General features: G+C 37.7%; 4 protein-coding genes and 1 long non-coding RNA gene across 11 annotated transcripts; 2 read left to right on the plus strand and 3 right to left on the minus strand.

Moving 5' to 3' along the window:
* The first annotated feature begins 21,246 nt into the window (after window positions 1-21,246).
* Window positions 21,247-48,212, plus strand: LOC132555230 (programmed cell death 6-interacting protein-like). 2 transcript variants are annotated; one of them, XM_060219581.1, is made up of 19 exons: window positions 21,247-21,449; window positions 22,676-22,730; window positions 23,105-23,174; window positions 23,611-23,742; window positions 24,459-24,608; window positions 25,046-25,155; window positions 25,841-25,957; window positions 26,600-26,825; window positions 28,565-28,688; window positions 33,607-33,784; window positions 35,827-36,048; window positions 38,006-38,165; window positions 38,917-39,065; window positions 39,506-39,640; window positions 39,907-40,081; window positions 41,478-41,489; window positions 44,693-44,776; window positions 45,544-45,600; window positions 46,338-48,212. In XM_060219581.1, the coding sequence occupies exons 1-19, from the start codon at window positions 21,247-21,249 to the stop codon at window positions 46,673-46,675; spliced, it is 2,697 nt and encodes an 898-aa protein (XP_060075564.1). In that variant the 3' UTR covers window positions 46,676-48,212. The 2 variants fall into 2 exon arrangements, with proteins under 2 accessions (XP_060075564.1, XP_060075563.1); XM_060219580.1 differs by lacking the exons at window positions 21,247-21,449; window positions 22,676-22,730; window positions 23,105-23,174; window positions 23,611-23,742; window positions 41,478-41,489.
* Window positions 48,213-51,023: 2,811 nt separating this feature from the next.
* On the minus strand, window positions 51,024-55,808 carry LOC132555224 (protein HEXIM1-like). The gene has a single exon (XM_060219573.1). It carries the CDS (start codon window positions 55,739-55,741, stop codon window positions 54,860-54,862), a length of 882 nt encoding a protein of 293 aa, XP_060075556.1. The 5' UTR covers window positions 55,742-55,808; the 3' UTR covers window positions 51,024-54,859.
* Window positions 55,809-79,674: 23,866 nt separating this feature from the next.
* LOC132555239 (uncharacterized) lies at window positions 79,675-83,548 on the minus strand. Of its 6 annotated transcripts, none has more exons than XR_009554416.1 (4): window positions 83,226-83,548; window positions 82,623-83,069; window positions 80,733-82,052; window positions 79,675-80,345 (listed from the first exon to the last, which is right to left on the minus strand). It is a non-coding gene; the product is annotated as an uncharacterized LOC132555239 (long non-coding RNA). The 6 variants fall into 6 exon arrangements; XR_009554415.1 differs by having other exon boundaries at window positions 82,623-82,861; window positions 82,914-83,548; XR_009554417.1 differs by having other exon boundaries at window positions 80,733-81,304; window positions 81,721-82,052; window positions 82,623-83,548.
* Window positions 83,549-85,520: 1,972 nt separating this feature from the next.
* LOC132555228 (cubilin-like) lies at window positions 85,521-218,912 on the minus strand. Its single transcript, XM_060219578.1, has 65 exons — window positions 218,806-218,912; window positions 216,758-216,887; window positions 212,097-212,147; window positions 205,840-205,965; window positions 205,016-205,363; window positions 201,175-201,246; window positions 191,296-191,397; window positions 190,720-190,823; window positions 189,234-189,363; window positions 188,658-188,829; window positions 187,534-187,889; window positions 186,312-186,498; window positions 180,952-181,067; window positions 172,482-172,725; window positions 171,841-172,025; window positions 171,414-171,576; window positions 170,509-170,696; window positions 167,255-167,411; window positions 165,876-166,063; window positions 165,349-165,514; window positions 163,248-163,479; window positions 161,730-161,860; window positions 156,616-156,802; window positions 152,374-152,534; window positions 151,593-151,777; window positions 149,711-149,864; window positions 148,105-148,286; window positions 147,329-147,488; window positions 146,718-146,899; window positions 146,111-146,279; window positions 145,685-145,866; window positions 144,901-145,063; window positions 141,469-141,582; window positions 140,602-140,841; window positions 140,190-140,322; window positions 130,955-131,160; window positions 127,509-127,693; window positions 126,749-126,956; window positions 123,980-124,186; window positions 121,889-122,038; window positions 120,516-120,703; window positions 119,487-119,842; window positions 117,648-117,826; window positions 116,552-116,767; window positions 114,647-114,787; window positions 114,186-114,367; window positions 113,370-113,538; window positions 111,473-111,676; window positions 110,920-111,072; window positions 108,011-108,132; window positions 105,486-105,711; window positions 104,954-105,138; window positions 102,393-102,552; window positions 101,717-101,866; window positions 101,357-101,545; window positions 100,581-100,707; window positions 99,178-99,395; window positions 92,753-92,952; window positions 91,857-92,019; window positions 90,679-90,893; window positions 89,668-89,809; window positions 88,220-88,401; window positions 87,143-87,308; window positions 86,237-86,478; window positions 85,521-85,968 (listed from the first exon to the last, which is right to left on the minus strand). Exons 1-65 carry the CDS (start codon window positions 218,910-218,912, stop codon window positions 85,864-85,866), a joined length of 11,403 nt encoding a protein of 3,800 aa, XP_060075561.1. The 3' UTR covers window positions 85,521-85,863.
* A 52,147-nt stretch (window positions 218,913-271,059) lies between these two features.
* LOC132555229 (uncharacterized) lies at window positions 271,060-271,965 on the plus strand. The gene has a single exon (XM_060219579.1). The coding sequence runs from the start codon at window positions 271,060-271,062 to the stop codon at window positions 271,963-271,965; it is 906 nt and encodes a 301-aa protein (XP_060075562.1).
* Window positions 271,966-285,023: the final 13,058 nt, after the last annotated feature.

Genomic DNA, 285,023 nt, shown 5'->3' on the forward strand with positions numbered 1-285,023 from the left:
AGCTTCCGTTAACTTTCTCGTGATTATAAACAAATTGATGAAAACAGCGTTACATGTCAAACGTATCTAAAATACTGAGGGATCTAAAAAATATTTTTCATTTCAATGAGAGTTTTAAAACGTTTGTGTTTACTACTGGCCCAATGAACTGTGCATTAAACGTAATTAAACAATCAAGGAAAGGCCGGTACTATTGTGCACTATCTTTAGTGTGTGGTCCCGTTTGTTGTGAGAAGAGAACGTGCTCTCTCAGCGTCCAATCAAAAATCTTCACACAAAAAATATGGATGCCTGGTCGGTATTGAAAAGTGAGATAGGTATCTTAATTAAAATCTAGTGAAGCGATGTGATTGAGGAAACGAATTTCAGAGTAAAAAAATATCTAACTATAATTCAATAGTGTGATACTTATTTATGTCAAACACATGTATATATATATATACCTTCGTAGATTTATTGTATCAATAATATATAATTCTAATGAGCTTTCTTCAGAGTTCAGGAAACAAGTCCTGGAAGTTTTAATTCTTTGTGAGTCTTGGCGGGCAAAAAAATACAAACTTCCAGACGATTTCATTTTTAAGCTACTTTTTATCAAATAATTAGAAAAGGTACATCTTCACAAGTTAAGATACTGTTTACAAATGGACCATGAGTTTAGTTCTGAAATCGAAACAATCAATTTTGATTAATTGATCGATCGATCAATCTATCGATCAGTCAATTAATCAATTTTGATGATTAAATCAATCAATCAACCAACTGATTTTGGTAAACCGATCAATACACCCATGACACTTCTGACACATTATTGTGGCGCATAAATAAAAGTCACGCAACTGTCTCCGTTCTAAAAATGGATATTGACGGAGTAGATTGTCTCACAGAGAAAGTAACTCGGAGGTTTTCACTCACTGTTGTTACGCTGGTGTCCATATCTTGTCTTATTTGTTAGAAATGTTGAATAATTTGATATAACACTAGGGCAAAGGACATGAATATAAGATTTTCTCATTATCACTCAAAATATAAATATTCATATATTGTATATGAGATTATATTTCTAAGTTATTGTTGCTATACCAGACAATAAAGGAAGCACCCGATTTATACATATCACCGCTTTATTACATTTTCCAAAATTATTTGTCACAAGCAATATTGATTGTATTTGTAGACGTTTGTGAACGTGAACGGATCATGTAGGATGAATCTCTGGATATTATAAATCTACGAAGGTATAAATAAACAACAGGTGATATAAGTCTACAAAAAGTGATATAAGTCTACAACAGGTGATATAAGTCTACATCAGGTGATATAAGTCTACAACAGGTGATATAAGTCTACAACAGGTGATATAAGTCTACAACAGGTGATATCAGTCTACAACAGGTGATATAAGTCTACAACAAGTGATATAAGTCTACAACAGGTGATATAAATCTACAACATATGATATAAGTCTACAACAAGTGATATAAGTCTACAACAAGTGATATAAGTCTACAACAAGTGATATAAGTCTACAACAGGTGATATCAGTCTACAACAAGTGATATAAGTCTACAACAGGTGATATCAGTCTACAACAGGTGATATAAATCTACAACAAGTGATATAAGTCTACAACAGGTGATATCAGTCTACAACAGGTGATATAAGTCTACAACAGGTGATATCAGTCTACAACAGGTGATATAAGTCTACAACAGGTGATATCAGTCTACAACAGGTGATATAAGTCTACAACAGGTGATATCAGTCTACAACAAGTGATATAAGTCTACAACAGGTGATATAAATCTACAACAGGTGATATAAGTCTACAACAGGTGATATCAGTCTACAACATATGATATAAGTCTACAACAAGTGATATAAGTCTACAACAAGTGATATAAGTCTACAACAAGTGATATAAATCTACAACAGGTGATATACAACAGGTGATATAAGTCTACAACAGGTGATATAAGTCTACAACAAGTGATATAAGTCTACAACAGGTGATATCAGTCTACAACAAGTGATATAAGTCTACAACAGGTGATATAAGTCTACAACAGGTGATATCAGTCTACAACAGGTGATATAAATCTACAACAAGTGATATAAGTCTACAACAGGTGATATCAGTCTACAACAGGTGATATAAGTCTACAACAGGTGATATCAGTCTACAACAGGTGATATAAGTCTACAACAGGTGATATAAATCTACAACAAGTGATATAAGTCTACAACAGGTGATATCAGTCTACAACAGGTGATATAAGTCTACAACAGGTGATATCAGTCTACAACAAGTGATATAAGTCTACAACAGGTGATATAAATCTTCAACAGGTGATATAAGTCTACAACAGGTGATATCAGTCTACAACATATGATATAAGTCTACAACAAGTGATATAAGTCTACAACAAGTGATATAAGTCTACAACAAGTGATATAAGTCTACAACAGGTGATATCAGTCTACAACAGGTGATATAAGTCTACAACAAGTGATATAAGTCTACAACAGGTGATATAAGTCTACAACAGGTGATATAAGTCTACAACAGGTGATATAAATCTACAACAGGTGATATAAGTCTACAACAGGTGATATCAGTCTACAACATATGATATAAGTCTACAACAAGTGATATAAGTCTACAACAAGTGATATAAGTCTACAACAGGTGATATAAATCTACAACAGGTGATATAAGTCTACAACAAGTGATATAAGTCTACAACAAGTGATATAAGTCTACAACAGGTGATATAAGTCTACAACAGGTGATATAAGTCTACAACAGGTGATATAAATAAACAACAGGTGATATAAGTCTACAACAGGTGATATAAGTCTACAACAGGTGATATAAGTCTACAACAGGTGATATAAATAAACAACAGGTGATATAAGTCTACAACAGGTGATATCAGTCTACAACAGGTGATATCAGTCTACAACAAGTGATATCAGTCTACAACAGGTGATATAAGTCTACAACAAGTGATATAAGTCTACAACAGGTGATATCAGTCTACAACAGGTGATATAAGTCTACAACAAGTGATATAAGTCTACAACAGGTGATATAAGTCTACAACAGGTGATATAAGTCTACAACAAGTGATATAAGTCTACAACAGGTGATATAAGTCTACAACAGGTGATATAAGTCTACAACAGGTGATATAAGTCTACAACAGGTGATATAAGTCTACAACAAGTGATATAAGTCTACAACAGATGATATCAGTCTACAACAGGTGATATCAGTCTACAACAAGTGATATAAGTCTACAACAGGTGATATAAATCTACAACAAGTGATATAAGTCTACAACAGGTGATATCAGTCTACAACAGGTGATATAAGTCTACAACAGGTGATATCAGTCTACAACAAGTGATATAAGTCTACAACAGGTGATATAAATCTACAACAGGTGATATAAGTCTACAACAGGTGATATCAGTCTACAACATATGATATAAGTCTACAACAAGTGATATAAGTCTACAACAAGTGATATAAGTCTACAACAGGTGATATCAGTCTACAACAGGTGATATCAGTCTACAACAGGTGATATAAGTCTACAACAAGTGATATAAGTCTACAACAGGTGATATAAGTCTACAACAGGTGATATAAGTCTACAACAGGTGATATAAATAAACAACAGGTGATATAAGTCTACAACATATGATATAAGTCTACAACAGGTGATATAAGTCTACAACAGGTGATATAAATAAACAACAGGTGATATAAGTCTACAACAGGTGATATAAGTCTACAACAGGTGATATAAGTCTACAACAGGTGATATCAGTCTACAACAGGTGATATCAGTCTACAACATATGATATAAGTCTACAACAAGTGATATAAGTCTACAACAAGTGATATAAGTCTACAACAGGTGATATCAGTCTACAACAGGTGATATAAGTCTACAACAAGTGATATAAGTCTACAACAGGTGATATAAGTCTACAACAGGTGATATAAGTCTACAACAGGTGATATAAATCTACAACAGGTGATATAAGTCTACAACAGGTGATATCAGTCTACAACATATGATATAAGTCTACAACAAGTGATATAAGTCTACAACAAGTGATATAAGTCTACAACAGGTGATATCAGTCTACAACAGGTGATATAAGTCTACAACAAGTGATATAAGTCTACAACAGGTGATATAAGTCTACAACAGGTGATATAAGTCTACAACAGGTGATATAAATAAACAACAGGTGATATAAGTCTACAACATATGATATAAGTCTACAACAGGTGATATAAGTCTACAACAGGTGATATAAATAAATAAACAACAAGTGATATAAGTCTACAACAGGTGATATCAGTCTACAACAGGTGATATAAGTCTACAACAAGTGATATAAGTCTACAACAGGTGATATCAGTCTACAACAGGTGATATAAGTCTACAACAAGTGATATAAGTCTACAACAGGTGATATAAGTCTACAACAGGTGATATAAGTCTACAACAGGTGATATAAGTCTACAACAAGTGATATAAGTCTACAACAGGTGATATAAGTCTACAACAGGTGATATAAGTCTACAACAAGTGATATAAGTCTACAACAGGTGATATCAGTCTACAACAGGTGATATAAGTCTACAACAAGTGATATAAGTCTACAACAGGTGATATCAGTCTACAACAGGTGATATCAGTCTACAACAGATGATATCAGTCTACAACAGGTGATATAAGTCTACAACAAGTGATATAAGTCTACAACAGGTGGTATAAGTCTACAACAGGTGATATCAGTCTACAACAGGTGATATAAGTCTACAACAGGTGATATCAGTCTACAACAAGTGATATAAGTCTACAACAGGTGATATAAATCTACAACATATGATATAAGTCTACAACAAGTGATATAAGTCTACAACAAGTGATATAAGTCTACAACAAGTGATATAAGTCTACAACAGGTGATATCAGTCTACAACAGGTGATATAAGTCTACAACAGGTGATATCAGTCTACAACAGGTGATATAAGTCTACAACAGGTGATATAAGTCTACAACAGGTGATATAAGTCTACAACAGGTGATATAAGTCTACAACAGGTGATATAAGTCTACAACAAGTGATATAAGTCTACAACAGGTGATATAAGTCTACAACAGGTGATATAAGTCTACAACAAGTGATATAAGTCTACAACAGGTGATATAAGTCTACAACAGGTGATATAAGTCTACAACAGGTGATATAAGTCTACAACAGGTGATATAAATAAACAACAAATAAGTCTACAACAGGTGATATAAGTCTACAACAAGTGATATAAGTCTACAACAGGTGATATAAGTCTACAACAGGTGATATAAGTCTACAACAGGTGATATAAGTCTACAACAAGTGATATAAGTCTACAACAGGTGATATAAGTCTACAACAGGTGATATAAGTCTACAACAAGTGATATAAGTCTACAACAGGTGATATCAGTCTACAACAGGTGATATAAGTCTACAACAAGTGATATAAGTCTACAACAGATGATATCAGTCTACAACAGGTGATATCAGTCTACAACAAGAGATATAAGTCTACAACAGGTGATATAAATCTACAACAAGTGATATAAGTCTACAACAGGTGATATAAGTCTACAACAGGTGATATAAGTCTACAACAGGTGATATCAGTCTACAACAAGTGATATAAGTCTACAACAAGTGATATAAGTCTACAACAGGTGATATAAGTCTACAACAGGTGATATAAGTCTACAACAGGTGATATAAATAAACAACAGGTGATATAAGTCTACAACATATGATATAAGTCTACAACAGGTGATATAAGTCTACAACAGGTGATATAAATAAACAACAGGTGATATAAGTCTACAACAGGTGATATAAGTCTACAACAGGTGATATAAGTCTACAACAGGTGATATCAGTCTACAACAGGTGATATAAGTCTACAATAGGTGATATAAATAAACAACAGGTGATATATGTCTACAAAAAGTGATATAAGTCTACAACAGGTGATATAAGTCTACAACAGGTGATATAAGTCTACATCAGGTGATATAAGTCTACAACAGGTGATATAAGTCTACAACAGGTGATATCAGTCTACAACAGGTGATATAAGTCTACAACAGGTGATATAAGTCTACAACAGGTGATATAAATAAACAACAGGTGATATAAGTCTACAACAAGTGATATAAGTCTACAACAGGTGATATAAGTCTACAACAGGTGATATAAATAAACAACAGGTGATATAAGTCTACAACAAGTGATATAAGTCTACAACAGGTGATATCAGTCTACAACAGGTGATATAAGTCTACAACAAGTGATATAAGTCTACAACAGGTGATATCAGTCTACAACAGGTGATATCAGTCTACAACAAGAGATATAAGTCTACAACAGGTGATATAAATCTACAACAAGTGATATAAGTCTACAACAGGTGATATCAGTCTACAACAGGTGATATAAGTCTACAACAGGTGATATCAGTCTACAACAAGTGATATAAGTCTACAACAAGTGATATAAGTCTACAACAGGTGATATAAGTCTACAACAGGTGATATAAATAAACAACAGGTGATATAAGTCTACAACATATGATATAAGTCTACAACAGGTGATATAAGTCTACAACAGGTGATATAAATAAACAACAGGTGATATAAGTCTACAACAGGTGATATAAGTCTACAACAGGTGATATAAGTCTACAACAGGTGATATCAGTCTACAACAGGTGATATAAGTCTACAATAGGTGATATAAATAAACAACAGGTGATATAAGTCTACAAAAAGTGATATAAGTCTACAACAGGTGATATAAGTCTACAACAGGTGATATAAGTCTACATCAGGTGATATAAGTCTACAACAGGTGATATAAAATCTACAACATATGTCTACAACAGGTGATATAAATAAACAACAGGTGATATAAGTCTACAACAAGTGATATAAGTCTACAACAGGTGATATAAGTCTACAACAGGTGATATAAATAAACAACAGGTGATATAAGTCTACAACAAGTGATATAAGTCTACAACAGGTGATATAAGTCTACAACAGGTGATATCAGTCTACAACAAGTGATATAAGTCTACAACAGGTGATATCAGTCTACAACAGGTGATATAAATCTACAACAAGTGATATAAGTCTACAACAGGTGATATAAGTCTACAACAGGTGATATAAGTCTACAACAGGTGATATAAGTCTACAACAAGTGATATAAGTCTACAACAGGTGATATAAGTCTACAACAGGTGATATAAGTCTACAACAAGTGATATAAGTCTACAACAGGTGATATCAGTCTACAACAGGTGATATAAGTCTACAACAAGTGATATAAGTCTACAACAGATGATATCAGTCTACAACAGGTGATATCAGTCTACAACAAGTGATATAAGTCTACAACAAGTGATATAAGTCTACAACAAGTGATATAAGTCTACAACAGGTGATATAAGTCTACAACAGGTGATATCAGTCTACAACATATGATATAAGTCTACAACATGTGATATAAGTCTACAACAGGTGGTATCAGTCTACAACAGGTGATATAAGTCTACAACAGGTGATATAAGTCTGCAACAGGTGATATAAGTCTACAACAGGTGGTCCAAGTCTACAACAGGTGGTATCGGTCTCTACAACAGGTGATACAAGTCTACAACAGGTGATATAAGTCTACAACAGGTGATATAAGTCTACAACAGGTGATACAAGTCTACAACAGGTGATATCAGTCTACAACAGGTGATATAAGTCTACAAAGGTGATATAAGTCTACAACAGATGATATAAGTCTACAACAGGTGATATAAAATCAAAGAATACAAGTTCAAAGGAAATATGACGACGACAACGCCGACGACGACGATGATGATGATAAATATATATATGGTTAAGTATTAAAAATGGCAGTAGTTTCTTTATTTTCTGGAAGATATTTTAACTTGCCCAAACTAAATAACATATCATATATGTAAAACATAGCACTTGTGTTACAATTCGAATTTCAACGTGACCTAGGCAGGGGCAGTTCTTGCTAACAACACAGGCGCATCTCCGGTCAAACTCGTTAGATAGATGTATAAATATTGAATGAATACAACCCAAAGTGAGAGACAGAGGGAGACAGATGGAGACAGAGACAGACAAAGAGACAGGGAGAGACAGATGGAGACAGATGGAGACAGAGAGACCTTTCAAATGTCTTTTGTGAACAGTGTTTAGACATCTCATTTGATTTACATGTATGACATTTTAGAAGAATAAAAACAAAGATAATATCCATTTTTGAAAAACCATGCTCTCGGTCGAACAAAATTCAGAAGTGGGACATTCAGACTGTACTGTGTAAGGCATGGACTAACTGTGGGACATCCGAACTGTACTGTGTAAGGCATGGACTAACTGTGGGACATCCGAACTGTACTGTGTAAGGCATGGACTAACTGTGGGACATCCAAACTGTACTGTGTAAGGCATGGACTAACTGTGGGACATCCGAACTGTACTGTGTAAGGCATGGACTAACTGTGGGACATCCGAACTTTACTGTGTAAGGCATGGACTAACTGTGGGACATCCAAACTGTACTGTGTAAGGCATGGACTAACTGTGGGACATCCGAACTGTACTGTGTAAGGCATGGACTAACTGTGGGACATCCGAACTGTACTGTGTAAGGCATGGACTAACTGTGGGACATCCGAACTTTACTGTGTAAGGCATGGACTAACTGTGGGACATCCAAACTGTACTGTGTAAGGCATGGACTAACTGTGGGACATCCAAACTGTACTGTGTAAGGCATGGACTAACTGTGGGACATCCAAACTGTACTGTGTAAGGCATGGACTAACTGTGGGACATCCGAACTTTACTGTGTAAGGCATGGACTAACTGTGGGACATCCAAACTGTACTGTGTAAGGCATGGACTAACTGTGGGACATCCAAACTGTACTGTGTAAGGCATGGACTAACTGTGGGACATCCGAACTGTACTGTGTAAGGCATGGACTAACTGTGGGACATCCGAACTGTACTGTGTAAGGCATGGACTAACTGTGGGACATCCAAACTGTACTGTGTAAGGCATGGACTAACTGTGGGACATCCGAACTGTACTGTGTAAGGCATGGACTAACTGTGGGACATCCGAACTGTACTGTGTAAGGCATGGACTAACTGTGGGACATCCGAACTTTACTGTGTAAGGCATGGACTAACTGTGGGACATCCGAACTGTACTGTGTAAGGCATGGACTAACTGTGGGACATCCAAACTGTACTGTGTAAGGCATGGACTAACTGTGGGACATCCAAACTGTACTGTGTAAGGCATGGACTAATTGTGGGACATCCGAACTGTACTGTGTAAGGCATGTGCTAATTGCATGCATTTTTTAACTTTCAAATGTAGGCAATGTCAAATTCAAATGGTCAAAAAATGATGTGTCTTGTCACAAGTTATTCACATGTCAAATATGAAATACCTATCTCTTACGGTGCAAACGTTATGGGTTAACTTCAATGTCAGCTCAATACAGGGTTTACAACAATGTCAGCTCAATACAGGGTTTACAACAATGTCAGCTCAATACAGGGTTAACATCAACCTCAACTCAATACAGGGTTAACATCAGTGTCAGCTCAATACAGGGTTAACATCGATGTCAACTCAAAACAGGGTTAACATCGATGTCAAATCAATACAGGGTTAATATCAATGTCAGCTTAATACAGGGTTAACATCAACGTCAGCTCAATACAGGGTGTACATCAACGTCAGCTCAATACAGGGTGTACAACAATGTCAGCTCAATACAGGGTTAACATCAATGTCATCTCAATACAGGGTTAACATCAACCTCAACTCAATACAGGGTTTACATCAGTGTCAGCTCAATACAGGGTTAACATCGATGTCAACTCAAAACAGGGTTAACATCGATGTCAACTCAATACAGGGTTAATATCAATGTCAGCTCAATACAGGGTTAACATCAACGTCAGCTCAATACAGGGTTTACAACAATGTCAGCTCAATACAGGGTTTACAACAATGTCAGCTCAATACAGGGTTAACATCAATGTCATCTCAATACAGGGTTAATATCAACCTCAACTCAATACAGGGTTAACATCAGTGTCAGCTCAATACAGGGTTAACATCGATGTCAACTCAAAACAGGGTTAACATCGATGTCAACTCAATACAGGGTTAACATCAACGTCAGTTCAATACAGGGTTAACATCAACGTCAGCTCAATACAGGGTTTACAACAATGTCAGCTCAATACAGGGTTGACATCAATGTCAGTTTAATACAGGGTTAATATCAACCTCAATTCAATACAGGGTTAACATCAATGTCATCTCAATACAGGGTTAATATCAACCTCAACTCAATACAGGGTTAACATCAGTGTCAGCTCAATACAGGGTTAACATCGATGTCAACTCAAAACAGGGTTAACATCGATGTCAACTCAATACAGGGTTAACATCAACGTCAGTTCAATACAGGGTTAACATCAACGTCAGCTCAATACAGGGTTTACAACAATGTCAGCTCAATACAGGGTTAACATCAATGTCAGTTTAATACAGGGTTAATATCAACCTCAATTCAATGCAGGGTTAACATCAGTGTCAGCTCAATACAGGGTTAACATCGATGTCAATTCAATACAGGGTTAACATCGATGTCAACTCAATACAGGGTTAATATCAATGTCAGCTCAATACAGGGTTAACATCAACGTCAGCTCAATACAGGGTTTGCAACAATGTCAGCTCAATACAGGGTTAATATCAACCTCAACTCAATACAGGGTTAACATCAATGTCAGCTCAATACAGGGTTAATATCAACCTCAACTCAATACAGGGTTAACATCAATGTCAGCTCAATACAGGGTTAATATCAACCTCAATTCAATACAGGGTTAACATCAATGTCAACTCAATACAGGGTTAATATCAATGTCAACTCAAAACAGGGTTAATATCAATGTCAACTCAAAACAGGGTTAATATCAACGTCATGAACGGAATCTTGGAGACATATCTGAAATCAATAATCATGATAACACCTTTTAAATATTCATAAAACATTAATCAGTGGGTTTGACCTTGACCTTGACCTTAGAACTCAGTTTACCTGGAGTTACCTTTCTATATTAAGAAAAAGAAATGAAGTTATTGGAATAATATAAGTAATTAAGGACGGGACGACCATTTATAACGCTTTCTGTTCCCCTCCTCGCTGCCATACAGTCTATAAAAGGTGAATGAGTGCATAAACTCCCTTATATTCCCCTGTCCTTTTTTCTTAGCACCACCCTGGCCGATATGGCCAAAAAATCAATAATCGATCCATCCGATCGTGAGGCAAGCATGTGACACCATATAATAAATTATTGATAGCCTCATCGGCGTACCCCTACCTAATGCTCTTTTCTAATTGGTTGAGCTGAATATCGCCATGACGACATTTCCTTGGTAAGCTAGTATCTCTGGGGGTACGACCTATGCCGAATACCTGCCTTTGTAGTTGGTGTTAGAAGTAAAAACAATTAATACTATAGTGAGAGTTATAAATCATGGTGGGGCAAGTTCGTTGGTGTTTGTTTCAACCCAAACATAGAGCACTGTTCTTTAATGAACACTTATCACGCTAAAGGCCATTAGGTACGCTAGGTTTCGATTTGACGAGGTCTATAATCTCGAACGCCAAATCGAGAATGTTTGGAACACCTCTAAATCAACCAAGGCAACATCGCCTACCGGGCCTTGTAATGATTTTCAATATGTTAAACGTAAAAAATGATCAGGTACTTAAGTAATCGCCGCATGCTATAGGCTTTAAGTCAAGGGCGATAACTCCATTAAATACGATACATAGTAACTGATAAGTATGCGTCCTTATGTATAAACAACAAAAGAGTAAAGAAAAGTAAACTAAATAGTATTTAAAACTCTCTAAACCAAAATATAAGCAAGAATTATTTGCACAGAGACCCGGGAAAATACAAGGAGAGTAAGACCAGGTGTTCCGAAAATTGAAGCGTCCTTTGCTTATCAAGTTTAACGAAACTACCAGGCATGCTACCTCAATGCATATCAAAGTTGGTGTTAGAGTAGGTATTAGGTCGTGGTGGATTATGACAGCAACCACAAAACGTTCCCATACTCTTTATTAAGAAACGTGTCTCAAAATCCTGTATTGTATTTTTCAGCTGGCGATATCTATTATTTCTGAGAACAGGTTTTATAATATCGAATCAACTGTAACATATCAATACCAAAGGTTGTGAAAACCCTGTGATGTCTTTGTTTTCTACTGCTGACTCATTCTGCTATCTGGGTGTCTGTCCATACATTACACCCAAACACGTCAGAAAATCACTCTGATCATGTCCATCGGTTGTGTTAGCGGTGACGTCACCAATCTGTGGCATCAATTGAGGATTTTTACTTTATGGTACCTAACGAAAACATGTGATATCAAGTATTTCCCATCCGTTCAGAACTATTCTATTTTTATTTACCAGTTCAGGTTATATCAGTTTGAAAATCCTTAGAAATATCAGTAGCTCGATTTTAATTTTCATTGTTTTTATGATAGGTGATGAAGGATTTGTAATCTAGCTAATTCAAAAATTAAATTGATATATGTAACTTGTGCTGATAGTTAACCTACGTTGACGACGACGACGACGAAGATGATGACGACGATTACGATGAAGACCGCGATGTACAGTTTTGATAAATATATAAAGAAATAAAGAGATGTCTCCATCTCTAGGTGATGGATATCACATCAAAAGAAAAAGAAAAATGGAACTTCGTCATTTTCGTGTAGTCTTTTTTTTTTTGGGGGGGGGGGGCGCTGTGAAGGGCCAGACCCTGCCCTGTCAGACACAAAAACAATGACATAACGGAGAGACTTAATTACGTATCGACAACTTTGCATCATAGCCACGATAATTACAACGATAAGACTTCCGCTATTGGGGGATGAAGGGTCCAATTGTACAGAGGCCGACACGAGTTTTGGCCCGGTGCCTGATATGTGTTTAGCTGATAGCGTCCGTATAACTGGCGATATGGTGGTCCGGACAGAAAGCAGACTACATGTAAAATGTTAGTATCAAACTACAGGTGCTGTGTATTGTTATGTAATGGTGTAAGTATGCGTCGATAAGGTTTAATGTCAAACGTCAGCCTCTAAACCCGCCTCACGTGTAGATAACATGCGTGTACATGGAATTATTGTTTGATAAGTACAAACCCAGCAAACATTAAACAATAAAACATTTGAGAGAAACTGTATGAAGTATAAATATCACCATGACAATTGGAAGGTATACAAGTTCGGCTCTGATTTAAACGAGAATGAAAAACGTTCAGTTCAAGTCCTTCCCCAGGAATGGCGGCTTCTCAAACAACGTTCTATATTTTCAGCAAACTATATAGTTTTCCATTGTTGTCCTGTATATTAGCGTTCGTCGTAAATATGATGATACTTCCTTCGTAACAAAGACGTGGAAAAATATAGATGTATTTTTTCAATATTATTGATATAATAAATATTTAAAACACAGACGATTTTTCACGGCCACTCCCTCCCTCTTTTGAGTAATTATTTATACCCATTTACACACGTCAGAAACGCTGACGTCATTTCATCTTACGTTATTCGATGATAACATAATTTGTAATAATAGAAAAGAATCCCATTTGTATGTGATAGTTTTTATACCTCAGTGAGAAAAGGTAATATCTGCACAAAGACATTTGGCACAAATCCCTGTCCCCATGTCCGCATATAGAGTTAAATCGGTTATCTTGAAACTTAAATGTTGGTAAAATAAAGACAAAAAGAGATGACTGACTAAATACTTCGAGTTAAACTGAGTTTTCGACTTCAATTATGACAATTCGAGATAACGAAGTTTAATTTTACACGCCTACAAATTGTCATGTTAATTATTACAACCATATGTGCTTTTCTGGTACCGATCTGTACATGAAGTCGGCCAAAGCAACTACAGAGTTAAACATCGAGAAGTATATTGTAAATTGGTTTGTTTGTATCAATTCGTTTATCTGAATTTATCGGCCGAACACTTCTGGATTTGTCCATAACAAAACAAAAACAAAACAAACTGCCTACAAAATCATAACCCAGACTCTTCAGTGATACTGAGACAACAAAAGTAAGATTTACATGGAGATTCCGGAAAACACCAGGAATTATTAGGGCTTTCAAATGGTGAAAAGCCCTATTGTTTTTGTTATGTTTCTTATTATTAGGGCTTTTCACCAACTGGTGAAAAGACCTATTGTTTTTGTTATGTTTCTTATTATTAGGGCTTTTCACCAACTGGTGAAAAGCCCTATTGTTTTTGTTATGTTTCTTATTATTAGGGCTTTTCACCAACTGGTGAAAAGCCCTATTGTTTTTGTTATGTTTCTTATTATTAGGGCTTTTCACCAACTGGTGAAAAGCCCTATTGTTTTTGTTATGTTTCTTATTATTAGGGCTTTTCACCAATTATTGTTTTTGTTATGTTTCTTATTATTAGGGCTTTTCACCAACTGGTTTGTTTTTGTTATGTTTCTTATTATTAGGGCTTTTCACCAACTGGTGAAAAGCCCTATTGTTTTTGTTATGTTTCTTATTATTAGGGCTTTTCACCAATATATTGTTTTTGTTATGTTTCTTATTATTAGGGCTTTTCACCAACTGGTGAAAAGCCCTATTGTTTTTGTTATGTTTCTTATTATTAGGGCTTTTCACCAACTGGTGAAAAGATATTGTTTTTGTTATGTTTCTTATTATTAGGGCTTTTCACCAACTGGTGAAAAGCCCTATTGTTTTTGTTATGTTTCTTATTATTAGGGCTTTTCACCAACTGGTGAAAAGACCTATTGTTTTTGTTATGTTTCTTATTATTAGGGCTTTTCACCAACTGGTGAAAAGACCTATTGTTTTTGTTATGTTTCTTATTATTAGGGCTTTTCACCAACTGGTGAAAAGCCCTATTGTTTTTGTTATGTTTCTTATTATTAGGGCTTTTCACCAACTGGTGAAAAGACCTATTGTTTTTGTTATGTTTCTTATTATTAGGGCTTTTGTTATGTTTCTTATTATTAGGGCTTTTCACCAACTGGTGAAAAGACCTATTGTTTTTGTTATGTTTCTTATTATTAGGGCTTTTCACCAACTGGTGAAAAGACCTATTGTCTTTGTTATGTTTCTTATTATTAGGGCTTTTCACCAACTGGTGAAAAGACCTATTGTCTTTGTTATGTTTCTTATTATTAGGGCTTTTCACCAACTGGTGAAAAGACCTATTGTCTTTGTTATGTTTCTTTATTCACCAACTGGTGAAAATATATTACTGGTTTTTCTTTGTTATGTTTCTTATTATTAGGGCTTTTCACCAACTGGTGAAAAGCCCTATTGTCTTTGTTATGTTTCTTATTATTTTTATTCCAATTTTGTGGGTTCGTAATCTTTTAAACTGTAAAAGCTAGACATACTGTCTATTCACCTATCTGTAGATACGTATATGAAGTAGTCGATGCCGATTTTTTAAGTAGGTCAAAAATCCAATATGGCCGCCATGACGTCATAAGTTAAAAACTTAAAAATGGCACTATCTCGAAAACCATTGATTGTAGAGTTTGTGCAATAATATTATTTGTAGAGAATTTTCATATCTAAGTTTTTGTCAGCCATATTAATGCAAAATGTGTTAAAAAAGCTCGCTGTGGGGTAAAGTTTTCAAAATTTAACAATTTTTTTTTTTTTTTTCAAGTTTGAATTTTCTTGAAATTTTCTTCTTCAGATCGATGCAGAACGTCCTTTCGATGAAATTAGTGTTTTCAGTTCTTCTGAAACGTTTACCATTTCCGGTCAACTTGTCGCCAAAGAAGTGAAAAGCCCGCCAAATTGTTAACAACAATTTCTAGTTATTATTATTATTATTATTATTCCGAACTTTGTGGGTTCGTAATCTTTTAAACAGTAAAGAACACACCTAATATGTATTGACTATGTTATAGGTACATACTGGAAGGTGACGATGCAGATTTTTTAAGTAGGTCAAAAATCCAATATGGCCGCTATGACGTCATAAGTTAAAAACTTTAAAACGGCCGTAACTCGAAAACCGTTGAGTGTACAGAGTTCGTCCAGGTATGTTATTTGTAGACAATTTCCTTATCTAACTTTTCCCCATGCCATTATACTACAAAATATGTCTAATAAAAAAGCTCGCTGTGGGGTCAATATTTGAAAATTTGAAAACAAAACTTTTTTTTTCAATTTTGATTTTTCTTGAAAATTTCTTTAACACATCGATGCAGAATGTCCTTCCGATGAATTTAGTGATTTTAGTTTTTCTGTAACGTTTACCACTTTCGTTGTATGCCATTTTGAAAATTTCCTTTGATCTTTTAAAAATGCCGACAATTTGGAAAAACTCGATCTAGATCTTTACCAACAGGCTTTTTTTGTAATAATTTATATCAGAAAGGTTTCCCCAGATGTCCTCTACCATTTAGGGTCATTTACAAAATCATCAGAAAAACAAAATGGCCGCCATGACGTCATATCCGATTTTACCTAAAATGCCGTAACTCAAGAACTGTTCAAGCTAGTGACCTCAGTTTTAAACATATTACGTAAATTAATAAGAAAACACTTTTCACAAGAAAAGAACTGGGATCAAAGGTCAACTTCCGGTCTTTAGTAGGGGTCAAATTTCAAAAGTGTTATTTTAAGTTACAAACTTTGACAAACTTCTTCTCAAGTTCTGCAAAGCCTTCAGTTTTCATCTTTCATGTGTAAGATGTCTAATCAATTATCTATCAAGTTTGTTAATATAAATGACCTTGACCCACTTTCAAGGTCACAGGGGTCAATTATGTAAAAATCGTCAAATGGTAATTTCTCCTTTGTTAATCTGCCCAAAGTCTTCAACTTTGGACATAAATATTCTGTGGACATTTCCTGTCGAATGATATAAGAAAAACCTACCTCAAAATTCAACTTCCGGTTAGCGGTAGGGGGTCAAAGTTGAAAACTGCTATTAAGGGTACCAATCTTTGAAAAACTTCTTCTCAAGTTCTGAAAGGCCTAGAGGCTTTATATTTCACGTATATGAAGCATATGTAACTGGCAACAAAGTTTGACAATATAAATGACCTTGACCCACTTTCAAGGTCACAGAGGTCAATTAACTAAAAATCGTTAAATGACAGTTTCTCACTTTCTAGAAGGCATACAATGATGAAAATTGATTATAAACCTTCTGTGCAGACTTCCTAGTGATTGTCATAAGGAAAACTTCCCTCAAAATGTCAACTTCCGGTTTCTTAAAGGGGTCAAAGTTCAAATATACAAAATAGGGTACCAGTGTTCAACAATCTTCTTGTCAAGTTTCACAAGGTCTAGAGAACTAATATTGGGGATGTATCGATCATCAGATGTTACATTATAAGGCTTGCAAATATGAATAACCTTGACCGACATTCAAGGTCACAGGGGTCAAATATGTTTGAACCTTTAAAAAGTGTATTTCTTCTTTATTATGTAGTTATATCTCCTTAACATTTCAAGATTCAAAGTTCATCTTTGGATATGTTGTATGGACTAACAAACAAGGAACCTTTCTCATATATCGTTATCAGGATAAATGTCAACTTCCGGTCAACTTGTCGCCAAAGAAGTGAAAAGCCCGCCAAATTGTTAACAACAATTTCTAGTTTAGTATTTATATTTATCTACAGACAATCTCTTTTCTATGCTAAGTAGATTAACACTGCTTCAAATGTCGCCACGAAAATGGGCCATTTTTTATTTTTAATGTCGTTTCTCGACGCCTTATTGGCCATTTAATCCTTTCTCCTCTGATAACCGACGCTTTACAGTTCGTCTTGTCATCCTTTCATGTGTCTATCGATGGTAAGTAATGTACTTAGATCTGCATTGGTATGCGAAATAAGATGTCGAGCGCTCGAAATGATAAGTCGAGAGCTCGAGATAACATGTCGAGCGCTCGAGATAACTATCATTAAAAATGATATCGTGCTAAATGACCCAACGTTTGTGTGAAATGTAAAACATTTTTAATGCCATTAGTGTTGAATATTGCTATTTGGAGATGTGACAAAGGACACGAGAAAGAACAAAAAGAGTTATAAAATCTCGTCTTGTCTCACAGGAAATAATTCATCTTTTCTTATCTTCATCTGTTTTTGTGAAAGGTTGAAATGTATGGTAGTGGTCAGTGTAAGGTCAAGTGACCACTTCTTGAAATCAGTATCTTTCAATCGTCCTATAATCAAGGTTATGATAATTATATCCGTAAATGTAATTAACGTTACCACGTAACCAATTATAGTTATCAGTAATTACAATCGACTATGTATATAATGACTGTCGTTACGGAAATCAGACGGAGTTCTGTTACCTCGTAATCCTGCATTTTACTATGTACACAGGGGCTCGGTTTCTGGATTTTGAATCATGTATGACATCAACCCAATGACGTAATCCTACATTTTACTAAGTACACAGGGGCCCGGTTTCTGGATTTTGAATCATGTATGACATCAACCCAATGACGTAATCCTACATTTTACTAAGTACACAGGGGCTCGGTTTCTGGATTTTGAACCATGTATGACATCAACCCAATGACGTAATCCTACATTTTACTAAGTACACAGGGGCTCGGTTTCTGGATTTTGAATCATGTATGACATCAACTCAATGACGTAATCCTACATTTTACTAAGTACACAGGGGCCCGGTTTCTGGATTTTGAACCATGTATGACATCAACTCAATGACGTAATCCTACATTTTACTAAGTACACAGGGGCTCGGTTTCTGGATTTTTAACCATGTACGACATCAACTCAATGACGTTATCCTACATTTTACTAAGTACACAGGGGCTCGGTTTCTGGATTTTGAATCATGTATGACATCAACTCAATGACGTTATCCTACATTTTACTAAGTACACAGGGGCTCGGTTTCTGTATTTCGAATCATGTATGACATCAACTCAATGACGTAATCCTACATTTTACTAAGTACACAGGGGCTCGGTTTCTGGATTTTGAATCATGTATGACATCAGTTAATGCCGACAACACTAGAAATCCAGTATTTATACACACCCTGAAATCTTATGAAAATTTGGGGCATCGATTTATAAAAAATAGAGATATATCGAAATCCTAAATTTTCATTATGTTTCAGAGTGTGTGTAAATACTGGGTTTATAATTCTGTAGTTATTAACTTATATAACACAGGACTCATTAACCGGAAAAAGCCAGCAACCGGGCCCACGTGATTACTGCCCAGTAGAGTCCAAGCTGTTTCGTATTCGCATAGTTTACTTAAATCCAGAGTTCAGTGTCGCAACTGTACAGTTTATTAATTGCAACCCGATATATTACGCAGCTCAATGTCGTAATGGTACATTTTATTAATTACAACCCGATACAGTACACAGCTCAATGAGTAATTATACATTTTATTAATTACAACTCGACAGAGTACACAGCTCAATGAGTAATTGTACATTTTATTAATTACAACTCGACAGAGTACACAGCTCAATGAGTAATTGTACATTTTATTAATTACAACCCGATACAGTACACAGCTCAATGAGTAATTATACTCAATGAGCTCAATGAGTAATTGTACATTTTATTAATTACAACCCGATACAGTACACAGCTCAATGAGTAATTATACATTTTATTAATTACAACCCGATACAGTACACAGCTCAATGACGTAATTGTACATTTTATTCATTACAACCCGATACAGTACACAGCTCAATGACATAATGGTACATTTAATTAATTACAACCCGAAAGCGTACACAGCTCAATGGCGTAATGATACATTTTATTAATTACAACCTTTTGTCTAAACTTTCTTCAGTTTTTAATCTTTAGTGTGCGTGCGCGTGTGTGTGTGTGTGTGTGTGTGTGTATGTATGTGTGTAGTTTTCCCATTATTTCCTTGATCTTAAAGAATTTTCAGCTGTCGTCTATATGCAATGGTCAGCATGTTCAAAGAAAGACAACTCCTGCTGGTTTTCAAGGCACTCTTAAAAATGACACTTCTATTTTAAATTTCGTTTCGTAAGTGAAAAGAAAAATGGTCGTCTTCAGATTCCAAAACGATAACATCCAATAAGCAAATAAAAATGCTGCTTCGTTCTCGTCAACTCGTCAGCGATACAGAGGGCCTAAATTCTTGACACGCTGCAACATGAGGCGACTGAGAAAATTCAAATAGGTATAGATTATATATATCAGAGACATATAACACACACACACACACATATATATATATAAACTACGGATAAATATGTCCCGCGTGTCCCCGCATGTCCATGTAATGAGGATTGGCCAAATATTTATATTACAATATCGTGTAATTAAGTAACTACAATTAACGGTAAATTGTAGGTAGAATACAGAATCTGCAACCGAGGGTAGAGGCCGTGATGCTGTGGTCATGAAAAGTATATACAGCACGTGTACTTCAAATTAGAGAGAAAATAGCTCAACACCAAGCTAAACGTAACACTTTAATATCGCATAAAACATCAATTAATGACGTCCAATTCATGATAAACTAGGTGTAATTCTGAATCTGAAATGTGTGTTGGGATGGTCATGTGTACAAGTATATTCCAGGTTTGATTATAAGAGTATACATACACATGTGTACTTATAGAGATTAACACCGAACTAAACTGACGACTTTAACATTGGCTTCGTGTTTAACGATGCTCAATTTTAATCAAAGTAAAGCGACCAGAATAAACTTATTAATAAAGTTTGCTGTCTACATATGTAGCAATATCATGGTTAGTCCTAAATCATACTGGATAATGATAGCAACTAGACGAACGTGTAACTAGTGACAGATTCATTCCATTGAGGTGAGGCCTTCTCCCAGATCCAATATTAGCTATGCGAAATCACTTCGTGACAGTGACCAAGGAAGTGTGAGGCTGATTCACGGAATACGTCATTTGGATCTATTTATAGAAAACAGCCATGTGACCAAACAGTTCATTTTCAAGATGGCGGTGTTTCTAGCTGTCCCACTGAAGCAGACTCAGGAAGTGGAACTTGTAAAACCATTGAGGACATTTATTCAGAATACTTTTACTCAAGCTGACCCAGATGATTATAACCAGGCGCTTAATGAATTTAGTAAATTAAGAAACTTAATGATATCTAAATCAGTGGACAAACACGAATCAGCTCTGGAAATTCTTTACCGGTAAGTCGATGGATGGACACAGGTGAAAACGATTTTGTATGGCAAAGTAAACATACCAGTGTCATGCTTATATTGAAATGAATCACTGTGCATATATATCGTCCCTTTAAGGGTTTGTTTAAGTCTGAATCGTGCTTGTATTTTAAAAAGACGGTGCTGTGAACACGACAGACAGAAACCAAACTTCACCTACAGCTTAATTAAGCATATCAAGTCATGTAAATGGTTCTTTAAAAATTCCTTGTGTCACATAAGACGGCAGTCATTCCTTAGGACTTCGCCATTTTCAAATAGACGTAAATGTGTCTGTTAAGGTCATAATATTTCGAAGGCTGAATTTCACTTTTTAAATTGCCTAGATATGACAGTACAAGAAAGTGTCCATTGACCATTGATACTGGACAAAACATGAGATCAGTTTGTTTATACAGCCGTTGAATTAATGATATATAAGACATGCTTGGAGACTAGTTTTGAAACCAATATGTAACTAGTAGGATGAAGGATAAGTGATCATGCCTGTCTTCAATAAAACAATAAAATAGAAATTTCCATGGAAATAAATTAAGATAAATGAATATGTGCTGTGCATTAGAAAAACGCATCATTCTATTCACTCATTGACTTAATTACTGTCGTCTGCTGTATATTCAGCTTTAACATAATAAAGCATTAAGATTGCCTTTGTGTTAAGAACAGCAGTACAACAACCGCATGACCAGTATTAACACTATGTACAATGTACAGGAAACTTATGATAAACAGATTTATGTTTTATTTCTAGTGGATGTCCTGTTTTGTGACACTCATTATTGATCTATCAGAGTTACTTCACTTGGTTTCACTCTGGTATAGAAATGAGCTGACAGTTGTTCCTGGACAAGACTGAGTGAAACCAAGTTAGACCGCACTGTTTATGATAATGGTGCTATGTCTCTGTCTGTGTATATGAGTGCTCATTTAAATTAAGCATTAGTTTAATTGTAATTTAAGTCTTTAAACTTGAAGATGTGACAAAAATTTAAGATGACACTTTTATCCTAAATTAGATAACTTTCAAATTTTTGAGGTTTATAATCTCTCTGTGGTGAAAAGACCAACTTCATATTGTCGTCAGCTTTAAGCTTCAGACATCTGGCAATATTTACTTTTTATTTATTTAAACAGCTTGAGGCAAATACTACCAACACAAAACACAAATGTATAGAATTCTATTTTTTCTGCAGGTATTATGATCAACTTGTTGCCATTGAAGATAAATTACCCATTGCAGAAAATCAGGTAAACCGATATATGCAAACCAGTATTCATATTCATTATAATAAGATGTTGATGAGTTTTGCATACAGATATCTGCATTCTGGCATATAGAATGTAACATGTCAGCTTCCTGGTTGAAATAGATAATGACCACAAACTCTGTTGGTGAAAAAAAAACCTCTGCATTTGGTTATTTCAAATTACCATTTCAACTGCACACATACCCTCAAAGGTCAAGCACTATGACCAGAATTTTGAGGTCATATTTATCTTATCTTGTTAGTGTTCATATTGTGCAATCAGTTGTTGTTTAGATATGCGAACATTATCATTTCCAACACCTGATACTGATAATTTTTATCATCATCTTTTTTACTTCCTTATTATGGTTTCAGATTCGAGTACAGTTTAAATGGAGAGATGCGTTTGACAAGGAGTCCTTGTTTTCAGGGAAAAGAATTTTGGGTATGGCATTTTGAAAATAACATACAAAACATTTCCAATTCTGTGATCTGTATTACAAATAACTCCTAATAAAAGTACCATTTATAGTAATGTAGCAGTAAGTTAAAGGTAAAATGACTCATTGGTGTGATTTATCACAGACTAGTACATGACTATTGACTAAATGATTATCAATATCAGATTTGTCCGCTGTAAGACTGAAAGGCCATAATAGTGGATGTAAAATTGTTATATAAATAAAATAGATATCAATCAATTAACTTTCAAGTTTGTCTATTCTACATAAAGGATTAATTTGAAATTAATTTCATTGGATAAATTCATTGTAATTTCTTTGACCTAGTTATGGTTGTCGAACTATTTAAATTTTCTAAGGAAATTGTACATTTTTTTAGTTATAAATTGTAATTTTCTTAAAATTTACCCTTTAATGTAGCCATTGCATCGGGCAGTTATGAGAAGGTGTGTATGTTGTTCAACATTGCGGCCTTACAGACTCAGATTGCTGAAGTACAGAACCATGATAGTGACGAGGGTCTTAAAAGCTCTGCCAAATATTTCCAGGCAAGTATAATAAAAACTTACAGTTATTGCGATCTCATCTAAACCAGAAATTCTAATTGATAAAATTTTTGTTAATTGTGGAATTCTAGACTTCATTTGTTGGGAGATATTTTTACAACAGTGGTCATATCTTTGATGTTACTAGAATATTCATTAGCAGACAATGAATTTTTCAAAAACAATTAAAATTCATAAATAGAAATCTTCATTCTGTTTTCCTGATGTTATTTACATTGCAGGTGTTTAGATGCTGTTGATTAAAACAATGAAAATATCTGGGTTGATTCTTACATAGTCGTGCTAACAAATAAAAATCTGTGTGTTAGATGTTGGGAATATATTCATTATATTACAATCTACACTGTTTGGACCATAAGTGAATCCATTCAAATCCATTGAAATTCACCTTTAAATTCTCAAACACTACCACAATACTTAGAGTTCTACATTGATCTAGCATCAAATGTCACCACAACCTCTGTATTAATCAGGTTGCAATTTCAACCTACTGTTTAGGTATGCCTATAGTGAAATTTCTCAAAATCCTCACTAGATAATTTGATAGAAGTCCAGGCATGCTTTACTGATTTTAATCAAAAAGATTGAAAATCACAAATAGAATGAGAGTCTTTAAACACTAGTGGAGGTATGATCTGAGCTTTCACTTAGGGCGTGATCTTGACCTTGATAATTGAACTGTGTCCTTGACCTTGTAGCAAGCTGCTGGGATCTATGGTCACATGAAGGATGTGGTGCTGTCCCACGTACAACAGGATCCAACCCCTGACCTGAATCCGGACACGCTCAATGCCCTTGTGGCTCTCATGTTGGCGCAGGCCCAGGAAGCCATCTACAGGAAAGCTGCATCAGGTGAACCCATCTTCCATGGATTGTGTACTAGTATATTCATTCACAGAGGAGAAAGCCTTTTAGCTGATTAAAGTCTTTTTTAGAATTTTAGTTTTCAAAATAAGATAGAAATAAGTAAAAAATGGAATGTTTGTACACAAGCATTATTAACACAGAAGAAAGCCTGTTGGCTTTATGAGAATTTCAGTATTAAATTGAAAAAAAAGAGAATTGGGGAATTAAAATTTTCATTAAATGTTTGCAAAAACTTTTCATTGCTGGAGAAGTTTAGAGAAGTCTGGCTTCAATAACTAATCATTATTACTATATTTTTTTAATTCTTTTTTTGTCCTCTTGGTCATTGTCTTAGACATTCTCATCAGTGTCTATAATACTAGCTTTTCCTGGTGGGTGTTTTTTTCTATAACTACTTCAATATGTAATATTCTCTGTTTCAGACAAAATGAAAGATTCCATGGTGGCTAAGATAGCATTTCAATTGTCTGACCTTTTTGCTGATGCCATGAAACTCATGCAACTACAATCACTTCGAGACCTCTGGCCTAAGGTGAGTTATCTCCCTTCTACAGCTACAGTATTACTTGTTGTCATAAGATTATTGATTGAAACGAAAATCTTTATCTTATTATTGGTGTTTTATTTAGCTGTTTAAGGTCACATTAACCTTCCCTAAAAATTGTATTGTAATGCTTGCTTAAAATTTCAGGATTTGATTTAAAAAATACTGTTTTATCCCAAACAAGGATAAGAGATTTAATGCTACAATTTTATTTTAACACATTATGTAGATAATTGTTGTTTTTTTATATATATTCATGAAAAAAGAAACCATTTCCTCTGAAAAATTCAATAAATTGTATCTGTGCCATATCATTGAAGTGTCTTGTCTACTTTTGGTAGTGACAAGTTTACTCTTTGACAATGCAAAGTCTCCATAAAAATCTTTTCACTATTCAGCACTGGCTGGAAAATAAATATAAAAGTACCAGAATTATATCATGGTTATTAACAGATTTGTCTCCAACAGTTTCAGTGGTAGATTGACAGACTGGTCAATACTAGAATACGTCATTATAAAGTTTGATTGCAATAACTGTGTATCAAAGTCAAATATTTTTAAATTTGTGTTTAACAAGTATTTATTTTGTTCTTAATGCCTGTATCATGCATTATAAATTGACATTCATGTTGTCTATAGATTTGTATCATATGTTGTATTTGTTGATGTGTAGGACTGGGTGGCGACAACAGTGATGAAACAGGCAGCGTTTCATGCAATGGCAGAGTATTATCAGAGCTGTGTGGCCGCTGAGAAGAAATGTTACGGTGAACAAATTAGCAGGCTTCAGGTCAGTGTTAAGATAGGTCAGACCACTAGCCAGTGGTAAGATAGGTCAGACCCCTGGTCAGTGTTAAGATAGGTCAGACCAATTGTCAGTGTTAACATAGGTCAGACCACTGGTCAGTGTTAACATAGGTCAGACCACTGGTCAGTGTTAACATAGGTCAGACCACTGGCCAGTGTTAACATAGGTCAGACCACTGGTCAGTGTTAAGGTAGGTCAGACCACTGGTCAGTGTTAAGATAGATCAGACCACTGGTCAGTGTTAAGATAGATAAGACCACCACTAGTCAGTGTTAAGATAGGTCAGACCACTGGTCAGTGTTAAGATAGCTCAGACCACTGGTCAGTGTTAAGATAGCTCAGACCACAAGTCAGTGTTAAGATAGGTCAGACCAATTGTCAGTGTTTAGATAGCTCAGACCACTGGTCAGTGTTCAGATAGGTCAGACCACTGGTCAGTGGTAAGATAGGTCAGACCACAAGTCAGTGTTAAGGTAGGTCAGACCACTACAGTCCACACAAAAGTAATCAACATTGACCAATCAGTGTAACCAACTGTTCTGTTGTGATCCATTTTAGGCCAGGTAATGTAAACTATGTTTCTGTGATGAATTCTGTATCTTGTTTTATTTCTTCACTTCACAGCATGCTAATGAACTTTTAAGTGCATCCATGACGAGAGGAGGGAGTGTATTCTGCTTTAAGAACGAGCTGGCTCGTGTCAAGCGAGACCTGCAGGCAGCCAAGAAAGATAATGACTTTATCTATCATGATCAGGTGCCTGATGTGAAGTCTCTACCCAGCATTGGCAAGGCAGTCATTGCAAAGCCTATCCCTCTCACCAGCAAACCAATGAGTGAAAGATTTACTGGTCAGTAAATATAGATGCTAAAATGGTCAGTAATTATAAATTACAATTGTCTCTGTTTACTTCTCATTGGATACTAAATATAGATGCTAAAATGGTCAGTAATTATAAGTTACAATTGTCTCTGTTTACTTCTCATTGGATACTAAATATAGATCCTAAAATGGTCAGTAATTATAAATTACAATTGTCTCTGTTTACTTCTCATTGGATACTAAATATAGATGCTAAAATGGTCAGTAATTATAAGTTACAATTGTCTCTGTTTACTTCTCATTGGATACTAAATATAGATCCTAAAATGGTCAGTAATTATAAGTTACAATTGTCTCTGTTTACTTCTCATTGGATACTAAATATAGATCCTAAAATGGTCAGTAATTATAAATTACAATTGTCTCTGTTTACTTCTCATTGGATACTAAATATAGATGCTAAAATGGTCAGTAATTATAAATTACAATTGTCTCTGTTTACTCCATGAACAAATCAGATGCAATTTTTTTTAGATTTATGAAGAGTTTCTGCTATAAAATGTTTAATTGATGTGAAGGATTTATTTCTGTTGATTTCAGGGTGACCCTATGTCATGTCCACAAACTGTAGTATTGATATATTTCCTCGGTTAAATTCATCAATGAAATTGAAAGTCTAGGAAATAACTTTTTTTTTCTGAAAAATCAGGAGTTTATTCCCCAAAAATATATATTTGACAGCATACAAAGTTTCTTCCATATTAAGCCTTTTTGAAGATGCAGTCCTTTTTCAGTTTGAATGAAAGTGGCTAGATTATAAAACTCTAAGTTTAGCTTGTGGAGTTTTATCATATTTGAGACTTCCATGCTGTTGATTTTTTTCTGTACAGTTGTTGAATGTAGTCGACAGAAAAATGTGCTTTCTCTTTCCCATTGTTGTCTATAGTTAATTATGAGCTCCCTCCTTGTAGTCAACTCTAGCCAACAAACTATATTGATGTTATGTAAATATCTATAATTCATAAATAAACAGATGATGAACATATTACCAATAGATCATCTATTAAAATGTTATCTAGGAATTCAAAAACAACAGCACAATTTTCAAATGCAGCAACTGGATATATATTGCCATTTTGAATTTAAATTCAAAATAAAAAAAACATTGTACTAAAGAATTTGGGAAGCTGCTTGATGAACACTGGAAAGATAAACGTTTCTATCATAATTCATGAATCACAAACTTTGCTTAAGCCATTACACCGAACTGTTATTACTTTTGTTTTCATATGTTTATATTTGATATGGATATAGAGGTTTTTTTTTAAAAAAAGCCTGCGTCCATAATTTATCCTAATACATCCTAATATATTGATTAATACTGGATGGTTATGACATTGCCGTTTGATGTCCTATATAATGTCAGTTCAGGGTACATTCTAATATAGAAAGAAAGTTTAACCCGAAAGACAGCAGATTCTCGATACAACCTTGAAATACGTTTAATGAATTTCCGTATAATAACAATTCTGTGTCACGACAAGTAGTATCACTAATTCAATCAAAACGCTCAATATAAATGAGTCCTAAGGAGGAATCCCAAAAGGCATTAGTCTTGACACCGACCTGTTAAATACAGCATGCCAGGAAAGCACATGGGTGCTGCCATTTTTGTTACACTTGCCTGGGGGCGAGACTAAGTACATTCAGTATGGATTGGGATGGAACATGTGGTATGGAGTTAATTATCATTTTTCTTGTCAACAGATTTATTTAGTAAGCTGGTACCCATACCTGTGTTTGAGGCTATGACAGCATTTGATAACAGGAAGGGACAAATAGTCAACACAGAGATTGGCAGGCTACGAGAAAGTACCCAGCTAATGAACAGGTAGGAAAGAGAGTTTGGTATGTCCTTGAATTATTTTGGAACATGATATGGTGTTTAATGTGTTTTGTGATATTATGTGTCTCTCCATAAATTAATACTTACGTCCATTGCCTTTGCATAATATGCCAAGAAATGATTCCGTAGTTGTTTATATTAACGTTACCTGTAGTTGTTCGCCAACAAGACCAGATAGTGCCGAGACATTTTAGTCTAAGTCCCTCTCACAGGCGTGTTCCCAGTGGTGAGGTAGTTTGTTTCATGTCGTGTCCTGTTTGTTAACGTAATTAAATCCCACCTGTTTTTGTTAGCTGCAACTACTAAGTATGCCGACTTGGCAGGGAGATGTCTTGAGAGTGACAGCAAACCTGACAATAGACTATGGAAAAGAGGAGATTGTCCTTTATAATTATGTTGGCAGCGGTGTTACTGAGTTTTATCTGGCATTATCCAAGATAAAAAACTTATACAAGAGGATGGATAAGATAGAGTTGGACATTGAAAGCCTACATGGTGGTGGCAGAGGGAATAAGAAGCATACAACGACTCCAGTGGAAGAGGAAATGCAGATTTGTGAGAGAAGGCCTGCATTATGCTGGCAAATCAAATGGCGCCTGCCCTTAGGAATATAAGTGTGGTGGGACATTGGCAGCACTGGAAATATGGCAGGAATGTGGCAATTGGCTTGGCCACAAGTCTCAGAATAGTGGGTTATCCATGGTTGGAGGTGGATCATAACAGTCTGCACAGTTTCTGAAAAGTAAGGCACGGTAAAGAATGGACGCCAAAACAGATGGGTAGAAGGAGATGCCACTCCAGCAAATAAAAGATCATTTGTTATGGATGATAGAAAGTCTACAAGTACCGGACATGTGCGCCGAGATTAACAAATGTTCCCTATCAGGAAAAGGGAATGTATTAAGCGTTGAATTCACATGGATTAGCCTAAGGCATGCTCTTGGGAACATGAAAATATCGAAAGATAAGAGAATCATTCGTTATTCAGGGCCTTACAACAGTGATTCTCTCTGACAAATCAGACTGAATTATACTATATTCAGCTTAAGAGTCGTTGTGGAAAACTCTGTGAAAGTTTACCTGAGTTAGTGAAGGGCATTCTGAGGCTTACTCTGTTGGCGGATCACAGTGTGACCTCAGAAATTTAGCAAATCTTGGTAAAAGATTTTTTCATAGACATGTTACCAAGATCCAGGTTATGAATAATAGTCCAGGCAAGCAGACCAGCTGAGTTAAATGAGGCTGTCCAGGCGTCCGTTGAATTAGAAGCTCTCAAAAACGCAGAAAAATGTGGTCTGGATTATAAGTCACACACCAGGGTGTTCTACTAAACCTGATATAATAGCCATGCTACAATGTATGGTAAAGGAATTCGTAAAGGAGTAAGGTCTCTTAAGAGGCAACTGTAACGTAACTCTGAGCGGGATTGTTGACATTCACACGAGAAGACAGACTACAGTATTCACAAGATTTATTTACAGTTTTCCTACAATAATATTTCCGGACATTTATTTACAAACATGATCCTCACATTGTTAGTCATATCACCACATACGCATTTCACTCTCATGCATACATAATTACATACTCATAAATGACTACCAAACTACAACAACACTAAGTAACCTAAAAGTCACTGTCAGGCCACCATAGAGTACTCCACAACGTCGCTGTCGTCCGACGTCAACCAATTGTTCCAGATATAAGTAACTGTCACAGCCAAGCAATATTCCCAGAATCCTTGAGTACACCTGGTCGTAAGAACATAGACCACACATCCAAAGCCAAGTAACAGGTATCAACAGATCATCACAATCGACCCCAGAGAAGACATCATGTGGAACTGTGTTCCCACGTCGGCGATGACGTTCCCAGGACGCTGACGCCATACATCTCTATACAAATAATTGACGTCGTCGATTCATATCACGAGACAAATGGATACATCATATACCATTCAGTATATCCAACCCTTCCATATTACTAAGGGTGAAGTTCAAGGCACATATACGCTGGGTATTTGGTACTGACCAATACTTGACCCCGCCTCAGGGCTTCCATACACACAACGAGTGGGTTTTCAGTGTCAGCTATCGCTACGGTGTTGGCCCAACAAGCTACAACAATATAGGAATTGTAATTTACCCTTATTGTATAATAAACTATTTTAATATTACTTATTATTACCAACCACACATTAAATACATATACAACTCTAGTGAAATTCGTTAACATACACGCTTTTACTAAACAAAGAACTGCACGAGCGCCAGTAGTACCCGGTCACCCATAACAATAGCGGTGGCATTTAACGACCCTTTCAAACTCAAAATCTCATTCAAACAGACAAAAACCTATCCAAATACTAGTGATAAGGTTATGAGGTGATATTTGGATGAATCACATTAAAAATACTCACCCCAATCTGTATTTTAGGCGTCGTAGTGAGCCACGTCTTTCCACCCGCTAAGCGTGCTTATTTACCTGTATTATTCTCACCTGTCGCACCTGCGCACGTACGCCCCGTACAGCTCGACGGGTAAGAAAAGGCGCGCTAATTTGAAACTCTAGGGCTAACATAAACCATTTATCGGCATAAAATAATGATTTACTATATATACATAGAAACGGCATGTGACAGCAACAAGGCAGAATTGGGGAACGAAACTGTTATTTCTGTGGGGAACCGGAGTATTACAAATGTTATTGTCCTAAAAGGCACAGTGTGAATGCCGAACATAATGCCAGGAAAGGTAACATGGGTGCATGGTATCACTAAATAGAATCAGGGATGTATGTCAATACTGAAGAATCAGGGATGTGTGTCAATACAGAAGAATCAGGGATGTGTGTCAATACTGAAGAATCAGGGATGTATGTCAATACTGAAGAATCAGGGATGTGTGTCAATACAGAAGAATCAGGGATGTGTGTCAATACAGAAGAATCAGGGATGTATGTCAATACAGAAGAATCAGGGATGTGTGTCAATACAGAAGAATCAGGGATGTGTGTCAATACAGAAGAATCAGGGATGTGTGTCAATACAGAAGAATCAGGGATGTGTGTCAATACAGAAGAATCAGGGATGTATGTCAATACAGAAGAATCAGGGATGTATGTCAATACAGAAGAATCAGGGATGTGTGTCAATACAGAAGAATCAGGGATGTGTGTCAATACAGAAGTGTCAATACAGAAGAATCAGGGATGTGTGTCAATACAGAAGAATCAGGGATGTATGTCAATACAGAAGTGTCAATACAGAAGAATCAGGGATGTGTGTCAATACAGAAGAATCAGGGATGTATGTCAATACAGAAGAATCAGGGATGTGTGTCAATACAGAAGAATCAGGGATGTGTGTCAATACAGAAGTGTCAATACAGAAGAATCAGGGATGTGTGTCAATACAGAAGAATCAGGGATGTATGTCAATACAGAAGTGTCAATACAGAAGAATCAGGGATGTGTGTCAATACAGAAGAATCAGGGATGTATGTCAATACAGAAGAATCAGGGATGTGTGTCAATACAGAAGAATCAGGGATGTGTGTCAATACAGAAGAATCAGGGATGTCTGTCAATACTGAAGAATCAGGGATGTATGTCAATACAGAAGAATCAGGGATGTGTGTCAATACAGAAGAATCAGGGATGTGTGTCAATACAGAAGAATCAGGGATGTATGTCAATACTGAAGAATCAGGGATGTATGTCAATACAGAAGAATCAGGGATGTGTGTCAATACAGAAGAATCAGGGATGTATGTCAATACAGAAGAATCAGGGATGTATGTCAATACAGAAGAATCAGGGATGTGTGTCAATACAGAAGAATCAGGGATGTGTGTCAATACAGAAGAATCAGGGATGTATGTCAATACAGAAGAATCAGGGATGTATGTCAATACAGAAGAATCAGGGATGTATGTCAATACAGAAGAATCAGGGATGTGTGTCAATACAGAAGAATCAGGGATGTTTGTCAATACAGAAGAATCAGGGATGTGTGTCAATACAGAAGTGTCAATACAGAAGAATCAGGGATGTGTGTCAATACAGAAGAATCAGGGACGTATGTCAATACAGAAGAATCAGGGATGTGTGTCAATACAGAAGAATCAGGGACGTATGTCAATACAGAAGAATCAGGGATGTGTGTCAATACAGAAGAATCAGGGATGTGTGTCAATACAGAAGAATCAGGGATGTATGTCAATACAGAAGTGTCAATACAGAAGAATCAGGGATGTGTGTCAATACAGATGAAACAGGGACGTATGTCTAAACAGAAGAATCAGGGATGTATGTCAATACAGAAGAATCAGGGATGTGTGTCAATACAGAAGAATCAGGGATGTGTGTCAATTCAGAAGAATCAGGGACGTATGTCAATACAGAAGGGATTGGTTTGATGGCTGATCGTTGATACAGGTGCCACTCTAACTTTGTGTGATGTTTATCAAAACGTCCCAGAAAAAAATACACCTGAATTGCAAGTTTCCATGGGATATTTTGATGGCCAATGGTGAACCAGTGACAATTTTTAGGAAGGCAAAATTCCTAGTTACAATTTACAATCAAGTCATGAAATGTTGACAGAGTGTCTCTCACACAGATCTAAAGTCAAATCTCAAGAACATCTCAACAGATTTGGTTCATATTTACCAATAGTTATCATAAAGTTGTATTCTGGTTTGTATAGGAGCAGGAGCATTATTGTCTACTCTAGACTTTCTTAGTTCTGACTTTTCCTTGACTGCTACTATCACAGTATTTTCTAATTAAAACATACATAGGTCGATACAATCCATTTTTGTTTGATTTGTGAAAAATTGAGGAAAAAAACACAAAAAAAACCAGTTACACACTTCCTCAATTTGTTGTTATTTTTTAACAGTGTGCTAGCATCCTTAAACCTGCCTGCAGCCATTGAGGACCTGTCTGGAAACAAGGTTCCACAGTCTGTCCTTGACAAGGCTGCTCAGATAAAACAAGAAGGAGGCATGCAGTATATAGACAAGCTGATGAGGGACCTCCCAGAGCTCTTACAGCGTAACCGAGAAATCCTGGACGAGGTAAGATTAAAGACTTACCCAAACTCATACAGCGTAACCGAGAAATCCTGGTCGAGGTAAGATTAAAGACTTACCCAAACTCTTACAGCGTAACCTAGATATCCTGGATGAGGTAAGATTGGAGACTTCTCCAAACACTTACAGTGAGAAATCCTGGATGAGGTTAGATTGGAGACTTCTCCAAACTCTTACAGTGAGATATCCTGGATGAGGTAAGATTGGAGACTTCTCCAAACACTTAACAGTGAGAAATCCTGGATGAGGTTAGATTAAAGACTTACACAAACTCTTACAGTGAGAAATCCTGGATGAGGTAAGATTGGAGACTTCTCCAGACACTTAACAGTGAGAAATCCTGGATGAGGTAAGATTGGAGACTTCTCCAAACACTTAACAGTGAGAAATCCTGGATGAAGTAAGATTGGAGACTTCTCCAAACTCTTACAGTGAGATATCCTGGATGAAGTAAGATTGGAGACTTCTCCAAACTCTTACAGTGAGAAATCCTGGATGAGGTAAGATTGGAGACTTCTCCAAACTCTTACAGTGAGATATCCTGGATGAGGTAAGATTGGAGACTTCTCCAAACACTTAACAGTGAGAAATCCTGGATGAAGTAAGATTGGAGACTTCTCCAAACACTTACAGTGAGATATCCTGGATGAAGTAAGATTGGAGACTTCTCTAAACACTTACAGTGAGAAATCCTGGATGAGGTAAGATTGGAGACTTCTCCAAACTCTTACAGTGAGAAATCCTGGATGAGGTAAGATTGGAGACTTCTCCAGACACTTAACAGTGAGAAATCCTGGATGAGGTAAGATTGGAGACTTCTCCAAACACTTAACAGTGAGAAATCCTGGATGAGGTAAGATTGGAGACTTCTCCAAACACTTAACAGTGAGAAATCCTGGATGAGGTAAGATTGGAGACTTCTCCAAACTCTTACAGTGAGATATCCTGGATGAGGTAAGATTGGAGACTTCTCCAAACACTTAACAGTGAGAAATCCTGGATGAAGTAAGATTGGAGACTTCTCCAAACTCTTACAGTGAGAAATCCTGGATGAGGTAAGATTGGAGACTTCTCCAAACTCTTACAGTGAGAAATCCTGGATGAGGTAAGATTGGAGACTTCTCCAAACACTTACAGTGAGAAATCCTGGATGAGGTAAGATTGGAGACTTCTCCAAACTCTTACAGTGAGAAATCCTGGATGAGGTAATATTGGAGACTTCTCCAAACTCTTACAGTGAGATATCCTGGATGAGGTAAGATTGGAGACTTCTCCAAACTCTTACAGTGAGATATCCTGGATGAGGTAAGATTGGAGACTTCTCCAAACACTTAACAGTGAGAAATCCTGGATGAAGTAAGATTGGAGACTTCTCCAAACTCTTACAGTGAGATATCCTGGATGAAGTAAGATTGGAGACTTCTCCAAACACTTAACAGTGAGAAATCCTGGATGAGGTAAGATTGGAGACTTCTCCAAACTCTTACAGTGAGAAATCCTGGATGAGGTAAGATTGGAGACTTCTCTAAACATTTACAGTGAGAAATCCTGGATGAGGTTAGATTAAAGATTTCCCAGAATTCTTACAGCCTAACCGAGAAATCCTGGATGAGGTAAGATTAAAGACTTACCCAAACTCTTACAGCGTAACCTAGATATCCTGGATGAGGTAAGATTGGAGACTTCTCCAAACACTTACAGTGAGAAATCCTGGATGAGGTTAGATTGGAGACTTCTCCAAACTCTTACAGTGAGATATCCTGGATGAGGTAAGATTGGAGACTTCTCCAAACACTTAACAGTGAGAAATCCTGGATGAGGTTAGATTAAAGACTTACACAAACTCTTACAGTGAGAAATCCTGGATGAAGTAAGATTGGAGACTTCTCCAAACACTTAACAGTGCAGTGACTATATCACACTTGGTATTACTTGTCAGTTGAATCTTGTGTGATCTATGTTAATCTTATTACATTTATAAACCTTTCTATCCAATCACAGAATCTGTTACATCTGTATGTTGATAGGCTACACGAGAGCTAGAAGAAGAAGAGACATCAGACACCAAGTTGCGCGAACAATTCAAGGAACGATGGTCTCGTACACCATCAGAGAAACTTACCAAGACGCTGAAGGAAGAATGTACAAAATACAAGAGTATCCTTGATGCAGCTATTGGTGCTGACCGTATAGTACAGGAGAAATATGCTAAACACAAAGAGGCCATTGCTATACTCTCTAAACCACAGGTAAAATCATTATGATACTCTCTAAACCACAGATTAAGTTCATTGTTTTACTCTTTAAACCAGAGGTAAAAGTCATTATTATACTCTCTGAACCACAGGTTAAAATAATCTTTTTACTCCCTGAACCACAGGTTTAAGTTAATCTTTTTACTCCCTGAACCACAGGTTTAAGTTAATCTTTTTACTCCCTGAACCACAGGTTTAAGTTCATCTTTTTACTCCCTGAACCACAGGTTTAAGTTCATCTTTTTACTCCCTGAACCACAGGTTTAAGTTCATCTTTTTACTCCCTGAACCACAGGTTTAAGTTAATCTTTTTACTCTCTAAACCACATGTTAAAACCATCTTTTTACTCCCTAAACAACAGGTTAAGTTCATCTTTTTACTCCCTAAACAACAGGTTAAGTTCATCTTTTTACTCCCTAAACCACAGGTTAAGTTCATCTTTTTACTCCCTAAACCACAGGTTAAGTTCACCTTTTTACTCTCTGAACCACAGGTAAAAGTCATTGTTATACTCCCTAAACCACAGGTTAAAATCACCTTTTCACTCTCTGAACCACAGGTAAAAGTCATTGTTATACTCCCTAAACCACAGGTTAAAATCACCTTTTTACTCTCTGAACCACAGGTAAAAGTCATTGTTATACTCCCTAAACCACAGGCTAAAATCACCTTTTTACTCTCTGAACCACAGGTAAAAGTCATTGTTATACTCCCTAAACCACAGGCTAAAATCACCTTTTTACTCTCTGAACCACAGGTAAAAGTCATTGTTATACTCCGTAAACCACAGGTTAAAATCACCTTTTTACTCTCTGAACCACAGGTAAAAGTCATTGTTATACTCCTTAAACCACAGGTTAAGTTCATTATTCTACTATCTAAACCACAGGTAAAAGTCATTGTTATACTCCGTAAACCACAGGTTAAGTTCATTATTCTACTATCTAAACCACAGGTAAAGGTAATAATTCAATCCTTTTACAGTTCTTGTTATCGCCCACTAGCTTCATTGGGCGGGGGATATTCAAATGGGTTCTGTCTGTTTGTCTGGATACTGCTTTCCGCATGTTATCTTTTGAAGGAACAAATAAATTATGATGAGACTTGCTCGGTAAACTTGTTACCTTAACCCTTTGCCCAAGCTTGATTATCGGCAAATTCTGTACATATTTATTGAGGCTGTTGTGACATGATTGGCTGGTATCAGTTTTCCATGTAGCTGACTTTAAATGTATATATTTTACAAATGAACACTGACGGGGGATCTTGATAACTATGTCTTTGTTGCTCTTGTGTATGTTCCTGATTCATGATAACTAATGTATATATAACATTTGAGATTGATTGTTAACAGAGATGGCAGACCTCTGGCTTGTTATGTCTTTTTTTTTCCTTAGAATGTACAGAAGCTTCTTGTAAACAAAGGTACCTTTATAGTGGTCCCTGGTCCAGGACTGACTGGTCTCTAGTCCAGGACTGACTGGCCCTGGTCCAGGACTGACTGGGCCCTGGTCCAGGACTGACTAGTCCAGGACTGACTGGTCTCTAGTCCAGGACTGACTGGTGTCTCTAGTCCAGGACTGACTGGTCTCTAGTCCAGGACTGACTGGGCCCTGGTCCAGGACTGACTGGTCTCTAGTCCAGGACTGACTGGGCCCTGGTCCAGGACTGCCTGGTCTCTAGTCCAGGACTGACTGGTCTCTAGTCCAGGACTGACTGGGCCCTGGTCCAGGACTGACTGGTCTCTAGTCCAGGACTGACTGGTCTCTAGTCCAGGACTGACTGGCCCTGGTCCAGGACTGACTGGTCTCTAGTCCAGGACTGACTGGGCCCTGGTCCAGGACTGACTGGTCTCTAGTCCAGGACTGACTGGCCCTGGTATTAACCTGTGAAGGTAAAACAGCTCTGACCTTGCTGGAAAAGAGACTTATTGATAGATGATATTTACAGGTTGACCTTGAGAAGTCAATTCCTTCATCTGGAGGAGGTAGTGGTCAGCAGAGTAGCCCAGCGGTCACCAGTTTACGACAAATGATGGAGGAAGTGGAGACCATGAAGGCTGAACGGGATGTCATAGAGTCAGAAATTAAGGATGCCACGTTTGATATGAGTAAGACTTTTTGTTGGTCTTTGCCAGTGGAGTCTTTAGGTTGTTACTGAATTACTGTTACATTCTATCACCATTTTTTATATTGGTCTTTTGTCAATGAACGTCAGAACTCTGACCCTATATATAGTGATTAAAATAAACAACTTGCGTCTGGTTCAGCATTTGTCTTAGAAGTCAGAACAATGCAAACTACTACTCTGTCAGTCTAGCATTGGTTTGCACTCGTTTGTAGACACCTTGGTCATTAAAGTGTTACTTTGATCTTAAACCAGACAAATGATTTAGAGTTAATTGTAAACCAGACAAATGATTTAGAGTTTATTGTAAACCAGACAAATGATTTAGAGTTAATTGTAAACCAGACAAATGATTTAGAGTTAATTGTAAACCAGACAAATGATTTAGAGTTTATTGTAAACCAGACAAATGATTTAGAGTTAATTGTAAACCAGACAAATGATTTAGAGTTAATTGTAAACCAGACAAATGATTTAGAGTTAATTGTAAACCAGACAAATGATTTAGAGTTTATTGTAAACCAGACAAATGATTTAGAGTTAATTGTAAACCAGACAAATGATTTAGAGTTAATTGTAAACCAGACAAATGATTTAGAGTTTATTTTAAACCAGACAAATTGTTGAACAAGAAATACTACTGTTGTATTATTTTCATGGTAAATTTTGTTAATTATATTTGGTACAAAGGCAACACAAAGGCATAACATGTATGTGTTGCTTTTGTTTTGTAGCGGGTAAATTTATGGCTGCCATGACTGCGAACGGCCTGGTTAATGAGGAAGAATTATCTGGCGCCGAGCTGGACCAGATTTATAGTCCACTACGTGAACAAGTCACAAACAGTGTCCAAAGTCAAGAGCTTCTCCTGGGAAAAATACAGGTATGTGTCTTACAGGTAAAATACAGGTATGTGTCTTACAGGGTAAAATACAAGTACGTCTTTTAGCAGGTAAAATACAGGTATGTGTCTTACAGGGTAAAATACAAGTACGTCTTTTAGCAGGTAAAATACAGGTATGTGTCTTACAGGGTAAAATACAAGTACGTCTTTTAGCAGGTAAAATACTGGTATGTGTCTTACAGGGTAAAATACAAGTACGTCTTTTAGCAGGTAAAATACAGTTTTGTGTCTTAGGGGGTTAAACACGGGTATAAAGCAATATGCACTTATGTTCACTTATATGTGATGAAAATGAAATCCTGTCTTCACCTTTTGTGTCTGACAAAAATAAATCACAGTCATTAAATAATGTAAGGATTAAGTAACTTTGTCAATAGAATTCTGATTAAAATTTCTAGCAGTGACATTTAATATTTCAGAATGCTAACACACAGTTCTGTCATGAGAAGGCGTCTAGTCAGGGAGGCGCTCAGCGTGAAGCGCTACTTAAGGATCTGGCCTCGGGCTTTGACATGTACATGCAGCTGAAAGGCAACTTGGAAGAAGGCACGAAGGTACAAGTGATATATAGCCAACACGTGTGATGACATGGAGATATTTCTATAAAGCATAAAGTGTAGTAATGAAATTGGTATACATTTGTTTTTATTTGTATTGCATAAACACTGTTATTGTGTGTATATGTTGAATACAAAATCTACTCGAGTGTTTATTTCTATTCATTACTAAACACTATCTTAGTGTTTACATATAAATTGGTCATGTATGATTCTCACATAAAACTTTGACTTGCTCATGTCATTTTCCTTTTCAATCACAGTTTTATAATGATCTTACTCCACTTCTGGTGAAACTCCAAAGTAAGATCCATGACTTCTGTTTCGCGCGGAAGACAGAAAAAGATGAACTGATGTCAGACTTACAAAAGTCCATTGTCCAACAACCATCAGCTGCTGCTCCAGCAGCTCCTAGTTATCAACAGCCAACCAGTACAGGTATGTTACCGTTCATGGCAATTATTGGGTAACACTCGAGTTAGTCAGCGTGTTGGGGTTTGGTCTATTGGCTTGAAATAGTTACTAAGTTATGTCTGATATTTATTTCTGAGAAGGAGATGTATATAATAGTTGTAAATGATCTGTTTACCTTTATTTATATTAATGCTTTAATCTCGAGTAGGAGATGATTGTTGTTTATAATTTAGTAGACTAATTGATAGCCAATGAAAACAATATTACATCTGGTATCACAACATCAAATTCTTGTAAAATCTTACAGAAATGATACTGTGACATTTTGTTTGCTTTGCTAACTATTGAATAGATGTGTCATTTAGAGTTTTCTTTTTACATACATACCTACACACAATTCAAGTATCAATTATGTAGAATTTTCTGTGCTGCAAAATCCCAGATTATATGGATGCACAAGCTTTCTGTCCTCAGCACCTCTGACACCAGTTATATAATCATTTTGTTCCTTAACTATCATTCTGTTCAATAGAAAGATATTTCCAATGCATTCTGATAATCAAGAAATTTGAAATATCAATCATACTTTCATTATCCTGAAGAAAAAATACAAGAGCAACAAAACAAAAGACCAAAAAAATCAAATGAAATAAACAAAAAAAGAATTGAAAAAAGAAAATAAAATTGATAAAAAAAAGAAAGTTTATAATCTGATTTGAAATTCCATTAATTACAGGAAATTCTTGCTTTAATCTACTTAATACTTTCCTATCCTATAAATATATATAGTGAAATTCCTAATTTTTATTCTCACTTGTCAGTGCTCTTAGTAACATACAGAGACCATCACTATAACATTTCTCAATGGATACTGTTGTAGTCTTACCTCAAATACTTGTGGATTTATTAGATTTTTGAAAATTAGGAGAAGAAATGTGACCAGCTTACACCTATACATGTATTCATTGTCTTTTATGAGATATTCTTAAATAAACATGTATTTAAAATTCCATAAATGAAAAATGACTCAAAATTCATTATAGTCAGAAGAATTTACAAATGTTTGACATGAGACAGATATAAATGAGAGAAACCTAAATTGAATATTGTATTTGATAAGCTTAGCTAAGAAAGAAAACAGGAAATGTTTGTTCATGTGGACGAGCTCGGTTATTTGACACTTTAAACGAAACATTTCAAGAACAAAATGGAAGGGACCTGCACCTTTTGATACAGGCCTAGAAAGGCATTAGCAATGCTTTTCCAAAATAATTTCTGTCTTTATTTCATAACTGAACAATTCTGGTACAACTGGTTAGACTTGTATTTGAAAGTTGACCTAATTTCAGTGGATTTCTGGTTTATGTTTATACATTGATTTCTCTGTCTAAACAAGTGATGTAAACCTCTCCTATTGTAGGGCCTTATGGAGGTAACGTTTTGCATGCTTGCTCATCCCTCTGTGTGTTATGAGTTGTTTTGCCAGAAATCACCATTAATCAGTGTCAAGATTATATTAAAAAGCCAGTGATAATGAGCTTGACTAAAACAGTGTTTATTAATGTAATAGGTTTTAGATAAAGAAGTCAATTATTGAGTTTTTCTGTTCGTTGCCTCAGACTTCATGATTACATAAACTAAATAATCTGTTACAGACTTTAACATGTAACAATGCTCCACTAATATATCTTAAGGTGTAACTTTACCACGAAACAAAAATATGTAACTTTACCACGAAACTAAAATATGTAACATTACCACGAAACCAAAGGGTGTAACTTTACCACGAAACTAAAAGGTGTAACTTTACCACAAACTAAAATGTGTAACTTTACCACGAAACTAAAAGGTGTAACTTTACCACAAACTAAAAGGTGTAACTTTACCACAAACTAAAATGTGTAACTTTACCACGAAACTAAAAGGTGTAACTTTACCACAAACTAAAATGTGTAACTTTACCACGAAACTAAAAGGTGTAACTTTACCACGAAACTAAAAGGTGTAACTTTACCACGAAACTAAAAGGTGTAACTTTACCACAAACTAAAAGGTGTAACTTTACCACGAAACAAAAATATGTAACTTTACCACGAAACTAAAATATGTAACTTTACCACGAAACTAAAATATGTAACATTACCACGAAACCAAAGGGTGTAACTTTACCACGAAACTAAAAGGTGTAACTTTACCACGAAACAAAAATATGTAACTTTACCACGAAACTAAAATATGTAACATTACCACGAAACCAAAGGGTGTAACTTTACCACGAAACTAAAAGGTGTAACTTTACCACGAAACTAAAAGGTGTAACTTTACCACAAACTAAAATGTGTAACTTTACTACGAAACTAAAAGGTGTAACTTTACTACGAAACTAAAATGTGTAACTTTACCATGAAACTAAAAGGTGTAACTTTACCATGAAACTAAAAGGTGTAACTTTACTACGAAACTAAAATATGTAACTTTACCACAAACTAAAAGGTGTAACTTTACTACGAAACTAAAATGTGTAACTTTACCATGAAACTAAAAGGTGTAACTTTACCACGAAACTAAAAGGTGTAACTTTACCACGAAACTAAAAGGTGTAACTTTACCACAAACTAAAAGGTGTAACTTTACTACGAAACTAAAAGGTGTAACTTTACTACGAAACTAAAAGGTGTAACTTTACCACAAACTAAAATGTGTAACTTTACTACGAAACTAAAAGGTGTAACTTTACCACGAAACTAAAAGGTGTAACTTTACCACGAAACTAAAAGGTGTAACTTTACCACAAACTAAAAGGTGTAACTTAACTACGAAACTAAAAGATGTAACTTTACCACGAACTAAAATGTGTAACTTTACTACGAAACTAAAAGGTGTAACTTTACTACGAAACTAAAATATGTAACTTTACCATGAAACTAAAAGGTGTAACTTTACCACAAACTAAAAGGTGTAACTTTACCACGAAACTAAAATGTGTAACTTTACTACGAAACTAAAAGGTGTAACTTTACTACGAAACTAAAAGGTGTAACTTTACTACGAAACTAAAATGTGTAACTTTACCATGAAACTCAAATGTGAAACTCTACATAAAAGTTTTCCTGACATACTTAAACCTTGCTAACTCATCAGGACCATGGGAAAACTTCGAGATAAAACAAGTATTATATTTAAGTGAATTTGAATGTTTTGTTTAAAGTTAGGAAGGGACCAGTGAAATGCGTTGAGTTAAACAGGTTCTTTGAGTTATACCAGTTAGAGATAACAAGGTTCGACTGTACATATAAAAGTTATATAAATCAACCTTTACAACATATATACTTTCTAAGTGTTTTTATTTCATTATATTTTTAACTGAGAGAAATGCTGACATTGTAGACAAAGGTAAACCTGTGAGAAATAGATCACAGATCAGCATTGTGACAGTTTTATTTTTTAGGTTAAGCTCACCCAATTGAGCTAAAGAGAAGTTACCTCTAGTCTAGCATTTTATTGAAGCTAGTATTTACAAGGATTACATATTCCCATTGTGGAAAAGACTCTTTCTTGAGTTTCCAGGGAATATAGCAAGGCTTATGAAAGTAATGCTAAACAGTATTTCTGAGGTCCTACATGGGCACAATTGTAAAACATTTTTTGTCCTGTCTCTGCCTTGATTCAAACCAGGAACTTCTGGTTTACTAGTCTAATGCTCGTGTGATCTAAAACATAGGATCTATCCAACCCGGCGATATATTACAGGTATTTACTGGTATTACACACCTACACACCCTTTATGATTATTTTTGTGGCCAGATAAACAGTTGACAGTTTTTGATGACATGATGTACCAGGTACATCATATTTAGGAAACATGCAAAGGAACCCTGCAAAATGAAAACTTCACTTTAAATTTTACTGCAACAAAAAAAATCCAAAGATATGATCTCTGCCTCCTCAGTAATTTTAGGAATTATTTTTGTTTTTCTCTGTGTTGTTTTTCAGTTGATTTCTCATGTTTAATTTTGGTTTTGTCTATATTCACATCTTTGTCTTGATTTAGATAAGATTTTGCTTCACAGCACTTTCACCTCCTCACCCCTAATACTTTTGTTACAGTCTTTCCAGTGTAACACTCGTTTAGTTGACATATCCTTGTCAGATATCATTGGTTACAGTATTTGTCCAGTAATAAGTCCATGTCTGGTAATTAGCTCATGTCTGGTTATAAGTCTTTGTGTGATAATAAGCCCATGTCTGGTAATTAGCTCATGTCTGGTAATAAGCCCATGTCTGGTAATAACCCCACGTCTGGTAAGAACCCCATGTCTGGTAATTAGTCTATGCCTGTTATAAGTCCATCTTGCTGATAAGCCAAATACAGACTAAATCTATTCCACTGTCTTGCACCCGTCTGACATTGATAAGAAGTAACATGTTGGCTCCCTAGAGTTATTATTGAATAAATACTGTAATGTTCAGAGAGAATTATTCAAGGTAAAAATGGACAAATGTGTTGCCATATCAGTTTGGTTGATGGGGGAAAGTGGAGGTGAGAGTGCTGTATACTACAGTTTGGTTTGCTATGTAATCTATCATTATCTAGCTTTACTTTATGTTTCTCTTTCTCTCTTTTTTATCAATCAGAAACATCTAAGAGCCGGGTTCCACCCCCACGCCCTCCCCCTCCCTCGTTAACATCAACCCAGCAGCCGGCCACAGCACCCACTGGTATGGTCACATGACAACTTCTACATGTTTATCAATAAGACGAGAGCCATATTGGTCTTATTCTCATCAACACTATCAGAATTTGTTTTTCAGGGGACATATGTTGATTAAATCCATTATTCAATAATAAGTGAATATTTAGTGGGAAAAATCAGCCAGTGCCCCAACACTTGATTCCTTAGATTTTCACCTCGGTTGATAATTTTTTGTCATTCATGTGGGTTGTAGTATTTGCTTAATAGAGTTGTGTTTACTAGTGCTAAGTGTAACTATTCATAATAATCAACCTCACGTGAGTTGTGTGATTAACAATGTGCTTAATATGTAATGATGACAAAAGTTAAAACACTTTAGTAAACTGAAGCTGGACTAGTAAACAACAGGCAGGTGCTTTAGTGTAGTTTTCTGTGCTCAACTTATCAGTTAGAAATGATGTTTAAAAAAAAAGAATTCAGTAAGATTTAGATCAATACTGACCGTAAATTAAAGCTGTCGTAAATTAAGCTGTCTTTGCTAACTAGACTGCTTTGATGATAGAATAAGTTACGCACAGTATGTTTTCCTATTTATTTTGTCTTTATAAATATGTGGACAATTTCATATGTAATACTATCTATTTTTCTGTATCTTTTCTATAGATAAATGATGTATTTATGATTTCAAGCACAATGCCTACACACCAGCCTTCTTTAAGCTGAACTGTATTTGTGATTTTCTGAATAATTCCAAACTTAACACTTGTATGTAACAAATTTTTGTTTTACTAGGTACCCAGCCCAGTGGTCCGTCCGCTCCGCCCTCCCAACCACCAGCACAAAACTACAGTAAGTCAGCTGATTGGAGATTCAGAACTATGAAACCAGATTCTACAAACACACCCCTACTACAGGACAGTACAAACACGCCCCTACTACAGGACAGGACAGTACAAACACGCCCCTACTACAGGACAGTACAAACACACCCATACTACAGGACAGTACAAACACGCCCCTACTACAGCACAGTACAAACACACCCCTACTATAGGACAGTACAAACACACCCATACTACAGGACAGTACAAACACACCCCCACTACAGGAAAGATAGACCTGTCACTACAAACACACCCCTACTACAGGAAAGATAGACCTGTCACTTCAAACACACCCCTACTACAGGAAAGATAGACCTGTCACTTCAAACACACCCCTACTACAGGAAAGATAGACCTGTCACTTCAAACACACCCCTACTACAGGAAAGATAGACCTGTCACTTCAAACACACCCCTACTACAGGAAAGATAGACCTGTCACTTCAAACACACCCCTACTACAGGAAAGATAGACCTGTCACTTCAAACACACCCCTACTTCAGGACAGTATTCTAGTTACCAGTAGCATATGACAATGATACCAATTTTAATTAACTAGATAATTATATTGTATTTTGTTGTTGTAACTTTTTTTATCTAAGAAGTGGTTGGAGTTAATTTTCTGATTTTTTACATTTTGTTAAAACCAGAAGCTTTTTGTTTGTCTGTTATCTTCATCATTAATGATTTTGACCTTTTAGATCAGCCTGGAGGTTGGGGAGCACCTGCGTACGGTGGAGCACCACAACAAGACCCGAATAGGTCAATGCCGGCCATGCCGTCAGGCTTTAACCCTTATAATCCTTATATGGGACAGCAGTATCAGCCACCTCCGTATCCAGGGCAACAACAACCATACCCTGGGCAACAACAACCACAGTATCCCGGGCAACAACAGCCATACCCTCAACAACAACAATATCCTGGTCAGCCACCATACCCCCAACAACAGCAGTACCCTGGTCAACAGCAGTACCCCGGATACCCCAATCAACAACAGGGCCAACCACCCTACCCCCAGAACACCCAGTGGAGATAGGGAACATACGATGTGAAGACTGAAATTGTGATAGGTTGACTATAAATTTTCGCCTGATTTATTTCTCTTTATGGACTCTGACCTGCAGTTGCTAGTGTAACGGACACATAAGAGGACACAAAGGATAGTGCTTTTTTGTGACCTAGTAGATTCATTTGATGGATATCACCAAATACAAAGATTAGTGCTCTTTTTGTTGAAGGCTGACTTTTAACTCTAATTTGATATATCATCCTGGAAATTCGGAAGAGTAGATTTTTTAGTTATCTCCCCTGCTTCATATTATTTCAAATTTGTCACTGTGTTTTCTCTATACACAAATAGTCGTATTTCGTGTTGCAATTCCTTAATTTGTGACATTCACCGTAGAATTCATAATAAACTGAAAGGTTCTGGTCATGAAACGTCTTTATCATTTCAAATCTCGTTCATGGATTAAACATCTGTAAGATAGGGGCGTCCACTTAAATTAGTGAACATCACCATGATAAGGCGGCAGATCAGTCCTCTCTGGATGTTTTGTGTGTTTACAAAATATAAGAATATTACTTCTTTATGACAAAAATTTGCTTCTAAAAGCATCTGCTGTGAAATCATTAATTGTTGTGAGAGATTTATTTTCGTTGTTTTCATGGGCACTCCATATCCATGAAATGTTATATGAACTGATATAATTAGTTTGAGGGTATTTGCTGAGCTGTATTTATCCACAAAAACAAATGATCAGGAATCGATGATTTTTTTTGGAAAAACCATTAAAATTCAACCCCACGAAAATATGTGATTTTTACAGGATGTTACGAGTAACCCCATTTTTCAGAATCTGCATGAAACTTGCAAAATTCTCATTTGACAGTTTGTGTGCTTTCTTCACTAAGTCATGTCCAGCTAGATGACACTTATGGAAAAATTTCAATCTTGGATCAATCAGTACTTAAAATCTTGTATATACAGATATATACTCCGTTTGACTTGTGTATCATGTTGATCAGTCATACTTCTGACAAAAATATTGGAAAATTCATCTTTGTCTTAGTAATGCAAGTAACTTTTACCTCAAATATCTTTACAGAATGTACTCCAAACACCCTGTCAACATACCTGGTACTTTCTAAATATACTGTTTCTGTGAAAAAGAGGGTTTGTTATTGAGTGTACCTTTTTTGTAAGTTTTGATAATTACTCAATATATTCATCAGAAATTCATTAAATAAACTAAAAATGATGAAAAATTCTCAGACAATTGTTCAGGATAGTGTGAATTACCTGTATTTGCCCAGGAAATAACCACGAGCATATCAGGAAGTGCTATTGATTGTGTTTTTTTTTTTTAAATAAACTAATGTGATTCTATTTTTATGACTCACATTGTGAGTATTTATGTATCTTAAATAGTATCTATACTGTATATAGATAGGAGATGAAATGTTTCTCAATTCTCTATTGTCATGTATTACTGAAATTGGAAATGATGTCCATTTCCAAAAATATAGATATTTCAAATTATTTAAGAAGTCTAATAAATTCTTCAATACATTGACCTGAGTATACGTTTTCTATCACCAAACCCATATGAAAATACTTTATAAATAATATGGTATTTGATTTTCATAGAACACCGATGAATTCCACTTCGGATGGATTTTGTCTACCTGTGCCAAGACATCTGAAACAACACCATTTATGATGTCACGATATGTTTTTATATATTTCACATTTTCACTGAAATTTTAACATAGGCTGACATATATAAGAAAGTAGTAAAATGTGAAAAAGAGTGTTATAGTATTTGTGTCTTGTGTTTCAAAGTGAATCAAGAAATTTTTCAATGGACTGCAATCTTGCATTAGTTAAAACATATTACATGCTGTGTATAAAATTCTATGAAGTAATTAAGTCAAATTTATTTGAGTTGTATCACCTAGTAGATTGCCTGAGGTATTGTAGGAAGTATTTAATGTCTTTAGTTTTAACGATAAGTCTCTGCTCAGTGGCCCGCAATTTGTCAACTTCATTTTTTGGCAGTTTGTAATAGATATTCAATACAAGTTATAATATTAACAATATAAAGTATATTCATTAATGTTGCTGAGCCATCCGAGAAAAGCAAACAGCTCTTGTGGTGTTTTTGACACAAGATCATTGTCACAGAGCACCATGTACAAGGACCAGGAAATAGAATTTCCAGTGAGGAAGTTCACCGTAAAATGAAAAGAACCGTACAAATTCAGAATAACATTAATTAATTTTAAGCGGATTTCATTCTGGCCACTTGATTCACCTGTATATAATGCTACCAGGTAAATTAGTCAATAAACATAGCGGTTTGTAATTTTCAATGTATATTGTGTCTTGAATGAAGTTTTAGTGATCATGCAGAAATTAAGGGCGTCTTTAAAACAGATACTGTTTCTAACAGAACCGTATCTTAACCATGTGGGAAAGATGTTGCTATACACTTGGCAAGTCCTGAATTTGCAACCTGACTGCTGAGATTCCAGTATCCCTCCCCAAAGGTCATGAAAAATCATATTTATAACATCACCCGTACCTTCTCTCCTGAAGTCAAAAATGCTCTATACCCAAATAATGGAAACTCTGTACCCCAATTAACAAATGATTTCATCAATATGATGTTTTTAATCTTATTTATTGATTTGGTCTTTATGTGTCTATGCAATGCTGACGTGCTTCCTCAATCAGAATAAATTTTCTATTATCTTCATTATACTGCAAAATTGACTTTGTACATTGATTTATTTCATTAACAATGCATATATATAGCACAAACTAATATCAATTATTTGTAAAGTTTCGTATTCCATGCATTACTTTAAGCATTAAAACTCTCTTTGAATAAATAATTGGTATAGTTGTCTCTGAACAAGCTGTGCTTCAGAAATATCATTGGACAGACAGACACACAAGGTAATCTCATAAGCATGGACAGACAGACACACAAGGAAACCTCATAAGCATGGACAGACACACAAGGAAACCTCATAAGCATGGACAGACAGACACACAAGGTAATCTCATAAGCATGGACAGACACACAAGGAAACCTCATAAGCATGGACACACAAGGAAACCTCATGAGCATGGACAGACACAAGGAAACCTCCTAAGGATGGACAGACAGACACAAGGAAACCTCGCAAGCATGGACAGAGAGACACAAGGAAACCTCATAAGCATGGACAGACAGACACTAGGAAACCTCGTAAGGATGGACAAATGGACGCAAAGAAACCTGATAAACATGAATAGACAGACTCAAGATTTATTCAAAACTTCAGTCCCTTGGCCCATTAGTACACGCAAGGAAGCCTTTTAAGCATGGACAGATAGACAAGGAAACTTCACAAACAAGAGGCCCAAGGGGCCTTAACGGTCACCTGAGGAATACATGTCAATAATCTGGGGATTTTAAAATGTTGCAAAAATGTAACAACATTTGTGCAGGACCATGTGTAAAACATCTGTACCAAGTTTGAACATGACCCACCCAATGGTTCTTGAGAGGAAGTCCATAATGTCTTAGCCAAACAGAGGCCAGGGTGGCCATCTTGGATTTTGAATCGCCCCAAAAAGTTAAAACACTTGCCAGGACCTTGTGTAGAACATTCGTATCAAGTTTCCCCTTCTTCCCCCTCCTGGGGCCACGCCCTTTTTCTTCGCAAACTTGAAGCGGCTTCCCATGGGGATGCTTTGTGCCAAGTTTGGTCAAAATCTATTCAGTGGTTCTCGAGAAGAAGTTGAATATGTGAAAAGTTCACGACGACAGACAAATCATGATGGCAATAGGTCACCATGAGCCTTCGGCTCAGGCGACCTGAAAATGGACAGACAGAAGAGCAAAACAAATTCCTGAATAACCCAGACATCCATTAATGTTTGTGGATAAAAATATATTGATATGCCGGTCTCCAAAGATTAAGGTTAATTGGGTGTTGGGAATCCACAAGTCATCATGTATTTATTTGCAATTGCTATTGGCAACCATCTTCAGTTTATCACTTCTGATACATGTCTATTTCATGAGGACGCTTTAGTGTTCCTTATCAGGATAACGGTTATATTCTTTACATTTCCAACACGTATCATCGCTGGCTCGTCTTGAAAACAGAATAGTGCTCCAAATATGACATCCACAATATGATCTATACTAATTAAACTTGTTTGTAAAGTCTGGAAAAGACCATTTCAGCGATACTGAACATTACTTAAGGACCACTAATAGGAAGCCACTTGAAATGGCCCGATCCCAGTCTTTATTTTCTTTCTTTAGTCCACCATATACTGGTGATGGTAGGCAAAGAATAAAAAGGAAAACTACAAAATGAAATGGTTTTTATCATTTAATAAAATTGTCAACATTGTAAATAGTTGTAACTTTATACATGTCATGATGTAAGAATATACTTCCTGTCAATTCTCCAAAAATACACAGAAACTAGTTTCAAATTCTATGTTATCTCCTAATGTAGTAAAGTTTTAATATTTGCAAGAACAAAGCAGACAATATATTACATGCATCAGTTCATTATAAAGGGATGCATCAAATTATTCTAAAATAAATCTTGTTGCAGTAGATTTCTTTCTTCTATATACCTTCCTACTACATGTGCATTGCCAGGGTCTCTTCTCATTTTAGTGTGAATATCAGGAGATTCTATTATATTTGAAAGAAAAACCCTCAACAAAAATGTTCAACTCAAATATGGAATATATTATATACAATAATCAACAGACTTCATTCAACTTGGTTTGAATGACTTCATTTCATAGCAAAGTTTAAGGATAGCAATATTTTGCCTGATGCAGCATTGCAGTTTGTGAATCTTCAAATTCTACTAGCTTTGACTACTGACATGCAGTCACCTTGTTCAACCTGTCAAAGGGAATCACTGTTTAAACAAACAGCTTTGAACATGAACGAAAGTACTTTAAAATAAATTGGGAACTTTAACATCTCTTGGCTTTTCAAAAATATTAAATCTTTGTTTTGCAATCACAATTAGCTATGTACACAGACAATGATCATTGAAGTCTATATGTTACATATGCATAGCCATAAACATATTTTATCCGAAGTCATATTGTATGAAATTAATTTGATCAAGCACATAGAGAAAATTGTAACAGAAATTCAAACCTAAACATTCTGAAACTTTAAAATTATCATTATGGAAAGATAACTTTTGCATAAGCACTACAAGTTACTTCCCCTGACATACTTGGCAGTGGTGGGCTCAAGATATTTGATGGATGCAAGAACACATCAGTGATATGTCATATCAAACAAATGCTTCAAGTTCACATTACGAGGAACAGAATGTAGATGTGGCTTTCTTAAAATAGCACTAGTATCAAATGCATGTGTCTACAAAGAAGCATACATTTGAGGGATTTGACAGGGATATGGAATTATGGAGATGCTAGTGTGGTTTAATAATAAAAGTAAACGATTTCATGGGGCATTTACAAGTAAACTGTAAAAGATTTCTGTACATTTAAGTTATGGTATTAGTACATGTTAAGAAAATGATTCTCACATATTTCCATTGAAAGGTTTCTATGATTTGGTATGTTTGTTCCGATACACAAGACATTTGTAACCACAGAACGATATGGAAAAACATTCTCTACAACTTACCTGCATGGATGTGGAACAGCAATGCTGCATGTTGCTTGCATTTTCAAGTAAAAATAATTTTAATCCAGACATGCACAATGAACATTGCAGGGCTTTTCTAGGGCTTTCTTGGATCGATGACTACTCTCAGGAGCCCAATTTTCAATAAAACTATAAACCATGCATACACAATTATTGAAATCTTCAGGATATTTCTGAAAATTTATGCTTCAAACTCTTTATTTTTCTTCCCAATATAAGGCAACAGGCCAAATTGTGCAACTGAAAGCCCTACATTGTTTCATCTTTAACAAATAAAAAAGTTTATTTTGAAGAAACTTGATCAACACAAGAGTATTTAGCATGCTTCAAAATTAATTACTGCTTTTTATGAACAATTGAATGTACATGAACAAAATATACAGAACAGGAAGCACCAACAAACTAAAAATAACTGATGAACTATGAAACGACTTGCATGATGACTTGAAAAAGGAAAGACATTGTAGCATTGAATGTATTCACAAATAATTGTGCGTCGTAATACGTCAACAACAAAATTTGTATAAAAATAAACATCTTTGAACAACAAAAAAGTGTAAACAATATGCTGGGGTTTTTAAATTAATTTTCACCTACAAATTTATTGAAAACGAGAACAAAAAAAATTTAATAAAAAAGTCTTATGACTATGACATGTGGATGTCAATATTTAATAAAATGCCACAGATTCTAGGGCTTCTTATACAACCAATAGGGGAAGTAATCTTGTATTCAGCATATTTTCACTTTCAAATCTGCACTTATTTGCTGTACGGTTCATGCACTCTTTCCCTTTTCAAAATTCTTTTTACATCGATGCATACATGTACAAGCCTCCACATTTAAACTCACTTTCAGTAGAACACACAATTTTTTTCATAAAACATACAATTTATATAAAATAATGCCCTTTTGCATTTAAATCAAAGAAGCATCTTCACATGTATCAATTCCAACGATTAAAAAAAAAGTGTAGAGAGCTCTAGAAATGTTATGAAAATGATGGAAGTTTCATTTAGCACCATTACATAACAAATTAATATGGATTCTTTTTCTAAACTGCTAATGAGACTTTCCAAGACATGGATCAAATTTTCGAAGTATGATTTACATTTGTAAATAATCACTATCAAAATGGACTTACATTCAAATATTTCTTTTCTAATCCATAATTTTTTTTCTCTCCTTTGACAAACTCCAAAGGACTTTCTTGAGAATTTTTTTTTTTTTTGAAAGCAGCTCAGTTCAAACTACTGGCAGGTGTTTTCAATTGATCAAACAAAATTTTAACAAAATTGGAAATGGACAACTCTCATGAAAGTCAGAAACAAGAGTTCACATTATTTTTACAACTTGGGGTTAGAAAACTACATAGTCGTTAAGTTGAGTATACGTAACCCTTACAATACGACATCAACCTTGCCAGTGTACAAAGGACCAGACAAAAACTACATGCGTCTCCTGAAACATCTTAGAAAAATTTAGAGTAGGGTAACAATTTAAATAATTTTATACGCTTTGTAAAGGAGCTATTGACTCCGATAGTGCTTCTATGATAATTGCCCTAAGAAAGTTCATGTTACCAGAAAAAGGAAATATATTTTGTTTGGCCTTGGATAACAAAACAAGATTTCCTTTGCAAGTTACATTGGTCTATATTTAAAATAAAAAAATAAAAAATAAGGATTGGTGGATTTATCTATTACGACTCAATACAACAAAAAGAAAAAAAAATCAAGAGAAACAATATGCTTCTATTCCATGTTGACACCTTGCCCGAGTAGTTTGCCTATTGTTAGATTAAAATGTAATTTAAAAAAAAAAATTCAGATCTTTCTTTGGAAATCTGGATCAAATAGGTGAGCTGTGACCGTTTCCGATTCGGATCTTTCGAGGATTAGATTCTAGTCAATATGAAAACTGTCCATGCAACTTTAATTACATCACAAAAGGATTCATCAATAAACTGCAATCAATATACATACTTATTGCATTTGTATCGACAATAAAAATAAGTACTCATTACTAGTTATTCCATGTAGATTTATTATTTTGATTTTCAAAAAAAAAAATGTTGCAATGCTGTTACTAAAAAAACAAATTACTGGGCTAGTTGTACTACCAAGTTGTGACCAACCCTGAATGTTACAATTTATTGTTTTTAATCTTAATTCATACTCATTACTGCAAAGGTTGAAAGCCTTAACGTACATTATCACTGAAAGACTAACTTCAGTCCTCAAAACTCAATATTACTATGCCCAAAAAGGAAGTAATAATGAATGATCAATACATTCTCAAAAATGCGAGAATTAAATTTGTATAAAAACCAACAAATGTTACAAAAACAAGTGCCATTTCTCGTAGTGGTAAAACAAGCATAATAGTAGATAATATCTACATTGTATTTGGGTACAAACTGTTCCATCTTTAAAAGACATCCCCGTCGGATCCAAATTAAAAATCAATTAAATTTGACTTTTAAATTATCACATACATGTAACTTAGTTCATCATTTTTGTTAACTCATTTTTCAGCTTACAATTTTCGTCCTTCAACAACTTATTTTCATCTTCAAATTTTCTTGCCACTTCTAGGTCTACGAATTCCTCTCCCTCGCTGCTCAATGAAGCGGAACTATTGTTCTTCGACTCGCGCTTTCGTCGTTTATTTTTATATCTTTTCTCTAAACGTTCAAGTTTTGCCTCCATCTCGACATAGTCTTTGATAAGTTCATCTTTGCTCATTGTCTGTAGTCTTTCAGCGTGTATATTATTGTAAGTCTCAGAAAATTCTTTCTCCATAAAATTATCCTCATCTTCACTTGACGAAGTTGTCTCATCCGAATAATCACTAGACCGTGATCCACTCCTCGATTCCCTCGAGTCGTGCCGATTCAAGTGTTCCTCTTCGTCCTCTTGCACGTCTGGCGAATTTAGGGACTCGTTTTTGATGTGGTCCTCCATTAGGAACTGTGTTGTATTGTACGGAGCCACTGGGTGTCCATGTGCAAACGCCTCCTCACGCTTCTGGTTTGCACGCATTGTCTCTCTTTCCTCCAGCTCTCGCCTTTCATTCCAACTCAGTTTATCGTAAGGTTTCCATTTTCGATGATGTTTCCCACCTTTCATTCTCCTCCTCCGCTTTTTCTTACCGTTTCCGTCGTACTGATTCTCAGATTCACTCCCTTCTTGGGCCTCGCTCTCATGCCTTATCGAATGGGGCCCCGACGGGGAAATCGGACATCTGTCAAAGTTTTCGCTCGTTTCTAACTCATCATTAGAGCGGTTTAACTCACCCAATGTGTTGTTATTGAGTGTAAAGTTACTCTCATCCCGTATTGAGTCCACCACCATCATCACCGCTGCACTGACATTCGCTGACATTTAAGAAAACAATCCTTTCACAGTAGCTGTACTTGAAGCTATAGGACATTATATGAATAGTCCTTCTCGAGTGCTGTCTGAATGACAACTAATGATCCGAAGGGCACTTCCTATTTATATGTTCGGCATTTCTTATCCTTCCGCGCTATGATATAGTTCATGTCGCAAATATTTTCTGTGAGTGTGCTATTTTCATGATTTAATGGCAATGGAAACATGATTATTTTTTGTCTATGTCATAAACAGCAATTGAATACAATACTGGCATTGTCATAACGTGTGCATATCTCCAGAAACAAGGTACCTTGCTGCGGTGTTTATTTCTGAGAAAGTAGTTCGCTGTCGTATGTTTGGCGCAATCATATATAACAAGGGACGTTACTCTAGAAAAAAAACATAGCATTCAATAAAAGTGTATTCATATTGTTGGCCTAACACACAATTCAATCGAAATTTCACGATATTAAGAAGTACTAAAATAACTTTATAGTGTAAGTGTGTTTTGAACGAGTGTTAATTCATTTAAAAAAGAAATTATGATTAAATGCATTTGGATTTAGAACATTATATGAATTTATTTTATTTACTTTATCACAATTTCCATTACTTATGTTATTCATTTAAAAAACTAACTGATACACTTATGAAGACATTGCTAATTTGAATACGTAATTTATGTTTGGAATAAAATTATGAGCCATATCTTTTTGACACTTTCAGCGAGTCCGCTCTGTCAAAGACGTAGCTGTTTAACCATAGACTAGACTAGCCAATTATTACGAAATTTATCGTTCCGATTTGAATGTAGCTATACAAATACTTGTTAATGGAGGATTGTTGGACTTGGAGACAAAAGTCAATGCGCTAAAGAAATATCAAAATACATTTCGATAACAAGTATTGCTGTCTATTTCCTACCGTAAATGGATCCGATAAGGAAACTTGAAATCGATAAATACATAGGTGGTAGTTGTATTTCAAGAAGATTCAAGTAAAACTCGGCCTTGCACTATAAGAAATGTCATTGATATACTGTCAGTATCATATCTTGATATTGACACGAATATCTGTCCATTTTGCCATGTGATGTTATTTCGTACACCATTTCGCACGTTTTAATGTGATTGGTGACTTAATTAAATAAATGTCTTGGGTCGTCGGGTGCTGACGGGAGAGAGAGAGAGAGAGAGAGAGAGAGAGAGAGAGAGAGAGAGAGAGAGAGAGAGAGAGAGAGAGAGAGAGAGAGAGAGAGAGAGAGAGAGAGAGAGAGAGAGAGAGAGAGAGAGAGAGAGAGAGAGAGAGAGAGAGAGAGAGAGAGAGAGAGAGAGAGAGAGAGAGAGAGAGAGAGCAGTGACGTTGATGAACGTGCAGACGGAAGAGAAGGTAGTGACGTTGATGAACGTACGGAAGGGAGAGACAGTATTGACGTTGATGAACGTGTAGAAGGGGGAGATAGTATTGACGTTGATGAACGTGCGGACGAGAGAGAGAGAGAGAGTAGTGACGTTGATGAACGTGCGGACGGGAGAGAGAGAGAAGTGACGTTGATGAAGGTGTGGACGGGAGAGAGAGTAGTGACGTTGATGAACGTGCAGACGGAAGAGAAGGTAGTGAGGTTGATGAACGTGCTGACGGGAGAGAGAGTAGTGACGTTGATGAAGGTGCGGACGGGAGAGAGAATAGTTACGTTGATGAACGTGGAGAAGGGGGAGATAGCATTGACGTTGATGAACATGCAGATGGGAGAGAGATAGTATTGACGTTGATGAACGTGCTGACGGGAGAGACAGTAGTGACGTTGATGAATGTGCAGACGGGAGAGAGAATAGTGACGTTGATGAAAGTGCGGACGGGAGAGAGAGTAGTGACGTTGATGAAGGTGCGGACGGGAGAGAGAGAGAAGTGACGTTGATGAAGGTGTGGACGGGAGAGAGAGTAGTGACGTTGATGAACGTGCAGACGGAAGAGAAGGTAGTGAGGTTGATGAAAGCGCTGACGGGAGAGAGAGTAGTGACGTTGATGAAGGTGCGGACGGGAGAGAGAGAGTAATGACGTTGATGAAGGTGCGGACGGGAGAGAGAATAGTGACGTTGATGAAGGTGCGGACGGGAGAGAGAGAGTATTGACGTTGATGAAGGTGTGGACGGGAGAGAGAGTAGTGACGTTGATGAACGTGCAGACGGAAGAGAAGGTAGTGAGGTTGATGAACGTGCTGACGGGAGAGAGAGTAGTGACGTTGATGAAGGTGCGGACGGGAGAGAGAATAGTTACGTTGATGAACGTGGAGAAGGGGGAGATAGCATTGACGTTGATGAACATGCAGATGGGAGAGAGATAGTATTGACGTTGATGAACGTGCTGACGGGAGAGACAGTAGTGACGTTGATGAATGTGCAGACGGGAGAGAGAATAGTGACGTTGATGAAGGTGCGGACGGGAGAGAGAGTAGTGACGTTGATGAAGGTGCGGACGGGAGAGAGAGAGAAGTGACGTTGATGAAGGTGTGGACGGGAGAGAGAGTAGTGACGTTGATGAACGTGCAGACGGAAGAGAAGGTAGTGAGGTTGATGAAAGCGCTGACGGGAGAGAGAGTAGTGACGTTGATGAAGGTGCGGACGGGAGAGAGAGAGTAATGACGTTGATGAAGGTGCGGACGGGAGAGATAATAGTGACGTTGATGAAGGTGCGGACGGGAGAGAGAGAGTATTGACGTTGATGAAGGTGTGGACGGGAGAGAGGGTAGTGACGTTGATGAAGGTGCGGACGGGAGAGAGGGTAGTGACGTTGATGAAGGTGCGGACGGGAGAGAGAGAGTAATGACGTTGATGAACGTGCGGACGGGAGAGAGAATAGTGACGTTGGTGAAGGTGCGGACGGGAGAGAGAGAGTAATGACGTTGATGAACGTGCGGACGGGAGAGACAGTATTGACCTTGATGAACGTGCGGATGGGAGAGACTATATTGACGTTGATGAAGGTGCGGACGGGACAGAGAGAGAGTATTGATGTTGATGAACGTGCGGACGAGAGAGAGAATAGTGGCGTTGATGAAGGTGCGGATGGGAGAGAGAGTAGTGACGTTGATGAAGGTGCGGACGGGAGAGAGAGAGAAGTGACGTTGATGAAGGTGTGGACGGGAGAGAGAGTAGTGACGTTGATGAACGTGCAGACGGAAGAGAAGGTAGTGAGGTTGATGAAAGCGCTGACGGAAGAGAGAGTAGTGACGTTGATGAAGGTGCGGACGGGAGAGAGAGTAATGACGTTGATGAAGGTGCGGACGGGAGAGAGTGTAGTGACGTTGATGAAGGTGCGGACGGGAGAGAGAGAGAGTATTGACGTTGATGAAGGTGCGGACGGGAGAGAGAGTAGTGACGTTGATGAAGGTGCGGACGGGAGAGAGGGTAGTGACGTTGATGAAGGTGCGGACGGGAGAGAGAGAGAGTAATGACGTTGATGAAGGTGCGGACGGGAGAGAGTGTAGTGACGTTGATGAACGTGCGGACGGGAGAGAGAATAGTGACGTTGGTGAAGGTGCGGACGGGAGAGAGAGAGAAGTGACGTTGATGAAGGTGTGGACGGGAGAGAGAGTAGTGACGTTGATGAACGTGCAGACGGAAGAGAAGGTAGTGAGGTTGATGAAAGCGCTGACGGAAGAGAGAGTAGTGACGTTGATGAAGGTGCGGACGGGAGAGAGAGTAATGACGTTGATGAAGGTGCGGACGGGAGAGAGTGTAGTGACGTTGATGAAGGTGCGGACGGGACAGAGAGAGAGTATTGATGTTGATGAACGTGCGGACGAGAGAGAGAATAGTGGCGTTGATGAAGGTGCGGATGGGAGTGAGAGGGTAGTGACGTTGATGAAGGTGCGGACGGGAGAGAGAGTAGCGACGTTGATGAAGGTGCGGACGGGAGAGAGAGTAGCGACGTTGATGAAGGTGCGGATGGGAAAGAGAGAGTAGTGACGTTGATGAAGGTGCGGACGGGAGAGAGTGTAGTGACGTTGATGAAGGTGCGGACGGGATAGAGAGAGTAGTGACGTTGATGAAGGTGCGGACGGGAGAGAGGGTAGTGACGTTGATGAAGGTGCGGACGGGAGAGGGAGTAGTGACGTTGATGAAGGTGCGGACGAGAGAGAGAGAGAGAGTAATGACGTTGATGAAGGTGCGGACGGGAGAGAGAGTAGTGACGTTAATGAACGTGCGGACGGGACAGAGAGTAGTGACGTTGATATTTATTCTGGATTGATTGGGTCAGCGTTTATAATAAGAACAAAAACATTTTGTTATTCAATGTCTCTTTTTCCGTTTTCACGTGAATCTGAATTAGACTTTATACCCATAATTGTCTCTAAAACGTCATGTTATAAGTCATTGCTTAAAAATAACGATCAATTCACGTTTAAAAGAGCAAACAAACACTACTCCGAAGGTCCAATGCTCCAAAGGTCCGCGATACTCCGAGGGTTCACTACTCCGAAGGTCCAATGCTACAAAGGTCCGCGATACTCCGAGGGTTCACTACTCCGAAGGTCCAATGCTACAAAGGTCCGCGATACTCCGAGGGTTCACTACTCCGAAGGTCCAATGCTACAAAGGTCCGCGATACTCCGAGGGTTCACTACTCCGAAGGTCCAATGCTACAAAGGTCCGCGATACTCCGAGGGTTCACTACTCCGAAGGTCCAATGCTCCAAAGGTCCGCGATACTCCGAGGGTTCACTACTCCGAAGGTCCAATGCTACAAAGGTCCGCGATACTCCGAGGGTTCACTACTCCGAAGGTCCAATGCTACAAAGGTCCGCGATACTCCGAGGGTTCACTACTCCGAAGGTCCAAGAGTCCAAAGGTCCGCGATACTCCGAGGGTTCACTACTCCGAAGGTCCAAGAGTCCAAAGGTCCGCGATACTCCGAGGGTTCACTACTCCGAAGGTCCAATGCTACAAAGGTCCGCGATACTCCGAGGGTTCACTACTCCGAAGGTCCAATGCTACAAAGGTCCGCGATACTCCGAGGGTTCACTACTCCGAAGGTCCAAGAGTCCAAAGTTCCGCGATACTCAGAGGGTTCACTACTCCGAAGGTCCAAGAGTCCAAAGGTCCGCGATACTCAGAGGGTTCACTACTCCGAAGGTCCAAGAGTCCAAAGGTCCGCGATACTCAGAGGGTTCACTACTCCGAAGGTCCAATGCTACAAAGGTCCGCGATACTCCGATGGTTCACTACTCCGAAGGTCCAATGCTCCAAAGGTCCGCGATACTCCGAGGGTTCACTACTCCGAAGGTCCAATGCTACAAAGGTCCGCGATACTCCGATGGTTCACTACTCCGAAGGTCCAATGCTACAAAGGTCCGCGATACTCCGAGGGTTCACTACTCCGAAGGTCCAATGCTACAAAGGTCCGCGATACTCCGATGGTTCACTACTCCGAAGGTCCAATGCTACAAAGGTCCGCGATACTCCGATGGTTCACTACTCCGAAGGTCCAATGCTACAAAGGTCCGCGATACTCCGAGGGTTCACTACTCCGAAGGTCCAATGCTACAAAGGTCCGCGATACTCCGAGGGTTCACTACTCCGAAGGTCCAATGCTACAAAGGTCCGCGATACTCCGAGGGTTCACTACTCCGAAGGTCCAATGCTACAAAGGTCCGCGATACTCCGAGGGTTCACTACTCCGAAGGTCCAATGCTACAAAGGTCCGCGATACTCCGATGGTTCACTACTCCGAAGGTCCAAGAGTCCAAAGGTCCGCGATACTCCGAGGGTTCACTACTCCGAAGGTACAATGCTACAAAGGTCCGCGATACTCCGAGGGTTCACTACTCCGAAGGTCCAATGCTACAAAGGTCCGCGATACTCCGAGGGTTCACTACTCCGAAGGTCCAATGCTACAAAGGTCCGCGATACTCCGAGGGTTCACTACTCCGAAGGTCCAATGCTACAAAGGTCCGCGATACTCCGAGGGTTCACTACTCCGAAGGTCCAAGAGTCCAAAGGTCCGCGATACTCCGAGGGTTCACTACTCCGAAGGTACAATGCTACAAAGGTCCGCGATACTCCGAGGGTTCACTACTCCGAAGGTACAATGCTACAAAGGTCCGCGATACTCCGATGGTTCACTACTCCGAAGGTCCAATGCTACAAAGGTCCGCGATACTCCGAGGGTTCACTACTCCGAAGGTCCAATGCTACAAAGGTCCGCGATACTCCGATGGTTCACTACTCCGAAGGTCCAATGCTACAAAGGTCCGCGATACTCCAATGATGCGATACTCGACTACTCCGAAGGTCCAATGCTACAAAGGTCCGCGATACTCCGAGGGTTCACTACTCCGAAGGTCCAATGCTACAAAGGTCCGCGATACTCCGAGGGTTCACTACTCCGAAGGTCCAATGCTACAAAGGTCCGCGATACTCCGAGGGTTCACTACTCCGAAGGTCCAATGCTACAAAGGTCCGCGATACTCCGAGGGTTCACTACTCCGAAGGTACAATGCTACAAAGGTCCGCGATACTCCGAGGGTTCACTACTCCGAAGGTCCAATGCTACAAAGGTCCGCGATACTCCGAGGGTTCACTACTCCGAAGGTCCAATGCTACAAAGGTCCGCGATACTCCGAGGGTTCACTACTCCGAAGGTCCAATGCTACAAAGGTCCGCGATACAGTGCAGTACAGTACAGTATAGAACATTACAGTACAGTACAGAACAGTATAGTACAGTACAGTACAGAACATTACATTACAGTACAGAACATTACAGTACAGTACAGAGTACGGTATAGTACAGTACAGTATAGTACAGTACAGTATAGTACAGTACAGAACATTACAGTATAGTGCAGTACAGTACAGAACATTACATCACAACACAACACAGTAAAGAGTTACAGTACAGTACAGTACAGTACAGAACATTACAGTACAGTACAGTATAGTGCAGTACAGTACAGTACAGTATAGTACAGTACAGTACAGTACAGAACATTACATTACAGTGCAGAACATTACAGTACAGTACAGAGTACGGTATAGTACAGTACAGTATAGTACAGTACAGAACAGTATAGTATAGTACAGTACAGTATAGTACAGTACAGAACTTCACAGTATAGTGCAGTACAGTACAGAACATTACATCACAACACAGTACAGAGTTACAGTACAGTACAGTACAGTACAGAACATTACAGCACAGTACAGTATAGTGCAGTACAGTACATTACAGTACAGAACATTACAGCTTAGTGCAGTACAGTACAGAACATTTCAGTACAGTACAGTATAGTGCAGTACAGTATAGTACAGTACAGTATAGTGCAGCGCTGTACAGTACAGTATAGAACATTACATCACAAAGCATCACAGTACAGAGTTACAGTACAGTACAGTACAGTACAGTACAGAGTACATTACAGTACAGAACATTACAGAACAGTATAGCGCAGTACAGTACAGTACAGTATAGTACAGTACAGTACAGAGTACAGTACATTACAATACAGAACAGTATAGCGCAGTACAGTACAGTACAGTACAGTACAGTACAGAGTACAGTACATTACAATACAGAACAGTATAGCGCAGTACAGTACAGTATAGTACAGTACAGTACAGTATAGTACAGTACAGTACAGAGTACAGTACATTACAATACAGAACAGTATAGCGCAGTACAGTATAGTACAGTACAGTACAATATAGTACAGTACAGTACAGAGTACAGTACATTACAATACAGAACAGTATAGTACAGTACAGTACAGTACAGTATAGTACAGAACATTACAGTACAGTATAGTACAGTACAGTACAGAGTACAGTACATTACAATACAGAACAGTATAGCGCAGTACAGTACAGTATAGTACCGTATAGTGCAGTATAGTACAGAACATTACAGTACAGTATAGCGCAGTACAGTACAGTACATTACAGTACAGTACAGAACATTACAGTACAGAGTACAGTACATTACAGTACAATACAGAACATTTCATCACAACACAACACAGTACAGAGTTACAGTACATTACAGTACAGTACAGAACATTTCATCACAACACAACACAGTACAGAGTTACAGTACGATACAATCATTGTATTTACATGTAAGATACATATCTATAAGTGCAGAAAGTACATGTAACGTAACCGATAAATACACATATTTGTTATAATTATAGATATCTTCAGGCTTTCATTTCAAAGTCCATTTGACTGGTAGTACAGTATTCTGATTTAAGTCATCACTTTTCTGTATCATTAAGCCTTCAGATTATAGGCTGTCCGATTATTGGGCTTTCGGACTATAGAATTGTCGGAGAGAGTCTATCTCATGTTCTTACATAAACAAAATCTTTTCTACCCGCTGTCTTTGAAAAAAGAGATGTTCTATTTTGAGATCATATGCAATACGTGACGTGTACAGTATATATAACAAACTATATGACCAAATCGGTGGCACGACGTGACGTGTTATTTTGTTCCTATATTTATCTCTACTCTAAAAGCACATATTGTGTGTTTGCGCAGTTGTTGATATGTCAATGTTCATGGTGTGTCACGTGTGTACATGTTAAAGGTGTGACACGTATGTACACGTTAAATGTGTGTCACGTGTGTACATGTTAAAGGTGTGACACGTGTGTAAATGTTAAAGGTGTGACACGTGTGTACATGTTAAAGGTGTGACACGTGTGTACATTTAAAGGTGTGACACGTGTGTAAATGTTAAAGGTGTGACACGTGTGTAAATGTTAAATGTGTGTCACGTGTGTACATGTTAAAGGCGTGCCACGTGTGTATATTTTAAATGTGTCACGGCTCGATCTTATAGACATAGGAGATGTAGAACTGCACGAAGAATGCGGAACCACAATAAAACATTGACTGATAGGTTTCCCACACATTAGGATGTAACACAGGTACAAACTCGATACGCCAGAGGTTTATGCTCCTAGAGAGTGATAGTGAGTGTTACTCCTGGAGTCACATATCCAAAAAACATTATTGTTGTAAGTAGTGGATGTTAGTATTGGCTGTTTTAATGCCACGGTTTTCTAATACTGATCGCTGTTAAATATCTTATATATGACTCTGAAATAAGCAATGTTGTATTATATTTATGCGTAGTGTAGTGTTGTGCTCTGATGCGGTGTAGTGTTGTGCTCTGATGCGTAGTGTAGTGTTGTGCTCTGATGCGTAGTGTAGTGTTGTGCTGTGTTATGTTGTTTGCGTGGCTTAGTGCTGTCGTGCTATGTATGTGTAGTGTTGTGTTGTACTGTGTTATGTTGTTTTGTGTGCTGTTGTGTTGTGATGTATTGTGTTGTGCTGAGCTGTATTGTGTTATGTTGTGCTATGCAGTTGTGTTGTGCTGTGTTGTGTTGCGTTGCATTTCTTTACATTGGGTGTCATATTCAATTATAAAGAATACTTTTGTTTCCATATAAAATATAAACATATTTTTAGATGATTTTTATTACACCATAACGACGTTCCCTTTCCTAACATCATTTCGGACATGCCATGCAGCTATGTAAGTTTATATAGATGCGAAACGTTAAAAGGCAACAGTCAGGTCTGTAAAATCTACCGTGACCTAAACCGTTTGTGGGTGTGCTGGCGAGTTTGTGAGCCCCCCGGGTGTTTGTCCAGGTATATCTGTACATTTTGTGCAGTATATCTACCTGTGTATATTATGTTTAACCTACCTCGTTACATACAAGCGACTGTTCTCAGCAGGTCAGAAATGGCACAGAGCGATTTTTGTTGTTGTAAATTTTGTTTCTTTAAAATAAGTTTATGACTGACTAAATAGGTTTCATGTTAGTCTGTCAGAGTCCGTGTCTCTCGTCAATATGTGAACTTACAAAAGCCACATTACCAATTCAACTGCCTATTGAAAAAAGCAACATGACGCAGCACAACACAACATGTAACACAACACAATACAATATATCACAATACAACACAATACAATATATCACAATAGAATATATCACAATACAATATAATACAGTAAACATAATACAATACAACACAACACAATACAATATATCACAATACAATACAACACAACACAATACAATATATCACAATACAATACAACACAATACAATACAACACAATACAATATATCACAATACAATACAACACAATACAATACAACACAACACAATACAATATATCACAACACAATACAACACAACACAATACAATATATCACAATACAATACATTACAATACAACACAATACAATATATCACAATACAACACAACACAACACAACACAATACAATATATTATAATACAATACAACACAACACAATACAATACAGCACAACAAAACATGTAATATAACACAATACAATACAAATACAACACAATACAACACAACACAATAGAATACAACACGATACAATACAATACAACACAACACAACACAATACATCACAATACAAAACAATACAACACGATACAATACAACACAATACAACACAATACAATACAGCACAACAAAACATGTAATATAACACAATACAATACAAATACAATACAATACAACACAACATGATACAATACAATAGCTTTTATTTCAATATAAGTTTCATGAAATTAACATTTCCGAGCAAAATTTAAATTCCGGGACGAACTTCAATAAATCTTACGTGAAGTGAATGCTAGTAGACGTTTTATCACATAACCAAAAAAGCTACATTTTGACAGGATTTGAAGTTCATTTGTAAGGACAAAAACAATTTTCAGTTCATGTATGGCGGAACATATTAACCGTGACTTGGCTGAATCGATTTCTGACCGGCGCAGCGAATGGAAAAAGCTAGCGACATAGGAACAAATATTACACGGACGAATTCGTGGGATACCAGGCCGATGTGATTAACTTGATATATAATACTAATCAGTGCATTCTATCTTACTTCGTTGTCGACTCTTGGAAATCAGGCTTTCGATTCTTCCCATAAAATAGAAAGTTTTATCAGGACAGGAATTCCTGTATAAATAAGTTGTAGAGAGACCACAAATAATTGGGGGCTCTTTTCGACTCACTGATGTAATACTGTAGTATATCTCACTGATGTAGTACTGTAGTATATCTCACTGATGTAGTACTGAAGTATCTCTCACGTCATTGATGTAGTACTGTAGTATATCTCACATCACTGATGTAGTACTGTAGTATATCTCACGTCACTGATGTAGTACTGTAGTATATCTCACGTCACTGATGTAGTACTGTAGTATATCTCACTGATGTAGTACTGTAGTATATCTCACTGATGTAGCACTGTAGTATATCTCACTGATGTAGCACTGTAGGATATCTCACTGATATAGCACTGTAGTATATCTCACTGATGTAGTACTGTAGTATATCTCACTGATGCAGTACTGTAGTATATCTCACTGATGTAGTACTGTAGTATATCTCACTGATGTAGTACTGTAGTATATCTCACTGATGTAGCACTGTAGTATATCTCACTGATGTAGTACTGTAGGATATCTCACTGATGTAGTACTGTAGTATATCTCACTGATGTAGTATATCTCACTGATGTAGCACTGTAGTATACTGTCACTGATGTAATACTGTAGTATATCTCACTGATGCAGTACTGTAGTATATCTCACTGTAGTATATCTCACTGATGTAGCACTGTAGTATATCTCACTGATGTAGTATATCTCACTGATGCAGTACTGTAGTATATCTCACTGATGTAGTACTGTAGTATATCTCACTGATGTAGCACTGTAGTATATCTCACTGATGTAGTACTGTAGTATATCTCACGTCACTGATGTAGTACTGTAGTATATCTCACTGATGTAGTACTGTAGTATATCTCACTGATGTAGCACTGTAGTATATATCACGTCACTGATGTAGCACTGTAGTATATATCACGTCACTGATGTAGTACTGTAGTATATCTCACTGATGTAGTACTGTAGTATATCTCACTGATGTAGTACTGTAGTATATCTCACTGATGTAGCACTGTAGTATATATCACGTCACTGATGTAGTATTGTCGTGTAAGTTATGAGTGCTTTACAGCGTTTCAATGGCAGTAAATTTATGATCTCGACTTCAAATTAGAATAAGTGTTATGGAAATGAAGATGTCATACGCATGAAACATTCATAGTATGGAAACTGTCCGGTCCTGCTGACATAATACATTAAAACAGTTTATTATAATATAAGCTACGTATATGTCAGTAAAGCTGAGTTAGATATACATATATAATGCCGATAGTCGTTTTGAGTGTATGTGAATAGTGACTTACAGTCTGTTTCAATGTACACGTGTCACACTATTTACTTTAGATTCTTACTCATTCGACGGATTAGCCCATTTGGTGCCGAACTCTGAGTTGGCGATACATCACTTCCTAGATATCAGTCGATGTAGCGTTGAGTGTATTATCGTATGTAGTGATATCACCATCTTAGATATAAACGTTTTAACATAGATGAGATTGCTTTTTCTGAAACAGGCTTTAACTTGACCGACTTTCGGTCCTATTCATAGTAGCTGAGGTACTACAGGGAATGTTGCTAACCTGAAACTTTAATAACATTTATGTACTGGTGTGGGGTATCGATTTATTGATAAAATACATATGCCCACTAATGATACACTCCGTTACTGATGGACACTGAAAAAAGTTGTATCGGTCCCTGATGAGTGCATGTTGTAGCTATGTTATTGTCAACCGTTGAACTGGATTAATGAATACAATGTACTGTTTACAGTTCGGAACCTTGAGAGATGGAGTTACCTCCCTTCCGTGAAAAGAACCCATGACATTTGGCGACAGCATTTGCATTTGAACTTTCATGAACTTTGGTCTCTGAGGTCACAGGAACTCTGAATTTTATAATGCTAGTTCGGAAGAATATAGAAATGTCATAATTTGTTTAAATACTATAAATTTCAACTTAACTAAATACTCATCTAGTATAATTAATCCATTCTGACTAGGACTGGTTCAATGTCAGCTAATCCCAGGTATATATCCTGGGCCGTGTAGTAATGACCCCAGTCAACACACGTGACCATCCGTGAACGTGCTAGAATGTACGTAACGGAACACGAGACATACGCGATCGTGGTATGTGGTATTATAATGTATTTGTGAAAGTCAATGGTGTATATTAAACAATTATAACAAAACCAAGTTAACATAAGTTGGAAGGATGTCATTATGCACTACATTTTACAGCTCTAATAGATTACAATCTGTGTTAGAAATTAATGAAAAAGAAAAAGACTCTTCCATGTTAGGTGAGATAGGAACCTACAATATTTCGAGTAAGTGACCTCTTGCAATTGCCTTTTGTTTGTCCTTACGCGTCGTCCGCCCGTCCGTTCATTAAACGCCATTTGACATTTTCAACTTCTTCTCAAAGCCTTTAAGCAATATTAATAGTCTTTTGAAAGAAAACCCTTACTCCGTCAATGTTTTATCCTACTGCGATAACTACATGATTTCTATGACATTTGCAGAATTCAGGTGACCGTCACGGTCCTTGGGCTTCTTAATTTATGTAACAGGAAACATAATTACTTGTTGCTTCGGCCTGATGTAAGTACATGTCAACATACAACCTATTAAACTTCAGTGAAAGTGTCCGTCATGCTTTATCAGGCACATTGATCACATTTCGGAAAACACGACGCTATATTTGGATAACTGATATCGAGGTGTAAAATCATCAATGATTCAGAAAATAATTGTGTACGTCCCTACGTCATTCATAAAGTCAAGGTAATTTCAGGGACGTGTTGTGTACGTCCCTACGTCATTCCGAAAGTCAAGGTAATTTCAGGGACGTGTTGTGTACGTCCCTACGTCATTCATAAAGTTAAGGTAATTCCAGGGACGTGTTGTGTACGTCCCTACGTCATTCATAAAGTCAAGGTAATTTCAGGGACGTGTTGTGTACGTCCCTACGTCATTCCGAAAGTCAAGGTAATTTCAGGGACGTGTTGTGTACGTCCCTACGTCATTCATAAAGTTAAGGTAATTCCAGGGACGTGTTGTGTACGTCCCTACGTCATTCATAAAGATAAGGTAATCCCAGGGACATTTTGTGTACGTCCCTACGTCATTCATAAAGTCAAGGTAATTCCAGGGACGTTTTGTGTACGTCCCTACGTCATTCATAAAGTCAAGGTAATTTCAGGGACGTGTTGTGTACGTCCCTACGTCATTCATAATGTCAAGGTAATTTCAGGGACGTGTTGTGTACGTCCCTACGTCATTCATAAAGTCAAGGTAATTCCAGGGACGTGTTGTGTACGTCCCAGCGTAATTAATAAAGTCACGGTAATTTCAGGGACGTGTTGTGTACGTCCCTACGTCATTCATAAAGTCAAGGTAATTTCAGTGACGTGTTGTGTACGTCCCTACGTAATTCCTAAAGTTAAGGTAATTTCAGGGACGTGTTGTGTACGTCCCTACGTCATTCATAAAGTCAAGGTAATTTCAGGGACGTGTTGTGTACGTCCCTACGTCATTCATAAAGTCAAGGTAATTTCAGGGACGTGTTGTGTACGTCCCTACGTCATTCCTAAAGTCAAGATAATTCCAGGGACGTGTTGTGTACGTCCCTACGTCATTCATAAAGTCAAGGTAATTTCAGGGACGTGTTGTGTACGTTCTCTCTTGCTTGTTGCTCTACGTTCCTCGGTCATTCACAAAGTACCACAGTTTACAGATGGTTATTTGACTGGTAAATGATTTGCAGTTTCCAATCCCATATAGCTGTGTCATTGAACACAAACTATTGATCACACTTTTAGTCAGGATGTACTATATAAAAACCATTAATGACTCGAGCCGTGTGGTTGACGTGCGTGTTAGTACCCGACAAGTCTACCAACATGCAAACTGTTAAAGCCTACAACCTTTGAAGTCTAGGAAATCCTCTTAGGCGGTGTCGAAGGACAAAGGTGTGTGGTAAACAATGTAGATAGTAATACGTATGTTAGGAATACTTACGGGAACATATCCCGATTGACTTTTGAACACGCTTGTGTTCCCGGGAAAAAGAGCACGTGATATCAAATGATTATCATCGGTTAGACGCCTAGACATTAAATGGCAGTATATCAATGTTTGGTTTGCCATTTGATAATGACATCGTTTAAAACTCATGATCAATTTAAAATTCGGACTTTGGCAAGACTCTTGTCGTTAAAAGTCTTGCTCGAGTCCGAATTTTCCAAATCTACTTTACATATAATTAGGGAAAGCCTATTTACAGTAGCACTGAAGAGATGTATTTCATCAGGCGTTCATTTTAATATGTAAATGGTAAAAGATATTTGCAATACACTAGAAAATGAACCACAATATACAATACAACGATGGTCTATGTCTAACAGGCTTGTATTGTGGTGTAAACACTTTCAAGGTCTTTTCACTGCAACAACCAGTGTGGCGTAATTTTACACCCGTCGATATGTCCGTGACTGTATCGAGTAACATCTAGTAGTTTTGAAGAGGTGTACTTTCGCCTGAAGCAGTAACCGATAAAATGTACTGGCCTGATGGAGTAGGACACCACAATTAGGTAGATGAGGTGTGACAAGATTAGTATACCTACATTACAGCACACGTGTACAAGTTACAGGCACGTGTGTGTCAGGTGTTCACTTTGCCTTGGTGTATATGACAATAATGTATGTAAGTGCTTGTATATTTTATATACATGTGTGAGCGTGTGAGGGCGTGTGTATCACAAGTCGTTCAACATCACTAAACTTAGTGGGCAGGATGGCATTTGCGAGAGTTATACCTGTGTAACACGACAGAAGCTCAATAGGAAACTGAGGTCTTATAAAGGGGCGTGTGACGAAGATGGGTATCGCGGCGGTGTCGGGGGCGTTCAGGGGCAGTTGGAGGGACAAGTGTTTTACATGTATGTGTTGGGAATGTGTATGGAATACACGTGTGTAACACGTCTTAAGAAAACATAGCATTAGCGTGGGTATGTTCAATGCGTGTATGTTTAGAGACATCACTACGCTTTTGAAAGTGTGAAGTGATAAGTCTGTATTGCATTGTGCACCTGTTGCCAACCAGTGCACGTTTGTGTACATGTAACCACTACCTAATGACCAATGTAAGTACACGGGTTGTCATTACCCACACACGTTGTGCGGTATAGGTAGTCCGGGGAGAGGATGACGGTCCGTTAGTGTATGGGGAGAGGAAGACGGTCCGTTATAGTGTATGGGGAGAGGGTGACGGTCCGTTAGTGTATGGGGAGAGGGTGACGGGGGAGAGGTTGACGGTCCGTTAGTGTATGGGGAGTGGAAGACGATCCGTTAGTGTATGGGGAGAGGGCGACGGTCCGTTAGTGTATGGGGAGAGGGTGACGGTCCGTTAGTGTATGGGGAGAGGGTGACGGTCCGTTAGTGTATGGGGAGACGGTCCGTTAGTGTAAGGGGAGTAGGTGACGGTCCGTTAGTGTATGGGGAGTGGGTGACGGTCCGTTAGTGTATGGGGAGAGGGCGACGGTCTGTTAGTGTATGGGGAGAGGGTGACGGTCCGTTAGTGTATGGGGAGACGGTCCGTTAGTGTAAGGGGAGTAGGTGACGGTCCGTTAGTGTATGGGGAGAGGGTGACGGTCCGTTAGTGTAAGGGGAGTAGGTGACGGTCCGTTAGTGTATGGGGAGACGGTCCGTTAGTGTAAGGGGAGTAGGTGACGGTCCGTTAGTGTATGGTGAGTGGGTGACGGTCCGTTAGTGTATGGGGAGACTGTCCGTTAGTGTAAGGGGAGTAGGTGACGGTCCGTTAATGTATGGTGAGTGGGTGACGGTCTGTTAGTGTATGGGGAGAGGGTGACGGTCTGTTAGTGTATGGGGAGTGGGTGACGGTCCGTTAGTTGCGGTCAGCCATGCCGTGTCATAAAGCAATCAGCAGTCTCTCGTGCAGTGGTGTTAACAGCAAAACAACCTCCCTGGAGAGTGTGATCGACCTGCTTTTAGGCTGACATTATTGTGTGTTCTCCAATGACGATCTAGTCCAACACCAACACAATCATCTGTACATTGCAGTCACGGTGATAGGGACGGGTGTAAGGAGGGACATCAACAGTCACGGTGATAGGGACGGGTGTAAGGAGGGACACCAACAGTCATGGTGATAGGGACGGGTGTAAGGAGGGACACCAACAGTCACGGTGATAGGGACGGGTGTAAGGAGGGACACCAACAGTCACGGTGATAGGGACGGGTGTAAGGAGGGACACCAACAGTCACGGTGATAGGGACGGGTGTAAGGAGGGACACCAACAGTCATGGTGATAGGGACGGTTGTCAGGGTGATAGGGACGGGTGTCAGGAGGGACATCAACAGTCACGGTGATAGGAACGGTGTCAGGGTGATAGAGACGGGTATAAGGAGGGACACCAACAGTCACGGTCATAGGGACGGGTGTAAGGAGGGACACCAACAGTCACGGTGATAGGGACGGGTGTAAGGAGGGACACCAACAGTCACGTGATAGGGACGGGTGTAAGGAGGGACACCAACAGTCACGGTGATAGGGACGGGTGTAAGGAGGGACACCAACAGTCACGGTGATAGGGACGGTTGTAAGGAGGGACACCAACAGTCACGGTGATAGGGACGGGTGTAAGGAGGGACACCAACAGTCACGGTGATAGGGACGGTGTCAGTGTGATAGGGACGGGTGTCAGGATGATAGGGACGGGTGTAAGGAGGGACACCAACAGTCACGGTGATAGGGACGGTGTCAGGGTGATAGGGACGGGGTGTCAGGCAGAGCACTAAACCGTTGAAATAAAAGCACACAGAATAGAGTAAAAGGTTATGATCCTAAGTAATGTAATAGAGGAAGTGGATTCATTTCGTTTCTATATTGTCTCCGTGGTACGGACAGAGGGATAAACATATACTACTGCAGGGGTTTTTAATCGCCTCATACAATCACGCAGTGGAATTTAGTAGACTAGCTTTCCTATATCCTCTTAACAGCAGACTTCTGAGAATCTACCATCGACCTGCGGGATCTTACGGCACAAGGACGGAATATTAACCGTCCCCTACGGCAGTAAAACCCAAAGGGAAACAAGCTGTACTTGGCACTCGATTCAATCAAAAATACCGAGAAAGAAGAATGAAAGAATGAAGTACAATGGCAATAAGACCGGATGTTAAGTTATTCAAACGTCTTCTGTTTTGTGTCAGAGAGTCGCCATGAAAATTAAAATCCACGTAACGGCGTGAAAACGAGAATAGATGGAAACATGCAAAAACAGGGATAGAAACATTAAGAAAGGCAAATTCAAGATGACGTATGGAATCGCTTATATTTGTCATAATTGTCGCATGGGACCACAATCTCGAGAAGACGTCGAATACCTAGGCTTGTATATTTCTATAATTATGTCCGTCAACCTGTCTTTTTGTCTACTTTTCAGTGTGTTATTGTGCATTGTATTATTTGTTGTCCCACGTGGACCGGAATGCGTTAAGAGAGAAATTGCATTGAACTGAATTGTATCCGGAAAATCTCCCACGTGGTCGGGAAGACGACACTCACGATCGATCGGGGATAGTATGTTATCCACTACACCATCCGATCACCTACACCAGTCGTAAATCTTCAGTGTACATATTCGCACGTGCGCTGGGCCATGTTGGTGATTTGTGATGGAACAGTGCTGACTTTGGCAATGTCAGACCATTGCTGTGTGTGGAGAAAAAAAAACTTCCTTTAAAATTTCTGTTACATGTGGTCGATCTTTGAAAGAAATATGATCCGATTGTTTACTTGAACTACAGGACGAGACAGTAGGTTTCTCGGCCAATTCTTCATCAACCAATATTTCCATCAGTCTTAATAAACAGATAGGTGGGAATCTTACTCATCGTATTTTCTTGTGAGTTAACATTTACAAACGCATGTCAATTTACAAAAACACAAGACTTATTTGTATGTTGTTGATAGGCCGGTAAAACTATTGTTTACAGTCACGACTGGGCCACTGCACTACTGGTGGGTCTTTTCCTACTTTCAAACAATTCGGCCGATGCAACAACTGACCTTGACAATTACATCACTGTCCATCTACAGCTCACGCCGCTAAATACGTTGTCCGCCAACATTTCGATACAGATGTATTCATGTCGGCGAGGTATATCTCTAGTCAGCTAATTACTGAATCTACTCTCGATATCATACGTGTGACGTCACCACAGCGACACAGGGGATGTCGTGGCTGGTAAAGAGAGTGTACACAAAACAAAACAGAACTTTTCTGGGGCCACAGAGGAAATCTTCCATAGAGCTAGAAGTGGTCCAGTGTATTAGCCTACCACTGTACATATTTATTTCCAGTCATTTTAACTCTCCCGACGACAGGGTGGCTGTACACTCTGGACACAGTGTGCACAACCGATGAATTATTTGGCATTCTAAAGGACTTTACAATTCACTACAACGAATGAATTTAGGGCGAATATGGGGCTATCCTGATCTTTATAACAGAGACCTGAGAATTTATTACAAGGTGTATATAGACCTAACTCAGTCTTTCTCGAGGGCCCGAGAATTTATCACAATCTAGGCGAATATGGCCATCTTCTGGCCTGCATCACAGGTGCCAGATATTTATCATAATTTAGGTGAATACGGACCGCTTCTGGTCTGTATCACAATCTAGGTATGATATTATAGACCTCAGCCTGGTTGCAGTAGAATACCATCAGGGATAAGATTCCCTTTCATTAAATATTTCACTACTACTTTACATTATACCTTATATAGATTATAATTATATAATTTTTAATTTGCAGAGCTCTAGGACCATTTCCACAGCAACCACTTTGGCCGTTCCTGTTTCTAAGGAGAGCTCAGCAGACGTTAGCCTCAGATTTCTACACGTTGACATGTACAACGCCTCGCTGTATGTGCCCGTTACAGACAGAAAGTGTAGCACAACACACACGCAAGCTGCCGAGTCAATAGACGCACGCCGATGTGCAGTGTGTGCATACAGCATCTGTATGTACGTGACACGAATTCATTTAGCAATGACATTCATCTAAACATGTTTAGATATTTTTATAATGTGTTAGACACTTAAGAATCCCTTTATAAAGTTGACCTAGAAACGTTCGATTGATTGTTTACGTTTTTGACCTATTTCACGGGCGGGGGCGTGACACTTGCTCTAAGTAACCACGAGTTACGTCCCTTGTAAGTGAGCAGGTTCTAGGAAAATCTCCACACAAGGAGCTTGTATCACATAGACAAATCAGCTTTTCCTTCAAAAGCAATTTATTCACATTGTTTTGTCAAGTATTTTCATTATTTCCCAATGTGGACATTACCCCTCAATCCCCTCATCTTCAAAACAAGAAGAAAAAAAGGAAATAAATAAATAGTTAAAAAAAGAAAGAGGCCCAATGAGCCTGAGTCACACATTTGGACAGCAGCTTTAAATTACTAATTGGACAGTTAAGTCAATTTCTTCTAACTTGAAAGTTCAATTCCTAACACAATACTACACAAATGCAAATGACCTAGGATCTATGCTTTATATAAATTGAATATATAAGATTGGTGCCTGTGATCTTTTAAAAGGGTCACTGTTATTTAGCCAGGAATGATACTGGAATTTTGCAACTCCAGGTTTATCTGTTATTTAGCCAGGAATGATACTGGAATTTTGCAACTCCAGGTTTATCTGTTATTTAGCCAGGAATGATACTGGAATTTTGCAACTCCAGGTTTATCTGTTATTTAGCCAGGAATGATACTGGAATTTTGCAACTCCAGGTTTATCTGTTATTGAGAGGTTGTTTTTAGATGATAGCATTTGATATCTGTGTCCTTGAAAATAGGCCAAGGTTATTAATTTGAAAACACTTCATTAAAACATTTCAGTATATAGCTGTCCAGTGACCTGTAAAGAGTGTCAAGGCCATTCGTTTGAACAAACTTTGTAGCCTACCATCTCAGCATGCTTTTGGACCAATGTCGGAACCCTTGGCCTAAATTAATGACAAGAGTATCTTTAAAAGGAAAAACTGACAGCTTCTGGTCAATGCACCGGGACATTGCCAAGTGTTATGAGACAGTAGATTTGCTGTGTTCAACAAATTCGTAAATGATTTTAAAACCTCAAAGATCTAGATTGCAGTGATTCATAAAAGTATTGAAAATAAAGTTATAATTTTAGAAATAGACTGATGGGACAATTTTGGAAGTTCATTGGTTTTATGATTTGACATAGAGTAATGGACTAAAATGTTCTGTTATTAATTGCCTCTCCCAAACACATAATTAAGGAGAATGGCTCACCAATACACTGACAACTACTTAAGTGTATAAGACTTGGACCAAATATAGAAAAAACAAAACCAACGTCTTCACAGTTGATGGATAAATTTTAATTCAAAATCATTTACTTTGAATTTATAAACAAACATTGAACTGTCATTTCAGGCACTTCAGTTATAGTCAAGTGTCCCAAAATCACGAGTATAACTCCATTCAGAATCACATAGTGCTTCAGGTGACGCATGTTCCTAACAAGTTTGGTGTCAAAAACAAATCTTTACAATAATACCTTGAGTAAATAAGGATTTAACAAATTATACACTTTCTCTATTTACCTCATAATAAGCATAGGGGTCAACACATAGCTCGGTGTTGGGATATGTGCATACTTAGAGGGAACTATACAGATCCTTTTGATAAACTGAAGTAAGGAACATTGATTTTTCCCCATTTTCTGTATGTATCCAGTCCTTTTCCCATATCTGGTAATAAGCCAAACCATATTTTTATTTTATTTTTTGGTGGGGGAGGTCTACAGAAATACCAGCAAATGTATTTCCATTGTCCTGTACATAACATGTATATAATATTGACTAACCTCTGCTGTCTAAAACATGGCCCTGAATAACATGTTTGTAATATTGACCAACCTCTGCTGTCTAAACCCTGGCCCTGAATAACATGTTTGTAATATTGACTAACCTCTGCTGTCTAAAACCTGGCCCTGAATAACATGTTTGTAATATTGACTTACCTCTGCTGTCTAAACCCTGGCCCTGAATAACATGTATGTAATATTGACTAACCTCTGCTGTCTAAACCCTGGCCCTGAATAACATGTTTGTAATATTGACTAACCTCTGCTGTCTAAAACATGGCCCTGAATAACATGTTTGTAATATTGACCAACCTCTGCTGTCTAAACCCTGGCCCTGAATAACATGTATGTAATATTGACTAACCTCTGCTGTCTAAACCCTGGCCCTGAATAACATGTTTGTAATATTGACTAACCTCTGCTGTCTAAACCCTGGCCCTGAATAACATGTTTACAATATTGACTAACCTCTGCTGTCTAAACCCTGGCCCTGAATAACATGTTTACAATATTGACTAATCTCTGCTGTCTAAACCCTGGCCCTGAATAACATGTATGTAATATTGACTAACCTCTGCTGTCTAAACCCTGGCCCTGAATAACATGTATGTAATAGTGACTAACCTGTGCTGTCTAAAACATGGCCCTGAATAACATGTATGTAATATTGACTTACCTCTGCTGTCTAAACCCTGGCCCTGAATAACATGTATGTAATAGTGACTAACCTCTGCTGTCTAAACCCTGGCCCTGAATAATGTGTATGTAATATTGACTTACCTCTGCTGTCTAAACCCTGGCCCTGAATAACATGTATGTAATATTGACTAACCTCTGCTGTCTAAACCCTGGCCCTGAATAACATGTTTGTAATATTGACTAACCTCTGCTGTCTAAAACATGGCCCTGAATAACATGTTTGTAATATTGACTTACCTCTGCTGTCTAAACCCTGGCCCTGAATAACATGTATGTAATATTGACTAACCTCTGCTGTCTAAACCCTGGCCCTGAATAACATGTATGTAATATTAACTAACCTCTGCTGTCTAAACCCTGGCCCTGAATAACATGTTTGTAATATTGACTAACCTCTGCTGTCTAAAACATGGCCCTGAATAACATGTATGTAATATTGACTTACCTCTGCTGTCTAAAACATGGCCCTGAATAACATGTTTGTAATATTGACTTACCTCTGCTGTCTAAACCCTGGCCCTGAATAACATGTATGTAATATTGACTAACCTCTGCTGTCTAAACCCTGGCCCTGAATAACATGTATGTAATATTGACTAACCTCTGCTGTCTAAACCCTGGCCCTGAATAACATGTTTGTAATATTGACTAACCTCTGCTGTCTAAAACATGGCCCTGAATAACATGTATGTAATATTGACTAACCTCTGCTGTCTAAAACATGGCCCTGAATAACATGTATGTAATATTGACTAACCTCTGCTGTCTAAAACATGGCCCTGAATAACATGTATGTAATATTGACTAACCTCTGCTGTCTAAACCCTGGCCCTGAATAACATGTATGTAATATTGACTAACCTCTGCTGTCTAAAACATGACCCTGAATAACATGTATGTAATATTGACCAACCTCTGCTGTCTAAACCCTGGCCCTGAATAACATGTATGTAATATTGACTAACCTCTGCTGTCTAAACCCTGGCCCTGAATAACATGTTTGTAATATTGACTAACCTCTGCTGTCTAAACCCTGGCCCTGAATAACATGTATGTAATATTAACTAACCTCTGCTGTCTAAACCCTGGCCCTGAATAACATGTTTGTAATATTGACTAACCTCTGCTGTCTAAACCCTGGCTCTGAATAATATGTATGTAATATTGACTAACCTCTGCTGTCTAAACCCTGGCCCTGAATAACATGTTTGTAATATTGACTAACCTCTGCCGTCTAAACCCTGGCCCTGAATAACATGTATGTAATATTGACTAACCTCTGCTGTCTAAAACATGGCCCTGAATAACATGTATGTAATATTGACTAACCTCTGCTGTCTAAAACATGGCCCTGAATAACATGTATGTAATATTGACTAACCTCTGCTGTCTAAACCCTGGCCCTGAATAACATGTATGTAATATTGACTAACCTCTGCTGTCTAAACCCTGGCCCTGAATAACATGTATGTAATATTGACTAACCTCTGCTGTCTAAACCCTGGCCCTGAATAACATGTATGTAATATTGACTAACCTCTGCTGTCTAAAACATGGCCCTGAATAACATGTATGTAATATTGACTAACCTCTGCTGTCTAAACCCTGGCCCTGAATAACATGTATGTAATATTGACTAACCTCTGCTGTCTAAAACATGACCCTGAATGACATGTTTGTAATATTGACCAACCTCTGCTGTCTAAACCCTGGCCCTGAATAACATGTATGTAATATTGACTAACCTCTGCTGTCTAAACCCTGGCCCTGAATAACATGTATGTAATATTGACTAACCTCTGCTGTCTAAACCCTGGCCCTGAATAACATGTATGTAATATTAACTAACCTCTGCTGTCTAAACCCTGGCCCTGAATAACATGTTTGTAATATTGACTAACCTCTGCTGTCTAAACCCTGGCCCTGAATAACATGTATGTAATATTGACTAACCTCTGCTGTCTAAAACATGGCCCTGAATAACATGTATGTAATATTGACCAACCTCTGCTGTCTAAAACATGACCCTGAATGACATGTTTGTAATATTGACTAACCTCTGCTGTCTAAACCCTGGCCCTGAATAACATGTATGTAATAGTGACTAACCTCTGCTGTGCTGTATAAAACATGGCCCTGAATAACATGTGACCAACCTCTGCTGTAAAAATATGAATGACTAACCTCTGCTGTCTAAAACATGACCCTGAATGACATGTTTGTAATATTGACTAACCTCTGCTGTCTAAACCCTGGCCCTGAATAACATGTATGTAATAGTGACTAACCTCTGCTGTCTAAACCCTGGCTCTGAATAACATGTTTGTAATATTGACTAACCTCTGCTGTCTAAACCCTGGCCCTGAATAACATGTTTGTAATATTGACTAACCTCTGCTGTCTAAACCCTGGCCCTGAATAACATGTATGTAATATTGACTAACCTCTGCTGTCTAAACCCTGGCCCTGAATAACATGTATGTAATATTGACTAACCTCTGCTGTCTAAACCCTGGCCCTGAATAACATGTTTGTAATATTGACTAACCTCTGCTGTCTAAAGCACGGTCCTGAATAACATGTTTGTAATATTGACTAACCTCTGCTGTCTAAACCCTGGCCCTGAATAACATGTTTGTAATATTGACTAACCTCTGCTGTCTAAAGCACGGTCCTGAATAACATGTTTGTAATATTGACTAACCTCTGCTGTCTAAACCCTGGCCCTGAATAACATGTTTGTAATATTGACTAACCTCTGCTGTCTAAAGCACGGCCCTGAATAACATGTTTGTAATATTGACTAACCTCTGCTGTCTAAAACATGGCCCTGAATAACATGTTTGTAATATTGACTAACCTCTGCTGTCTAAACCCTGGCCCTGAATAACATGTATGTAATATTGACTAACCTCTGCTGTCTAAAGCACGGTCCTGAATAACATGTATGTAATATTGACTAACCTCTGCTGTCTAAAGCACGGTCCTGAATAACATGTATGTAATAGTGACTAACCTCTGCTGTCTAAAACATGGCCCTGAATAACATGTATGTAATATTGACTAACCTCTGCTGTCTAAAACATGGCCCTGAATAACATGTTTGTAATATTGACTAACCTCTGCTGTCTAAAACATGGCCCTGAATAACATGTATGTAATATTGACTAACCTCTGCTGTCTAAACCCTGGCCCTGAATAACATGTATGTAATATTGACTAATCTCTGCTGTCTAAAACATGGCCCTGAATAACATGTATGTAATATTGACTAACCTCTGCTGTCTAAACCCTGGCCCTGAATAACATGTTTGTAATATTGACCAACCTCTGCTGTCTAAACCCTGGCCCTGAATAACATGTTTGTAATATTGACTAACCTCTGCTGTCTAAACCCTGGCCCTGAATAACATGTATGTAATATTGACTAACCTCTGCTGTCTAAACCCTGGCCTGAATAACATGTATATAATATTGACTAACCTCTGCTGTCTAAACCCTGGCCCTGAATAACATGTATGTAATATTGACCAACCTCTGCTGTCTAAAGCACGGCCCTGAATAACATGTATGTAATATTGACTAACCTCTGCTGTCTAAACCCTGGCCCTGAATAACATGTATGTAATATTGACTAACCTCTGCTGTCTAAACCCTGGCCTGAATAACATGTATATAATATTGACTAACCTCTGCTGTCTAAACCCTGGCCCTGAATAACATGTATGTAATATTGACTAATCTCTGCTGTCTAAACCCTGGCCTGAATAACATGTATATAATATTGACTAATCTCTGTTGTCTAAACCCTGGCCCTGAATAACATGTATGTAATATTGACCAACCTCTGCTGTCTAAAGCACGGTCCTGAATAACATGTATGTAATAGTGACTAACCTCTGCTGTCTAAAACATGGCCCTGAATAACATGTATGTAATATTGACTAACCTCTGCTGTCTAAAACATGGCCCTGAATAACATGTATGTAATATTGACCAACCTCTGCTGTCTAAAACATGACCCTGAATGACATGTTTGTAATATTGACTAACCTCTGCTGTCTAAACCCTGGCCCTGAATAACATGTATGTAATAGTGACTAACCTCTGCTGTCTAAACCCTGGCTCTGAATAACATGTTTGTAATATTGACTAACCTCTGCTGTCTAAACCCTGGGCCTGAATAACATGTATGTAATATTGACCAACCTCTGCTGTCTAAAACATGACCCTGAATAACATGTTTGTAATATTGACTAACCTCTGCTGTCTAAACCCTGGCCCTGAATAATGTCTATGTAATATTGACTAACCTCTGCTGTCTAAACCCTGGCCCTGAATAACATGTATGTAATAGTGACTAACCTCTGCTGTCTAAACCCTGGCCCTGAATAACATGTTTGTAATATTGACCAACCTCTGCTGTCTAAACCCTGGCCCTGAATAACATGTATGTAATAGTGACTAACCTCTGCTGTCTAAAGCCTGGCCCTGAATAATGTCTATGTAATATTGACTAACCTCTGCTGTCTAAACCCTGGCTCTGAATAACATGTTTGTAATATTGACTAACCTCTGCTGTCTAAACCCTGGCCCTGAATAACATGTATGTAATAGTGACTAACCTCTGCTGTCTAAACCCTGGCCCTGAATAACATGTTTGTAATATTGACTAACCTCTGCTGTCTAAACCCTGGGCCTGAATAACATGTATGTAATATTGACTTACCTCTGCTGTCTAAAGCACGGCCCTGAATAACATGTTTGTAATAGTGACTAACCTCTGCTGTCTAAACCCTGGCCCTGAATAACATGTATGTAATATTGACTAACCTCTGCTGTCTAAACCCTGGCCCTGAATAACATGTTTGTAATATTGACTAATCTCTGCTGTCTAAACCCTGGCCCTGAATAATATGTTTGTAATATTGACTAATCTCTGCTGTCTAAACCCTGGCCCTGAATAACATGTTTGTAATATTGACTAACCTCTGCTGTCTAAACCCTGGCCCTGAATAATATGTTTGTAATATTGACTAATCTCTGCTGTCTAAACCCTGGCCCTGAATAACATGTTTGTAATATTGACTAACCTCTGCTGTCTAAAGCACGGTCCTGAATAACATGTATGTAATATTGACTTACCTCTGCTGTCTAAAGCACGGCCCTGAGTAACATGTATGTAATATTGATAAAAACCTTCAAATTTTGAGCCTGATGACCTCTAAGACAATTACCACACAAGAATTTCACGGAAGTGGATGTGTCGCATGCCCAGCAAGGTGTCAGGAGATGAGTTTTATGGAACAATAGCCATAGATATTTATTGTATTCCATTTATATAATTTGTCCATTTGTTTGAGATGTGAAGAGTGAACTTGCAGATTAGATGTTTAGTGTAGAAGGGAACTGAATCCTGAGGATGGATTTGCCTTATTAATACAACATAATGTTTTTATTTCAATTCTGATTTTTTAAAGATAGTTTAAGATATGAAAATGTGTATTTACACTCATTTCCATGTACAGTCTATATGTATCAATATTTGTAATGTTAAGATGAGTATTTGCTATACATGTTAAAATAGATGTAAAACCAAGGAAATAAATGTCATTTGTAGTACATCATCTTATCTTACAGTTTCTGTGATAGAGAGTAAAGAGTTTGGAAATAACATATGATCTACTTAAATTGATAAAATTAATAATGACCTTGGCTTTTGACCTTTGTACTTGAAAAGCAATTTCAAGCAACTACCTTTGGTAAGATTATTGTATAAAAAAAATTTACCTGTCTATAGTGAAAGTGGCCTGACCTTTGACCTTCAAACCTGAAAAGTAATCCATGCAAACCTCTTTGGTAAGGAAGCACTGCATGAACTTTGAGTGTAAAGGTCCAATTAAAACCATATGAAAACCAAACTCCTGTATATAGTAATACTGTCCTTGATCTTTGACCTTCAAACTTCAAAAGCAATCCCATGCAAGCCCCTTTGGTAAGGAAGCACGGTATGAAGTTTGAGGTTGATCGGCTGACTGAAACTGAAGTTATTGTGAAAAAAATAATTTTTGATTTATAGTGCCATTTACCTTGACCTCTGACCTTTAGACATGAAAAGCAATCCCAAGCAAACACTTTTAGTAAGAGTATTTTTGTTCATTGCATTGATACTTCGGTTCCAGTCCCTATACAGAGCCATACTGTCATAACACAGGAAAGCTATATATTTTCAGGTCTATTAAAGACAGCTCCTTGAGCTTGAACCTATAAGAGTAATAGATTCTATTTCTCATCCTTAATTTTGTCAAAACTTAACAAAATCTTTTAGTTTCATTTCCAAATTATTTCAGTCGAGAAGATTACCACTCTTTATGGTTATACATCAGACAGACAATTACATGGCAACAGACATTGTGAAAAGTACCATACAAACCAGACAGGAAAATCTAGCACTGGGTACCATGCAGTGCAGACTTCCCTGTCTCGTGTGTGAGAATCATATGTGTATTAAGACAGATTTATAAAACTGTTCAATGATCCACATCATCTTTATCCTTCTTGTGTTGTGGTATGAGGAGCTGAGACGATCTATTTTATGAAATTATGATAAAAAACATCATATTATTTCAGTAAGAATAATAGAATTGGAGGTCAAATAATGGAGCACAATATACAATATTGTCAAAGACATCAACACTGAAACATAAATGTAAAACATTTCTACTGAACAAATGACCAAGATCCTAGAACACATGATTCCTTTAGACCAGAATTCTGTAGGCTTTTGTCTCAAGTTTGGAAGCTCAACTATGTTGGAATTAAGTTGTTATCTTCCTGTTGGAATGGAAATGTCAGGATATCTATGTATGTAATTTGTCAAATACAACATAGTTACACACACCATATTACTGGCACTTCAGAGTCTCAGCTGGCATATTCGAAGGGAGATAACTGTGACAATAAAGTTTACCATGGCATTTTCTGCTCTACAGACAAATGATATGACAAAGTAATGTTTTTGTTCACTCACCAAAGAAGTGATCAGAGAACCAACTGAGAAACATTTCATAAAGACTTTCACACAATTTTAATCATACCGTAATTGGAATTCATAACCATTCAAAAACATTTGTAATACATATATGTAAATCAAAATTTTATTTTCATTTTTGCATTGATCCATATACCTTTTAGTAGTAACTAGCAGCATTTGTCACTTCTCTCTCAACTCTTATGATCTGCTGCCAAATACGTCATCAGATGGTCCAATGTCTTTGATGCTAATTGATGATGTCATCAACAATTTATGGTGATGTCATAGGCATGTTTTAATGATGTCATCAACAATTTATGGTGATGTCATAGGCCTATTATAATGATGTCATCAACAATTTATGGTGATGTTATCAGCACGATGATGTTCTATAATGTCATCAATACCAGGGGATGATATATACACAAATAAGAGCCACTAGCTTGTAAATGTCATCCTGAAGCCAGGTGCACTGCCAACACCATCAGTTGTAAACTTCACTAGCATAACATTTCCACTGGCAACAAGAGTGGCAGGTGTTTCCTGAAACAAACAAAAGATTCATATAAAACACTGATGGGGAATGAAAATCAGTAAGTTAGTATGACAATTTGATATCAATTTTATTTGAAAGAATTTACGTTCCAAAATCCAAAAATCTGGCCATTGGTGGAAATATATAACTTCAAACATTATTACATTGAAACTGAGTATATTATTCAAGAAAGTTACAAAACAATGCATACATCCCCTGAAAGATTTATACCATAAACTCTATACAGAAAAAATGAGTAAATCTAGGGCTACATACATTGCCACAATATCGTCCAAAGATTGGCTGCTGTTCTGAGTTTCCATTGTACACAGCAACAGAATCTCTGTTACAGTCAGGACTGCCAATGAGATTCAGATCGGTGAAGGTCGCTCTGACGACACGTCTGCCTGGTACAGTGATAAGCCAACGACAGCTGTGACGCTCTGTGTAGTTACCAGGGTAACCCGGACTGGTTAAACTGCCGTTGATTCCTGTGATGTTACCACCACAGCCCATACCTGTCAAAGGAACGATTTCCTTGAACTTTATACAAGTTATAGTCTGGATTAAAACTAAAAAGTTTACAGGTTTGTTTACTGTTTATAGTGAAAAACCTTGCAGTAGCTGGTGGCTACCTCACTGAACAACATAGGGGAGGCCTATTGTATGTCATCCAGAGCTATAAAGTTAAAGTGTACAGCCCAAGCTAGGACACAACCACAGCAACACAAGCCAGTCTGTCTGTCAGCTTCCTGAGAAACACAAAGTCCTATTGGAAGCCAGAGGCTGCATCAAACCATGTCACACCTCAAGAAATACTTTAACAAATAAGCAAGAAATATATAAATCATATATACTTTTTGGAAACCAATTTTCTCTCCTATAATAGACTCTAGACCTTCTGCATCAAAACACAATGTATAGTTAGATTTACAACTCTACAATAAAACTCTGCCCTTATTTGGTAAAATCACATGGTTTGTGGTAAAGATTTTGTTTATGACCATTCTTTGAAGATGTGTCAAAATCTACAAATTTCAAGGCCAAAAACGTTTTATCCAATCAAATAGAGTCAAAATTCCTTAAGAATGAATAAGTGATAAAAGTGATAAAAACTGGTGGTAAACTACACATGATAAAGGTTTTTCAGTCACTTAATTAAGGAAGATATGTTACATTTACCTGTAGTGGATGCTGTGTAGGTGATATCAAATCCTGGATGAGTTAAAGATCCATCTGTTCGGAATCCAAGCCACAATGAATTTCCGCTGCCAAATATGGGGTCTGGGATAGCATAGCCACAGAGCGTAGCTACAGTAGGGGCTGTAGCTGTGGATCCATTCCTGACCTACATAAATAGCAAGTAATCCTGATGACCCCAGTATATGTGCTTCTGACCCTGATGACCCCAGTATATGTGTTTCTGACCCTGATGACCCCAGTATATGTGTTTCTGACCCTGATGACCCAGTATATGTGTTTCTGACTCTGATGACCCCGGTATATGTGTTTCTGACCCTGATGACCCCAGTATATGTGTTTCTCACCCTGAATACCCCAGGCAGATGTGTTCATAACCCTGATGACCCAAGTATCTCTATTCCTGACCTTGATGAGCTCATTATATGCCTTTCTGACCATGATGACCTAGTATCCATGTTTCTGACCCTGATGACCCCAATATATGTGAGTCTGACCTTGATGACCCCAGCCAGATGTGTTCATAACCCTGATGACCCAAGTATCTCTATTCCTGACCTTGATGAGCTCATTATATGCCTTTCTGACCCTGATGACCAAGTTGCCATGCTTCTGACCCAAATGACCTATGTATTCATGCTTCTGACCCTGATGACCTATGTATCCATGCTTCTGACCCTGATAACCCCAGTGGATCTATCTGACTTTGTGTCTACATACCCAGTTATTTCTGTAATTGCTCTAGCCATCAGACAATGACCTCTAACATTTAAGTAGGTCAAGGTGATGTTATGTCTTAGTATCTACTGGCCAATTATCTGGACACCAGGTTCATGTATTAGTTTTCTTAAAGAAGTTTCTCTAAGAAATAACTTTACAGCAGTAGGACACAAATTTTCACCAAACTGTAAACTCACACCATTATAGAAGTAAAGCATCATTCATTTTAAAAAAAAATTAACTAATAACATTTAACTTCAAACTGTAAAATTCAGCTAACGAGAAAGTTGAATATTGTTGTCCAATTTACCAATTATAGAGATTTTTTCTTTCTTTTACCTGAAGGTAGTCGAAACGACAACTTCTGTGTGACTCGATGCTGAAGATGTTGAAGTAGAGTGTGATCCAGGTGTTTGGGGGCCCGTTGATGAGAATCTCACAATAGATGTTACTGGGGTAGTTACCTGGCCAGCCTGGACTGTGTATCTGACCACTATAGTCACTGTATGTCCTGTTACATGCTGTGTAGGTCAAAGGTCAAGTTTGTTAGAAAATTGTAGCAAATTTTGACATGAACTAACTAGATAATGTTATGTAACTAGAACACTGACAGGTCAGCAAGGCCCCTATCAACCATCCACCCACCCACCCTTAGACATATACACCCCAGATTACTGCCAAGACCTTCAGTACAATCTGCCACATAAGGTAAGAAAGACTATTACGTAAAAAAACCCATACTAACAAATACATTCAACAATGTTTTTTTTTTATTGATAATAACAGTGACCTTGACCTTAGAACTTGAGATGTAAAAAGCAATATCCCAAACAAGCACTTTTGTTTAATCCTTACGAAGTTGGATTTAGAATTGGCAAAGCAAACTCAACTTATCACACAGAAACTGGGTTTAACTTATAGTTACAGTTTTAACCTTTGCACCTGAAAGGCAATCTAACTCAAACAAGCACTTTTGGTTAAGAAGCATTGTCTCAAGTTTGAGTTAGATTGGCCAAAGCAAACTTGAGTTACTGCATGGAAACTAATTTTCTATTTATAGTAACAGTGACATTGATCTTGACCTTTGAAGATGAAAAGCAATGCCATGCTAGCACTTTTGATAAGGAAGCACTGTATGAAGTTTGCACTTGATCGGCCCAAGGAAACTCAATTTATCACATGGACTGCAGAAGCAGGGTGATTTCAATAGCACGCCATGTGATGATGGTCAGCTAAAAACTAGAAAATGGCTTTAATAAATGAAAGCCATCACTGATGTCAGGATATACTGTGGTGATGAATATTAACCAACTCTGTGGTCAGGTTCTCAATAAATTGACAATGATTTGGAATGAGATGAATATAAAAGGAGGACATAGAAAATGGTATATTCAATATAAGTCTGACCCTAAAGGGTCCTCTCCTATCAAAAAAGGTCTAAAATGTAAAGTAGTTGTTATGTTTGCTTGAAAAGGTTCAGGACTCCTGTTGAGGTTAAATTGAAACATTACAAGGGAGACAACTCTTACACAAATCCTCATAGCCATTATTACCGGTATTATTAGGAGTTTGGTAATATGTGGGTTAATATGACTTACCACTGTGTTGACAAACAGATTTGTTGATTTTTGAAATAGAGCCTTTTAGGTACAAAACAAACTCATGGATCTTCAGAATTTAGACAGAAACAATGCTGACCCATCCTATGAAATGTTCGGATTGCAGTGAACAAAATATGATAAATGTATGCCATATTCCCTACAGTCCTTAACTGTGCACCTACTTACTGGCAGTTTGGTATGTAAGAGAGAAGCCATGTCCTGCACTGGTCCCTGAAGCCTTGTAATTAATCTGGGCTGTTTGTCCGATGGACTCAAACATACTTGGCAGAGTTGATCCACAGTAATGCATGGAACGACCGCCATAACGCTGGTGTAATAGTAAAAAAGATGTATGATATATGTAACAGCGGTCATAATTTACTTCAAATCCTCTACTAGGATTCAAACCCGTTGTAGTGTGTAAAGTGAACCGCGGTTCATTTCACCATTATGGTGAAATGAACTGACCCACCCCCCCTCCTCCCATGGTAAAGTGAAGCCACTTTATATTTTGTTTTCATTTGCTGTTTCACTGAACTTTTTATCCGTTTACTTAATTATGTTCCTCAATACATAATAAAACAAACCGACATACTAGTCTGACGTTTAACTGATTGGGTTAATCAAAAAGTTCTCTCTAGCGGAGCCGTATATTGCGTTAGTATTACCAACATTACATAAATGAAGGACAACCTGTAAACCAATTTTCTTTAATTTTGTTACTACAGCAAAACAAATTTCTCATATCAAAATAGCAATAGCTGTACTGGAACGTTCCAGATACCAAAATAGCAATATCTATCATTGAATCTTTCAGATACCAAAATAGCAATATCTATCATTGAATCTTTCAGATACCAAAATAGCAATATCTATCATTGAATCTTTCAGATACCAAAATAGCAATATCTATCATTGAATCTTTCAGATACCAAAATAGCAATATCTATCATTGAATCTTTCAGATACCAAAATAGCAATATCTATCATTGAATCTTTCAGATACCAAAATAGCAATATCTATCATTGAATCTTTCAGATATGAAAATAGTAATATTGATCATAATTGATTTCAAATCAATTTGTTTTCACTCAGCACCACATGCGGTATAAATAAGATCAGACGAGTTACTTTAACATTTTATCTATACATATATATTATCTAGACATTCTTCCAACAAGAACTAAACTACATACCAGTGGGGAGTCCCTAAACTCCACAAACTCATTGCTACAGTTTGCATGGCTGTCAAGGTTCATTGTTGTCATGGTGAAACGAACGCGCTGATTGGAGTTAGGAGCGTCTACAATCCAGCGACATTGAACAGGCTGTGATGGAGGGAATTGTGCCCCGCTAGGAGACGTGATTGTCTGTGGATTGTTTGTAGAAATCACAGCTCCCCCACATACAGCTAGAAGGTGAGACAGTTTAATTAAACAATTTTTTGCTGTTTGCCAGAGATAATAAAGATACCCAACTTCACTCAATACTAAAATGTTTTCATGTTTTCTTTGTCGACTTGCGAAGATGTTGAAAGCCATAACATAATATTCCTTACAATTATATTTCGTGTCTGACATTAGGACCTGTTGCTTATTTCATGTCCTTCTTTACACTTGTACTTGTGAAATCAATACTAATTGTAGACCTGGTCTTTCAGAACCATCACAGTTACAGTAAAAAGTATTATAAGTGAACCCTTCAAATATTAATCTATACAACATTCAACGATTATGTCCTCATTGTGTCAAATATCCTGAAAGAGTTTGGTAAAAACCTAAAATCTGCTGACAAATCCCCAAAATACTGTAAAATCACATTTTATGTCAAAATTTGTGTTTTTATTCTTATCAATAGTTTGAATTTTGTTGATAATTGTAGCTCTTTAAATCCATATATACTAATTCTTACAGTTAGTGGACATATCAGTTCTTTGATGAAGTGTACCTACAAATTGGTGTAAACAGAGATCCCAGAGGGATTTTGGCACCCGCCATTGTTTGATCTTGATTTGTTCATTAAATGTTGGATTGTTTCCCTTCCCTTTTTTATTTATTCTTAATTATATGAAATTTATAAAGTATTCTTTGGATATATCAATAAAAATGTTTAACTGCAAAGATGGTCGCTTGTCAGCCATTTTTGTTTTTCTGATCATTCCTTAAATCAAATGGGCACAACTAGGGACAAAGGGGAACCTAAAAATAAGACTTGAGAAAAGATAGGTTTCAGTAATTCTCAAGAAATAGCAAAATCAAAAACTATTTACAGATGACAGCCAACCATCAGATGACATATTCTAATAAATTCCGGACAAACATGAATGAATCCACAGTAGAAGTTTGTCTGAGGATTTAATTGGGAGTATACTCACATGTCTCCTGTGTGTACGTAGCATTAAAACCCATATCAGTGATTGACCCGTCTGTGTAAAACCGAACTGTGAGAACGTTTGAGGTAGAACGTACTACTCCAGGGGCATTCGTTCCGCAGTAAGTACCTATCAGAGGATCTGTGGTATCCATTCCGTCAAATATCTGCAAACATAAGTAAACAATTTATATATTTATACTTATTTCTGTAAACCAAAAATTAATTTATAGAATTTCATCCCCCACCTGGTGCTTAGAGAAATTATTTAAAAGAAGACCTATGCTGCGCCATGTTTATATGGCTGTTTGGCCCAGGTGAACCAAATTGACCAATGAGTCATCCAGACAAGATACAATAAGCTTTCAAAAATGAAAAATACCCCATCTAAAGAGTTCCTATCAAATTTAAGGCATCAATATGAAATTGATATTGTGATACAAAATGAGATATTTCAATACTTGTAAGTGAGCCAACCCACCCAATTAATATATTAAACAATCTAAAATATCAAGATTTAGGAGATAATATGAGGTAAATAAAGGGCCATAACTCTGCATATAGCAGGGTATGAAGGGTCATAACTCTGAGGTATGAGATATACAAGGGGCAACAAAGGGCCGTAACTCTATAGAGTGGGACACAAAGGGCCGTAACTCTATAGAGTGGAATACAAAAGGCCGTAAATCTATAAAGTGGAATACAAAGGGCCATAACTCTATAGAGTGGAATACAAAGGGCCGTAACTCTATAGAGCGGGATACAAAGGGCTGTAACTCTATAGAGTGGGATACAAAGGGGAATAATTATATGGAGTGGAATAGAAAGGGTCATAACTTAAAGAGATTGATACGAGGGGCCATTAATTGAACAGTAGGAGACAATTTGTGTCCATCTTACCTTGATTCCATCAAAGTAACAACTAGATTGCCTCTCTATATGGACAGACGCAATGGTCAGTACTACCAACTGATTGTTCCCAACGATGATTGTCCAAACACAATCCTGGCCATTCTCATACAGACCATCACCATCAATGTCAGTACTTCTAAAGGATCCAGATGTTGAGTTTAGGACACCTCCACATCCCTGGGCTACACCTGTGGACAAACACACATGAAGCTTTCAACCATATCCCTCTTTTAGCTATTGAAAATTGAGTGATCAAAGATTACATGGCTCCGACCTCCACCCTGAAAAACCTTAGAATATGTCACAATACAGGCTTAGATCTAACCAATGTAACATTCTAACAGCATCATCAAGAATATTTGGTATGGTGCCAAAACAATTGTATATATGTATCCAAAATGCTGCAAGCTCGACTTTATCCTGCAGAAGTCCAAGATCCAATGATTTTTCAATTTGGTTTAAAAAATATATGCACAAGGGCAGACATACTGAACTTTAATCTTATGATCTTACTTAACGAACTTTGACCTTATGATATTAACTATATTTCATTTATTATAGAAATAACATTTACAGAAATATCTTACCATATTGTAGAAACAAGAGGCCTTTAGAGCCTGTATCACTCAACTGGATCTTGAAGCCCAGCAATGGTATACTTACCTGTAGATTGGGTATTTCAAATATTTCCAACTTAAAGCACATGTACTTAGCCTTTTTGATCGGGCAAGACCAATGGGTGAATTCTTACATAATTACTGTCTTTTTCTTTTGAAGCACAGTTAAAGTTTATATGGTCATCAGGTCGGTATCTCAATTATGTCAAAAATATGACCCAGAAATAATGTTCCTAGAGATGTGCTACACCCAAGGGTCAAGTCGTACATAACAAATGTGTTTATCTCTTGATGCCAAGCAAATCTATATATAGCTATGAGGAGAGAATTTCAACCGTTTCAAAGATATAATACAGAAATTAAGTCCAGAGGGGGCAGGGCCACACCAAAGGGCCAGTGCTTACATCATGAATGCATTTATCTCTTGATGCCCAGCCTTGGTTGTGGGGATCTCAACTGTTTCAACAAGGGCCACCAGAGACTAATAGAATCTTCCCCTACCCTGAGGGTGTGATAGAGACATCTCCAACCCGAGGGGTGATTTTTGTTGTTGTCTAACCCGAGGCTCTGCCGAGGGTTAGACTACAAAAAAATCACCTCGAGGGTTGGAGATTTCTCTGTCACATCCTCTGAGGGTAGGGGTTAATTATTTTTCTCCCACCCCATTATTTCCGCCACGACGTAAAAAAAAAATCCCACGGTACAAGTGCCTGAATGGCGCATGAATATCACCATTCACGTTTCCAAAATTCTACATTCTTCCGCGAGAGCAAAATGACACAATATGAATAACCAATAGAAATATTTATATTTTGGAAATTAAATATTTTAATTAGCGATAGATACATGGAAATATTTGTATTGAACAACATTTAACTTCGTATCATTTATTAAGGTAGCGTAGGCTTGCTGCGATGTCATGGACAAAAAGGGGATTTCCCAGTTTATAATGACGTCAATTGTTTATGCGCGCGAAAAATTGCAATGGCGTGAGTGTCACGCGTGTGTTCATTCAGAACCACTCGTCGGTTTGAGTAAGTTGTGATAGCCGACTGAGGTCACCGAGTGCAGTCATGTGGGATAGATTTATCCTCCATGGGTGTTCCACATGGGACATGTCTATCCTACATGGGCAGAGGTGGGAGAAAAATTATGCTCCCCAAATGGAACAAAATGAAAAATAACAAGGGGCAATAACTCCTAAATTATGCCAAAGAGAGTGATGGTTCTGGTGCACTTCACTTCTCCTTGTTGAGATCTATCTAATGTGTGGCTATGAAGTTTTATGTTGATACCTCTTATAGGTTTTGTGTGTCTGTATGACAGATGGACGGAAGGACAGACAAAGCGGTTAATAGGTATATATTCTCAGTTGCGAAACCTAAAAATATAACCAAGAAACTAAGTTCTGAAGAGTGGAGCCAAACCCAAGGGCCTGCTCTTACATCATGTTTATCTCCTGATGCCAGTATTTGCTAAATGAGGTAATTGGGTGGAGATCTCAATTGTATCAAGGATATAATAAGGAATCTAAGCTCATGGGGCCGGGGCCGGGGCCGGGGCTGGGGCCAGACTCCAGAACTGATTCTTACATCTCCATTGTATTTATTTCTTTATGCCCAGTAATGCTATACATGGTTATCAGGAGGGGATCTAAACTGTTTCAAAGATATGAAATTTTTCCCCTATTAAGCCCCTCCGCTCCTGCCCTATGAGGCCAATATCAATCATTTATACAAAATTGATTCCCTTCACAAACGTTTACAAAACATCTTCTCATATCATAGAACTGAAGTTTACAAAACATCTTCTCATATCATAGAACTGAAGTTTACAAAATACCTTACCATATCATAGAACTGAAGTTTACAAAATACCTTACCATATCATAGAACTGAAGTTTACAAAACATCTTCTCATATCATAGAACTGAAGTTTACAAAACATCTTCTCATATCATAGAACTGAAGTTTACAAAATACCTTACCATATCATAGAACTGAAGTTTACAAAACATCTTCTCATATCATAGAACTGAAGTTTACAAAATACCTTACCATATCATAGAACTGAAGTTTACAAAATACCTTACCATATCATAGAACTGAAGTTTACAAAATACCTTCTCATATCATAGAACTGAAGTTTACAAAATACCTTACCATATCATAGAACTGAAGTTTACAAACATCTTCTCATATCATAGAACTGAAGTTTACAAAACAAATCATAGAACTGAAGTTTACAAAATACCTTACCATATCATAGAACTGAAGTTTACAAAATACCTTACCATATCATAGAACTGAAGTTTACAAAATACCTTACCATATCATAGAACTGAAGTTTACAAAATACCTTACCATATCATAGAACTGAAGTTTACAAAATACCTTACCATATCATAGAACTGAAGTTTACAAAACATCTTCTCATATCATAGAACTGAAGTTTACAAAATACCTTACCATATCATAGAACTGAAGTTTACAAAATACCTTACCATATCATAGAACTGAAGTTTACAAAATACCTTACCATATCATAGAACTGAAGTTTACGAAACATCTTCTCATATCATAGAACTGAAGTTTACAAAATACCTTACCATATCATAGAACTGAAGTTTATAAAACATCTTCTCATATCATAGAACTGAAGTTTACAAAATACCTTACCATATCATAGAACTGAAGTTTACAAAACATCTTCTCATATCATAGAACTGAAGTTTACAAAACATCTTCTCATATCATAGAACTGAAGTTTACAAAACATCTTCTCATATCATAGAACTGAAGTTTACAAAATATCTTCTCATATCATAGAACTGAAGTTTACAAAACATCTTCTCATATCATAGAACTGAAGTTTACAAAATACCTTACCATATCATAGAACTGAAGTTTACAAAATACCTTACCATATCATAGAACTGAAGTTTACAAAATACCTTACCATATCATAGAACTGAAGTTTACAAAACATCTTCTCATATCATAGAACTGAAGTTTACAAAATACCTTACCATATCATAGAACTGAAATTTACAAAACATCTTCTCATATCATAGAACTGAAGTTTACAAAACATCTTCTCATATCATAGAACTGAAGTTTACAAAACATCTTCTCATATCATAGAACTGAAGTTTACAAAATACCTTACCATATCATAGAACTGAAGTTTACAAAACATCTTCTCATATCATAGAACTGAAGTTTACAAAACATCTTCTCATATCATAGAACTGAAGTTTACAAAATACCTTACCATATCATAGAACTGAAGTTTACAAAACATCTTCTCATATCATAGAACTGAAGTTTACAAAATACCTTCTCATATCATAGAACTGAAGTTTACAAAACATCTTCTCATATCATAGAACTGAAGTTTACAAAACATCTTCTCATATCATAGAACTGAAGTTTACAAAACATCTTCTCATATCATAGAACTGAAGTTTACAAAACATCTTCTCATATCATAGAAATGAAGTTTACAAAATACCTTACCATATCATAGAACTGAAGTTTACAAAACATCTTCTCATATCATAGAACTGAAGTTTACAAAACATCTTCTCATATCATAGAACTGAAGTTTACAAAACATCTTCTCATATCATAGAACTGAAGTTTACAAAATACCTTACCATATCATAGAACTGAAGTTTACAAAACATCTTCTCATATCATAGAACTGAAGTTTACAAAATACCTTACCATATCATAGAACTGAAGTTTACAAAATACCTTACCATATCATAGAACTGAAGTTTACAAAACATCTTCTCATATCCTTCTCATATCATAGAACTGAAGTTTACAAAATACCTTACCATATCATAGAACTGAAGTTTACAAAACATCTTCTCATATCATAGAACTGAAGTTTACAAAACATCTTCTCATATCATAGAACTGAAGTTTACAAAATACCTTCTCATATCATAGAACTGAAGTTTACAAAATACCTTCTCATATCATAGAACTGAAGTTTACAAAACATCTTCTCATATCATAGAACTGAAGTTTACAAAACATCTTCTCATATCATAGAACTGAAGTTTACAAAATACCTTCTCATATCATAGAACTGAAGTTTACAAAACATCTTCTCATATCATAGAACTGAAGTTTACAAAATACCTTACCATATCATAGAACTGAAGTTTACAAAATACCTTACCATATCATAGAACTGAAGTTTACAAAACATCTTCTCATATCATAGAACTGAAGTTTACAAAACATCTTCTCATATCATAGAACTGAAGTTTACAAAACATCTTCTCATATCATAGAACTGAAGTTTACAAAACATCTTCTCATATCATAGAACTGAAGTTTACAAAACATCTTCTCATATCATAGAACTGAAGTTTACAAAACATCTTCTCATATCATAGAACTGAAGTTTACAAAACATCTTCTCATATCATAGAACTGAAGTTTACAAAATACCTTACCATATCATAGAACTGAAGTTTACAAAACATCTTCTCATATCATAGAACTGAAGTTTACAAAATACCTTACCATATCATAGAACTGAAGTTTACAAAACATCTTCTCATATCATAGAACTGAAGTTTAAAAAATACCTTCTCATATCATAGAACTGAAGTTTACAAAATACCTTACCATATCATAGAACTGAAGTTTACAAAATACCTTACCATATCATAGAACTGAAGTTTACAAAATACCTTACCATATCATAGAACTGAAGTTTACAAAATACCTTACCATATCATAGAACTGAAGTTTACAAAATACCTTACCATATCATAGAACTGAAGTTTACAAAATCTTACCATATCATAGAACTGAAGTTTACAAAATACCTTACCATATCATAGAACTGAAGTTTACATATCATAGAATACCTTACCATATCATAGAACTGAAGTTTACAAAATACCTTATCATATCATAGAACTGAAGTTTACAAAACATCTTCTCATATCATAGAACTGAAGTTTACAAAATACCTTACCATATCATAGAACTGAAGTTTACAAAATACCTTACCATATCATAGAACTGAAGTTTACAAAATACCTTACCATATCATAGAACTGAAGTTTACAAAACATCTTCTCATATCATAGAACTGAAGTTTACAAAATACCTTACCATATCATAGAACTGAAGTTTATAAAACATCTTCTCAATCATAGAACTGAAGTTTACAAAATACCTTACCATATCATAGAACTGAAGTTTACAAAACATCTTCTCATATCATAGAACTGAAGTTTACAAAATACCTTACCATATCATAGAACTGAAGTTTACAAAACATCTTCTCATATCATAGAACTGAAGTTTACAAAATACCTTACCATATCATAGAACTGAAGTTTACAAAACATCTTCTCATATCATAGAACTGAAGTTTACAAAACATCTTCTCATATCATAGAACTGAAGTTTACAAAACATCTTCTCATATCATAGAACTGAAGTTTACAAAACACCTTACCATATCATAGAACTGAAGTTTACAAAACATCTTCTCATATCATAGAACTGAAGTTTACAAAACATCTTCTCATATCATAGAACTGAAGTTTACAAAATACCTTACCATATCATAGAACTGAAGTTTACAAAACATCTTCTCATATCATAGAACTGAAGTTTACAAAATACCTTGCCATATCATAGAACTGAAGTTTACAAAATACCTTGCCATATCGTAGAACTGAAGTTTACAAACTATCTTATATGTTAGAAAGTCTACAGGACATCTAACAATATCCTAGAGGACAAGAGAAATACTCACCAAAACCTGAGCTGTAAAATGCAGTAAATCCTTTACCAGCCATTGAGTAGTCACTGATAAAGTTAACCAACAGAGTATTTGATTGGGCCCTGATCATGTCTGGAACAACATTTCCACAGTAACGACCAATCAGAGGAGAGGACAAGTCTGCTCCGTCACGGACATCCACATAGTCATATGCACATGAAGGATGGGCCTCCAAGTCAAACATCGTAAACCTGCAAATAAAGTAGAAGTGCACAGTGTGGTTTCTTTCAAGCTCAAGTAGTAAAAAGTGAGCATCAAGAAAGTCTGCAAGCATGATTGCAGAGTTTACTTAAGTGAATATACACTATGAACCAGGTATTTATATAGGAAAATAGGTTGTCTGTCAATTGGATTAAACTCTTTTCCATGGAATGTTTTCGCTACATACAGGTGTGTAAATGAAAACATAAAATGTAATTTTTCCATGTAGATTTCACATGGAAACTTTTTCTTGTACATGGTTTTACATCCCTTTTGTGATTTTGCAAGCACTCAGTGTGCTTATCAGGTCATGTATGATAACGATAACAAATTATGACTATTAAAAAATCAAGATGGCCACCTGTTGGCCATATTGTTTTCAGGTCAGTCTCAAAATAGGACAATACACAACTAGGGACCCAGAGGAACCCATGCATATGTGAGGGTGATGCATCCGGTAATTCTCAACACACAGCTATAACAAACTATTTGTGTGAAATCTAAGATGGTCACATGTTGGCTATTTTTCAGATCAGTTTGGAAAATGGAAAAATGCACAACTATAGACAAAGTGAATCCTACAGTTGGAATTTTGGAATAATCCAGAACTTCTCAAGCAATAACAAGAATTGTTCAATGACGGACTGGCCACAGACGAAGGGCACACCATCACCACAGCTAGCCCATCTCCTGGTGATGGTGGGCAAAACATTTCAGCTCGTCATGGGTTTAAACTGACACCTTGAACAGCTGTTTGAAGCTAGGTAATGTTTAAAGGAAGATAAGTCCCAGACTGTAAGGGTTGTTAGGTAGTTAAAGCACTGAAGGTAATTCTGAATTTCTAAATATGATATAAAGGATATTATTTGTGATTCTCAGAAGAATTTAACACACAACATCGATGGACTATATAATGGTTTTTGGTACAAATATCATATCTTAGTCCTTTTAGTTCATGAGAAGAGGTTCTCTCCCCCCCCCATCCTGTTGGGTCAGGTGAGCTAATAAAATTGATAACATTGATTAAAAAGGTTGACTTAGTAGCATTTAGAAATGTGACATCAAGAAAGCCAATATATAATATTACTCCCCTGTATCTTTAGAGAGTTACATCACATTTTAATCAATAGCAATGTTTGTCTAAGATGACCTAAAAACCTCATATACAATCCTACTTCAAATAGACCACGCGATCAGTTGCCACGGTGATGAGCCAGGAGCAGTTAGCATTGTGATGGTACTCTGATGGTTCCTGAGGCGTGCTGATAAATCCATAGGAATTAGTGAAATTTCCACCACATTCTGTAAAACACACCAATCACAAACTTCAATCTCTCGGAGTTTACAGAATTTATATAAAAAAATACTGCAAAATTATTTGTTTTTGTGGGGTATTTTTTTTGTCGACTTCACGGATACACTTAATTCACCAATGCATATGTCCACAAACTGTGGAAATTCACTGATTTATTGTGCTATACTATCCTACAGAGAGATGAGTTTCATCAAAATATATGACTGTACAGTACCTGTATATCCTTCAGAACTACAAAGGTAGTTTTTTTTTATGATTTGAAACTTTTGTGCTATTACAGATATTTTGAAACAAAAATGTGTTTCTCATTAAAGTGACTAGTTACAACACTGACTTATTTTCTACTTTCTTTATTACCATAAAATGTTTTCTTTCAGCATTTTATTCCATTATCGTAAACAGTTAAAAGTACAATCTTTTGAAATAACAACATGTAACACAATATATATATATAAAAAAGAGAAAACTTTGGAAAATTCCTTTCTTATAAGTTTGCCCATAGCACTATGATTTAGAGATCAATAATTTTGAAAATGGAAAAGATATCAAGTATTACTTTTGAAAGATTTTTGTCAAAGAATGATTCAGTCTAAAGGAGAAGAGGTTCCTTGATTTTTAGTAAAAAGAAGGACTTACCTGAGGTTTGGTAATTCAAGACAAATCCACGACTTACAACAGTCGCATCTGTTCGGAACCTTAAAAACATGGAGCCTAAAGAACTAAAGGCCTGTGGGATTGTGCTCCCACAGAACCTGCCCCGACGCCTGCCTGATGAACTGTTGCCTGAAAATGCCTCCAAGTAGTCATAAGGACAGGAGTAGCCACCTGGTTGTAACGAATGTAAAAAAGTGTGATTACATTACAGTCAAAATCAATCATAAGAAGAGTTGGATGCAGGTTAGACTCAAGGATATCACCAAACTGGAATAAATTACATCATTATACCAGGGCATGAAGTTTCAAACAATAGGATACTCATTTTTTATGAAAGGTTACCTTCTAGATCAAATGTACTGAAGATGGCCACAATGAAGCGTTGTGGGTCGGTATTGATGGTGTAGTTACACAGTAGGTTGTTGTCATAGTTGCCTGGATAGCCAGGGGAGACAATTCTACCATTCGGCTCAGTAAACACTGACCCACAACCTGAAAAAGGAAAATTTAGAACGACACTGCTATTTAACTCAATCCTAGAAAATCTTATTTATCATTGAGATAATGTCACAGAGAGGCACAGTGCCATATATAGCCCTTCTTACCTATCTTAAATATAGATTATGAACAAAATTAATACATACAATCAAAAAATCATCTGAAAGACAGCAAAGTTATTAGAATTGAGTTCCATTCTCCCAAATATGCTTCAGACAAAACATAGAGAATATTCTGGCACAGGAGTCAAACTCCTGGCTTGTTCCCAAATCGGTACAGAATCAAGGCATTTCTACAATTCCCCTTCTCCCATGGATACTTCTGACAAAATCAGCTTAGTCCTGGCAATTTTAAGGAAAAAGTTGATGAACAATGTATGCTGCGATATGTCCATGGGCCCTTCCGGCCAGGTAAGTTAAATACTTTTGATGTATTTTACAGTGATAGAATATGAATGTAACCGATTTGCCTAGTTCTGTTAAATTCTATATGGTGCAACAAGCAGATGAACTTAACCTACCTACAGTCCAGTTAGCAGAAAACCCATTTCCATTTGTGTTAATATTAGAACGGAACTTCACAACTAGTCGATCTGTTGTAGAGCTCTGTGGAGGCGGAGTCAAATTACTGCACCATCGCCCTAAAGGTGCCAAAGTTCCATTCCAGAGGCCATCATTTACCTAAAGACAAAACCCCAATGAGTGAGTGATTTGTTTTTGTGTTTTCCTTCTGAGGAGGAGGTCTGATTGTTTAATGACAGGAATATTTACTGGGAAGGCGACTAAAGAGAGCCAAGTTAGAAAGAGGCTGGAGTGTCTACTGAGGAGGTTAGAGTGTCTACTGAGAAAGAGGCTGGAGTGTCTACTGAGAAGGTTAGAGTGTCTACTGAGAAAGAGGCTGGAGTGTCTACTGAGGAGGTTAGAGTGTCTACTGAGAAAGAGGCTGGAGTGTCTACTGGGAAGGAGACTCTTGAGAGCCAAGTTAGAAAGAGGCTGGAGTGTCTATTGAAGAGGTTAGAGTGTCTACTGAGAAAGAGGCTGGAGTGTCTACTGAGGAGGTTAGAGTGTCTACTGAGAAAGAGGCTGGAGTGTCTACTGAGGAGGTTAGAGTGTCTACTGAGAAAGAGGCTGGAGTGTCTACTGGGGAGGAGACTCTTGAGAGCCAAGTTAGAAAGAGGCTGGAGTGTCTACTGAGGAGGTTAGAGTGTCTACTGAGAAAGAGGCTGGAGTGTCTACTGAGAAAGAGGCTGGAGTGTCTACTGAGAAAGAGGCTGGGGTGTCTACTATGAAAGAGGTTGGAATATTTAATGAGGAGGCTAGAGTGTCTACTGAGAATGAGGTTGGAATATTTACTGAGGAGGCTGGAGTGTCTACTACGAATGAGGTTGACATATTTACTGAGGAGGCTGGAGTGTCCACTGAGAATAAGGTTGGAATATTTACTGAGAAGGCTGGGGTGTCTACTAGGAATAAGGTTGGGATATTTGTTGAGGAGGCTGGAGTGTCTACTAAGAATGAGGTTGGAATATTTACTGGGGAGGCTGGAGTGTCTACTGAGAATGAGGTTGGAATATTTACTGAGGAGGCTGGAGTGTCCACTACAAATGAGGTTGGAATATTTACTGAGGAGGCTGGAGTGTCTACTAAGAATGAGGTTGGAATATTTACTAAGGAGGCTGGAGTGTCCACTACAAATGAGGTTGGAATATTTACTGAGGAGGCTGGAGTGGATACTAAGAATGAGGTTGGAATATTTACTGAGCAGGCTGGAGTGGATACTAAGAATGAGGTTGGAATATTTACTTAGGGGGCTGGAGTGTATACTACGAATGAGGTTGGAATATTTACTCAGGATGCTGGAGTGTCTACTGAGAATAAGGTTGGAATATTTACTGTGGAGGCTGGAGTGTCTACTACGAATGAGGTTGGAATATTTACTAAGGATGCTGGATTGTCTACTATGAATGAGGTTGGAAAATTTACTAAGGATGCTGAAGTGTCTACTATGAATGAGGTTGGAATACTTACCAAGGATGCTTGAGTTTCTACTAAGAATGAGGTTGGAATATTTACTGAGGAGGCTGGGGTGTCGTCTACGAATGAGGTTGGAATATTTACTAAGGATGCTGGAGTGTCTACTACGAATGAGGTTGGAATATTTACTGGGGAGGCTGGAGTGTCTACTGAGAATGAGGCTGGAATAGTTACTGAGGAGGCTGGAGTGTCTACTGAGAATGAGGTTGGATTAGTTACTGAGGAGGCTGGGGTGTCTGCTAAGAATGAGGTTGGAATATTTACTGAGGAGGCTGGAGTGTCTACTGAGAATGAGGTTGGAATAGTTACTGAGGAGGCTGGAGTGTCTACTGAGAATTAGGTTGGAATAGTTACTGAGGAGGCTGGGGTGTCTACTAAGAATGAGGTTGGAATATTTACTGAGGAGGCTGGAGTGTCTACTAAGAATGAGGTTGGAATATTTACTGAGGAGGCTGGAGTGTCTACTGAAAATGAGGTTGGAATATTTACTGAGGAGGCTGGAGTGTCTACTGAAAATGAGGTTGGAATATTTACTGAGGAGGCTGGAGTGTCTACTACGAATGAGGTTGGAATATTTACTGAGGAGGCTGGAGTGTCTACTACGAATGAGGTTGGAATATTTACTGAGGAGGCTGGAGTGTCTACTACGAATGAGGTTGGAATATTTACTGAGGAGGCTGGGTATACATAAATGATAAACTTTCAGAAGAGACACATACATGTAGTATATCTTGAAACTAGTGAATTGTGAATTGTTATTAATTGAGTGAAATTTAGACAGACTTCCTGTAGAAGTAGCATTTAAGATAAAAACTGACAAAGAACTAGAACAGTACAAACTATGTAAATATTGAAGAAAATCAATCAAGTTATCATTTTCAATATTTCAAAAACACTGCTGCTTTTGATTATTTATCGGTTTGTTTTTTTTCTATATCTTTAAAGTTTTCTTTTCTTTTTTCAGATGTCTTCTTTTGCTTCAATCAATGAGGGACATCAGAAATTCATTATTTGGCTCATATGTTTAGTGGTATACAACATATTATACCTCAACATAATCCCAGGTGCAGGAGGCATGGCTTTCAAGGTCAAATGGTGGATTGAAGGTCAAGGACACATGGTAACCAGGAGACACATTGATGTCCCATACACATTCTGTTCTGTGAGGGTAACTCTGTGGGTAGTTCGGACTCATAATCTGGCCATCGTTACTGTGGTACAACCCACCACAACCTTCAGTAAAATACAAGGTCAGTCATCAGAATACCAGAATAAAAGGTCACAGGGTGACAAAGTCATAAGGTCATATGGTATGAGGTCATAAGTTCACATCCTTACAAAGTCATAAGGTGATATTGTGACAAAGTTATAAGGTCACATTGTAAAAATGTCACAAGGTCAGATTTTGTCATGGTCATCAATTCACAATATGAAACATGCAATGTATAATGCCATAAAATTTGGACAATAAAAAATCATCTTTCCAAGCCAAAAAGGTAGACTCAGAAATATATTGACCCCATGGCTTGAGATAAACTTCAGTCAATTTACTGTTTATGAATATAATGATATGACAGTACCTCCAGATTGAAAGAAGTACGTTAAACGGAAGCCTTGATTGCTGATAGAAATGTCCGTCTTGAAGTACACACGAATGGCGTTGTACTGGGATGTGAATGAAGGTGGCATTGTTGTACCGCAGAATTTGCCAACAGAAGGAGAGTCTCCATATGGACCATTCAATATCTCCAAATAATCAAATACACAACTGGAATGATTTTCTATGTCGAAGTTGGTGAATTGTACCTGCATAACATTATAATAATAATGAAAATTAGAAGTAATGCTGATAAAACATGATAGAAACTCAATTCACTTTTGAATTAACCTGGGGTTAATGTTTGTAATTATCTATTTACTGTAAACAACATCCAGGCTCAAAGAAGTTTCCCTCCAAAAAATTTACAACAAGTGCCCCAATCCAACATCATTCCTTACCAATATTATGAACAACAATTTTCATTTTTTTGCACTTGACAACTGCTTGTTTAAATCTACCTGGTACATAACTTTGTTAGCCATATTAATACCCACTATTGTCAATCAGTTACAAAGCAGTTTCGAGGTTTGATTTGAAAATCAAATTGTGGTATATCATATAATCTTACATATACCATGGGTTAATTGAAAATTTGGTGCATAATACAAATTGTGAAAAAAATGGAATTTTAGCCTGTTTTGAATACCGGCGAAATTTTGGACAGCCCTTTCAGTCAGAATCAAATGAGTGATAGGAAAAAGATACAACCTACATGAAGATTACATGAATAAAATGTGATAATGTTGAGATTGGATTGATACTTCTTATTCATGATGGCATGATTTGAAAATATGTTCAGCAAAATATACTGATAGGCTCTGTTTTGGAGAAAACTTTCCCCATTTTGGGGGAAATGTTATCCATGTATTGTTTATAATAAGAGAAGAAACATCACACTTGGAGAATACTTTCCATTTCCAACAATAAATTTCCTAAGCTACCAGGTAAAATTCCTGAGTACCTACCCATAAATCGTTAATTGATAGATCAAAGGATATAAATTTTAAAAGATTTTTGCCCAAAAGATTAGGATATAGTGATCAGGAGATAAGAACTGGAAAAGAGATCATGGACACACATTATGTGTACAGTATTTCCCTCTTCTTAAAAGAGGAGATATATGGAATAATAACAATATATACAAAAAAAAATGGACATTAAAATATCTTTTAAGTCCTTGCAGCAAACTTTGTCAACTGAGATAAGTATGTAAAACAATCCTGAATTTAGATGTCAAGTTTGTGAAAATATTCTTGAATTTAGGTTACTTTGTGACAAGAGTGTCGGTAAAACTGATGAATACTCCCTGAACACTCTACCTGACACAAAATTTTAACAAAGGGAGACAATTCTGTTATTAATGAGTTACAGGCCCTGAATTTGGTATAATGCACATTCTGTTAGTACGACCAATGTATATACCAAGTTTCTTTATCCTAGTTTTAGTGCAAGCATCACTATGCTAATGACAAAAAAAATTAACACAGGGCAATTACTAAGGAATGATGGGCCTTGAGAATGCTACACTGCACCTTGCTTTTGTATGACTGATATAGAAATGACGTTTCAGTATCCTGGTATAAACGCAGGGAAGGTAATGCCCTGGACACAAAATTTTAACATATTGCAATAACTATAATTGAGGGGTTGCAGACCCTAACATCTGGACACAAGTTTCATTATCCTAGCTTAAATGTAAGCAAAGTGATGTTGCAGACAAGATATCTTTAACAAATGTCAAATACTCTAATTAAGGGGGAACTGGGTCCTGAATTTGGTATACTACATATTGTCTTCCTATGATCATTGTAACAACCAAGTTTAATTATCCTTGTTTAAATGCAAGCAAAGTTATGCTCCGGACACAAAATTTTAACAAAGGGTAATAACTCTGTAATTTAGGGATCAAGGGCTCTGAATTTGGTAAACTTATCATCTTCGTATGTTTTAAGTATACACCAAGTTTCATGATCCTTACTTAACAATTAACTGTGGGCAAAGTTATGCTCCAGACAGGAAAGGACGAATGGACAAACATGGTGGCTACTATAAGCTTCCCAAATACATTTGGGGGAGCATAAAAAAGTGAGTTTGTAAGAACCATTTTGTAAGATATCTTGCAAGCTCATAATAAAATTATCATAAAAGAGAAAAGAGATTGTTTCCAAAGGGAATTTCCAATTTTTTGTGGATGATCTGTGAAATGCACCAGATTGTATGGTCTAATAAATAGTCCATTCACTTTATAGAGCTGCAGTATAACTGCTCCATTAGAAGAGCTTAGAATTCTTGGACATTGCAACTTCAGATCCATGTTTCTCAGAAAACTGTGACACATCAGTGTATCCTGTGCTGTAAAACATGGTTGTGGCCATGGATAAGACACATGGAACCCTTCCTCAAAATTGTTTTTCATATGGAGATTAATCCATCAAACGAACAGTTTTTACAAACGACTGCACTAGTGAACCATCTTGACAGTTCTCTGTCCATGTATTAACTTACATTGACACGGACACCTTCTGGAGCCTGTATGATCCAGGCACACGAGTCGCTGTGATTGTAGAGGTTTGGATAGTTTGGACTCGTAATCACACCGTTGTCCTGGGTCAAGATACCACCACAATCTGTAAAAGTCATTCTTAATATAAAACTTAGTACCCATACTCAGGTCAAACTTTCAAACAACAACTGGATTCCCATAATAAGGTCAAACTGTAAAACAACAACTGGATTCCCATACTCAGTTCAAACTGTAAAACAACAACTGGATTCCCATAATAAGGTCAAACTGTAAAACAACAACTGAATTTCCATAATAAGGTCAAACTGTAAAACAACAACTGGATTCCAATACTCAGGTAAAACTGTCAAACAACAACTGGATTCCCATAATAAGGTCATACTGTCAAACAACAACTGGATTCCCATACTCAGGTCAAACTGTAAAACAACAACTGGATTCCCATACTCAGTTCAAACTGTAAAACAACAACTGGATTCCCATACTCAGTTCAAACTGTAAAACAACAACTGGATTCCCATACTCAGTTCAAACTGTAAAACAACAACTGGATTCCCATACTCAGGTCAAACTGTAAAACAACAACTGGATTCCCATACTCAGGTCAAACTGTAAAACAACAACTGGATTTCCATAATAAGGTCAAACTGTCAAACAACAACTGGATTCCCATACTCAGTTCAAACTGTAAAACAACAACTGGATTTCCATAATAAGGTCAAACTGTCAAACAACAACTGGATTCCCATACTCAGGTCAAACTGTAAAACAACAACTGGATTTCCATAATAAGGTCAAACTGTCAAACAACAACTGGATTCCCATACTCAGTTCAAACTGTAAAACAACAACTGGATTCCCATAATAAGGTCAAACTGTCAAACAACAACTGGATTCCCATACTCAGGTCAAACTGTAAAACAACAACTGGATTCCCATACTCAGGTCAAACTGTAAAACAACAACTGGATTCCCATAATAAGGTCAAACTGTAACACAACAACTGGATTCCCATAATAAGGTCATACTGTCAAACAACAACTGGATTCCCATACTCAGGTCAAACTGTAAAACAACAACTGGATTCCCATACTCAGTTCAAACTGTAAAACAACAACTGGATTCCCATACTCAGTTCAAACTGTAAAACAACAACTGGATTCCCATAATAAGGTCAAACTGTAAAACAACAACTGGATTCCCATACTCAGGTCAAACTGTAAAACAACAACTGGATTTCCATAATAAGGTCAAACTGTCAAACAACAACTGGATTCCCATACTCAGTTCAAACTGTAAAACAACAACTGGATTCCCATAATAAGGTCAAACTGTCAAACAACAACTGGATTCCCATACTCAGGTCAAACTGTAAAACAACTGGATTCCCATACTCAGGTCAAACTGTAAAACAACAACTGGATTCCCATAATAAGGTCAAACTGTAAAACAACAACTGGATTCCCATACTCAGGTCAAACTGTAAAACAACAACTGGATTCCCATAATACGGTCAAACTGTAAAACAACAACTGGATTCCCATACTCAGTTCAAACTGTAAAACAACAACTGGATTCCCATAATAAGGTCAAACTGTAAAACAACAACTGAATTCCCATAATAAGGTCAAACTGTCAAACAACAACTGGATTCCCATAATAAGGTCAAACTGTCAAACAACAACTGGATTCCCATACTCAGTTCAAACTGTCAAACAACAACTGGATTCCCATACTCAGGTCAAACTGTAAAACAACAACTGGATTTCCATAATAAGGTCAAACTGTAAAACAACAACTGGATTCCCATACTCAGTTCAAACTGTCAAACAACAACTGGATTCCCATACTCAGTTCAAACTGTCAAACAACAACTGGATTCCCATACTCAGTTCAAACTGTGAAGCAATTAAACCTCAGTTAGCAGTTGTCTATTTATTAATACAAGATTTTTATGATTTTTCAAGGTAAGATAAAACATTCTCCTCCTGGCATTAGTAATTAGTCACATACATCTGTTTGTGTTCAGTAGACTCACTAACAAATGACATTGTTGACTTTGCAACAGATTATGTACATATTACACCCTGTACTGACTGGAGGTTAAGAGGGGTAACATAAACAAAAACTCATTATAAAGAACCCCACCCATATTCATAAAAGTCTCCAATATATTTCACTAAATCTTGCAGTCCCAAGTTTTGGTACCAATCTGGAGACTTGAAATAAAATGTATTATTATCACTTCAAGATTTAAGGATTTAATAGGATGTTTAAGCACAAACATGAATGGATTAAGCAGCAAACTCAATAAAACTAACAATCTTTAGTCGTGAAAAACTCAAATTCGACATCTATAATTTTCCAGTTTTAACCCCTGAAATATTTGCCAATCATGTATCTGACCTTGATAGTGACCTTGACCTGAGATGCACTACAGATATTTGCCATGAACCCTAAATAATCTGAGCTTAACACTACATAAGTTTACCTTGATGTTTATCCAAATAATAAAGAGAATGTTGGATTGACAGGCAGTGATCTTGACTACACCACTGATATTTGTCCTTAACATGAAAGAACATTACCTTGACTTTTAATGCAATATTGAGAATTAATATCGGATTGACACCAACAGCATGATGCATCAACAAATATTATTTTACATATTTCATTTTGATTCTAAGATGCTTTTGAGAAATGAAAATGCTGATGACAGACAGACAGACATTACTATAGGAACAAATCTAACAGGGTTAGTATATACATACTTTTCTTGGAATCCCAGAAACCTTCACAGAAATGTCTAGCAAAAGGATCTAGCAGTTGATGTTGAGAAAGGCTTTGTATCAGGTGAATACCATTGTCATATAAAACACAACTTTTTTACCTGTAAATCCATAGTTCAGGCTAAAACCATGATCAACGATACTTGTATCAGTCTTAAACCGGACCCACAGGTAAGGGGAAGGTGAGAATATCGGCCCAGGCATATAAGTTTTTCCACAATATTTCCCAATCAATGGACTTTCAGCTGAATTTCCTTCAAATTGAAAACAAATTCTTGATAAGACTTGTATGTTTATATCCTTAAAACAATGTTGTTATGGATACGAGGAAAGACATTGGCACTCATTTCACAAACTTTGTTGTATAAAATGATATCCTAACATCAGGTCAAATTTCAGATGAGCATTCTTAAACTGAAAAAGACTTCTTTTATATTGTAGACAGCACCAGACAACACCTTTTTTTTTATGATATTTAAGATATTCTGCAAATACATTCCAGAGTGATAGCAAGTGCTATGAGTGTATTGTTTTATCTATTTGTAAGAGATGCAATTTTATATAACTGTCGATGAGGACTGATAATAGTGCCTTTATGTTAAGTCAAATAAGCCTGGAGGTTCTTGATGTATGCTTCATATCATACAATCTTACCTTCCCGTACTTCCAGGAAATCATAAACACAGTTTTGATGTGATTCAAGCTGGATATTTTGAAAACTTAAAGCCATTGATGTGTCACTGATGTTGAGGTTGGCAATCACCCACACACACTGCAGGTTGTTTGTATAGTTTGAGCCAGTTTCATATCCAGGGGAGCTAATTGTACCAGGATTGTTTGTTAATAGTCCACCACAGACTATAAAATATAAACGTGTGAAAAATGTATCAACATAAAACTGAATTTCATGGTCCCCAGGTCTTACATTTCCATCTGCGTAAGAAGGTTTTATTTATAATTATAGAACAATTAATTGTCTGTTTATTAGGGCACATTCAGAATATCATAAAAAACATGGAACAATGATAGTATGACAAAATATAGAAATGTACACAATAGATATATACAGTCGAATGGAAGTCTGTATAGCAGGGCAAAAAGAAAGGAAGTCATCACAGCAGGGCAAACAGGAAGTCTGTATAGGAGGGCAAGCAGGAAGTCTGTATAGCAGGGCAACAAGAAGTCTGTATAGCAGGGCAAACAGGAAGTCTGTATAGCAGGGCAAGCAGGATTACTGTATAGCAGGGCAACAGGAAGTCTGTATAACAGGGCAAACAGGAAGTCTGTATAGCAGGGCAACAGGAAGTCTGTATGGCAGGGCAAACAGGAAGACTGTACAGCAGGGCAAACAGGAAGACTGTACAGCAGGGCAAACAGGAAGTCTGAACAGCAAAGCAAACAGGAAATCTGTATAGCAGGGCAAACAGGAAGTCTTTATAGCAAGGCAAACAGGAAGACTGTACAGCAGGGCAAACAGGAAGACTGTACAGCAGGGCAAACAGGAAGTCTGAACAGCAAAGCAAACAGGAAATCTGTATAGCAGGGCAAACAGGAAATCTGTATAGCAGGGCAAACAGGAAGTCTGTATGGCAGGGCAAACAGGAAGTCTGTATAGCATGGCAAACAGGAAATCTGTATAGCAGGGCAAACAGGAAGTCTTTATAGCAAGGCATACAGGAAGTCTGTACAGCAGGGCAAACAGGAAGTCTGAACAGCAAAGCAAACAGGAAATCTGTATAGCAGGACAAACAGGAAATCTGTATAGCAGGGCAAACAGGAAGTCTTTATAGCAAGGCAAACAGGAAGTCTGTACAGCAGGGCAAACAGGAAGTCTGAACAGCAAAGCAAACAGGAAATCTGTATAGCAGGGCAAACATAAAATCTGTATAGCAGGGCAAACAGGAAATCTGTATGGCAGGGCAAACAGGAAATCTGTATAGCAGGACAAACAGGAAATCTGTATAGCAGGGCAAACAGGAAGTCTTTATAGCAAGGCAAACAGGAAGTCTGTACAGCAGGGCAAACAGGAAGTCTGAACAGCAAAGCAAACAGGAAATCTGTATAGCAGGGCAAACATAAAATCTGTATAGCAGGGCAAACAGGAAATCTGTATGGCAGGGCAAACAGGAAGTCTTTATAGCAAGGCAAACAGGAAGTCTGTACAGCAGGGCAAACAGGAAGTCTGTATAGCAGGGCAAACATAAAATCTGTATAGCAGGGCAAACAGGAAATCTGTATGGCAGGGCAAACAGGAAATCTGTATAGCAGGACAAACAGGAAATCTGTATAGCAGGGCAAACAGGAAGTCTTTATAGCAAGGCAAACAGGAAGTCTGTACAGCAGGGCAAACAGGAAGTCTGAACAGCAAAGCAAACAGGAAATCTGTATAGCAGGGCAAACATAAAATCTGTATAGCAGGGCAAACAGGAAATCTGTATGGCAGGGCAAACAGGAAATCTGTATAGCAGGGCAAACAGGAAGTATGTATAGCAGAGCAAACAGGAAGTCTGTACAGCAGGGCAAACAGGATTTCTGCTTAGCAGGATGTTACCTTGCTCATTGTTTGATGTGTATGAGGCACGGAATCCTCCGTTACTGACGGAACCATCTGTACGGAAAACGACCTTCATAGTGTTTCCACTGGATTCCTGAAGCTGTGGTATCGTCTCGCCACACAAAGTCGTCATTCTTGGGGAGTCAGCCATGATTCCATTGTAAACCTGTTAGTGTATTAATGTAGAAGAACTGTAAACCAACATATTTCTGCAGTAATATTAGTTTAGGATTCATCATGTTAACTATCACTATCCTTACTGCAGTTCAATAGCAATTATTGTGGATGCACAAAATCATCAGTATGACAATTTGCTGAAAAAAGATAATGCTCTCAAATTTTATTGTACCAGACTAAGTATGTTTACTGTAACTGTTAATATTTATTGTACCAGACTAAGTATGTTTACTGTAACTGTTACTATTTATTGTACCAGACTAAGTATGTTTACTGTAACTGTTACTATTTATTGTACCAGACTAAGTATGTTTACTGTAACTGTTAATATTTATTGTACCAGACTAAGTATGTTTACTGTAACTGTTACTATTTATTGTACCAGACTAAGTATGTTTACTGTAACTGCTAATATTTATTGTACCAGACTAAGTATGTTTACTGTAACTGCTAATATTTATTGTACCAGACTAAGTATGTTTACTGTAACTGTTAATATTTATTGGTTCAAATTTGTACTTTCACTTTGATGTTTCCTTTGTTCCTGTAACTATTTTTACTGTTCATAGTTCCACTTCAGTTTTGAGTCCTAAAGATGTAATACTATTTCTGAACTAGAGCATGAATTCAACTCACCGCAACATAATCAAATCTACAAACTAAGTCACCTTCCAAGTTAAAGTTATCAAAGGTCAAGGACACTCGGCGACCTTGCTGAACAGTGATTAACCAGGTACACACTCGAGAATGAGGATACTGGCCTGGGAAGTTGGGTGATGTAAAGGACCCAGTCGGGGATGTCATTTCACCACCGCACACTGCAAACAAACATATACAATGTTATTATTGACATTCTCAATCAACCATGTCATCATTAGACAACAACCTCCTTTAAACGTCTTGATTTCAGTTACTGACAATGACCTAAATTTAGTAAATTTTTCTAGTTGAGTAAAACTTGACAGTTTTTCACAATTAAATGATGGAAATTTTAAGAAAAGAACTACATCTTTTGCACTCGCGAAAAATACAACCGAATTCAGCATGGAAGTGAAAGAAACTTTATTTAATTAGCAAGACTATGAGGGCAACATTACCTTCCACACTTGCTTGGAAGTTGATGAGAAAACCTGCAGCATTATAGGCAGAATTGGATCTGAATGTGACCAGTGCAAAGCTGTCGGACGTATCAATAGAGCTGGGTGGACTCTGACCACAGGACCGCAACAAGACAGGACCTGAACATACAAATACTTCATCTTCATTGTTATTCCTTTATAATATGCTCCTTGATCCTTTCTACTTTTATTTATGATAAAAGTTATCCTCTGTATTATTTATTTACTGTGAACAAAATATAAGTAATATCTGTCAGGATTAAGGTAAGGTGTTCAGCAAAATCCATTAAAATAAATCAGTGAAATAATTCAAGACATGTATGTATACACTTATATTACAATTAATAAAATGTTACTTGTTTAATCATCCCTTTAATTTACCTGTTGAACCACAACTGTATGTTACCTGTTGAACCACATCTGTATGTTACATGTTGTATCAGCCCTGTATGTTACCTGTTGAATCAGATCTATATGTTACCTGTTGAATTACACCTGTATGTTACCTGTTGAATCACACCTGTATGTTACCTGTTGTATCAGCCCTGTATGTTACCTGTTGAATCAGATCTATATGTTACCTGTTGAATCACACCTGTATGTTACCTGTTGAATCACACTTGTATGTTACCTGTTGTATCAGACCTTTATGTTAGATGTTGAATCACACCTGTATGTTACCTGTTGTATCAGCCCTGAATGTTACCTGTTGAACCACACCTGTATGTTACTGTTATTCCTGTATGTTATCTGTTGAATCCTTGTTACTTTTATTTATGATAAAAGTTACCTGTATTATTTATTTACTGTGAACAAAATATAAGTAATATACCTGTTGAATCACACCTGTATGTTCAGCAAAAACCATTAAAATAAATGTTGAAATAATCAAGACATGTATGTATACACTTATATTACCAATTAATAAAATGTTACCTGTTGAATCACACCTGTATGTTACCTGTTGTATCAGCCCTGAATGTTACCTGTTGAATCACACCTTTATGTTACCTGTTGAACCACACCTGTATGGTACCTGTTGAATCACACCTGTATGTTATCTGTTGAATCACACCTGTATGTTACCTGTTGAATCAGACCTGTAAGATACCTGTTGAATCACACCTGTATGTTACCTGTTGAATCAGATCTATATGTTACCTGTATAATGACACCTGTATGTTACCTGTTGAATCACACCTGTATGTTACCTGTTGAACCACACCTGTATGTTACCTGTTGAATCACACCTTTATGTTACCTGTTGAACCACACCTGTATGTTACCTGTTGAATCACACCTGTATGTTATCTGTTGAATCACACCTGTATGTTACCTGTTGAATCAGACCTGTAAGATACCTGTTGAATCACACCTGTATGTTACCTGTTGAATCACACTTGTATGTTACCTGTTGTATCAGACCTTTATGTTAGATGTTGAATCACACCAGTATGTTACCTGTTGAACCACACCTGTATGTTACCTGTTGAATCACACCTGTATGTTACCTGTTGAATCAGACCTGTATGTTACCTGTTGAATCACACCTGTATGTTACCTGTTGAATCAGATCTATATGTTACCTGTATAATGACACCCGTATGTTACCTGTTGGAACACACATGTATGTTATCTGTTGCAACACACCTGTATGTAACCTGTATAATGACACCTGTATTTTACCTGTTGGAACACGTTTGTGTTACCTGTTAAAACACATCTGTACATCACCTTTTGAATCAGATGTGTATGTTATCTGATGGAACATACCTGTATGTTACCTTTTGAACAAATCAGACATGTATGTTTCCTGTTGGAACATATCTGTGTGTTACCTGTTGGAACACATCTGTGTGCTACCCATAGAAATATACGACATACCTGTAGCATTGATGTCCCTGATTTCCAGAAAGTCAACATCATCTGTATCACAGTTGTAGGAGTACTCCAAGTTAAAATTTGTGATGGTGAAGGTGATGTAGTGACCAGTGGGTGCCTCAATATCCCAAACACAGTGACTATTACTGGGGTAGTTAGTGGGATAATTTGGTGAGGTGATGGAGCCACTCATTCCGTACACTCTTCCTCCACAATCACCTACAGATCAATAAGGAAGGTGTGATTTTATAGCCAAATAATTGATCCGCATGTAGTTCATTACTGTTACAGTTGCTATAATCCATTCATTCTGCGCTATTTAAGAGGATGGAATGACATGTAGAAGAAAGATACCTAAAAACTGATAAAACTAAGAAATATTCGTTATACAGTTTGTGTAACGTTTTGGTAAATCGTGAAAATTGTACCACTGAGAACTAGAACTGTCATTCTGAGGACTTATACCCCACAGCAAACAGTCTCTATATCAAGTGTTGTAGTGCAGCCCCAGTGACCTCAGCAATTCATATATTTTTGAATTTCATATGTACAATTCCTTTGTAATACCTTATCTCCTTATATAATATGAAAGCTATGGGCCATTATACAAAAATATATGTATGGTAACTTAGTTCTAATCTGATCAAGTTTTACTAAAATCGGTCAAAGGACTGATGAGCTATTACACAAATTAACCTAGATATAGTTACCTGGTTACCATGGAAACCAAAACAATGGGGAAAAAATACATGCATATCTACACATGGTCCCTGTATAACTTGAAACTGGCTCACTAATTGAGTGGCAGCTGTCCCAGTTTTTCTACAGAAGGACTGACAGGAGGACAGAAAAAAGAACAGACAGGAGGACAGAACAAAGGACAGACAGGAGGACAGACAGACAGAAGGACAGACAGGAGGACAGAGAGAAGGACAAACAAACAGGACAGACAAAAGGACAGACAAACAGGTACTAACTTTGTTGCTGGGGTATTAAAAAAACTTTCCTCAAAACATATCTCCGAGATTCATTTTCAATGAATACATTTCAGAGTTATTATCGTCAATGCCCTGTTTTATCAGTAAACAATCCACTCTACCTATTTTGTACATAGCCTTGAATCCAGACTGAGCGACACCGAGATGGGTACGGAATCGCACAAACATCACGTTGGCTGTCGACATCACTGTACTTGGCAAGGTGTTCCCACACAAATGGGCTAAGACTGGAGAGTTTATGGTACCACCATCCCGCACCTCTACATAATTATACTGGCACCTAGAGAAAACAAACAAGCATTTTCATTTTTAAAAATCTAGTTAGGATCTCCTTTCATGGAAAGTAATAAAAAAGTATACAAATTAAAACATGCTTGTGACATAGCTAAGGTTTCAGTGTGACATGGCTAAGGTTTCAGTGTGACATGGCTAAGGTTTCAGTGTGACATGGCTAAGGTTTCAGTGTGACATAGCTAAGGTTTCAGTGTGACATGGCTAAGGTTTCAGTGTAACATAGCTAAGGTTTCAGTGTGAAGTAGCTAAGGTTTCAGTGTGACATGGCTAAGGTTTCAGTGTGACATGGCTAAGGTTTCAGTGTGACATAGCTAAGGTTTCAGTGTGACATAGCTAAGGTTTCAGTGTGACATGGCTAAGGTTTCAGTGTGACATAGCTAAGGTTTCAGTGTGACATAGCTAAGGTTTCAGTGTGACATGGCTAAGGTTTCAGTGTGACATAGCTAAGGTTTCAGTGTGACATGGCTAAGGTTTCAGTGTGACATGGCTAAGGTTTCAGTGTGACATAGCTAAGGTTTCAGTGTGACATGGATAAGGTTTCAGTGTGATATGGCTAAGGTTTTTAGTGTGACATGGCTAAGGTTTCAGTGTGACATGGCTAAGGTTTCAGTGTGACATAGCTGATGTTTCAGTGTGAAGTAGCTAAGGTTTCAGTGTGACATAGCTAAGGTTTCAGTGTGACATAGCTAAGGTTTCAGTGTGACATAGCAAAGGTTTCAGTGTGACATAGCTAAGGTTTCAGTGTGATATAGCTAGGGTTTCAGTGTGACATAGCTAAGGTTTCAGTGTGATATAGCAAAGGTTTCAGTGTGACATAGCTAAGGTTTCAGTGTGACATAGCTAAGGTTTCAGTGTGACATAGCAAAGGTTTCAGTGTGATATAGCTAAGGTTTCAGTATGACATAGCTAAGGTTTCAGTGTGACATAGCTAAGGTTTCAGTGTGATATAGCTAAGGTTTCAGCTAAGGTTTCAGTGTGATATAGCTAAGGTTTCAGTATGACATAGCTAAGGTTTCAGTGTGATATAGCTAAGGTTTCAGTGTGACATAGCTAAGGTTTCAGTGTGATATGGCTAAGGTTTCAGCTAAGGTTTCAGTGTGACATGGCTAAGGTTTCAGTGTGACGTGGCGAAGGTTTCAGTGTGACGTGGCGAAGGTTTCAGTGTGACGTGGCTAAGGTTTCAGTGTAACGTGGCTAAGGTTTCAGTGTGACGACGTGGCTAAGGTTTCAGTGTGACATGGCTAAGGTTTCAGTGTGACGTGGCTAAGGTTTCAGTGTGACGTGGCTAAGGTTTCAGTTTCAGAAATGATGCTGATATCAAATAAAGAGGACTTTCATGTTGATAAAAAGTTTTGTTTGTCAACCGTTTTTTTCTTCCATCCTGAAAAAGTAAGAAAACTCAATGGACTGAGACAAAAATACATATGGAATATGAGACTTATCTTTCCAGTAATTCTCATGAATAGTGACTTTCAAAACACAAGACGGCTATTCACTAAACATTTTATATTTCTGTTGCCTTATAAATGGAAAAGCCAATACTGGACACAGTGCCAAACCCATAGATGAAATTTGGAAAAGCTCCATTCAAGAAGCCCCAAGAAATTAGGGGTAACGTAACATTATCAAAAACACAAACTACATACTGGTTATGGTCCTGAATATTAAAGCTGTCGATAAAGTCAATCTGTATGCTGCGAGACGCAGGAGCAGTGATGACCCAGACGCAGTCCACATTGTGAGGGTAGACAGCAGGGTAGTTAGGGGAAGTGAAGTAACCGCTAGTCACTCCGTCAGTCAAAAACAGTGTATCCCCACAGGTTACGCTGACCTCTGTGAACTCTAATTGGAACCCAGTTCCTACCATGCTTCTGTCGCTGACAAAGTTCACAGTGAGGTAGTTACTGGAAGTGTTCATGGCTTGAGGTAATTGAGAACCACAGTATCTTCCAGTTAAAGAGCTGCCAATTGGAGGAGAAGATAGGCTGGGTCCACCCAGTAACTAGAAAAATAGGTTTAGAATATTATTGAGACATGGTTAGCCAAGTACCTTGCACCATTATAGAGTAAAAAGATGATATATAGATAGTACCTTGATAATTCAGTGACCTCTTTTGTCTTATGGTCAATATGGGTTATAGGCCAGTCCTATCTAGAGTTAGGCCTGTTATATATTTAAGTGTAAGCTGCTACAGTATTTCAATATTTTACCTCTTTGACACTGTATAATAATCAAGAGATTTTTTTTAAATTTTTGGACGCTACCAACCTACAGGCTAATTGTATATATCAAGTTCTCTGATGTCCAAAAGGAGATATTAGATATTATTTGACCACTGTTGTTTTCAACAAAGGCAAATTTCATCTTTAGAAAACACTTTAGCACACCTTTGGTTAATCAGTACATACAGGTCACAATGAATATTGACCTTTTGGTTCCTTAGAAGAAGAATTTATCCTGTATACAAAAGGCGAGTCAACACTAAAGGGGAATTAATTTCTCAAATTTAATACAAGACAAAATGGTCGTAGAAGGTTGAAATAATGAGTTTAATGGGAAGTCATTCATCCCCAGGTAAATATGGCCGATTCTAAACCAACAGATTTAGGTAAAAGGATTTTCCAATAAAACATTAGGTGCATGTGATATACAGTACTAACTATAATTGTCTCACCTGAACACTGTCCCCTTGGCAAGCTTCTCCTGATCCCAACACATTGAATCCACCAATGAATTCTACTCTGATTGTACGTCCAACATCAACCCTCACATACCAACTACAGTTAACGTTATTTGGATATGAGTTCGGATAGAAAGGACTCCTAATTACACCAGTAGGCATACGTAATATTCCACCACAAACTGCCAATGAAAACAGCATCCTGTATCTAATTCATGTTAGTGTAATATTAGTGTACTGTTCCTCATTCTGAAGCTACTAACAGTCGATGTCATATTTCTACATGTATCTCGAAAAAGTTCACTGTGATTGGTCTTTCACAAACTATTTTATAATGCTAAAAATAACTTTTGTGTTCATCTCTGTCTTAATTTCTAACAATTCAAAAATGGCCACCTGGAAGCCTTTTTATTTCTTCTGATCAGTCCCAAAATCAAACGAGCACAAGGAGAGATTAAAAGGAATGTACATATGAAATTTGAGAGATATCCATTCAGTACTTCCTCAGAAATAGCAATAACATTCTTTACTAGGCAAAATCCAAGATGGCTGCCTGTCAGCCTTTTTGTTTTTCTGGTCAGTCCTAAACTCCAGCAGGCACAACTAGGGACCTCAAGGAATCGATACATGATATTTGAGAAAGATCTATTGAAGAGTTCTCAAAAAAATAGTGATAACAAACTTTTGAAGTCAAAATCCAAGATGGCTGCTTGTGAGCCATTCTGTTTTTTCTGATCAGTACTAAAATCAAACAGCCACAACAAGGGATCAAGGAAAGTATATACATGAAATTTCAGAAAGATGTTTGCTGTAGTTCTCAAGAAATAGCGATAACAAACTTTCAAAGTCAAAATTTAAGATGTCCGTCTGTCAGCCATGCTGTTTTCCTGATCAGTCCCAAAATCTAATAGGCACAACTAGGGATCAAGGGGAACCTACATGTGAAATTGAAGAATGATCCATACAGTCCTTCTCAAGAAATAGCGATAATAAACATTCAAAGTCAAAAATACAAGATGGCTGCCTGTCATCTTCTAAAGAAATAGCGACAGATGGACCACAGACAAAGAAAAATTTGAATATCCATCTGATGATGGTGGGCTGAAAAAAAAATTCACATCAAAATGTGAAAGAAAGTTAAATATATTATCTCCTAGCAAATTTTGCTACCTTGCTATGAATTTTAGCCAGGGATTATTGTTTAAGGCCAAATCTAAACTAAATGAGTAAAACAACAAGAATGGAAGATCACTACAATACAGATGATAGATTAATTAATGTATCATTCTGCTGCCTTTTGCTGATGTCCACTTCTGCTTTGTTATCCTGCACTTATCTGCCCTGTTATCACTTGATTTTGAATTTACCTGCCTGCAGGTTGACAGAGAAACCCGTTTTGTTGACAGAGTAATCCGTTTGAAAACGCAGAGTCATATGAGGGGTTGTGGACAGGATAGGCTGGTCATTAGGGACGCGTCCACAGAACCGCCCTAGGAGTGGGCCGTAGTTCCCATTTACTACTGCACCTGGAAGATTATAGAACCAACACAGATTTAACACATTTCAATGCAGAAAATAAAAAGCACTATTCTAATTGATTAAAACTAAAAAAAGTTTTAATTTTTGGAGAATAATGATATATTTATAAATCATCATTCTCCAAAAATTATAACTTATATATATATATATATGTACAGTATCATCTTCTAACCAGGTATTAAACACGTTCATATCATGTAATGCAAATTCTTAACACATTTTTCTCACTTGTGTGTGCGAACCCATGTCATCAGACTGTTAATTGTGAAATTGATCCAACAATGCATCAACTTGCTCTGCTAAAACTACTGAAAAGAGTGTGCCATATAATTCATTTATTTTATCAAATGGCAATGAGAACAACAATATTCAATCGTCTAATTTTGTAGATAACATGGGGAACAACAATATTTAATCGTCTAATTTTGTAGATAACACCGTGAACAACAATATTTAATCGTCTAATTTTGTAAATAACATCGTGAACAACAATATTTAATCGTCTAATTTGGTAAATAACACCGTGAACAACAATATTTAATCGTCTAATTTTGTAAATAACACCGTGAACAACAATATTTAATCGTCTAATTTGGTAAATAACACCGTGAACAACAATATTTAATCGTCTAATTTGGTAAATAACACCGTGAACAACAATATTTAATCGTCTAATTTGGTAAATAACATCGTGAACAACAATATTTAATCGTCTAATTTTGTAGATAACATCGTGAACAACAATATTTAATTGTCTAATTTTGTAGATAACATCGTGAACAACAATATTTAATCGTCTAATTTTGTAGATAACATCGTGAACAACAATATTTAATTGTCTAATTTTGTAGATAACACCGTGAACAACAATATTTAATCGTCTAATTTGGTAAATAACACCGTGAACAACAATATTTAATCGTCTAATTTTGTAGATAACACCGTGAACAACAATATTTAATCGTCTAATTTTGTAGATAACATCGTGAACAACAATATTTAATTGTCTAATTTGGTAAATAACACCGTGAACAACAATATTTAATCGTCTAATTTTGTAAATAACACTGTAAACAACAATTCTTAATTGTCTAATTTGGTAAATAACACCGTGAACAACAATATTTAATCGTCTAATTTTGTAGATAACATGGGGAACAACAATATTTAATCGTATAATTTTGTAGATAACATGGTGAATTACAATTCTTTATGGTTTAATTTTGTAAATAACACAGTGAACAACAATAATTAATCGTCTAATTTTGTAGATAACATGGGGAACAACAATATTTAACTGTCTAATTTTGTAGATAACATTGTGAACAACAATATTTAATTGTCTAATTTTGTAGATAACACCGTGAACAACAATATTTAATTGTCTAATTTTGTAAATAACACAGTGAACAACAATATTTAATTGTCTAATTTTGTAAATAACATGTGAACAACAATATTTAATCGTCTAATTTTGTAGATAACACAGTGAACAACAATATTTAATTGTCTAATTTTGTAGATAACATCGTGAACAACAATATTTAATCGTCTAATTTTGTAGATAACATCGTGAACAACAATATTTAATCGTCTAATTTTGTAGATAACACCGTGAACAACAATATTTAATCGTCTAATTTTGTAGATAACATGGTGAATTATGAAATGCCGTCCTTGAAAAGCAATCCAAATAAAAGCTTTCTTCAAGAAATGGAAATTAATTTTCTATCTTTCTTAAACAGTAACCTTTCAACCTCCAGTCATCTAAGGCAAGCAATAAAATACCGGAAGAAGGGTGAAGTTGGAGTAGAATTAGTCCATCAGAACTTATAAAAGTATTGTGCTGAAACCAATTTCTCTTTCTATAGTGAAAGTGCCCTGGACCTCCAGACCTAAAAATTAATCAGAATACTCACCATCATTGACAAAGAGGGAATCATATCCACAAGATGGATGATTCTCAAGATTAATATCAGTGACATTGAACCAGACAATGCTTCCTGGTGCAGCGTTCAGATTCCACACACAATCCAGATTATCAGCATAACCATTAGGATATCCAGGGGAGATAATTGTGGTTATCTGATATGGAAAGATATCATGGGTCCCTCCACAACCAGGAGCTGGTAAGAGAATCAAATTAATTAGCTAAAAGTACACTCATCTTCAACCTAGATCTGCTGAGGGATGGGCTCATTCTGTTAGACATTTCTCTCTTCTGTCAAAATCTACACATCTTTACAAACAGAATACAGTGTAAACAACCAGCTTTTCATTTACCTTTGTTGTGTATACTGTAGATTTTATAACAAACTTGACGCCATCATCATTTTGTATACAAATCATCAGAACTTTGAAAAACATAACATTGAGTGATATGTTTAAGTGAGCCTTCATAAAAAGTGAAGTGAGATTCTATTTTGTAACACTACAGTGTGTGTATAGAAGTGAGAATTTATTGCGTAACACTACAGTGTGTATATAGAAGTGAGATTCTATTGTGTAACACTGCAGTCTGTGTATAGAAGTGAAATTGTGTAACACTACAGTCTGTGTATAGAAGTGAGATTCTATTGTGTAATACTACAACCTGTGTATAGAATTGAGATTCTATTGTGTAACACTACAGTCTGTGTATAGAATTGAGATTCTATTGTGTAACACTACAGTCTGTGTATAGAATTGAGATTCTATTGTGTAACACTACAGTCTGTGTATAGAATTGAGATTCTATTGTGTAACACTACAGTCTGTGTATAGAAGTGAGATTCTATTGTGTAACACTACAGTCTGTGTATAGAAGTGAGATTGTGTAAAACACTACAGTCTGTGTATAGAATTGAGATTCTATTGTGTAACACTACAGTCTGTGTATAGAAGTGAGATTGTGTAAAACACTACAGTCTGTGTATAGAAGTGAGATTCTATTGTGTAACACTACAGTCTGTGTATAGAAGTGAGATTGTATAACACTACAGTCTGTGTATAGAAGTGAGATTCTATTGTGTAACACTACAGTCTGTGTATAGAAGTGAAATTGTGTAACACTACAGTCTGTGTATAGAATTGAGATTCTATTGTGTAACACTACAGTCTGTGTATAAAAGTGAATTTCTATTGTGTAACACTACAGCCCGTGTATAGAAGTGAAATTGTGTAACACTACAGTCTGTGTATAGAAGTGAGATTCTATTGTGTAACACTACAGCCCGTGTATAGAAGTGAAATTGTGTAACACTACAGTCTGTGTATAGAAGTGAGATTCTATTGTGTAACACTACAGTCTGTGTATAGAAGTGAGATTCTATTGTGTAACACTACAGCCTGTGTATAGAAGTGAGATTCTATTGTGTAACACTACAGTCTGTGTATAGAAGTGAGATTCTATTGTGTAACACTACAGTCTGTGTATAGAAGTGAGATTCTATTGTGTAACACTACAGCCCGTGTATAGAAGTGAAATTGTGTAACACTACAGTCTGTGTATAGAAGTGAGATTCTATTGTGTAACACTACAGCTTGTGTATAGAAGTGAGATTCTATTGTGTAACACTACAGCCTGTGTATAGAAGTGAGATTCTATTGTGTAACACTACAGCCTGTGTATAGAAGTGAGATTCTATTGTGTAACACTGCAATCTGTGTACAGAAGTGAGATTGTGTAACACTACAGTATGTGTATGTGTTATATACCTGCAAAGCATCTTTTTTATGAATTCTTCCTGAAACAACTTTATTTTTCTGTGAATTGAGAAGTAAAGGCATAATTCATTCAGTCTGATGCTTGATGTACATATCAGATATAAGCACCGACTGTTACTAGAAAGTGTGTTTATATCTAGATATTGTAAATTGTGTTGGAGATAACCAGGTATTCAATTTGTGTATCAATTTTTCAATAAAGGGCAATAACTCTGTAATTATTGGTTTGTCAGCTCTAATTATATAACATTGTACATCACTTTAACATGACACCTATATACATAAAGATTCAATATCCAAATTTAAATCTATGTGGAATCAAAGTTATGTTCCAGACAAAATTGTTTTAATAAAGGCCAGTAATACTTAAAGCGGATGGGGGAGAGATTCCTTACCCATAGGTTGCACCTAGGGAAAGTTATCTCTGTGGCGTTTTTTGATCCCAATCTTAGACTTGTTAAATAATTTTTCATAACATTGTTAACAGGAACATTTGGTATATGATGTACATTCATGAGAGTTTACATATTTACATTTACATATATATACATATATAAATGGCCAATTTCAATTCATATTGAGCCTTTGTTGTTTATTTACAAGTCTAACTAGCTTGCCATGGTAGCTGTTCATAGTGGAATCATTTATAAAGGCCAGTTATACTTTTATTAAGCAGTTGTGGTCCCTGATTTTGATACACTGCAAAAATTGCCCTAATATGACTGTGTTCATACCAAGTTTCATTATCCTAGTTCAAATGCAAGCCAAATTATGTGCCAGACACAACATTTTTACAAAGGGCAATAACTCTATAGACCAGAGGCGATGGGCCTTGAATCAAGTACACTGTTAATGCCTTGGTGTAACTGATGTATCCATGATCCTAGTTTATTTGTGCTCTGAGTACAGAACAGATTGATGGATGGAAAGACAAAGCGGCAACCATTATTATCCCTGAAAATGTTATCATTGTGACAACATACTTGGTGTGGTGGATACCCCTGGTGGCAGGGTCGTTGGTGCCATTTCATTTGTGGCCTGCCAGTCAAACAGAAAACCTTGACCTGAGGCTGAGAAGTCTGTATGAAACTCAACTCTTAGCTGATTAGTGGTAGTCAGTACTGGTTCAGGAATGGTCAAACCACAGTACCTCCCGATCTCAGGGCTGTCAGCTGATCCGCCATCTCGGAACTGGGGAACAGACATACATTTGTACAGTAAAATATTTGAATTGTTTTCTCATAATGACTGTTATTGTCCTATTCACTTTTTTTGTCTACTTTCTGCATTTTTGGCACCAAACTGATTCCTAATTAATAGTTATATTCTCTTTCCTGATCCCTTGATATGGCTAAAAATATGTATTCTGATGAGCCTTTCACAGTGCAAAAATAAAGCTGAAACATCCAACCAATTTTTTAAGCTGGTTCATGTTGTGGAAACTCCTATCTTACCTTTTGATAGGACACCCTACACACCATTTAGGTGTCCATGTTCCAGAGAGAAGATCACTGAAAGCTACACATGCAGTGATGTTGGCTCTCGTCTTGTTTTCAGTATCAACAATTGAAAAGCATGTAAGTATACCCATTAATCATGAGAAAACCAGTTAAACCAGACTTGGACAACGTTCCACTGAAATAATTTTTATGTGAACTAATGTCAATTTCTACAATGTATACAGAAACAGTAGCAAGAACATCTGTTCATTATCAACACTGATTATTGGTATTGAGACTCTACCAGGAGGTAGTCGTAAATGCAGCCTGTCTGTCGGAACTCCAAGTCCATTGCTGTGAAGGCAACACGAATGCGCATGTTGGTATCCACAGTGATGGTCCAGGTGTAGTCTGAATTGTGAGGGTACTGACTAGGGTACAAAGGAGAAGCCACTTGTCCTGAACTTCCCGTAATTTCACCTCCAAAAACTGTAAAATACAAAAGAGGGATATCACACCAAGGAAAAAAGAGAATTCAATGATAGCAAAATATTTTATTGTGCAGTACAGCTAATGAAGACACATTTAATTGGTTGAATACCATATAAAAATCTTGAATAAAATCCATATTCAGTGAAATTTAAACAAGAGATCAGGTGTTCACATAGATACACCTCCAAACAAAGTGATTAACACTGACTAACACTGTATCTTCTTTAATCAGGTGTAGATCTTGATGGGATGATTACAAACCAAATCCCTTTTGGGGTTTATGATATGTCTTGTACAAAATTTAATCGTGGACAGATGGATGGATGCACATATCGAAGCACTGACATTATCTATGTGGGAGGATGGTGGGGATGAGGGTGGTGATTGTGCAAATGTCACACCACTGTACACTGACATTATCTATGTGGGAGGATGGTGGGGATGGGGGTGGTGATTGTACAAACGTCACACTACTGAACACTGACATTATCTATGTGGGAGGATGGTGGGGATGGGGGTGGTGATTGTACAAATCACACTACTGAACACTGACATTATCTATGTGGGAGGATGGTGGGGATGGGGGTGGTGATTGTACAAATCACACTACTGAACACTGACATTATCTATGTGGGAGGATGGTGGGGATGGGGGTGGTGATCGTACAAATCACACTACTGTACACTGACATTATCTATGTGGGAGGATGGTGGGGATGGGGGTGGTGATTGTACAAACGTCACACTACTGAACACTGACATTATCTATGTGGAAGGATGGTGGGGATGGGGGTGGTGATTGTACAAACGTCACACTACTGAACACTGACATTATCTATGTGGGAGGATGGTGGGGATGGGGGTGGTGATTGTACAAATCACACTACTGAACACTGACATTATCTATGCGGGAGGAGGGTGGGGATGGGGGCGGTGATTGTACAAATCACACTACTGTACACTGACATTATCTATGTGGGAGGATGGTGGGGATAGGGGTGGTGATTGTACAAACGTCACACTACTGTACACTGACATTATCTATGTGGGAGGATGGTGGGGATGGGGGTGGTGATTGTACAAACGTCACACCACTGTACACTGACATTATCTATGTGGGAGGATGGTGGGGATGGGGGTGGTGATTGTACAAACGTCACACTACTGTACACTGACATTATCTATGTGGGAGGATGGTGGGGATGGGGGTGGTGATTGTACAAACGTCACACTACTGTACACTGACATTATCTATGTGGGAGGATGGTGGGGATGGGGGTGGTGATTGTACAAACGTCACACTACTGAACACTGACATTATCTATGTGGGAGGATGGTGGGGATGGGGGTGGTGATTGTACAAATCACACTACTGAACACTGACATTATCTATGTGGGAGGATGGTGGGGATGGGGGTGGTGATTGTACAAATCACACTACTGTACACTGACATTATCTATGTGGAAGGATGGTGGGGATGGGGGTGGTGATTGTACAAACGTCACACTACTGAACACTGACATTATCTATGTGGAAGGATGGTGGGGATGGGGGTGGTGATTGTACAAACGTCACACTACTGAACACTGACATTATCTATGTGGAAGGATGGTGGGGATGGGGGTGGTGATTGTACAAACGTCACACTACTGAACACTGACATTATCTATGTGGAAGGATGGTGGGGATGGGGGTGGTGATGTGTCACACTACTGAACACTGACATTATCTATGTGGGAGGATGGTGGGGATGGGGGTGGTGATTGTACAAACGTCACACTACACTGACTGTACAAACGTCACAACACTGACATTATCTATGTGGGAGGAGGGTGGTGGGTGGTGATTGGTCACACTACTGAACACTGACATTATCTATGTGGGAGGATGGTGGGGTTGGGGGTGGTGATTGTACAAACGTCACACTACTGAACACTGACATTATCTATGTGGAAGGATGGTGGGGATGGGGGTGGTGATTGTACAAACGTCACACTACTGAACACTGACATTATCTATGTGGGAGGATGGTGGGGATGGGGGTGGTGATTGTCCAGCCTTTCCAGAATTTTTTTTTTTTTTTTTATTTTGTTTTTCAAGATTTTACAAAGGTATGCAATACACGATATATACTAGACTCACATACACATACACACCCTAGCACACATCACACTACACCCATGTACACTCACTCAAAACATGCACTCATTATTTCCTACTCTTTCCTCTTTGCTGACATGACATACAATGTACTACTGTGTTTCATTCACACGCCCCAATAATAATACAAACTCAATGACTGCTGTCATCATCATCATCATCATCATCATCATCATCATCATCACCATCGTCATCATCATCACATAGTTATCATCATGATCATCGTATCATCATCACTTCATTATTATGATCATCACCATATCATCATCATCATCATCATCATCATCATCATCATCATCATCATCATCGTCATCATCATCACATAGTTATCATCATGATCATCACCATATCGTCATCATCATCATCACTATCATATCACCATCAGCAGTGACACATATTCAGCATTGTAATCATCATATCATCATCACCACTTCATCATCAACCTTTCATCCTCATTATCACATCATACACTGATCAACAACATTATTTATTATCATTAGTGGTTTGCCTCATCATCATCTATTCACACCTAATCCCCAAACTTTATTCAAAATTATATGTTTTCAATAGTGTAATCCCAAACCAGAAGTGCAAGCATGGATTGGGAGTAGCGAGATACACCCCACATAACAGCCTTTCCATGTTGCAACTTCTGCTTATTTGATACAAAGTGTAATTCACGTTAAAAAAAAACATAAAAAAATAATTGAGGTGTGAATAGCTGGTGATGATTCTTTGTTATCTGCCCTTGTTGTCAAAGATTACACAGAGCATAGTACAGCCAGACTAAATGATAGCATAGAGGAAATATCAATAATTAACATTATACATAGATTGCTCTCTCTCACTGAATCATTCTCTACAATTAAAGAAACAGACAAAGCGATGAAAACAGAAATAGGAAGATAGGGGATGGGGATGGGGGAATGACATAAGAAGTCCATGGGATGTTGAAACAAATTTTTAGCTAAAGACAGTGAAACAAAGATATGACAGCACTGTCAAGGATAAAAAGTATACTGTACACTGACATTATCTATGTGGGAGGATGGTGGGGATGGGGGTGGTGATTTTATCAAAAATTTGAAGATTTCATACCTGAACCATATTGTCCTAGGAAGCCAACAGAATTTGGACCAGGAGTTTCATCTGACCGAAACTTCATCCACAGTCCCTGATATGAAGTAAGATTACTGGGAATGTTTGTACCACAGTATCGACCTATAAGATTTCCATTAACGTCTCCTTCCCGTAGCTCCAAGTAGTCAAAATTACAGGATGGGCTGTCTTCTAATGTAAATGTGCTAAAACAACAAAATATTAAGTATGAAGTGTTACAAGCATAAGATCAGACTATTAGGTCCTTCTCACTCTGTAGTTTTAATCGTCTGTTACTGTTTCTTTACTTTTGATCATATACACACAGTTAGATGAGATTTTATGTATAAACATTGAACTAGCAAGTAATTCAAATATAGTCAATTTTAAAGATTTTCTACATTTTAATGTTTTAAAGACATTGGAGTTTGCTAAGCTAATATCTTTTTAATAAATATATGTATATAGAGACAAACCTCGTTATCTTGAATGCGGTACTGTGGGAATACTTTGAGATAAAGAGTATTTGAATTAAGTGATTTCAAATGTTTTGTGTAAAGTTAAGCAAGAATTAACAAAATGCTTTGCCATTTATTAAATGGGGTCTTTGAGCTATCAAGTTTCAGATAGCTGTGTTTGACTGTAATGCACAACTTTGCATAGGTACATCATTTAAATCATACTGACATCTCAACTCACATAATAAAACCTTCTAAAACCTTACTACAGGCTTTCTGTGTCACAGTACAAGAAGTGTATTGACAGCGGCAGCAGCGTGTACTGTGACAATTATTTGGAAGAGACTCTGTGTTAACATTTATCAGTTAACAGATCCAGGTGTTTTTACAGTGTTACAGTGTAAACAGAAGACAACCAAAGTATACACATCAACTTTCCACAAGGGAAAATCTGATGAACTCTACAAACAGGAACTGTTAGCTTGGATTTGCTTGCTGAAGCTAAGTGTTGCTATTGCTTTAACTGTGACAGAATATGATGAACGTAGAATCTGCAAAAAAAATTTTCAACAAATAACTCTGGATGACTTGAAGAAAGATACAGGTTTAAAACTATAGTTGATTTTCTTGATAAACACCTAGCCAAGGATGTTCTGGCTGACAGCCTGGAAAAAATTAAAGAATTTTAGGATCTTGCTAGAACTGTAGGTCAGTCAATCAGTTACTTCATTTTGAACTTTGACTGTAAATACAGGAGAATTGGAAACCAAATTACCATAAGAAAACCTTGCAATGAAATTCCCGAGGAAAGCAGACACTACTTAAGAAGGAAGAATACTTTAACAGTCATGAATTACAGAAATCGTGCCAGCATGTAAGTGGAAGCCAAAACATCTCTGAGTTTAAAGGAGAAGGTGTGTAAAAAGTGACATACCAATCATCAAACATTCCATCGTTGTTGCCTAGGTCAGCAATAAAAAAGCAGGGTCAAAATGGACTAGGAAAATGACAGAGTGGTGATAATGGGACAAGAAGTAGCCTTGAATCTTACATCATCTGGACACTACTGCCTTCCAATCAACAAAATAGAAACACTGCTGAGAAAGTCAAGGTTGTGAAAACGGAGGAACTTGGTCCAGAAAAACGTAAGGCAAAATTGTTAAAACTTCACAGGCAGTTAGCTGATCCACCAAAGATAAGGCTTGTGGCACTATCAAAGGATGCTATGCCATATGAGTAAGACTAGGATGAGGACAGAAACAGACTGAGAACTCTGTAAGATCTGTGTGAAGAATCCATCAGTTGTAGCTTTACTAACGGCTACAGAATTCAATGAAAAGTGGCGATTGACCTCAAACAATACAAAGGCTGTTGGATGATACATGGTGTCAGGTTTTATCTAGCAACCTAGTAATGTGATTGATGTCTTAATGAGGCAATGGGTTGGGGTGTTTGGAGTCATGGGTGAAATAATAACTGACAACAGAGGAGAATTCAGCTCTGAAGAGATGCATGAAGTTCCATCAATGTTGAATGTATTTGTGTGTAGAACACAGAAGGAGTCTATCGCAAAATGGTTTGTGTGATTGTGTACATGCTGTCACTGATATGATGCTCATGAAAATAGCTGCAAAAAACTCAAAAGTGGAGCCCAAAATGCTCTTATCTTGGGCAAACCTGGTAAAGAACTCCTAACAAATGTGGAATGGATTCAGCTGTCATCAACTAGTATTCAGGTACCTACACCCATCTTTGTATCCCAAAAACAAAAGATTAAAAAATCCTGTCCTCCCTACGACCATGAGCCTTCATGTCATGAACATAGAGTAATCTCTCTTCCTCTTATCTTTATGGTTACCGGAGCGGGCGGACGTGCTTCTCACAGCTGAGTGCCTTCCTTTACTGTAGCATTAAGATCTGCTTATAGCCGAGTAATTCTTTACTTGGCTTTTGCTTTATACCCATTAGTTATATTAACAGTCTATTGCAGACTATTATTTCGTTAACTATCCTGCTTATTTCGGCCTTTATTTGGCCGGCTTTTGTTCGGCCTTCGTTTGGCCATTGTTTGCTCCACATACCGAGTGCGTGACCACGTGTTTTGCGCCGTTCGGTTTTTGTGAAGATTTTTCGTATTTTATTATTTGACCGCTTTTTTGTTTATTCATTTTACGTTTCGTTAGCTTTTGCTTACGTTTGTGTTTGAGTTTTGGAGTTGTTTTTTCTCACTCCATTTATTTTTGTTACCGCTTATTTGTTTAATAACATTTATTATTTGTAACAATTATGGCTAGTTCGGGGTTACGTCGTAGTTCGGCACATGGGTGTTCCCATTTCTTTGGAGAGCAGGACCCCCATGATGCCTGTCCCTTATGTCATCCTTGCAGCGAGACTGCGCCGTGCGAACATCGTTCGCACGCCGGGTCCGCTGTAAAGAATCCCCTGCCGGTACGGCGAACTTCTCGCTGGAAGAGGTTCGTCCTCATCTTCTGTTAGGAGAAGTAAGCCAGCCACTTCTACTACCCCCGTTCCTGAACCGTTGAGTTTGTTACTGCTGGGGGTGTTCTCGTCTCTCCGAGCTCCGCCATGGAGCAGCGGGTGGCTCCCCCGTCCAGGCATGTCCTGGTGGTGTAAGGAGGAAGCAGCTCGACCCTGACTCAGCGAAGTCTAGGGTCAAATCGGCCGGTAGCTCCTGACAGCCGGCGGTGCTACAGTTGGAAAGGGACTTCCGGTCTCAGGTCTCTGATTCGTTCAGGGACCTCGGCGCGCCAGGTGGCGTCGTTGGTGGGGGCAGTTTTGACTCCGGGCCCGTACCTTCAGGTATAGGGTCAGGGGCCACTGACTTTTTGTCAGGATTGTCGGTGGCTATGGGGATTAGTGACACTGAGTTCACTAATCCTAGTGTCAGTGCGGGGCCTGTTTTCCCACCCTAACATGTTGCTGGCTCTGGGGCTTTTCGTTCAAATCCAGAATTTCCAGTGCAGGGTTTCCCAGGAGGTTTCCCCCAGGGGTTTGGGGCTCCAGGTCAGGCTTCCGGTTTCCGGTCGCCTTTTCCCCTGGGCTCGGTATGCCGGGGTGCCTGCGGGCACTTATTCCTGGGCCGCCCAGGCCAACCTACGGATGGTTCTGGGTACCAGCAGTTACCCAGCGGTTATGGGCCCAGCCCATACATAGCTGGGTTTCCACCTGGTGGGAGTGGCGGTTCATCCTGGTCCTTTGGACAGGGTGTCCAGCCCCAGGCTCAGGCAGGCCAGTTTGGCCAGTTCTGGGGTCACTCCCAGCCCGCGGGACCGTTCCCATGCCCTCAGGGGTTTGGGTTCAACCCCATGGGTCTTCCCTCGTGGAATCCTTGGGGTATGGTCTCTCCCTCTAGGAGACGATATAGCAGTTCCGTATCCTCCCAATGTTCTGCTACTTCGGGGGCCATATCAGCCGGTCCTCCTGCTTTCAGGGGTCAGCTTCGGGTCTTCCACCCAAGCCTTCAGCTACGGCTGTTAGACGCTCTGCGTCTAAACGCCGTATAGAGGAGTCCCTCTCTCCGGAGCGGGCTCCTCTGGCGGCCCCTGTTCATCCCAGGGCGACTTCGGACGCTATCGAGGAGGAGATGAACATTGAGGGCGCGGGCTCGGAAGAGGATGATGATGGGATCCATCTGTCTCCTAGGTGCTCAGCGATAGATCCGTCTGAGTCATCTAACGATGACCCTTCCGACCAGGAGGGTTCCAAGGGGGTATGGGGCCCCAGGACCGCTGAAGCCGAGGCTCAGCAAGTGCTTTCGGGAATGCGGGCCATACGGGCCGACACCTCCCGGATTCTCGGGGCGGAGGTATGCCCACCGCCTACTGCATCGTCGGTGCCTGAATCCACATCCCTTCTAGGTTCTTTGGTGGCTCCTCGGGCTTCCGTTCGATCCGATCGGACTCTACCAGAAGGCACTATCGTGTCTTCGGCTTTGGTCACTGCCCGGGCTCGGGTCTTAGAGAAGAATTCCTCCTCTACCCGCACCCCCGGGTTTGCCGGTCTGCAGCTCGGTGTTGGTGATTTGTCGGAGGCCTCTTCCTCTGACTACGCCACACCTGACGGGCAACTGGCCCCTCAACCAGCAACCAGACGGTCCTCCCGCTCAGCGCTCTTGTCCTCCCGCAGGCTCAGGCTCTGGGTGGGCAGACGATTCGCTGTTTTGGCAGGGACTCGATCTACCCCATCCGGAACTTCCTGTGGGTAGGTGTCTCTACGCTTTCCTGTCCCAGTGGCAGGAGATTTCGGAGGACGCTTGGGCTTTGTCAGTGGTCAAGGAGGGTCTAGGTATCCCCCTTCTTCGGGATCCGCCCCTTATCGCCCGGCCGATTTTCTTTCCTCCTCCGGGGGATTTTGAAAAGGCCCGGGTGATAGAGGAGTAGAGGAGATTCCTATGTCGGAAATCACTCCCGGTTTCTATTCCCGAATGTTTCTCGTTTGAAAGAAGTCCGGGGCGTGGCGTCCGATCATAGATCTCAGTGCCTTCAAAAGGGTTCTCCTCACTTCACGATGAAGACCCCACAGGGCCTCCGTGAGGGACGGAATGTGGGCTACTTCGGTAGACCTGAAGGACGCCTATTTCCATATCCCAATCAAGAAGTCGGCACGGAAGTTCCCCCATTTCACATGCAATGGCAAGGTCTTCCAATTCCGGGCCATGCTCTTCGGGCTGACGACAGCTCCTTTGGTATTCACCAAACTGCTGCAGGTAGTCGTGGGACTCTTTCACTCTCGCGGAATAGACGTCCACATCTATTTCAACGACTCCCTCATGCTTCACAGGGTGAGGGAATCGCTAGTGAAGAATACCCGGCTGGTCCTGAAAGTCTTGCTCAGAGTCGGCTTCATTCTTTCCAGGGAGAAGTCGGAGGTTTCCCCATCTCAGGACTTCGTCTTCCTGGGGAAGCGTTTCGATACGGTTCTGGGCATAGCCCTACCACCGGTGGAAAAATTCGAGAAGGCCAGGGCTCTAGCTCTGTCCTTCATCGAACGGTCGCAGGTCCAGGTGCGTTGGTTCCTTAGTTTTCTGGGGTATCTCAATGCTCTAGCAGATGTGGTCTCCATAGGGAGGCTACACACCAGACCTCTCAAGATGTTCCTCCTCTCCAACTGGGTTCCGTCATCCAGGAAGTGGGAGGCCTGGATAACTCTCACTCAGTCGGTCAGGGAGTTCGCTCGCTGGTGGACTATTCGGGAGAACGTTATCCGCGGGGTTCCTCTGACCACGCCTGTCCCCTCTGTGACCCTGTTTACGGATGCGTCCATGACAGGATGGGGAGCTTACCTCGACGGCCATTGCCGCTTGGGGGAGTGGTCTGGGGATCAGCTCTCGGAGCACATGAATGTGCTCGAGATGAGGGCAGTTCTTTTGGCACTGCAATCCTTTCGGGGGTTTCTGCAGTCCAAGGCGATTTTTCTCACATCCTGTGTGTCCTCTCCATTCGCATTCTTCTCCTCTGCCAGGAGATGCAATTGTCCATTGCGGTCAAGCATCTTCCGGGCAGGCTGAATGTGTTGGCGGATACCCTCTCCAGGCGCCGCCAACCGGTGTTGATGGATTGGCAGCTGTGTCCCTCGGTGTTCCATGGAATTTGTCAGGTGTGGGACAGGCCTTTGATAGATCTGTTTGCCACTTCTCTGAACAATCAGCTGCCAACCTTCGTCTCTCCTCTCCCAGATCCGAAGGCTTAGGCTGTGGACGCCCTTTCTCTGGACTGAGACGGGATGCATTCCTATGCATTCCCTCCCTTCAACCTGGTGGGCAGGGTGCTTCAGAAGTTCAATGAAGAGCAATGATGCTCCCTACTTCTGAAAGCCCCTCTATGGCCGAGGTAGCCTTGGTTTCTGGAGCTCTTGTCGTTTCCCATGGCTCTCCCCACCAGACCGAATCTCCTTCGCCAGCCTCGGCCCATGACGACACACTCTCGGCCAGAGATCCTCCACCTTCACGCATGGAGGCTATATCTGGAAGCCTCGCCAAGGCAGGCTTTCCTCAAGAGGTGTCGGATTGCATCGCGCGATCTATCAGGGCTTCCTCTTCTGCCGTCTGCCAGTCACGATGGAAGATCTTCTGTGATTGGTGTGTTGGCAGGGAGGTTGATCCATTCGAAGCCTCTGTACAGCTGATTGTGGATTTCCTACTCTCCCTGTTTAGGGACTGCAATCTGGCACCTGGCACTATTGCTGGCTATATGACAGCAATGGCCAGTGTGTTGGCTTTTTATGGTAGGAAGGAGATAGGTTCTTCCTCATCTCTTTCTGCCCTAATCAGAGGCTTCGCTCTAGATAGACCCAGAGCTCGGCAGCTGGCCCTGCAGTGGAATTTAGCCTTGGTGCTAGATTCCCTGACGAGATCTCCTTATGAGCCTATGGAGTCTGCCTCTTTGAAGTTTGTTACTTTCAAGACAGTCTTCCTTTTGGCTCTGGCCTCTGGACATAGGAGGAGTGAAGTGCACGCTTTGTCGTCACTTCCTTCTTGCCTTCGGGGCTCCAGATCCCGTCTGTTTTTGCCCAACAAACAGGGACAGCGAGACATCTCCTCCCAGTCGGTGTCTAGGTGGGTCTGCCAGGTCATTAAATATGCTTATGAGCGTGGGTGAGAGTGCGGGCTCATGAGGTAAGGGCCCTCGCTGCATCCTGGGCCCTCCTTAATGGGTCCTCCTTTCAGGGGGTCATGTCTGCTGCCTTCTGGCAGGGCAGGGATACATTCACAGATTTTTATCTGCAATCCCTAGCTTCCCACTCAGAAGGTTTGTATTCATTGGGGCCTCTGGTGGTTGCACAGTCTGTGGCTGTGCCTCTCCATTAGCCCGGGGGCTGGTCTTTTCCGTTTGGCAGCACGTGGGTTACCTGCTCATTCACGGGGAGGTTCCCCTCCTTCTTTGCACTCTGTCCCCCCTCCCTACCATGTTCGGTTGTGCTAGATGGGCTGCCTGGCTGCTAGTCACCACTACGGTAAGACGAATTCGCATACTAAAGATATGGTAATTATTACTGAGATGAAATTAAGGTTTTTTTAATGTAAAACCAATTTTCATGAGGTAATACTTACCATAACTTTATGGAGTCCCACCCTATCCTCCCCTCTTCCTATCTGCCTGGCTTCCCCTCTGCGGATGCCACATAAAGGCTAAGAGGAAGAGAGATAACTATGTTCATGATGTGAAGGCTCATGGTTGTATGGAGGGCGGGATTTTTTAATCTTTTGTTTTTGGGATACAAAGATGGGTGTAGGTACCATATTTGCATACTAAAGTTATGGTAAGTATTACCTCATGAAAATTGATATTACATTAAAAAACCTCAATTCTAAATGTGAAAAATTTACTTACAAAATTGACATGTAAACAGTTGAACCTTGACCCCACAGTTTTCACGTTGATGGAATCGTTGTTGGAATTTTATATTGTCCATGATTTTCTTCATGTAGGCAATAAGCAATTGGAAGAAATGATATTCAGACCCATAGAGTGTGTATAGTAGGGGGAGTAGAGGAAGGAAGTTTAAGGTAAATTGGATTCCAGATAAAGTAAAACAGGGATTTGCACTTGATCACTCCATTTTTGTGGATAAACTCTAAATCACCCTCAAATTGACCAAGTTTGTGCATTAAAAAAAAAATGTGGGCTTGCTGATGGCGATCAGTCTCATTAGTAAATTGGTCAGTTGAACTAGGCAGAGCAAGGATCACATCCAGACTTTTGAATTAGTTGTGAACTAAACTTTCCAAGGCTCCATCACTGATTTGTTACAAGCAATAAAAGCTATAGGAAAGTTGAAGAACATAAGACCCATTCAGGTGTACCTGCCCTTACAAGGCATTTAATAAAGGACTGGGGAAGTTTCCTCTTCAGTAACACAGATTTGGGTAGCATCAACATAGGTGGTACTGGACATCAAACAACATCAAGAAAACAATGTAATCAACAATAGCTGCAGACGCTTCGAGTGTGGAGGAAGGGCTTGAGTCTGCAGTTTACTTCAGAAAAGCATTGGAAAACATTTGTGGGATAGCAGAGCTTGCGTATCACTGATTTTATAAACAATAGAAGTGGGATTGAAGCTCTACAGTCCACAAAACTGATAGATGACAAATGGCCGAGAATAGACGTTGTTTCTATCCTGAAAATGAAATTAAATAGCTGTGTTGAGGTCAAATGGTGTCCGTACAATTAGCCAATTCTTTGACAAATCCGGAAATGGACTGTAACATGTGCTTCAGAGAGGAAAAATTTGTTTGATGTGTTTAAAGGGGCATAAGAATTCCCATGACTAGAGGATTGTCTAACCAAATGATGGTCTCGCAGTCATTTTTTATTTTTGTTTTTATGCCAATAACTTACTAATGATATAACTGTTAATTCATAGGTGTACATGTCGTTTTTTCCTTTCTCTAATTCTATCATATGGCAACTCAATTTGAAATAATTTCTGTCACTAAAACGGGAAATTGTAATTGATGTTAATCTTCTATAATGATGAAAGGGAGATAACCCATACCACTGCTTTATCTATATTTACCTCCCTTGTAAAGAGCTTTTGTTTTTTTTTAAAAGTAGATTTTGTTATTGACACTGTGTGAATGAAATGGTGGACAATTGGCAGTGTGTTAACAATTTCTCAGTGACAATTTCTAACTGATATGAGAAGTACTCTACAATGACAATATACAAATAATTTGAACCTTAATGATCAATTCCACCTAAAAACACCAGCAAACTTTTAATTTTCTAAACCAAGATATCATGTATGTAACAAACCTAAATGAGACCATGACACGATTTCCGGGTGATACAGTGAATGTCCACACACATTCGGTACTCGGCGGGTACATGCTTGGGTATCCAGGACTAAGGAAAGATCCTCTTTCTGCTGTAAAATCCCCGCCACAAGCTTCAAAATGAAAATTTTTAGACATCATGACCTCCACCTCAAAATTTAGTATTGAAGTCATTTATTATGAATTCTACAGGAGAATACCTTTAATTCACTGATATAGTTGATAATTTAGGAGCAAAATATACAACAAACTATGAAAATAGGAATGCATATACTGATTAATATGTTGGAGTATTTCATTCATGTTACAAGAGTTGGTTACATATATTAATCAATTGTTGAGACTGTAGGACAATGATTATTGAAGCATCAATTTAACCTCTAGTTACTCACCAGAAGAAGATTTAGAGTAAACAGCTCTAAACCCTGTCCTTTGTACAGAAATATCTGTAACAAACCTAACAAACAGGGCTGAGCCAAGGGAGGTAATTGGGCTTGGGATCGTGTTGCCACAGTATTTGCCAATTAACGGGGCGGCTTCATCGTCACCATTGTATACAGACACATAATCATGTATACAAGAGGAATAGAACTCCGTGTCCATGTGTGTAAAAGTTAATGTAATTCTGTCAGCTGTAACAAAGATGGAAACCCCCTATATATGCCACACTACTTTTGAATTCTATAGATATCTACATCTTAAATGTAATCAGATTTCTAATTAACATTTTGACATCTAATTATGAAGAATCAAACCAACGTGATATTTTAAACATTCACAATTCTACTCGTCAACAAAGTTTTCTTCAATATTTCAAAGACTATTTTCACTCTATTCAATATCTATTTTCATTCTCAGATAATTCAATGATTATTATCTTCACTCTTTCCAGGATTTTTATTATATCATAAAAGACATTTCTAATCCAAATCAAAGAGGACTTTCCCCAACTCTTCAATTCACAGAGAACCATCTTACTGTACAAAGATTATTTTGATCCTGTTCAAGGATTTTTCCATTTCATTCATATTTTCATAAAATTCAAAGAGAACTTTCCTATTGTTCAAAGAGAACTTTCCTATTGTTCAAAGAGAACTTTCCTATTGTTCAAAGAGAACTTTCCTATTGTTCAAAGAGAACTTTCCTATTGTTCAAAGATAATTTTCATATTGACCAAAAGTAATTTTCAACAATTCAATAATTATTTTGATGCTGTTAGATATTTTTGGTTGGTGATGAAACACTGACTGAGGTTGTACCTGAATGGTCGGCCAAGATCAGCCAGGAACAGTTACTAAGGGGATCATAAATTCCGGGGTAATTTGTTGACACAATTTCTCCGTCTTGTTCTGCGGTGAGTGTTCCTCCACAACCTGTTCGCAATTCAAAGTCGTTTAACATGTGGACTGTTCCTGATTTTTGTAGTGATACATTATTCAACATCACAACTAAAGAATCCAAAATCAGAATGCAGTTTTTTCCTGTTTTCCTAATTTCTATGACTTTATCATTTATAATCTATAACATTTACAATTATCAAATTATGTATCAACAATTTTCTATAAAATCCAAAAACAGAATAATAATAATATGAGAAATCATACTTATTCTTAATATTCTTTTGTACTGTAATAACTACATATATATGTAGAATTAAATTGCTTTCAATTTATGTTCTGTTATCAATGCTTGGACGTGATGAACATTTGCAGTTGTAATAAATATATATATTAAATTAAATTGCTTTAATTTATGTCTTGTTATCAATGCTTGGACTTGATGAACATTTGCAGATGTTTGGTATTTTGTTAAATAAATGACATGAAATAAAACAGTATTTGTCTAAAATAATAAAATGTATATAAATCTATCACAGCTGGCCAGTGTACACTGAACCTACACATACAGGGTTCATAGAAATCACATTAACAGCTAATAGTTAATATCATTAAAAGGTTTATCAGAAAAAGTTCAAAATTCATCAGCAATGTTTATAGCGAGACCTATTTCACATGGCCTCTAACAGTAGTCATTAATTATATCTATGTCTCCACCAGGACTGTAATCTGAAAACTTGTTTACTCAAGACATATACAAAGCTAAACTAGACTTTACATACACATCTTGAAGGAAGTTACATGTTCTTGTGAAAGTAATGCAAAGTCACAATCAATATCTCCTCGCTGGGTCCCTACATGGTCACAATCAATATCTCCTCGCTGGGTCCCTACATGGTCACAATCAATATCTCCTCGCTGGGTCCCTACATGGTCACAATCAATATCTCCTCGCTGGGTCCCTACATGGTCACAATCAATATATCCTCGCTGGGTCCCTACATGGTCACAATCAATATCTCCTCGCTGGGTCCCTACATGGTCACAATCAATATCTCCTCGCTGGGTCCCTACATGGTCACAATCAATATCTCCTCGCTGGGTCCCTACATGGTCACAATCAATATCTCCTTGCTGGGTCCCTACATGGTCACAATCAATATCTCCTCGCTGGGTCCCTACATGGTCACAATCAATATCTCCTCGCTGGGTCCCTACATGGTCACAATCAATATCTCCTCGCTGGGTCCCTACATGGTCACAATCAATATCTCCTCGCTGGGTCCCTACATGGTCACAATCAATATATCCTAGCTGGGTCCCTACATGGTCACAATCAATATCTCCTCGCTGGGTCCCTACATGGTCACAATCAATATCTCCTCGCTGGGTCCCTACATGGTCACAATCAATATCTCCTCGCTGGGTCCCTACATGGTCACAATCAATATCTCCTAGCTGGGTCCCTACATGGTCACAATCAATATCTCCTCGCTGGGTCCCTACATGGTCACAATCAATATCTCCTCGCTGGGTCCCTACATGGTCACAATCAATATCTCCTCGCTGGGTCCCTACATGGTCACAATCAATATCATGTTCACAATCAATATCTCCTCGCTGGGTCCCTACATGGTCACAATCAATATCTCCTCGCTGGGTCCCTACATGGTCACAATCAATATCTCCTTGCTGGGTCCCTACATGGTCACAATCAATATATCCTAGCTGGGTCCCTACATGGTCACAATCAATATCTCACTGGGTCCCTACATGGTCCCAATATACATGGTCACAATCAATATATCCTCGCTGGGTCCCTACATGGTCACAATCAATATCTCCTCGCTGGGTCCCTACATGGTCACAATCAATATCTCCTCGCTGGGTCCCTACATGGTCACAATCAATATCTCCTCGCTGGGTCCCTACATGGTCACAATCAATATATCCTAGCTGGGTCCCTACATGGTCACAATCAATATACATACATGGTCACAATCAATATCTCCTCGCTGGGTCCCTACATGGTCACAATCAATATCTCCTCGCTGGGTCCCTACATGGTCACAATCAATATCTCCTTGCTGGGTCCCTACATGTTCACAATCAATATCTCCTCGCTGGGTCCCTACATGGTCACAATCAATATCTCCTCGCTGGGTCCCTACATGGTCACAATCAATATCTCCTTGCTGGGTCCCTACATGTTCACAATCAATATATCCTAGCTGGGTCCCTACATGGTCACAATCAATATCTCCTCACTGGGTCCCTACATGGTCACAATTAATATATCCTAGCTGGGTCCCTACATTGTCACAATCAATATCTCCTCGCTGGGTCCCTACATGGTCACAATCAATATCTCCTAGCTGGGTCCCTACATGGTCACAATCAATATATCCTAGCTGGGTCCCTACATGGTCACAATCAATATATCCTAGCTGGGTCCCTACATGGTCACAATCAATATCTCCTTGCTGGGTCCCTACATGTTCACAATCAATATATCCTAGCTGGGTCCCTACATGGTCACAATCAATATCTCCTAGCTGGGTCCCTACATGGTCACAATTAATATATCCTAGCTGGGTCCCTACATTGTCACAATCAATATCTCCTCGCTGGGTCCCTACATGGTCACAATCAATATCTCCTCGCTGGGTCCCTACATGGTCACAATCAATATCTCCTAGCTGGGTCCCTACATGGTCACAATCAATATCTCCTAGCTGGGTCCCTACATGGTCACAATCAATATCTCCTTGCTGGGTCCCTACATGGTCACAATCAATATATCCTAGCTGGGTCCCTACATGGTCACAATCAATATCTCCTCACTGGGTCCCTACATGGTCACAATCAATATATCCTAGCTGGGTCCCTACATGGTCACAATCAATATATCCTAGCTGGGTCCCTACATGGTCACAATTAATATATCCTAGCTGGGTCCCTACATTGTCACAATCAATATCTCCTTGCTGGGTCCCTACATGGTCACAATCAATATCTCCTCGCTGGGTCCCTACATGGTCACAATCAATATCTCCTAGCTGGGTCTCTACATGGTCACAAATTTAACAGAGATCAATACATAATATTTCCATGCCTCCAACAGAGACTGACCCTGTACCTCTATCTCCACTATCTAACTAATCTATTGCTCAACTGACAGAGTTAGAGATAAATTCTCCTTAGCTTACTTGTATGTTGCAGTAAGTGACAATTACTCCCTCTCCAGCGAATAATTTAAAGTTTTCTGTGATTGGTGTGAGGGAAAGTATTTTGTGGATGCTGTCAGCTGAGTCTCTTAATTGAAACATAAATAGATTGTTCCAAATCACTTACCGGTAACATAGGTTGCATTAAAACCTTTACGAGACACACTTGAATCAGTTCTCATACGTAGTAGCATCTGGTTACCAGAGCTGCGATATGTTGGGGGAGAAGGGAGAGAACTCCCACAGTGAGACATTAACATGGTGTTGTGTATCGTAGGACCATCAAATACCTAATCCAAAACAGAAAACAAATAAATTCATGAAATATTCTCAACGTCTAATTTGAATGTTGTGAACAATCTATGATCATGTGGTGACATTTTAGGAAGTTGAATAATAATATGAAACATTTATATAAATCATTATTTAGTTTGTAAAACTGCTCATGGACATTACTAAAATTATAATTCAGTGTTACATATTGTACAGATACATTACCACTAGAAACAAGGCATACAAATCACACATTAATCACATCAGTCATTGATCATGGGGAGTACGTATGTACGTAGCTGACATATGCACTGGACATTGGCAGTATGTGAGTCAAAAATGCAGAAGAAAAAAATGAATTTAAATAATTTTTCGAATTTTTAAAAAAATTATTGACTTCCTGGTAGCAGATGGTAAGCTATTACTTAAAGTGGCTGTAACCTTTCCGAAACCTACTGTAAGTCATAGCAAGGGAGTTTAGAACACATGCAAGGAAGAATTTTACTGGAGCATTGTTAAAGGTTACACTGATGTTAGACAGAAGTTCAGAGATGAAGGGACATAATGTGTTGGGACAGTATACTGACATGTAACTAGACCCGTCCCTCCTAAAATGGCAGGATCAAAAGTTAATTTACCTTCACATAGTCAAAGTTACAGTTGCTACCGCCTTCCAGGATGAAGTCATTGAAGGTGAGTTGGATGTTCTTAGAGGGAACCACAGTGATGAGCCAGACACACTCAGTATTGTGTGGGTAATTATTTGGATAATTGGCAGAAGTGAGAGTCCCCATAGGTGTGGAAAAGTTTCCTCCACAGCCTAAACAGTAAACATATACAAACAGTATGTTTACTCTATAATCATTTCCATTTCACAAAAATAAACAAATTGTTATTATGGAGACAATAAAAGGAATTGTAACATTCTATATTAGACTAATTAAACTTTTTGAAAAAAAAAAATGTTCAATATCAATTTTGATTCAAGCATTATTATAAAGTTTTAATTATTTTCTGTTAAATTTTCTTTAAATTTACTTCAATAAAAAAACTAGAGTTCTTACCTCCAGGGAGCGATCTGTAAGTGGCATGAAAACCTCTCCCACTGACATAAAAGTCACTACGGAAACGTAGAAACATCTGGTTACCAGTGGCTGTAAACACTTGTGGTTCTGTCTGGGTGTGGCACAGCGTTGCCAGGAGTGGTGAAGCACTGTCCATACCACCATATATCTGAAAGAATATAGTTACAGTTTTAATGATATTGGAATACTCGGAAAAACATTCACCTCAAATAAGATATTCATTTTCAGCAGGTGTTGAATTTAACCTTTGCCCTATTGACAAAAGGACGAAATTTCAAATTTGGCTAAAGTTTCCCTGCATATGACCAAATTAGTATTTTGTCAAAATCCACTCAGTCGTTCATAACTAGTAGTGATTTGTAGGAAAAGTTGATGGGCAAAGGAAAGACAAAAGCTCTTCCAGCAACATGAACTAAAAAGTTCTCAATACCAAAATTTCCATTCATATCATAATGTCCAAATTCTTATAAAATCTTTCAAGTCTTGTATAAGAAATTGAAAGGGATCACTTTCAAAATAAGATATCAAGTTAACATGTTCATGATGGCATCACCATGACCTGTGGTCAGGTGACCTATAAGAGTACCTCCAATCCATCAAAACCACAGCTGGCGTGAGGCTCAAAGTTGAAGTCATCAAGTGTGAGTTCAATCTTCGTTCCTGATGCTACGTTGATGCTCCATTCACAGACACGTAAGTGTGGGTAGTTATTTGGGTAGTTAGGACTCGCGAAACTACCTGTCTGTGTGACTAGGTAACCTCCACAACCTGATATCAAATAACAACTCATTGTCAGAACAGGGTAGTTAGGGTTTGTGAAATTACCTGTCATATTCACAAGGTAACCTCATCAATCATATCTTAGTGTTAAAACACTATAACAGTTTTGCCAACTCATCTCATTTCAACAGGTCAATGTGATACTGACTATACTCTGATCTGCTCGTAAAAGATTCTAAAATCAACTGATGTTTCTTTACTTTTGATCAAATTTTAAAAAATTCAAATTCAATTTCTGTATCAAACATTAATATCCAAATCCAAATGTGATGTATATACTAAAGAATTGAAGTTTTTTTTACCCAATGATCATTTTACCCTGTTATCCTTTATTTTGAAGGCCATGATCACATATTATTTGACAGGTTCACATAAAAAAAGCACCTGAAATTTGGATCTAATGAAGGAAGAACTCACCATTAGTGACATATTCTAGACGAAATCCATTATTGGCCAAACTGAAGTCAGACATGAACTGTACTAGCATTTTGTTGGAGGTGCTGTTTACAGGGTCAGGAAGATTGGTACCACAGAACTTCCCCAGGGACGGTGATGTTATCAGCTCTCCATCACGAATCTGAGACAAAAAGGTATCAGTGAAACAGATGAATGCTTCCTGAAAACAGCACGACTGAACAAAGGGCAATGACTCTATCATTACAGGGTGTGATACCCTGAATTTGGAATACTGCACATCGTCTTAGTATAATAAAAATATACACAAATTTTCATTATCCTTGTTTAAATGAAAGAAAAGTTATGTTCAGGACATAAAATCTTATAAAAGGAAAATAATCTCTGTAGTTGCAGTTACAAGGAGTTACTAAATTTGGTACACTGCACATCTTCTTAGCATTATAAGTGTATACACCAAATTTATGATCCACCCTTTACTGTTATGCTCCAGACACCAAAGATCACGTGTAATAAATGGAGAAAAGTATATAAAAGTCTTTTGGTCCTTTCGGCCAGCTGAGCTAGAAATTAGAAAATCCAAGCTAACATCATATCACCAGATGGCATAGAACTTAAGTTGTACAAAGGGTGAATCTTTGTCTTTAATAAAACCAGAAAATCCATATAAGAAACACTACCCTACATCATCAAGGAGCAGGTAGTGAGAACTTGTAAAGCAGGTGAAATATTCATCTCAAACTACTGAAATGTCTTTATTGATGGGAGGAAGGGAATACCTGCAAATAATCCCAGGAACAGGAGTGGTGTGTCTCTACATCAAAATGAGAGAAGGCAGCATTTACAGTGTTCCCTAAAGATGTCTCTATTATCCAGGTACAGTTACGATTGTGAGGGTACGGCTCAGGAAAGTTGGGACTTTCTATTACTCCAGAAAATGATGTCAATCTTGAGTTACATACTGTAATACAAAGTCACACATCATAACGAGAGAAAACGATGTCAATCTTGAGTTATATACTGTAATACAAAGTCACACATCATAACGAGAGAAAACGATGTCAATCTTATACATACTGTACAAATACTTGAGTTATATAAAGTCACACATCATAACGAGAGAAAACGATGTCAATCTTGAGTTACATACTGTAATACAAAGTCACACATCATAACGAGAGAAAACGATGTCAATCTTGAGTTACATACTGTAATACAAAGTCACACATCATAACGAGAGAAAACGATGTCAATTTCATGATACACAGTGAAATTAAGTCAAGAATCATGATGAGAGAGAAAGAGAGAGAGAGAGAGAGAGAGAGAGAGAGAGAGAGAGAGAGAGAGAGAGAGAGAGAGAGAGAGAGAGAGAGAGAGAGTGTGAGAGACACAGAGAGAGACACAGAGAGACAGAGAGACAGAGAGACAGAGAGAGAGAGAGAGAGAGACAGAGACAGACAGAGTGAGAGACAGAGAGACAGAGAGAGAGAGAAATAAAAGCAATTATGGCTCAGGTTGATCTACTCTCAAAAGAAATGATCTTCGAGCTAGGAATAGTGTGATTTTTCTACCATTAACATATTTAAAACAATGCTGTGAGTTCATAAAATTGAATTCAGAATAACATAAGCCCATCCCATCTTAGAGTCACCACTTACTACTTATCAGTGTAGTAAATGATGTAGAAGCCCCGCCCTCCTACAGAGTACTTACCAGTGTAGTATGAGATGTAGAAGTCCCGCCCTCCTACAGAGTACTTACCAGTGAAGTATGAGATGAAGAAGCCCCGCCCAGTTACAGAATACTTACCAGTGAAGCATGAGATGAAGAAGCCCCGCCCTCCTACAGAGTACTTACCAGTGTAGTATGAGATGTAGAAGCCTCGCCCTCCTACAGAGTACTTACCAGTGTAGTTTGAGATGTAGAAGCCCTGCCCAGTTACAGAATACTTACCAGTGAAGCATGAGATGTAGAAGCCCCGCCCAGTTACAGAATACTTACCAGTGAAGCATGAGATGTAGAAGCCCCGCCCAGTTACAGAGTACTTACCAGTGAAGTATGAAATGTAGAAGTCCCGCCCTCCTACAGAGTACTTACCAGTGAAGCATGAGATGTAGAAGCCCCGCCCAGTTACAGAGTACTTACCAGTGAAGCATGAGATGTAGAAGCCCTACCCAGTTACAGAGTACTTACCAGTGAAGCATGAAATGTAGAAGCCCTGCCCAGTTACAGAATACTTACCAGTGAAGCATGAGATGTAGAAGCCCTGCCCAGTTGCAGAATACTTACCAGTGAAGCATGAGATGTAGAAGCCCCGCCCAGTTACAGAATACTTACCAGTGTAGTATGAGATGTAGAAGCCCTGCCCTCCTACAGAGTACTTACCAGTGAAGTATGAGATGTAGAAGCCCCTCCCAGTAACAGAGAAGTCTGTTTTGTATTTTATCCATAAGACATTAGATGGTGATCGGGTAACATTGGGGAGAGTTGATCCACAAAACTTCCCTAGCTGTCTGCCAGAAGCGCTCCCATCACGTATCTGTCAGCCAAAATAATTAGATATATTCTATAATTTGGAAGTTAATGCTGTCTCACACTTCATCATATTCTTGTAATCAGTGTCATAAAACCAACCAAACATTGCATATGTGATAACGCCATGCCACATACATGTGTGTAATCACCAAAGAAAGACAGAGACGGAGAAGATATCACTAAGTTAGATTTTGTATCAGTCAAGTATAATGCATTTTCACAAACTTTTACTTTAAACTAAGTTAAGTGATACTCAGTATTCTATACACAGAATCAGTATTTTATACACAGAATCAGTATTTTTTTCAAATAAAATTGATGCTATTTGTCACAAAATTTTCACTTAACCCTCCCAGAGACTTTGTAAAGTGAAAACTTGAAGGATTATTTCATCAAATTCACGTTAATCAAAACCTATTTACCTTAATTACTGTAAATATATCTAGGCTTAGAAATATTAAGGAGTAAAAGTTAGTAATCTTACTTTAACACTTTTTATACTAAAATATGATTGCACTCATTCTTAATGAGAATGTGCTGATTCCTCAATGCATTCATTAGTTAAAATTTGATATGGCACGAAATTTGTCATAAGTTTGTTTACAGTAAGTGTTCAAGAGATGAAGTTTGATGATGACGATAAGTGTTCAAGAGATGAAGGTTGATGATGACGGTAAGTGTTCAAGAGATGAAGGTTGATGATGACGGTAAGTGTTCAAGAGATGAAGGTTGATGATGACGGTAAGTGTTCAAGAGATGAAGGTTGATGATGACGGTAAGTGTTCAAGAGATGAAGGTTGATGATGACAGTAAGTGTTCAATAGATGAAGGTTGATGATGACAGTAAGTGTTCAAGAGATGAAGGTTGATGATGACAGTAAGTGTTCAAGAGATGAAGGTTGATGATGACGGTAAGTGTTCAAGAGATGAAGGTTGATGATGACAGTAAGTGTTCAAGAGATGAAGGTTGATGATGACAGTAAGTGTTCAAGAGATGAAGGTTGACGATGACAGTAAGTGTTCAAGAGATGAAGGTTGATGATGAGGGTAAGTTTTACGATCATTGCATATAGAAATCTTTCTTTTTGTGACATGATGTCAGATGCCTGATAATGCCTTTGTATAATTTGTTCTCATTATGTAACATTATTTACTTGGATTGACCAAGATTTACATGGCGGATGTCAAAGATGAAGCAGAAAGACTAAGATAGGCTGAGGAAATCTGAATTTTCCTTTTATTTCTAGTATTAATGATGAAAGTCAAATATAATGCAGAGGTCGCCAAACTTCAGTTTGTAAAACTGCTCAGGAAACCTTAATTTTGCAGTATTTTGAGTATTTAAATTCCAGGTCAGAGGTTACAATAAGTTTAGTATGTGACATACTGTATTTTCATGGTGAACAATGATTTTCCTCGGTTTGATGACAGATACATTAATAAGCCGACCAAGACTTTATACAAATTGTTCCACTTAACCTGAGGATAGTTCTGACCCCACAGTCAAGACCCACAACTTAAAACAAAATTCATTCTCCATCACCATGTAAGTCTTCTGATACACCTGGACAAACTAATTCGGTCAAATCCCTTAATCTGAAGGATTTTACACAATAACCTATATTTCTCTGAATTATCTACTTTGATGAGGCCTTACATAGACCACACTCACTCAACTACAAGAAACTACCCCAAAATTGGTTTGATAAAGATTTTTTTTTGTGACATTTACCAAGATGTAGTCAAAATAGCAGTCACTGCTGCTGCCCTCCATGTCAATATCAGTGACGTTGAGGATGATCTGACTGCCATGTGACACGGTGATGGTCCAGAAACACTCAGCATTATGTGGGTAATTACTGGGATAATCAGGAGAGACAAAACTGCCAGTAGGAGTGGTGAGGTCTCCTCCACAGCCTACAACAATAGGAATTACAAATCTATCAAACTTAAATATTCTTTGTCACTTTAACTTCTACAAAAATCTAAAACTTGTAGTTTTTATAAAGTCTGTTTAATTTCATCTTCTACTATTTAAAATTTCTTCATGGATTGAGACTACTGACAAACCGATGAAAATAAATCCTCCATCACAATTGATGATTTTACATTATCTGATAAGTTCATGATAAAAAAGATTGAGCATGTCTGGCTCAAAAATTGTGTATTTTCATCAAATTTCATGGGTAGTTTTTTATTTTTGTAAATAAAAACCTGGAGAGTGAAAAGTACTGTGAACTGAAAAATTTCTCTTCGGTTTAATTTTTGACCTTTCCATGAACAGAAAAGGTGAATTTAAGATGGGGGTGAATTTGTAACACTTCTACAGCCCTTACAATCCTCAGAGGGCAAAATGAACATGAGGCCAATTTGTTTATAATTGTGCAAGGGTAAAAATTCACTGGGGCAAAAACATCTCAGTATACCTTAATCAAATGTCAGGAACAATAAATGAAATCTTAATCTGAAATTAATTTTTTGAGTGAATTGAATCAAGTTATACAAATACTGACCCGTAGCTGTTGCCTCGTACACTATACGGAATCCACGTGCTGATAAAGAACTGTCGGATTGAAACTTGAGCCACATCCTGTTGCTATGTGACCGTATAATCGTGTCAATTGTATTTCCACAATACCTGTTCACTAGCGGTGAGTCATCAAAACCCCCATTTCTGTCAAAAGATAAACCTGCATATTACTAAAATTGACTCTGTAGCTGTATTTATCTGATGCCTGGCAATAGACCCAACAACATCTTTTGAATCAATTCTGTCCAGGACCAGTCCAATGTTTTACTGGAATATCACCTTACCCACAAACAAAACCTGGAGTCCTAGGGTAGGACCAATGTTTTACTGGAATATCACCTTACCCACAAACAAAACCTGGAGTCCTAGGGTAGGACCAATGTTTTACTGGAATAACACCTTACCCACAAACAAAACCTGGAGTCCTAGGGTAGGACCAATGTTTTACTGGAATATCACCTTACCCACAAACAAAACCTGGAGTCCTAGGGTAGGACCAATGTTTTACTGGAATAACACCTTACCCACAAACAAAATGTTTTACTGGAATAACACCTTACCCACAAACAAAACCTAGGGTAGGACCAATGTTTTACTGGAATAACACCTTACCCACAAACAAAACCTGGAGTCCTAGGGTAGGACCAATGTTTTACTGGAATAACACCTTACCCACAAACAAAACCTGGAGTCCTAGGGTAGGACCAATGTTTTACTGGAATATCACCTTACCCACAAACAAAACCTGGAGTCCTAGGGTAGGACCAATGTTTTACTGGAATAACACCTTACCCACAAACAAAACCTGGAGTCCTAGGGTAGGACCAATGTTTTACTGGAATAACACCTTACCCACAAACAAAACCTGGAGTCCTAGGGTAGGACCAATGTTTTACTGGAATAACACCTTACCCACAAACAAAACCTGGAGTCCTAGGGTAGGACCAATGTTTTACTGGAATATCACCTTACCCACAAACAAAACCTGGAGTCCTAGGGTAGGACCAATGTTTTACTGGAATATCACCTTACCCACAAACAAAACCTGGAGTCCTAGGGTAGGACCAATGTTTTACTGGAATATCACCTTACCCACAAACAAAACCTGGAGTCCTAGGGTAGGACCAATGTTTTACTGGAATAACACCTTACCCACAAACAAAACCTGGAGTCCTAGGGTAGGACCAATGTTTTACTGGAATAACACCTTACCCACAAACAAAACCTGGAGTCCTAGGGTAGGACCAATGTTTTACTGGAATATCACCTTACCCACAAACAAAACCTGGAGTCCTAGGGTAGGACCAATGTTTTACTGGAATATCACCTTACCCACAAACAAAACCTGGAGTCCTAGGGTAGGACCAATGTTTTACTGGAATATCAAAACCTTAGTCCTAATGTTTTAAACAAAAACCTGGAGTCCTAGGGTAGGACCAATGTTTTACTGGAATATCACCTTACCCACAAACAAAACCTGGAGTCCTAGGGTAGGACCAATGTTTTACTGGAATATCACCTTACCCACAAACAAAACCTGGAGTCCTAGGGTAGGACCAATGTTTTACTGGAATATCACCTTACCCACAAACAAAACCTGGAGTCCTAGGGTAGGACCAATGTTTTACTGGAATATCACCTTACCCACAAACAAAACCTGGAGTCCTAGGGTAGGACCAATGTTTTACTGGAATATCACCTTACCCACAAACAAAACCTGGAGTCCTAGGGTAGGACCAATGTTTTACTGGAATATCACCTTACCCACAAACAAAACCTGGAGTCCTAGGGTAGGACCAATGTTTTACTGGAATATCACCTTACCCACAAACAAAACCTGGAGTCCTAGGGTAGGACCAATGTTTTACTGGAATATCACCTTACCCACAAACAAAACCTGGAGTCCTAGGGTAGGACCAATGTTTTACTGGAATATCACCTTACCCACAAACAAAACCTGGAGTCCTAGGGTAGGACCAATGTTTTACTGGAATATCACCTTACCCACAAACAAAACCTGGAGTCCTAGGGTAGGACCAATGTTTTACTGGAATATCACCTTACCCACAAACAAAACCTGGAGTCCTAGGGTAGGACCAATGTTTTACTGGAATATCACCTTACCCACAAACAAAACCTGGAGTCCTAGGGTAGGACCAATGTTTTACTGGAATATCACCTTACCCACAAACAAAACCTGGAGTAGGGTAGGACCAATGTTTTACTGGAATATCACCTTACCCACAAACAAAACCTGGAGTCCTAGGGTAGGACCAATGTTTTACTGGAATATCACCTTACCCACAAACAAAACCTGGAGTCCTAGGGTAGGACCAATGTTTTACTGGAATATCACCTTACCCACAAACAAAACCTGGAGTCCTAGGGTAGGACCAATGTTTTACTGGAATATCACCTTACCCACAAACAAAACCTGGAGTCCTAGGGTAGGACCAATGTTTTACTGGAATATCACCTTACCCACAAACAAAACCTGGAGTCCTAGGGTAGGACCAATGTTTTACTGGAATATCACCTTACCCACAAACAAAACCTGGAGTCCTAGGGTAGGACCAATGTTTTACTGGAATATCACCTTACCCACAAACAAAACCTGGAGTCCTAGGGTAGGACCAATGTTTTACTGGAATATCACCTTACCCACAAACAAAACCTGGAGTCCTAGGGTAGGACCAATGTTTTACTGGAATATCACCTTACCCACAAACAAAACCTGGAGTCCTAGGGTAGGACCAATGTTTTACTGGAATATCACCTTACCCACAAACAAAACCTGGAGTCCTAGGGTAGGACCAATGTTTTACTGGAATATCACCTTACCCACAAACAAAACCTGGAGTCCTAGGGTAGGACCAATGTTTTACTGGAATATCACCTTACCCACAAACAAAACCTGGAATCCTAGGGTAGGACCAATGTTTTACTGGAATATCACCTTACCCACAAACAAAACCTGGAGTCCTAGGGTAGGACCAATGTTTTACTGGAATATCACCTTACCCACAAACAAAACCTGGAGTCCTAGGGTAGGACCAATGTTTTACTGGAATAACACCTTACCCACAAACAAAACCTGGAGTCCTAGGGTAGGACCAATGTTTTACTGGAATATCACCTTACCCACAAACAAAACCTGGAGTCCTAGGGTAGGACCAATGTTTTACTGGAATATCACCTTACCCACAAACAAAACCTGGAGTCCTAGGGTAGGACCAATGTTTTACTGGAATATCACCTTACCCACAAACAAAACCTGGAGTCCTAGGGTAGGACCAATGTTTTACTGGAATATCACCTTACCCACAAACAAAACCTGGAGTCCTAGGGTAGGACCAATGTTTTACTGGAATATCACCTTACCTTACCCACAAACAAAACCTGGAGTCCTAGGGTAGGACCAATGTTTTACTGGAATATCACCTTACCCACAAACAAAACCTGGAGTCCTAGGGTAGGACCAATGTTTTACTGGAATATCACCTTACCCACAAACAAAACCTGGAGTCCTAGGGTAGGACCAATGTTTTACTGGAATAACACCTTACCCACAAACAAAACCTGGAATCCTTGGGTGGAATATATGCTTCAATTGAATAGCCCTCCATTACCCCTTAACAATCGTGGAGTCCTGGGTGGGATAGATGCTTGAATAGCCCTCCTGACCCTAGATATCTGGAATCTTTGCAATTGTTTTATTATTATTTGCTATTTAAAAGTTGGATCGTTTCCTTTCTTTTCTCTCCTTTCTTCTGTTTTTACTCTTAGAGACATGAAATTTATAAATTCTTCTTACAAAATAGTGATAATAATCTTTAACTTCCAAATAAAACCTGTCAGCTGTTTCTGTTTTTGTTATCAGTACCAAAATCACAAAGACACAACTAAGGAAAGAAAGAAATCTGCATATGAAATTTGAGAAAGACCCATCCTGTACTTAAAAAGAAATAGTGAAAACAAACTTTCATTGGCAGAATCCAAAATGGCCAACTGTTGGCCATTTTGTTTTTATTAATCAGTTTCTGAATCAAATGGGCACAACTAGCAACCCACGGAAACATACAAATGAAAATTGCGACAGAGAAATCAAGTACTTCGAAGAAATAGTGATAACAAAAATTGCCACAAATGGATGAACAATGGACCATATATGGATGACGGTGGCATAAAAAAAGAGCATAGTGTTTCCCCAAGTTGTAAAACAAACCTGATTTCTAGGAAGTCAAACATGCAGTTGGTATGACTCTCCAGCTGGAAGTCTGTGACATTTAGAAGGATCTGGATGTTACTGGGAGCAACAATGGTCCAGATACAATCTCTCTGGTGTGGATAGTTATCAGGAAAGTTAGGACTGGTAATCACCCCTGTACTGGTCGTCAAACTCCTACCGCAAACTGTCGAAGGAAGCAACATAAAGTGAACTGTAAGAAAGTGTTTTGACAAAGATTCAACAAATTACAAACTTCTATGGCAAACTGTCAAAGGAGACTTGCTTCTTTCTTGTATTGTAATGTACAATCCTGTATATTCTGTGTAATGTGATGTACATCCCTGTAAATTCTGTGTAATGTAATGTACATCCTTGTACATTCTGTGTAATGTAATGTACATCCTTATACATTCTGTGTAATGTAATGTACATCTCTGTACATTCTGTGTAATGTAATGTACATCCTTGTACATTCTGTGTAATGTAATGTACATCCTTGTATATTTTGTGTAATGTAATGTACATTCCTGTACATTCTGTGTAATGTAATATACATTCCTGTACATTCTGTGTAATGTAATGTACATCCTTGTACATTCTGTGTAATGTAATGTACATCCCTGTACATTCTGTGTAATGTAATGTACATTCCTATACATTCTGTGTAATGTAATGTACATCCTTGTACATTCTGTGTAATGTAATGTACATCCTTGTACATTCTGTGTAATGTAATGTACATCCTTGTATATTTTGTGTAATGTAATGTACATCCCTGTACATTCTGTGTAATGTAATGTACATCCTTGTACATTGTATATTTTGTGTAATGTAATGTACATTCCTGTACATTCTGTGTAAAGTAATATACAACCTTGTACATTCTGTGCAATGTAATGTACATCCCTGTATATTCTGTGTAATGTAAAGTACAATCCTGTATATTCTGTGTAATGTAATGTACATCACTGTACATTCTGTGTTATGTAATGTACATCCTTGTATATTCTGTGTAATGTAATGTACATCCTTGTACATTCTGTGTAATGTAATGTACATCCTTGTATATTCTGTGTAATGTAATGTACATCCTTGTACATTCTGTGTAATGTAATGTACATCCTTGTACATTCTGTGTAATGTAATGTACATCCTTGTACATTCTGTGTAATGTAATGTACATCCTTGTATATTTTGTGTATGTAATGTACAACCTTGTTTATTTTGTGTAATGTAATGTACATTCCTGTACATTCTGTGTAATGTAATGTACAATCCTGTATATTTTGTGTAATGTAATGTACATCCTTGTATATTCTGTGTAATGTAATGTACATCCCTGTACATTCTGTGTAATGTAATGTACATCCCTGTATATTCTGTGTAATGTAATGTACATCCTTGTACATTCTGTGTAATGTAATGTACATCCTTGTATATTCTGTGTAATGTAATGTACATCCTTGTACATTCTGTGTAATGTAATGTACATTCTTGTACATTCTGTGTAATGTACATCCCTGCATATTCTGTGTAATGTAATGTACATCCTTGTACATTCTGTGTAATGTAATGTACATCCTTGCACATTCTGTGTAATGTAATGTACATCCCTGCACATTCTGTGTAATGTAATGTACATCCTTGTACATTCTGTGTAATGTAATGTACATCCCTGTACATTCTGTGTAATGTAATGTACATCCCTGTAATTCTGTGTAATGTAATGTACATCCTTCTACATTGTATATTTTGTGTAATGTAATGTACATTCCTGTACATTCTGTGTAATGTAATGTACATCCTTGTATATTTTGTGTAATGTAATGTACATCCCTGTACATTCTGTGTAATGTAATGTACATCCTTGTACAATCTGTGTAATGTAATGTACATTCCTGTACATTCTGTGTAATGTAATGTACATCCTTGTATATTTTGTGTAATGTAATGTACATTCCTGTACATTCTGTGTAATGTAATGTACATCCCTGTACATTCTGTGTAATGTAATGTACAATCCTGTACATTCTGTGTAATGTAATGTACATCCTTGTACATTCTGTGTAATGTAATGTACATCCTTGTATATTTTGTGTAATGTAATGTACATTCCTGTACATTCTGTGTAATGTAATGTATATCCCTGCACATTCTGTGTAATGTAATGTACATCCTTGTACATTCTGTGTAATGTAATGTACATCTTGTACATTCTGTGTAATGTAATGTACATCCCTGTACATTCTGTGTAATGTAATGTACATCCTTGTACATTGTATATTTTGTGTAATGTAATGTACATTCCTGTACATTCTGTGTAATGTAATGTACAATCCTGTATATTCTGTGTAATGTAATGTACATCCTTGTACATTCTGTGTAATGTAATGTACATCCTTGTACATTCGGTGTAATGTAATGTACAATCCTGTACATTCTGTGTAATGTAATGTACATCCTTGTACATTCTGTGTAATGTAATGTTCATCCTTGTATATTTTGTGTAATGTAATGTACATCCCTGTACATTCTGTGTAATTTAATGTACATCCTTGTACTTGTATATTTTGTGTAATGTAATGTACATCCCTGTACATTCTGTGTAATGTAATGTACATCCTTGTACATTGTATATTTTGTGTAATGTAATGTACATTCCTGTACATTCTGTGTAATGTAATGTACAACCTTGTACATTCTGTGTAATGTAATGTACACCCCTGTATATTTTGTGTAATGTAATGTACATCCTTGTACATTGTATATTTTGTGTAATGTAATGTACATTCCTGTACATTCTGTGTAATGTAATGTACAACCTTGTACATTGTATATTTTGTGTAATGTAATGTACATTCCTGTACATTCTGTGTAATGTAATGTACATCCCTGTATATTCTGTGTAATGTAATGTACATCCCTGTATATTTTGTGTAATGTAATTTACATCCCTGTATATTCTGTGTAATGTAATGTACATCCTTGTACATTGTATATTTTGTGTAATGTAATGTACATTCCTGTACATTCTGTGTAATGTAATTTACATCCCTGTACATTCTGTGTAATGTAATGTACATCCTTGTACATTGTATATTTTGTGTAATGTAATGTACATCCCTGTATATTTTGTGTAATGTAAATTACATCCCTGTATATTCTGTGTAATGTAATGTACATCCTTGTATATTGTATATTTTGTGTAATGTAATGTACATTCCTGTACATTCTGTGTAATGTAATGTACAACCTTGTACATTGTATATTTTGTGTAATGTAATGTACATTCCTGTACATTCTGTGTAATGTAATGTACATCCTTGTACATTCTGTGTAATGTAATGTACATCCTTGTACATTCTGTGTAATGTAATGTACATCCCTGCACATTCTGTGTAATGTAATGTACATCCTTGTACATTCTGTGTAATGTAATGTACAATCCTGTACATTCTGTGTAATGTAATGTACATCCTTGTACATTCTGTGTAATGTAATGTACAATCCTGTACATTCTGTGTAATGTAATGTACATCCTTGTATATTTTTTGTAATGTAATGTACATCCCTGTACATTCTGTGTAATGTAATGTACATCCTTGTACATTGTATATTTTGTGTAATGTAATGTACATTCCTGTACATTCTGTGTAATGTAATGTACAACCTTGTACATTCTGTGTAATGTAATGTACACCCCTGTATATTCTGTGTAATGTAATGTACATCCTTGTACATTGTATATTTTGTGTAATGTAATGTACATTCCTGTACATTCTGTGTAATGTAATGTACATCCTTGTACATTGTATATTTTGTGTAATGTAATGTACATTCCTGTACATTCTGTGTAATGTAATGTACAACCTTGTATATTGTATATTTTGTGTAATGTAATGTACATTCCTGTACATTCTGTGTAATGTAATGTACAACCTTGTACATTCTGTGTAATGTAATGTACATCCCTGTATATTCTGTGTAATGTAATGTACATCCCTGTATATTTTGTGTCATGTAATTTACATCCCTGTATATTCTGTGTAATGTAATGTACATCCTTGTACATTGTATATTTTGTGTAATGTAATGTACATTCCTTTACATTCTGTGTAATGTAATTTACATCCCTGTACATTCTGTGTAATGTAATGTACATCCTTGTACATTGTATATTTTGTGTAATGTAATTTACATCCCTGTACATTCTGTGTAATGTAATGTACATATTTGTACATTGTATATTTTGTGTAATGTAATGTACATTCCTGTACTTTCTGTGTAATGTAATGTACAACCTTGTACATTGTATATTTTGTGTAATGTAATGTACATTCCTGTACTTTCTGTGTAATGTAATGTACAACCTTGTACATTGTATATTTTGTGTAATGTAATGTACATTCCTGTACATTCTGTGTAATGTAATGTACATCCTTGTACATTCTGTGTAATGTAATGTACAACCTTGTACATTCTGTGTAATGTAATGTACATCCCTGTATATTCTGTGTAATGTAATGTACATCCCTGTATATTCTGTGTAATGTAATGTACATCCCTGTATATTCTGTGTAATGTAATGTACATCCTTGTATATTTTGTGTAATGTAATGTACATTCCTGTACATTCTGTGTAATGTAATGTACATCCCTGTACATTCTGTGTTATGTAATGTACATCCCTGTATATTCTGTGTAATGTAATGTACATCCTTGTATATTTTGTGTAATGTAATTTACATCCCTGCACATTCTGTGTAATGTACATCCTTGTACTTTCTGTGTAATTTAAGTGTTTTTCTGTGTCTTGATAAAGAGCAATTCATCCTTGACCTCCTAAGCAATGACTACCTGCACTTTCCCATTTACTATGCTAACTGTAGAAGTATTTTACATTCCACAACCATCCACAAATTTTGTACATGGTTTAGCTTCAATAATGAACTGTATATTGTCCATTATTGTCTTTATCTGAACCAATGCTTTCTGAACGTCAAACAAGCTCTTCAGTGACAGTAATTTAACATGGGTTAAGTTAGATATTCCAAAGTTGCCACAAAATAGTGGAATTTGTACATGATATTTATATCTGAAGACAATATTACCAGTAGATGCGTTGAGTGTAACATATGAAGCAGTGAATCCTTCATGAGCTATACTGCTATCAGCGCTGAATGTGATTGTCATAACGTTGCTGGTGGAAGTCACGCTTGGTGGGGTCATTCTACCACAATACCTGTAAATCAACATGTACTTCTTTATCAACAAACACATTCAAGGTTTCCATTTTGACCTGATATAGTCACAAATAACTGTCACTAATTTTATTTAGGTCATCTGACCATCATGGATACTGAAAAGATTACTTTGATCCAATCACATTTCAGTCATTCTCGCTTAATGAATTAGTACATTGACAATAAATGCTATTTCGGCAACAAACAGAATCTGCAATTAGGGCAATCCTATTTGAGAACAATACATTTGGAGTGGAAAGTGATTTAAATAATGAGACAATATGCATGTTACAGTCCGTCATATGACAGACTTAATTTTATTTGAAAATCAGAAATGCAGCAAAAAATATAATTAAGTTTCAGCAGAGTACAAAAGTTTAAACTGTCACAAGACAGAAATGATTGATTTTTGTTTGAACTATATATATAATTTATTCCAAATAATGGAAGGTTTAAGACAGAACACAAATTTAATTAATTTTTTGTACATTTAAAGTATTTATATAACTAACTTATCAAAGATGTAAAGTGTTCGTATATTTGTATCATGATTAATTTCAACCTTATCTATACAAGATTATACAATTCTGAATAGAAACTGACTTTGTCTTAATATTCCAGAATTTATCATTAATTCCAAATATCCAAAGTCATCATCTGAAACATACGCCAAGGCCTCTATCATGTAGCCCAGTTACACAGAACAACACCACGATAAATGAACAACATGTACTGGACGTTGGAACAGATACATGTAGAGTTCAAAATGTACAGATTCATAATTTCCTGTCAAAGATAAGACAATAAACGCAAAATAAAATACCAGCCATTTCAACTCATACTTAAAATTTCAGGAAATATATGTGTATTCAGCAAGTAAGCTTCGGAGAGGTACGGCTTGTCCTCTCGTTTCGAAGAGGTATGGCTTGTCCTCTCGTTTCAGAGAGGTATGGCTTATCCTCTCGTTTTGGAGAGGTACGGCTTGTCCTCTTGTTTCATAGTGGTATGGCTTATCATCTTAATCTGAACTTGCCAAATATTCCTCAGTTTAGCCTCAGTCCTGATATGTATCAAGCATTTCTCTTGCATGTTCAGCAAGTCCAGCCATTTGAACGGCTTACGGAAAAGCAACCTGACCTATACAGCTGAGCTTTCTCAGTCTTTGCCTTTTTAGAAGTACAACTTCTGTAGTCAGTGAAACAGTTTCTTTGCGTTCACGTTTTTTCAAATAAGCAAGTCACTTGATCAGCCATATGCTTCCATCCAAGTCAACAAGTGTGTTGAATTTAAGTTAATTTAACATAGTCTGCACTTGTTGTAAAAAATGCTAAATTCATAATTAATCTGCAAACCTTTGGTATTGAAGTCACAAAGAGCAGGTCTTACCTTCCAATACGACTGCTTTCTATGGCTGATGAGTTATCATATACATCCACGTAATCAAAGTAGCAGGTCGCACTGCTACTGCCCTCTAGTGTGAAGGAATTAAAGGAAAGTCTGATGATGAAGCCCGGACTAACAATGATCCTCCAGGTACAGTTGGCCCCATGGGGATATGTGTTAGGGTGGCCAGGGCTCTGGATACTGCCACTATGATCCGTCAACTCACCACCACAAGCTATACAGAGAAAACCATGATCAAATCTTTGTAATAAATGCCCTGAAATTTTATTATGATAACTCAACAAACTAGAATACCACTGAAGCTGATGAATGCTCCCCAAAATGACTTAATTGGACACAAAATTTAATCAAAGGCCCTTAATTTGGTATACTGCACATTCTCTTAGTATGACCAATGTATACACCAAATTTTAATCACTCCTTAATTATAGGGAGTTTTAGTTCTTGTACACTTCTCCTTATTGAGATCTATCTACCTATGTCCTTGTTGAGATCTATCTACCTATGTCCTTGTTGAGATCTATCTACCTATGTCCTTATTGAGATCTATCTACCTATGTCCTTGTTGAGATCTATCTACCTATGTCCTTGTTGAGATCTATCTACCTATGTCCTTGTTGAGATCTATCTACCTATGTCCTTGTTGAGATCTATCTACCTATGTCCTTGTTGAGATCTATCTACCTATGTCCTATGTCCTTGTTGAGATCCTTGTTGAGATCTACCTATGTCCTATGTCCTTGTTGAGATCTATCTACCTATGTCCTTATTGAGATCTATCTACCTATGTCCTTGTTGAGATCTATCTACCTATGTCCTTGTTAGTCTATCTACCTATGTCCTTGTTGAGATCTATCTACCTATGTCCTTGTTGAGATCTATCTACCTATGTCCTTGTTGAGATCTATCTACCTATGTCCTTGTTGAGATCTATCTACCTATGTCCTTGTTGAGATCTACCTATGTCCTTGTTGAGATCTATCTACCTATGTCCTTGTTGAGATCTATCTACCTATGTCCTTGTTGAGATCTATCTACCTATGTCCTTGTTGAGATCTATCTACCTATGTCCTTATTGAGATCTATCTACCTATGTCCTTGTTGAGATCTATCTACCTATGTCCTTATTGAGATCTATCTACCTATGTCCTTGTTGAGATCTATCTACCTATGTCCTTGTTGAGATCTATCTACCTATGTCCTTATTGAGATCTATCTACCTATGTCCTTGTTGAGATCTATCTACCTATGTCCTTATGTCTATTGTTGAGATCTATCTACCTATGTCCTTGTTGAGATCTATCTACCTATGTCCTTGTTGAGATCTATCTACCTATGTCCTTGTTGAGATCTATCTACCTATGTCCTTGTTGAGATCTATCTACCTATGTCCTTGTTGAGATCTATCTACCTATGAAGTGTCATGTTGGTACCTCTTATAGATTTGTAATATGCTGCAAACAAAATTATGATGAACGGACAGATGGACAGACAAGCTTAACACTAACACAAATTTACTGTAGCTAGATCCTGTTTGTAATGTTTTCTGAGGCGAGATTTATCTAACTATATCATCATTGTGGGTTTCAAGTTTTGGCCAAAAATTCTGACACATTTGATCCTTGTGATCTAAATAAATTCGATTAAACACCATGTCCAGAGCCTCTCCATTATTCTGAAGGTGCATTCAATGGAAAAATTTAATGCCATATAAATGGATATCAAACAACTGCATACTTAGCTTCACTTCTTTAAGGAAGATTGAGCTAATCAAGACACACATTTAAAATTGAATCTAAAGATTTTAATTGCCTAATGTGACCTTGACATTTGACCCTTCAATTGAAAGTTTGATAGGGTTTGCCATTCGGTAAATAAAAAGAAGCATGTCGGGATGAATTCTCAACAGAACATTCTTCCCTTGAAATTGTGCTGAAAACTAATTCTATACTTTTTTCCTGTACATTTCTATGAGAGACATGGTAAAACAATGATGATAACAAAGGACAACAACTATTTTTAAAGAAAAAAAGAATCTTGGGAAAATAAGGAAAGGTATACTTCCATGGTGGATATAACTTACGAGCTACATAAGAGACATATGATGCCAAGAATCCCAGATTCTGTACGGAAGAATCAGTCACAAATTTCACCCTCATAGAACTCTGCGTTGTAGTCACAGGGTCAGGTATATCAGACCCACAAAAGTGGCCGAGAAGTGGGGATGTATCTGAAGTCCCGTCTCGTATCTACAAACATCAAAAACCAACAATATCAGTTCTATATAACAGCCTCAGATTGGGGATGTTCCTGAAGTCCTATCTCGCACTTACAAACATGACCACAAATCAATGCTACAAAAGTAACTCGGAATTCAGGGTGTTTCTGTTCTACTGTCTCATATCTACAAAACATCAAAGGCAAAAATGCTGACAAATGTAAAGCAATGTTTTTATGTACAGCAAAATTAAATTGTCCTGATCCTAAAATTTACAGGATAACAAAAATTGTTACGAAAGGAACAGTTACCTTCACATTTGTAGACTGACAATCAAACGTAAACTAAATCATTGGATACATGTATCTATGTATGGAATAATCGGGACATACCTCTACATAGTCAAATAAACATGTCGTTCCTGAGATTCCCTCAACATCAAATGCAGAGAAGGTCAAGGTCACAATATTTCCATAGGGTTGGTCAATAGAATAGACACATTCCTTGTTTTCTGGGTATGCATTTGGGTAGTAAGGAGACTGTAGAGATCCTTGAAGAGCAGTAAACAACCCACCACAAGCTGAAATATAGAGAAAAAACTAAATGTCCAATCATGAGCTGAAATACTGAGAGAAAAATATACTTTCCACAACCTGAAATACAGACAGAGCAATGAATGTCCCTCCACAAGCTGTAATACAGACAGAGCACTGAATACCCCTCCACAACCTGAAATACAGACAGAGCGCTGAATACCCCTCCACAAGCTGTAATACAGACAGAGTGCTGAATACCCCTCCACAAGCTGTAATACAGACAGAGCACTGAATACCCCTCCACAAGCTGTAATACAGAGCACTGAATACCTCTCCACAAGCTGTAATACAGAGCACTGAATACCCCTCCACAAGCTGTAATACAGACAGAGCGCTGAATACCCCTCCACAAGCTGTAATACAGACAGAGCACTGAATACCCCTCCACAAGCTGTAATACAGACAGAGCACTGAATACCCCTCCACAAGCTGTAATACAGACAGAGCACTGAATACCCCTCCACAAGCTGTAATACAGACAGAGCGCTGAATACCCCTCCACAAGCTGTAATACAGACAGAGCACTGAATACCCCTCCACAAGCTGTAATACAGACAGAGCGCTGAATACCCCTCCACAAGCTGTAATACAGACAGAACATTGAATACCCCTCCACAAGCTGTAATACAGACAGAACATTGAATACCCCTCCACAAGCTGTAATACAGACAGAGCGCTGAATACCCCTCCACAAGCTGTAATACAGACAGAGCACTGAATACCCCTCCACAAGCTGTAATACAGACAGAGCACTGAATACCCCTCCACAAGCTGTAATACAGACAGAGCACTGAATACCCCTCCACAAGCTGTAATACAGACAGAGCATTGAATACCCCTCCACAAGCTGTAATACAGACAGAGCACTGAATACCCCTCCACAAGCTGTAATACAGACAGAGCACTGAATACCCCTCCACAAGCTGTAATACAGACAGAGCACTGAATACCCTTCGATATGTTGAAATAAAGACAGGGTAGTGTTTGTCCCAAACAAATTATTGAATTATTATTTTTCTATGTAATATCGATGCTTAATTTGCAAATAGTGAAGAAAATCAGACTGACACTGCTTGGCCTGTGCTTTTGTTGCTATTTTACATATATATATATATATATATATACATTACAGCAGTTCTTAAGGAATACAAAGTGTTGAAGGTGTTGTTTTATACCTGTAGTCCACTCCACACGGAAGCCACGGTTATGTATTGATCCATCAGTTCTGAATTCTATGAACATGACATTTCCTGATGATGTCAGAGGAGATGGAATGCTGGTTCCACAGTAACGACTAAACAGTCGGGAATTTTCATCACTGCCATCTCGTACCTGAGAAAAAAACTCTGGTTAGGTCAAATAACTTCCATTCTGATGACCTTGCAAGGTGCTGTAAATCACTTTTATGCAACACTAATATGCAGGAAGAGTCAATCGCAAATTCAAATCCTTCATGACTCTTTGTATGAATATAACTCTAAATGACATCCATGCTGATTCAGTTACCAATATCAGAGTTCCTATATCTAACAGCCTCTCATTTATGAATTTAAATCATTTCTACATCAGGTTCATAAAATCATTTCGGAGATATGTTAGAACAGGTAATTTCACAATATACAGTATTAGAACAATCTAAGTGTTTCACAGTACTACAGAAGTTATAGCAAGACTTAAACTGCATCTCCTTGTCCACATAACCCTTATTGTCTTAAACAAAAACAAGATGAATCTCCACTCCTGATGCTGGGTTAGTCTGTAGTCCTTCCTACAGCTTGACTCTTTAAATGTTTCTGTCAAAAGTCTTATCCCGTTTGAGAAAGCAACAATAGTATTGATGCATTTTTAAAAGTGGAAAGTATGAAAAATTTGACACTTTAATTCAGAGAATCAGTAAAAATTAAGATCTGGAATAAAGTTCATTTTAAAATAGCCTCCCTAACCATAAAATAACTGGCATAAATACATCTGTAGTAGAGTGGAATAACTCCATCTTATCTACCTCAACAAAGTCGTAAGAACAGCTGAGTGGAATAAATCCATCTTATCTACCTCAACAAAGTCGTAAGAACAGCTGAGTGGAATAAATCCTTCTTATCTACCTCAACAAAGTCGTAAGAACAGCTGAGTGGAATAAATCCATCTTATCTACCTCAACATAGTCGTAGGAACAGCTGAGTGGAATAAATCCATCTTATCTACCTCAACATAGTCGTAGGAACAGCTGAGTGGAATAAATCCATCTTATCTACCTCAACATAGTCGTAGGAACAGCTGAGTGGAATAAATCCATCTTATCTACCTCAACATAGTCGTAAGAACAGCTGAGTGGAATAAATCCATCTTATCTACCTCAACATAGTCGTAGGAACAGCTGAGTGGAATAAATCCATCTTATCTACCTCAACATAGTCGTAGGAACAGCTGAGTGGAATAAATCCTTCTTATCTACCTCAACATAGTCGTAAGAACAGCTGAGTGGAATAAATCCTTCTTATCTACCTCAACATAGTCGTAGGAACAGCTGAGTGGAATAAATCCATCTTATCTACCTCAACATAGTCGTAGGAACAGCTGAGTGGAATAAATCCATCTTATCTACCTCAACATAGTCGTAAGAACAGCTGAGTGGAATAAATCCATCTTATCTACCTCAACATAGTCGTAGGAACAGCTGAGTGGAATAAATCCATCTTATCTACCTCAACATAGTCGTAAGAACAGCTGAGAGTGGAATAAATCCATCTTATCTACCTCAACATAGTCGTAGGAACAGCTGAGTGGAATAAATCCATCTTATCTACCTCAACATAGTCGTAAGAACAGCTGAGTGGAATAAATCCATCTTATCTACCTCAACATAGTCGTAGGAACAGCTGAGTGGAATAAATCCATCTTATCTACCTCAACATAGTCGTAGGAACAGCTGAGAGTGGAATAACTCCATCTTAACTACCTCAACAAAGTCGTAGGAACAGCTGAGAGTGGAATAAATCCATCTTATCTACCTCAACATAGTCGTAGGAACAGCTGAGAGTGGAATAACTCCATCTTAACTACCTCAACATAGTCGTAGGAACAGCTGAGTGGAATAACTCCATCTTATCTACCTCAACATAGTCGTAGGAACAGCTGAGTGGAATAAATCCATCTTATCTACCTCAACATAGTCGTAGGAACAGCTGAGTGGAATAAATCCATCTTATCTACCTCAACATAGTCGTAGGAACAGCTGAGTGGAATAAATCCATCTTATCTACCTCAACATAGTCGTAAGAACAGCTGAGTGGAATAAATCCATCTTATCTACCTCAACATAGTCGTAGGAACAGCTGAGTGGAATAAATCCATCTTATCTACCTCAACATAGTCGTAGGAACAGCTGAGAGTGGAATAAATCCATCTTATCTACCTCAACATAGTCGTAAGAACAGCTGGGAGTGGAATAAATCCATCTTATCTACCTCAACATAGTCGTAAGAACAGCTGAGAGTGGAATAAATCCATCTTATCTACCTCAACATAGTCGTAGGAACAGCTGGGAGTGGAATAAATCCATCTTATCTACCTCAACATAGTCGTAAGAACAGCTGAGAGTGGAATAAATCCATCTTATCTACCTCAACATAGTCGTAGGAACAGCTGAGAGTGGAATAAATCCATCTTATCTACCTCAACATAGTCGTAGGAACAGCTGAGTGGAATAAATCCATCTTATCTACCTCAACATAGTCGTAGGAACAGCTGAGTGGAATAAATCCATCTTATCTACCTCAACATAGTCGTAAGAACAGCTGAGAGTGGAATAAATCCATCTTATCTACTCAACATAGTAATAGGAACAGCTGAGAGTGGAATAACTCCATCTTAACTACCTCAACATAGTCGTAGGAACTGCTGAGTGGAATAAATCCATCTTATCTACCTCAACATAGTCGTAAGAACAGCTGAGTGGAATAAATCCATCTTATCTACCTCAACATAGTAATAGGAACAGCTGAGTGGAATAAATCCATCTTATCTACCTCAACATAGTCGTAAGAACAGCTGAGAGTGGAATAAATCCATCTTATCTACCTCAACATAGTCGTAAGAACAGCTGAGTGGAATAAATCCTTCTTATCTACCTCAACATAGTCGTAAGAACAGCTGAGAGTGGAATAACTCCATCTTATCTACCTCAACAAAGTTGTAAGAACAGCTGAGTGGAATAAATCCTTCTTATCTACCTCAACATAGTCGTAAGAACAGCTGAGAGTGGAATAACTCCATCTTAACTACCTCAACATAGTCGTAAGAACAGCTGAGTGGAATAAATCCTTCTTATCTACCTCAACATAGTCGAACTGTTGAGAGTGGAATAAATCCAACTTATCTACTTCAACATAGTTGTAAGAACAGCTGAGAGGAATAAATCTGTCTTATCTACCTCAACATAGTCGAAGGAACAGCCACCGTGCTCCAGGGCCATATCTGTAAATGTCAGGGTAATACTATCCCCTGTAGACACAGTGATAGTCCAGGCACAGTATCCATTGTGGTCGTAATAATTTGGATAGTTCGGGGAGGTAATCACACCTGTCTCTCCTGTCAGTTGTCCTCCACACTGGTCACCAGCTGATAATAAATGTTCCAATTTTATAACAATCAGACATCCGTCACCATCAAATGTAAAATTTTAAAGCTAATAGTGAAGAAATATTACTCAGATTCTGATATTGTGAGGTAAGATGTTGTTTTAAGACAATTCATAAATCTCAAAGTTAACATGTGAAACAGTATTGAGTATTCCATAATTTAACAGGATCATAAATATGTATTTTGGCAGTAATCTCATTTTAGCACTTTTCATGTGATGGATTCGGTGCTAAAAGCTCTTCTTGCAGTTTGTGTATGTTGTTACCATAGATACAAACAGACGCTGGAAGACTAGTGATCAGAATAGCCCACCATAACCAGACAGTAGGCTAATAAAAGAAAAATTAACAATGAAAAATTCACTTTTAAAAATCTAACAATATATTTGAAGATCACATCAATACCATCTTAATTGTGATAGGCATCCTGTAACAAGATGTAGTTCTGGTTAGACACAAAGTCTCAGAACTAAACTAAACAGTCACAAACCATTTACTGCTTTACATCATATTAATGCCACTGAAAGGTGACTGCTTCCTTGTAACTGCTCCATGTAGATCTTAAACCCATGACCCAGAGGTGGAGGGCAAGTGAATAAGATAAAGGTGTTAACCACTGGACCACTGAGGCCCTTGTTTTTTTCAAGGAATAACCAAGCATTATAAGGGATGTAAATGTTCGAGATTTTACTCTCACCAGAAATTGCCACATAAGTGATATGGAATCCACGATCTGTCAGCATGGAATCAGAATGAAACTTGACAAATGCGTTTGGGCCTGTGGTAGATAGAGGGGGTGGCTGAGACGTGTTACAGTATCGTTGCAATATCTGAGATGTAGGGAAAGGACCATCTCGAATCTAAACAAATATAAAAGAATATTGTTATCACATTGTATGAGAGACACATATCTGAACAAAAGTAAAAGTATCACAGCTATTGTCATCTCATTAAAAGCCGGATTATCAAAGTCTACGTTATCTAAGTAATGTCAGACCTGTGTGTTTACATCCTGTCAGCATTTCACTGACACAATTTCAATACTACATGCTGACAGCATTTTCACTAATAGATATTTAACAATGCAGTTTTGTCCATCGCTACTTTTGTAGAAGTTTACTAACCTCCAAATAGTCATAGCTACAGTTGGGATGCGACTCCATAGCCAAGGCTGCAAACGTAAACATGATATTATTACCAGGAGGAACAGAGACCTCCCAGGAACAAGTACTGTCATGTGGGTAGTTGCCAGGGTAACCAGGACTGTTGATACTTCCATGAGTTTGGTTGGCTAAACGTCCACCACAGACTGAAACAAAAAAAAAGTTTTATAAACTTTCTAAGGGGATTTTCATTTGACATGTTTACACAGAAGAAGTAATTTGGGTGTATTTTACACACAATGGGGCACAGAGTTATACAGAAAGAAGTAATTTGAGTGTATTTTACACACAATGGGGCACAGAGTTATACAGAAAGAAGTAATTTGGGTGTATTTTACACACAAGGGGGCACAGAGTTGATACAGAAAGAAGATATTTGAGTGTATTTTACACACAAGGGGGCACAGAGTTTATACAGAAAGAAGTAATTTGGGTGTATTTTACACAAAATGGGGCACAGAGTTGATACAGAAAGAAGTAATTTGGGTGTATTTTACACAAAAGGGTGCACAGAGTTGATACAGAAAGAAGTAATTTGGGTGTATTTTACACAAAAGAAAGAGTTTATACAGAAAGACGTAATTTGAGTGTATTTTACACACCAGGGGGGACTGAAATCCAAGTGGCAGAAAATCCTTCATCAGTAACGGAGGCATCTGTGAAAAACCACAAGTACATCTGGTGTTGAGTGGTGTTGATTGGCTGACCATTGTTCGGAAGGGTGGAGCCACAGTACCTCCCCAGAGCATAGGAGGCAGCTGTGGGCCCATCGTTTATCTGTAAAAAGTCGTAGCCACATGTGGTGTGGGCCTCCACATTGAAGGAGGTGAAGGTCAGACTCACGATCTGAAACATATATTCACATCCTGGATTATGTTATATAAATCAGTGACCTTTGTAGACAGGTATTCTTTAGAGATTGATGGCCCTATAAACAAGTGACCCTTTATACCGTTAACCCTATATACAAGTTACCCTATAGACAGTTGACCTTTTGAGGTAGGTGACCTTTATAGACAGGCATTCTTTATAGACATAGGGCCCTATAATTAGATGATCCTATAAACAGAACTATAGACAGGTGACCCAAGAGACAAGTGACCTTTTGAGGTAGGTGACCTTTATAGACAAGTAATATTTATAGAGAGATGGCCCCATAGACAGGTTATGCTATTAGATGACCTATGTACAGGTGACCTTTAGAGGCAGGTTACCATTATAGAGAATCTTTATAGAAGTGACACTGTAGATAAGTTGCTCTGACCTATACACCTACCACATTGAGTGTTGTGGTGTTGTGGTTATTATCATCTATTTAATTTACAACAATAATGAAACAGATTACATCAACTAATGTCAATCACTCCTCTTGACCAGGAGAGAAATGCATTTCCACAATCATATTCTCAAACAGAGCAAAATCAAAACAGGATGAATGTTTGACATTCTGAATAAAATATAAACATATACATATTTAAGGGCAAATTTAACAATGGATATAATTGAAGTGTTTTTGATTTTAGAGGGTGGAAATAACCCTAGGTAAATGTTTGCAGTATACAGTTTGTCAGATTGTAGAGAATTGAACCCTGGTCACTTGTATAGAAAGATGAGTGCTACCACCATGTATCACCATAGGCAATCAAGACTAGTAATAATTATGATTTTTATCTGTGTTTTATACAATCCATTCTACACCATGTAATGAGAAACCTTTGAAGGAAGAAGACTAAGAGAGATAACTCTAACTGCTATCAGAAAGGTGAATGTTTACAAGAGGGACTGTGATTATACATTCGTATATGGATAATTATAAATCAAATTCTCAAAAAAAAAAAAAAAAAAATTAGTGAGGAAAATAAATATTAAATGAGAGAATGTGTGTAACGAGGGTAGTGAAACCTTCTCCATTTATATGGATAGGATACAATTATAATTCACTTCAGGTAGGTGAGTCCAAACTTTACATCATTAAAATATATATTTCACATTTTTATAATGAACTAGGTCTTATTTATATACATATAAAATATCTTAAATATACATTGATTAATGTAACATTAATTTATATTTAGAATAACATTTTGTTTGGTTTCAACACCATACATAATTAGTATAATTACATATATTTGGTTTGAGAGAAGATAACGTTTGACAATTCCGGGTTTTCGAGTCCGGGTTTCTACTTTTATTATAGTCTCTATATTATCACTTCCGGTAAGGTTATAGACTTCCGGTATGTCGGGCAGAGTGATCTTGTATCATTAAATGTACTATGTTTGTAGTAGAGCGAGCAAGGTATTCATGTTGAGTAGCTGTTTAAAATTTGAAACAAAGACGAGAGAGTAAGTTAGAAAGTATGTCTAAGGAAAAGTTTACTGAAAAGGGGAGAGGGTTGTTCGGGAGAGTCCAGGCACGTCATCACTGTAACTGTCGGTGGGATATCGATGTCGGGTAATATAAAAATAGCAACCATGAATGTTAGAGGGCTGTACTAAGATCAGTACAAGAGGAGAGATGTCTTTCATTGGTTCAAAAACAAACGTGCCGATATCATTTGTTTACAAGAGACACAGTACAGATAAAGTAGAAAAACTACGGGAACGGGTTACGAATGTGTTTTTAATAGTTTTAATTCTAGATCTGCTGGTGTTGCCATTCTAATGAGGAACAGTTTTGAATATATTTTACATAGAAATAGAGTAGATAGTGAAGGCAGGATTATTTTTTGTGATATCTCTATCAATAATGTAAGATTCATACTTGTGAATATTTATGGTCCCAACTATGATACTCCAAATTTTTACAGTAATTTATTAGAGTGTTAACAATGAAAATTATCTGTCAATATTATGTAGTGATTGGAATACGGTACAGGATAGGAATTTGGATACATGTAACATTATTGAAAATAAGAACCCAAAATGTAGGCAAGCTATTCATAATATTATTGATGCATGTATTCTTGTTGATCCATGGAGAAGTTTTAACCCAGAGTCAAAGGCCTTTACATGGAGGCAAAAAACACCTGTTAGACAGAGTCGGTTAGATTACTTTCTAGTGTCAGAAGAGATATATGCTAGGACAAAAGATACTAACATAATTTCAGGATATAAATCAGATCACTCTTGTGTTACTATTCAGTTAAATTTTAACAACCCTCCTAGAGGTAAGGGATATTGGAAACATAATTCAAAGTTATTGGAAGATGGGGAGTATATTGAAAAAGTGAAAATATGCATTAATGAGATAATAGATGAATACTATGTTTCTGGTGATAGGGAGAATTTGGAGGAGGTGACTTTCAGAACAAATGATCAAATGTTATTTGAAGTTTTGAAAATGAAACTCCGAACTATGACTATTGCCTATTCTATAGCTAAATCAAAAACAAGAAAACTTGAAGAAAAAAAATTTGAATCAGAAATTGAAACATTAGAAGAAAGAATTAACATTGAGTCAAGCAGTGAAGTTTATGAAACTCTGGAAGGGAAGAAAAATCCATAAGAAAATATCTGTAGGCAAAAAACAGAGAGTCTTAGTTTTAGATAAAAGGTAAATTGGTACGAATGTGGCCAGGTGAACTATTTCACCTAATCCAATAATGTATTTTATTTTTCAGTTAATTTACTGTATTTTACATTAGTGTACATGTAGGTCAAGTTGTGTATTGTAAAGTTATTATGCAAATTAAGGTCTAAGTATATATTGACAAATTTTTAGTGTATAATTGCAGTGCACCTGTATAATGTGTAATGCAGAGTAGGAACTTGTTATATCTATATACAGGTACTGGTGATGTATATGGAAAGTGGTAGCCACTTAATGGAGTATCAATGTTGTATATGTTCTATGTATAGGTATGGTCATGTGACCTACCCACCTGAGTATTGTCCAGTATTACCTGTACTGTCCATGTCTTGTCTGCACGATATTTGTATGTAATGTCCATAACTAACTTGACCGTTGACATGACCTTTCATTTTATTGGCTGTATTTTTGGAGGGAAAGTTCTTTGTGTAAATTGTCAGAAGGAAAAGAGCCTTAGTTGGAGATAGGTGTGTTTCTCACCTCTTATAATAATGTGATATATACAGAAACTAAACTCTTTTTGGTACTTATCCTGGTAGATCGGGTTAAGGCGTATGATCCTCAACCCATAGTCGAGGTAAGCACAATAGCTTATTTTAGTGTAACTTACATTTCGTACTTTAATTTATATGTGAAATGTGATTGTGTACTATTAATAGCCGGCCAGTGAATTCTATTGTTTCATAGTTCATGTTGTAAATTGTATATTTGATCAATGTAAGGTAGATATGGATCATATCCACTATTTTGATAATTTCTATATATCTGTATGTGTGTTTTTTATAGTTGGGCAAGTGGATTATCTCCCCTTGTGGTATCAGATATATAGGGGTAATACTTGTCTTTGTTTTATTATACACATGTATGTTATTTACCACTGACAAGTAAATCTATGTATAAGATAGTGCTATTGATAGTAGGTTTGTATTGTTATCATTGTGTTAAGACCTGTATTTTTAATTGTGTATTGTAGGTTCAATCTTTTTATGCTACTGCTTGAATTATATAGATTGCGGGTGGTAAAGCTCAATAAACGAACGAACCCGACCTGGTTGTCCTAGTCATTTCTTAGACCCATGTGCAACCCGGTTACACAAATATGGGGAAAAGAACTCAAAATATTTTTGCAGTCTGGAAAAAAGGAATTATATAAATAAAACAATTACTGAATTAATATCTGATAGTGATAATGTTATAGATAAGCCTGAGGACATTTTAAATGAAGAAGCATCCTTTCATAACAGACTTTATTCTTCTCTTGTTCAAGATTCACATAGACTTGATTTTTCCACTTTTTCAACATGTTAAGTTAAATGAAGAGCAGAAGAAGGGATGTGAAGGGCTACTAACACTTAGAGAACTGTCCCTAGCTCTCAAGAATATGAAAAATGGGAAAACACCTGGGTCGGATGGATTTAATTCTATAAATTTTTTTGGAAAAATTTAGGTAAACTAGTTTGTAGGTCCATTAATTATGCATATTCGGTAGGGAAATTGTCTGACTTTCAATCACAGGGAATAATAACATGCATACCTAAAGAAAATAAAGATAGACGATATATAAAAAACTGGCGTCACATATCATTGTTAAATGCAGATTACAAAATTGCTTCAGCTGCCATAGCAAACAGATTAAAGGGTGTGTTACCATCGATTATAAGTGAAACACAGACAGTGTTTATTAAGGAAAGATTGATAGGGGATAGTACTAGGCAATTATATGATGTTATGCATTTCTTCGAGGAAAACAACAAACATGGTTTATTGTATCTTCTTGATTTTGAAAAGGCCTTTGATTCGGTTGATTGGGATTTTTTAGACAAAGCTTTAGGAAGTTTCAATTTTGGTTCATCTGTTCGTAAATGGTTAACTCTTTTTTACTTCAACTCTAAAAGCTGTGTTATCAATAATGGTAATCTTTCTCATTTCTTCAAATTGGGAAGAGGCTGTCGTCAAGGCGACCCGATATTTCCCAACATCTTTGTTATTGGGATTGAGCTACTTTCGTTAATGATAAAGTCTAACCAAAGGATTGGGGCTCTTACCATTGTTGACAAAAGGTATTACTAGGACAATACACAGATGATGCAAATCTCCTGTTAGATGGTAAAAGTGAATCACTATACGAAGCTGTACATATACTTGAAGATTTTTCTGTGATATCCGGTTTAAAAGCAAATTCAGCAAAGTCCCGACTTTATTGGATAGACAATAAGAAATTCTCAGTTGAAATCATTTGTCCAGACCTAAACCTAACTTGGTCAACTGAAAATTTTAGACTTCTAGGTATCACATTCTCCTTGAATCTGGATGAGATGGAAGAAATAAATTATGAAGATACTTTGAATCAGGTTGAAAAAAATGCTAAGGTTTTAGGTAGTACCAGATTTAACTATTATCGGCAGAATAAATGTATTGAAAACACTTGTTATACCTAAGTTTGTACACTTATTTAGTGTTCTGCCTAATCCGTCAACAGAATTTTTTAATAGAATGAATAGAGTATTCTATAGATTTATCTGGAATTCAAATACAGAGAAAGTTAAAAGGGACACTTTGGTAGCATTATATGATAAAGGTGGCCTAAACATGACACACATTTTAGCTTTTATTAAATATATGAAAGTTAGATGGATAAAGAGATACTATTCAGATGTAGATAGTGGCTGGAAATCTTTTTTAAAACACATATTGAAAATAGATCCCGAGGTGCTCTTTCACTTGGATGCAGGAAAGTTGAGGGAGAAAGCAAAAAATGTAAAAAACAAATTCTGGTGTTTTGTATTATTATCTTTAGCAGAATTAAAATGTCCACCAAATTCTCTTGAAGAATTTTTAGCTTAGATTTAACCTATGTCGTACCTCTCCAAAAAGTAAACCACTGTATCCTGTGGAGAAATTTTGGTCTGCATATGGTTAATGATTAATTTATAAGTGGACTACCCAAACCTTGGGAAGAGCTCAGGCATGTGGTGCATTTAAATTTTATTGAATACCATGCAGTTTTTCAGAAAATAAATAGAAATTGGAAATACGAATATAGAATTGCTTTTGTGAATGGTGAAACAATTACTCCAATCAAAAAAGATATTGTTCAGAAAATGTTAGAATTGAAAGTCCAAAAATTCATATACAAGCTTTTTGTAAACAGTATAAAACATGTACCCCTAAGACTCAGGAAAAGTGGAAGAATGCTCGGTTACTTGATGAATTTGATTTTGAAAATATTTATAATGTTGCATTTCGTTGTACACAAGAGACTAAGTTACAAGCCTTTCAGAATAAGATTAATCATCATAAACTGATGACAAACTCAAAATTTTTTAAAATAAAAATTACAGAGAGTAATCTGTGTACTTTTTGTAACAGAGAAGAAGAAACAATAGAGCATATTCTTTATTTCTGTTTTTACTCCAATGTGGTGATAGAAGAATTTTGTTCATGGTATTCTGATTATGATGATCAACATGTAGGTGTTCTGCGATATCTTGATTCTTTTTCTTTTAATACTTAAATACTACATCCATTACTGTAGAAGCAATGATGTTGTTCCTACTTTTACTGCATAAAAGACCAGATTCAGAAAAACTCTGGAAATGGAATTCTTTATAGCAAAACAAACAGGCTGACTTGGCAAATTTCATCGAAAATGGGGGGCTTTTGTCAATGCTCTGAGACATGAACCAGTGGGGGGGCAGATCATATCATGTTGTTAAGTACAGTCTTTTTATATTTGTCATGTTTATATTTACCATGTAATTTACCAACTCTAAAGATTTTGTCGTGTCTGGACTCTCTCCTAGTGAGTAAAAAATGTAAGAGGACATTTGACATTCAATGTGATGTATGTGTGTGGGTATGAGTTTTGAGAATCTGTATGTGTGTTAGTTTGAGAATCTGTATGTGTGCATGACCTGTGGGTGTGTGTAAGATGCAGGTACCAGCTGTACATATGGTTAAACTATAGTATGATTACACAGGCCCAGATTGTACGTACTTTCCCTTAAAGGAGTACATGCACCTTATTAATATATAACGTGTGATCAGTGCATAATTTGGTGTGTGGATCTGTTGTTGTGTAAACAAGTGTAGGCCACTGTATATGTGTGTTAATCCATACCTGTGTTAAGCGAATATAGCATCAGTGAGTATGTATTCTATTTAGGTATCTACATAGTAAAATATTTGAAGGATGAATGTGTGAAGCGGTGTGTGAGAGCCCCCCTGTGAGAGGACACAATTTGTTTATGAAGGCTGACCCAAAGGCCCCAATGGATCTTGGCAGTCTGCCAATATAATCATGAATAAATGTCTTGGGGGGGGGGGGGGGGGGGGGGGAGAAAAAAAGGTGTAATGTTGGGTACATATGGTGATCAGCTGGCTTATATATAGGTGATCTTTATAGATCACTATAGACAGGTGAGTTTTATCAACATATTATCTTATTGACAAGGGACCTTTATAAACATGTGATCCTATATAAATACAAGGTAATCTTTATAGACAGGTGGTCCTATATAAATACAAGGTAATCTTTATAGACAGGTGGTCCTATATAAATACAAGGTAATCTTTATAGACAGGTGGTCCTATATAAATACAAGGTAATCTTTATAGACAGGTGGTCCTATATAAATACAGGGTAATCTTTATAGACAGGTGGTCCTATATAAATACAGGGTAATCTTTATAGACAGGTGGTCCGATATAAATACAAGGTAATCTTTATAGACAGGTGGTCCTATATAAATACAAGGTATATAGGTGGTCCTATATAAATACAAGGTAATCTTTATAGACAGGTGGTCCTATATAAATACAAGGTAATCTTTATAGACAGGTGGTCCTATATAAATACAAGGTAATCTTTAGAGACAGGCCACTCTATATATAGATGACCTTTATAAACAAGAGACCCTATATAATGTAAACTTTTTGACAGGTGAGCCTACATATGGAAGATTTCAGTTTCAAATGATCCTGGAAATGTGACCTTTTAAGAGAGGTTACCTGTATTAAGAGGTTACCATATAATAGGTGACCTTTTTCTGACATGATAACCTATGTATGGGCGACCTTTTGAGACAAAGTATCTTATTGGCAAGTGATCTCTAGTAAGAGTTGACCCTATATATAGATGACCTTCATAGACAGATGATTCTATATACAGTTGACCTTTATAGACAGGTGAAACTATATATAGGTGAATGTTATAGACAGCTGACCCTACATACAGTTGACTGTTATAGACAGGTGACAATATATATAGATGAACTTTATAGACAGGTGACCCTACATACAGTTGACTGTTATAAACAGGTGACACTATATATAGGTGACCTTTACAGACAGGTGACCCTACATACAGTTGACTGTTATAGACAGGTGACCTTATATATAGGTGACCTTTACAGATGACTCTAGGGAGACCTTTATGAGAAGGTGAACATAGAGACAGGTTCCTCTGACATGTAAACCTACCAAGCCAGGAGTAGTGGTGATACGATAAGCACAAGACAGGCCATGTGGATAGGTAGTTCCTGGTGTGGCTGGGTAGGTGATGGTTCCAGTTTCGCCAGTAAGATGTCCTCCACAGGCTGAAAAAGTAATTTCATATCTTTATCAAATCTCTTAAAAAACCAAAGTGAGAATATGAAGCTCACATAGGTATTGTATATAGAAGGTCTTAGATGCTCTGTTTTGAAAAAGATTTATGAAACGAGAAGAATTTCCATTTTGCCATCATGCTTTCACAGTTCATTTGATGTGATTACAGGAGTCTTCATAACATTTATAAAACAGCAGTTACTACACTGACAACACAGTAGTAATGATTAATAGTTCATTTACTATGACAATTTCTAAACAAGAGTGTCGTTGACACAATATACGCCGCCACAAAATATAAAGATCAAGAAAAACCGTAAAATCGCCACTTCCAGGACATCCACCCATTGTAGTAGTGACATTGAGCAAGTTTCATAAAAATCTGAAGGTACGGACAGACGGAGAAGATGACGCCAGTATACGACCACCTCCGGCAGCGTATAAAAACTGAACAGTGACCTTCGATGAAAATGTATCAGTTGTAGAAATGGTAGGTGTGATACTTATGGTGGTGTATATGTGATACTTATGATGGTGTATATGTGATACTTATGATGGTGTATATGTGATACTTATGTTGGTGTATATGTGATACTTATGGTGGTGTATATGTGATACTTATGATGGTGTATATGTGATACTTATGATGGTGTATATGTGATACTTATTGTGGTGTATATGTGATACTTATGGTGGTGTATATGTGATACTAATGATGTTGTATATGTGATACTTATGGCGGTGTATATGTGATATGTGATACTTATTGTGGTGTATATGTGATACTTATGGTGGTGTATATGTGATACTTATGGTGGTGTATATGTGATACTTATGATGGTGTATATGTGATACTTATGATGGTGTATATGTGATACTTATGATGGTGTATATGTGATACTTATGATGGTGTATATGTGATACTAATGTTGGTGTATATGTGATACTTATGATGGTGTATATGTGATACTTATGATGGTGTATATGTGATACTTATGATGGTGTATATGTGATGGTGTGATACTTATGTGTATATGTGATACTTATGATGGTGTTTATGTGATACTATGATGGTGTATATGTGAGTATATGTGATACTTATGGTGGTGTATATGTGATACTTATGTTGGTGTATATGTGATACTTATGATGGTGTATATGTGATACTTATGATGGTGTATATGTGATACTTATGATGGTGTATATGTGATACTTATGATGGTGTATATGTGACTGGTGTGATACTTATGGTGGTGTATATGTGATACTTATGATGGTGTATATGTGATACTTATGATGGTGTATATGTGACTGGTGTGATACTTATGATGGTGTATATGTGATACTTATGATGGTGTATATGTGATACTTATGATGGTGTATATGTGATACTTATGATGGTGTATATGTGATACTTATGATGGTGTATATGTGATACTTATGATGGTGTATATGTGATACTTATGTTGGTGTATATGTGATACTTATGATGGTGTATATGTGATACTTATGATGGTGTATATGTGATACTTATGATGGTGTATATGTGATACTTATGATGGTGTATATGTGATACTTATGATGGTGTATATGTGATACTTATGGTGGTGTATATGTGACTGGTGTGATACTTATGGTGGTGTATATGTGATACTTATGATGGTGTATATGTGATACTTATGATGGTGTATATGTGATACTTATGGTGGTGTATATGTGATATGTGACTGGTGTGATACTTATGATGGTGTATATGTGATACTTATGATGGTGTATATGTGATACTTATGTTGGTGTATATGTGATACTTATGATGGTGTATATGTGATACTTATGATGGTGTATATGTGATACTTATGATGGTGTATATGTGATACTTATGATGGTGTATATGTGATACTTATGGTGGTGTATATGTGATACTTATGATGGTGTATATGTGACTGGTGTGATACTTATGATGGTGTATATGTGATACTTATGATGGTGTATATGTGACTGGTGTGATACTAATGATGGTGTATATATGATACTTATGGTGGTGTATATGTGATACTTATGATGGTGTATATGTGATACTTATGATGGTGTATATGTGATACTTATGGTGGTGTATATGTGATACTTATGATGGTGTATATGTGATACTTATGTTGGTGTATATGTGATACTTATGATGGTGTATATGTGATACTTATGATGGTGTATATGTGATACTTATGGTGGTGTATATGTGATACTTATGATGGTGTATATGTGATACTTATGGTGGTGTATATGTGATACTTATGTTGCTGTATATGTGATACTTATGATGGTGTATATGTGATACTTATATGGTGTATATGTGATACTTATATGGTGTATATGTGATACTTATGATGGTGTGTATATATGGTGGTGATACTTATGGTGGTGTATATGTGATACTTATGTTGCTGTATATGTGATACTTATGGTGGTGTATATGTGATACTTATGATGGTGTATATGTGATACTTATGATGGTGTATATGTGACTGGTGTGATACTTATGATGGTGTATATGTGATACTTATGATGGTGTATATGTGATACTAATGATGGTGTATATGTGATACTTATGGTGGTGTATATGTGACTGGTGTGATACTTATGATGGTGTATATGTGATACTTATGATGGTGTATATGTGATACTTATGATGGTGTATATGTGATACTTATGATGGTGTATATGTGATACTTATGATGGTGTATATGTGATACTTATGGTGGTGTATATGTGATACTTATGATGGTGTATATGTGATACTTATGGTGGTGTATATGTGATACTTATAGTGGTGTATATGTGATACTTATGTTGGTGTATATGTGATACTTATGATGGTGTATATGTGATACTTATGATGGTGTATATGTGATACTTATGATGGTGTATATGTGATACTTATGATGGTGTATATGTGATACTTATGATGGTGTATATGTGATACTTATGATGGTGTATATGTGATACTTATGGTGGTGTATATGTGTGATACTTATGATGGTGTATATGTGATACTTATGATGGTGTATATGTGATACTTATGATGGTGTATATGTGATACTTATGGTGGTGTATATGTGATACTTATGATGGTGTATATGTGATACTTATGATGGTGTATATGTGATACTTATGATGGTGTATATGTATGTGATACTTATGTATATGGTGTATATGTGATACTTATGATGGTGTATATGTGATACTTATGATGGTGTATATGTGATACTTATGATGGTGTATATGTGATACTTATGTGACTGGTGTGATACTTACGGTGGTGTATATGTGATACTTATGATGGTGTATATGTGATACTTATGATGGTGTATATGTGATACTTATGGTGGTGTATATGTGTATATGTGATACTTATGATGGTGTATATGTGATACTTATGATGGTGTATATGTGATACTTATGATGGTGTATATGTGATACTTATGATGGTGTATATTTGATACTTATGGTGGTGTATATGTGACTGGTGTGATACTTATGATGGTGTATATGTGATACTTATGATGGTGTATATGTGATACTTATGGTGGTGTATATGTGATACTAATGATGTTGTATATGTGATACTTATGGCGGTGTATATGTGATACTTATGATGGTGTATATGTGATACTTATGGTGGTGTATATGTGATACTTATGGTGGTGTATATGTGATACTTATGTTGGTGTATATGTGATACTTATGATGGTGTATATGTGATACTTATGATGGTGTATATGTGATACTTATGATGGTGTATATGTGATACTTATGATGGTGTATATGTGATACTTATAGTGGTGTATATGTGACTGGTGTGATACTGGTGTGATACTTATGATGGTGTATATGTGATACTTATAATGGTGTATATGTGATACTTATGATGGTGTGATACTTATGTTGGTGTATATGTGATACTTATGATGGTGTATATGTGATACTTATGATGGTGTATATGTGATAATTATGATGGTGTATATGTGATACTTATGGTGGTGTATATGTGATACTTACGATGGTGTGTATGTGATACTTATGATGGTGTATATGTGATACTTATGATGGTGTATATGTGATACTTATGGTGGTGTATATGTGACTGGTGTGATACTTATGATGGTGTATATGTGATACTTATGGTGGTGTATATGTGATACTTATGATGGTGTATATGTGATACTTATGATGGTGTATATGTGATACTTATGATGGTGTATATGTGATACTTATGATGGTGTATATGTGATACTTATGGTGGTGTATATGTGATACTTATGATGGTGTATATGTGATACTTATGATGGTGTATATGTGATACTTATGATGGTGTATATGTGATACTTATGATGGTGTATATGTGACTGGTGTGATACTTACGATGGTGTGTATGTGATACTTATGATGGTGTATATGTGATACTTATGATGGTGTATATGTGATACTTATGGTGGTGTATATGTGATACTTATGATGGTGTATATGTGATACTTATGATGGTGTATATGTGATACTTATGATGGTGTATATGTGATACTTATGATGGTGTATATGTGATACTTATGATGGTGTATATGTGATACTTATGATGGTGTATATGTGATACTTATGATGGTGTATATGTGATACTTATGATGGTGTATATGTGTATATGTGATACTTATGATGGTGTATATGTGATACTTATGATGGTGTATATGTGATACTTATGATGGTGTATATATGTGATACTTATGATACTTATGATGGTGTATGGTGTACTTATGATGGTGTATATGTGATACTTATGATGGTGTATACTTATGATGGTGTATATGTGATACTTATGATGGTGTATATGTGATACTTATGATGGTGTATATGTGATACTTATGATGGTGTATATGTGATACTTATGATGGTGTATATGTGATACTTATGATGGTGTATATGTGACTGATGTGATACTTATGATGGTGTATATGTGATAATTATGATGGTGTACATGTGACTGTTGTGATACTTATGGTGGTGTATATGTGATACTTATGGTGGTGTATATTTGATACTTATGGTGGTGTATATGTGATACTTATGGTGGTGTATATGTGATACTTATGATGGTGTATATATGATACTTATGGTGGTGGATATTTGATACTTATGGTGGTGTAATGTGGACAAACGGACAAACAGACAAAGTGACTGCACAAACTTACCTTGTTGCTCGTCCTGGCAGTTGTTGCCAGAGTAAGCTGAATCACATTGACAGCTGTACCCGTTAACCTGATCCACACATGTGCCGCCATTTTGACAAGGATTACTGGCACACTCGTTGGTGTTAGTTTCACACTGAATTCCCTCATATCCAGGGATACAAACACACACAAATGTATTGCCATTTGTCTGTCACAACAGAAAACACAACAGTAAGTAAACCTTGCTCACAATTCATTATCTAATAGGGGTACAAAATTCTCAGAAATTTGATAACAGCTACCAAGAGCTCTTAGGTTTTGTATCACTCACCCAGCTTTGTTTTGCTGAAATTACTTTATCCAATATAAAGGAAAAGAGATTCCTATGGAGCCCATCCCGCTGTCCCAGGGGGTCAGCCAAGCCATTCATGCCAAAATTTCCTTCATTCAATCATGCATGAGAACTTACAAGGTAGAATCCCCACAGAAGAAGGATTTTAAAGTATTTACCTGACTGGGCACTGCCCCTTCCATACCATGGGGTGGGACCAAATATGTTTATAGAACTGAGTTCGCATCAATTAAGGGTGTTTCAAATCAAGTTGGTATAATCTTCTTACAGAAGAGGAAAGACTTAACAGAATTTGCTTTGTTTCCACTACTGAACCCTGACCCCGCTCAACCTGGCACCATTTATATAAACTTGAATCCCTTTCACTCATAGATATTTACAACTGAACTGGGACAGAACCCAGGCATTCCTACAGAGGAAGGATTTTTTAAAAAGAATTTGCTCTCTTTCCCTATTGGGCTCTGCCCTCCTGCTCCTGAGGGCAGAGACAAACTATACAATATTGAGACCTTTTTGCCAGATGATGTTTCTGACCTAATAGGGACAAAATCCATCCATCACCACAGAGGAGTAAGGATTTTAAACACTTGCCTCTTTTTCTCTTAATGGAACCCACCTCAATGGCCGACACCCACTGTTTATACAAAACAGGCCACAGAAATTTTTACATCAACCACAGTATGCCCAGCATTTAATTAGGCTATAAATATATATATTGTAGAGGTGATGTTACTAAACATAACACAGAGATTTTACTGAGAGTTATATCATATTCTTTTTCTGGAATAAAATATAGTCAGGAACTAGCAAACGCCATACTATGATGCAGTCTGATCGTTTTTGACAAAAGACTGTTTGACAGATTAAGTCTCAGCCTACAATCTTTCTCACCTGACATGCAGCACCATTCCTACAAGGGTTACTTGCACATGGTCCAGTGACTGGACCCTGGGAAACACATCCGTTGGGGCCTATCCCGTTACCAACATATCCAGGACTACAGGTACAGGTCAGCACACCGGGACTCTCCTGGCAGGAAGCCTGAGGGTGACAGCCCCCGTTGTTAGTACTGCAGACACCTACCCAGTTACAAGTCTCACCGTTTCCTTGATAGCCTGATGGACAGGGACCACATGTACGAGACCCTCGAGTGTTTATACAGTCCACCCGTGGGGACAGGGAACATCCACCATTGCTGGTAGCACATTCATTGATATCAGCACAATTGAAACCATTTCCACTGTATCCTGAAGGAAGTAATCGGAGATACAGACTATCTACAACTGTGGTACAGAAATCTTGTAAGTCTATTCAAAAAGTGTTGGAGAAATACTAATCAGTGCATCATCAACAAGAGTATAAGTGAAACTGGGGAAATCTCTCAAAAAAACTTCAATGGACAGAAAATCTTGGTGAAGGGTAATACCTCTGTAACTAAAGGCTTTTAGCCCTGAATTGGGTACACTGCATGTCTATTTAGTATGAACAAGTTCATTATTCTAGCTGAGATAAGAGTAAAGTAATGCTTTTGACATAAAAGTTTTAACAACGGGCAATAACTCTTTGATTAAGTTTCAGTGTCTGATATCTGTACATTGCACATTTCATTAATATGACAATGTATACACCAAATTTCATTATCCTAGTTTGAATGCAAACAATTTACAGTTATGCTTTGGACTTGAAATTTTAACGAAGGGAAATAACTCTGTAATCAAAGGCAAATGTGGGCAAAGTTATATTTGCTATGAATATGAAAGGATGGATGGATAGACAGAAAAAGTGGCAATTATATGCTCCCCAAAATAAATCAATGGCAGTGCTGGTGGCATATAAAAGTGAAATAGTTAGACATGTGTATCATCAAATCAAATTGTGTACAAACATGGAAATACATCATAATGTTGTCAAATTGAAAAGCTTTAAATTTCTGTCATTATGACAAGCCTGGTTTAGTTTAGGTCTGTACTGTTTAATTGGTTGACCACTCTCACTGTGATATATAGCGTGCAGACCTGTTGGGCACTGGCCACAGTAGAAGGTCCCAGGAACATTGATACAAGGAACAAGTGGATCAACAGAGCATACAGCAGGTTGGGTAGAGTCACACTCATTCACGTCTGTGTTACAGGCAGGATCTGACCCTGACTTCGTCCAACCATCCTCACAAATACAGTGGTATTTTGGCTAGAAAAATATTAGATATTAGATTTACAGGACTACAGGTAACTATCATTAAATCTCAGGAATTCTATTGAAATCTTTCATTTTCAGAATTTCTCTTTGAAATTGTTCAAACAACCTCATCCACTGTAATTCATTTTTTCATGCAGGAAAGGTTGTGTTATCAATAGTTCAAAATTTTTGTGATTTTACCAAAATGTGTTAAAAAAGGGACATATTTTTCACAGAAATCATACAACGAACTTCTGTTGTTTATTTTTTCTTTTAGTTTTATATTCAAAGTATTGTTTTGTAAAGTTTCATTCTATCCTTGGCAAAAACAGAGACCCTTGAAGAGAACAAGAGGTTTGTAATAATACAAAAAAAGCAGGAAAGATTTGTGGAAAAAGATAAACATGATCACCCACCTGACCAGGAAGTACACGATCAGTGTTTATACATGTCCCGTGACCACATAGCTCCTGGGCTGATGCTCCTGTACAATCATCATGTGTCTCCGTACACCGTATACCATGATAGTTAGTGGTACACTGACACCTACAATACAATCAGACATAGTCGTCACAAAATATTAACCAATACACTGAGACATTGTCCATCATAAAATATTTACCAATACACTGAGACATTGTCCATCATAAAATATTTACCAACACAGTGAGACATTGTCCATCATAAAATATTTACAACACAGTGAGACATTGTCCATCACAAAATATTTACCAACACAGTGAGACATTGTCCATCATAAAATATTTACAACACAGTGAGGCATTGTCCATCATAAAATATTTACAACACAGTGAGACATTGTCCATCATAAAATATTTACCAATACAGTGAGACATTGTCCATCATAAAATATTTACCAATACAGTGAGACATTGTCCATCATAAAATATTTACCAATACAGTGAGACATTGTCCATCATAAAATATTTACCAATACAGTGAGACATTGTCCATCATAAAATATTTACAACACAGTGAGGCATTGTCCATCATAAAATATTTACAACACAGTGAGGCATTGTCCATCATAAAATATTTACAACACAGTGAGACATTGTCCATCATAAAATATTTACCAATACAGTGAGACATTGTCCATCATAAAATATTTACCAATACAGTGAGACATTGTCCATCATAAAATATTTACCAATACAGTGAGACATTGTCCATCATAAAATATTTACAACACAGTGAGGCATTGTCCATCATAAAATATTTACCAATACAGTGAGACATTGTCCATCATAAAATATTTACCAATACAGTGAGACATTGTCCATCATAAAATATTTACCAATACAGTGAGACATTGTCCATCATAAAATATTTACCAATACAGTGAGACATTGTCCATCATAAAATATTTACCAACACAGTGATACAGTGTCCATCATAAAATATTTACCAATACAGTGAGACATTGTCCATCATAAAATATTTACCAATACAGTGAGACATTGTCCATCATAAAATATTTACCAACACAGTAATACAGTTTCCATCATAAAATATTTACCAATACAGTGAGACATTGTCCATCATAAAATATTTACCAACACACTGAGACATTGTCCATCATAAAATATTTACAACACAGTGAGACATTGTCCATCATAAAATATTTACCAATACAGTGAGACATTGTCCATCACAAAATATTTACCAATACAGTGAGACATCGGGTGTAAACAGGTTAGTCTTTTTAGCACTGTCTAACCATTTTTTTATCTACATCTATTGGAACAAGCCGAGTAAAGTATCTTGTGCAATGATACTTGTCAGGAGTCTAAGCTTTTAAACACCAGATCAAAGTCCTTTCACTAGACCTAAAAGTGCCTCATAATTAGTCGTCAGTAGTATTTTGCTTGTTTAACTTACGTGAAGCTTCCCCTTGTGTTGACACAAGTGGCTCCATTCTGACATCCTCGGTCTGTCCCAGCATATTCATAGCATTCATTTACATCTTCATTACAATTCACTCCCTATAACATTAGACTCAAGGATGTGAGACAAGCACTGTGGTGTTTTTGAGGTAGTAAGTCCTTGTCAATGTCAGATGGATCAGCGAGACAACACAAACTTCTGATAGATTTACAATATTCCAATATTTTACCAAGTTTTACAAGAATGTGATTTCATTCTTTAATTTTCTTTCCCAGTATACAAAATGTTTTAAAAAACTGTCATAAGAAAATATTGATTGTTTTTATTTGGTATAATAAAAACCAATATTTCAAAGTGGGTGTGGGTTTTATTCTGCAATTGGAATTCAGCTATAATACCAAAATTGGGCTTCTCCTGAGCCTAGGACCAAGGCTTTTTAAGATAATATCAATATAGACCTACCTTCCAAGCAGGCAGACAACGACAAGAATAAGCATTGTATCTACAGGAGTTGGGCTTCTCCTGTGCCTAGGACCTAGACTTTTTAAGATAATATCAATATAGACTTACCTTCCAAGCAGGCAGACAACGACAAGAATAAGCATTGTATCTATCTATACAAGTTCCTCCATTGCTGCAGGGGTTACTGCTACACTCGTTCTGTGTTAGAAGCTATAAGGAAAAATCAACAAATTTGTTGTTTCTTAGCAAAAACTTCCCAACAAGATTATAAATACACGTATCATTAAGTTTGAAGAGCACATAAAAATTCAGATAAGAGGGCTATTTTCTCGAGAAGGGAAGGTATTTTTGAGATTTTGCAAGGCAGTACTGTGATTGCAAACATTTGATCTGTGAAATAATAAGATCTGTGAATATAATAAATATAATAAAACTGTAACTGAAGTCTGTTCAAACTAGCCAACTTTCCTAAAACTGATTGATGGAAAAATGGCACATGATACTGGTTCATTGCTAAATGGTAAAGATCAACATTTGCTTTTAAAGAATATTGTTATTACAGATTTATAATAATATATAGATCATTGTGGTGTTTGAGTGATTAATCAGCAACCATGTATTAGGAACATCTTTGAGCATTAGAAACTTGACCTTGGGAGCAATACAAATTTGACATTTGGAGCAATATAAACTTGACCTTGGGAGCAATACAAATTTGACATTTGGAGCAATAGAAACTTGACCTTGGGAGCAATAGAAACTTGACCTTGGGAGCAATAGAAACTTGACCTTGGGAGCAATAGAAACTTGACCTTGGGAGCAATAGAAACTTGACATTTGGAGCAATAGAAACTTGACCTTGGGAGCAATAGAAATTTGACATTTGGAGCAATAGAAACTTGACCTTGGGAACTTGACCTTGGAGCAATAGAAACTTTTGGAGCAATAGAAACGTGACTTTAGGAGCAAATAGAAACTTGACCTTGGGAGCAATAGAAACTTGACTTTGGGAGCAATAGAGACTTGACCTTGGGAGCAATAGAAACTTGACCTTGGGAGCGATAGAAACTTGACCCTGGCAGAAATAGAAGCTTGACCTTGGGAGCAATAGAAACTTGACCTTGGGAGCAATAGAAACTTGACATTTGGAGCAATAGAAACTTGACCTTGGGAGCAATAGAAACTTGACTTTGGGAGCAATAGAAACTTGACCTTGGGAGCAATAGAAACTTGACCTTGGGAGCGATAGAAACTTGACCTTGGGAGCGATAGAACTTGACATTTGGAGCAATAGAAACTTGACCATGGGAGCAATAGAAACTTGACCTTGGGAGTGATAGAAACTTGACATTTGGAGCGATAGAAACTTGACATTTGGAGCAATAGAAACTTGACCTTGGGAGCAATAGAAACTTGACTTTGGGAGCGATAATAACTTGACATTTGGAGCGATAGAAACTTGACCTTGGGAGCAATAGAAACATGACCTTGGGAGCAATACAAATTTGACATTTGGAGCAATAGAAACTTGACCTTGGGAGCAATGGAAACTTGACATTTTGAGCAATAGAAACTTGACCTTGGGAGCGATAGAAACTTGACCTTGGGAGCAATAGAAACTTGATCTTGGGAGCAATAGAAACTTGATCTTGGGAGCAATAGAAACTTGACATTAGGAGCAAAAGAAACTTGACCTTTTGAGCAATAGAAACTTGATCTTAGGATCTATAGACACTGGACTTTGGAGCAACAGATACTCGACTTTGGAGCAATAGAAACTTGACCTTGGGAGCAATAGAAACTTGACCTTGGAAGCAATAGAACCTTGACCTTGGGAGCAATAGAAATTTGACCTTGGGAGCAATGGAAACTTGACATTTGAAGCAATGGAAAATTGACCTTTGGAGCGATAGAAACTTGACATTTGGAGCAATAGAAACTTGACCTTGGGAGCAATAGAAACTTGACCTTGGAAGCAACAGAAACTTGACATTAGGATCTATAGAAACCGGACTTTTAGAGTGATAGAAACTTGACTTTAGGATCTATAGAAACCGGACTTTGAGAGTGATAGAAACATGACATTTGGAGCAATAGAAACTTGACCTTGGGAGCAATACAAATTTGACATTTGGAGCAATAGAAACTTGACATTTGGAGCAATAGAAACTTGACCTTGGGAGCAATAGAAACTTGACCTTGGGAGCGATAGAACTTGACATTTGGAGCAATAGAAACTTGACATTGGGAGCGATAGAACTTGACCTTAGGAGCAATAGAAACTTGACCTTGGGAGCAATAGAAACTTAACCTTGGAAGCAACAGAAACTTGACATTAGGATCTATAGAAACCGGACTTTGAGAGTGATAGAAACTTGACTTTGGGAGCAACAGAAGCATTAGGAACAATAGATCTTGACCTTCAGAGTAATAGAAATTTGACCTTGTAAAAAAAAGATTGTTGTGTATCCAGATCACATAATTTTGATTTATCTTAAGTTAATCCTCTTATTTCTAATGAAAATTGAGAAATTGTTTACCTGAGGATATAACCATCTATACTGATTTCCTACCTTTACCTTTGAGTTCAAATATCTTTTGTTTTATAAAGTTTATTCAATGGTTTTTTACTTCAATTTCATAATACATATATATATATATTTCACAAAAGTGACAAAATATCAATATCTTTCATGAGTAATATGTGAAACTGACACATTGAGTATATATCTCTGATGACATAAGATAACAAAATTAGCCAATTTGAAAAATCATTGGGCAAACTTTAATAGAATATTATATAAACTCGTTAAAATTAAAAAAGAAATCAATTAAGATATTTAATCCTTATGGCCAAACTTCGTTTGGTCATTCACCTTTTATTTTGGCACATTTGAAATGATTTGAGACAGGAGGCTTCTTTATACCTGCCTATGTCTAATAGCTGTACTTACTGAACGTAATCTCATAACTTGTGTCAGCAAAGTCATGACCTAGATAATGCAAAACAATTAATAAGTTAAAAACAAGAGTAAACTATAACAATGTGACAATTCTGTACCAGTAAACTACAACAATGTAACAATTCTGTACCAGTAAACTACAACAATGTAACAATTCTGTACCAGTAAACTACAACAATGTAACAGTTCTGTACCAGTAAACTACAACAATGTGACAATTCTGTACCAGTAAACTACAACAATGTAACAATTCTGTACCAGTAAACTACAACAATGTAACAATTCTGTACCAGTAAACTACAACAATGTAACAATTCTGTACCAGTAAACTACAACAATGTAACAATTCTGTACCAGTAAACTACAACAATGTAACAATTCTGTACCAGTGAACTACAACAATGTATCAATTCTGTACCAGTAAACTACAACAATGTAACAATTCTGTACCAGTAAACTACAACAATGTGACAATTGTATACCAGTAATTTACAACAATGTAACAATTGTGTACCAGTAAACTACAACAATGTAACAATTCTGTACCAGTAAACTACAACAATGTAACAATTCTGTACCAGTAAACTACAACAATGTAACAATTCTGTACCAGTAAACTACAACAATGTGACAATTGTGTACCAGTAAACTACAACAATGTAACAATTGTGTACCAGTAAACTACAATAATGTGACAATTCTGTACCAGTAAACTACAACAATGTGACAATTGTGTACCAGTAAACTACAACAATGTGACAATTCTGTACCAGTAAACTACAACAATGTATCAATTCTGTACCAGTAAACAACAACGTGACAATTGTATACCAGTAAACAACAACGTGACAATTGTATACCAGTAAACTACAACAATGTAACAATTCTGTACCAGTAAACTACAACAATGTAACAGTTCTGTACCAGTAAACTACAACAATGTAACAATTCTGTACCAATAAACTACAACAATGTAACAATTCTGTACCAGTAAACTACAACAATGTAACAATTCTGTACCAGTAAACTACAACAATGTAACAATTCTGTACCAGTAAACTACAACAATGTAACAATTCTGTACCAGTAAACTACAACAATGTAACAGTTCTGTACCAGTAAACTACAACAATGTAACAATTCTGTACCAATAAACTACAACAATGTAACAATTGTGTACCAGTAAATTACAACAATGTAACAATTGTGTACCAGTAAACTACAACAATGTGACAATTCTGTACCAGTAAACTACAACAATGTATCAATTCTGTACCAGTAAACTACAACAATGTGACAATTCTGTACCAGTAAACTACAACAATGTGACAATTCTGTACCAGTAAACTACAACAATGTGACAATTCTGTACCAGTAAACTACAACAATGCGACAATTCTGTATCAGTACACTACAACAATGTGACAATTCTGACTAGTAAACTACAACAATGTATCAATTCTGTATCAGTAAACTACAACAATGTGACAATTCTGTACCAGTAAACTACAACAATGTGACAATTCTGTACCAGTAAACTACAACAATGTGACAATTCTGTACCAGTAATTTACAACAATGTGACAATTGTGTACCAGTAAACTACAACAATGTGACAATTCTGTACCAGTAAACTACAACAATGTGACAATTCTGTACCAGTAAACTACAACAATGTGACAATTCTGTATCAGTACACTACAACAATGTGACAATTCTGACTAGTAAACTACAACAATGTATCAATTCTGTATCAGTAAACTACAACAATGTGACAATTCTGTACCAGTAAACTACAACAATGTGACAATTCTGTACCAGTAAACTACAACAATGTGACAATTCTGTACCAGTAATTTACAACAATGTGACAATTGTGTACCAGTAAACTACAACAATGTAACAATTCTGTACCAGTAAACTACAACAATGTGACAATTCTGTACCAGTAAACTACAACAATGTAACAATTCTGTACCAGTAAACTACAACAATGTAACAGTTCTGTACCAGTAAACTACAACAATGTAACAATTCTGTACCAGTAAACTACAACAATGTAACAATTGTGTACCAGTAAATTACAACAATGTAACAATTGTGTACCAGTAAACTACAACAATGTGACAATTCTGTACCAGTAAACTACAACAATGTATCAATTCTGTACCAGTACACTACAACAATGTGACAATTCTGTACCAGTAAACTACAACAATGTGACAATTCTGTACCAGTAAACTACAACAATGTGACAATTCTGTACCAGTAAACTACAACAATGCGACAATTCTGTATCAGTACACTACAACAATGTGACAATTCTGACTAGTAAACTACAACAATGTATCAATTCTGTATCAGTAAACTACAACAATGTGACAATTCTGTACCAGTAAACTACAACAATGTGACAATTCTGTACCAGTAAACTACAATGATGTGACAATTCTGTACCAGTAAACTACAACAATGTGACAATTCTGCACCAGTAAACTACAACAATGTGACAATTCTGTACCAGTAAACTACAACAATGTAACAATTGTATACCAGTAAACTACAACAATGTGACAATTCTGTACCAGTAATTTACAACAATGTGACAATTGTGTACCAGTAAACTACAACAATGTAACAATTCTGTACCAGTAATTTACAACAATGTGACAATTGTGTACCAGTAAACTACAACAATGTGACAATTATATACCAGTAAACTACAACAATGTGACAATTGTATACCAGTAAACTACAACAATGTAACAATTGTGTACCATTAAACTACAACAATGTGACAATTCTGTACCAGTAAACTACAACAATGTAACAGTTCTGTACCAGTAAACAACAACAATGTGACAATTGTATACCAGTAAACTACAACAATGTAACAATTGTGTACCATTAAACTACAACAATGTGACAATTCTGTACCAGTAAACTACAACAATATAACAGTTCTGTACCAGTAAACTACAACAATGTAACAGTTCTGTACCCGTAAACAACAACAATGTGACAATTCTGTACCAGTAAACTACAACAATGTAACAATTCTGTACCAGTAAACTACAACAATGTGACAATTCTGTACCAGTAAACTACAACAATGTAACAATTCTGTACCAGTGAACTACAACAATGTATCAATTCTGTACCAGTAATTTACAACAATGTAACAATTGTGTACCAGTAAACTACAACAATGTAACAATTCTGTACCAGTAAACTACAACAATGTAACAATTCTGTACCAGTAAACTACAACAATGTAACAATTCTGTACCAGTAAACTACAACAATGTGACAATTCTGTACCAGTAAACTACAACAATGTAACAATTCTGTACCAGTGAACTACAACAATGTATCAATTCTGTACCAGTAATTTACAACAATGTAACAATTGTGTACCAGTAAACTACAACAATGTAACAATTCTGTACCAGTAAACTACAACAATGTAACAATTCTGTACCAGTAAACTACAACAATGTAACAATTCTGTACCAGTAAACTACAACAATGTGACAATTCTGTACCAGTAAACTACAACAATGTAACAATTCTGTACCAGTGAACTACAACAATGTATCAATTCTGTACCAGTATTTACAACAATGTAACAATTGTGTACCAGTAAACTACAACAATGTAACAATTCTGTACCAGTAAACTACAACAATGTAACAATTCTGTACCAGTAAACTACAACAATGTAACAATTCTGTACTAGTAAACTACAACAATGTAACAATTCTGTACTAGTAAATTACAACAATGTAACAATTCTGTACCAGTAAACTACAACAATGTAACAATTCTGTACCAGTAAACTACAACAATGTAACAATTCTGTACTAGTAAATTACAACAATGTAACAATTCTGTACCAGTAAACTACAACAATGTAACAATTCTGTACCAGTGAACTACAACAATGTATCAATTCTGTACCAGTAATTTACAACAATGTAACAATTGTGTACCAGTAAACTACAACAATGTAACAATTCTGTACCAGTAAACTACAACAATGTGACAATTCTGTACCAGTAAACTACAACAATGTAACAATTGTGTACCAGTAAACTACAACAATGTAACAATTCTGTACCAGTAAACTACAACAATGTGACAATTGTATACCAGTAAACTATAACAATGTAACAATTCTGTACCAGTAAACTACAACAATGTAACAATTCTGTACCAGTAAACTACAACAATGTAACAATTCTGTACCAGTAAACTACAACAATGTATCAATTCTGTACCAGTAAATTACAACAATGTGACAATTGTGTACCAGTAAACTATAACAATGTGACAATTCTGTACCAGTAAACTACAACAATGTGACAATTCTGTACCAGTAAACTACAACAATGTGACAATTCTGTACCAGTAAACTACAACAATGTGACAATTCTGTACCAGTAAACTACAACAATGTGACAATTCTGTATCAGTAAACTACAACAATGTGACAATTCTGACTAGTAAAATACAACAATGTGACAATTCTGTACCAGTAATTTACAACAATGTAACAATTGTGTACCAGTAAACTACAACAATGTAACAATTCTGTACCAGTAAACTACAACAATGTGACAATTCTGTACCAGTAAACTACAACAATGTGACAATTCTGTACCAGTAAACTACAACAATGTGACAATTCTGTACCAGTAAACTACAACAATGTGACAATTCTGTACCAGTAAACTACAACAATGTGACAATTCTGTACCAGTAAACTACAACAATGTGACAATTCTGTACCAGTAAACTACAACAATGTAACAATTGTATACCAGTAAACTACAACAATGTGACAATTCTGTACCAGTAAACTACAACAATGTGACAATTCTGTACCAGTAAACTACAACAATGTGACAATTCTGTACCAGTAAACTACAACAATGTAACAATTGTGTACCAGTAAACTACAACAATGTGACAATTCTGTACCAGTAAACTACAACAATGTGACAATTCTGTACCAGTAAACTACAACAATGTGACAATTCTGTACCAGTAAACTACAACAATGTATCAATTCTGTACCAGTAAACTACAACAATGTGACAATTCTGTACCAGTAAACTACAACAATGTATCAATTCTGTACCAGTAAACTACAACAATGTGACAATTCTGTACCAGTAAACTACAACAATGTAACAATTCTGTACCAGTAAACTACAACAATGTGACAATTGTGTACCAGTAAACTACAACAATGTATCAATTCTGTACCAGTAAACTACAACAATGTAACAATTCTGTACCAGTAAACTACAACAATGTAACAGTTCTGTACCAGTAAACAACAACAATGTGACAATTGTATACCAGTAAACTACAACAATGTAACAATTCTGTACCAGTAAACTATAACAATGTGACAATTCTGTACCAGTAAACTACCACAATGTATCAATTCTGTACCAGTAAACTACAACAATGTGACAATTCTGTACCAGTAAACTACAACAATGTGACAATTCTGTACCAGTAAACTACAACAATGTGACAATTCTGTACCAGTAAACTACAACAATGTGACAATTCTGTATCAGTAAACTACAACAATGTGACAATTCTGACTAGTAAACTACAACAATGTAACAGTTCTGTACCAGTAAACTACAACAATGTAACAGTTCTGTACCAGTAAACAACAACAATGTGACAATTGTATACCAGTAAACTACAACAATGTAACAATTCTGTACCAGTAAACTACAACAATGTAACAATTGTGTACCAGTAAACTACAACAATGTAACAATTCTGTACCAGTAAACTGCAAGAATATGTATCAGGAAACAGTCATGTAACAATTTAACAAAAATATTAAAAGCCATGCAGACATTACCCTCCGATTAAGCCTCCGATATCTTCTGTCATTACTGTTGTTCCTTACCTATAATAATCAATCAAAACTTCTACAAACTCATAACTGTACATGTCAGCAACAACTAAAACACATGCAAAGAACAGATCAACACCTTCAAAACCAGCATTCTCTACAAACACATCAGGCTTTTTGTACAAGATATGTGAATTCTAAAGAAGCCATATTTCAGGTTAAATATATCGCATTATGAAATAATACTACCTATTGGAAGTGTATCATGCCACAAATCATGTTTCCATTCCTGAAATATTACAACTGGTGTAAGAGAAAACAAATAGTGATGAGGTGCAGTATACATTTGAGGAAATGTACAGATATCATGCCAGTTTTGATTTGTAATTCCTTTAATACAATTGCCCTTTCCCCTCTTTTTGTGTACAGTTAGTGCTACATTGAAGTGATTAAGCTCCTTTGGTGTAGAAAATGGTGTTGTAGTGAAGTGAGTTACCTCATTTTGTGTCAGAGTTATATTGAAGTCGGTTATCTCCCTTTGTGTTGAATTCAATGTTGAAGTGAAGTTAGTTACTGCCTTTTGTATATTAGTCTGTTATGTTAAAGTGGGTTACCTCCCTTGTGAAGAATTCAATGCAGTAGTGTCAGTCAGTATTATGTAAAAGAGAGTTTTCTCCCTTTGTGTAGAAAATTGTGTTGCAGTGAAGTTAGTTTGCTCATTTTGTACATCAATCAGTGTTACATTTAAGTGAGTTAACTTTCCTTGTGTATAATTCAATGCGGTAGTGAAGTTAGTTACTTCCTTTTGTACGTCAGTCAGTATTATGTCAAAGAGAGTTTCTATCTTTGTGTATAAAATTCATTGTTGTAGTGAAGTTAGAGATTGCCTTTTGTATATTAGTCTGTTATGTTAAAGTGGGTTACCTCCCTTTGTGCAGAAAATTGTGTTGTAGTGAAGGTATTTACCTTATTGTGCATATCAGTAAGTGTTCAGCTGAAGTGTGTTACCTCCCCTTGTGTAGAAAATGGTGTTGTCGTGAAGTTAGCTACTTAATTTTTTATGTCAGTCTGTTTAAATTGAAGAGAGTGACCACCCTTTGTGTAGAAATTGTTGTTGAAGTTCAGTAAGTTACCTACCTGTTCCTCAAGTTCAGACACAGCAATTCCATTACTTGTTGCTTCCGTAACTTGAGCTTGTAGACCATCCACCTAAGTACATACCAGATACATGCAGAGTACATGCATATTGTGCAATGAGTCATACTGACATACACAGTACTGTTTTTCATGAAGGGAATGAAGTGAACTAGGAACAAGTCACTAACCATACTTATACAGACATGTAGTCATATCATGCTGAGGACTGTTCCAATAAAACAATCACTGACCCCTGGATTTGAAAAATTAATCGCTCCTGTCATGGTTTCATTATCTGCTTATTTCTTGTAGGCAAATTATCAATTCAGTTGATGGATGGTAACACTTAACGAGACCTGAGTCCTGACTCCAGTTAATCAAAGGTTAATAAGATTAAATTAGTGCTTAGAGATAAAATTCAGATCATTGCCATTGAAAGTACTTGAGTTTTAAAGGCAAAATAAAATCTCAAAACAGATCTGGCCTAGCTTCCACAACAAATTTACAGCTGTTGAAGTGATAAAGAATAGTCCAAATTTAGTTTGATTCATATTTGAATATTTTCACTAACCACCAGTTATCTCTAACAAGCCTCCGAACAACCAGGGCTTGGGGTCATATATGTTTTATTGAATTAGCCCTAATTGATTTATAAAAGGTTTTATTCAAACATGTTAATGATGTTAAGTGGCTTCGCACTGAAGAACAAGCATATTTTTAACAAGTAAGGCAGAACAAGTGACCCTTGTCCAGTCTCTGTAAAGCTTGGAGCTATCCTCTTTGTCTCACCTGTCTAGGAAGATCTGATTCAGTCTCAATGGTACACGAAGCAGACAATTTAAACAGATCAGAAAGAATGTTGTAAGTGGTTCACACTGATTCAAATGTTGGTTTTTCCAAAGTAATAATAACACAAGTGGAAAAAGTCAGTACATTCTGCCATTTACTTGTATCTAAAATATGTGGTTTAGCAAAGCTCACTGAAAGCTGAATTAAAACATGTAAATATTCCTTGTGGCAAAGTCAGCTGAAACACGAAGGAAAAAAAACAATAAAAAGCATGAAATTTGACTTTCAGACATAATTTCATGAAATAAAATCTGTTTTTAAGTTTGTGCATTAAAATTGAACTGTCAATGCCCGAGTTCCAACATGTTTTATTTGTGACTGTTATTACTGGTGAAGGAACCAGGAATATCAATACCATGAAATTGCTTACATTGTATGTACTGGAAACCATTTGTTTTGCACACCATTCTAATTTCTTAATTCTTAACCGGGGGAAAAAACAGCCAAAATTTATTTACATATCAATTAATTTGCTATTTACTGATGACTCAAATAAAAAATATTTAATCAGATTCATTCTAGCAAATATGTGAGAAACAACCAGTAATTGGTGTTAAAACTTACAAGGTCTCTGAAAATGTGATTACAGTTTGCTGTCAAGAAGACATCTGAAAAGTGAGGATTTTTATACCCAAGATGTGAGAGTGCCTTTACTTACAGTTTGCTGTAGAGAAGACACATGAGAATTGAGAGTGTCTTTACTTACATTTCGCTGTAGAGAAGACACTTTAGAAGTTAGAGTGACTTTATGTACATTTCACTGCAGAGAAGACACCTGAGAAGTAAGAGTGTCTTTACTTACATTTCACTGAAGAGAAGACATCGGAGAAGTGAGAGTGTCTTACTTACAGTTTGCTGTAGAAAAGACAGCGGAGACGTGAGAGTGTCTTTACTTACATTACACTTAAGAGAATACATCGGAGAAGTGAGTGTCTTTACTTACATTTCACTGAAGAGAAGACATCTGAGAAGTAAGAGTGTCTTTACTTAAAGTTTGCTGTAGAGAAGACATGTTAGATGTTAGAGTTACTTTATGTATATTTCACTGTGGGGAAGACACCTGAGAAGTGAGAGTTTCTTTACTAACAGCTCCCTGTACAAAAGACACTTTAGAGGTTAGCGTGACTTTATGTACATTTCACTGTGGAGAAGACACCTGAGAAGAGAGAGTGTCTTTACTTACTTTTCATTGTAGAAAAGACAACTGAGAGGAAAGTGTCTTTACTTACATTTTACTGTAGAGAAGACACCTGAGAAGTGAGAACGTCATTACTAATAGTTCCCTGTGAAGAAGACACCTGAGAAGTAAGGGTGTCTTTACTTACATTTCACTGAAGAGAAGACATCTGAGAAGTGAGAGTGTCTTTACTTACATTTCGCTGTAGCGAAGACACCTGAGAAGTAAGAGTGTCTTTACTTACATTTCACTGTAGAGAAGACACCTGAGAAGTGAGAGTTCTTTACTTACATTTCGTTGTAACGAATACACCTGAGAAGTGAGTGTCTTTACTTACATTTCACAGTAGAGAAGACACCTGAGAAGTGAGTGTCTTCACTTACATTTCACAGTAGAGAAGACACCTGAGAAGTGAGTGTCTTTATGTACATTTCACAGTAGAGAAGACACCTGAGAAGTGAGTGTCTTTATGTACATTTCATTGTAGTGAAGACACCTGAGAAGTGAGAGTGTCTTTACTCACATTTCACAGTAGAGAAAACACCTGAGAATTGAGTGTCTTTATGTACATATCATTGTAGAGAAAACATCAGAGAAGTGAGAGTGTATTTACTTACATTTTCACTGTAAAGAAGGCATCTTAGAAGTGAGTGTCTTTACTTACATTTCACTATAGAGAAGACACCTGAGAAGTGAGAATGTCTTTACTAATAGTTCCCTGTGAAGAAGACACCTGAGAAGTAAGAGTGTCTTTACTTACGGTTTGCTGTAGCGAAGACATCTGAGAAGTGAGAGTGTCTTTACTTACATTTCGCTGTAGCGAAGACACATGAGAAGTGAGTGTCTACTTACATTTCACTGTAGAGAAGACACCTGAGAAGTTAGAGTGTCTTTATGTACATTTAATTGTAGAGAAAACATCAGAGAAGTGAGAGTGTATTTACTTACATTTTTACTGTAAAGAAGGCATCTAAGAAGTGAGTGTCTTTACTTACATTTCACTGTAGAGAAGACACCTGAGAAGTGGGTGTTTTTATGTACATTTCATTGTAGAAAAGACACCTGAGAAGTGACAGTGTCTTTACTTACACTTCACAGTAGAGAAAACACCTGAGAAGTGAGAGTGTATTTACTTACATTTTCACTGTAGAGAACACACCTGATAAGTGAGAGCGTCTTTACTTACAGTTTGCTGTAGCAAAGACACCTGAGAAATGAGTGTCTTTACTTACAGTTCACTGTAGAGAAGACACCTGAGAAGTAAGTATCTTTATGTACATTTCATTGTAATCTGAGAAGTTATGTACATTTCATTGTACATGAGAAGTAAGTATCTTTATGTACATTTCATTGTAATGAAGACACCTGAGAAGTGAGAGTGTCTTTATTCACATTTCGCTGTAGAGTAGACACCTGAGAAGTGAGTGTCTTTATGTACATTTCATTGTAGAGAAGACACCTGAGAAGTGAGTGTCTTTACTTACATTTCATTGTAGAGAAAACATCAGAGAAGTGAGAGTATATTTACTTACACTTTCACTGTAAAGAAGGCATCTAAGAAGTGAGTGTCTTTACTTACATTTCACTGTAGAGAAGACACCTGAGAAGTGAGAGTGTTTTTACTTACATTTCACTGTAGCAAAGACACCTGAGAAGTGAGTGTCTTTACTTACATTTCACTGTAGAGAAGACATCTGGGAAGTGAGAGTGTCTTTACTTACATTTCGCTGTAGCAAATACACCTGAGAAGTGAGTGTCTTTACTTACATTTCACTGTAGAGAAGACACCTGAGAAGTGAGAGTGTCTTTACTTACATTTCGCTGTAGAGAAGGCACCTGAGAAGTGAGAGTGTGTTTACTTACAGTTTGCTGTAGCGAAGACACCTGAGAAGTGAGACTGTCTTTACTTACGTTTCGCTGTAGCAAAGACACCTGAGAAGTGAGAGTGTCTTTACTTACATTTCGCTGTAGAGAAGACACCTGAGAAGTGAGAGTGTCTTTACTTACAGTTTGCTGTAGGGAAGACACCTGAGAAGTGAGAGTGTCTTTACTTACATTTCGCTGTAAAGAAGACATCTGGGAAGTGAGATTAGTAACAGACCAGGAAAGGCTTTGAAACCCTGTTATTTGTTGTTCAATGGCATCCAATCGAGTCACAAGATTCTGTAACATATTAATTGCACAACATTTACACAATGACTTCACAACTGACTGAAGTAGCTCACTGTTACAATGAGAAGTCAATGTTGTCCGTAGCACACAACTAAGTCTTCTTATATTTTTTCATTTGTAGCATTCTATTACACGAAAAGAAAAAAACATTACAGCTATTCATAATTGTTTGTTTGTTTATTAATTTAGCACTCAAAGCTATGGTATCTTAAATTTATGAATTTTATGGTTTCAATTTGGTATAATTTTCATGATAATGAAACTTTTCCCATCAAATTTTAATTCAAATTTCACTCAAATTTCAAATTCCACCAAATTGCTAAAGAATGCATGGTAACTTTTAATGAAGCAATCTGAGATTTGTTAAACTTACAACAATAATTAGAATGTGATTTGTTTTCAAACAGTACTGATTCTGTAATAATTATTCAAACAATTCTTGTCATTTTTTTTCTAGTAAGACCTACCGCTGTTTCCAGTGTATTGAGTCTGCTTTCTATACTTATAAGTTGACTCTGAACAGCTCCTGTCGGCTGCAGGTTGTTCAATCTTTGTTCTACGCTTGTCAGCCGACCCTCAATGTTGGATGGGATCTATGTGAAGACAATAATATAGGTAAAAAAATTTGTAATAAAAAACATTGTAAGGGTAAAATGATATACATGGGTTTAGATGTGGCTGGAGAGTCAGCGTCTTCACATCAATGAACTGTTTGTACTTAAAACAATTATTTTCACAAGATCAATTGGAGATTGCCAGGTTTAACAATGTTTGTGTATGTGTAAGATGGGGTTACATGTTGCAAATGAACATAGTTAATTGTTCATTGTATATGAATGTAACTCGAAAGTAAGGAGAGTAAGAATGATGTTAGTGGAGAATGACAGCCCTGATCTTGTGACAGTACTGTGACAGTAAGAATGATGTCAGTGTAGAATGACAGCCCTGATCCTGTGACAGTATTGTGACAGTAAGAATGATGTGAGTGTAGAATGACAGCCCTGATCCTGTGACAGTAAGAATGATGTGAGTGTAGAATGAGAGCCCTGATGCTGTGACAGTACTGTGACAGTAAGAATGATGTGAGTGTAGAATGACAGCCCTGATTCTGTGACAGTAAAAATCATGTGAGTGGAGAATGACAGCCCTGATCCTGTGACAGTAAGAATGATGTGAGTGTAGAATGACAGCCCTGATCCTGAGATAGTAAGAATGATGTGAGTGGAGAATGACAGCCCTGATCCTGTGACAGTAAGAATGATGTGAGTGGAGAATGACAGCTCTGATCCTGTGAGAGTAAGAATGATGTGAGTGTAGAATGACAGCCCTGATCCTGTGACAGTAAAAATCATGTGAGTGTAAAATGACAGCCCTGATCCTATGACAGTAAGAATGATGTGAGTGTAAAATGACAGCCCTGATCCTATGACAGTAAGAATGATGTGAGTGTAGAATGACAGCCCTGATCCTGAGATAGTATTGTGACAGTAAGAATGATGTGAGTGTAGAATGACAGCCCTGATCCTGAGACAGTAAGAATGATGTGAGTGTAGAATGAGAGCCCTGATCCTGAGACAGTAAGAATGATGTGAGTGTAGAATGACAGCCCTGATCCTGTGACAGTACTGTGACAGTAAGAATGATGTGAGTGTAGAATGAGAACCATGATCCTGAGACAGTAAGAATGATGTGAGTGTAGAATGAGAGCCCTCATCCTGTGACAGTACTGTGACAGTAAGAATGATGTGAGTGTAGAATGACAGCCCTGATCCTGTGACAGTACTGTGACAGTAAGAATGATGTGAGTGTAGAATGACAGCCCTGATCCTGTGTCCTGTGACAGTAAGAATGATGTGAGTGTAGAATGAGAGCCCTGATCCTGTGACAGTACTGTGACAGTAAGAATGATGTGAGTGTAGAATGAGAGCCCTGATCCTGTGACAATACTGTGACAGTAATAATGATGTGAGTGTAGAATGAGAGCCCTGATCCTGAGACAGTAAGAATGATGTGAGTGTAGAATAAAAACCCTGATCCAGTCACAGTCAGAATGATGTGAGTGTAGAATGACAGCCCTGATCCTTTCACAGTCAGAATGATGTGAGTGTAGAATGACAGCCCTGATCCTGTCACAGTCAGAATGATGTGAGTGTAGAATGACAGTCCTGATCCTATGACAGTAAGAATGATGTGAGTTTAGAATGAGAGCTCTAATCCCGAGACAGTAAGAATGATGTGAGTGTAGAATGACAGCCCTGATCCTGTGACAGTAAGAATGATGTGAGTGGAGAATGAGTGCCCTGATCCTGTGACAGTACTGTGAAAGTAAGAATGGTGTGAGTGTAGAATGACAGCCCTGATCCTGAGACAGTAAGAATGATGTGAATGTAGAATGACAGCCCTGATCCTGTGACAGTAAGAATGATGTGAGTGTAGAATGACAGCCCTGATCCTGTGACAGTACTGTGACAGTAAGAATGATGTGAGTGTAGAATGACAGCCCTGATCCTGTGACAGTAAGAATGATGTGAGTGTAGAATGACAGCCCTGATCCTGTGACAGTAAGAATGATGTGAGTGTAGAATGGAGTGCCCTGATCCCGTGACAATACTGTGACAGTAAAAATGATGTGAGTGTAGAATGACAGCCCTGATCCTAAGACAGTAAGAATGATGTGAGTGTAGAATGACAGCCCTGATCCTGTGACAGACAGTGACAGTAAGAATGATGTGAGTGTAGAATGAGAGCCTTGAGCCTGTGACAGTACTGTGACAGTAAGAATGATGTGAGTGTAGAATGACAGCCTTGAGCCTGTGACAGTACTGTGACAGTAAGAATGATGTGAGTGTAGAATGAGAGCCTTGAGCCTGTGACAGTACTGTGACAGTAAGAATGATGTGAGTGTAGAATGAGAGCCTTGAGCCTGTGACAGTACTGTGACAGTAAGAATGATGTGAGTGTAGAATGAGAGCCTTGAGCCTGTGACAGTACTGTGACAGTAAGAATGATGTGAGTGTAGAATGTGAGCCTTGAGCCTGTGACAGTACTGTGACAGTAAGAATGATGTGAGTGTAGAATGAGAGCCTTGAGCCTGTGACAGTACTGTGACAGTAAGAATGATGTGAGTGTAGAATGAGAGCCTTGAGCCTGTGACAGTACTGTGACAGTAAGAATGATGTGAGTGTAGAATGACAGTGAGCCTGTGACAGTGACAGAATGATGTGAGTGTAGAATGAGAGCCTTGAGCCTGTGACAGTACTGTGACAGTAAGAATGATGTGAGTGTAGAATGAGAGCCTTGAGCCTGTGACAGTACTGTGACAGTAAGAATGATGTGAGTGTAGAATGAGAGCCTTGAGCCTGTGACAGTACTGTGACAGTAAGAATGATGTGAGTGTAGAATGAGAGCATTGAGCCTGTGACAGTACTGTGACAGTAAGAATGATGTGAGTGTAGAATGAGAGCCTCTGAGCCTGTGACAGTGAGTGTAGAATGACAGCCCTGATCCTGTACTGTGACAGTAAGAATGATGTGAGTGTAGAATGACAGCCCTGATCCTGTGACAGTAAGAATGAGTGGAGAATGTGTGCCCTGATGTGAGTGTAGTGACACAATACTGTGACAGTAAGAATGATGTGAGTGTAGAATGACAGCCCTGATCCTGTGACAGTACTGTGACAGTAAGAATGATGTGAGTGTAGAATGAGAGCCTTGAGCCTGTGACAGTACTGTGACAGTAAGAATGATGTGAGTGTAGAATGAGAGTGAGCCTGTGACAGTACAGTGACAGTAAGAATGATGTGAGTGTAGAATGAGAGCCTTGAGCCTGTGACAGTACTGTGACAGTAAGAATGATGTGAGTGTAGAATGAGAGCCTTGAGCCTGTGACAGTACTGTGACCTGATGAGCCTGTGACAGTACTGTGACAGTAAGAATGATGTGAGTGTAGAATGTGAGCCTTGAGCCTGTGACAGTACTGTGACAGTAAGAATGATGTGAGTGTAGAATGACAGCCCTGATCCTGTGACAGTAAGAATGATGTGAGTGTAGAATGAGAGCCCTGATCCTGTGACAGTACTGTGAAAGTAAGAATGGTGTGAGTGTAGAATGACAGCCCTGATCCTGTGACAGTACTGTGACAGTAAGAATGATGTGAGTGTAGAATGAGAGCCCTGATCCTGTGACAGTACTGTGACAGTAAGAATGATGTGAGTGTAGAATGACAGCCCTGATCCAGTGATAGTACTGTGACAGTAAGAATGATGTGAGTGTAGAATGACAGCCCTGATCCTGTGACAGTACTGTGACAGTAAGAATGATGTGAGTGTAGAATGAGAGCCCTGATCCTGTGACAATATTGTGACAGTAAGAATGATGTGAGTGTAGATTGACAGCCCTGATCTTGTGACAATACTGTGACAGTAATAATGATGTGAGTGTAGAATGACAGCCCTGATCCTGTGACAGTACTGTGACAGTAAGAATGATGTGAGTGTAGAATGACAGCCCTGATCCTGAGACAGTAACAATGATGTGAGTGGAGAATGAGAGCCCTGATCCAGTGACAGTACTGTGACAGTAAGAATGATGTGAGTGTAGAATGACAGCCCTGATCCTGTGACAGTAAGAATGATGTGAGTTTAGAGTGAGAGCTCTAATCCGGAGATAGTAAGAATGATGTGAGTGTAGAATGACAGCCCTGATCCTGTGACAGTAAGAATGATGTGAGTGGAGAATGTGTGCCCTGATCCCGTGACAATACTGTGACAGTAAAAATAATGCGCGTGTAGAATGACAGCCCTGATCCTAAGACAGTAAGAATGATGTGAATGTAGAATGTCAGCCTTGAGCCTGTGACAGTACTGTGACAGTAAGAATGATGTGAGTGTAGAATGAGAGCCTTGAGCCTGTGACAGTACTGTGACAGTAAGAATGATGTGAGTGTAGAATGAGAGCCTTGAGCCTGTGACAGTACAGTGACAGTAAGAATGATGTGAGTGTAGAATGAGAGCCTTGAGCCTGTGACAGTACTGTGACAGTAAGAATGATGTGAGTGTAGAATGAGAGCCTTGAGCCTGTGACAGTACTGTGACAGTAAGAATGATGTGAGTGTAGAATGAGAGCCTTGAGCCTGTGACAGTACTGTGACAGTAAGAATGATGTGAGTGTAGAATGAGAGCCTTGAGCCTGTGACAGTACTGTGACAGTAAGAATGATGTGAGTGTAGAATGAGAGCCTTGAGCCTGTGACAGTACTGTGACAGTAAGAATGATGTGAGTGTAGAATGAGAGCCTTGAGCCTGTGACAGTACTGTGACAGTAAGAATGATGTGAGTGTAGAATGAGAGCCTTGAGCCTGTGACAGTACTGTGACAGTAAGAATGATGTGAGTGTAGAATGAGAGCCTTGAGCCTGTGACAGTACTGTGACAGTAAGAATGATGTGAGTGTAGAATGTGAGCCTTGATCCTGTGACAGTACTGTGACAGTAAGAATGATGTGAGTGTAGAATGAGAGCCTTGAGCCTGTGACAGTACTGTGACAGTAAGAATGATGTGAGTGTAGAATGTGAGCCTTGAGCCTGTGACAGTACTGTGACAGTAAGAATGATGTGAGTGTAGAATGAGAGCCTTGAGCCTGTGACAGTACTGTGACAGTAAGAATGATGTGAGTGTAGAATGAGAGCCTTGAGCCTGTGACAGTACTGTGACAGTAAGAATGATGTGAGTGTAGAATGAGAGCCTGTGACAGCCTGTGACATCCTGTACTGTGACAGTAAGAATGATGTGAGTGTAGAATGAGAGCCTTGAGCCTGTGACAGTACTGTGACAGTAAGAATGATGTGAGTGTAGAATGAGAGCCTTGAGCCTGTGACAGTACAGTGACAGTAAGAATGATGTGAGTGTAGAATGAGAGCCTTGAGCCTGTGACAGTACAGTGACAGTAAGAATGATGTGAGTGTAGAATGAGAGCCTTGAGCCTGTGACAGTACTGTGACAGTAAGAATGATGTGAGTGTAGAATGAGAGCCTTGAGCCTGTGACAGTACTGTGACAGTAAGAATGATGTGAGTGTAGAATGAGAGCCTTGAGCCTGTGACAGTACTGTGACAGTAAGAATGATGTGAGTGTAGAATGAGAGCCTTGAGCCTGTGACAGTACTGTGACAGTAAGAATGATGTGAGTGTAGAATGAGAGCCTTGAGCCTGTGACAGTACTGTGACAGTAAGAATGATGTGAGTGTAGAATGAGAGCCTTGAGCCTGTGACAGTACTGTGACAGTAAGAATGATGTGAGTGTAGAATGTGAGCCTTGAGCCTGTGACAGTACTGTGACAGTAAGAATGATGTGAGTGTAGAATGACAGCCCTGATCCTGTGACAGTACTGTGACAGTAAGAATGATGTGAGTGTAGAATGACAGCCCTGATCCTGTGACAGTACTGTGACAGTAAGAATGATGTGAGTGTAGAATGACAGCCCTGATCCTGTGAAAGTTTTGTAATCTTTTATATGTGTATTGGTTAATAGAATTCTTTATAAAAAAAATAATTCAGATAATTATATTACATAATACACCTGTACCAATTTTATCTCTGCTAACCCTCTCCTTCTTCTATTCGTTCATAATCTACTTTGACAATAATTTGTAAATTACTTAGAGGCAGTCATGTATTAAAATAATGATATTAATGTACAAAGATAAGATCTATTAGAAAACATATACTTACTTCAGTCGGGAAAGCTCTGAGTTCATCTATAGCCTGTTTGTTACTTTTTACCTAAAATTAAATTATAAATTATAACACCATCTTAATGACATCTCCATTTCTAATATAGTAAACACTTTCTTGCAAGGTATCACACAGTGCATGCTAATCGGATAAACACCCACCATTGTTGTTTTGATGATTCCCTTGCAGCATGTAAAGAGATGAATTTAAACAGAAGACTGATGATATACCATCTCATCCCTAGACCAGAGGTACATGTACAACAGAGCAGACACCCATCCTGGCCACACTTCACATTACCTAACTATGGCACCTAGACACGACACTGAACTGCAAAACCTTAAAAATTATACCTATCACAGTATGCAGCTGAAATGCTCATCATATCCTATCCTAGAACCACGGATCATAATCAGCCTTTGCTGAGGAGCTTTGTCCCAAAGTTTTTGTAGGTTTAACCCAACATCCTCAATACACATAATTAACTGTCCCTCTTATTGTTATAGTATCGCTGTCTCAGAACCTGAAAGTCGCCAACAAGTCTCCAGGAACATTGTGCTTGTTGTCTGAGGTCATATGCTTCCTACAGTCCACTGCCACCAAATTCAATGAGTTCGCGGGTACAACAGACAATAGAGAAGTCACCTTGTTTGACTTTAACTTCTACACATGGGAAATAACACACACAGGTATAAATATATTGGACTATGCAGCTGAAATATCCCTATCCATGAAAAATTACGCTGTGTATATTATGTATAAGCTATGCTTATCTCAGGAAATACCAGCAGGATACCAAAAATGTAACTGTAAAAAGCTTGAAGTTGGAAAGGTAAATATTGTATACAAGTTTATATCACGCCATTAACTCGAATTCGTTGTGTGTTGAACGTTTTTTTTTTTATTATTAATACCCCTGATTTCGGATTTCAATCACATCACTACACCGACCGTCGGGTCGCGTCAGTCACTTAACTGTAGCTCTATGTGGTGCCTGGACTCCCGAGGACGTCCAGAGCGACGTGGTTAGTCTGTGATTCTGCCCAGCACTCAGGGGTATCCCTAGTTTTATTACCCTACACACCCACTCTTGCACGACTTCCTCACCTGTCACACATGTACACGTCTCAAGACAACACCGTATAAGGACAGACACTGACACTTTTTTTTATTGTTGTTTTACGTCCTATCGACAACTAAGGTCATTTAAGGACGTGCCAGGTTTAGATGGTGGAGGAAGCCGGAGTACCTGTGGAAAACCACCGACCTGCTGCGGTCAGTACCTGGCAACTGCCCCACGTGAGCCTCGAACACGCGACCCAGAGGTGGAGGGATATAGTGATTAATGACATTACGCCTTAGCCACTTGGCCACCGCGGCCCCTCACACTGACACTACCAAACAGGTAACACCAAATAAGGACATACACGTAAATGCACGGACAGTAACGAATACAGATTAAACAGGACGTTACAGACACTTACTCCAATTTACCCTATGACATTTATATAATTGTTGTGGTGAAAAATAACATGCACTTCCGAAAGGCAACTATGAGCATAGTCTTTATAGTAACCTTGTCCTGTGACCTTCAGACCTTAGGAGGAATCAGAATACTTGTCCGATCTGTTCTTGGGGAAGACATAGAGTACAGAATCTGCATCCTTGATTGGACTGAACTGAAGGATGTTTCGGGTAACCAATTTTCTATTCAGAACGACAATGACCTCAACCTTTGATCTAAAATCTGTACAAGTACCATGCCTGTGTGATGACCACTAACAAGTGTGACGGAAGGATAACATTATATGTACCAATTATCGAGGAGAATTACAACATCTCCCGTCAAACTTAGATAAAGTAGAAAGATATAAATTGATTGTGTCGTTCCTGCTGTCTTGACCTAACTCTTAGGCCTTTAATTTTCTGTCATTCATAATTTCATATGAGTAGCTATTTCCCGCCAAAGCTGGTGTGTAGTAAAGATCTGATTATCGGCCGGACTGACCGGGAAAAGGTATTGTTCCGTGTAACATTATCCGCAGGGCGGAACAACCTGAAATTTTATGACTTACTACAATCTCTGCTCAGTTTTCGTTGTTTATGACCATATTTGGGAAAGGTTTATGTCATGCATATCATGATGTACTAGTTTTTTTCCTCCAACACGCCTCAAGCGGCCTTATATAGCGTTACGAATGTGGACATACACTGTCTTCCATACAGTAAGCAAAACATTTTTCATCTTTGTTAAAAAGTAAGCGCTGCGCTACTGTTATGATTTGAAAATCATACTTCTATGTTATGTATTCAAGTACATGTGAGCAAACATTTACAATAAGCAACGAAATCTCCTTCGAGCTATCATCACAACTTGTCGACAGCGGTCTAAAGAAGACAACTCGCACACAATCTACTCATTCACACATAGGTCATAGAAGATAAGTCGAAGTCAGCTGGGACCTATTTTTCTATGTTAGTTTTTTTTTCTTTTTTCATTCAGAGTAAATAAGACAAAGCTTACACAAATTCGTGGTATTATTCCCCAATTTCACAGTTAACATACATATATTTCAATCATTTTCACCCTGAATACTACAGTGCGCTGATGGCAGTAGTGAGTTAATCTGGCCGTGTATATACAACAGGTGTCTTGTCACGAAACGTAACTGGTTATCAAGTAAGATATCAACTGAAATTGAAAACATGCTCATCCATACAGCCCTGGGTTGACGAATTCTCTAATGATCTTGTTTATCGCTGACTTTACTTCTGAGTTGAAATCTCTGTGGCGCAGAAGAAGAAGAAAGTAATATGTACGAAAATGAAATTTCTAACATTCTTCGTGGTCATTTTAAACTTCATAAAGTTATGATTAAGTCGCCCATGCAAAGAACTTGGAATAATGGTTAGCATTACATGTGATTTCGGTGTCGGAAGAGATTGACCACATTATCTAAAAAAAAGGGGGAAGGGCCACCATTGACGGGTTTTCGGCTTCCTGATTGGGACACAATTTAATTAGAAAAATAACAAAGGGAAATAACTCCTAAATTATGTTTCGCGTTTATAACTTTTCTTTTTCTCAGCCAATCGCATATTACTTTTAAAATGTCACGACAAATCCAGAGCTTCGCATGCTAAAATATGAGCGCATATGAGTTTTGAATAATTTCTTGATATAAAAACAGTACACTTACTTGACAATAAACGAGAAAGAACTTACGAATGACATGAAACTGTGTCTCCGTCCGGGCGACGAATTCGGCTTGTTGTAGTCAAGAACGACAACTCAATACCGCTTCAAGTTCGCGGTAGTGTTAATATTTCACGATATGTTCCTTGTTAAGATCTATCTACCTATGAAGTTTTATGTTGATATCTCTTATAGAGTTTGTGTTATGCTCCGTACAAAATTATGACGGACGGACGGAGGAACGGAAAAATCTCACCCTTCGAGGAGCATAAAATTCTGTATTTATTATAGTGACCCTCCCTCTCATGATGCTTGATTTATTTTAGTATTGAAAATGTCATACGCCATATTGAGCTTTATTTACAGGTACAAGTTGTTGTACAGGTTTTACACAAGTTGTATAACTTATGCCCAATCCCGCTGCTATAGAAAGGCGGTTCATACGCACATGTTTACATCAAATAAAGTGAATAAGTCTAATGTTTTATAACACATTATTTCTAGAAATCATTTTCGCGTGCAATTAATCTAGATTGTCCCCGAAATTTACCGCACACGGATTCAAGTAGCAATAATTATTTATAAGAAATTTAAACACCCGAGTGTATGTACTGGTCAGTAACTTATTATGTAAATACACGATTTAACAAAGGATTGTAAAAGCGAGGCGGTACCATCCCGGATCACTGGTACGGGTAATATAGCCACAGGCTGGTCCAGGCACGCGCGCACGAGACTTATCGTGATGTAGCTATAGGTTACATCGTACACACAAGTACTGGAAATTCTACACCACTGATAAGCGAAAATTCCTCGCCGTTATACAATTTCTAGTACAGATAGGATTGATTAAGACGCAGACTATTAATTAGATAACGTTTAGTATGTGTTATCATAATGCGTACTGCAAAATCGTTAATTTTCGTTGGGGTTTAATTTCCGTTAATTTCGTGGATCCGCGAACTTCTCAAATAAGCATAAATAGCTTCTCTGTATTTGTCCTTGAAAACTAAGAGTTCCGGAAATCATTCGTTATTTATTTATTTTTTTTATTATCTTAGTCTCATGAAAAAAACATCATTCTTCGGTATTACTTTTAGTCCGTGGTTCCGTCGCCATCCTCTCGAGACACTTGTCTGCATGCATAAACTGTTAACTTGATATACAAAACGATACGTCGATTCAATAACCTACTATACGTCATCACATTTGTATATACACGGGTGTGTTCATCTGTGTTGTATCACTTTCTTTAATTAGGAACAAAAAGTCGCGAAATTAATCTTTTAATTTTTATAATTGTGAAATTTGTAAATAATCCGTAGAATGGAAAAGTTGATAGATTCCGGACACGCGTTATAAATGTACAATGTAGTAAGCTGTAAAAAGAAATTAATCATGCACGTGACACATACCGTTTGAACCATGGAAACGAGATTCTCGCCATGCACATGACACATACCGTTTGAACCATGGAAACGAGATTCTCGCCATTCACGTTGACGTAGCCACCAGCCGTCGATTTAAATGTGATGTTATGGTTTATTCCTGTTTCAAATACAAGATGGCCGTTTGTTGTGATAATTTTCGGTCTGAAATGAAACAATTTTTGTAATTGGTATTTTGTGTCAAGAATTATTTTTTTCTCTATTCATTGCCCTCTATTGCAATACGTTATGCAGTGAGTATTACACTCGTCCTGTGTTCTCGTCTTTCTGTTTTCAGCATGGTAAGCTCCATTTTTGATTGAGTCTTGAATACGTCATTATTAAATAAGGTCTACTAAATGTCACGTTTATGCAAACTAAAAAATCAAGCATGCAAAAATAGTTTAGGACCCGGTACGGAGTTTTTGATCATTGTACAATAGACACACGAAGTAGAGAGCATCTTTCAATAAAAATTTAGAATTAGGTGCAATAGAAACAAACGAAGAATTAAACTGCATCATACAGTTCGTTTCTACCTTGTAGGATTCACCAGTAACGCCAAGGGTCTGATGTTTGGTGCCTGAGGAAATGACTAAGGAAAATTCAAACTGACCGAAAGAAATGTCAAATTCTACACAAAAAGGTGTACTAGACCCATAATCAACTTTCATTTCTTAAGTTTAACAATTTTCATACATATGATGTTTTCAAAAGAACGCCGAAAATCGATAATCAATAATGCATTTTATATCACAAACATTTTTCTTAGGTATGAAATATTGTTGTTTTTATATGGATTGATAGTTCGTGTCGGTATGACCGTAAATTGATCATACTTTTACCTGTAGAACGTAAACAATTTGTCACATTGAAGAACACAAAACTTTTACCCTATAGAATTTGAACATTTTGTTACAATATACATTGTACATTTTTGTTAGACTGTATAGCGCAAACAGTTTGTGACACTTTAGAACGAGAATATTTTATGCATTACATTGTTGACAGTTTGTAACAAAGTAGGAAGTGAACAGTTTGCTACGATGCAGACCGGAAACGATACACCATGAAACTCAAGCATACAGCAGTGCGCCATATTTTGGTTGGATACGAAAATTTTATTACTGTTTTGAGCGAAGAATATTGTTACACTGAAAACCGTTAACAGTTTCTGACAAGTGGAGCACGACAGTTTTATACACTGTTTTAGACTGTTGCTGCATTATCTAACAAGATCATTTATCTCAAATAGATACATAACACTGATCTTTGACAAATTCTAGGGTCTGTTTCTTCGCCACATAACTCTACTAAATGCAGGTATGGCGAAAAGTAGGGGAATAAAGACATTGACGCACTTTTTCCCATTTTAAATGCAACTGATTTTTTAAATAATAATAATTTGTTAAATAAAATAGCATTTCCTAGTTTGGATTAAAACATACTGGTTTCCGAAAAATGGTCATTGTAAGATTTTTCGATATTATTTAGGTTATCGGGATAACTATAATGCTTTTCTATAATTAGAATAACTTAGTAATCACGTCATGGTGTTCAGTTGTTACTCTAAACAAAATAGGAACTTAATTCCTGTAGTTACAGTTTTTCTTCATTGAAATACAATTTCGATTTTATCCATTCAAGAGTATACAGATACAAAAATAACGAAAAAATTGACCTAAAAACTATTGCTGCAGTCTTTCTGATACCAACGATAGCAATGAACTAATGACATTTTCTGATATTTCACATACATTCGCATTTCATTTGCTTATATTTAAAAAAATTCCAACATTCTGTTTCATTTTTTAATGAAACTCTTCTATTTTAAATTATGGTACGAATATATTCATTTTCCCCATTTTAAACCAATTGTTTACAATAACCTCAGTAAAAGCAAAATCAAGATGTAAAAACCTGAAATAATCACGGATATGATTATCATTGAATAAAAAGTTGTATGTGGGAAAAGATTCTGTGTCAATTGTGAAGAGACTTGTTGTTCTTTTGGTAATAATAAAAACATAAGAAGCTAGATTACCAAATAAATCAATAAGATATGAATAAAAACTAAACTTACTGCTGAGGCGATATCTGTCGTTTTTGTCTGGTGTTCTGTGAAGTATCAGTCACAAATGTTAACATAATTAAAACTATCCATCCCGTCCGGAACTCGCGGTCCGCCATCTTTTCATCACATTAGTGGTGACTTAGTCCTCCCCCTCTGTCTTCTTTTATACTATATCAGTCCTGTTACCCACAGGCTGGGACCTCATACGGGAGAATTATACACATTGTGTATTTTGTCCGATATATAAAAAATAACAGCGTTGATATTTCTATAGTATCCGTCTTTGATCATTTCGATAAAAAAAATCAGTAAGCAGGGCATTTTGTAATTTTTCAAACACACCATTACAGCTTTCCTCTCAGTTTTGTTTTCATTTCAGCAGCCGTCCATGGGGTAAACGGAAATTAGTCTTCGCCTTCCCCAGCAACTTCTAAAGGAATATCCGGTATGTTTTTATTTTGAGCAAATATATGTAGCCAATCAAACCATAATTTGTTTCGATGTTTCAAATTTTCTGGAAATCATTGTGTTATTCCTACTGATAATCCTTTTGAATTGTCTTATATGATCAGTTAGAAAACTTAAATATTGATAGTAATTTTGATGTATTATGTTGCAATGAACTGTATGTCGATAAATGTAAATTTTTATATTATAGTCCAGTTAAAGATTATAGATATAACAAACAGTTACTTGTGTAGGTTTATTGTCTGTATGACCGACGAGGAGGTTTTATAGGTTGAAATAACATTTGTCTGATTCTCTTATCGGACTTCATGACAATAGACGATGTTTGAACCACCATAAACGTTCACGAACTTCAAAGAATCAGACTTGAGTGACTTACTACTACTACCTAAAATGCATAAAAATTAAATGTTTCTTCATTTATTCTTATCAAACATCTGTAAAACGGATTATATAAATTCATACTATTCACGCTTGGTGTCCAGAATGAAGCGCATCGCTTTCTTGTTGTTGGAGGAAACCGTAGCTGTAATGGAAAACCCACGTGGTATGGAAGTCTCCTTACTCATTCACGTCCGGCAAAGGAATCGAACCCTACTCACGTAGGTGAAAGGCAAGTATGTTTTTGTCTAATAGACAGACGTATAAACTTGTAGCGGTCATTCTATAAAGCTGCCTTACATTATTCATTATTGCTTTTTTATTAAAACATATTTTATTGCACATAAGAAGCAATAGGAGGTGTATAACACGAGCTTTATACTTTGTATATATGTAGATCATGCATCTACTTACCGTATAACTCAACATGCTCAACATTTTCCTGAAGAGCATACCATATATTCATGACTATCATATACAATATACGTGTCTTTTCACCTTCGACATATCTCAAGACATTAATGTTTGATCAGTTACATCACATAAGCGTCAATGTGATCCAAATTTGGTGAGAGCTTGCAGAATGAAGTTTAAGAATTTCAATATAAACGAAATCGAGCGAAAGTTTTCGTAAATCCGTTTGTCAAAAGACTAAGATTTTTATGCAAAACCCACACTTAAAAATAATATCTCTGGAGCAATACAAACTCTAAACAGTTATGTTTTAAATATTTTAACGGGTAGATTATATAACCGAAGGGAAATATAATTGTCAAGCAAGCATTTTGAAAACTATTCAATCTTCATGTCCTTTCGTTGAGGTTAGTGATGTGTAAGCTCCCATGGAGTGTGACAGGGATGCCGTAATGTCGCGTAGCTGTTTGTATGCAGTACGATCTGTGGATTATCGTGACGGCACCGTCACACAGCCTGGCCTTATCGTAATTGATATAATTTAGGCTATAATTGTTCTATCACTATTGTCGGGGTATACAATGTACTCAATTCTGTACCCAGATAACTTAAACGTTATACAACCCAAACTGGCGACTGCGCATCTACCGACTGGCACACTGAAGTACTTGTTAAGACTTCACTTAAGGTATACGTGCGCATATATTTGTTTTGGAAATAGTAATAAATATATGCCATTGTATCCGGGGAGAATGATTGATGAAGAAGATTACTTCTATTTACTTATTTGTACAAAACGGAATGTCCAAGCTTCCATGTCAAAATGTTGTTCTGAATCTTACTAGAAGTTCTATGGAAATTATCCGATAATGAACACCATCGAATTCGCGAGCAACCGCTCGGCTTTCTCCTGAAAAAACTATAGGAAACGCTTATATGTGTTTGGAGAAAAAAGAATGAAATTCAAATTATATTAATGAAGAAATGTGAAGAAACTCGCGCCATTAGTCCTACATTTTTATCATTTCTTAATTATTTATTAGGCTAAACGTACTCAGTACGTATATAGACTATTGCGACGGCCTTTCAGACAAAATTTATTAGGCTAAACGTACTCAGTACGTATATAGCCTATTGCGACGGCCTTTCAGACAAAATTTACCGACCCTGGCCTTCTCATTGGCTGAAATATCGAAAAGAATAAGAGCCCTCTAGCGGCAATTTTCTGCGTAGATAATGCCGCGATCTTTCAAATCGCTATTTTAAAAACATATACGTCTCTGTTTAAAAGCATCCATTTTTTTTTAATAATGATAATACGATTACTATATATTTAAAAAAAGAAGCACAGTGTGGTTGAACTATTGATAAATTTTGAACAATCTATTTTACGGAATTCTCGACATGACGTAAGCGTACAGAATACTGTACGTGGGAGTTGGTGCCATGATAAGAAGCTAGTCTAGGGGCTTGGTTTGAATTATCAACTAACATCACTTATAAACAAACAAAACTTACAAACAGAACATCAATTTTGCTTTAATCCTTGTCATTGTGGCAAGATCGTCTTAATATATAACATCACTTTACCTCATTAGACGACACAAAATTGGACTGTTCGTCCCAAGCGCACACCCACCGCCACGACACTTTTTCAAGATTTTGAAGATAAAAAGTTTGCGCTTCGTAGGCAAGGTACATTTGGTGCTCATGATTTATGAATAACATATTTTTAATACTGTACTGATCATGATGTTGACTTTGTTATAACTTATATTTTTTTGTCTTTTAGTTTTATTTGATGAAGATTGATTGTGCTGATTTCTCAGGATTTGTTAATGTGTATCAAAGTTCCTTGAAATGAAAATTTTCATTCAAACAAAGCGCGTATAAAAAACCCCCAAAATATTCATGTTTATAATTATCAATTAACTAGAACGAAATATTTCCATAACATATTGATTTATTTTGCGTGTCATGGTGACATTATCTAATGCATTGGAGATATAAACAAATAGTAGTAGCTATAGTGAAAATATTGTAAATTTTGTATATATATGGAAGTCTGGTTTAATCTCATAGAACTATGTCTTTATAGATATAATTACTGGAAGAAAGGTCTAACCATGATACTTCAAGGAAGATAGGCGTGTAAATACATTTAATGTAATTACTTACACTTTTATCTATCTGAAATGCTGTGTACACCTTATCTACTTTCTTCAACTACAAATATAATAATAATAGATAAGGACTATTACTTTGCAAAACATTTAAAATAAAGAAGTAGGTATGAAGTCGTTTCGATTTGTCTAAATCCTCATATTTATAGGATAGTAATTGCAACATCTTTGAACAAATTTGAAATAAGAATTAAAGAAGATATAAAATCGCTTAAGATTAAAAAAAAAGCCTCTGGTTCTCTTATTTTAGTAATTTTTGCATTCCAATATGTAGGAGTCTGTGCAGTATTCTCCATTGCATGCTATTATGTTATATTTCATAAGTGTTCAATTTCACAACTGTATTCGCAAATACTGCACGAAACGGGCCGAAATTCACTCTACATGTGTATAGTTTTTCAATAGTACGCAGTGCGGTTTATTCCCCGTGTACAATAGTGCCCGAACACACACCTGATAGCGCGCAATGGAGCGTGACGAATTGTCGATCGTGCATTCGATGAGTTCGATATCACAGGTAATATATATAATATAGCGCAATAGGCGAATTCAATTTTGAAACTAGTTTGGCAAATGCAGTATATTTACAAGACAAAGTTCACCTTTATCAAGCCTCTTCAATCCTTGAATGAGTCCTAAGCACTGTGCAACATTTGCACGTTGTCCAAGACACAGAAAAACACAGATCATCAAATTTTTCATCGCTGTCCGTGTGTACGATCTACCTGTGACGGCGCCATTGTTGTAGGTTCTAGTACTATGATTCGTTTACTTCCCACCGTAAGTACAGTCTGGCAACAAGTGTGTATGTCTTAGTTTGTATTCCTCAGACTAATTACATATTCGCGATCAAATTATTAATTGTGATTACATAATGTAAATGAAACATGCAGTTGGGTATCATCATATATTTATGTCTAAGTTATGGCGTACTTGTTGGTATTTAGTACTACCTACGTTCCTCTCTCACACATATTAATTGTAATATTACTGTTATAACTACATCATTATTACAGGTGTTGCTGTCCCTGTTACAATCCAAAATTGTCACCTCAGTATTTTAATTAGTACGTCTAATACTGCCGAAAACTATCTGTACCTTATATTCTATATTACTGCGGCATTGTCCGGTAACTCGCAATATCCTGGTATCCCTACTACAATATAATACGTACATCCGGTACTGTCCCGCTATTTTTACAGGACTGGGGTTATGATTACAATAATTATTTCAAAGATTTTTATGTTCCACGTGACTTGTTATTTCTTTTGAATTGCTCATGCACTATTTTGAAACTTTGATCACATAATAACTGTCATTGTCAAAAGTGTGTATATGTATTCGATTCGTTCATGAAATCGATGACGAATGTACGTTAAGACTTTGAAACACTAACTTGGTCTTGACATCATGCATAATTGATATAACATGTCCATAACAGTTAATAGAGATTACGTGTATAACGTTATCCTGCTAAATTATACTGAGTTGAGGTATAATGACCAACCTGTAACTCAGGATTGCATCTCGTTGTTTGGTATATTTAAACCCATCTTATTAGCATGGTATTTGGGACTACAAGTACACATGTAAACAATTCATATTTTTCGTTTACCAAACATTGAACGTAGGAGTTTTAACATTGCACATATATTATTATTGTATTACCTGTGCTCACAGCTCGTTACCTTGTACGGTATTTCGTCCAGATTAGATATTTTGTCAGTTCTATACTGAAAGTCTGCTATATTACCTGGTAAGTCTTCAGGACTGGGTTACTGCGTTCTCTCATATTACGTAGTACCCTAGTCAATTTTACATTTATGGGGTCACGGGTACTTGCTTTATGCTAGTCTATAAAGTGTACAAATTACAGTTAGGGTGTGTGTGCTGTGTGTGTTTTTAAGAGTTATCCCCCTTGATTTTTTTTAAATACATGTAGATCTCTTCCTTTTCAAACCGATTTCAATTATAGGCTTATCAAACACGACATGAACCTGTTTTCTTGTTTTTCCTAAAGCACATTTATTTTACTTTAACCACATTAATTGTTTAGCACTGTTCTGCGGTGCGGTTATTGCTTCCATTGCTGTATGATACAACACGTATCCTATCACAGTATTGTATTTATTACTTTAATGTTTGATATCCACTGATCACTCAATCGGGATGTTTCGTTAGATCTAATCAGGTTTTTTTTTTGTCTAAAGGATTTTCAGTTTTACTTTGATCAGATTATTTATTTCGTATTGTTCCGCTGTGCGGCACTCTTGTTTCTATTGTTGTATGACACAACAGGTATCCTATCATAGTAACAATTGTATTTATAAATGTTTAATTCCCACTAACCATTGATGTTTTTGCTAGAACTTATCACTGTCTTTCTTAATACCATTTTATATTACCTTAATCAGATTGATTATTTTGTATAGTTCCGCTCTGCGGTACTTCTGTTTTCCACAGGATGTCATTGCTCAAACTTATCATGGTTCTATATTCAATACATACCGTATATAATTTGTATCCTTTAAGAGTATCAATATCTTGGTAACTTGGAGAGTGGTTTACAGTTATTCTTCCTTAAAAATAATCATATGGATTTTATAGAATAAGGATTTGCTTATAGTAAATTTAGTTCGTGCATTTTTTCCTAATGTCAATTCAATCAAATACTTCCTCATAATTAATTAGTCTATGAATAGTGACATATTTACTACATGTAAGTGTTATGACTCATGTATACTAAATGTAATATTTTGTAAATATATATTCCATATTGTCCTTTTCTGTCCACTAAGTCACCCCGATCCTAAATACGTTCTAGTCATTTTCTCACAATGACTCTTCACTCTGCGTTCTTTCAAACGCTCTCTGCTTTACTCTCATTTTACCTCTCTCTCGGGTCACATCTCTTACTATCGTCATATCCCTCTTGTCTCTTATGCTTTTTATATTTCGTTCTTTATCCTACCTTCCTTCCTTCTTCCTTACTTCCCTTCTCTCTTCCCTACGTCTTTCCTACTTATCACCCTCTCAAACTAGCTACTAGATCGCCTATATACGCCATTATGGCGGCCAGACAAGCACACATTCATTATCCGCCGTAGTGGGTAATGATTTGTGTGCATGGAGGGCCGCCATAGGTAGTTTTTACTCTAAATTATCGACAGTTCTAATCAGTTTCCACTTTTCAAAAACTTCATTCGATGCATTATCATGCACATTTATTACTAACATTAGATGTTGGATTTTTACCTTGTTCCTTACGTTTGTACAAATGTCTCCTCCAAATTCAAACATAGCAATTCTTATCTATATTCTTTTGGCTATTGCTGGGGATATCCATCCCAATCCCGGTCCTAAATCAAACAACAGTTCCATCATCCACTCATTCAATATTCTTCACTTAAATATCAGAAGCTTGAGAAACAAACTTGATTATATCCAAACACTGACTGATGACATAGATGTCCTTTGTCTGACAGAAACACATCTTGATAATACTGTTTCTAATGATCAAATTATAATAGATGGTTTTTGTAAGGAACCCTTTAGAAAAGATAGAAATATGTTTGGAGGTGGTGTAATAATGTACTATTCTTCTTCTTTAGTTGCAAAACGTCTAATTGATCTTGAATGTCTTAACGATGGAGTTATATGGGCTCAATTTGTTTTTAAAGGTAAAATTTTTGTTATTGGTAATTTATATAGACCTCCTAATACAAGTAACTTGAACGGGCTGTGGCAACGTATAAATTTCTCTCTTGATCGAGCTTTTGAACTCACAAATAATGTTATTCTATTGGGAGATCTTAACATAGACTTTCTTAAACCTCTCCGAGGTGAACCTTCTACCATATTTACATCTTACAACTTAAAAAATATTATTACAGAACCTACCAGAGTCACGGCTGAATCGTCTTCTTTATTGGATCCAATTTTAATTAGTGACAGCGTGAATATTCTCTACTCGGAGGTTATAACTATCGATAGATCTATTAGTGATCATGATGCTGTCTTTGTTATTATTGATGTACCTAGTATTATAAACAAAGTGGTCAAAAGAAAGGTCTGGTTGTATAATAGAACTGACACTGACGGACTTAGGAAATTTATTTCTGATATTCAATGGAATCACGCTTTGAATGAGTTAAATGATGTAAATGATATGTGCGAATTTTTAACTACCAATATTTTAATTGCTGCAAACACCTGTATTCCTTTTAAGAAAGTTCAGTTACGTACTCATGATAAACCCTGGATGAACAACTCTGTACGTCATCAAATTAGAATAAGGGATAGATTAAAAAAACAATATATTCGAAGAGGTAGTAACTTTAATAAGAACAAATATATAACTGCAAGAAATAAGGCTAATAATAGGATTAAACGGGCCAAAGAATTTTTTTATAAAAATATTGATACTATTATCGATAAAAGTAAATCTGAACCTAAAACTTATTGGAAACTCTTGCGTCTATTGATGAAAGGAAAGAAAAATGTTGAAATACCCCCACTCTACGATGAAAAATCACATGAATATATTTTTAATGACAAAGAAAAGTGTGAACTCTTAAACAACTTTTTTTCTTCCATATCTTCACTTTCTGATAATGATAAGTCTGTACCTCACTTCGAGAAAAGAACTAATTCTACTCTTTCTGATCTCATTATTTCACCAAATGAAATTGAAGATGTAATTCACTCATTAAATGTAAATAAAGCTTCAGGACCAGATGGGATTAGTCATAAAATGCTTTCGTTGGATGACCAGCTTTCTGTAGTGGGTTTTCAGGTTACGGATCACGCCCTGGTCCATTGGTTGGGTGTGGGAGGTAGTGTTTGGTGGTAGAAATACTAGCTTGACGGATTTCAAACCCGTTAACTGTGGGTGGGCTGGACAGTTGTCTACAATGAGCATGATATTTTTAGTAGACATTTTTTCTGTCTAATTGATTCACCCATGTAGTGAATAAATCACTAGTTAACCATGCAGTTTTATTCGATTCGTATTGAACCGGGATATGCTTAATGTTCTTAAAGCATCGGGGGTTTTTAGACTTGCCAATGACTAATAGTGGGAGTTTATCAGTGCCCGACATGTTAGAGCAGACCATCACAGTCAATCTGTCTTTGCTCAATTTTCCCCCGTGACACTTTACATCTTTAAACTCAAGTGTCTTATCGGGTAGCAGCCGGAAAAAAATACCGGTTTCATCGGCATTGTAAATATCACAGGGCTGATATTCTTGAAGAATAGACTTCAATTTAGTCTGCCAATCAAGCATTTGATTGGATTGGGAGTCAACAGATTTTGATTCCCCACAGACTTTCTTAAATGAAAGATTATTTCTTTCTTTAAAGCGGCTAACCAGCCTGTAGATGATTCAAAGTCAGATAGGCCTAATTTGGTAGCAAACTCTTTTGCTTTAAGTTTTACTTACTTAGGTAGATAGTGTGTTTTGTGGTACCCCGTACTTGTTGGCAACAGCTTTATTTTTCATCCCATTCTCAATGTCAATAATGGCTTGGTACTTAATTTCGTAGGTCTGCAGATTCATTTTTCTTTTTTGGCCCCTGCCTGATCCAGCCGATCTAGTTATCCCCCCGTTAAAAACGGGTCCTTCACCAGATTGCTCAGCTGAGTTAAAATGGCTAGCTATCCCCCCGGATTGGTTACCGGGTCCTTCACTAGACACTTTGTGATCAGTAGGAGATTCCATGATTAATGTTTTACCGGTTACACATGATAATTTATACGGAAATCAACTCAAACATTGAGTATGAGCAATGCAACCAAGCCATCTCTCTAGAGAGTAAGGTGCGTTCCGCATGTTTTTACAGTACGGTAATTAGTACAACCATAACATCTCAAAATGGCGTCATGTGATTTGACAATAATAACACTTGCCTCAATTCGGCGTGTGTATGTATCAATCTTTCTAACATAGCATATATTACTGTTCAAACTAATTATTGGTCATTGACTAATTGTATACCAGAGGTGGTAAAATGCCCTTGTCCTGATCGACCGTAACGGTAAACAAAAGATTAACGCTGGAGGGTCTCGCTACAGGTGTGAATTTGTTTCGGTCGACTGACCATCGAGCACAGTGACCACAGGTAAATTTTGATCGATTTATTCATGGTGATTTTGAACGAATTTATATGACTTGTACTGTAGAAAATTATCGAAACACCGAGAATATCGAAACATAAATGATCGATTCATGAGTAGTGAGTTAAGTAGAAATATATAAGGAAAATAGTCGGGACCAAGTAAAAATATCGACACAGCGAGAATATCGAATCATCGAAGATCGATTCATCGAAGTTTGACTGTAAATGATATCTACACAGAACTTACATCTTTATCACGCTTGTTTGCAGATGACACATCACCCTCCTACTGTTCTCGTAATATAGCAGACATAGAATTAGCAGTTAATAGTGATCTGAGAAAATTAGAAAAATGGTCGAAAGATTGGCTAATGTCTTTTAATCCACACAAAACAGAAATAATGATAATATATAACACACGACCTGATCACCAACCACAATTTATTTTTAACAATACTTATATAGAACTTACAGATCATCACAAACATTTAGGAGTCATACTGAGTAATGATGGATCATGGAATAAACACGTAGAAGAAGTTATTAAAAAGGTATCTAAATATATAGCAACTTTACGTAGGTTAAAATTAATTCTAAACAGACACTCTTTAGAAAAAAATGTATCTCACATACATAAGGCCATTATTAGAATACGCCTGTGAAGTTTGGGATAATTGTGGAGTTAATATGTCATCAAATATTGAAAAAATTTAATTAGAGGCAGCCCGAATCGTGACTGGTTTACCCATTTATACTAGATCTGACTTTCTACTAAATGAAACGGGCTGGTAAGAACTTAAATTACGACGTCAACATCGCAAGTTATCTCTTTTTTATAATATAATAAGAAATAGGGCAAGCTCACTCAACTGTGACCTATTCAGAGCCAATCTCATGAACTCAGCATCTTGCTCCTGCGGACATCCCTCTGAAGATTCCTTTCATTATTTAATTCATTGTTCGAACTACATTCAAATTCGTAACACCCTGTTTACCGAACTGTCGTGGTATCAGGGTGATATCTCGATAGATGTACTTTTAAATGGGGACGTACGACTAAGTTCAGCTGAAAACTCACTTTTAGCTAGAGCTGTTCAAAAATTTATTGATGCCTCTGGGCGATTTGGCTAGTTTCTGCATTTCTTCCTTTATACTATATATTCCCTTCTTCCTTCCTCACCTATCCTCCTTTCTTCTTAACATCCCTTTTTTTTTTTTTTTTTTTGTTTCAATGAAAAATATGATGATTCAATATATTGTTACATTGCTTGTAGTTAAGTATTGTTTTATCATTCATGTAATGGAGAGGGCTTAATAAGTTGGAACAACTTGTGCCCAATCCAATTGTACAAAGTTTTGCAATAAGATAATTATTAAATCAAAACTTTGATTTTTAACATTGATACGGTCAATTTTATTCCTCTCCCTGGTCGCCTCCGTAAAACACAACAATTAGGTCAAACATCGGCGAATTCTAGGAGGACGAAACAGCTGTATGATGTAGTATCACAGAAGAATTCTAGAAGGACGAAACAGCTGTATGATGTAGTATCACAGACGAATTCTAGAAGGACGAAACAGCTGTATGATGTGGCTCTACTGTGCCTGATTATAAAGTTGTATTGAAATGTGATATTTACTTATATTTGTTACGTTTTAATCCTTTCATAAATACAAGTACCAAAGTGAACCGTTGTTTTAAACCCCAGTACTCCATATTATCCTGAAAATTACTGTAATAGCTCTTCTGCTAACCTAGAATAAATAAGATGACGAGTTCTAGGTAAAGAATGACTGACTCGGGTATCACCGGAGCTAGTTAAACAAATCTCCCTCGACCTCCCCTAAGAAGATTTTACTGTAAAGAATGTGGAACTTTATGGCACGGTTTGCTTTTTGTGTGTTTGTTTTCCACACCAAGACATCGGGAATATTTTGAAAGTACTTTAACTTTGGAACGCTTCAAAACAAAGTAAAAACTAAACGTCCTACAGATGTGTATCATGTACAATGCAATGTTTCTTTTGTCCTCTGTCCAAGTGAGTCCCAGTTAACAGATTTTGTATCACACATAATGTCACAATGTGTCACTCTTTGTATTGTAAAGTAGGACAAGCTTTTAATCAACAATCAAACACACGCACACACACACATTGGCATAAACACAAGATATCGAGTGTCGGAGATAAATTTTAGAAATCCATTTATCTTCGTTCGATGACCGTATAACGTCGTCAAAAGTATTGTCGTTACATAGTAAGAATTAACATTGAAAGAAAGAGACTGCAGGAAATTATGTCATTATAATGTTGAAACTTTTGAAATCACATTTGGAAATTGCCATGAAAGTAAGAAAGTTCGGCATGATACTCGATGAATTAATATATGGTGAATAAGCCAACAAATATACTTCTATTACAAACAACAATTATTTTATTTCATTTATGAAAACGACGTGAGAATTTATCACATTATGCATAATGTACAAGTATATTGCTCAAGAAGAAAATTCGATAAAGTTTTCATAAATTACAAAGATAATTGTCATACAGGTATGAAAAAGAAAAGAAAGAAAAACAAACCAAACAAAAAATGATTAAAAAGAATAGATAAATAACGCTGGAACATATTGATAAGAGTAATTACAACACAGCAGAAACTGACTTTTAATGGATTGTGTCCGGTTTAATGCTTCCTGTCTTTGTACATTGGTAGCTGATTGCAACATAAGTTTAGGACAAAGATCAATTAAAGACATCTGTGCCCCACCCAAACCCAATTATCCGTACAAAAGTAGTAATGTTGTAACTTTGTTTTAAATCCTATTCACATAATATAGAATTCCATTATCAAGACAAATTAGATGAACACTGACAATTTTTTATGTAAAACAATTACTGTGCAAAATCTGGTCTGATATTGACATGAAATGTCGGAGTAAAGCTATATATATTGTTACGTTACGGAATTAACGTACAGCAAACAAAACCCAACAGCTAGGTTAAAATGAAACACTTCAATAACAAATAAATTCTATGCAGTACAATTACAAATATTGTGATGGTGTACAGAACTAGCTACTAATTATCAAAAGTCAGAACTTATCTTTTGTGTCATGTCATGTCGTGGTATAGACAAATTGAGGTACACACACTCAAATCCAATTTATACGACTCACCTCACTTTAACGAAATCCTGTTAACAAACACAATGTAGTAAAAACAGTCCAGCCTAGCGAGGTACATGAAATTTACCTCGCATGAACGAAATGCTGTTAACCTCTTTAACTCCCAACTACGCATTTCTGCGCATTGTGACGTCGATGTTGGAAAAACAGTCATATCTCACTTATTGGTGGAGGTATTGATCTACTGACTATACCTCATAAATTTGGAGAAAATGCTGAACAACGTTTTGCTTTTTCGATTTGATAAATATTTCTTACGCTTTTTACGAGTTGTAAATACAAGGCATTTGATTAATGACGTCGTGTGCATGGTGTACGTAAATGTCTATTCGCCGGTCAGGTTTGTATTCCACATACATGTTCATAAAGAACGAAATATTTCACTCGAATGTCAATACATTGATACCTAATATCCAATATCTTATACATGTTCATTGTGCGCCTTTATTGATAAAGAAGCAGTTAAAATTCCCCTTTTTAAACATTTACGATCGTTGCCGAATCAAAGTCGGAAATTGCCTTAGACGTTTCCGTAATATGACACATTTACAATATTGTAACGTTTTCCCTTGTCACAAATATTTTTAAGGGCCCGTGATGGTCTGCGAAAGTACAAGAAAACAATTCATTGCATTTATTGCTATAGTTTAGATTACAACGTGACAGGTGGTAAAATAATGTCACACCAACCAGACATCTTGGTTCTGTGACACCAACAAGTTACCATACAGGGGACTTGGTAGGTACTTGGTATTTGGTAGCTACCAAAACCAGGTACCCCACCAGATGTGATTGGTGAACCTCTAGTCACCACTCCCTTATATAAGGGTACCTGGTGGTGGCTACTTGGTTACTACCAAGTCACAGAATAATGAGGATCTGTACCAATAAACGTACCATGATTTGAGCTTGTGTCATAGCAAGATGTGCTTCTCTCCTCTCCTTCTTCAGCTCTCCCCAAGGAGATACCAACGGTCAGTGTATACCCTCACTGGGGTTATAGGTCATGTGTGCCCATGCATGGCCTAAGACAGCCAGGTGTCCTACACCTGAGCACATAATCACAGGTAACCCCCAGTGCTATGTACAGACAATAGGGTATATGTAAACAAACACATATATTATAAAAAAATAATGTTATCACAATATATTATATATCCTATTCAGACTACAAAGCGATCCCTGCATTTTTCCTGTGACTTCAGATAAAGCATGCAGCACGCGATATCGCACTATACAGGTAAACGCACCTACCCCATATGTACTATGTACAATTTTTCGTGACGGCTTTCTGAAGTTTGTGTAACATCGACTAGTGGGACCAATTTTTATTCGCGAGCTGAGCGAGCGCTTTATGGTATTTTGTGTTGTAGTTATAAACCAACAACCTTCAGCTGTCGACCATGCATTTTTTCATTAATAAACAACATTGCGTTGTAATTCTAAACAAACAAGTTAACAACATTAAATAAACAAACATCTATTATTGTAAAGACCAGTAATAGCAACACTCCAGTATATAAAGTTGACTTTATTAACCATTTATTTAACAAGTTTAACGTCCTCTATTACGGTCCTATGGCCTTTCAACATTTCAGGAGACGCGATATATTTGACAATCAGGTCATTATGCATATAAGACAATGTCTGTACTCAACCTACACAAGGTAATAAAAATAAATTCATTAATGTAGGTGTTCCTTACTTGTATGCTTATATATTAGGAGGAGACGCTTACGAAGAAATATATGAACAAACGGAAGAAATCGGAAAAGTCAATAAAAAAAAAAAAAAAAACAGAATAACGCTTTATCATGTCGGATACAAATACACGCCGCCTTTTCTAAGAATAACAGAATAACGCATCCTATTCATGTTAATAGTTATATATTTTACATACAATATACATTGATAAAATACGACATATTTCATATAGTTATAATTTTCATTACTTCAGTTTCCGGTCTCTGACATGATCATCGTGAATAAGACAACACCACGAAGACAGATGAAAGTCCGTGGTAACACATTCGTATATGTGGATATGTCGGCGATGACACCACGGAGATAGATCAAAGTCCGTGGTAACACATTGGTATATGTGGATATGTCGGCGATGACAGCACGGAGATAGATCGAAGTCCGTGGTAACACATTGGTATATGTGGATATGTCGGCGATGACACCACGGAGACAGATCAAAGTCCGTGGTAACACATTGGTATATGTGGATATGTCGGCGATGACACCACGGAGATAGATCGAAGTCCGTGGTAACACATTGGTATAAGTTGATATTTCGGCGATGACACCACGGAGACAGATCGCAGTCCGTGGTAACACATTGGTATATGTGGATATGTCGGCGATGACAACACGGAGACAGATCAAAGTCCGTGGTAACACATTGGTATATGTGGATATGTCGGCGATGACAACACGGAGACAGATCAAAGTCCGTGGTAACAAATTGGTATATGTGGATATGTCGGCGATGACACCACGGAGACAGATCAAAGTCCGTGGTAACACATTGGTATATGTGGATATGTCGGCGATGACACCACGGAGATAGATCGAAGTCCGTGGTAACACATTGGTATAAGTTGATATTTCGGCGATGACACCACGGAGACAGATCGCAGTCCGTGGTAACACATTGGTATATGTGGATATGTCGGCGATGACACCACGGAGATAGATCGAAGTCCGTGGTAACACATTGGTATAAGTTGATATTTCGGCGATGACATCACGGAGAAAGATCGCAGTCCGTGGTAACACATTGGTATATGTGGATATGTCGGAGATGACAACACGGAGACAGATCGCAGTCCGTGGTAACACATTGGTATATGTGGATATGTTGGCGATGACACCATGGAGACAGATCAAAGTCCGTGATAACACATTGGTATTTGTGGATATGTCGGCGATGACACCACGGAGATAGATCGAAGTCCGTGGTAACACATTGGTATATGTGGATATGTCGGCGATGACACCACGGAGACAGATCGAAGTCCGTGGTAACACATTGGTATATGTGGATATGTCGGCGATGACAACACGGAGACAGATCGAAGTCCGTGGTAACACATTGGTATATGTGGATATGTTGGCGATGACACCATGGAGACAGATGGGAAAAGTCCGTGATAACACATTGGTAGAGATAGATCGAAGTCCGTGGTAACACATTGGTATATGTGGATATGTCGGCGATGACACCACGGAGACAGATCGAAGTCCGTGGTAACACATTGGTATATGTGGATATGTCGGCGATGACACCACGGAGACAGATCGAAGTCCGTGGTAACACATTTTTTATATGTGGATATTTCGGCGATGACACCACGGAGACAGATCGAAGTCCGTGGTAACACATTGGTATATGTGGATATGTCGGCGATGACACCACGGAGACAGATCGAAGTCCGTGGTAACACATTGGTATATGTGGATATGTCGGCGATGACACCACGGAGACAGATCGAAGTCCGTGGTAACACATTGGTATATGTGGATATGTCGGCGATGACAACACGGAGACAGATCAAAGTCCGTGGTAACACATTGGTATATGTGGATATGTCGGCGATGACACCACGGAGACAGATCGAAGTCCGTGGTAACACATTGGTATATGTGGATATGTCGGCGATGACACCACGGAGACAGATCGAAGTCCGTGGTAACACATTGGTATATGTGGATATGTCGGCGATGACACCACGGAGACAGATCAAAGTCCGTGGTAACACATTGGTATATGTGGATATGTCGGCGATGACACCACGGAGACAGATCGAAGTCCGTGGTAACACATTGGTATATGTGGATATGTCGGCGATGACACCACGGAGACAGATCGAAGTCCGTGGTAACACATTGGTATATGTGGATATGTCGGCGATGACACCACGGAGACAGATCGAAGTCCGTGGTAACACATTGGTATATGTGGATATGTCGGCGATGTCACGGAGAGCAGATGAAGTCCGTGGTAGTGCAAATTGTATATGTGGATATGTCGGCGATGACAACACGGAGACAGATCAAAGTCCGTGGTAACACATTGGTATATGTGGATATGTGATGCAGACAGATCGAAGTCCGTGGTAACACATTGGTATATGTGGATATGTCGGCGATGACAACACGGAGACAGATTAAAGTCCGTGGTAACACGATATATGCACACAAAGTTTAACACATGTTTGTGTAGTGCATGTGAGAATGATCCAGTATGTAAACATTATTTATATGTGGATATCGGCGATGACACCACGGAGTTTTTCAGTACAGTCCGTGGTAACACATTGTTTTATATGTGGATATTCTTCAAAAATAAAAAAAACATTGGTATATGTGGAGAAAAAAAAAAGTCCGTGGTAACACAGCTTGGTATGTTGATATCGTCGTGTTTTTTCGGCGACACACCACGGAGCTTCTGCTGAAAGTCCGTGTGTTAACACATTCCTATATATGTGGATATTTGTATAAACACATTATGTTGAAAATCGTGTAACACATTTTCTTATATGGCGTTTGCTGATAGCAATTGGAGACAGATACAACAACCATTTTTTTATTAACATTTCGTTTAATGATAGGCCATAATCTCTCACATTGGTATATGTGGATATGTGCGATTTAACATGTTTAGCGTCACCCATGCAGTAACACATTTGCTTTATATGTGGATATGTTCCGATGAAAAAATGTTTTATTGTAGAAACATACAAAGGGTGGTAACACATTGGTATATGTATAGGCCCTGACTCCACAAGACATTAAGTACTGGTAACACAGTATACATAGACACTTTTAAAACCACGTGACAATAATAATGAAACGAAGTCCGTGGTAACACAAAGGAGTGTGGGAAAAGGTGATGACGGCGATGACAGAAGTGGGGGTTCTGGTTGCAAATAGTATGGTAACACATTTTTTATATTTGGTTGTTTTGATAAATTGCAGATGAAGTCCGTGGTAACACAGTATATGTTGATATTGCTTTCAAATGGAGCAGATGAAGTCCGTGGTAACCCATTGGTATATGAGTATTGTGATTGGGGACTCAAAGTCCGTGGTAACACATTTGGTATATTCATAATTAGTAACACATTAAAGAATATTAACCGATTATATGTGGATATTCGGCGATGACACCACGGAGACAAAAAGTCCGTGGTAACACATTGGTATATGTGGATAATGACACCACGGAGACAGAGAAGTCCGTGGTAACACATTGGTATATGTGGATATACCTATAGGTAAACATATATGTGGATATTTCGGCGATGACACCACGGAGACAGATCGAAGTCCGTGGTAACACATTGGTATATGTGGATATGTCGGCTATGACACCACGGAGACAGATCGAAGTCCGTGGTAACACATTTTTTATATGTGGATATTTCGGCGATGACACCACGGAGACAGATCAAAGTCCGTGGTAACACATTGGTATATGTGGATATGTCGGCGATGACAACACGGAGACAGATCAAAGTCCGTGGTAACACATTGGTATATGTGGATATGTCGGCGATGACACCACGGAGACAGATCGAAGTCCGTGGTAACACATTGGTATATGTGGATATGTCGGCGATGACACCACGGAGACAGATCGAAGTCCGTGGTAACACATTGGTATATGTGGATATGTCGGCGATGACACCACGGAGACAGATCGAAGTCCGTGGTAACACATTTTTTATATGTGGATATGTCGGCGATGACACCACGGAGACAGATCGAAGTCCGTGGTAACACATTGGTATATGTGGATATTTCGGCGAGTGTCAGTGAAGCCATGAATCATGCAGTGCAAAATGTTGATCATCTTGCGTTCACTTTTTGGCAGTGTCGATTTCATGTTAATTTAAATTTGTTTCGATATGCACACAAAGTTTATGTTTGTGTGAGTGCAAGTGAGAATGATCCAGTATGTAACTATCGATTAATGAAACAGAGTTTAAGGGTTTTTCATGTACATGCATTGTGTATGTTTGTTTTACATGTAAATTCTTCAAAAATAAAAAAAAAATAGGAGAAAAAAAAATGTTAACTGATATACCACCCAGCTTGGTATGTTGATATCGTCGTGTTTTTTCTCACATCAAAGCTTCTGCTTAAAGCACCCGTGTGTTAAAATTCCTATATCACTGAGGTCATATTTGTATAAACACATTATGTTGAAAATCTGACATTTTCTCACATCAAAGGCGTTTGCTGATAGCAATTGTCGACAAGACTACAACAACCATTTTTTTCATTAACATTACGTTTAACGACAGGCCATAATCTCTCCGTGGCTGCTTTAACATGTTTAGCGTCACCCATGCAGACTTTCACCATTTGCTTTATCTTTTAGTTGTTCCAATCAAAAAATGTTTTATTGTAGAAACATACAAAGGGATTGGGCACAAGTTCTCCCAACTTACTAGGCCCTCTCCTGACAAGACATTACATACTTTTACAAGCAGATACATAGACACTTTTAAAACCACGTGACAATAATAATGAAACGAGGGGAAAGGAGTGTGGGAAAAGGTGATGACAGAAGTGGGGGTTCTGGTTGCAAATAGCTATCCACCACTAATTTCTTTCAAACCTTTTGGTTGTTTTGATAAATTGCTGAACGGCAAGTAATATGTTGATATTGCTTTCAAATGGTAGTGCAGGATCCCCCAAATAAGAGTATTGTGATTGGGGACTGGTTGGATATTCAAATTAGAAAGAGTATTAAATAATATTAACCGATGATTTTGATATTCAGAACAGACAAAAAATAGTGGTAGACATCTTCATTACCATCTTCACAACGACATACAGGAGAGGCACAAATACCTATAGGAAATAAATCACCTTCTAGACCACTGCAGTGATGTCTAATTCGTGCTAAAATAACCGAGAGGTGTCTATTACCGAAGTATTTCGGTAAAACACGTGGTACAGGTGTAATCTTACAGTTGAATGTAAAAGTTAATGAGCTACGTTTTACAGAATTACCAAGTCCATTCCATACATTTATTGTAGAAGGAATAAATGACTTTTTAAGAATTGTTAGTAGTGAACATCCAATGCAGTCGTAGAATTGAAAGTAAACATCTTCTTCTACATGGTGTTTACATGCTGCAGTTGGTTCGATATTCAAAGAGCTCTTCTTTTTCGATTTTCTACGCAGAATCCGTTGTCGGCAAAGCGAGGTAACGGTAAAAGTATCTCGCTTTTTTCATACCTCACTTCGTGACTATGTTGTCATGCTTTGTACTTCGGAACGTAATGTACACACCCACACCCACACACGCTCCCCACTACCTCCACTTCACACACACACACACACACACACACACACACACACACACACACACCATCACCCTCACACACACACACACACACACACACACACACACACACACACACCACATCCACCACTTCCACATACCAACACCCACACACACCCATACTCATACCCACACACACCACCACTACCACCACCACCTCCTCACACACAAACCACTACCACCTCCACTACACACACAAACACACACACCACCACCTCCACTACACACACAAACACACACACACACACCACCACCACAACCACACACACACACACACACGCACACACACACACACAATCACACACACACACACACCACTGATGTCTCCATAAATGCGTCCTTAAATGCGTCAAACGACAAAGTGATGTTCACTCTCGAAAAATTGCACAAAAGACTAAATGCAATGGAAACCAAAATTGACAAAACGATCACATATGAAAAGAAAACAAACAGGAAAGATTACAGGGAAAATAACGAAAAAGAATTAACCGAACGGAAAAGCCCTCTCGGTAATAGTCAATCAACGAAACATCAAAGTGCTGACAGTACTGATCGGTATAGTGAGGTACACTCGGACTCAGAACCGGACACACCCGCTACTAATCTAACCTTACCAGGACAAAACGTTGTTTCGAATCCAAATGTGATGTCTACCACACCAGGAACAGGTCATTCTTCTCTACCAACAGCGAAAGAACCAGATCACTATCTCAGTACCTGCATGTCACAGTCTCGGGAAGACCACGACATAGGCAGCGATTCTACAAAACTTTATTCGAATGCTTTCTTAGCAGACGTTGATCATGAAGTTGGTCAGGCCATACCTACCAAAATTACGTCGATATATAAATTTTGCAGAGTTAGGACAGCTCCGCGAATAAAACGTATAGTGCTATCTCGTGTAAAAGGCAATGCTTCGCCTGCGTCCGTCAGTCAAAGCATAAAAGTATATGCCTTATCACGGGGAGTTATTGTTACGTTCGTTCGTGTATTGAAAAAGTGGGAAGGAAATCGCTGGGTACCGCCAAACTACACGTTACGCTTAAATATACGCGCTGATTGTTATGAGCGTTCCCTCTCAGAAAACTTCTGGTCGTGCTTGGGAAACCGCAACAAGCAGGCGACGTGTTATGTATGGTGCCCCATACTTGAGTGAACTTCTATCTTCGAATGACATAGTAATTATTACAGAAACTTGGTTACTTCCTGAGCAGACAGACTTTTTGAATAGCATCGATGAACGTTGCAGTAGCTACAATTTGACTGACAGCCGAATACCAATGGAGATTGAGGAGCGATCTCTCGCATCAGGATACGGTGGTATCGGTATAATGTTGAAAAAAAACCCCAAGCATTACAATCATATCAGTAGATTGCACATCTCGAATAATAAACGCTAGATTACTATGTAATGATATGTCTATATACATAATCGGCGTGCTGATGCCTTCATCCAACTGCAGCAAAGCAGATTACGTAAACACTCTCGAAATGTTGGAAAATTTCTATGACAAATACACCACCGACAGTATGATAGTAATAACTGGAGACTTTAACGCTCATTTAGCCAAAGACTTCGAATGTAAGAACCACGAAACTGCGAACGAAAAGGGAACTGCTCTACAATTGTTTATGCTACAACGTCAACTTTGCTCGGTAAATAGCCATGACTGGTCTTTTGGTCCTGCATATACGTATTCAACAAAAAATGGAATACATAGAACATTTATAGATCATATTTTATTTCCGAAATACAAAATGGATATGCTGCAAAGAAGTGGAGTTATAGACGAGTGTGCTACAAATACATCCGACCATCTACCGATCAGCGTATCATTTACAGTCACATACCATAGGCTAGACTCGACTACGCGCCGCACCGAGGGTTTCACAATAAATTGGGAAAGAGTTACCCGGGACCATCTGAACACCTTACGATCAGAAGTTCAAAAGGGCATTACAGAACTTGACAATATTACTTCTGCAAATTGTAACGACATTGGTACGCTGTTGACAAGGTTTTGTTCTCTGCTAAACCGAGCTGCAAAGGATTATCTACCCCACAAAAAATTCAAGTTCTACCTGAAATCCTATTGGAAATACGGAAATGTCAAATGGGCACATAAAGCAATGAGAGAGACGCGAACTACATGGATCGCAGATGGACGGCCGCGAGGATTTTGCTACATAACATTTGCGGAATATAAAAAAAATCAAAGCGCCTCTTCAGAAGAGAGTTGGATAATGCCAGAGATCTACACATAAATAAGCAATATGATGATCTTATGTCTGCCGCAGAAATAGACACTGGGACATTCTTTAAGGCAATTCGTGCAAAAAAGTCTCCGAAGGAATGTATGGTACCTGCACGAATGGAACATTTAGATTAAACATTTAAAAATCGAATCGAAACGGAAATAGACGATATTCGAATACGGTCGTTTAGTCATGTTGAAACAATTCTAGATACACCAATAACTAAAGACGACATTTTGTTTGAACTCAAACTGATGAGCAAAGGTAAGGCGGCTGGCCACGACAGAATAACAGCTGAACATCTTCAATGTGTGGCTGATATTATTATAGAATTACTAGTTAAAATCCTGTCCAGAACATTTTAAATTAGGAACAGTTCTTACATTGTATAAAGGAAAAGACAGACTTAATGTTAACTGTTATAGAGACATAACTCTGATGTCAGTTATCCAAAAACTGTTTGAGAAAGTGATTTATAGACGACTACGTTTGTTCTCGGAGATGACTGATTTTCCTTCAAAATTCTAACAAGGGTTTCGTCCGAGTTGCGGCATTATTACAGCGGGATTTATCCTACAAGAATGCATAGCTCGCTATATTGAGACTTCCTCCTCCATTTGAGTAGCCTTTTTAGACAACCAGAAAGCATTTATAGTGTCTGGATCGCAGGGCTATTTCACAAACTCTATCAGCTAGGAATAAATTCGAAAACATGGAGACTTTTATACACCAAGGAGTAAAATCTAGGGTACTCTATGATGGGAAAATGTCTTAACCCTTTGACGTCACACAGGGGGTCGGTGAAGGCCGAATCCTATCCGCCTGGATGTTTCTGGTAATGATAGACGGTCTCGCACAAGAATTAGATGAGTCTCAAAATGGAATACTGATCGGAAACATACATGTTCCTTGTATACTGTTAGCAGATAATACCTGTGTCATATCCGGAAGCAATGCAGCACTCCAACGGCTCTTAGATATTGTACATGATTACTCGTGAAAATGGAGACTAAAATACAACTGTAGCACTAAAAGTGCAGCTGCATTATTTCGTAAAGGAGGCGGCAGAAGGACTGACTATGGAAAATGCAATATCTCCCTCGGACAAGACATAATTCCAACTCACACTTCCAAAATTTACGCCGGTATGTTATTCAACGAGAACTTGAAAAGCGACTTAGCGGTGTGCGAAGCCACTAACAAAAATCGAAAGAAATTGAATAGCCTTATATCAATTGGTGTTCATTACAATGGAATGAATCCTGTTGCCAGTGTGTCGATATGGTATAAAGTAATATTACCGTCTGTTCTTTTTGGATGTGAACTGTGGAGTAACTTTTCCAACACTACGTTGAATGACATGGAAGTGTTTCAACGTAAAGCGGCGCGACGTATTCAAGGTTTTGATACACGGTCTCCGAATGCCGTAACTATCTCTTCCTTGGGATTACAAGAAATAAGCGGAGAGATCCATATAGCAAAACCGCTTCTTTGGAATAAGCTTTGTTTAGGAGACGATCAAATTCTGTGGAAACAATTATTCATTGCAAGGTTTAGAGAATACGAATATACAACAAACGAAGACAAATCTCTAGGTTTCATACCGGACATTAAAAAAATTATGAAAAACTACAATATTGAAACATTCTTTAGATTATATCACCCTGATGACGAAATCCCGGTTAAATCTTCATGGAAAAAAATTGTGAAACGAGTTATAAAGATGAAAGAAGAGCTGAAATGGAGGTAAACTCTGGCAATAAAGGTAGCCTACAAATTTCTCAAATGTTCATGTAAAATTAGGTATACATCCGCTGTGGAGGTTGTCCAAGCTTAATGTGAAGGACACCTGGATATTATCTGAACTAATATATCTATCGTTTGTCTCCGAAGCTGATCCTGTTGTTTGTAAACTGTGTGGTAAAACTGTCGCTGACATAGCTGTACATTTTATCATAGAATGTCACATCCTGTTTGCTGAAAGAGATCTGATTCTAGAAATAATTGTTAACTTCCTAAACGACTATATAAAATTCTCAGAAATGAGGGAAAGACGACAAACAGAACTCATTCTTGGAAAACGTTCAAGTGACATTGATATATCGAACAATCAATGGGCTGATATGATGAAATGCATCGCAAAGGTGATTCCTAAAATGTTCAAAAAAATGAATGAAATTATATCATAACACTTAAATCATAAACTGACAAAACATTGAACTGGGAAAAACATTTACTTTCATCTTTAAACATTAAGATAATCCTTTTGTCACATACTATAATTCTATGCAATGCACTATGTTACATTGCTTGTAATCTCAAATGAATTAGGAAATAAAGAATATCTATCTATAACTTATGACGGGGTATTATTGTTATATATACCGTAGGACGGGGTATTATTGTTATATATATACCGTATGACGGGGTGTTATTGTTATATATACCGTATGACGGGGTGTTATTGTTATATATACCGTAGGACGGGGTATTATTGTTATATATATACCGTATGACGGGGTGTTATTGTTATATATACCGTATGACGGGGTGTTATTGTTATATATACCGTATGACGGGGTATTATTGTTATATATACCGTATGACGGGGTATTATTGTTATATATATACCGTATGACGGGGTGGTGTTATTGTTATATATACCGTATGACGGGGTATTATTGATATATATATACCGTATGACGGGGTGTTATTGATATATATACCGTATGACGGTGTGTTATTGTTATATATACCGTATGTCGGGGTGTTATTGTTATATATACCGTATGACGGGGTGTTATTGTTATATATACCGTATGACGGGGTGTTATTGTTGTTATATATACCGTATGACGGGGTGTTATTGTTATATATACCGTATGACGGGGTGTTATTGTTATATATACCGTATGACGGGGTGTTATTGTTATATATACCGTATGACGGGGTGTTATTGTGATATATATACCGTATGACGGGGTATTATTGTTATATATACCGTATGACGGGGTGTTATTGTTATATATATACCGTATGACGGGGTGTTATTGTTATATATACCGTATGACGGGGTGTTATTGTTATATATACCGTATGACGGGGTATTATTGTTATATATACCGTATGACGGGGTGTTATTGTTATATATATACCGTATGACGGGGTATTATTGTTATATATACCGTATGACGGGGTGTTATTGTTATATATATACCGTATGACGGGGTGTTATTGTTATATATACCGTATGACGGGGTGTTATTGTTATATATATACCGTATGACGGGGTATTATTGTTATATATACCGTATGACGGGGTATTATTGTTATATATACCGTATGACGGGGTGTTATTGTTATATATACCGTATGACGGGGTGTTATTGTTATATATACCGTATGACGGGGTATTATTGTTATATATATACCGTATGACGGGGTGTTATTGTTATATATACCGTATTATATATACCGTATGACGGGGTATTATTGTTATATATACCGTATGACGGGGTGTTATTGTTATATATACCGTATGACTGGGTTTTTTTATATATAACGTATGACCGGGTGTTATTGTTATATATACCGTATGACGGGGTGTTATTGTTATATATACCGTATGACGGGGTGTTATTGTTATATATACCGTATGACGGGGTGTTATTGTTACATATACCGTATGACGGGGTGTTATTGTTATATATACCGTATGACGGGGTGTTATTGTTATATATACCGTATGACGGGGTGTTATTGTTATATATACCGTATGACGGGGTGTTATTGTTATATATACCGTATGACGGGGTGTTATTGTTATATATACCGTATGACGGGGTATTATTGTTATATATACCGTATGACGGGGTGTTATTGTTATATATACCGTATGACGGGGTGTTATTGTTATATATACCGTATGACGGGGTGTTATTGTTATATATATACCGTATGACGGGGTGTTATTGTTATATATGTTATATATACCGTATGACGGGTTATTGTTATATATATATGTTATATATATACCGTATGACGGGGTGTTATTGTATATATATACCGTATGACGGGGTGTTATTGTTATATATACCGTATGACGGGGTGTTATTGTTATATATACCGTATGACGGGGTGTTATTGTTATTGTTATATATACCGTATGACGGGGTGTTATTGTTATATATACCGTATGACGGGGTGTTATTGTTATATATACCGTATGACGGGGTGTTATTGTTATATATACCGTATGACAGGGTGTTATTATATATACCGTATGACGGGGTGTTATTGTTATATATACCGTATGACGGGGTATTATTGTTATATATACCGTATGACGGGGTATTATTGTTATATGACGGGGTGTTATTGTTATATATACCGTATGACGGGGTGTTATTGTATATATATACCGTATGACGGGGTGTTATTGTTATATATACCGTATGACGGGGTGTTATTGTTATATATACCGTATGACGGGGTGTTATTGTTATATATACCGTATGACGGGGTGTTATTGTTATATATACCGTATGACGGGTTGTTATTGTTATATATACCGTATGACGGGGTATTATTGTTATATATACCGTATGACGGGGTGTTATTGTTATATATACCGTATGACGGGGTGTTATTGTTATATATACCGTATGACGGGGTGTTATTGTTATATATACCGTATGACGGGGTGTTATTGTTATATATACCGTATGACGGGGTGTTATTGTTATATATACCGTATGACGGGGTGTTATTGTTATATATACCGTATGACGGGGTGTTATTGTTATATATACCGTATGACGGGGTGTTATTGTTATATATACCGTATGACGGGGTGTTATTGTTATATATACCGTATGACGGGGTGTTATTGTTATATATACCGTATGACGGGGTGTTATTGTTATATATACCGTATGACGGGGTGTTATTGTTATATATACCGTATGACGGGGTGTTATTGTTATATATACCGTATGACGGGGTGTTATTGTTATATATACCGTATGACGGGGTGTTATTGTTATATATACCGTATGACGGGGTGTTATTGTTATATATATATGACGGGGTGTTATTGTTATATATACCGTATGACGGGGTGTTATTGTTATATATACCGTATGACGGGGTGTTATTGTTATATATACCGTATGACGGGGTGTTATTGTTATATATACCGTATGACGGGGTGTTATTGTATATATATATACCGGGGTGTTATTGTATATATATACCTTATGACGGGGTGTTATTGTTATATATACCGTATGACGGGGTGTTATTGTTATATATATACCGTATGACGGGGTGTTATTGTTATATATACCATATGACGGGGTGTTATTGTTATATATACCGTATGACGGGGTGTTATTGTTATATATATACCGTATGATGGGGTGTTATTGTTATATATACCGTATGACGGGGTGTTATTGTTATATATATATACCGTATGACGGGGTGTTAATGTTATATATATACCGTATGACGGGGTGTTATTGTTATATATATATACCGTATGACGGGGTGTTAATGTTATATATATACCGTATGATAGGGTGTTATTGTTTTATATATACCGTATGACGGGGTATTTTTGTTATATATACCGTATGACGGGGTGTTTTTGTTATATATATACCGTATGACGGGGTATTATTGTTATATATACCGTATGACGGGGTGTTATTGTTATATATACCGTATGACAGGGTGTTATTATATATAACGTATGACCGGGTGTTATTGTTATATATACCGTATTGTTATATATACCGTATGACGGGGTATTATTGTTATATATACCGTATGACGGGGTGTTATTGTTATATATACCGTATGACGGGGTGTTATTGTTATATATATATACCGTATGACGGGGTGTTATATATATATATACCGTATGACGGGGTGTTATTGTTATATATACCGTATGACGGGTGTTATTGTTATTTCTACCATTCTACTTTAATTTATTCCACTCTCAGGCCATTGTGTAAATATGGCGGGTGTTGGATAAATATTAGTGATATTCCACTAGTGGTATATGGCCTTTCGGATACATATTTGGTGAACTTTGACCCGAACTACTTTTTTACACTCGCGTGATTTGTTCCATGTGCATATTTGTTTAATATCGTCTGCTGTCAACATGGCTGAACTGGATAGGCTTGAGGTGAATGTTGGTGATAAAGTAAGGCTATGTGATGGGGAAAAGGGTGTGATCCGGGCAATTTCAAAAGCAGATAATAATGTTGGGTTTGTATCGTTTCGACGTGATACCGGCTTGTCAGTGGTAGCCTGTATGTTTACAAATGTTTATACTCCGCCCCTTTTATGTCATTGATACAATGTAGTACAATGTATTTGTTATGTTGCACTTACTTACACCTAGGCCTAACATTGTAGCCTTTTCATAATTTTAGTCGACTGAAGTCTTTGGAGCATAATTCCAGCCCGAAGTAATAAATTTCTTTAATTATTTCGGATGTCGGAATGGTGCATATATAGGCCTAGATTAAATTGCTTGTTATTTATTCGGTTCATATTCAGAGTTTAAATTTATGCCTGTTTTTTTATATATATAACCAGGTCTGATGAACAAGTCTGGGAGTAACAATAACGGAAAAAGACTGACAAACTATAGTTCCAGGAAGTACCCTGTACAAAAACTCATTGACAAAGGATTACCCCCAAATCAGATTATGCAGATACAAACTATTTTCACAATGAAATATCTCAACTTGATCATTAGGGCCTATAATCGTTACGAGTAAATGAACACTTACCTTGTTTAAAGAAATTAAATCCCTAACAGTTTAACACTAACATAAATTTATAAAAATCTCCTGCTTTCATAATGCAGGGTAATGCATCACTGTCAGGCTTAGAGTAGACAATAACTAGGTATCTACTTCCATTGGTCCTATAAAACGTTGCCTAATTATGTAATTCTCTGCATCCTCCAGATTTCCGGGCAAAGAATATCCAGAGTGTCAACAGTTACTCAACTTTAAACACAAACCAGCACCGGACGATTTCAAGAGCGATATCGTCATGCTTGGATCATGTTGGTGAAAGGCCTTTCGCTAGAATTAATAGATCTAGCACATCTAGTGCAAGCGAAGTCATCGTCAGACCTCCAAATCCTGAATCAACTGTGTCTGCAAATCCCATCGGTGCCCTTACTTCAGTATTTGCAGGTCTTACTCACGGTGGTTCATTCACAATAAACATTAACAATACAAACGTCTATAAACGTCCCGGACCAAGGGTGCTGTACTCTGATTCTGACAGTGTTTGAGTTTGAAGTTTCTGGCGGGAACCAGATGACACCACTATATGTGTCTGTATAAAAGCGTACCTAACATAGTCCGCGATTTTCTACTATTATGTAGACAGTTCAAGTTTATAAGACAACTAATCTTCATTGTATTATTATGTGTAAACATTAAAATTGTGAAAATAATAAAGAAATAAATTATATATTTTTGAATATCAATTGAAGCCTTTTCACTCCGAGTGATATCTCTACGCCACATTTGCATATGTCAGCAAATTGTTTACACACGTATAATGTATCGGTCTTCGCCTACCGCCTGTGAAATAAGAATGGTAGAAATAGATTACACAGCGAGTGGTTGTTGAATATGGCGTTTATTTCACTCTCGTTAGTTATTTTTTAAAAGTTACAGTGACCTGGCACGATTCCCCCCAACCAACGATCCAAATAATCATATGAATTATAATGACAAAGGATGTATCTCTCTCGAGAAAGGATAACTGAGCCTTTCTTTTAAATAATGTTTTTGATATTCTAGTAGTTACATCTCTTTTCACCGTAATAAGTCATTTATAGGGACCGTGGATCGGGGATTCGACCTATGAAATAGGGCATGGAAAGTATCATTCGCAAAACTGAATTTATCTCATTCGTTCAACGATATCCAGTTAATTATATTGGCTCAGAACAGATGAGATGTTACATATGACAAATGATTTGTTTCATAGTACATCGTTCCTACAATAATGATTAAATCACTGCTTCAGTGAGTGTTTATGTTACACTTATCATGTGACACACGAGGACGTAAACATACAAGGACATCGTGTAGCGATTTGTCACATCATCAAATAATATAGTATTCTTCTCAACGACAAGCAGTGTGGCTAGTAACGAACACGTTCTTCCACACAAGGAATCCGTCCACTACATGTGTTCTTTGTGTGACGTTACAGACAATGTGAAATAGTATTATAACGACTGTCAGGAGGCTTTATGTGACCGATGTATGGAAGGTCATAAACGCGGAAAGAAAACTAAAAAACGTGTCGATAGGAGAGGCTAACTGTCAGGGTGACAAACCCGAGGTATGTAAACTACACCCCGAAAAGCTGCGTGACTGACGTGATTGCGACACCTTAATGTGTTTCAAGTGTTTTACGGAAACACATAAACAACACAAGTGGGAAAATTTGGACCATGCAGTAACTACCAAAAAGCAATTAGTGAAAGACCAGATGGCAGCGTTATCTTCTACACTTAATCAGTTGCAAACCTTATCATCACGAAAGCAGCGTGTCAATCTTGCGTCCAAAGACAACTTTGATGATAATGGGTTAGAAATAAACTTTCAAAGGACCAAGATCAAGGCGGAAATAGATTCTATTGCGGACGGATTTCTGACTGAATTGTCAGAAATAGAAAGAGAATAATTAGCGAAATGTGACAAATATTGCGAAAAATCAGAGAGAAAAATTGCAGATCTGACGGAGGAAAAAATAGAAAAGTCGAATACACTGGATGCATCGGAACTCCGGGACACGGAAAATGTATTAAAGAAAAGAATATCTTTGTTAGACGACTCGGGTGATAATGATCTTCCAGAATCACATGTCTTCGTCAAAAGAGATGTCAACCAACATATTTTGAGGAAAATGGTTGGTGAATTTACAAACCGAGACCCGGTACCAGACGATGGACAGCCAATAGACTGAACGCCCATCAGAGCTACTATCATAAACCGGGTTGTTTTCATTCCCTCGTCAATAAATGAACGATTCTCGGTTTTTGTATGAACATATGTAAACAATTAACAAGAAAGTAAGGATAGATCTGCTGTAGTAGAATCAATAAAACAGTAAAAAAGATTTATAAACGAACGGCTTGTGAAATATAAAGAATACAAAATAGAATTAGTTAATATAGGGATTGGTAGATGAATATGAGTGACTGGATATACAATGTAGGTGACGGTATATGCGTCAATGATGGATGGACATAAGTGACTAGATATAGGTGGCCTCATATAGGTTTCTGGTGATTAGATTTAGATGACTGAAAATAGGTGATTGGAAATAGAGACTAGATATAAGTGACTGCTGACTGGGCTCGTGTCTCGTCACAAAACATCAAGAAAATACCAACATGTCAACATAATTATAATACAAACTCAAATTCCATAAAACTAGGGCAAAAATATTAACGAAAGAAAGACTTACACGGAGACTCCTGAAAAAGTACAAGGAGAAGAAGATCAGGGCCCGTATTCATGAAACCATTGTCATGCTCAAGCATAGATTTTGTGCTCAAGCAAACTTTTTTTATAATTCACCTAAATCATATAAAATAATACAAACATCTAACTTAAACCGTGAATATAGCTTTAACTTGAAGTCCTTTCAAAATTGTTTTTAAATCTTCGGCAAAATAGCCTTATTTATTAATTTTTAACTTAAACAAGACATGAACCTTGAGCACAAAATTCATTATTGCCTATCAATACATTTTTGTTCGTATTCTGCATTTTCATTCGTCGAGATACAGTCACGTGTTCTACGAGTTTTATTGATGTTGCATCGTAAACCGGATACTTTATCATATTGCACAACTTTGTTCTATTTCTGATAAAAGGAAATTTCTACTTACGTCACGCATCTTTTTAACTAATTAAAATTTAAAAAGTATTTCTTCAGCGCCCATCATTTGTGATCTTAAAGGATTCCTTTTGATCTGCTTGTTAGATATAAGATGGATGGTTAAAAAATAAAGCAATTACTGCATTATTATAGGTTCATTACGAGAATTCATAGAATACAAACAGAAATACTCAACCGATCATACTACAACAATTGTAAAATATTTGCGGCATGGAAATATGTTGACAGTAACCATAATCAAAAGTAAACCAGCAAGCAAATGATCATATGGTATTCCCGTGGAGCATTGTAATGCCATTTACTTACGCCTTTCGAATCTTAATTAACGTTATTCAATCTGCGTCCGTGCGTCCGGTCAAAAGTTTCTCCGCCATTAATTGCATTTTTGCAGCGGTCTAAAGTTCAAACTTGAGGTTTTTGTAGTAAAACCAATGCTTCTCCAAAGAGAAGGATCTGAGAAGATTGGACAAGGAGGAACAATTTCCGATATCTGAACGCCCACGGTAGGAAAAAACATTGGCAATGGCAGAACGATAGCCACGTATAGTGCCTGGAGTTAATTTCTTAACCTTAAAAAGATAAAGGAAAAACTCAGCTATCGATTGAATAGAGGAACAGAGTGGATCAATCTTCCTGCTGTGACACCAATCACAGAAGGCTGACCATCTTGATTGGTAGACGGCAGATGAGGAAGATCGTATTGATCTGGTGATGCAATCTGTAACCTCTTCAGAAAAGCCTGCCTGGAGGAGGGAGACCGAGATAGCCTCCACGCGTGAAGGTGGAGGCGCTCTGGGTTCCGATGGAACTGTCTGGATTTGGGTTGACTGAGAAGATTCCATTTGGGAGGGATAGCCAATGGAAGGTCTATCAATAAGTCCAGAAGAGCAGGAAACCAGGGCTGTCTGGGCCACAGAGGTGCTATCAGAAGAACTGAGCAGTCGTGCTCCCTGACCTTCTATAGCACTCTGCCCAACAGATTGAAGGGAGGAAAAGCATAGGCCAGGAGACCGTCCCAGCTTAGGGACAGAGCATCTACTGCCCATGCCATAGGATCTGGGACAGGCGACACAAACGTCTGAATTTGAAAATTCAGAGCTGTGGCAAACAGATCCACTAGGGGTGTCTCCCACACCATACAGATGGCTCTGAAAACTGACCTGTCCAAAGTCCATTCTTTGATAATTGGACTCCGAGACCTGGAGAGGGTGTCTGCTAACACATTGAGATGACCTGGAAGATGTCTCACTGTTAGGGAAAGCCCCATGGAACGACACAGGAGCAGGACCTGACAAACGAGAGCACAAAGTTTGTGAGACCTTGTCCCTCCCTGATTCTCCAGATAAGCTACTACTGTGGCATTGTCTGTAGCCAGGCAGATGGACTGATCCTGAAGCAACAGACGCAGAGACTGAATAGCCAGCAGAACTGCCCTCATCTCCAGCACATTGATATGCTCATGGAGTTGATCTCCCTGCCAGACACCCGAACGACAATGACCGTCGAGGTAGGCCCCCCAACCCGTCATAGATGCGTCTGTATACAGGGTAGCTGTAGGGGATGACCTCCGAAGAGAGACGCCCTTCAGGACATTGCTCTCCAATGCCCACCACATAGCCGACGCCTTCACTGAATTGTCCAAGGAAATGTGAACCTCCCACTAATGAGAGGCCGGTTTCCATTTGGACAGTAGGTACATCTGAAGAGGTCGAATATGGAGCCGACCCAGAGGGACAACATCCGAAAGGGAGTTGAGAAATCCGAGAAGCCTCAGAAACCACCTGACCTGAATAGAGTCCAAACTGTTGAACAGAAGAACCAGTTCCTTGGCTTTATGGAACTTGGACTGAGGTGGAACAACGAGGCCGAGATCCGTAAGGAAACGGTTTCCCAGGAACACAAAGTCCTGTGAGGGGAAAACCTCGGTTTTCTCTCGAGAAGGGATAAAGCCCAGGCGAAGAAGGGTAGTCAAGACTGACCTGGTGCTGCGACTCAGAGACTCTGGATCTAGATGCAGCATCAGGGAGTCGTCGAAATAAATATGGATATCTACTCCGCGACTGTGTAAATAGCCCACAACCACCTGAAGCAGCTTGGTAAAAACCAAGGGGGCCGTGGTAAGACCAAAGGGCATGGCCCTGAACTGGAACACTCTGCCCTGGGATGTAAATCTCAGGAATTTCCTGGCCGATTACTTTATCGGAATGTGGAAATAAGCGTCCTTGAGGTCTATAGAGGTTGCCCACGTGCCTGGTGCAACTGACGCCAGAATGCCTCGAGGAGTCTCCATTTTGAAATGTGGAGAGTCCACATACTTGTTGAAGGCACTGAGGTCTATGATTGGACGCCAGGCCCCGGATTTCTTCTTGACAAGAAACATACGGGAGTAAAAGCCTGGTGTCCAGAGCGACCTCGGGAGCTCCTCTATGGCACCCTTTGCCAACATGCAGTCGACCTCGTCTAGGAGGGCCTGAGCCTTTCCTACATCGCCTGGAGGGGGAAAGAAAACAGGATCTGCCGATAGAGGGGGGATCCTTCAGAAGGGGGATACCCAGACCCTCGGACACCACCGAAATTGCCCACTTGTCCTCGGTAAGCTGCTGCCAATCCGGCAGAAAATGAGAAAGGCGACCCCCAACGGGAAGATCTGGCCTTGGGAGCTCGAGACCTTCCCATGGATCGTCCATACGACAGGACAAGGGGCAGGGAGGAACCGAGGGACTGAAAGAGTCAGGAACTCTGCCCCTTCTTACCTGCATTCTGCTTGCCTCCCCTTCCTCCCTTGTGACCCCGACCACCCCGTCCCCGAGAAGAGTGCCCCCCTCGAGAAGTCGAGGTAACAGACGACCGAGCCTGAGGCTGAGCCGTCTTAGGGCCCTTCTTAGGCTTGCCTGGGCGCTGCACCCGTCCAGGCTTAGGCTTAGCCCTAAGTTTCTCCAACCGAGCTGAAGCTGACTTGTCATTGTTGACTCTGTCCATGACAGAGGAGAGAACCCCTCCAAACATTTCAGAGCCTGACAGGGGAGCAGTCATGAGATCCGATATAAAAGGCTTTCCAATAGTTAGTCTTGGCTTCAAGACTGAAGCACGACGAGCCAGGATGAAATCAGTCAAAACTGCCAGAATGAGCGCAGTCCCATCCATGTGGGCCCGGTTCATAGCCTTGCTGAGTTCAGCCAAGAGCTTAGTCTTGTCAGGTAGGCTCTCTTCGAACAAGAAGAAGCTACAAACAAAGAAGAGGAAAAAGAATCTGCATAAGCCAGCACGTGAATGGCAAGGCGAAGCAGTCTTTCTATCCGACTATGCTCTTTGGGAGACAAATGAATCATGTCATTTGATCTTCCAGGCCAGCAGTGGTCCAAAAGAAGGTCCACCTTAGCTGGATTAGATTCTATTGAGGGGTCGTGAACTGCATATCGAGAAGGATTGAACCCCTCAATATCATTCACCCCCAAAAGCAAACCGGAAAGATCCTGCTTCCTATTAGCAGAACCTTTGGCTTGAAGAACCTTCTGAATCTGGGCCAATGCTGAGGAAACCATAGTACCCTCCGCCAATGACCTACCTGATGCCCTAACCTCAGATTCCTTTCAGCTTGGGAGACTGCAAGGACTGACTCGGTGTCAGGAGAGTCCACCTCGGAGTCTGAAGACTCCTGACAGCTTGGACTGCTGGGAGCCAAGAGCGAGTCTCCGATTCAACATCAGACCCAGCATCCAGTGACAGAGTATCCCCATCATCAGGTAAGGCCTGCTGACCCACAACCTCAGCCTCTGACTCCTCACAATCCATGTCCTCAGACTCATCATGATCAGACTGATGGCACTGGCCTAAACTGGAGACAGACCTAGTCACAGACTGGTCCGGAGTCTCCAATCTTCTAACCTTAGAGGCAGAAGAAAGGCCAGCACTAAGATTAGCAAAGTTGACCTTACGCTTAGACCTATGGGAAAGCGAGGTCTTATGGGTGTCAGCCGAAATATTTGAGGGACGGTTAAGCCTCTTAGATTTGTGTTGGCGAGAGCGAAAAGGGGGGGACCCGACTCAACACCAGGTTGGTGACAGAAGGCTGAGGTACCCCAAGGTTGGCCTGAGTAACCAAAAGGGGTCTGACCATACCCAGAGTATGGAAATCCCAAAGGCTGGGAAGGGCCCCAGCATTGGCCATAGCCAGAATACTGGGGGGGAGGCAACAAACCGGAACCCACAGGACCGGGAAATGAATTGCTCCCTACTGGAGACATGCCTGTCAAGTATGGCCGATAATGGCCAACACTGTCAGGAGACTGCATATGACCACCAAACCTTGGTGCAGACTGAGGAAAGGGGTAAGGTGGGGGGTGCACAGGCGCTCCCAAGAACCCCACTGAGCCAGGAGCTCGAACTGGTGGAGGACCAGATAGAGGTAAGGTGGACTGAGGAACCGAAGGGTGCAATACCCTGGAACCAAACCCAGATAGTGGGTAGTCAACCCCAACACCAGGAAGTGAAACCGAGTCACTCCCTGCTCCCAGTGCAGCCTCTCCAGTAACACTATCGTAACTAGCAGTGCCAGCCGGCCGACTGTCAGTGGGTACGCCGGCACCCCTCAATGGGGCCCGGGTCGCATGACTGGCCTGTTCGGTAGCCATTCCACTAACGGAGATGGTACCCGGACACTCGGTCCCTTCGACTTCCACGGAAATTCCCGGGTGAGTGCCCTTCTGGAGCACGATAGGAAAACCTAAGGACCCTACCGTCCCAGAAATATGAGCGTGAGTAGGCTCCTCTGTAGCCAAAGAGGACCTACCACTAGGAAGCAAAATTACTTCCCCCTCCGGGGGTAAAATGGCCTCACTGCCAGGTGGAAGGCTGACTACAGCTCCACTCTGTGCTTTTGGACGCTTACTGTCTGCCCCAGCCTTAATACCCTTTTTTCGGGTGACAGACTTATGGGATAGTACCTTGTCCCACAAGGTATCTGGCCAAGCCAAACACACGGAACAAGGTCTATCCCGGGAGCAGTCTCGACAGGAAAGACAGAAGTCATGGTCATCCCCATCGAGGATGACATGACTGCAATCTCCCTGACGAGTTTTAGAAGCACTCTGCCCCTTCTTACCTGTCATACTGCTCGGCGGGCAGCGACCAGCAACGCACGAGAAAAAGAAATATCGAGTGAAAAACACCGAATAGTTGACAGCAGTAAATGGTAACAAAACAAACAGTAGGAGACACCGAGAGGGCCTTCTACACAGCGGTATCGTAGCGTAAAACAGTCCACGTGTGCGGTAACCAACCAACACAGAAAGGCCGAAAACGGCAAAAACAGGGACTGACAACACAAACCACGAAGAAAGACCTGTCAACAATAAATGTAAGAACCAAATACAGATACTGTACAACACAAATAACACGTGAAACACTAAGAAATGCCTGAAAACCGTAGAAGAAATGTCGCTCCTCAGTCGGTGATGACTGCCATAAGCGGAAGTGAGGTTTTGGGTCATGCGCGGTGCGTTCGTACCAAGCATTAAGGGTCCTCTCACGGGATATTTATTTTCTTTGTTATGTAAATTATGGGCTGCCGGTGGGAATACGCTATTGTCTATATGGTGGTGAGGTATTATTGAAATAAACATGTCTTTTTGCTCTGCTGCTTTTTGACATGACAGTTCTTGTGAGGTGAAATAACGATGATATACATTAAATTGTAAAAGTAATTTTCTTTTCTTAAAAACATTTAGATGAGTACGTTCTCTGATATTTTTCTCATTTAGAATATATATTCAATGTTTTACTAGATTCGGATATTTTATAAGTCTATACATACATATTTGTCCTTCATTAAATAACAAGAAATAATAATGAAAATGAATTTATTCTTTTTTTATAAAAAATGTCTTGATGAAGTTGTAGTCAACGTTTCAAATTTGATACCAACAACCACTAGTTATATGAGGATGGCAAATTGATAGCCATGAACCCTAAAATCTGTTGTATGAAATTAAAAAGATATTAAAATAAAATTCCAAATTCTTTATCTTTTTCAAACATCTAAAATATAAAAGAATCCGTCGACAATAGATTATGGTGTAAATTACACCTGGTGTTATTAACTAAGCCTTGATACCTGAGGCTGACAAATTGATAAACACAACACACCTAAGATTTATTATTGAGCGATGAACGTGACGTTTCGCCGATCGGTGTAAAACATATGACTGTGCACGGCGGGTTTTTTTTCCACAGAAATAGTAAAATGATTAAAAAAAGATGTGTGATGTAAATGATTGGATATGTATCAGACATACAGGTATAGCGGATTGGTTACGAATAAAACACTCTTCAAGGTATATATATTTATAATATATATATAGTTTACATTTATAAACTGCAATACAATTACATTAATAGTAGCGAGAAAAATAGTGTGTAAATCAAAACATTCCTCTGTGATTACCGTATTTACCAACTCAAAAATTCCTAAAATATCACAACAATCAAACCAACATTACCTTTTCACATGATGATTTTAATTCTGAACACGTTTTTAAAATTGAATGACATTGTCACGGTAACAAGTTTCCTACGTTTCAGTAAATTCTAATTCGGAACGGTTGCACTACATGAACACGCGTGTACACAAAGGAACTCTCACTCCCTGTAAAACAAACAAGTGAGGGACTTTTAACAAATTTTAATCAAAGTCCCTTTATAATATGGTAAACAAATAAGCAAAAATGTCACTAATTGCCACGCCGACAAAATGCGTACTGCCACCTTGGCTACAATGTGAATGTCCTTGAACGGTGAGTCTCCTAATGTGAGAAAGACACCTGATAAAGGTCAATACAGTCACATTGTACTATGAGACTACTTCAACAGACAACGTATGCATACTATTGGATTGATTCCCTCCCGATTCCGTGGTCAGCAGAAATCGTGTGTGTACTATTGGATTGATTCCCTCCCGATTCCGTGGTCAGCAGAAATCGTGTGTGTACTACTGGATTGATTCCTTTCCGATTCCGTGGTCAGCAGAAATCATGTGTGCACTACTGGATTGATTCCCTCCCGATTCCGTGGTCAATAGAAATCGTGTGTGTACTATTGGATTGATTCCCTCCCGATTCCGTGGTCAGCAGAAATCGTGTGTGTATTATTGGATTGATTCCCTCCCGATTCCGTGGTCAGCAGAAATCGTGTGTGTATTATTGGATTGATTCCCTCCCGATTCCGTGGTCAGCAGAAATCGTGTGTGTATTATTGGATTGATTCCCTCCCGATTCCGTGGTCAGCAGAAATCGTGTGTGTATTATTGGATTGATTCCCTCCCGATTCCGTGGTCAGCAGAAATCGTGTGTGTATTATTGGATTGATTCCCTCCCGATTCCGTGGTCAGCAGAAATCGTGTGTGTATTATTGGATTGATTCCCTCCCGATTCCGTGGTCAGCAGAAATCGTGTGTGCACTACTGGATTGATTCCCTCCCGATTCCGTGGTCAATAGAAATCGTGTGTGTATTATTGGATTGATTCCCTCCCGATTCCGTGGTCAACAGAAATCGTGTGTATACTATTGGATTGATTCCCTCTCTATTCCGTGGTCAGCAGAAATCGTGTGTGTATAATTGGATTGATTCCCTCCCGATTCCGTGGTCAGCAGAAATCGTGTGTGTATTATTGGATTGATTCCCTCTCTATTCCGTGGTCAGCAGAAATCGTGTGTATACTATTGGATTGATTCCCTCCCGATTCCGTGGTCAGCAGAAATCGTGTGTGTATTATTGGATTGATTCCCTCCCTATTCCGTGGTCAGCAGAAATCGTGTGTATATTATTGGATTGATTCCCTCCCGATTCCGTGGTCAGCAGAAAACGTCTGTTGCTCGAATTTTATTTATCTACTGTCCGTCACCATTTTTATTAGATACATACGTCTTACGAATATAACCGAAGGACGCATAGAAATGAAGGCTGACGCGAAGTTTTAATTCAATACCAACGTCTACAGTTATCAGAGAAATATATTTGCATGTGGAACTTGGGGATTAGTGTGTTCTATGTTTGCGGAACGGAAATGGGTTTTGTTGTAACTAATCTGATTCTACTAATTTTAATTGATTTATTTTTATTAATTAAAGCTGAAAATGCAAAATAAACAACAGTACCATAACGGCTGTATCTCTCATCTGACTTTCTGAGTGAAATTGCTTCATCCATACGAAAGGAAAAAAAATCGACATATCCAAGCACACAACACTCACGATATCTTCTCTTCTATAAAGCTCCATACTCCTTCCTATTTTTAATCAATCCAATCAGTTCATGCTTCAGGCCAAATTAGGACTGCCAATTTTAATCTGCACTATTTCCTATATAATGGGTCCTGCCCCTCCCATCATCAGGGACCGAGATCCATTGCTTACAAACATTTAATTTCCTTTCACCGAAGTATGCTTCACGCTAAATGATGACAATCCAAATATTCCTACATTATCATTTACATTACTAAGTAGGAAGCTAACAAAACATACTTAGTAAATTACTTACTTGGATTGACCAAGGATTATATGGCTGGTGTCATCGATGAAACAGAATACCTTACTCTTTCGAAACACGCGATCTTATTTTCCTTTACTTTCGTAGGTTTTTTTTTTTGCCCTAGTTTTATTCAATTCGAGTTTGTGTTCTGATTATGTAAACATGTTGGTATTTTCTTGATGTTTTTTTTTTTGTTATAACACACACGTTTGTTTGTATGCGTCACTGTAATCCAGAAGTAACATGGAATCACATTTCATTTCTGCAAGTATCCATAGCATAAACTTACATTACATCCAGCCAATCGACAACCAGTAATGTAGTCACGTGGGGTATAATGTAGGTTGTCTCCAGCCCAAGAGCTTCCTTGTCAATACGTGTTGAGAACGGATGCGTAGCGAGTTACTGAGCAATTCTAACGTTTTCTACAACGAAATTTTAATTCGTGGAAAGAGCATTTCAACGACTATCTCAGACATCACTTAGCGTAACAAGGTATTATTAAATATTTGGTAATTTCATTAAATATCTTATCCATCTTTCCTTTTACCAAAGATATGTAGATATGTGCCGCCAAGGTGTGGAGTATCGGCAGCTTTATTTCAAACACCGTTTGGTATAATGTAAACGAGAAGTGCATTTTAATTTCAAATTATGGTACAAATTGATTCAAGCATATATGCATATAAATATATATATTGTTTAGAGTTACAAGTATATAATTTCGTGTTCAGTCATTTTTACATGGAAAATTTTATCTATGAATGCCTGATGATGATATAAAATATATTTTTGCCACTGCTCAAGTTTGCAATTACATATTGTAAACCAATGCCAAAATTAAGAAGAAAGTATATTTTCCGGTTCTGCCATATAAAAAACAGAGTCGGTAGGTAGGAAAATTAATTTGTTTTACTAAATAATATTGGTTGTTTTGACAATGACATCTGCATATTCTCGTTAATAAATGGTTTATACTCCTGTGTCAGGTATGTATAAAAGTCTGCGACGAACTCTAATAATAGAATTAGCATGGTACGAAGAAATTATTACTGTTGATATTTGATGTAAATGTGATCCAAATTTATCAGCAAATGACAATGTAAAAATTGCAAAGTCTGCACAGCATTTCCTTAACAGGTCGGATAGGTTCGACTGACAGCTGACTTTATTTCTACTTACAGCTTCTTTCACTATTTCTTTGTAGTTCTTACATGTAAGCCATTTAGACAACAGTAATAGTATCTATCCACGATTTGTTATATTTTCCATCACTTGAATACGTGTCAATACAATATGTGATGGTTATATGTTGGACTCGAGCAGACAAGTTAGTCATCACAACGCGAGGGGTGGGGCTTAACCTGAGTACACGAAGCGAATAGGCCAAATGTTCCCGAACTTCATAAAATGGATGTGGGAGAGCTGAACTTATTTTCTAGGAAAATCAGCCTCTGTTTTGATTTTTTTCATCGATTCTATTGGTAAACATTGTTGATGTTTTGATATTTTATCTCCTGTCTCTCAAACTTTCCCTCGGGTTTGGAGTACTTTTTATTAACAGCTTATTATAGGCAATCAACGATTTCATCGGATAAGATGTATCGGCCAATGAGGTACTCCGAATCCGAGGTATAAGTAAGGGGGAGGAGCTCCGATTTATAATATACACTTCCGTAATATAAGAATGAGCGAATTGCAACACATGTGTTCCGGACACATACGGGGAGTTCAATTGGTGAACATATCCCCCACCCAACAGCGACCTCATGATTATATACACAAACAACAAATAACACCCTATAATTTGTATAAGGATAAAATAATAGGTCTAGCTTTCTCAAGCGGGCAAAACCCTTAAGGGTTAGCACGGTAAATTGAGGGGGCGCTTTTCTGCCTTGAAGACCTATTACGTTAGGTAGGGCAAAACGGGATAGAGAGATATTCGATAAGTCAAATCTAATATCTAACTATCCAACACAGAGAATAGGGGGTTCCAATAATATCAGCAACCAACAAACAAACGGTCATAAATGACATCCTAATCAGTCAAACAACAACCCATATCAAACATATAGAATAACCATTTAAACCAAAAAACAATAGTTACGATAAATTACAACACCACTTTAACATCCGGTTTGTGTGAGTCAGCTGCACATATAAATCGGGTTTAATAAAACCAACAATGTAAACAAACTATAAATAAAATAAAACAACACCATATACAATCAACCCCCCTCCGAAACCAACAATATAAGGCACTCCTATCCTTTAGTATTCCTTCCTTCTACTTTTTTTTTTTTTTTTCCTGCACTTAAAATATAAGATTCTCCTTTTTTTCTACTTTTTGCACTTAATTCCCTTTTTAGATCTCCCTTCCTTTCTTTCAATATCCTAGCATTTCTAACACCTTTCTCCAGATTAACGTGGGCTCTGTTGTGACCTGTTCACGTGGGGAAGATCTTGGAAGGGTACAAACACACATTAACCTACTGGTCCCACAACAGTATACCGCATCTCTCACTAAGGCACACACAGTATGTACAAACCCTCAATATAATATCCCCTATACATTACCAACATCAATAACACATAGAAAGTTGGAAATGTAGCATAAGTCCCAGAGGCCGCTGGACGCCCTGAAGACCAAGACGGGATAAAGACCTGAGACTTCCTCCTCACCACCTCCAGACTACTTTGCTGCCGGCTATCAAATAGGTATCGTTAAGGCACATTTAGGTCGGGAGTCGTCATCAAAATTTTAGTCAGATTAAAAATAGGATAAGGATAGGTTTAAGACGACTCCCATCTCTACCTCCTTCTACCCCTCTCTACTCTATCTCTACATACGTTTACCCTTCTACTCTCCTTCCTATCTGTTCTCGTCTGCTGTACACTGTTATGTACGGTGATGAAGTAGACGTAAAACCACTCAAAATCAAAATCAAAAATCAATCCGATTGTAACTTCCTTAAAGATGGAAAGATTAAAGTCAGACTAAATGAAACCTTCTCAGAAGAATACACATTAGATAATGGTGTACCCCAAGGTAGTGTTATCTCCCCTACCCTATTCAATATATACATACACAAACTACACGATCACGTGAATGCAAAAATGGAAAAATACAAACAAGCAGCTCAGGGCCAATTCGCAGACGATACAAGCATCTGGTATTCAAACAATAATATCACCGTCTGTGCAGAAATAATACAAAGAACTCTAAATGCTATTGGTAATTGGGCAACTCAATTCGGCTTTAAAGTCTCAAAGGAAAAAGCAGTTGCTATGCTATTTTCACGAAGGAATAGATTTCCAAAACTGTATCTAGGAAAATCAGAAATTGAATATGTAAATCAAACAAAATATTTAGGTATGATTTTTGATAGACACCTCACTTGGGTACCCCATATTCAATACATTAAAAATAGATGTAAGAAGGTTATCAATACTATGTCTGTAGTAAAAGTTAATAAATTTGGCGCCAACAAAACAACCCTACTTACCATGTATAAAGCCCTCATAAGATCAAAAATTGATTACGGTTGCCAAGTTCACAATTCGGCTACAGATCACGCGCTAAAAACACTAGATATAATACATATGACAGCTATTTAAATTGCAATAAGCGCTTTAAGACATACACCATCAATAAGTGTCCTAACGGAATGCGGTGAATTACCACTACAACTCAGAAGGGACCAACTAATTCTTAGATATTGGGCCCGTACTCAAATCTTAGGTCCAGACTTTCCGGTGAATAGGATAGTAGAAGAGACTAGAGACAAGATATACCGAAGTAAAATAAAAGAACACACAAAACCCCCCTACAGCTATAAAATACATGAGTTATTAAAAGAACACAACCTAAATAACCTTAGCATAGAATTACTCAACATAAACAACACTCCACCTTGGCAATTACATCAGCCAAGAGTCAGCCTAGAAATGTTAAATAATACAAATAAAAAAGAAAATCCTATAGGGGCCAAAAACATCGCCCCATCTATTATAGATGATAAATACTATCAATTAAAGAAATTTTATACAGACGGGTCCAAAAACCCAAAACCAAACAGAGTTGGATTAGGTATATACTGTGCTAATGATGAAACAAGGATCGCGGTTCGTATCAATGACAATTGTTCAGTTTACAGCAGTGAATTAATTGCTATAGCCTAGCCCTTAGAATTATTCACCAGAACAAACCAATCAACGGAGCCGTTATCCTTACAGATAGCTTATCGTCAGTACAGTCTATATAAACTGGTAATAGCACTAGACCCACTGTCCTCAACTCAATCTACAATACCATTCATCTATAAGAAAATGAAAATATAACAATACATATAGAATATATACCAGCCCATGTTGACATACCGGGTAATGACAAAGCAGACAAATTGGCCAAAGAAGCCTTAACGCTCCCGAAAATACTACTTCCGGTAAACCTACCAAAAACGGAAGTGTTCTCAATCATTAATAAATCCATTAAAAGCAAATGGGAAAATCAGTGGAAAAGTCTGAATACTAACAATCATCTTAGAATGATCACAGAAAATCCAAAACACAAATTCGACATGCTACGTTAAAAACAAAACAGAGGACAAGGTTATCACCAGATTAAGGCTAGGAACCACTAGATTGAAAGGAGAAACCTATAATGTAATCAAAACTAAGCAAATTAAAGATTCAAACATTTAGTCCTGGTCATTTGCTTAGAAAATCCGAAAACGAAAGGGCAAGACATACCTTTTTTATTAAGATTACTACATAACGTTAACAAAATCAATGCAATCTAAAAAGATACGGAATTATATAAGATTTACCTCCCCTTAACCATAAATAACAATCAAGTACAAGTGACTGCACCTATACTCTGCAGGCGGGAATCACTTGTACAATAAAACAAGGGCGGGTGCCGGGTCAAAAATTGAATAGTTCTAGCATATACTCTGATATCTTTGTTAAACTGTTAGATATGAAATATCAGCATTAGTTCCCCTCTCCCCACGGTATTGCCCTACAGGGTAAATATGTGTTGGGGCGTTGTCCTGCGTGTTTCGAACTTTTACCAGTTAGGTAGGGCATAAGGGATAATCTGAACACGCTAAATGGTAACAATAGACAGGTCAGGTTATCTAACACAGTTTAACAAATTTAGCCTAGAGTACAAATTAAAACATAATATCATAAGTATGTATACACATCACTGGTAAGGGAGTACTACAACGTCATTGTTCCGACCTCAGGCGGGGAGTCTGACCACCCGACGTGACTCCTGTAGTACCTCCGGTCCGGTTAAAATAAATAGATAGACACTCTCCGCATACATAAACCTAACAAAATTACAATTTTTTTTTTTTTTTAAAATAAGAGTGGGTTGATGGACTGTTAAGGAAGTTGTCAAGTATTGGTTCTTCTCTCCCCACGGTATTACCCCACAGGGTAAATATGTGTTGGGGCGTTGTCCTACGTGTTTTGGAACCTTTACCAATTAGGTAGGGCCCAAGGGATAAACTGGCTATGCTATGAATAGACAAGCCGGATTATCTAACACAGTCTAACAAACTTCATTCTATTAAAAACTAATTGAATAATAATAATAAAAAAAAAACATCGGATTGAGAGTGCTACAACGTCTTTGTTCTGACCTCAGGCGGGGAGTCCGGCCATCCGACGTTGCTCCTGTAGTACTTCCGGTCCGGTTAAAATAAATAGGTAGACACCCTCCACATACATAAACATAACAAACGTAAACCAAACACAATATTGTGGGGGTTGGTAGACAGTTAAGGAAATGATCAAGTATTGGTTTCTCTCTCATTTTTTATTTTTTCTCAGCATGTTAAAAATAATATCCCTCCCCCTGCACGTTAGGTCGGTTATAGGTATATACCGTCCAACCCTTACTAATAAATCACCATATAGCACATATATACTACAAAAACGTCGGAATGAGACAATCAGTGAAAAATTAAAGTGGTTTTTCAAATGAATGAAGACATTGTGTAGAAAGAACAGATTCAACAGGAGAAAGAAGCAGACAAGCAAGAAGAAAGGACGGCAAAAAGAACCGCACCTGCATGCGCACTAATAACTTTTTACTAACATACAGTCCGTCGGATGGGACTTAAAGCTGTGGTGTCCCGTGTGAAGGTTGGTCCGCCCTAGCACGAAAAAGACCCCCCCTGGACTATTCGAAAAAGAGAAGGCTTATTGCAAGCCGGTCCAGGGGTTCCTAGATACTTAGATAGGGATAATGACAAGGATAATAATCTCTCGGACGGCCATCCAAATTATGTAATATTAAATTATACAGTTTACCTACTAGTTCCAATAGGGTCGCACACACAGTGTGTTAGTTTTCTATTAAGTGCATTTAGCACACTATTTCTCAAAATTATACTATAATAGTACATTAGGGCAGTGATATGAATAGCGTAGGATATATATGTATATATATAACCCTGATGAATAAATAGGAATTAAAATGCGGTAGGATAGAATTATATATTCAAAATTTCATATCGGTGCACCTCAAATAAACAGGATCCCCAATCCTTTCTGATTTAAATATTTCCCCAGGGCCAGCGCCTAACGGCAGTCGTAAGTCCCTTACGTTTAGCTCATTAAGTTAAACGCCATAGTTTCAGAGGTCGCACAATTTTTCGGACCTAAAACAAAATATAAGTAGATCCGTTTAAATAGACACCACCTTACATACTCTCTATCCCCCTCCTCCCTCGGACGGCACTTATCTCCATCGCCGGATGAAGATCGAGACGGTGTAAAGCACCAGAAGAAAACCCTTGGACGCGAAGTCGGTTAGGGACACATCAGGACACCAGAGACGCCTACAAAATTCTATGTTACCGTGTTAAGGTTAGGTGTTAGGTACAGGCGACTCACCCCCCTCTCTCCTATATTCCCCCTCCCTTCCTCTCACTACATACTTTCTCTCCTTCTATTCCCTCCTATCTTTTCTCGTCTTCTGAAAGGCCTAAAGGCCATAACAGAGGATGTTAATCCCCTAATAAAAGTAATAATAAAATCCGATTGTACCATATGATCAATGGAAAAATGACACGTCTATGCGACAAAATGTATTAAACTAAGTGTTTTCATTTAATTTTCGTAAATTCTTTCTAGTATAGTTGCAATAGTCATCACATTAGGGTGCTCTCTAGATTCGTCCTTTTAGGTAAATTTAAAAACGACAATTCTAGAGAGATTCCTTAATAAAGGGAAATTTAGTATTTCCATACAGGAATGAATTCCGACTATCGACCACGCCCAAGGCAAAATTAAAACACAGTCAGAGCTTTTCGGATTATCCTGATGGATGTCACCATCTGTCTGAACGTCTAGGATGTTTGATTTTATTCTTGCATTTCACCAAGGTTTCCTGTAGTCTAGGAATTTCAGAACTTCTTTCAAAAGTTAAGAATAAACAGTAAAACATTATTGGTTATTTGTAAGGTTTGGTGTCGTCCGTGAGTTTGACTGGTTATATGTAAGGTTTGGTGTCGTCCGTGAGTTTGACTGGTTATTTGTAAGGTTTGGTGTCGTCCGTGAGTTTGACTGGTTATATGTAAGGTTTGGTGTCGTCCGTGAGTTTGACTGGTAATTTGTAAGGTTTGGTGTCGTCCGTGAGTTTGACTGGTTATTTGTAAGTTTTGGTGTCGTCCGTGAGTTTGACTGGTTATTTGTAAGGTTTGGTGTCGTCCGTGAGTTTGACTGGTAATTTGTAAGGTTTGGTGTCGTCCGTGAGTTTGACTGGTTATTTGTAAGGTTTGGTGTCGTCCGTGAGTTTGACTGGTTATTTGTAAGGTTTGGTGTCGTCCGTGAGTTTGACTGGTTATTTGTAAGGTTTGGTGTCGTCCGTGAGTTTGACTGGTTATATGTAAGGTTTGGTGTCGTCCGTGACTATGACTTGTAATAAGTAAGCTGTGGTGTCGACCGTGAGTATGACTGGTTATTTGTAAGGTTTGGTGTCGTCCGTGAGTTTGACTGGTTATTTGTAAGGTTTGGTGTCGTCCGTGAGTTTGACTGGTTATATGTAAGGTTTGGTGTCGTCCGTGAGTTTGTGTAAGGTTTGGTGTCGTCCGTGAGTTTGACTGGTTATTTGTAAGTTTTGGTGTCGTCCGTGAGTTTGACTGGTTATTTGTAAGGTTTGGTGTCGTCCGTGAGTTTGACTGGTTATTTGTAAGGTTTGGTGTCGTCCGTGAGTTTGACTGGTTATTTGTAAGGTTTGGTGTCGTCCGTGAGTTTGACTGGTTATTTGTAAGTTTTTGTCGTCCGTGAGTTTGACTGGTTATTTGTAAGGTTTGGTGTCGTCCGTGAGTTTGACTGGTTATTTGTAAGGTTTGCCGTCGTCCGTGAGTTTGACTGGTTATTTGTAAGGTTTTGTGTCTGTCGTCCGTGAGTTTGACTGGTTATTTGTAAGGTTTAGAGTCGTCCGTGAGTTTGACTGGTTATTTGTAATGTTCCGTGAGTTTGACTGGTTATTTGTAAGGTTCCGTGAGTTTGACTGGTTATTTGTAAGGTTTGGTGTCGTCCGTGAGTTTGACTGGTTATTTGTAAGGTTTGGGGTCGTCCGTGAGTTTGACTGGTTATTTGTAATGTTTGGGGTCGTCCGTGAGTTTGACTGGTTATTTGTAAGGTTTTGTGTCTGTCGTCCGTGAGTTTGACTGGTTATTTGTAAGGTTTGCCGTCGTCCGTGAGTTTGACTGGTTATTTGTAAGGTTTTGTGTCTGTCGTCCGTGAGTTTGACTGGTTATTTGTAAGGTTTAGTGTTGTAGTTTGACTGGTTATTTGTAAGGTTTTGTCTGTCGTCCGTGAGTTTGACTGGTTATTTGTAAGGTTTTGTGTCGTCCGTGAGTTTGACTGGTTATTTGTAAGGTTTGGTGTCGTCCGTGAGTTTGACTGGTTATTTGTAAGGTTTGGTGTCGTCCGTGAGTTTGACTGGTTATTTGTAAGGTTTGGGGTCGTCCGTGAGTTTGACTGGTTATTTGTAAAGTTTTGTGTCTTTCCGTGAACTGGTTATTTGTAAGGTTTGGTGTCGTCCGTGAGTTTGACTGGTTATTTGTAAGGTTTGCCGTCGTCCGTGAGTTTGACTGGTTATTTGTAAGGTTTTGTGTCTGTCGTCCGTGAGTTTGACTGGTTATTTGTAAGGTTTAGTGTCGTCCGTGAGTTTGACTGGTTATTTGTAAGGTTTTGTGTCTGTCGTCCGTGAGTTTGACTGGTTATTTGTAAGGTTTGATGTCGTCCGTGAGTTTGACTGGTTATTTGTAAGGTTTGGTGTCTCCGTGAGTTTGACTGGTTATTTGTAAGGTTTGGGGTCGTCCGTGAGTTTGACTGGTTATTTGTAAGGTTTGGGGTCGTCCGTGAGTTTGACTGGTTATTTGTAAAGTTTGCCGTCGTCCGTGAGTTTGACTGGTTATTTGTAAGGTTTTGTGTCTGTCGTCCGTGAGTTTGACTGGTTATTTGTAAGGTTTGCCGTCGTCCGTGAGTTTGACTGGTTATTTGTAAGGTTTTGTGTCTGTCGTCCGTGAGTTTGACTGGTTATTTGTAAGGTTTAGTGTCGTCCGTGAGTTTGACTGGTTATTTGTAAGGTTTTGTGTCTGTCGTCCGTGAGTTTGACTGGTTATTTGTAAGGTTTAGTGTCGTCCGTGAGTTTGACTGGTTATTTGTAAGGTTTTGTGTCTGTCGTCCGTGAGTTTGACTGGTTATTTGTAAGGTTTGGTGTCGTCCGTGAGTTTGACTGGTTATTTGTAAGGTTTAGTGTCGTCCGTGAGTTTGACTGGTTATTTGTAAGGTTTGGTGTCGTCCGTGAGTTTGACTGGTTATTTGTAAGGTTTGGTGTCGTCCGTGAGTTTGACTGGTTATTTGTAAGGTTTGGGGTCGTCCGTGAGTTTGACTGGTTATTTGTAAAGTTTTGTGTCTGTCGTCCGTGAGTTTGACTGGTTATTTGTAAGGTTTGGTGTCGTCCGTGAGTTTGACTGGTTATTTGTAAGGTTTGCCGTCGTCCGTGAGTTTGACTGGTTATTTGTAAGGTTTTGTGTCTGTCGTCCGTGAGTTTGACTGGTTATTTGTAAGGTTTAGTGTCGTCCGTGAGTTTGACTGGTTATTTGTAAGGTTTTGTGTCTGTCGTCCGTGAGTTTGACTGGTTATTTGTAAGGTTTGATGTCGTCCGTGAGTTTGACTGGTTATTTGTAAGGTTTGGTGTCTCCGTGAGTTTGACTGGTTATTTGTAAGGTTTGGGGTCGTCCGTGAGTTTGACTGGTTATTTGTAAGGTTTGGGGTCGTCCGTGAGTTTGACTGGTTATTTGTAAAGTTTGCCGTCGTCCGTGAGTTTGACTGGTTATTTGTAAGGTTTTGTGTCTGTCGTCCGTGAGTTTGACTGGTTATTTGTAAGGTTTGCCGTCGTCCGTGAGTTTGACTGGTTATTTGTAAGGTTTTGTGTCTGTCGTCCGTGAGTTTGACTGGTTATTTGTAAGGTTTAGTGTCGTCCGTGAGTTTGACTGGTTATTTGTAAGGTTTTGTGTCTGTCGTCCGTGAGTTTGACTGGTTATTTGTAAGGTTTAGTGTCGTCCGTGAGTTTGACTGGTTATTTGTAAGGTTTTGTGTCTGTCGTCCGTGAGTTTGACTGGTTATTTGTAAGGTTTGGTGTCGTCCGTGAGTTTGACTGGTTATTTGTAAGTTTTGTGTCTGTCGTCCGTGAGTTTGACTGGTTATTTGTAAGGTTTGGTGTCGTCCGTGAGTTTGACTGGTTATTTGTAAGGTTTAATGTCGTCCGTGAGTTTGACTGGTTATTTGTAAGGTTTGGTGTCGTCCGTGAGTTTGACTGGTTGTTTGTAAAGTTTATAAAACATTTCAAAAACGTTCTTGAAGAAACAAATAGATAAGCTGTACAGTGTTCGATGGTAGGTCTAGACAAATAGATAAGCTGTACAGTGTTCGATGGTAGGTCTAGACAAATAGATGAGCTGTACAGTATCCGTTGGTAGGTCTAGACAAATAAATAAGCTGTACAGTATTCGATGGTAGGTCTAGACAAATAAATAAGCTGTACAGTATTCGATGGTAGGTCTAGACAAATAAATAAGCTGTACAGTATTCGTTGGTAGGTCTAGACAAATAGATAAGCTGTACAGTATTCGATGGTAGGTCTAGACAAATAGATAAGCTGTACAGTATTCGATGGTAGGTCTAGACAAATAGATAAGCTGTACAGTGTTCGTTGGTAGGTCTAGACAAATAGATAAGCTGTACAGTATTCGTTGGTAGGTCTAGACATGTATACGTCATCTGTTGATTGATACATACAAGCTGATGATATGTTAATTCTCCTTTACTTTCAGTTACTTCATCAGTGTTGAACTGGACTCAAGATGTTGACAAAAAACAAAATTCTCACCTTGGCCTTATTTAGCATGCTGGTATTCTTTTGTATTGATGACACTTTAAAAGTAAAACAACTCCTGAAAGATCCTCGTCCTCTTTTATTTTCCGTATTTCAACAAGAAACCAACTGGGCGGAATATTATGATGACATATTTCGAAAATATAACATACCGGTGATGAAGAAGGCTTTTCCAAAAGTACCCTGTGATGCAAAAAACACTACGTTAACTGAAAACATGGATATTGTATCAAAATACCAGTTTACTGTCCCTCAAAAATATCTTCAACGATTGTCACTCGACCAAAATGGAATTGACAGACTCTCTAAAGCAGTACTAAATCCTGCGAAATATCCCATCTTTGTTACTGCCGCGTCCAGCAATCATTACGGGGAATCAATCGCTATGATCAATAATTATCACAAATTATTGAATGTCCATCCGGAATTAAAGATGATCTATTTCGATATTGGTCTTTCTGCAGAGCAACACAAAAAAATGAAACTCTATTGTAAATGTGAAATGCGAAGTTTTGATTTCGATCTTTACCCTAAACATACTAAGGAGAAAATGGGGTATACATGGAAACCGATAATTGTCCAGACTGTTTTGAAGGATCACGATTTCGTCTTTTGGATGGACGCATCTGTAAGATTTAATGGAAGGCCGTTAGATGAGCTACGTCGACTCGCCAGAGAAAGAGGACTGCAGTTTATTCCTGGAAGTGGTGCAGTTATGCAAAGAACATCAAAACTAACATTTGACTTCTTCAAGGAGAAGCCGTGTGTATTCAACTTCCCTGAAACTACCGCTACAACGTTTGTAATAAGCAGGAACAGATTTACGCTAGAGTACTTCATGAAACCTTGGGTCTCATGTGCTAGAACAAGTTAGTAAATGTAGAGGTTTATGTTTTAACTGTGTCTGTTGTGTTCTACGCCATCTTAAATACATGTTTATGATATTGGTTTTAATTTTTTCGACTGATTTGAATTTGAACTGATTTGAATTAAAGTTGCTGCTGCTGCTGATGATGATGTTGATGATGAAATGACGTCGATGATGATGATAATTGATGTTGTTGTTGATGATAAGATGATGATGATGATGATGATGATTGTTGTTGATGATGATGATGTAATTGATGATGATGATGATGATGATGATGATGATGATGATGATGATGATGAATTGATGATGATGAATTGACATCGATGATGATGATGATGAAATGACGTCGATGATGGTGATAATTGACGTTGTTGTTGATGATAAGTAAGATGATGATGATGATGATGATGATGAATTGATGATGATGAATTGACATCGATGATGATGATGATGAAATGACGTCGATGATGGTGATAATTGACGTTGTTGTTGATGATGATAATTAAGATGATGATGAATTGACATCGATGATGATGATGATGATGATGATGATGATGATGATGATGATGATGATGATGATGATGATTAATTGACATCGATGATGATGATGATGATGATGATGATGATGATGATGATGATGATGATGACATCGATGATGATGATGATGATGATGATGATGATGATGATGATGATGATGATGATGATGATGATGTAATGAATTAATATTTTTGTAATTTAACTACAAATTATATAACTGTATTATAAATCCGTAAAATTGTCTGTATCCAATAAGTTGATTACAATTTTTTGTATCTCATAAGTTAGAAAATTTGTGAGATCAAATCGAAATCAATTGGGAAACAATTGCTACTGTCAGAATACCTGATGAAATTATGTACGTTTTAATTGTGTGTAGTGTTCTCCACCGTCATGTTGCATAAACTGTATTGATATTGTTGTGTACCCTGATTTGTAAATCCTATATGCTGTACTGCATTTGGAAATAAACTAAATTGAATCACGTATAACAACAACTCACTTTATTCGTCAATCTTACCTGTAGATAATTGAAACTTACCTGGACAGGTGTGTTCCCCGAACGACTACTCCTGTAATTGACACCTAATGATCTTGAGGTGTTGAGGGGCTCTCAGTGGGGAGTAGGCATAAACAAACAAGTCTTATTACAAAATGACACAAGATAAGCTCAGGTACATAAACTATATATTTTATCATATCATAGTATTGTAACAAATGTATGTAGCACATTAAATATAATATTATATATTTATATTGCACATGTATTGGATACAACTTGAGTTAATTAAAGATATTGACAGATAGATTAAAAAAGATTTCTGTTACAATTAACCTATTCAACATATTTCAATATGACTGGAACAGTTATCCGAGATGGATGAGTTGGGATGCAGAATCTACATATGTCATCAGGTCAATGGTTCTGTTCTGGTATCTTTCCTTCAGTGTCGATAAGCGTCGGTCAATATTCATATATTTCTTGGGACGTGGTCGCATGGTTCCTCCGGCTACTCTCTGGATTCTGTTGATTTCATTGGCATTCTGTATATCTTTGAACATCTGGATTGTGGAATATATATTTGGATGGTCGTGCTGTGTCATCTTCTTTATCTTGCTGTGCCATCCTTCTACACTGTTGGTGGTACGGGGTCCTTCGGTATGGAAATGGTTCCAAAGCTGTCGGTCTCCTTCTATCCACTGCTCTGTTACATAGTCTGTGAAGGTCTGTGTCTGCTGGGTAAGGTCTGCGTCATCTCGATCTTCTAAGGCCTGGAACCAGACGTCTTCAGTGTCTTCCAATGGCACAAGTGGTAGGATTGCTGCGCGTCTCACTAAGGTCTTCACTGCGTCGTTGTCTTGTAGAGGATCTGTAGGCCTGTTGCTTGTGCTCTTCTCCATATGCTCTGTGTATAGTGGAAGAAGCATCCCTTGGTTGTAGTATCTGGAAAGACCTCTCTAACTGAGTTGTGGACTGCAGTCTCGAAGTCGGCTAGGACACTGGTTGGAGAAAATCTTAAGCTGAGTTCAGCCATCTTGTCTTTTAGTAGCTGGAGAAATCTTCTGTAGATGGCTTGGCTCTTTCCTGAGAGAAAGGCATACACGACTGGTGTCATCTTCTCGTCAATTGGGATATGGATACTATAGATCTGGTGGAAGAGGCTGGGACATGTGTAAAAGGTTCCGTCGCATCAGAATGTTTCTGATGTTGCAAGGTAGTGGAGGTTCTCGGTAGTAGCGAAGGCTATAATTCTTTTGGCATCCTGGCTGTCATCAAATAGTAGAAATCTGTCCCGGTTTGCTGTCTCTGTCCATTTCCCTCCAAGTACAATGTCGTTCACGGCTTTTGGTAGTTGTGGTGTCTGTCTTCGGCGGGATCTATACAATGATGATTTAGCTGTGTTGAAAGTTGTAAGACGCTCTCAGACTTCTCTGCTGGTATCATCCCAGTCTTGGCCACGGAGTTTGTTGAGTTCGCCTGTGAAGAGTGTTGGTATTGGAGCTATCTCTTCAGCACAGCGCTTGGTAATCTGGTTCATAATCTGCTTGGCAACTACTTGTACCTGGTCGGCAGGGTGGAAATGGGGCTGTCTACCAAATGCTACTGGAATGTTGTTTGATGTGGTGATGGAAGCTGGACATCTTGTTACGGTGCATCTCCAGAATACTCTGTCTGGTCCTCTACGGTTAACTCTGTAGATATATCCGTCTAAGGCTAGGTTCTGGCCTCCTTTTCGGTTGGTGATGAAATCCACATTGATCTGTGCGTTCGCCATTGCTGTTGAACTTTGGAATGATGAATGTTAGGTCCATGTTTCCTTACATGTGTTTTGCCAGCTTGGGATGTTTCACAGTTTCACACTTTTACCTTGTACCGTACATGTGATTAGCTTGTGTGAGTCTACATTTAAGTGATATCAACATCTTGTGTGAGCTGTGTTCATAAAAAAAAAACAATAAAATTACAATTTACCAAATTGTTATGATATTTTATCATCAATAATTATAAAAACACATCATGAGATCTTTTATAATATATGAAAATGATATTGATTGATTTTTATATAACCATTACTTATGATTATATATCAACAATATATATATATATATATATGCGAATTGAATTGATAAGCCCAATAAAAGTACAATTTACCAAATTGATATGATACGTTATCATCAATAATTACAGAAACATATCATGAGATCTATTATGATATATGAAAATGATATTGATTGATTTTTATATATTTCTATATAACCATTACTTATTATTATATACCAACAATATATATCTATATATGCGAATTGAATTAATAAATTTCATATGATAACCCAGTTTTGGAAAATTGTTTATTAATGACTATCATCATGTTTATTTAATTTTATAAAATAATTATAAATGTTCAATAAATCAGTCCTACTGTTTCCCTAAATTTTCCCCTCAATTTCATGTTAATATTTAGGGCAGCTAATACAGGTAACACAGGTAATAACTAGTTATCTCTTCTGAGGGCCCCTTAACACCTTTAGATAATTGGGTGTTAATTACTGGAGTAGTCGTTCTCTGTTAAGGTTAAGAGAAAAAATATACATAGATTTGAGTTTAGAATTAAAAATAGAACTATTAATAAAAATGAGAAATATCCATTGGTGCTAAATATTATACTGAAGGAAATAATAATAAGTTCCTACTGAAACGACAATACTAAAAATTCTATATTACATTAGCATGCCTCTGAACACTTGTACCAAAGCCTTAAGATTTAACATCAGATTTGACGAAAAAAAATGTTTCAAAATACAAGTCCCCCCCCCCCCCCCCCCCCCCAAAAAAAAAAAAAAAAAAATTAGGCATTTTTGACTCTAGGTAGTAATAGTTAACCCAAACAGGAACCCGGAAACCAAAATGTCATTAATTTATTTAGAAGTGAAATAAAACGACTTTGTGACTTGCCTTGATAAGCTCTGCGATACATTCAGCCTCGAACAAAAACAAAAATAAGTTAGCCAATGGAGAGGCACAGTCAGTTTGGTCCTCTATGGACTTCTTCCTGAATTTGGACTATGTTTCACCGAATATCCAACAGTTTAATTTACAACCATATATTGGTACCACCGTTCAGGTTTTTCCTCTTTACCTGGAAAAGAGACAATATTGTTTAAAGATATGACAGAAAAGGTCAGATGAAGTGATTCTGTTAGTTACAGAACTATGTCTATGACCTTTATTTTAGTGTAAAAAAGTAAGAAAATGACACTAATTATACTAAGATGAAAAAGAAGCGCAACTCCAACATCATGGTTTACTAAAATAATAATTATGACTCTACAGTTTGTCAGCTCCTAGCATTTTATACTTTCATTGTAATTCAACTAGATGAAGGAAGTGACGTAAGAATAGTATTTTGTGACAAAAACTTCTGATAGCGTTTGGTATAAGGGCTTGAGACATAAGCTAGGAAAAGAATTAGAGATGTTGGGGTGTTTTGTAAACTTTGTCAAGGATAGGAGAGTTTTTTGACATTGTTTATTTTTAATTCTAACTGGAAAATTTAAGATGCTGGAGTACTTAAGTGTTTACGTGGTATTATTTGGGAGGATTTCAACCCGTTTTCTTATAACAGTGTAGATTTAATGTTTGTTCGGTATAATCCTACAGAAGTATAACTGGTCTAAATTTAATACAGAACACTAAATATTTTCTAAACCATTAAAAAAATCGTCCATCTGAATGACTAAGGTGTTTTTTGTACTACATAGTTTATTAACTGATCATTAATATTATTCAAGAGTGCTTTAGAGGCCCTGCTCTCGGGATAACCACTCCCGTGAACACAGAGGAGGTAATGGATTTTGAATAGAAAATGACATTCACTAAAGCGGTACAGTTGAAACGATTGATTCCATGTGATTTACAACATTACACAATAAAGGATTAGCAGTGTAGACTTGTAGTAGTTATTTCTGTAGTTTGTAAAAGAAAGAGCACTTTTAATTGGTTATTTGAAAGAAGGCATTTCATTAGATGGGTAGTCGTATAAATACAGGTTCCACCAGACGAAAAGCAACGTCGCCAGAGAATCGACGTACGTCGATTGGAATCCGCCCGGCGACGGGCGGAATCACGGAGACGAAAAACTGCCAACAACAACAACGACGAAAAGCTCTCTCTCTCGGATGCTGACAGACGAACGTAAAGGATCTATAGCTGAAAATAAAAGGTAACAGTGACCAAGCTGAAAAAGTTCGGGCCTAGCTGAATAAGTTAGGGCTCCACTGTAATCCTTTAAAATCGGAACCAATAATTCTTACATTATTATGTAACACCTATCACTCAAAAGAGGAAGTCTACTCCATGATTAAAAAAGTGCTCAGAACTTTTCGGCTCATCGCAAAAAGAAGATAGGGTTATTACTAGACTACGTTTAGGCCACACCAAATGGAATGCGAACATAAATAAAATGAGACCAAACTTCTCACCCAACTGTCGAAACTGCGACAAACCAGAAACAATAGATCATATCTTCCTCTGGTGTCACACACACAAGCACGCAACACGCTATTCTACAACTTAAACAAAATAAATGTTACACCAACACATACACGAATTACTCAAAACTAGCCCAGTAGTTCACAAAATACACAAATACCTACTACAATACCTCACAACCATCGAATACTTGGACAACATATAGGGATATAACTCGCAAAACAAAACACACCAGATTATGAGTCCAAATCCAGTATAGACCAAATACAAAATAGGTACCATCTGTAGATCATACAAGCACTGTTTACAAGCATCGACTAAACAGTAGGCGTATTTGTATCTACATGAACCTTACGGGTGTACGGTAACCTAAGTTAGGTAGGGACCAAGGGATACACAGCCCTTTGTAATTGACTTTACAGGGTAGTGTATCTAACACTGGATAAATGACCACAACAGCAACCACCACACACACCGAAAAAAAATAGTCCAAACACCAACAACAAACAACAGCAACAAAACAAAAAAAAAGGGTTTTTTTTTTTATTTTTTTATTTTTTTTTCCTGCGTATTATTCGAGCTCTCGAGACATTTTTTCAGACAATTGTTGGCCCTAAAAAGGGTCTTTTTCATCGAATCAAACTATTTCCCTCTCCGGTATCGTAACAGCAAGCGCACCATCTGCCAGTAGTATTTCTTCAGCCCCTTCTCATTCAGATGAACCTGGTCCGCGGCGAAATCATTCGGATACGAGAACTTCCGTAACTAAAAAAAAAAAAGACAGTACAGGAATATAGGGTGTCCTCGGCTACGTGCGAGTGACAGCCTTATATAGTCTACGTAACCATATATGGAAAGTTATGTACACATTGCCGGTGGGGGTGTCCCCACCAACGTCCGAGTATTAATTGAGGTTCAATCCTATGCAATGACACATTTTTTTTTCACCCGTCCTAACTGAATTTCGAATAGATGAGTAGATCTTGAGCCAGCAGCGCCTCCCCCACTTTTTTTTTTAAAATCATAACATTTTTAAAATCACAACTACAGGGCCAGTACAGAATATAGACATAAGATAAATACTACGTCAACCACATCCTTCCCACCTTTCCTATTCCTATTTTCAATTCTCTACTATCATATCTACTTTCACCTCTCATTAAAATATATATATATAATACGTTGTTATATCAATCTAACAAACCATCCTACCTCAGCACCTAACTAACTATAACCATTCATCAATCTCATCATCACTGCTTCCTACCAGTCCTATACCCTATACCTTCATGCACAAGCACAAATTTCCCTCACACAAATGTCAGAACGGCGGATAGTACACAGTAGAAAGCGCGAATAGGTTCCTAGAACGCAGAGACAATTGAACAGTGATTGTGAACCCCAGCAGAAAGTAAGGAAAGTATCGTAGAAAGGACATCATAAAATTAAGCTATCACCGGCACCTCTACTAACAAAAATAACAACAGTCCGTCGGATGGTACTTTAAATGGTGCCTCGTGTAAGGACCGTCCAGCCTTGCACGCAAAAGACCCTCCTGTGGTTTTCGTAAACCAGAGTAGGCGCTTATCGCCGCCCAGGAGCCCTAACATCCCCATATACACACCCTTCGACAACTATTTTACACATTCGGACGGACTTCAAAATTAATCCAAAATTAGGAATAAAAATAAATAACGCGCACAACCTGGAGCCCAGACAAAAGAAGACGAGACCCACCACCAACCCGAAGACCAGGACCCAGACTTCATGTTACAACGACCAGGAACACCTTTAGATCGGGAGTCGTAAAAATTTCAAAAATCACTGACACCAGACGACTCCCACCCCCAGAGGGGAGCACCCCCCTCGCGTCGCCCGAAAATCGACATGCGTCGATTGAAACAACGCTCGTAGCTGGGAGTTGTTATGGAGACGATAAACCCACCACCACCAACAACAACAACAACAACAAGACGAATAGCTCTCTCTCTCTCTCGGATGCTGACAGATGAACGTAAAGGATCTCTAGCTGAAAATAAAAGGTAACAGTGACCAAGCTGAAAAAGTTCGGGCCTAGCTGAATAAGTTAGGGCTCCACTGTAAAATCGGAACTAATAATTCTTACACGTCTTATACAAATGTACAAAGTCACGGGAGATCATAGTACAGGGTAATTTGTAGTTGATCAGGTACAGTGACAGGGTACTGAGGCACAGGTTTTGCTGAGACACAGTGTAGAGCTGACTTGGTCTAAGTGGTTGAGGCAAAAGGTGACGCAGTCAATGCACGTGTGTCGCGGTGAAGGCTGACGTGGTCAAAGTGTGTCACGGTCAAGTTTGTACAGTCACGAGTGTTGTGGTAAAAGGTTAATTATTTACTACCGACACAGGGTGGCGGGTGTATATGTGATATAGTGTTTTAGTTGGTATTGAGACTCTATACATGTCAGTGTTAAGGTGCAATAAATGTTAGTTATCTACCGGGTGTAGTTTAGAGTATAGTTATTGAATTCGTACAGTTTATATCATTATTTGAGTCAGGTAGACAGGCCAGTATTTTGTATATATATTGTGGGCATTTTACTATTTGTTAAACAGTTACTGGGTCCAAGATATAACTTGGTAACGAACTGACAGTACGCATCCGTTACACAGTTATCACATTGTGAACAGAAATGATCTTGACATTATATATATGATAGCTATGAGGATATTTGATGTTATAGGACATCAACGGCAAATATCAAGATTTGAAATATGATTAAGCGACACTCGTCAACCACTTCAGAGCAGAGTAGGGTTAGGTATTTATTCCGGAGAAAACAACATCGGATTATCACTCAGACAGACCGATCAGTGCTCCGTTTATACCTGTCAAATCATTGCTATAGAATTATCACTTAGACTTAGTAACGTCAAAAAGTCCACAAACAGAGTAGTAATTCTTACAGATAGTCTTCAGTGCATTCAATTCAGACTAGAAAAAGTGAAAGAACTAATGTAATTAACTCAAAATTGAAAGACAAAGAACAGGTGGATTTTATTAATCAGCTATTCAGTCAAGTGAAGTATATATCTAAGGTGTGTATTCTAATGATATCATGGTTCGCACAGGCCTTGAAAAATGAAGTGTTTAATTTTAAGAACAGTGGCTCAAAAAAAAGGGGTGGGGGAATGAGGTCTGAACTTCCAAATTTATGTCCTTGAATTTTACCTTAGTGTTTGGATTTCTTGTTGGTTGCAGGAATATGATTAAAAAGAAATCAAGGAGATGTTTTGATTTTGAAAGTAATTTGTTGATACTTAATAATATGATATAATTAAAAGCTACTTGAAATATCTAATATTATCTATTGCTATCAACACGAGTGAATCAAGGATTTACTTTAAAGAACTTTCAGTTAGTGACAGAATCCACATGATATAAAATGTGAAAAACGGACAAATTTCAATATTGAATCTGTCTCCGTGGTGTCATCGCCGAAATATCCACATATAAAAAATGTGTTACCACGGACTTTGATCTGTCTCCGTGTTGTCATCGCCGACATATCCACATATACCAATGTGTTACCACGGACTTCGATCTGTCTCCGTGGTGTCATCGCCGACATATCCACATATACCAATGTGTTACCACGGACTTAGATCTGTCTCCGTGGTGTCATCGCCGACATATCCACATATACCAATGTGTTACCACGGACTTCGATCTGTCTCCGTGGTGTCATCGCCCACATATCCACATATACCAAATGATGGTGTCATCGCCGACAATCCACATAAAATAATGTGTTAACACGGACTTTGATTTGTCTCCGTGGTGTCATCGCCGAAATATCCACATATAAAAAATGTGTTACCACGGACTTTGATCTGTCTCCGTGGTGTCATCGCCGACATATCCACAAATACCAATGTGTTACCACGGACTTCGATCTTTTTCCGTGGTGTCATCGCCGAAATATCCACATATACCAATGTGTTACCACGGACTTCGATCTGTCTCCGTGGTGTCATCGCCGACATATCCACATATAAAAAATGTGTTACCACGGACTTTGATCTGTCTCCGTGTTGTCATCGCCGACATATCCACATATACCAATGTGTTACCACGGACTTTGATCTGTCTCCGTGGTGTCAGATCGCCGTGTTGTCATCGCCGACATATCCACATAAAAAATGTGTTACCACGGACTTCGATCTGTCTCCGTGGTGTCATCGCCGAAATATCCACATATACGAATGTGTTACCACTGACTTTGATCTGTCTCCGTGTTGTCATCGCCGACATATCCACATATACCAATGTGTTACCACGGACATATACCAATGTGATCTGTCTCCGTGGTGTCATCGCCGACATATCCACATATAAAAAATGTGTTACCACGGACTTCGATCTGTCTCCGTGGTGTCATCGCCGACATATCCACATATACCAATGTGTTACCACGGACTTTGATCTGTCTCCGTGGTGTCATCGCCGACATATCCACATATACCAATGTGTTACCACGGACTTCAATCTATCTCCGTGGTGTTATCGCCGACATATCCACATATAAAAAATGTGTTACCACGGACTTTGATCTGTCTCCGTGTTGTCATCGCCGACATATCCACATATAAAAAATGTGTTACCACGGACTTTGATCTGTCTCCGTGGTGTCATCGCCGACATATCCACATATACCAATGTGTTACCACGGACTTCAATCTATCTCCGTGGTGTCATCGCCGACATATCCACATATAAAAAATGTGTTACCACGGACTTTGATCTGTCTCCGTGTTGTCATCGCCGACATATCCACATATACCAATGTGTTACCACGGACTTCAATCTATCTCCGTGGTGTCATCGCCGACATATCCACATATAAAAATGTGTTACCACGGACTTCGATCTGTCTCCGTGGTGTCATCGCCGACATATCCACATATACCAATGTGTTACCACGGACTTTGATCTGTCTCCGTGGTGTCATCGCCGAAATATCCACATATAAAAATGTGTTACCACGGACTTTGATCTGTCTCCGTGTTGTCATCGCCGACATATCCACATATACCAATGTGTTACCACGGACTTTGATCTGTCTCCGTGGTGTCATCGCCGACATATATCCACATATAAAAATGTGTTACCACGGACTTCATCGCCGATAAAATGTGTTGTCTCTGTGGTGTCATCGCCGACATATCCACATTTACGAATGTGTTACCACGGACTTTGATCTGTCTCCGAGGTGTCATCGCCGACATATCCACATATACCAATGTGTTACCACGGACTTTGATCTGTCTCCGTGGTGTCATCGCCGAAATATCCACATATAAAAAATGTGTTACCACGGACTTTGATCTGTCTCCGTGTTGTCATCGCCGACATATCCACATATACCAATGTGTTACCACGGACTTTGATCTGTCTCCGTGGTGTCATCGCCGACATATCCACATATAAAAAATGTGTTACCACGGACTTCGATCTGTCTCCGTGGTGTCATCGCCGACATATCCACATATACCAATGTGTTAACACGGACTTTGATTTGTCTCCGTGGTGTCATCGCCGAAATATCCACATATAAAAAATGTGTTACCACGGACTTTGATCTGTCTCCGTGGTGTCATCGCCGACATATCCACATATACCAATGTGTTACCACGGACTTTGATCTGTCTCCGTGGTGTCATCGCCGAAATATCCACATATAAAAATGTGTTACCACGGACTTTGATCTGTCTCCGTGGTGTCATCGCCGACATATCCACATATACCAATGTGTTACCACGGACTTTGATCTGTCTCCGTGGTGTCATCGCCGAAATATCCACATATAAAAAATGTGTTACCACGGACTTTGATCTGTCTCCGTGGTGTCATCGCCGACATATCCACATATACCAATGTGTTACCACGGACTTTGATCTGTCTCCGTGGTGTCATCGCCGACATATCCACATAATAAAATGTGTTACCACGGACTTTGATCTGTCTCCGTGGTGTCATCGCCGACATATCCACATATACCAATGTGTTACCACGGACTTTGATCTGTCTCCGTGGTGTCATCGCCGACATATCCACATATAAAAATGTGTTACCACGGATCTGTCTCCGTGGTGTCATCGCCGACATATCCACATATAAAAATGTGTTACCACGGACATTAAAAAATGTGTTCGGACTTTGATCTGTCTCCGTGGTGTCATCGCCGACATATCCACATATACCAATGTGTTACCACGGACATATCCACATATACCAATGTGTTACCACGGACTTTGATCTGTCTCCGTGTGTCATCGCCGACATATCCACATATAAAATGTGTTACCACGGACATATCGCCGACATATCCACAATAAATGTGTTACCACGGACTTTGATCTGTCTCCGTGGTGTCATCGCCGAAATATCCACATATAAAAATGTGTTACCACGGACTTTGATCTGTCTCCGTGGTGTCATCGCCGACATATCCACATATACCAATGTGTTACCACGGACTTCAATCTATCTCCGTGGTGTCTTCGCCGACATATCCACATATAAAAAATGTGTTACCACGGACTTTGATCTGTCTCCGTGTTGTCATCGCCGACATATCCACATATACCAATGTGTTACCACGGACTTCTATCTCTCTCCGTGGTGTCATCGCCGAAATATCCACATATAAAAATGTGTTACCACGGACTTTGATCTGTCTCCGTGTTGTCATCACCGACATATCCACATATACCAATGTGTTACCACGGACTTCAATCTATCTCCGTGGTGTCATCGCCGACATATCCACATATACCAATGTGTTACCACGGACTTCGATCTGTCTCCGTGGTGTCATCGCCGACATATCCACATATACCAATGTGTTACCACGGACTTTGATCTGTCTCCGTGGTGTCATCGCCGACATATCCACATATAAAAAATGTGTTACCACGGACTTGATCTGTCTCCGTGTTGTCATCGCCGACATATCCACATATACCAATGTGTTACCACGGACTTTGATCTGTCTCCGTGGTGTCATCGCCGACATATCCACATATACCAATGTGTTACCACGGACTTTGATCTGTCTCCGTGTTGTCATCACCGACATATCCACATATACCAATGTGTTACCACGGACTTCAATCTATCTCCGTGGTGTCATCGCCGACATATCCACATATAAAAATGTGTTACCACGGACTTTGATCTGTCTCCGTGTTGTCATCGCCGACATATCCACATATACCAATGTGTTACCACGGACTTTGATCTATCTCCGTGGTGTCATCGCCGACATATCCACATATACCAATGTGTTACCACGGACTTTGATCTGTCTCCGTGGTGTCATCGCCGACATATCCACATATACCAATGTGTTACCACGGACTTTGATCTGTCTCCGTGGTGTCATCGCCGAAATATCCACATATAAAAAATGTGTTACCACGGACTTTGATCTGTCTCCGTGTTGTCATCGCCGACATATCCACATATACCAATGTGTTACCACGGACTT

Source organism: Ylistrum balloti, unplaced genomic scaffold (assembly GCF_031769215.1).
Source record: "Ylistrum balloti isolate Yb309-2 unplaced genomic scaffold, AGI_CSIRO_Ybal_v1 Utg370464, whole genome shotgun sequence".
Classification (NCBI taxonomy): domain Eukaryota; kingdom Metazoa; phylum Mollusca; class Bivalvia; order Pectinida; family Pectinidae; genus Ylistrum; species Ylistrum balloti.

Excerpts from the sequence above, each read along its gene's own strand:
- LOC132555230 (XM_060219581.1), top strand. The coding sequence starts at position 21,247 with ATGGCGGTGTTTCTAGCTGTCCCACTGAAGCAGACTCAGGAAGTGGAA. Across the intron at positions 24,609-25,045 it reads CTACAGGAAAGCTGCATCAG|ACAAAATGAAAGATTCCATG; the intron begins GTGAACCCATCT and ends TCTCTGTTTCAG. Across the intron at positions 39,641-39,906 it reads ACTTGGAAGAAGGCACGAAG|TTTTATAATGATCTTACTCC; the intron begins GTACAAGTGATA and ends TTTCAATCACAG.
- LOC132555224 (XM_060219573.1), bottom strand. The coding sequence starts at position 55,741 with ATGTCAGCGAATGTCAGTGCAGCGGTGATGATGGTGGTGGACTCAATA.
- LOC132555228 (XM_060219578.1), bottom strand. The coding sequence starts at position 218,912 with ATGGCGGACCGCGAGTTCCGGACGGGATGGATAGTTTTAATTATGTTA. Across the intron at positions 190,824-191,295 it reads GTTGTCTGCCTGCTTGGAAG|GGAGTGAATTGTAATGAAGA; the intron begins GTAAGTCTATAT and ends CTAATGTTATAG. Across the intron at positions 188,830-189,233 it reads ATCGTGTACTTCCTGGTCAG|CCAAAATACCACTGTATTTG; the intron begins GTGGGTGATCAT and ends ATATTTTTCTAG.
- LOC132555229 (XM_060219579.1), top strand. The coding sequence starts at position 271,060 with ATGTTGACAAAAAACAAAATTCTCACCTTGGCCTTATTTAGCATGCTG.